General features: G+C 38.5%; 4 protein-coding genes across 8 annotated transcripts; 2 read left to right on the forward strand and 2 right to left on the reverse strand.

Annotated features, from left to right (window-relative positions):
• Positions 1-1,135: 1,135 nt before the first annotated feature.
• On the forward strand, positions 1,136-38,254 carry TBC1D12 (TBC1 domain family member 12). Of its 2 annotated transcripts, XM_031597758.2 has the most exons (14): positions 1,136-1,884; positions 14,786-14,909; positions 20,734-20,790; positions 25,596-25,711; positions 27,577-27,659; positions 29,072-29,189; positions 29,527-29,633; positions 30,103-30,183; positions 30,693-30,787; positions 31,521-31,592; positions 33,314-33,442; positions 33,752-33,861; positions 35,407-35,665; positions 36,562-38,254. In XM_031597758.2, the coding sequence occupies exons 1-14, from the start codon at positions 1,223-1,225 to the stop codon at positions 36,628-36,630; spliced, it is 2,082 nt and encodes a 693-aa protein (XP_031453618.1). In that variant the 5' UTR covers positions 1,136-1,222; the 3' UTR covers positions 36,631-38,254. The 2 variants fall into 2 exon arrangements, with proteins under 2 accessions (XP_031453618.1, XP_031453619.1); XM_031597759.2 differs by lacking the exon at positions 20,734-20,790 and having other exon boundaries at positions 1,139-1,884.
• A 74-nt stretch (positions 38,255-38,328) lies between these two features.
• On the forward strand, positions 38,329-54,621 carry NOC3L (NOC3 like DNA replication regulator). Its single transcript, XM_031597757.2, has 21 exons — positions 38,329-38,471; positions 39,959-40,166; positions 40,572-40,698; positions 42,160-42,317; positions 42,425-42,484; positions 43,123-43,253; positions 43,900-44,061; positions 45,509-45,602; positions 45,810-45,985; positions 46,185-46,313; positions 46,774-46,905; positions 47,145-47,225; positions 48,048-48,148; positions 48,589-48,661; positions 48,733-48,796; positions 48,900-48,971; positions 49,363-49,544; positions 49,780-49,908; positions 50,529-50,626; positions 52,316-52,400; positions 54,032-54,621. The coding sequence occupies exons 1-21, from the start codon at positions 38,463-38,465 to the stop codon at positions 54,161-54,163; spliced, it is 2,403 nt and encodes an 800-aa protein (XP_031453617.2). The 5' UTR covers positions 38,329-38,462; the 3' UTR covers positions 54,164-54,621.
• A 3,337-nt stretch (positions 54,622-57,958) lies between these two features.
• Positions 57,959-203,812, reverse strand: PLCE1 (phospholipase C epsilon 1). Of its 4 annotated transcripts, none has more exons than XM_090145214.1 (35): positions 203,695-203,812; positions 180,656-180,743; positions 179,148-180,400; positions 138,327-138,612; positions 109,575-109,891; positions 95,995-96,140; positions 93,981-94,239; positions 93,104-93,312; positions 88,677-89,352; positions 87,999-88,181; positions 86,967-87,084; positions 86,415-86,574; positions 82,408-82,530; positions 82,187-82,323; positions 80,957-81,195; positions 80,002-80,063; positions 79,732-79,897; positions 77,859-77,966; positions 77,320-77,436; positions 77,080-77,238; positions 76,804-76,927; positions 74,444-74,485; positions 73,555-73,679; positions 72,736-72,853; positions 68,415-68,546; positions 67,092-67,382; positions 66,249-66,412; positions 65,088-65,349; positions 64,248-64,366; positions 63,776-63,904; positions 62,838-63,047; positions 61,660-61,821; positions 61,282-61,500; positions 60,112-60,323; positions 57,959-59,217 (listed from the first exon to the last, which is right to left on the reverse strand). In XM_090145214.1, exons 3-34 carry the CDS (start codon positions 180,330-180,332, stop codon positions 60,144-60,146), a joined length of 6,927 nt encoding a protein of 2,308 aa, XP_090001340.1. In that variant the 5' UTR covers positions 180,333-180,400; positions 180,656-180,743; positions 203,695-203,812; the 3' UTR covers positions 57,959-59,217; positions 60,112-60,143. The 4 variants fall into 4 exon arrangements, with proteins under 4 accessions (XP_090001340.1, XP_090001341.1, XP_090001339.1 ...); XM_090145215.1 differs by lacking the exon at positions 203,695-203,812 and adding an exon at positions 203,254-203,472 and having other exon boundaries at positions 74,444-74,482; XM_090145213.1 differs by lacking the exon at positions 203,695-203,812 and adding an exon at positions 203,254-203,472.
• Positions 203,813-215,233: 11,421 nt separating this feature from the next.
• On the reverse strand, positions 215,234-224,711 carry SLC35G1 (solute carrier family 35 member G1). Its single transcript, XM_031597754.2, has 3 exons — positions 224,388-224,711; positions 220,528-220,705; positions 215,234-220,021 (listed from the first exon to the last, which is right to left on the reverse strand). The coding sequence occupies exons 1-3, from the start codon at positions 224,596-224,598 to the stop codon at positions 219,262-219,264; spliced, it is 1,149 nt and encodes a 382-aa protein (XP_031453614.2). The 5' UTR covers positions 224,599-224,711; the 3' UTR covers positions 215,234-219,261.
• Between the last annotated feature and the right edge of the window lie 15,027 nt (positions 224,712-239,738).

The following is a 239,738-nucleotide window of genomic DNA, read 5'->3' on the forward strand; positions in this document are numbered from 1 at the left end:
TAGAGAGGCTGACTGCTTCTGCTTCATCTCCATGTCACGGTGAGGCCTCTCTCTGGGCATGTCCACCTCCTGCCTTTAAAAGCCAGGACCCCTGCCTCACCGCAGGGCACATGAAGGTGGTACACAATGGAGGACACCTTTGGCTATGGATTTCCTGCAGACATCTACCTTCCTTATTACCAACTGTAAGTATTTACTGCAGAAATGCAAATGCAATTTATGAGGCTTACGTATTACCTTGTCCTTGCACAGGGAGAGTGGCAGCTTATGTTACTGCTGCTGCAGGGGCTTAAAGCCCATACACTTTTCTTTTTACGTGTGGCTCTTGGCCCTCCTCTCCCACGAGAAAGGGGATACTGTAATAATTCATCTTTCCTCTGAGAGAAGCGGTGGGAAGCACAGGTGTGCTGCTGCCTTCACGTGTCCTCCTCCCTACCCCGGAGAGCTGGGAAATTCCATCGCGGCTCTGGAGAGGATTCACCCTATGGCTTCACAGTGCCCGTCCTTCTTCTCTTTCCTCTCCCCATTTCCTCCTGTCCAAAAGCTCCAACTCTCTCCTCAGGAAGAAGACAAAAAAAAAAGCCCACAGCGGAGCCGGGGCAGTCCCGGCGCACCCCGCTGCCCCGAGGTGAGCGCCGCTGGGCTGCGCCCCTTCCTCCGGCACCGCTGCTGGCCGGCGCTGCCCTCAAGCAGTGCCGCCGGTGCCCTGGCCGCCCTCTTAGAGCTCTCGGCATCCGCGCGCCGTTACGCTTCGCTGCGCGAGGTGCCGTCGGGCTCCGTGCACGGCTGCAGGCGCAGAGCGGGAAGGGCCGGGCGGGGAGGGGCCGCCGGCTGCCTCCGTGGCAGAACTGCGCGGCACGGCGGGGGAATACGGTGCGTCGCCGCTCGCGAGGAGGCGCCTTTCGCGGCAATACGGCAACGCGAGGCCGGGGCGGGCCCCGTCTCGCCGGCAGCTCTACGGTCCCGGATGCGGCCGCGCCGGGGGAGGGCGCTGTCCGTGCGCTCGCTCTCTATGGTGCCTCTCTGAGGGGCGGGCCCCGCGCCTGCGCGAGGCGGGCTGGCTGCCCCCCCGCCGAGGCCGCGGTCCCGGGCGCAGAGCGGCGGCTGTCAGCGATCGCGGCGCCGCCGGTGCTGAGGAGCGCGCCCCGCCCCGCCCCCCTCGGCCTCCGCCGCGCCGCGGGGGGGCTGCGCCGCCGGCACCTGCGGGGCTCCGCGGCGGCAAATGGTGGGGCCGGACGATGGCGGAGCTCCGGGCGGCGCGGCCGTGCTTCCCGCGGGCCGGCAGGAGGCGGCGGCGGAGGAGGAGGCGGAGGAGGAGGACGGGGAGCGGGATGGGAGCCGGGGCCTGAGCCGCGGGAGCGGCGGGCCGGCGGCGGGGCGGGAGCGGCTGCTGCAGCGGTACCTGGCGGCGCTGGGCCCGGCGGCGGGCGGGCGGCGCTGCCCCGAGAAGGCCGCCAACGGGGCCGCCTGCGCCGTGGGGCCCCGCGGGAGGATGACCAACGGGGACGCCGGCTTCCTGCTGCCGGGCGGGCCGCCGCCTCGGGAGGAGGACGACGAGGAGGAAGCGAAGCTGCACAACGGGGGCTTCCTTCTCTGCCCGCCCGGCCCGGGGGGCGGCACCGCCGCGGGCGCGGCGTTGGAGGAGCCGCTGCGGAGCTGCTGCTTGCGGGGCGAGGCGGGAGGCAGCCCCCCGAGCGGCCCCGCCGCCGCCCCCGCCTTCACGGACGTGAGCCTGCACTCTCGCAACACGTACGAAGTGAGCCGCCGCCGCAGCGCCCCGGAGCACCTGCCTCCCGCCCCGGAGCCGCCGCAGGAGCCGGCCGAGAGGGCCCGGCGGGCGGGCATCGCCGGTGCCGGGAGCAGCTTGGCCGAGTTCTTCAGCAGGTACGGGCGGGAGGGCCGCCCCGGGTCGCCTCCGGTCCTTGGGCCGCGGCTCAGCCCCGCAGGGGCCGCTTGCGCGGCTCGGCGGTAAATAGAGGTGCTGTCAGCGCTACGGAGCCGGTGCTCTTACGTTGGAGCCCGCTGCGTGCATCGGAGCACCGTGCCGTCTGGGTGAACCCGGGGGTGCTGGTGATTAAACTGACGGGAAATAAGACGAACTCTCCCTGTCACAGCTCTTGGTCGTGCCGTGCAGGAGGTGCGTCCTGGCTGTGATAATTTACAGCACGCACTGTTTGACTTGTCCTTAAAGATGGGAGTTAACATCTGCTGGTTTCTGTTCTTTTGCTCTCCAAACCCCGGGACTTCATTTGTTGTGTGATAGTTGCTGTGGTAGCACAGAGGGTTGTCAGAAAGGAGAATAAGATTAAATTTACTGACTGAAAAGGATTGATGTGGAAGGGCAGTGATTATCAAGGCATGATCCCAAACAGAAATGGTCCTCTTTTGCCTGCCATCGCAAAAGGGAGGAGGTGGGCTCAGGACTGAGCACAGTGGTGTGAGCACAGCTGTGATGTCTCTGCTTTGTGCCAAGCACAGACTGTGAGTTGGCCCCCTGTTCCCACTGTTTCCTGTGGGTATTTTTCCTCCCATCCCCTTTTCTCCCTACTTTCTGTGCACTGCAGTACATTGCCTTCCCTTTGCTTCCTTGTTGCTTTTTGCTCCAGAGCAATGGCTTAATGAGCTTCTGGAGAACTTTGGCTCCTAGAAAAGGCAGGACTTGGTGTGCCGTGGAAGTCGTTGTCAGCAGGCAGGGACATTTTCAGTTTTCAGTATAATATCTGGGAAAACTTAATTGCATCTGTTATGGCAGAAGCCAGAGTAGTGGTACTGTGGTGAAGGATGGGTTTGCAGGATGCTGTTTCTTAGCCTCTTGCTGGCCCCGCTGACTGTGCTGGGTAGCAGTGCTGGCCTCAGGACTGCCTCCAGCTCTGCGTATGTGTTGGTGAAAGTGCTGTACAGCGTTGGGCAGCCACAATGAGATTCATTAATGAAGTCCAGTTCTAGTTTTTTTTCTTACTAGTTTTTTTTTCTTAAAGCCTAAGCTTCTCATACTTGATGCTCTTGTGTGCAGAATAACATGAGTTTGTGTTCTTGATTGCTTAGAGAAGTGGTAATAAAACTTAATGGAGGCAGTCAGTTCTTCTGATGTTTTAAAAGCCTGGATTTCTCACTTTCATAAAGTACTTGGGTTCATTCAAAACTGATGGTTGCCCTTCTGAGTGGGATTTTCTCCAGTTCTTCACGAAGAGAACTTTGCCTTGACTCTCAGCAATAGGGACTGCATTTATTGGAAATCTCTCTATGATTGAACACTCACCTCTTGTGAACCTTCCCCACAGGTAATTGCTGAACGTTTAAATCAGCAGGGAGTCATAAATGGTGTTGTTCTCCTGAACTTTAGATTGTGCTGTGTGGAAATGTTCTGTGAAGAGTCTTTGTTAAGAGGGCAGCTTGCTTCTGCTTTGTCAGGACACAAACATTTTTTCTCAGCATTGGAGGAGATGTATGCTTTGCTAAATGCAGGTGTGTCTTGTATAGGATGCTTCACGCTTGTAATGCTCTTTGTCTAGTTTACAAGCTGTCTGAAATTCAATAGCTTGTATTTTTTCCCAATAACTGTAATTATATGGCCCTTTCTTTTAAAAGGTGGGCCTTCCTCACTGCTATTTGGTTAAGAACTGTGTGAAAGCGAGGAGCAAGTCTGTATGAAAGCTCTGTGTTGTAACTGCCTGACCAGATGAACTCTCTCGCCATGGCAGATCTGGGTTAGGAGGCCGCTCTCTCCAGCTGCTTATTTCCATCTCCTTAGCTATCAGCCTAGCCTGCTCTGCAGCTTGCTGAAATGATCCACGTTCTGTCTTGTGTCGCTGAACTGGAGGAGAAGCTGCTGAGGGGAGGCAGGGAGAAGAGAGCAGCTGTGCAAAATGCTCCTTGTGTGGTTTTGCTGCAGGGAGAGTGCCTGTGCCCTCCAGGTGGAGGGAAACTTTCCAGTTATCTCAGAAAAATTGTTACTGACAGGGCTTGCGGATATTTTTCAGTGTGGAGTGTAGTATTTCACCCTGGGTTCTTATCTTGTGTGCATGCCAAATTGCTAATCCTATCAAGTCAATGCTAACAGCTTTTTAATGAAAATAACAGTTTTTGCTGTCTTTTTATTCTACTTTGTTTCTCTCAGTGCATGAAGTGGGATGCCTCTCATGTGGGGTGTGTGGAACAGGGTGCAGTGGCAAAGCCCCTCATCTCTGCTGTGCTGCTGCCACGGTTGGGTGCCTTCTGGAGAGTCAGCTCTTGCTCCGTTGTACTCCTGTGTAGGGTTCACAGCACAGCTGCGTTAGGCACTGTTCTCTGTGGTCTTGCATAGCAGCTTACAAGTGCAGCGTTCTCTTCTTAGGTTATTCAGCTGATTTTAGGATGGTCCCAGTGGCTTACTGTTGACTACAGAATAATTCAGTGAGCAAGGGTGTTAAATGGACAGTAGAATTAAGTCAGGGATGTTTACCACGGCTGTAGATCCTGCACCTCTTTTAAAGGTGATTTTAGCTCATTTTTCACATGCATCTGTCAGTCGTTTTCTCAACTCGTGCAGCTATTGTTCCTTCCTGAACTGCACAGTTTACCTGGTAAGTGTAGGTACCTGGTAGCTGACAGAGTTCCTGATTGCTTTCTGATCCCTGGGTTCAAAGCTTAATGCTGACAACAGCAGTGGTACATCCTTTGTTGTTGCAAAGCACCATTGTCCCAAATGCTTGTTTTCCAGAATTAATCTAACCAGCTTTTCTGATAAGATCACAAAGAACTCGAATTGTAATTACCACTGCTGGTAGGTCTTTAGAATTTGCTGCAAGCAACAGTGCAGTAGGGTTGCAAAAGCATGTATGGTGTTGGCATACATATGCTTATGGAAACTGCCATTAGTCTCATCCTTCCTCACTCAGAACTGCTGCACTTAATGCCCAGCAGTCTTGAGAAATCTTCACTCTTGGAGGTGGTAAGAAGCTGAATGAAGTTGATGTTTGTAGGAACAAAGAACTGAGAAATTGCTCAAGCCTACATTTTGTACACGCAGTTCTGTGATTCATTCAGTAGGTAGTTCTTCACAAGCTGCTAATCTTCTTGCTTGGGAAAATGTCCTTGACAGAGACTGTAGAGTCTGCAAAACAGTTCTCTGAGCAGTGCTGCTTGTGTACTGCAGACTATAGCTTACTTTTCGTTTGTTATGGAGTAGCACTTGAAGCTCTTTGAACTGTCTGACACCCCTCATGTACAGCTGCATCTTGTGAATACAGAATTGATAGTTCTATTTGTATGCAGAGCTTTTCTGGTTCATAAATGACTATGAATTTCCAAGGAAAAAAACTGCACATCTGTTTTGCGGGGTTTGGGTCCAAAAAGAATTGTGTGAACTGTCCTTGCTGCCACAGATCTTCCAACCCTTCTATACATGCAAAGGTCAGAGAACTGATCGATGGGGTTTTGCAGGGATTAATCTGTATTCATGTATTTTCCTTACCTTCTTGTTGTCATCCTGAAAGACTTGTGTTTTGTTTTTCTGTCCAGACCTGGGGGATAGAGGTGAGAAAGAAAGGGAATGGGGATTACAGAGCTTCTAATAGGTCAAGGAAATATGATGACATTGATTTCAGAAAGGGGAATGACAAAGAAGGGTTCAGGGACTGAAACAAAGCTTGCCCTCAGAAATTGCGTGGGTACTTTTCACCTTTCTGTTTCTGTCAGACCAAGTTTTTTGTTTGTTGTAGTTGTTACTGTTTTGTTACTGAAGTGATCAGCAGATGCTTACTGTTGAGAATTACAGCTGCCTGGAGTAAGTGGAAAAGAGTGCCGGAACCCAAATCTTAAAAGAATCACTTCAGCCACCGTTCTTTTTCCCTGAGTTAGAGACACATTCAATTTCTTAGAAATAAGAAAAAGCATTCATATGATCAAAATGTAAACTTTTCCAGAGGTTCTTCCCACACAGTTCACTAAGAACAATTTATTTGTGAAGTTGTGTTGACATGGTGGCCAGTTTCTGGGTTTCAGTCATGTGAATGACAGATATTGGCAACTTAAGGAAATGCAGTCTCCAGAGTAAGACAAATAGTAGTAAATGTTTCATCTTCAAACCCTGCTAATAACTGCACACACAAAAACCTTTACCAGAATTGTATGATTTTCTTACTGCATGTATAAAGGCTCTCCACAAGTGTTCTGCTGTAGCGAAGTTACCAAAATGGCAGCAGCATTGTTCTTATGAGTGAAGCTTAAGAAAACCAGCAAGCTCTCAAGGTCTGAGAGCTGAAAATAGCTGTTAGACAAAGTTTCACTCCTAGCCCTTGTGTTGTATAGTTTTTAAAGGGTTTTTTGTCTCTTACTGTTTGTTCTTCAGCTGGGCAGAGTGTTTTTTTCTTTTTTGGGTGATAGGCAGTGCTTTAAGCTTTCTTGGGGTCTTGATGGCTCTGTGCTTCTCAGCCTCTTTATCACTGCTTCCTAAGGAAGTTAGACTGCTTCATGCTGCAGCGTGATAGCCAGGTTTGTCACATTTCTCTGAGATACAGTGGGCTCCTATATAAAGATCCTGTCGGTTTTTGAGTGAAGGCTGGGTGGAAGGAAAAAGTCTGCTGCTGGTTGGCACTGTGTTGGTGGCAGCTGTGCAGAGCACAGTGCTTCTGGCCCTACACTTGGATAGCAGTGTGAATGGTGGGTGCATGCTCTGTGGTGGACTTCTGACTTTAGTGAGAGGAAAACTCATACCTTCAGACTGAAAATAACACGTGTAGCCTGTGGGAGGAAGCTCTTGGCAATTTTTTCAGCCTGGTTTGCTGCTGCTGCCCCCTCTGTCACCAGGGTCTGGTTTGTACTGAGTAAGGCATGGTAGGAGAAGGGTGACCAGCACTGAGCTGCTGATTCTACTTTTCTGCTTTTTCATAGAATCATAGAATCACAAGGTTGGAAACGACCTATAAGATCATCTAGTCCAACCATCTTCTCATTACCACTGCTACCACAAGCATTAAACCATATCTTGCTGCTCCTCATCCAAATACCTCTTGAATACTGCCAGGGATGGTGACTCCACAACCTTCCTGGGCAGCCATTCCACTGCCTGACCACTCTCTGGGGGAAAAAGTTTTTCCTTATGTCTAACCTAAACCTCCTCTGGTACAACTTGCAGCCATTTCCCCGGGTCCTGTTTGTTGCCTGGGAGAAGAGGCCAAACCCCTCTTCACCACAACCTCCCTTCAGGAAGTTGTAGAGTGCAATGAGGTCTCCCCTGAGCCGCCTCTTCTCCAGACTAAACAATTCCGGCTCCCTCAGCCGCTCCTCATAAGATTTCTGCTCCAGACCCCTCGCCAGTTTTGTTGCCCTTCTCTGGACACGTTCCAGGGCCTCAATGTCTTTCTTGTAGTGAGGGGCTCAAAACTGAACACAATACTCAAGGTGTGACCTCACCAGTGCTGAGTACAGGGGGATGATCACCTTCCTGCTCCTGCTGGCCGCACTATTTCTAATGCAGGCCAGGATGCCATTGACCCTCTTGGCCACCTGGGCACGCTGGCAGCTAATGTTCAGCTGAGCATCAACCAACACCCACAGGTCTTTTTCCTCTTCACAATCATCCAGCCACTCGTCCCCAAGCCTATAACGCTGCATGGGGTTGTTGTGGCCAAAGTGCAGGACCTGGCACTTGGCCTTGTTGAACCTCATCCCAGAGATCCAGCTTATCTAGATCCTTCTGAAGGGCCTCCCTACCCTCAGGCAGATCAACACCACCTCCGAACTTGGTGTCATCTGCAAAGTTACTGAGGGTACACTCAATTCCCTCATCTAGGTCATCAGTAAAGATATTAAACAAGATAGGCCCCAGTACCCTGGGGGGACACCACTTGAAACAGGTCGCCAGACTTAACTCCATTAACCACTACCCATTGGGCACAGCCCTCTAGCCACTTTCTTACCCAAAGAAGGGGATACCTGTCCAGGTACTTTTGGCAGCAGGGAAGACTCAGCCAGGTCAACCCCAGCAATGCTCAGTTTTCTCTCCTACTTCAGTTCCTAATGCAGCCATCAGTGTGGGATCTCATCTGTGCTGCTGCTGGGCATTAATGAGGGTGTTTGTATGCTGGATGCCAGAATCCCTTACCAGGTAAACAAGCCATCAGCTACCAGAGGTATTTGGGCGGTTTGTAGCTGTGAAAGGGAAGTGGAGCAGATTGCAGAGCTTGCTGCTCCTCCTGTTCTGTAGATTGCTGAAGGGTGGCCTGTGGAGTATCTTGCTCACTTTGTAAAGCAGTCATCAGATGACACTGAAAAAAATCACTTGTGCATATTAATTTAAGCAGTATAACAGATCAATAATGTACTCCTGCATTCTGTAACATTTATATAATTATCACTGAAACAGTGATGTTAAATATTATCATGAATTGCTAACCATGCTACAATACCTGGTATGTTTATTGGCAACAAATCACAATAGTACGTTGCAGCAGTAATTGCCCACTCTAGTAAGTGATAGGCACTCTCTGGGACCTGAGAGGAAGGCTGTTGGCTGAGGCTGAATCAGGCTGCTAGGAGCAGTAAGCACCACAAGCTCAGGGTTGCCCTGTGCTGAACTTGGATCACAGATTTGTAGGCTGTGTCAGAGGCTGAAGACATCTCACCTTTGTCATGAAAATGTATCTTGGATGGAGTGTTTGGACTATCAGTATAATGCCCGTGTTGATGATAAAGCTGTTGACTTTGCCTTAATGAAAATGAGTCACAATGAGAATGGTTTTAGGTAGTTTTGCCTCATTAGGTTGGGGATACTTGGGAGATGTCTTGGTGAATTAGATGTAAGAATTTCTGTTGTCAGATAACAAAGAGAATGCCTCATCCCTGCTGTTTGTACCTGTCTTCACATCCTATGTGAGCTGCTGCAGCTCGTCAGGCTAGGGACTGACAAATATGCTTGGCTTTATGGGATGAGTGGTATGGGATGTCTTGACTTGTAAGGTATGGAGTGTGGGAATGGACGCAGCAAAGGCATATGGGATGTTATTGATGCAAGGAGGAAGAGGGGCTTCCCCTTAATGGAGCTGAAGTAGCTGGTGGGTGGGTGGGGAAAGGGCTCTTCTGATACTGTTTTCTTCAGGGCATGTTGCTGGCTAACCAGCTGTGGCTTGGCAGGAGTATGTTTTCTTGGTTGTTCAATAAGTAACTAGAGGTGCTTGACTGGGTGGTAAAGGTTCTCCATGTGTCACTCCTCTGTGATGTAGGATTTTGAGTTAGACTGCATGGGCAAGTGGCAATCACTGTTACAAAAGATTAACTATCGCATTTGTTAGGTATAATGCCTGAAGAGCTGCTGAGCTGCCCAATTAAATATGAAGGTGATAGAGGAGCTAGGCACACAGCTCTGTTTTGTTAGCTCACTCAGAAATTATTGTGTGGCTGCACTCATTGTCTTCCCTTACTCTTTTGGTACTTGGGCATCCTGAAATACACCTTCTGCTACCTGTGTTTCTGACTACTTCAGCCAGTTTATAAAGCAACACCTCTTTGTTAGAAGCATCATTCAGACTTTTAAAACACTGTCTGCCAGTGAGTGTTCTGAACAGGGTGTTCTGCAGTATTGCTAAACACTGGCTACTTGTAAAACTTCTGAAATGTTCTTGTGTCTGTAATAAAACCTTTCACTACCAGAGTCTCTAAATCCACTTTGGGACTGGTATCAACCAGGAGGAACCTGAATGGTACAGCTGATCAAATTTGGGTTCTTCAGTGCAGCTCCAAGGTGATTTGTTTGTCCAGGTGTCCTCAGCAAGTGGAGAAAAATCTCTTCCTTCCCTACTTGATTGTTCACGGCTACTCCTTGGCAGTTTATGAGATTTTGGGTATTTCTAATTGTAGAGGAGGCTTTAGATACCATTTCTGAAGGTGTTGCTGATTCGTGTTTCATTAAGAAACCGGAAACCACAACAGACTGTGAGCCCAGTCCTACAAGGGATACGTGTTCTCTTGGTTAGCTGTTTTTAATATGTAATACAAATAAGTCTGTCAGTTTTTACAGATGCAAATATAGAAGTTCCTTTGTATAAGGTGGTTTGGGAAACTTTGAGTTGTCTTACTGTGGAGAACAAGGAGAGCTTAGTACTGCTGAAAGCTGCTAAAACTAGCCATGTCCTGCAGTAGGTTTGTGTTTAGAGGTACTAACGTCTACCTCCTTGTAGAGAGGTGGTGGAGGATGTAAAATTAGTTGGGTTCCCTCTCCTCCAGTATAAGGCAGAGCTTATATACTTGTGTTTGGAACAATTGTATGCATATATTGAACCAAAAGAGGCTGATGTTATTAGAACTAAAAATGTAGAGCATAGAATAACTGCTAAATTTATTAGTGTATTTTTTTTGTTCTAAATTTTCACATCAAGAATTGTAATGAAGTTGTAAAACACTCGTGTGTTAACTGATTGTGGAATCTAACACAAAGTTAGGTGGAAATGCAAGAGTAAAGGATGAGGTGAAAAGCAGATGTGTAGAATAGGAAGAATTTGCTCTTTTTTTTTTTCCCATGGCACTTTCCAGCCATAATCAATAATGTGAGAAAACACCTCTGGCAATAGGAAAGTGAGCAAATAGCTGTAACTGAAGTCTGAAATAGGGGGTGAGCAGTGACACGTGCTCTGTTGAGGTAAGACTTTCTGCACCCTGTTGAGCAAATGGCAGGCTTTTTTTTGAACACTGTGAATTCCTACGAATTGTGTACTATGTGTAAATACCTCAAACTAGCAATAGAATTCTGCCTTGGTGTGCAGGCTTTGTAAGCAACTAACCAAAAGTTTTCAGTTCTTTTAATGATTCATTATTTATGCTGAGAGTTGAGTTACACTTGTTTCTGTATGTGAATTATTGACAAGTTGTCTTTAAAGCATAGCAAAGGTAATTGCTTATAGTCAAGCATGCTTTTATGCTACTGTTTCCAAATTGTTCCACACAAAACCTTAACAGAGCAACCAAGGCTTGAGCATGAAGAGAAGTTGTGAACTTAACCAGCTTTTGTGCTGTACACTTGGTAAAAACCTGTCAAAATGAATGTAGTTATTCATGCTATTCTCTGTTAGAACTATGAAGGAATTTGGGGCTTCAGAGTTTGTGCACTGTTCTGAAAGCATGCTTTTAAAAGTGAATAGTTTTGACTTAATGCCTTAATGTCTTTAACAATCCTGGGATATACCTCTTCTAACTCTTCAGTCACACAGCCATCTGGATAAGCACTACTGAATACACCTAAGTTACTTCCTGAATAACTTTTTCCTGCCAGTTCAGATGTCATAGACCTATTTTGTACACCTACAAAGCTTATTTAAAAATGAACTGCAAATGAAGTAAGAACAGACCGTGTGCACAAGCACAACCATGTCCTTTGTGGAGATGCAAAATCAGTTTCATCATCCTATGTGTTCAGTATTTCAGTGAGTTTGACTTGTTACTTCAGATTCCTTTTAGTCATCTGGGAATTTTATTGGAGTTGGTAGATTTTAACATACTCATGTTATTGCAGGCTAGTTTGGCTTTCCAGTGTTTTTTAACTCCTGTTTTTTTTTTTTGTTTTTTGTTTTTGTCATTTTAGTTAAAATAAAAAAATAAAAAACAAAAACAAAAAAACAACCCAAAAGAAGAACCAAAACCAAGCAAACAAAAAATGAAACCAAAGCCGAAGTGAAAATCCAGAACACAATACAACACCACCCTCTGAGCTGTTTGTACTCCTGCAGGGTGCTCGTTTGCAGCATTATTTCCATGCTGGATTCCCCTCCTGAGCCTTCTCTTCTGTAAGAAAACGTTATGTGGGAGGGAGAGAGGAAGCTCACAATGATGGATGTGGTGCTGTTTCTTTCCTGTTGGTGTTTTGCTTCACTGAATTTAATGTAAGAAAGTTGTCTTATGTGGTGTCTAATATCAGGTATTAGGATGTTCATTAAAAAGGAAAGCAACCAGCTCTCACTTCCTTTGTTGGTTCTTGTTGTTTTCAAATCTTGTTTTCTCAGTGTTTCCTGGGTGGAGTTGTGATTATTTGATTTTCTGATATGCAAAAAGTAGAATGGTGCCTTGGCTCTACTCTGATGGAGGAGAGGCAAAGCTCTGCTGGACCCCCATGTGCCTTAGCTGACTGATTGCTGTCAGATCGCTCTGCCTCGAGAACATCTGGTTGTAGCTGCATTGCTAGACTTGCTGGCTAAACAGCTGGGCTGATTTTCTGGGTAGTCACGTTAGAAAAACAATGCAGAGTAAGTCCCACTTGCTAGGATTGTATTTTAACTTCCTACCTTGCAACTTAGCTGCATTTCACTGTTTTCTTTTTTGTTGTGGCTCCAGCACAGTTGCCACCTCCTGCTTCTCTATACCCAGACTGTCCTGCAGCCTCTCTATTGTAGCCCTCAGACTAACCACATGTAGCACTTGGGCTGCAGGTTGCGGTTTTATGGTGAGAGTGGAAGGCTGAATCAGAAACCTCATCTTGGTTTAAAGCTAGAGGGCTGGAGGCAGTTAAAGGCCATGCATACTGTTTCTTAGTGCTACTGTTAAGATTGCTGGACTAAAATGGGAGGTGAAGAGTAAAGTTGATTGCTATCAGTAACGCAGCACTGTATCTCTACATCAGCAGAGCTGTTTTCATGATGAGTCTTCAGGCAGGCTCCTCTGAGTCTAAAAGCTGAGGTTGAAAACCTGAGGGTGTGCACTGAGAGTGGACTGAAAAGCAACTGCAGGTTTTATTGGGTGCCCAAAGCTGTGAAACACTCGTAGCCTATTGTTACCTGCGTGCCACAGAGCTGTGGGAAGGGAAGATAAACATGTCTGATTCCACTGTAACAGTAGCAAAGTGCCATTCAAGCAGCATTTAGACTTCACCAATTTATCTTAGCAACAAAAGTAATTTGGAAGGGAAAAGCAGGGCGGAAACTAGCAATTTGTGTGCTGCAGGTACTGGGAGGGCACAAGCCACCTTGGATAAGGAGAGAGCAATGCACCTGCGTGTGTCACTGCAGCTGTTGTAGCTGTGTGATTGTGGCAACCCGTAGTGTAACTCAAACCCTGTTAAGCATAGGTGTCTTGCTACGTGGTAGTGATGATATTTTATTCTGTGGCTTCAGGTGGTTTTGTTCTTCTGGTATTTCAGCAGGTGTGTATGATTTGAGAGCACTTCTATGCAGTACAGTGTATACAACTAGAAGGGAGAAAACATTGCGACTGTCCCTGGGCTTCTGTGAAGTGGAACTTCGTTCAGTGAGACAATGTGATGCTTCTGTCAACAAGCATCATTGCTCAGTTTCACAGTGTAGGTTTGTCAAGAAGTTTTGAAATTCTCAAGTGGATTTTGAAATTCCTTATCAAAATGCTATTTTCTGGGACTTTTCCTGGGATTTGCAGAGCTCATGAATATTCTAAGCAGCAAATGCAGTTCACTTCCTGCAGCTCAGTGAATGCAATCTGTAAGCATTCACGGATGCTGTTCATTAAACAGCATTTTTGTGAGGCTTCCCTGTTGTCACCAGCACATGAGAAGATGTGATGCTGTTAGCTGCCAAAATAATGTATTAAGAGTGTGCTTCCATCCTGAGTTAAGCAAAGCTTATTTGTAAACCTCCCATTAATTACTCTTGGATTAGAATTCCTGTGTGAGGTTGATTCTGATGAATGATGCAAAGCTTGATCAGCTTTTTTGCCTTCAGAAGGCTCGGACTTCTATGGAGTTCTAAATTGAATAGTATATTTTTCTTTGTACATTCATGGAAAAGCAAAAACAGGCTTTTCCTTAGTTCAGTATACCACAGAACACGTGGAACTGAATTCTGGAAAGCTTGCTTTAGTGTTAGGGTTTTTCTTTTTTAATGAAGTTTCTAAAGAGCCACAAACATGCTTTTTTTTTTTTTTTTTAGTATGGAGATATTAAAGCCTTCTGTATGTTTACACACCATACTTTTAAATCTACCAGCTTCCTGGTTAATCATAAAACAGCTCTGATATGGTGGCAGATTGCCATCAGGGTTAAATCTTCCAGTTGCCCCTGGGTGGGCAGCAATGAGGTGTTGCAGGCAGCATCCCATAGCGGGTGCAGCACCCACATGGTTACAGTGAGTGCAAGGAGACAGCAAAGGGGGAAGAGGCAAGCAGTGTAACTTAGAGAAAGCATATCAGGAAGGATCTTGGACTTAGAACAGAGGACAGGAAAAAAATGGTTCCTACTGCGACCATGTGATGGGTGGCTTTCTACAAAGTAATTCAGCAGCACGGTCATCTGTCTGCTTGAATGTAACTGCACTAACCACTGGCAAAGGATATCTGCTAAACTGGAGCTGTGTGTATCTTCCCTGGTTTTCTGGTCCATGTTACAAAAGTTCAAGAAGTTTAACAAAGTTTGTGGAAAATGTTAGTGAATATAGTAGTTCCTCATTTCTTTTTAAAATCAGAGTGTTGCGCAGGGACTTCCAGATTTTTGTTCTTCAGTTTTCAAATAGCCTGTTAAACCCCATGCAAAAGTGTAGAAGCTGCTGCATGCTCCAGTCTTACAGCTGAGGAAGTGTTTGGTATTGCTGAAACAGCTTTAGTATTGCATAGAGTAGCTTAGGATTCCAAGGTTAAATTGAATGTTAAGTAATTCTGTATTAGTATCCAAGTGACTGCAGTGAAAGCTACTTCACTTCAAGTTAATTACTTTAAAGAGAAAGCGAAGGTAGTGCATTTTGTTCACTGAGCAGTAAATCTCTGTAGTCGTGAATTCAGTTTAAACTCAAAGTGGATAAAAATATTTGTGCTCACAATAAGCAAAAATAAAACCTTCCTCTTTTTTTTTTTTTTTTTCCAGAAACTTTTTCACTAAAAGGACAAAGGAACTCAAACCTGCTGTCCAAAGTGCTCCTGGATGGAAGTTGTTTGGAAAAGTCCCCCCCAGGGAAAACCTTCCAAAAGACTCCAAAATAATTCAGCAGGTGAGTGGACATTGCATGACTCTAGGCAGAAAGCTTGTAAGAATTAATGCACAGGTACTGCAGCTCTGTTGCTGTTTTCTCCACATTGCTGCTACATGGCCATAGAGTGCTCTGGGAAGACTCTTTGGGGTCTGTGTCTGAGGGATGCTAGCTACTGAGAAGGAGGAGTTGGAATTTTATGACTGTTATGGTCGTTAGCACATCTCAGTGCTTATAAAACATTGATATGTGTTCAAAAGTGTAAACACTAACACTGTTTTATGGCTGTTTAAATCAAAACATCAACACTCTTACTAATTATCCATAAAATGTTGCCTCATTTAACATGTTACAATTTTATAATGGTTAAGCGATCGCAAAACACTGTAGTCTTCCTTTAAGGTTCAATCCTGAGTTCATTTGCCTGTTTTTTGCAATAGGACTCTAATTAGGCTTCTATATTGTTTTCAAGTTATTGTTTCAAACTAGATAATAATTAGCAAGCTAGATAAATTAGTAGAATTTATCCTCTAGAAGCATTCTTGAGTAGTGTTACAAAACCAATTTTTTGGAATCTAGCTTACCTTTCCATAGTCCTTGCTTCTTGCCTGTAAACTTGCTATGTCAGTAACTGGTGAAAAATTGCATAGAATTCTGAAGCGTGTCATCTTTCACTTAGTTTTTTTAAATCTCACTTGAGCATTTTTTTAAAATTCCAAATAATTGCAGCAGTGCAAGTTGAACTTGTTTGGGATTTACTAGGGTACTAGAGAAAAGTAATTCCAATTTCTGTCCCCTGATGCCAAGTTTTGTTACTGTGTCAATTCTACATTTTCACTCCAGTGGCTGAAATAATAATAAAAACAGCTCAGTCTTTAAAGATGAAGAATTGGTAATATATCAGTCAAGTTAACATACAGTGCCAAAGCTGAAAGGTTTTTTCACTTAAGAAATATGAACGTCCCTTGTGTTAATGAAAACAGTAACCGAATCTCTTGAGCTGCTTTTTTCTTTGTCTCCTCTCTTAAATTCCATATAAGCTGATGTGTTTGGCAGGTGCAAATAGCTGTGAATGAAGCAGTGTTCAGCCATCTTCTAGAAAGAGCTTCATGGTGAAAGAGGGCCTTTTGGGAGCAGCTAAAGTGAAAAATGAGAGGTTCTTTTTGAAGGACTTCAGTGTAATGAAAATTGTCACACAATGAAATGTAGGAAAGTAAGGAAATGATGAGATTGCTGCAAGTACTATTTACTCTGAATTAAACTAGATGCTTTTTCACCACTTTCAAATATACTTTTCTTACGGAAATGTTTTATTTTTCATCAGGAGAGGGCAGGTGTGTTTAGTTTGTATGCAGATGAATGCTCTTGGCCTTGTGCTATGAAAATACTGTGCTGAAAATCCAGATGTTCATTTCACAAGATGGATGAAACATAATGCACAATGCTTACCAATCATCTGCTTCCTATTTTCTAGCAATGAAGATGTTTGTTTGACAAATGAGTTAGTCTGCACATATATTTTTCTTATCCTGTTGTCTCTTAGTGACTATTTTTCTTTTAAACTGTAATTTTAAAATTTGTTTATTATTTCTCCAAAGTGTCAGGAAAAGCAGAAGTATTTAAACAGTGTGTATTGTCTTTAGACATGATTGAGTTGGTCTTGAAGACTATTCATGTGGCTTATTTTAGAGTGGTTGCCAAATTAAGTATTGGATTTATATAATCTGGAGTGTTGTGTCAGTAATGGGTAATATTATTAGGTTCTAACTCAGATAAAGCATGTATGGTCTCTAGATAAAGCATCATGGTCTGAAATCCACACTTACGAAAGGAAGGATCCTGACTGGTGGCATATTAAGTACAGAGTTAAATCTACAGTACATGAGAACTTGATTGTTAAATGGAGAGAGAACCTTAATATATCCATATTTAACTTATGTGTAAGAGTTACAGAATAGCTCCTTGTGCGTATGTCTTTGAAGAAAAGGCAGAAATTTTTATCAAAAGCATTCAAATTTGTTAATCTTGCCATAGCCTAGAATGAATATAGGCACGCGTTATTACTGACAATGAATGGAAAACAGCATCTGCATTGCGAGAAACTCAGTTCTTCACTATTGAGGATGCAACTGAAAGGGATGCAGGCAAGAATGTAGTTACAAGGCCTGTAAAAGCTGATACAAGTTTCATTTGTCCTATTCACCACTATTCTGCTACCTGATAAGTGATGAGCCTTGGTCTTAAATTTCCATGTTTCTGTCCTGGCTGGTGAAAGCTTTCCTTGTTACTTGTTTTGGTGAGGATGACAGTAAATTCATAACTGCATCTAAATTAATAATTGTGGCTCACAGTCTGTCAATAGAAGCTGCTATTTATGCCTTTGCAAAGAAGTCCAGTGGTGATTAGTGTCTTGAATAACTTCCTCCAAAGTCTGGAAACTTAATTTGGGATACACTTTCAGGCATTTTTCAGACAACAGTGTAGCCAACTCTGCCTTCAGAGACTGATGAACGCAACTGTAAATTTCTCTATAGTTTCATACCATATGTGGAAGATAATTACTGTACCCGAAGCACACTGCTGAGCCTGCCTGTTTGTGGAGGTGGCAGAGCCCCTCGCAGCTGCGCTGCCATCAGCATGCTCAGGGCGCAGTGCTCAAACTCCAAGTGGGCCAGAGGCTGAAAGGTCTTGGCAGCTGCCCCTGCCGGAGCTCAGCTGCTGGCATGCACTGCTCCCCTTGGACTTGGAGCTGCCCAGGCAGGATGTGATTGAGGCCAACTCTTTAACTGGACATCTCCCTCCTCTGGGCTTCCTTCCTTTGCTGTTTTTTATAAAAAGGGAAAATAGCAACTCTTTAGGATTGCAAATGTCACGTGCATTTGATAGTTTTAGGAAGTGCGCCTTTTTCATGAACTGCAGCTAATAAAACTGGCCGTTATGAGATGTCTGTGGTCATTAATGATCAGTTGGGTACATTCTTTTTGGTCTGTAAAGAAATCTGCTTTCAATTAGACCTCTGAAGTATTTTAACACAGAAGCATTTGAAGCCAGAACTGATTTGCAGGATGATGTGTACTGACTGAAGGGCAAGTTCTATTTAAAAAAGCAAACCAAATTTAATTTTCTCTCCGTATGGTTAAAGAAAAGAAGTCTGTATTAGTGATCAAAATGATTCTCAACATCAGGCCATTTAGTTTAGCTCTTTTGTTAAAGCACTCTTGAATATTTTTTATTAATTTGTTTAAAGTTGCGAGGCTTTAATGCCCAATATGCCCAAAGTAAGGTAAACTCAAAATGTGTGAATATGCACTGCATGGCACAGAAATGGATTTGGTGTATGCTTCACTTCATCAAGACTTCTAACGGAGTGCAGCCAGTGTCAGCCTTATATGAAGGGGAGCTTCTGTTCAGATCTGACACGTGAAAACTTGCACTAATTTATTGATTGCTTCTTTGAAAGTAAAGTAAAACAATCTTTTCTGAAAGCTGTCACCTTGTACACAGAATGGCAGGTTATTAACTTTAGACCATCAATTAAGTGGTAACTGTGATTTAGATGTCTGTCTAATGTAGTCTCTATCCTTCAGCTAACCTCTGAAAATACTGGGTTTGGCTTGCTCTGAAATCTTAAAAGCAAACAAACAAAAACTCACAAACAGAAACACCAGCTGTATATGAGGGCCAATAAACTTGTGCATATTTTTCCGATGTTGTTATATCCCATCTGAAATCTAACGGTGAAATCATTTACTGAATCAGCACAACTCCTATGGTCTCCCAGGGCCAAGAATTGTCTGAGGCTGCTCTTCAGAGGAACAGATGTGTTTTCAATCAGCCTTCGGACAGCTCGGGCCTTCTGACTTGCAATAGTAAGGCTTCAAGCCAGTCACTGTGGTTTCAATTTAAACTGTGCATTAAAAAGTATGTGACATGTTTGTCAGCAAATCTAAGGATGGGGTATCTGAAAGAAGTACGTAAATACAAGGCTGAAAGTTTTTCCATGAGTGATTCTTATCTAGATAGAGGTCACACTGGCTCATCTTGCACATGCTGCTGGAAGGACAGAAGGAGAAAGGCAAGAATTCTGCCTGTTCCTCAGATACAGTCAGAAATACATTGGTAACAAATTTCCCTGAGACAGGGATGGACAATGAATGTGTTGTTAAGCCTTGCAAGGATCACATAGCATCTAGTAGCATTTAGTTTGCTAGTAGAAATAAAAAGAGTGTGACGTTATTTGCAGATGTGGTAGCGGTTAGATTCTCAAGAAACATCTGTCATCCTTCCAGAGTATATGTGCAGTCAGAAATGCTGTACTACAGGTAAAACATTCGTGTTTAGAAGTGTTTCAAAGACCTTCCCCTGTAATTTAGGCTTCAGTAATGATTATCTTGTCAACAAAGTGGTAATGAAGCTTGTAGGATCTCAGACAAATGCTCCGCTGTTTGCAGAAAGTATATAAAATACAGTCCAGCTACAAAGACTTACCCATCTGCTTTGACAAGGAAAATTTGTCAAGGAGAACTTCTGAATCTGCTTTTTGACAGGATGATTCCTTTTCTACTAGGTCTTTGAATTCCTTTAGCAAAGGGTGACAAAAGAATTGTGCTTTCTTCTTTTAAAAATTAAGGATTTGCAGGGTAAGCAGACAGCTTGGTAAGTGTAATATGCTGTGGTAGCAAAGTCATCATTCAGGTTGGCTATATCAAATTCCAAGAGCACAGAAATTAGCAAAAAGATGCGTTTGATATGGTAAAGATGTACACATTTAAAAAAAAAAAAAAAATGTATAAGCTTTATATTTCTGAGGCTGGCATTATATTTCCGTACTGAAAAAGAGAAAGTGTGGCAGCATAGATGGAAGCCTTCAAATTTCTTTTCTCCTATGGTATGCATGGTGCAGGAAGAGGTCAGAAACAACACTGAAATTGTGATGAAGAGCTTGATTCCTCTCACTCTTCCTAGTACTGTAATAAAATACTTGTGAGCAATAGCTTTGTCTGTTTAGGCACCCCTTTTAAGCTTGGACTTTTCCATTAGATAGCTGGGTTCAATTTAGAATGGAGCTTTGGTTGTGTAGGTATAGGGTCTCCTGTATCTGGACATGCTTTGCCTGATGACCTTCAAATACAGTATAATGGGTTACACATTGTTATTTATAATCTTAAATCTGTCCCTTATATCCCAAGTGACTGTTTAGAGCCTTACAACCATGTACAGGTTCTCAGCAGCTTGTTGATAAAGTTGAAGTGTGATGCACTTCTGAGCTCTCAATATAGAAATACTGTCAGACCATAGTGGTGGAAGGTGGAGCTTAAAGGCATTCAGTTGGGTGCAAAATGCAGTGTGAGGTGAATGGGAGGAAAAATGAATCATGAAGGTGCAGCCTCAGAGCTAACAGTTTCTGGAATGTCAGATTCTAGACCATGATTTGTTCTTTCCTTTCTCACAGTGTACCTGCTGAGGGTAGTGCTGAACTAAGTGTAATGATTACAGGTGGTGTGGTCTAGGGGGAGGGATGTTGCATCAATGCCTTTTGTTATTCACTTGAGAAAGGTGCTATGGAAAAAGGTCTCCTTTTGAGAAAAGATGCTGTTGGAATAAACTACATAACATCACTTGAAATAAAAAATAACCTAATGGGAGCTTATACACGTCTTGCTCAAGTGTGTAGTCTTTGTGTTTTTGTTTGTTTTGAGGGCTGGAGGAGGAGGAATGGTTGCATCTATTCTTTAAAGATAAGCACTTGATGTATGAATTCGAACTTCAGCTTGCATGTTGCTGTATTATAATGGTCTTTTCCTTAATTTATTCACTAAGGCTTTGCTTCTGTTTTTCTCATTAGGATGACAGTTCTGGCAGTCTTGCGTCAATATCTGCTCTCAGTCTGTTAAACACAGGGGTATGGAATTTAATACATTTTTTTTCTAGTTGTATTCAATGCCATGCATGGGACTATGTAGCACTCATTAAAAATAGAACAAACATCGCATTTTCACAGTAGCATGAATATTTTATGGCACTAACCATCAACTCATTAGATACCATTAGTAAAAAAAAAAAATAACTTTCACACATAAATCTCACTAACAACTTCAAGTGATAGAGTATTATTGTTTATTAACATACTGCATGTTCTTGAATAGTAGAAGGTAGAGTAAATTACTGTCAAGTTCTAGCATTACCTTTGCTTGTTGTGCATCCTACTTAATGGTAACAATTGTTAAAATAGCTTACATTTTATTTTTGAACACTGTATAAATTTGACAAATTGATATCCTCTAGGCTTTTTCCCATCTCTAAGTCACATGAGCAGTAGCACTTCAGAATTTCAGATGCTTTTAATCATACTTTCCAGTATAAGACTGGAACTGTGGAAAGGTGCAGCTGTTGAAACTTTTGTTATGTGGTGTTATATCTTCCATTTGCTGTGACTGGTTTGCTTCTGACATTGGTCCAATGCATCTGCCTCTTTGAAAACTCTTCAGTAATCCCACACTTGATGTTAAACAGGAATAACACAACTTTGCTGCTTTTCATTCTGTGGATCTGTTACTGTATGTGAAATAGAGCAGTAATGTGACTGCTCGCTGATATATGATGCCTGTGGTTCATGTTACATGGTTCAGGTTCTCTCATCTCTTCTTTATTGGGCCCAGAAGCCCATAGCTTTGTGTGTTTTTGTAAGCAACTAGAGATGAAACTTGATGCAACTTATGAAAAATCCATTTGAGGAAAAATAAAGTAAGTTAAAGATGAGAGATGGATGATGTTATTTGGAAGGTTGATCTAGAAACTTTTCAGCATCCATTTGGTTGTTCTCTTCTATTATGTGAGACATGGTATTCTTCCCTGTCTGTAATCTGGAAGTAAGAAACAAATGTACTGTTCTGTTTGTCTGAAAGCATCTGCTTTCTTGGTTCTGAAAAAATACCTAGAGCATGTTTTGAGAACCTTTTAGTGATATCTGTTCTTGCTATAAACACCATCTTGTTTTTAAGCGACTTACAGCCAATTCAGGTTCAGTAATTCTAATTTACAACTTGGAGATTGGTGTGCAAGAGGTGATCCTTATGCGTTAAGCAGAATTTCTGCTTAAATAACTTAGTTACCAGTTTTACCAAGATGATGTAAGGTGCCTTTCTAAGACATTCAATTTTAAAAGGGAATAAAAAAAAACCCCTGCAAATTGGAATATCTTTATCATAAGTACAAAAGGCAGCTCTATTAGCAAAAAACTTCCTGCCCCATTTACCTATTATCTGTCTTTAGGTTTATAGGCTTATCTGTATTCCAGTAGGAATAAATAATGGAAATTCTAGTCTGTCTGCATATCAAAGTGCTCTTACTAAGTTGTCATAATGGTTTTCTTGCTTTTAATTTGTTTGCAGCTTTATGAATGACAGTAGATGAGAAGATGCAGTTCTGGCATTAATACGGAGACAATTAAAAGACGAGTGATATCTAGATTAGATATTAGGAGGGAATTTTTTACTCAGAGGATAGTTAGACACTGGCACTGTGGCCCAGAGAGCTGGAGGTGCCCCATCCCTGGAGGTGCTCAAGGCTGTGTTGGATGGGGCCCTGGACCCTTAACTGGTGAAGGGCACCCAGCCTATGGCAGCGGGGTAGGACTGCATGGGCTTTGAGGTCCCTTCCAACCCAACCATCCTGTGATTCTGTGAATTATTTTTGCTTGCTATTAAAGGTGATATTTGTTTTTTATCTATTTTGAGATATGCTGCAATAAAGAATTTTTAGGAACAAAATTACTTGTTGTGATACATGTAATGCTTCCAAAATGGTTATTTTTCCTCCTGTGAGCATGTCTTGCAACTCTTGAATCTTAGCTGTCAGTTGTTCTATCCTGTGGGCTATGTCCTGCATCTTATGTTTTTGACTTGTCAAGTGTTCTAAATTGTATTTTTACCTTTAAAGTAAAATTCTGTGTCAGCTCTAGCTTTATATCCAGTGCCAAGAATTTCAGATCCTTTATCAAAAGCTTGTTGAAATCTCTTAAGACTAGTAATACAAGGAGAAACCCATTCCAAAAAAAGGAATGAGTATTTTATTTGCTCACGTTAATGAATTTCATGCGTGTCTGAAGATTCTTGGATCTAATCTTTCATAGTGGGTATGTTTCTCGAGCAAGAAGCATCTTCCATGTGGAGGTTCTGATATTTGGAGTATGTTTTGTCTAGGGAAATGTACAACCTTGACAGTTTGAGCTTGAAGTTATTTTGGTGGCTGTTTTCTAGAAATGCTTGGAATTTCCACACTGCAAAAAGTCAGATGTTTGTAAAGCATCTTTAGTTCCAGGAGCATAGACTTCTGCCTTTTGTGGAAATCACTGTGAAGATTTTCATGCCTTTTCTTGCCTGTTTCTTACCTATTACTTTTGATAAGTGTCAGTACCTAGCATATATGACAGCCAGAGACACTAGGATCATTCAGATGTCTAACTTGTAATAAGATGGTGAGAATGACTTCATTTCTTACGGCTTTCTGGTGGTTTTAATTTAACTTATACCCCTCCATACCTAATGCTCATGCAAAAAGAAAAAGTTGGTTCCAGCTCAGCTTCTTCATCTCTGACTGCTCAGTGAACTTAATTTTGTTGCTCCTGTGACAAAGTACTGGAAAGTGTAAAATTCAGTCAAGAATTTGAGAGATGGGAACACTGCTGCTCTTCAGCAGTTTGGGTCTAGTTCTTCAGTACTGCAGGCTGGATGCTGACCGTGGGCTGCTATCATTCCCGACTAAGAATATGCTAGAATAGTCTGAGGTATACAAGGTGGAAGGAGTTCCTGTAATGTCATATGGTTTGAGGTGGAATTAAATAATTTTAGGCTCTTAAAATATGCATGTTCATTCATACAGTGAACTTTGAACTTATTAATTTTTCTCATGCTTGAGTAATTTACAACAGAATTAATACCGGTTATTTAAATTCAGTTGCTGAAGATATTTGTTTGAATGTGCCAAGTGATATTGGATGCATATTGTTTTCAAAGTCGTCTCAGGAATTACCTTTCAGGAGAGGATTTTGTTGTAGGAAATCTGTACTGCCTATTGGATGTGGCTGTACCACTGAGAGCACAGCTGGGCCTCCTCTGATCTCTGAAGCCTTTAGGGTGGGCCTATCTAGTACTTGGCTGGGAAGCTCCTTGGGAATACTGGGTGCTGAGCACGTGTGGGGCCTCCATTCTTGGGGCCACTCAGAACCTGGCTAGCTAATGCCTTGCATGGCCTTGCTTTGAGTGGGGAGCTGGGCTGGGTCCCTTCCATCCTCACTGATTCTGTGGTGACTTTCTCTTGTGGGGAGGTTAGGCCCAGTATTGAAGAACAGAAATCTTATATGAGATCATTAAAATAGGTAGGGTAAGAAGGCTGGGAAGAAAACTTTAAGCCACCTTAAAGTGAATCAGTTTTGTCTTCTCTGGAAATCTGAAGCTGTTTTGTGTTATCACTTTTATAAGAAGCATTTTCCCATTTATCTTTCTGGACTTCAACTGTGTAAAGAGCTTTAAGATACGTTTAAAATTGTCAGCTATGTTTGTTTAATGCTGTCAGTGAACACTGAACATGTAAAGTCCTCTGCTTGTTCCTGGGAGAATAAATATGTATGAAAAACTACTCAATAAGAGAGAGGAACAGTTTTTATAGAAGACTGTTTGATTGGGAAGGTATATGACCTAACTAGTACTCTATTTTTATTTTTGGTGACTTAACTTGAAAGTATTTTGCCAAAATACCTTGAATTTGTCTTCTTTAAAAGATATTATAATATTCTGTTTGAATTCCAGCACACAGAAGATGTGTAGTGAACCTATCTATCTAACCTTCATGCCTAAGAATATGAATCCACAAACTACCTTTGCTTGGGAGGAAGTAAAAAATCTTCTCACAGACAAAGTTATATATTCACTTAACTATAAGAATGGGTTCTTCAGTAATTTGGCAGTATTTTTTTTTATTTACAGGAGCTATTAAAGAGGGAATATGTAATTTTTGAGGTTTTCATTTGACTCTGTTAAGCCTTTTTCCTAAGGACTGCCTCATTTGTATTTTCTTGAGATTCTCAGTGGAAAAAGGAATAGGTTTTTTCTTAATCTTCTGTGTATTAAAGACTTAATTTTTTCAAGTAGATTGCATGTTTTTACTTCTGAGGAAAGAAATGATGTGAAACAGACTGTAATTCTAAATATTGTTGTACTGTTACTGAGTACAGAATGGGTGGTTCTAGGTAATGGATCCAGTGGTCTCGATAAAGGCTTCATAAACAAGAAGGTCACCACATCTTAAGGGGAGCTAGAAACAAGAGGAAATAAATGGTAACACACATTGTTGGTTAGTGTGTTTTTACTCAGCTTTGCAGATTGCTTAAACATACTTGCTCACTATTATGGGAAGATTATGCAGGTTTTCTAACTATAACTCACCCCTAGATGTTCTGTAGTAACACTGAACTAGGATAGATTAAAGATTAAGTTGATAGAAGAAACTGCTTTTCAGTCACTTTTGTTTAGCAGCTCTGGAAAGCTGCATCATCTTGCTATACGTAATTTCAATTTGTAATGTTAGCTCCTTGCTGTCTTAAGTGATTTGATGTTATATATGTAAATATTACTAGTAAGTGTTATTCTCACTAGGTTAGAAGGGGCTCTGAAAAGTTGAAATTACATTTTTATCAATAATATTGTTTAGGAATATGAAGCACGGACAGGAAGAATGTATAAGCCTCCACCTCCATCAGCAAGACGTAAAAACATTGAATTTGAGCCACTTTCAACTACTGCTTTGATTCTGGAGGATCGACCAGCGTAAGTATAATTCTGCTGTGGATCTGATGATGACTGAATTTGTGAGATGTAAAGCTTATCTATCAAAAGCATAATTCTTACACAAAAGCATGTGTTATTCCATCCCACATAATAAACTAACAAATATCTCCAGAAGAACCTGCAAGTATATGAGACTGTATGAGAAATTTTCTTAACGTAATGGGGATCACTGATAATGTATCTGCTGTGTACTGGGACAGTGTTGTAGGCATCCTTAATCAGGAAAATTACTGAAGACTTGCAGATTTTTTCCCTGTCATCTTAGTCCCTTCTCCTTCGCTCTTTCTGAACAATTACTTTCCTAGTTCAGTAGGGAAGACTTAATAGTGGCAGTTAGCATTTCAGCAAATTTGGAGGTGGCTTACTAGAAAAATAAGCATTAGGTAAGTAATAACAGGGGTAGAAAGAATTGCTTTTGAAACACAAGAAAGAAAAAATGAGTATTAAGCATTTCTAATATGAAGGTATTTGGCCAGTATAGTTAACTGCTTTGGTGGTACCAAGATAAGGAGTTCCTTAAAACTGTTCCTTGCTGGAACAATGTTCTCTTTTGTTCTATGAGCTACTTAGAACTACAGTTGAATGCAACAAAATGGGAACTGTTGATGCAACAAAAACTGCATTAAATACAAATGAGAACAGTAATGAGACAAGAGTAATACATTGTTCAATCTGTTCAGCTATATTGCCTTCAGCAATCTGAAAGAAAGAGGAGGACAAGGTGACTAGGAACACATGCTGTGAGGAAAGCAAATAAATCAAAGCTTTCAGATCACACCTTGAGAAAACTTGTGATGGCATTTGTTTGCTTCAGTTAATTTCAATTAAAGAATGGCAGTGAGAAATGTTTTGTGGAGATTCTTTCAAGTGGTGCATAAGTTCCTTCGATGCTAAGACAGAAATATCTTGACAAATATCTTGAACAGAGGTGCAGATTTGTATAAAATTTTGTAAATGCATTATTTCCTTTTATTCTGTGGTAGAGACAAAGACAGTAACTGAACTATGTTTATAAGAACAGTAGAAGTGCTATTCCTTGTGTATAGCATGTTGTCATGTCATTCTTGAAAATAAATTCTACTCTCAGTTAATTCTGAAATTTTAAGAAAATAATCAGTTCTACCTGTAAAAACAAAAAAAAAACAAAAAAAAAACATGTAGAGAATCTTTTTTTCTGGCAATCAGGATCACTGTGCAACTGGGGAAAAAAAAAAATTGAAGCAGTCTAATTGATAGTTCTGTAGCCATGCATTCTTAATTTTAACTCTAGTGTGATTGGGCTCTGTCCTTTCTTTTGTAATTTCAACTTCCCTTTACCTGTTATTGAACAAACAAAATCATAGATCTGGTTATGTTTAATTATTAAAATTCACACATGCAAAAATTGATCAGAATAAGTAACTGCATGAAGAACATCAGTATTTTTATATTGCTTCATGGAAACTTCATTTGGACATTATTTCAAATGTTCAGCAAATGCAGTAACTTCAGAGACTGGTGACAGACAAGTAAGAACAAACTTCTAGCAGTAGATTATTTTTCTAATGTCAGTTGAAAGGAAAAAGAGCTAGAAATATGGAGATCTTGGCTGTACCACAGCATGGCTTAAGAATGCTCTTGTGTCTTGGCCGTGCCCTGGAGGAAGCTGTACGACAGCAAATCAACAGAAGTAGTAAAAGCCTGGTAGTTCTGAATAAATAGCAATCTTATGCTGTGGTTACTGAAGCACTGATAGTGTGACAACTCCAAAGCTCACTTTAGAGAGAAACCAAATTAAATAGGTGTTTTGAAATGGTTCAGTATGTTCTTTGTGCATACTGAATTCAGGAATAACTTGTTTTCAGAAATCTTCCTGCCAAATCAGTGGAAGAGGCTTTACGTCACCGACAAGAATATGATGAAATGGTGGCAGAGGCAAAAAAACGAGGTATGTTAACTACTAATCATCACTATAGTTCTATTTAACTGTATAGCAAAAATATCTTCTGGCTAGTAGATGCAGTAAAGAACAACCTTGCTTAATGTTCAGTATTATTTTCTGATACACTTGTGCATATAACTTAAAAGCCCAGCACAGTTCTCAATTTTTTTTTCCTATTCCAGCACAGTGAATGTAACCAGGTTCAAAAATCAGTTTAACTTTTTTGTTTTTAAGTGGAAATTTGATTTTTTAAAAATACTTGCATAATGTGATTGTTTCAAAACTTTCTGTATACTTGGACTCCTTTTTCATGCAGAGTTGCTGCTGTTCTTGCTGAGAACTAAAGTAGAATGAAGCTGACTGCTTAAAGATTATTTTTTTCACAGGTATTTGATACCAACCTCAATGTGAAGACAGATGAAAACCTTGTTTTTCAAATCAGCTGTTTCTGTGAATCTTCCTACTTCCATTAGATCTGCTTTTTAAATTAAACACATTTGTTTCATTTGGGACTGTGGCAATCTATGAATAGTTTGTTGAAAGGACTTCTGTATTCTCATGCCTAGTGTTCAGGGAATAAGCTATTTTAAGAATTCATACTGCATATTTTACTTGGGCTGTTGTCAGTCAGATATAAGCTCCTGAATTCATTGAGCCTCTATGGATCTGTAGCAGCTTACTCTGAAAGATGTAATGAGAAATCCAAGGCATACGACAATGTAAATACACTGCAAGAGAAGAGTGAAATCTGGTAAAGTATGAGCTTTGAAAGGCCAGTGATGTGTAATGTTTTAGTATGTGTGCCCTAGTATTCATTAAATTAACAGCTGCTACACGCAAAGCTTAATTAAAAGTTTAATGAAGCCGTTTAGCCTCATAAGTTTACCAGGAATGGCCAACTTTCTTTTTTGATTTGTCTAATGCATGCAGAAATAGAAAATGTCTTGCCATTTCACAATGACTTTTTTTTTAGTGATGGCAAAGCTCAGTTCTTTCTAGCCATTTTCACGTGAAGGAATCTTCAAATGATCTAACAAAATACTTTTGTGTAATGGTTTTGAAGAATGGTTTAACTCAGCACTTTCTTATTTGACAGTTAAAGAAAAATGTGAACTGGGCAAATCTGGCATAGAAATTGCTCCAGCAGATATGAAACTTTGCATTGCTTTTTTATTGCTATTTTTCAGAGTAGAACATGTAATAACTATTTTGTTTGCATCTTGCATTGCTTTCATAATTTCTGTTTTTTATAGAATTACTTTGATACTTGCCTACAATCATCAGGAAGAGTATTGGTTTGCTCATGTGCAACTGTAATTTACCCTTGATCTTTCATCCACAATCCACATAATTAGACAGCAGCTTAATTACTTACCTAATCACTTATAACAGAATTTTTAATATGTTTTCTTTAACAGAAATTAAAGAAGCACATAAAAGGAAGAAAATAATGAGAGAGCGTTTCAAGCAAGAAGACAATATTGCTAGTGCTATGGTGATTTGGGTCAATGAAATACTACCTAACTGGGAAGGCATGTAAGTGCAGTTTTGCTTGGTAAATCCAGCAAGCGTAGCTTCTCTCTCCTCTGGAAACAGAGGACCCACATACCTTGTTTTTCTTTCCATTTGTTTTGCAAAGTCAGTTTTTGTTGCCATTGTTATAGTACAAGGTCATTACAGAGCAATGAAATGTGCTTTTGGGAGCTCAGTGTTGTGAGGTTTTGGTTTTTTTTTAGTCGGACTTTAACATAAGCAGTGATCATTGAATTTTGATTTGGGAAATAGCACGCTATGTTTCTTTGAAGTTGCTTAGTAATTTCAGAAAACAAGATGTGTAATTCGCCTGCTTTTCTTCCCTGCCTCCCTCTTCTAGGCGTGCTACCCGGAGAGTTCGAGAGCTGTGGTGGCAGGGATTACCACCAAGTGTTCGTGGGAAGGTGTGGAGTCTAGCAGTGGGAAATGAGTTAAATATCACTCCTGGTATGCCTTAACGTATTATATTTTAGTGCAAAATGTTGGTTATTTTCAGTTGAAATTTAGGACTTTGCAAAGAACTAGCTGTATACTTTACAATTAGACAATCATAGCCTGGTAAGCTATGGAAATGGAGTTCAAAACTTTTTAAAATGTTTTAGTTGTATAAAAGAATTGAGGGAGAATTGTTTATTTTTCACTAATTAATGTTTTTGATGAACTGGAAGTGTTCCAAGCCATTCACAAAGTAAAAATCTGGACAGTTTGAAAATCAATTTTCTTTCTGTAACTTGAATATTCACCACGGAAAGAGGCATAAACTTTGTGTGGTGGTATTCCAGTGGCTAGCTGTAACCATTCAATAGAAATCTACCTCTCACTCTCCCCACCCATCAATGGTAAGAAGCAAGAAAAACGAAGCCAAGTATACATAGCATGGAGACTTTTTATCCCATTGTTTTGTTTTTACTTGCAGAACTCTATGAAATCTTCTTATCTAGAGCTAAGGAACGATGGAAAAGCTTCAGTGAAACAAATTCTGAGAATGATGTAGAAGGTAAGACCTTCAGAACGCTAAACAGATTCCTATTTATTTTTACAAACACGCAGTTTCACTAGTTTGTGTGCAATTGCAGCATTAGGAATATTTGCTAAAATATGAGTCAAATCTGAGTCATTTCCTACTTGTTTTTGTGTCACGTTGCATTCATAAAAAATTTAGATGAAATACAAAAAGAAGAGAACTCAAGGCCCAGTCAAAATTCTTTTGGAAGTTCTGGAGTAAATGCTGCCACCTTTGCTGTGATTTAAAGAATGCCAGCCCTGGGATACAGAAAATTTGAGTCATGTGAAAGCTAATGAGGGCTCAGAAGGAATGTAACTTCTGCAGTTCCTAACCAGTCAATTTTTGAAAACTTTAGTGAAATCTCCATGCATTTTGTTACCCTTAGTTTATATATAAAACAGTGTTTTTCCTTAGACCCTGAAAGACCTTATATGCATATGGCATTCTGAAGCCTGTAGAAATATTTTATCACTTTCAATGACTTCTGGTTTTGCTTGCAGATGTTAGTGCATCTGTTGCTGATCGTGAGGCCAGCCTGGAGCTAATTAAATTGGATATATCACGCACATTTCCATCCCTGTATATTTTCCAGAAGGTGAGAGTTCTGTAACTTCAGCTATAACTTTAAACATCTGAGTAGTTAAACAAGAAGAGTAACCTAGCTAGCAAGTATGGAAAAGTTTTCAGAAGCTCTTGGTGTAAAACAACAAAAGTAAAATTACTTGGTCCTTTTCTACATACAACAGCAAAGAATCATGCCTTCTCTGATTAGATTAAATTAGGATGCTTTCTGTGTTAAAGTGGTTTGTAAGTGCTTGTAAGTGAAGGGCTAATAAGGCTTTTTCTCCTGGAAAAATTGCATGCAGTTCCTATTACTGTTGAATGAAATTACTTGTATGCCGATCTATGAATATTCTCATGGCTTTTACAGAAATCCAGATGCATTTTAGTGCACATTTTCAGGTTTTATAATTTTTATATAGAGGTGCACAAGAATGTATAAAATAATTTGCATTATTGTATTATGGACACTTGTGTTACCAAGAATTAAAATGTCCAGTGTCTCAAAAGGAAAAGCCAACCCTGTTTGTGTACCAGATTCCTCATTTTCTGTTACATACATATTGAATTATCAGTTTGCTACTTTTCCCTTAGCATCTCAAAACCGTACAAGGAAATGCATAGGGTAAAAACTGGTGTTGTTCTACATGTGAACAAAGCAATAAATCACAGATTTTGCTTGTACCTTTCTATACTGGCTGGATACCTACATATATTTATAAACTGGTTTTGAAAAGCTCTTTTTCCCTTCTCTCTTCTTGAATTAGGGTGGTCCCTATCATGATCTCCTGCATAGTGTTTTAGGAGCATATACATGTTATAGACCGGATGTGGGATATGTAAGTATTCTGAAATGTTTATAGCTCAGCAGATGTGCTTAAAATATTTGCCTGTTAGATAAGTAGATCCTCTAAACTTTATGCTACTAGAACCTCAAAACAATTTGTACCTTGGCACTTACTCATTTGATAGTAGCTATGGTAATTTTAAGGGTTAATAAAATAGCTAAAAATGTATTGATATTACAGATGAGAATACTGTTTGGTTCACACAAGGAACCGTTTTTAAACTGATATGTTCACAAGGCATTCTGTCAGAATATCTACAAAAAAAAAAAAACAGGCAAGCAGCCTTCCAGGAAGAGCTCAGCCTGTTCTATCCCAGTGTTGTTCCCACTGCTGCCATTTTCATAGTAATGCCCTTTGATTTAGTAGGTCACGTCTTTAAAATCCAGCAACTTCATATTGGTTTTTCTATCAAAGGCTAATTGCTCCATCTGAGTTTAGTGAGGATAAGATTGTTTGCAGGAAGAACTTGAATATTTAAAAAATAATGATAATAAAATACTAAATCGTATCAGCCTATGAAGGCTATGTTTTTAGCCTTGGAGGGATCATAGGAATGCTTTTCACAAGTTGTGATTGCTTTTGAGCTGAAGAATTTGAGATCTGTGCAACAGCACGTTATTTAGCCCAGGGTGTGTTTTTGTCTCTGTCAGATATGCTTACTACTCTGCATCATTATCTAGCTGGCTTTTCATGTTTAAATGTTTTTAATTCTGTCATCTGTGAAATCATTTTTGGAGACCATAATCTTTAACTGAGATTACAGACTGCAGATTCTGAGACTGCTTGTTCCAGGGTGGAGTTTTAAAGGGCAAAGAAGTAATTTTTCATAGATGGGTCTTAGCTTTCTCCCTAGGAAAAGATAATACAACTGCAGCTAGTCTGAATGTTTCTGATCAGCCTTTTTTAATGCTAATAAGGCAATAAGTTCAGTCTTATTTCTGCACCCATCCATATTTAAAAAAAAAAATGGAAAGTTGCTGGACTGTTTCTGATCCATATCAGTACTTCCCTAGATGGTTAAAATATTAAGTGCATTTTAAAATGAGGTGCAGGCAGTATAAATGCCTAGAAACAGCGGAATTATCATAATTACAGCTGAAATTGGTAAAATTATTTTTAGTATAATGAATATTCAGATTATCACTTAACAACTACATGAATGATAGTCTCCACTTACAGCAGACTGAAGTGTTGTTTTTTTTTAAATAAAGTAATCACAAAAATGTAAAAACTTATAGCTAACCACTTGAAAGTAATTTTATGTATGTGAACAAATAGTGTTTGGCAACTGGAAAGATACATATTGACTGTTCTAAAACAGAATTTTGTCTCAGTTCCAACATATCTGCCTGGGTCTAAACTGTCCCATATGTGAGATTTTTCCTCATGTCTGCTTTTCTCACAGCTTAACAATGAACTTAAAGCCAACTTGTGTCTTGTTTCCAGCCTGCGTGGTTTTCATTTTCTTGCATTCCAGGTTCTGGGAGGTTTCATGATTACAAGTCAAGGAACTTCTATCATGCATCTGAAGAAACATTCATGTTGAAATCTAATTAGCTGCACGTATAGAAATTATTTATCCTTGTTGCTTTTGTTCATCTGGAAATTATGTGTAATGGTGTTTGATGTACTGCAAGCTGTAAAATATTTGCATTTCCGAAATGTACTGAGCTTACTCACCTATGTTTGCCTGATGCTTTTCCCACTTGAAGGTACAAGGGATGTCCTTCATTGCTGCTGTGCTCATTCTCAATCTGGAAGAGGCAGATGCTTTCATTGCCTTTGCTAACCTTTTAAACAAGCCATGCCAGCTGGCCTTTTTCCGTGTGGATCACAGCATGGTATGCACATAGTTTTCTGGTTTTGAACCTTAGCATTCTTTTGACTTGAAGCATATTTGACTTGTTGATGACTTTTTGTTGTCCTCTCGAATAACGGAAAACTCTAACCTGTGGTTACAAAATTGAGAATACCAGATACTAATCCATAGAACACGTTCTCCTGTTCTGACTTTTCCTCTGGAAACACTTGTTTTTCCTATCCTAGGAAGTCATATTGTGCTATATTGAGATCCTTAAGTCTTGGTGGGATTTTTTTTGTCCCAGCTTTCTTTTAATGACTGCTTATGAAGTGCTTTACTGTTTCTGCAGATGCTGAAATACTTTGCAGCCTTTGAAGTATTCTTTGAAGAAAATCTTCCCAAATTGTTTCTTCATTTCAAATCATACAGTCTCACTCCAGACATATATTTGATAGACTGGTGAGTTCAGAGAACAGAGCAAACTTAACGTTAGAGTGCTGGAACACTTTATATTTTGCTAGTTTAGGCTTGACTCACCTGTCAGATATGAGTCAGTTATACATAACATAAGTAGGGGAGAGGAGGCTACTACATTGTATCTGTTTACTGTAAACTGATTGTTTATGTGACTGATTGTAAATGACTTGCTAAAATGAACAAAATCAGCTGCTGAAGAAAGTAAAAGAATAGGAATATATTCTTGAAAGTAAAGGGTGGATGAAATACAGCATGTAGTACAGAAAAGAGTAAACTTGGAAATACAACAAGCGTTTCAAAGTAATGAATATTTGAAAGTACCAAACTATTTTGTCTGTAATGGAAGCCAGTAGTGCAGGCATCTTTCAAGTGTGTGTAGTGCTGCCAAATATTGAATGTCTCTTCCAAAGAGCCTGTAAAGTGTCTGTTCATATATCTTTATTATTTGGGTTATAATTTTCTAATCGTGTTAATTGAATTAGATAGAATTAAATAATACAAAAATGGCACGTCATCCAAGTACTTGGGAATGAAGAACTTCTGCTGTCATCTGTTTTAGGATGGAGCTTTGCAGTAAGTGGGAAGTCTTAGCAGGAGCTCAGATTATACAACAACAGCACTGAGTGAGGTGTGTGGTGCAGCCCAGAGTTTATACAGATGTGTTATGCAAGTGGTGCTGCTGTACTAAGTCCTAGAATACTCTGCTTCAGATTATTTGTGAGAAATGAAGACTTACTCCTGCATCTGTTTCAAAGATGGCCTTGAGACCTTAAGAGCCCCTCTCATGAAGGGAAAGTAGAAGTTAGAGCTATTGGTAGGGAGTATTCCATGGTTCCTGAACCACTTTCCACTATAAATAATGGCAAAACAGAATACTGTGCTTTATATCAAAGGGACCACTACAAATTCAAGTGAGGTTTTACAGTAGACTGAATTCTCTGCCTGTACATTATAAATAGTTTCTTGAAACAGACTTCTTAATATCAAACACAACTGGACTTTGTTAGCAAAACACTGACAAGATTTTTGTGATTTTTAACATGATTATAAATTCTAAATATATTGCACTGAAAATTCAATAACTATATTTGTAGTAGTGGGATGTAGCATTCTACTGAGGTATTTGCAACTTTAGATTTAGTTCAAAATCAAATGATGAACAGAGCTGTTAGACTGCATTGTTTAAATAATAGGAAGGGTTAAGTTGTATACTTCCGAGCTTTGTGGCTTAAGTTCATATTTGTATACAACACCCTTTTGAGTGTAAAGATGTTCGTAGCTTCTCCTTCCTAAAGGAGGTGGCTTTCAAATAGAGAATCTCTTGTAGCATGGAAAGAGATCAGTTTCGGAATAGCAGTTCTGAATTGAAAACATGGTAACTTTTGTGTTTGTGAAATACAGACAAGTGGGAATGCTTGAAGTAAGTCTCTGCTCTCTTAGTTAATTTAACTGAGATTTAAAGGAGGTTGTACTTCAGTGTTTCTGAAATAGCTTAAGTTATAACTGTGCCTTTTTTCTCAATTGCAGGATTTTTACGCTCTACAGCAAGTCATTGCCACTTGATCTGGCCTGTCGTGTCTGGGATGTTTTCTGTAGAGATGGGGAAGAATTTTTGTTTAGGACAGGGTTAGGAATCCTTCGGTTATATGAAGATATTCTCCTACAGATGGACTTTATTCATATAGCACAGTTTCTAACAAAACTTCCTGAAGATATTACATCAGAAAAACTTTTTAGTTGTATTGCAGCTATTCAGATGCAAAATAGTAACAAAAAATGGGCACAGGTGAGTTTGATATATGTATGTGTGGGCATGAGTGTGTTTTTTTATGTATATGCATGAGGCACTTCTTTTAGAGACTGTGCTACATGCCTGACTTCTAACCAATGGGTAATGCTGCTCATGTGACATTTTGTTTTTAGATTTGTCTCTGATGGGAGTTATATCTTGGTTGTGTATTCAAAGAGAATCTCAATTTTTGTCATTGAGATGGCTACTTTTTTCCCTCCTCTTGGAAAACAAATTCAGCACTGAATATTAATGTGGGGAGCAATAAAATAGTTGTTAAAGAATCCCTAGCTTTTAGTACAAAATGCTGTGCCATAGAAAGATGAACATGTAAACCAGATTCTATTTGAAACTGACTCAATACAGTCTGTTAGTCTAAAGTGAATTGTGATAAGACCCAATTGAATAAAAAAAAAAAATCTCTTCAAACAGCTTTGTAGTGGGGCCTTAAAAATAACTCTCCATCTTCCGTTCCCTGTATGGGAATTCCTCCTTGTTCTGATGGAAAATACCTGTATGACAAATAATTGGAATTGCTGCTGCTGAAATGTACAGCTAAATACAAGAGTGAAGTAGTCAGGTTTGGCAGAAAAGCTGGCTTGTGTTCTTGGCTCAACTCCTAATGCCAACTGAGATGCGAGGAATAGCTGGAAAGTAAAAGAGGACTTGGGAATTGTTTACCTCGTTGTATCTTCCCATATCCATGAGATTGGTTTTTCCTAATTTTCCTAAGATGGTAGAAAAAACCTTTTAGACTTTGTAAGTATTTAGAGGTAATTAACTCTTCCCTTTCTAGTGTCTCATTTTAGAAAGTTATTTCCATGCTAATATTGTTGTGGTTAATTTTTTTTGTAGGACTAACTTTTCTATATTTATTAAACCTGTGTTTCCAGGTGTTTGCCTCACTTATGAAGGACAACAAAGAAGGGGACAAGAACCATAGCCCAGCACTGAAAAGCTAATTATTATAATGTTGAGGTCAATTGAAAATGTGGAAAACCACTTGATGACGAAGGACTTCTCACATCACTTCTATGTGGAAAATCACTATAGAAAAGTGTGAAAAGTGAGAGAAAAATGATACAGCTCTCAGTGGAGTAATGAACTGATGAAATCTTCACCATTTTGCCAGTATTAGCTTTTTTGATGGGAAGATTTGTTTTCACACAGAATACTAAAACCTATGAAACTGAAAAGTAGGGGAGTTCATATTTAATACTTTAAAAGAATCAGCTCAATGCAATAAACATTTCTAGTAACTTCTGTTGGTACTTTAAAAAAAAATAAAAATTGAGGCATAACTTTTTTTTACAAATACCACAAAGGCACTTTTGGGGGGGGATGAGGGAAATGCTGAATCTGAAAGGCTCCAAAACTGCTATCCAAACCAAATGCTTTGGTACAAATATTACCTCCAAAGTGAACCATTTAAAAGTATTAAGGACCAAATAAGGTTGTTTGGTATGTTTATGTGCAAGATGGTTACGATTTTGAGAAGGGGTATTGTCTTATTTACTTGTTTTTTTTAAGTTGCAGCTTCATTCTTCAGTCTGGGCAAATGTAATTAACTCAGGAACCGTAGAAGTATTGTGCCCAAACCTGTTAGAGCAAAAATCACGCAAACTTAAACGCTGGTAAGACCAGGGCTATTATTTTCAGATGTACAGCTTTCAAAATGAGTGGTGTAAGCATTTGTTTTGGTGTACTGGTTGTGCAGCTTCTTAAAAATGGGGTGGGTATTCTGTGAAAGGGTTTTGCCACCAGAAGTTTTATTTTGTTGAGCCATTGTTAGCTAAGATACACTAGTAGGTAATGGTAAACACTACAAGCTGATGAACTATCTGCAGAATTTGTGTTGGTTTTTAACACTTGAGAGTCGTGGAGACACTTCAGAATAATGCAGAGTATTTCTTGAAACTCTCTTATTAGTGTGCAATACTGAAAGCTGAAAGGCATATGGTTTAGAGATTCTTAATTCTTTAACATCGCTTAACTGTGAGAAATGAGGACATGCTGTATGTGTCACAGTGGCTGTTTTCAACGCTTTCTATTCTCGAAGATACTGTACAACAACTTCATGTTTGTGGGGGTTAGAAATATGAAATGGGTAGCACTGCAGGTGAGGAGCACTTGCACTCTTTGGTCCATTTTTTGCTAATATTTACTGTAAATAAATTCCTTACATGTGGGTTTTTGTAACTGGTCCCTCTGTGGAAATCAAGTCCAAATTACCATTATTATGTATTTTTAAGTGCGGGAGGCTCTCGGTTGTCTGGTGTTTAACGCGGAGTCTGCGTAATTGGGGTGAAGATTTAGTGTGGTGTAATTACATTGCTATCTGGTTTAAAACTACATATATACTATTCATAACATTACAATTTGAAATCTAAATGTCAGATTTTTTCTTAACTTATGTATTCACTACTTTAATTGGATCCAATTTGTCTTATATTTTTGCGTTATCTTGTACAGTTTTCTTACTTTTCAAGTATAAATCTGTATATAACTGTAAATAGAAGGACGAAGCCTTCCTTTAAGACCACTAGTAACAATTCCTGTGTAAATAAAACTTACAGCAGAAATGCAGCCTACTCGTTCCGAGGTGTATTTTTGTTACAAAGCAAAGCGCCCCCCTCGCTCACAGCGCGCGGTAAGGCTGCAGCACTGCGCGTCTGTTCGTTGGGAGTTTCTTCAGCCGCGCCGCTAGGGGGCGCTGTGGGCGCGAGCGGGAGGAGCCGGCCCCGCCCCGGGACAGCGCTTCCGCCGCCGGAGCAGCGCGCGTGGGGCCGCCGCCATGAAGCCGGTAGGGCGCTACGGGGTGGAGGCGCGGGCTTGGGGCTGTCTTCCCCCGCCGTTGAGCCGTGGGGGTTTGTCGCGTGCCGTAGGAAGCGTTGTAGGGCTGCGCTACGGCAGAGTTTCTAGAGCAGGCGGCGCGGCCGCTCGCTCAGCTGCGGCTGCCCTGTGAGGGCCGCGCGCGGCTCCGAGGTGATTTTCTGCCTGCCTTCCCCTCCCGACCCCCGCGGCGCCGTGGCCGCTGTGCCGTAGGGCCCGCACTGATGGGCGCGCGCGGTTTCCCGTGGCACCTGTTGGCCTGCCCTGCTGCTGTGCCCCGCTCTGTGCTGCCTCAGGCGTGCGCCCGGCCCGCAGCCTCGGAGCAGAAGCTCCGCCTGCAGCTGTGCTGGGGCAGGGCGTGGAGATGGAGGGGGCCGACGGAGCTGGGCGGGCTGTGTGCCGCGCTGGGGGTACGAGGGTGCTTTCTGTGGCGAAAGGCGCGTGGGTGTAGGGTTTGGTGCTTGCGGTTTCTGTAAAACGTTCTTCGCGTCTCTTTTCTTATCGATTTAATGCGTTGGAGTGAGATTGGAGCGCACTGATGCTTTGTTTGGCTTGGAGAAGAAGGGCTCTGCGGAGACCTCGTTGTGGTCCTGCAGTTTAGTCACAACAACCCCAGGCAACCCTGCAGGCTTGGGGAGGAGTGGCTAGAAAGCTGCCTGACAGAAAGGGACCTTGATGTACTGATGGACAGCCAGCTGCATATGAGTCAGCAGTGTGCCCAGGTGGCCAAGAAGGCCAATGGCATCCTAGCTTGTATCAAGAATAATGTGGTGAGTAGGATTAGGGAAGTCATCCTGTCCCTGTACTCGGCCCTGGAGAGGCCTCATCTCAAGTATTGTGTTCAGTTTTGGGTGCCTCGATACAGAAAGGATGTGGAGGTGCTGGAACAGATCTAAAGAAGGGCAGCAAGGTTTGTGAAGGGCTTGGAGAACATGCCCTATGAGGAGAGACTGAAGGAACTGGGGCTATTCAGTCTGGAGAAAAGGAGGCTGAGGGGAGACCTTCAAATGCCTGGAAGGTCATTGCAGCAAGAGCAGGGTTGGTCTCTTCTCACTGGTGACAGGTGTCAGGATGAGGGAAAATGGCGTCAAGTTGCACTAGGGTAAGCTTAGGTTGGATATCAGGAAACGCTTCTTTACAGAAAGAGTTGTTGAGCACTGGAATAGGCTCTCCAGGGAGGTGGTTGAGTCACCATCCCTGGATGTGTTAAAAACTGTCTGGATGTGGTGCTCAGGGACATGATTTAGCAGAGGGTTGTTAGGGTGGTATGGTTAGGTTGTGGTTGGGCTTGATGATCTTTAAGGTCTTTTCCAACCTGAGCAATTCTATGATTCTGCGATTCTAAGTTGTTCAGAGCTGATAGAAGTACAAACTGAATGAGATAGCAGCCAAAAAAAAAAAAAATTAATGAAGGGTTTGAACATGTTAGTTACGTGGAATTTTCTATTTGTTCCCTAGAGAAAAAACACAAAGCGCGTCCCAAGCTTTCGCAAGTTACTGAGAACTAGTAAAATAAAACTTGACAACAAATTAAAGAATAAACAGTACAAACAGCAGAGTGCTGCTAAGAAGTATCGGAAAGAACAAAAGAAGCTAAGGCAGGCTGTCAGAGATGCTGTCTGTAAAAAACCTTTTCCACTGGAGGATTACAAGAAGAAACATGTTGGTAAGTGCTTGCTCAATGCTGTTTTTTTCATAGAAAAGGTACGACTGTTACTAATATTCTGCTGTTTTACATTATAAAATTTTGTTTCAAGAAAACAACATCTAATTTACTGTGCACGGATAAGCACTGTTTTTTTGTAAAAGAAAGAAAGGGAAGTTATGAAAAATGGAAAATGCAGCCATTCTGGTTACAGGATTTGACAGGTGGAGGTGGTAGAGATGTGCTTGCTTTAATTGTTATTGACTGTCACAATAAAGGGGCCGTTTTCTGGGTTAATGTAAACATGTGCTTGAAGGTTGATGAGGACAAAGTTGAAGTAAGGTGTCTCAGGTGTAGGCAGCATTAGGTTTGTAAGTGTGAGTGTATGTACAGCATCTTAATTTGTGCACAATATCTCTGAAATAGCTGAAAAACGGGAGGAAGAAGAGGAAGATGAAGCGCTTCCATTGGACATGATGGATGAAGATGACTTGAAGTTAATGGAAGATTTGGCTCGGAAAGCATCATTTCTAACCAGGGATATTTCTTCTAAGTGAGTTTTGTGATATCTACTTTTTGTAGTATTTTAGCTTTGTTTGCCTTACGTGTAATGTAATACATTTATCAGAAGGTCACTTAAAGTCTGGTGTTTCTTTGCAGTTCCAGTTTAGTGTTTCCTTAGTCTCTTGGTACATTCAGTATTAATGTAGCGATGTATATCAGATCATTCACAGGCTCTGCTGCCCTTTATGATACTGTTTCTGCATTGTTCACTCCTGTGAGGTCCATGGCTGTGAGATGAGTAGCATTCTTCAAACTAAATAAAATGACAACCTGTGCAGAGGGTCCCAATGCTGCTTGCATGCTGGTATAGTCCTTCATGGCAGATCTGCTCAGGGTGAAGTTTTCAGTGTGCCAGGGCAGCTGCACATGTAGTGGTAAAAGGAGAGAGCAGTCTGGTCTAGGTGAGAGAGAGGCTGTGCTGAGATCCCAGGAGTTTCTGTTTTTCATCTCTCTATATTTTATGTATCTTTTCCAAATTTGTTAAGATTTTAGGACAGAAATTATGCTTTCAAAGGATGTTTACCTTACAAACTTCATGTGATTTGTTCATTGTTGTCTTACTTTGAAGAGCCCCTGAGGATGTTACTGCTTCATGAATGGAAGCAGCTAGTACTGTAGTTTCCAGATGTCCCAAATGACTCGGACTTGTGAATAACAGCTGTATTTTCTTCATGCTCAGCAGACAGTTACAGCTGTTGAGATCCTGTGCATGTTGAGTAGGATTTGAGCACATAGGAAAGGTTTAATCTATACAGTGACATTGAGGCAGTCTGGTACTGATCTTGAAGTGTTTGTAGGGTGGCTATGTGATATATAATATGACTCTACCAGTGGTCTTCCTTGCTGAAGCGTACTAGTCTCTGAACACATAGCTTTCGGAGTTCATTACAGATATGTAGTTGAAATTCTGTCACTAACAAAGCCAAAAGCAATGTTTCTAGTAAAAAAAGACTGTGCTGCTCCCTTCAAAACGTGATTCATCATCCCTGACTTTTAGTTTATGAATAAGATGAACAAATAACATACCTTGTAGTTATGCCTGTACTACAGGAGAGTACAACTTTTAACTTTTTTTTTGTAAATGTTGCATGCATATGTTTAGACTCATATGAATGTTTCAGTATTCACCGAACAAATTGGCTGACCTGCTAGGCTAAGTAAGTCTTACTTTGTCTTTGTTCATATCACATTTTAATTTCCTCTAAAAAAGAGACGAGAAACGCTACCTTGTCATGAATTCAAAAATCCAATATAGATCTGCATTTACATTTTCTCAGTGAATGGTGATCACAGTGCTATCACAGTGAATACACTTCAGCATTCCACTGCATATGATCACCTGTCATTTGTTTTTCTAAGTGTGAACACCTAATCCAGCTAATATACTGTCATACATGGTTCATGTCTAATTAGATGGTTAATTGATTTTGTTTGCCTTGTGTTTTATCAGTGAACCTGTTCACATCAAGAAACGAAAACGTGAGAGCGTGATTGAAAAATATGAGAAGATACCAAGACGTGTAAACACTGAACCAGAGAAAGAGCTCATCCATCTGCTCCCTATCAAAGACAAAGGTGGCATTATTCCCCAAACCATGGAAAAGCCAGGTAAGGCACAGATTTTGCAATCAGAATAGTATCCAAGATGTATATAACTTGTTCTTTCAGAATTTCTCAGTGTTTATTTCAAGCTTGACCCTGGACTGTTTTTGCAGTTCCTGATGTTGCTGAGGATGAAGAAGAAGAAGATACGGAAGAAATGGAGGTAGCAGAAGGTAATAAAGCATCATGTTTATTTATTTCTCTTTTTCCAAATCGCTGATGGATCTGAGGAGTCCATTGCTGTTCTGTAAGAATGTTTGTAATTTTTTTTTTTTAGGGTGTGTGTTACCATGTTACCCAAACATGCATAATAGTGAGTTAGAGTTTACTTTCTTATGTATTAGGATTCTAAGACCTTTGGGAACAGATTTCCACAGCTGGTTTCAGAATCATTCCTTCTTTGAGGCATAGAAAATGCAAATATATAAACTGTATTTTTGAAAGAAAAAGTGATTGATGAAAAACTTGCTGCAAATTGTAGGGCTCCTCAATTTCTTGGCACAGCTGGGGTCATATGTTGAATTTATATGTTATTGTGATTGGGGAAACATTTGAAGATTCAAAAAGATTTTAGTTCATTTACTTTTGCAAACATAGGATTCTAAAGCGGAGGAGGAATCAAAGTCTGAGTTAATACAAGCTCTAGCAGGTTCATTCATAAAGCTGCTTTTATTGTGGCACTGTACATTGTATTGTTGAGTTGGGTTATCAGTCATTTGAAGTGCACTATCTAGAACTGTGGTTTATAATATGGTATTTGTTAGTGGCTTCCCCAGTGACTCTTCTCTTTAACTCTTATATGCTGTGCTAGACTTTAATGAAGAACCCCCACCTGTTCTCACTCCTGAGGAAATGGCTGCTCAAAGGAAAATAAAGCTGCAAGAAAGGAAGATGCACATTGCTGCCTTAGCATCTGCCATTCTCTCTGACCCAGAAAACAACGTAGGTAGCATTTATTTAACATGCATGTGTGTGTGCCTGTGTTGTGCAGCAAGTCAATAAATAAAGATCTGAAGTGACCAAGTAATAGCAAAAGCAGAAGAATACATCAGTAAAACAGGTGCAAATACAGTATTGCATCACTCTCCGAGGATTGCAAGCAATGAAACTGCTGCTAAAGGTTGATGCAAAGGATTTGAATCATATAAAAGTTCTGGCGACTGTGTTTGCTTTGTTCAGGAGTAACTTGGTCATCTGAATAACTGCAGGAATAATATTGCATCTGGTATTTCCTATCCAAACTACTTTGTTCCTTAATCATAACCCCTATTTCAGCTTTGCTTTCAGGGTTGTGTATAGAAGTTCTCAGTGCTTCAGTATATGCTGGTAATTTGATATAATTCTAGGTAATTTTAGAATGGCATCATAGTTTTAACATTCCCAAGATAAAATTTTGATGGGCTATCCAGCATTTCTTGGTTCCTTGTACAATGCTAAGTAAAGCAAGTTAATTGCTTTATTTTTCCCCTTCAGTGTTTAGAAATGGGGAGCATGTCTTGTGACAGACTTGCAGAATTGTATATTGTGCTTAGAAATTGGTTTGGAGGGTAATCTTTGGCTGACTTCATCAGTCTCTTTTCTTAATCAGATTAAAAAGTTGAAGGAGTTGCGTGCCATGCTGATGGAACAGGATCCTAATGTTGCTGTGATTGTTCGAAAGTTGGTCATGGTTTCTCTGATGGAAGTGTTCAAAGATATTGTTCCTTCTTACAAAATTCGGCCTCTGACTGAAGCAGAAAAAGCAACCAAGGTGAAATATCACATTTCTCTGAAGTTTTTTGAGTCAGCCAGATTTTTTAGATTATGCCAAATACTGTTACTTGAACATGAATTTTTGGTTTAGAACAAAGAGCAGCAAATACACAAGCACTTAGGGATGTGAAACTGTGACAGTTTTGGAGCAGAGGTGTTTAATTTGAACTTTAATTCTTGCATAATTCACAGAATCACAGAATTGCCAGGGTTGGAAGGAACCTCAAGGATCATGAATCTCCAACCCCCCTGCCACATGCAGGGCCACCAACCTTCCCACCTAATGCTAGACCAGGCTGCCCAGGGCCCCATCCAACCTGGCCTTGAACACCTCCAGGGACGGGGCATCCACAACCTCTCTGGGCAGCCTGTTCCAGTACCTCACCACTCTCTCTGTAAAGAATTTCCCCCTGACATCCAACCTAAATCTCCCTTCCCTCAACTTAAAACCATTTCCCCTTGTCCTCCTGTCACTCACCCTTTCAAAGAGTTGATTCCCCTCCAGTTTGTAGGTTCCCTGTAGGTACTGAAAGCTGCAATGAGGTCACCCCGCAGCCTTCTTTTCTCCAGGCTGAACAAGCCCAGCTCCTGCATCCCCTCCTCATAAGGGAGGTGCTCCAGTCCCCTGATCATCTTTGTGGCCCTCCTCTGGACCCTCTCCAACAGTTTCCTGTCTTTCTTGTACTGGGGGCTCCAGACTTGGATGCAGTATTCCAGATGGGGCCTCACAAGAGCAGAGTAGAGGGGAACAGTCACCTCTCTGTCCCTGCTGGCCACCAAATTCCTTCAGTAAGCAGGTGACATGCTGATGGTTATGGTGGAAAGCAATAGTATACTAAATAGTATACCAAACCTGAAAGTCACCTGCGTGACTTTCATCACAAACCTTGGAATAAGACAGTGGTTTTTGTCACGCTGGGGGAAATGGAAAGAAAGCAAATTAAACACCATTGTCACCTCACTGGCACAAATTACAGTGAAGTGCTGAATTTTCAGAGTAGTTTCTTTTTGTTTTACTGAATCCCTGGAGGTGTTCAGGGGCAACCTGATCTGATGCCTGACTTAGTGGTTGGCAACCAGCCCATGGTAGGGGGATTGGAACTAGGTGACCCCTTCCAATCCAAGCTGTTCTGTGATTCTGGAGGCTGTTTGTAAGCAGTTTTGTAGGTGCTTTTAATAGAGCCATGGCTCTAAAATAACAGCTGGATCCAGATTTCACTTTAGTCCCTAGAAATGAAATAGGCCTAGTTGGGAGGGGTGCTTAGACCACAAGTGCATGTCTAGTAATAAGTAGAAATATTTTATTGTTAATACATTTCTAGTAATGCCTGTCTAAAAGGAAAAACCTTCTTAGGTATCTCATACATGTTTTAATTTTGGAGTCTTTTTGTACCACTGCCTAATTTTGGTCACCAAATAATATTTTACTTGTGTGATGTACACAGGTTAAAAAAGAAACTCAGAAACTGAGAGAATTTGAAGAAGGCCTTGTGAGCCAGTATAAATTTTACTTGGAAAATCTGGAACAAACAATTAAAGGTACCATGAACTCTTTTTTATAGTAAATGCAAAATTGTTTTCAGGATCACAGTTCACCTCTGCTGATTGAGTGCTAACCATACCCATCTTTTATGTAATTAGTATTTCATATAATTGTAGGAGAACTTGTGCAACAACTAAAATTGTAACTGTGTAGAAGCTCCTATGCATTTTGGAAGTAATTACTAATAATATTATTTTGTGCAGATTGGAAACAGAGGAAGTTGAAGAAAAGCAACGTCGTCTCATTAAAGGCATATAAAGGCCTAGCAGAGATTGCAGTGAAGTGTCTGTGTGAGCTGCTTGTGGCCCTACCCCACTTCAACTTCCACAATAACATCATTGTTCTCATTGTTCCTCTCATGAATGATACATCAAAAAAGGTAAGTGATTTTCTTATTCAGAAGAGTTCTCGTTTTGCATGAAAAATAATTTATTTCTGAGCTTTATTTCAGCGTCCACATCTTGTGGCCTTATCTTTTCCCTATTTTACAAGTTGTGACTGCTTTCTGATTAGTAAATACTGTCAGTAATGTCAATTAGCTGTTGTCATGGAAAAACTTGTTTGAATTCACCTTTCAGATCTCTGAACTGTGCTGTGAAGCAGTTAAGAAGCTCTTTAAGCAAGACAAGTTGGGCTTTGCTTCACTTGGTGTAGTCAAGGTTGTTTCTGGCCTTGTAAAGGGTAGAAATTACAACGTCCGACCTGAGGTAAGAGTTTTTCTGTTATACTTCACAATTTTCATTTTTTTGATAGTTTAAAAAAAAAATTGAAAGCTGAACTTAGTGCATCTGCTGGCTGTAGACAAGCAGAATTTCATCACTGTCAGATCACATTAGAGGTGGGCTGAGCCAGAAAGTTAGAAGGAGAGATAAAGGCAGGGGAAAGAAACTGGGAGCAGAAGAGCAAATCTAAACAGAGACATGGGCTATGTCAGGCAGGAAGACTTGAAGTGAGAGAGGCAGATGGAGAGATGAATAAAAATTGACATTGCTGAGGAAGGAACTGTGAGCAGAGATGAATGATAGAGATGAGAAGGAACATGAGGAGAGTAAACATAAGAATTGTGAGCAGCAAAGCTCACCAGCTAGTATGGAATTCAGGATTTCTTAGCCCCTCCTTTCCTCTTCTGTTGATCACCTTTCATTTTATTTATTTATTTTCCCATAGGTGTTAAAAGTTTTTCTTCACTTAAGAATTAAGGAAGTGGAATTAAAAAAAGATTCCGAAGACATTGCACCAAAGAAAAAGTTCATGACTTTCAAAGAGAAAAGAAAACATCTTTCAAGAATGCAAAGAAAGGTAATGACTTGTGCCTTTTGGGTGTTGATAACATATCCAATTATTTCTATTAAGAAGGAATACACCTATGCTGGTTGTCCTGTAGCATCACAGGATGACTTAAGCAACTCACCAAGCATGAAGTGTTCATTTGGGAGGTTTGTTCACTGGGTATCTTTGGGATCTGGGTATCCAGGCTGGTTGGAAATGTTCACTCTACTGGAACGTTTGGTTACTTAAAATCAATCGTATGTTTTCAGTGGAAGAAAGCAGAAGAGAAGCTAGAAAGAGAACTCTTGGAAGCAGAAGCTTCAGAAAGTAAAGAAAAAAAACTGAAGCTGGTAAGTAATTTATAAATGATTTTCCCATTTTTGCAAAGTAGCAATTACTAATCATTTTGTAACCAAGAGTCTCCTTGCTAACTCAAAATGTCAGCATTTCATACAGCTAAATACTGTCAGCAGCAGACAGACATCTTGCCTGTGCCAGAAGTCTTAGTTTTATGAAGAAGAGCCCTCTCAACCATACCCAGGAAAACCAGCTTAGCTGTTGTTATTTCCTTCTGTTGTATGTGCAGAAAGGTATTTGAATGCATTGATGAATGTCCTCCTGGTGCCCTGTTCCTATTGCAGGCAGCACTAGGTAATGGCATTTCCCAATTTCAGAGTGGCTTTTAAGCAAGGGAGTAGTGTGGCTAGCTTGAAATAAGGGGAAGAGAGGCTGTTCAGCTAGGATAGTGTAAAGGGACAGAATAAGGGGGCAGGAGAGCAGGACTTGAGCTTTTCCAGCATAAGAAGAGCAGAAATGGCAGTGCCAGGACTGATTTGGACAACAACTTAGACGGAGAGGTGTGACTGCTGGGCTAGTAGTGAGGCTTTTTCTCCTGCCTTAATCTCTTTGGAGGGAGGCAAGGAAAATGTTGTGTTCCACTCTTTCCTGAAGATCCCGCCATATCTTTTACCTCACCAGTAGATTTTGCTGCCCTGTTCCAGTGTGCTGTCACTGATGTTAGCACTTAAAAATGTATTAATATAATTTAATGCTATGGTACAAATAGTAATATTACTGTACTAGTACTAGGCACATTTTTAATGGAGTTCTAAGTGAACAAGAAATGTCTGCTTTCCATGCTTACATGTTTTACTTTGTTTTCTTCCCGTCAGCACACAGAGACCTTGAATATTGTATTCTTAACATACTTTAGAATCCTGAAGAGAGCTCAGAAGTCTCCACTTTTGCCGGCTGTGCTGGAAGGTCTTGCAAAGTAAGAACATGATTTACCTTCTTTTGTGTGTATCAGAACAGGCACAAACTGCTGAAAGGCTGTGTGACTCCTATAGGCAAGGAGAGAAGACTGACAGATATGTTTAAATTATTTTATTTCTATGCTGAGGTACTTGGTTACTTCTACAAATGTTTTAATGTAATGTGAAATTGCCACAACAGCATTGGTATGATGCATACCCATTAGGTGTGATGTGATTGTGTTATTTTGTCTGATTGCTTCCTGAAGGATCTGAGCACATCTCTAGAGCTATAGGGAAGCTGAGAACTATCAGCTGGGGGCTGAATTCTCCACCTGTGGGGAGATAAGAGATGCTGCGCATTTGATTTAGCACAGCTTTAAGATCTGGGTTTCACGAAGTCAGAATGCTTTGAGCTAAATTTGCAGGGGATGTTTATAGCTTCTGTCTTTGATTCAAGGTTTGCCCACCTCATAAATGTGGAATTCTTTGATGACCTGTTGATTGTTCTCCATTCTCTCATCGCTTCTGATGTAAGTAGAGCTTAGTTGTAGAATTTTCTTAAGACTGATTTCTGGGTACTCAATCAGTTTTCTATTTATAGGACTTAAGCTATCGGGAGAGTCTCCACTGCATTCTCAGTGCTTTTCAAATACTCTCTGGACAAGGTGAGAAATCTTTAAAAAAAAAAAACAAACCAACAACAATCACCTGAAATGTAGTATCATTTTATTAACATAATCTCAAATAAATATATTTACTCCTTTATAGGTGATGTTCTTAATATTGATCCAATGAAATTTTACACACATCTTTACAAGACACTGTTCAGCCTACATGCAGGTAAGTCTAGGTTCTTATTTTCAGTGTCTCATTAGATTAAAAAAAGCAGTTTATTCTACTTGTTTGGTATCACAGCCTTAATACAATGTTAGCAAAATAGTTATTTTTAACAATTTTTAATGTAGACTTAAAACATATAATTTTTGAATTTTGGATGGAATATTTTCTTATAGAAGAAACAGAAGTGACAGTATGTTTTTTCTGTTCAAAGTTGGACTGTCTTTAGCAAAAAGGGGTGAATGGTTACGCCTGGGTCACATTAGTGTTGTGTTTGAACCTTTTGGGTTTTCATGTTATTTCTCAGGTTCCAGTGCACAGTCAGTAACAGAATATTTAGTTTTATGTTCCTGGTCATGATTATTTACTCTTTGTATGAAACTTTGCTTTTGAGGTGGTACCAATGATGACATAGGAATTGTGCTCCAGTGCCTGGATGTCATGCTTGCCAAGCGGAGAAAGCAAGTTTCCCAGCAGCGAGCTCTTGCTTTCATGAAGAGGCTTTCCACTCTTGCTCTTCATGTTCTTCCACACTCCAGCATTGGGATCTTGGCAACAAACAGGATATTAATGCAAGTAAGTTTTACTTGTTGGATTTTTTAGCTTACTGGTTAAAGGTTGTTGAGTTTTTTGACAGATTGATTTTACACAAAATATTTTGAAGCATTTTAAGCAAAAATGATTAATACAGAGTAAATATCCTTAAATGCATCTGACTTAGAATATCATGAATTGATTCCTGGACTTAAGTTAACTGTGCTATAATTGGACGTATAGTATAAGCAACTCAGCCTTTTTTTTTGTGTTGTAGACATTCCCAAAGATGGATCTCTTACTAGACAACGAATCTCAAGGCAGTGGAGTTTATCTCTCAGAACTAGATGAACCAGAGCACTGCAATGCCCAGAACACAGCTCTATGGGAGCTGCATTTGTTGCAGGTTAGTGAGTAGCTGAATTTAGGAAGGTGAGCAGTAAATAACTACTACCAAATACAGAGTGGAGTTCTTCAGGCTTATCAATCAAAGATGACCCATGTGAGCTGAGCCTATTCCCTATGCAGAGAACAACAGCACAGTGGTGTAGGGAGGAACAAGCTCTAAAGAGGGTTATAAACACTACTTACGATAGTTCTACGCTGAGTCTTACTGCAGGGCTGCCTAATAAGACTCCTTTTGAAGCTCTTTTAATCTGTTAAGATCCCGGATGGTCTAGCCCTTCTGCAGGGAGCAACTTATACCTCAGTCTGTCATTCCAGGCAGTGTTTATGGTTTGGGGCTCGCAGAGGATTTCCTCTGCCCTTTTTCTTGTTTTCTGGGAGGAGTTAGGTTAACTGCAAAGAATTTTGCTCTCAGTGTAACAGCTCCAAGTGAATAAATGTATGATTAGGTGCTCTCATTCACTTAACCTTAGAAACTGATTTTGGCAATGCTCACTTTTTCTGTCTAAATCAGAAGCAGATCCTTAAATCTTATTGGAGCCAAAATAAGTGGGAGAATCAATGGGTAAATACATTACCATTATCCCTCACTCACTTGCTGTTTTCCTTTCTTTCTTTCAGAGACACTATCATCCAACAGTGCAGAAATTTGCAGCTCACCTTGCTGTTGGAGCTCCAGCTGAAGGATCAGGAGCTCTTTCACTTGATTTGAGCAGAAGGTGAGCTATACAAGGGATCTATTTTTAACAATAGCATACTAGCAAAATAGCAGTTGTTCATACTGTATTAAAGGAAAAATAATTACCCATAAAGTTAAAAGGTTCTTTTGTTCAGAACTCACTTTCTTTGTTCTTCTACTGGTACAGAAATTTTGCTGCTTTTTTTCTGGCTGTGGATTATGATCATTGAACTGTAGCTCTCCACTGGAAACCAAGCTGCAGTGTAAGGTGCAGAATATATCAAAATACAAGAACAGCCATCCTGGTTTTCACTAAGGATGTGTCTAATTCACTATCCTGTCTTTAGCAGTTGCTGGAAACAAGTGCACCAGGAAGAGCAAAAAAATGGGCAAACTTATAAGGCCAGAGCTACCTCCTAGCCTCTGACTTGTTTTTTTATTCTGACTTTTCTAAGGTGTTTCAAGTCTCTTGAACCAAAGTATAAATTTTGAAAACACTATATGGCTTGATAGGGGTTCTGCAAGTCTACAGCTTATTAGTTAGGAGCCACCTTTTGTTTTGAACCTGCTACCAGCATGCGTCATTTAATGGTCCTTGGTTCTTGCTCTGGGAGATGAAATGAACAGTCTGTTCCAGCAGGCACTTTCTGTGTTTCTATGTGACTTTGTACATGTCCTTAATTTTGTCCCTCTGCCTGCTATCTCTTCTCTTGGCTGATGGGACCTGGCCCAGACAGGAGCTATTGCGTGTGTTTTGTCATCTTTGTTTCCTGCTCATGAACTTAGTTAAAGTATTTCAAGATGAGGAGACTGGAAAAGATGCAGTATTTGAGATGTGGATGATCAGTGAATTACACACTGATGTAACAGTGCTTTCTATTTGTTTTCTGTCTCTTTTCAACTCTACAGAGCACTGAGGTCACAGTCCCATGACAGTACCCCTAGTAAGGAGATCTTGTTATTTAGGGATAGTGCTCAGAACATGTGTTTTTTGTGTGAAGCTTAGATTGTTTTTCTCTAGTTCTTTTTTTCCACGCTGAATTTCATTTGCTATTTTACTGGCTATGTCCTACAGTCTGCCTGCAGTTCTCAGCAAACAGTTCACTTGTAGCACAGATGACTTGGTATTCATCATCTTTTCCACATCAAGTGGGTTGAAGTCCATGGAGCCTGGTGCAGACCTGTAGGAATCTCATACTTTCTTTCAGATATTGCAAAAACTGATCACACATGCTTGTCTACTGTTTACTGTGTTTTAACCATTCTTTTTCATGTGATGGTCTTACCCATTCTCCAGTGGCTTCTTAGTTTTTTTTCAGTAATACCCTGCAGTAAGGAACTTTGGAATCCTGCTGGAATTTAGCTAGATTGCATTGGCTAGATAACTTTATCTACTTACTTTAGACCTTTTTTTTAATGCTGGAGTTATAATGCAGGTCAGGCAGTGACTGCTTGGAATTCTGGCAGGCCAACAGAACACATTTTTTGTCTCTCATTTCTTCTTTTCCAGCTGAGTATTTAGACACGTATCACTGGCTTTTACTAGCCCTATTTCACAGGTACAGTCTTTTCTAGTTGATGTTCAGTACTCTGAAGAGTTCACTTAGGACATGTTGGGTGGGTATGAATGGTGTTGGGGGATAAGCTGCTCTTGCGTTGGCAGTATATTATTTTGAAGGGTATCTAATGACTCTTTTCTTTCACTGCAAAAACTGTTGTTTTGCTATAGGCCTGCTGCAGAACTTTTTGAGGCATACAATATGAAAGGAATGACCTTCAATCCTCCCGTTCCATCAGTAACACCCAGACGAAAGGTAACTCCTTTTTTGACCATGGGATGTACCAATTTAAGCTTTATTTGCTATGTGCAGATATTAGCACACTCAATTTGGCTTTCTGCTTTGTGTACTTTCTCAGTTAAATGTTTTTTAACTGGCGTAAGGTAGCACTGACAACAGAAGGAAGAAATGCTGTATGAATGTTTCCTCTCCCATAGCATCAGTTAACATAGCAAGATGGATGTGGTATTTGTTTTACTTAACTGTTGCTCTTTGCAGTTGTTCAGTGCAGATTTCTTATTCATTTCTGTAATTATAAACTAACATTTGTTTAAAAAGCAGTAATAAGAAGCCAGCTGTCTTTCCCAGTGTTGGTAGTTGGCAGAACAGCCTGATTCCCAGAGCCTTTGGTTCAGTATGTAGGACACTGATCCCCATAAGTGACAGTTTATGGCTTTGAAGTGTAAATTTGAACAAAGAGCTTTTTGTATGAAGCGGAGAAAGGAGTGAATGCTTTCTAGCTCTTGAGCACTAGATGTGTTCCAGATGCCAACCTCCATTAATTGTTCAGAGAGTGCTGCATCCTTTAAATAGTGGTAACTAATTCTCTTTCTTCCTAATGAAAACTTTACTTACCTTGGCAGCACTTTTTAACTCAGTAATGTCTGTTAAAGCCCTAAGCAATTTTTTCTTCTATTTTTGAGAAGCAACTTCTAAAAAGCTTAGCTAGTACTTAGCTAATAAGCTTCTACTTAGCTAGTGTGTCCTTAGATAGTAACTGCCTGATGTTTCTGTCCTGCTGGGACATTAGCAGACAGATCAAGGCTGAGAACAGCAGATAGGAGAGAGATTGGATAGTGCTTGAATAAGGCAATGCGTAAAGGAGGCAGAAACAAAGGAGGAAGGAAAGAAATAGGAGAAGGAGCTGTCTTTGGTGGTTATAATGGCAGTACTTGGGAAATTAGCTTCAGTGTTGCTTACTGTATGGCTGTTTGACTCACTTAACAATCTTTGGCAGCACCTACATTTTACTCTGTGCGTCCTGCAAGTTTGTGTGTTATGCTGCCATGGTCTGTCAGCACCTCTCCCTGCTGACAGAAGCTCTGAATTGGAATTTTCTTTTTCCTGTGCTCCACTAAAGAGAGGATCTTCATGCACTCATAGACAAATGAGTACTTGGCTATGTGAGTGTTAAAGCTTTAACAGAGCTGACCTTCCTCATCTGACCTTCCTTCGTCAGTAGGGGAGGTGTGGAGATCCCCACACATGGCTCTAACCAGAAGGAATCACTCAACACAGGGCCAGGGCATTCCTTCCTCAGATTCACAGTCTCCACTGCTTGCACTATTGCATTCACTAGCCCTTGGATATGAGATGCTTAGTTTTTTTAAGGTGTGTTGAACAGGAATCAGTGTGTACATTCCTTCAGAACTGGAAGCTGTGGCTATGTATAAAGAATAATTAAAAGCAAAAAAAAATCATTGCCAAAAGTATGATCATCTAATGCGTGCTGGACATAGGACTTCCAAGTGAAACTTATTGGCAGTTGGATCTCAGTTCTGTAGGTCAGGTTGAGGAGATGGCCAGGGGCATGGGAGAGAAACAGGACTGCTAATTAAAGATACTGGACTTGTTTATTAATACAACTAATATTCTGTTATTTTCAGGACACATTCTCACACGTGGATTCATTTCTAAATCAGGAGCTAACTGAACAGCTTCAACAACACACAAGCAAGACTGTTAGTCACAAAACCTTGGATTTTGCTAAACACTTAAAAGAATCATCCTTGTCCTAAATGAATTTATCAGTCGTGTTCAGCTGGCTTCTTAATTATGGACAAAGATTGGTTGGAAGAAGTTTCCATTCATCATTAAAGGAATGCAAGTAGGCTTTTGTTTGAATATAGACACACTCAATAAACAGAACAGAAGCTTTTCACACAGGTACAAGGCCATCTAGCCAGTGTTCTCAGGGCTTGGGGTTTGCAATGTACAGTCACATCAGTAATGTAAAAAGATAAAAACTAAGGTCATTTTAAAATTGCCTGAAACAGTGCATTATAGTATTTTTGTTTATATAACTTCAAATTTTTTGTAATAGAATATACGTATATGTGTTTCTGAGGAAACACTGGGATATGTTGATATATGAATAAATATTTTGGACTAAGCAGTATTGAGGGCTTTGATGTTCAGGATACTTCCAATTTTGGAATATGCATTACTTTCCATGTTTTTAAATTTTTCTTCTGATGTCTCCAAACTGTTTATCATGTTTTGAGATGATTTTTGCTTTTGCTGTGCCTTTGTTCTCTTAGAATAAGACCATGGTATTTATTAGCAAATTAAGATTACTGAGTTCAATTTCTGAACCGTCTTCATAGTTGACAGCTCTACAATGTCTTCAATAAATCATCACTGTGAAGAATACAGGACAAATTCAAGGTAAGGATTTTAAATCTTGATTTTTTTTTTCCCCATTCCCCAAATTTCAGCTATTGCCTGGTTGTTTCAGAACCCATTTTCAGCTGCATATCAGCTTTACAAACAATAGGTAAAATATATTGAAGAACTTAAGGCTGATAACTGCTTTATTCAGAACTCTGTTCCATAGGGCAGTGTGGTGGGCTGACAAGGCTGGCAGCCAATATATTTTATAGTATTTAGTATGTGATATGATAAGTTTTGCAAAGCTTTTGGTCAAGTCACCAACCTCCTTACAATAATTATAAAAAGTTTCTTTTTTTGTGAGGCACTTTGTCCTTTATCTTATGGTTCCTAGATCCTTCTATAATAATTTATTTTTATTTTAATATGTGCTTTTAGTGTTGATTAGACTGTTGGACCAAATTCTTTGTGGTTAAATGTAAATTCACAGTTTTGCAATTTTGCAATGGGTATCTATCTACTAATGGATTAGAAAATATATATTCCTGTATTGGGAATACAAAACTGTCTGTATAATACTGCTGGTAATATGTGTGTTTCTGGCTGCTCAGGTTGCTATTCCTATAGCTTTTCAGGACTTGTTAAAGTGATTGCAAATGTGCATGTGACTTAAATTCCAAAGAATTCTAAGGGTGCCATCAGCCTTTGTCAGTTCAGGAAGGCAAAAGGAAAGAGTCAGCATCTTAAACCATTTATTTTTTACAACATATACAGATACAAGTTTATTCTTCAAGTCAGCAAAGAGGAAATAGCCTAGGTGGAAAGTTGCTTTTAGAATTGTTCATTTTACATAGTTTTCAAACAATCTAATGACTGGCACGTAGTGACTCCGCACTGTCAGAATGCTGTGACATGCGTTAGGAGGCAGAGGAAGGTGAGTGTGCAGCTAACAAGTAAGTCTTTCTGAAATACTCTATGCAAGTATTGGAGCAAAATCTATTCACTGTTATTTATTTTTGCGTTTAATTTGCTAACCCTGTCAAATGTCTATCACTATTGCAGTTACAAAATATTTATGACATAGTGAAAAAACTCCACCATTGTTACAGTTAGTGGGATACCCCAAAAGTAAACTGAGTTTTGTAGTGGTCTACTAAGAGCCAGTGATTAAAAAACAAACGTTAGCTGAAGCTTAACAGCATTCAGAGAGTGAGAGCAGAAGGGAGAGAGTTCTGTTTCAGAAGCTGCAGACTCAGCCTTTCACTGAACTGGAAAGCTACCAACAAGTTCTTTTTTTAAAGACAAATATTTCCTGAATATTTCAGGAACACATTCCCGTAGATTACTAGTTGAAGTCTTTAATTAATTCCTAGAAGCATATGATTTCTGGAAGCAGACCACTTTGAAAAGATGGCTATTGAGATCCTTCATCTAGTAAAACTCTTTACTATCAATAAAAATAGGTGATTAGGATTTAAAAATTGTAACTATACTGTATAAAAATTGTACAGTATTTTGCTGCTTCGTTCAAGCTGGATGAGTAAGATATAAACAGGAAGCTCTTCAGCCCATAGGAATTCCCCCCCGGTGTGCCCCAGTTCCTGAAAACTGAGCAGTACAGGAGCAAGCCTGGAATCCCTGGCAGCCTGAGTGTTGTCCCATCTAGTCACAGCACTGCAAACAGCACGTGCTTTGTGAGGAAAACCATAAAAAAAGATTCACAAGAAGATATTGGTATTAAAAAGTACAGTGGTTTTTTAAAAAAAATGGAATAAAATACTCCCATATGGCCAAGAGGCAACTGAGCATGAGGGTTTTACCTGTAAACTCATCAGAATGGGGCCTGCTACCACTCAGAGTGCTTTTTTCTGGAAGGTGTTGCCTATTTACATTCCTTTCTTTCAGACTTTATCCTGGAAACTGTTTCCTGTAAATAGTTTGTAACGTGAAAATGAATGTATTTTCCTTTCTGTAACTTGAGGTTGTGATATTTGTGCATTAATGAAAGTACTGAAACATTATAATTAGCCTGACAAAATTCTAGATAAATATTTTCCTGTTCTGTTTTACTGTGACAAACAGCAGAAAACAGTTTTAGATCTTGACTGATGAGGAAGATACTTAAATTAATCAACTTTTCCAACAACTGGAGAGTTATTGTATTAGCAGAAAAAGTACTTAACTGCTATTCCTAAGTTCCACTAGACTTCGGGCCAGTGGTGGAGCTGCATTACACCTTGTGACACTGCTGCTGTTGCCCCTGAATTTCACAAGATTTATTTCTTTTTTTAATTTAAATCTATGTGAAAGAAAACCATTACTGGCTGATGAAATGGGTGTAAGGGTTTTGTATGTTGGAGCAAGCATGGTGCTGAGTGATATTAAGAATTCTATTTTCAGTACTGTTGAATATTTTTTTTAAAGTAGTCAAATAGTTAAGGATAAACTCTACAGGAAAATAATTCTTATTTCTAAAAATACCCCAAAGCACTGGAAGAAAAAAAATTAGTGATATGAAACTGCCACTGTGTTAAAATAACAGAGAAAAAGACTAGCATTTAAGAACCTGTTGCATTAGTTGAATTGTGCAGTAGGTTGATGCATTTCCCAGTAATTCCGAAGTATTCCATATCAAATTAATTATGCTTAGAAAACTGTTTTCTGTCTCAGTACTAAAGATAAGCACTGGGAGGTGCACAGTCTCAGCGAGGGGCTATGTTACCAGGTCTGTGGTTATTTTTCCTGACAGTTGGAAACAACCTCAAGGGGGCATGTTTTGCCTTGTTAACATCTGACAGACAGGAACTCTCAGTAGGGCATTGTAAAAGAAACTGGTGGGAAAATGTAGCTTCTACCTGCTTATTTATACATCAGAGCATGAGTTGGCTTTCTTTTGGTTTATTCTGTAATTACTGGGGAAGGAAGGAGGTCTACCATCTGCAGATAGTGGACCTTCCTTTCCTTTCATCCTTACGCTACCAAAAGTGCACATCCTTGTAGTTGCAGTGCTGTTCTATTCTTTGCCTGATGCAGACTCTCTTAGGAGCAGCAGCAGTTTGTGCTTAAGTGCTAAAGTCAGCATGCAGGCTGCGACCGCAAGAATCAATCTCTGTAGTATGGATTCTCTCTTGAGTCAGACAGCTCACTCTGCGTGGTTCAGGGAGTGCTCCAGGGAGCCCAGATGTGTGCAGGGCCACTTACCCACCACAGGTATACTTTGTATGGGAAATGGAAGGGATGGGTGGTTTCAGCAATTGTTTTATTTGTTCCCTTGTAAGTTGGTATATATAGATTAATTAACTAACTAAAAACATTAATAACCCTCATGGAGTAAAAAAAGAGGCAACCGTAATATCTTAAATATCAAAAGATGAATTCAGCAAACATCAGACTTTAAACAGTGTTTCTATGTAAACAAAGTGTCAAGTGTTGTAGTGTAAGAGTGTTTATGCTCTCTGGGATTAAGAAGTAAGTAAAAAAAAACCAACGAACTGTAGGCATTTTCATACAACTCTGAAGTGTTAATTATGTTTTTCAGTACTCTGTTTGAGTTTGGTCAGTTTGGGATATCAGACTTCTTGTGCTGCAAAGAAACAAGCAGGCAAGTTCAAACATTTTTTCCTCTAAATCCAGAGGGAGGCGAAAATTCTGCAGTTTCTAAAAAGTAGTATATGATAAATATATTACACAATGACACATACTTTGGGACATGATAATAAATATTCTTTCTTTAAACGCAAGCCTGGAAAACTAGACTTTATAAGATGATAATGTTGTTCTTTATCAAAGTATCACTACCAGTTAGGTGTATTTAACTACTGTACAATATTTTGTTAAAGCAGATAAACCATAAATAACTTGAGCAATTTGTGTATATTCACCAAAGTTAAACTGATAAGCCAAGGAAGTTACAGTATATTTAAATCATCTCTTTACAGTCACTAAACACAGTGTTCAACAGGAATCCTTATGTAAAAGTGCATTATGTTAATATAATACACATAAAAGAACACTCTGGTTCTCTGCCTTTGGTTTCCCTTAAGGCAATTAGCTAAAATCTTTTGTTTAAAAAGGAGACGGGGTGGTAACATGTTTGTTTACAACATACAGTCCAAGAAAAATTCTTCATCTGCCTGTCAAGACTTTGCAGAAGTGAAGATAGAGGGGAGCCGACAGGCAGCTCTCCCATCTGCCATCCCATCTAGCGTTCCCAGATTCTGGATGTTAATCCAGCAGCACTGCCTGGTTAAGCATTAAAAGCACAGACCAAACAATTGCCGACCAGTTCAGACCTCAGCAGATTCCTTCAAGGGCACTGGAGAAGGGTTCAGTGTTGTAAATTCCAGTTTGCAGAATAAATGAAAGAACAAATGGTGGAGAGGAGGGGATGTGTCTGGGATTTTTCCACAATCTACTTTGTTGCGCTTGAATTCTGTTGGTGATTTAGTGGTGCCTTTGTCACCTAGAAAGAAGACATCCCATGTGTTTGTTCAGATCTGAAATATTTTGCAAATGATGATATTGTTTGAATTCTGCTTGTTAGTACAGTGCTTTAGCAATGGTGTGATAATATGTGTCAAATAATGCTTTAATAGTGTAGTAAGTGAAAAGGAATTGCCATCTCCTTAAATTCACTGTATGTGAAATGGGATTACCAACGCTGAAAAGATTTATTCTTCGTTTACAGTGAGCCTTCTCAGATGACAGCTCAGTGCTGTAGTAGCACTATGCAAATGTCTGCATAGTGTAAATGAGCGGGCAGTTAGATGGACTGTCCTTTATATAAACGTACGCTGGTGCATTTCAGTTGTTATTTTAAATCAAGCAAGGAGAAATTGAAGAGCTACAGAAAGGACAGTAAAAATGTTTAAACATTTCTGGCAAAAATTCCACTGAGAGTGACAGTGCCTCTATAAACTTGTTTTTGCTAAAAAGGAGATCATCAATCCCAGTGATTTTATTACATGCATGCATTGTAACGTCTAGTAACAAAAGCTCTACTGGGTGCCTTGTTTACTCAGGCCTACAGCAGAAAGCTATAACAGGACAGTGACAACGGAGCAATTACCCAATTAGCATGCACACTATAAAATCTACAGTGCAGCATTCCACTTTTGTTTCATAAAATGGGTAAAAAAAGGTGAGTGAAACTCCACACCATTCTGATTCATTGCAGTAATGCCCTAATAAATAACTGGAGATCTCACTGATCTTTCTGTGGCTATGCACAACTAAGTTTAAGGCTTTTATGGATCTGTCAGTCCCTTATTATGGTTTAACCAACACTAGCAGTGAAAAGATACTCTGTAACTTATGTATTACATTGATTCTAATGCTGAGCCATGGCACCTCTTACCTGCACAGATGTACTGGAAGCACTGGTGGTGACTATTCCATAACGTCGCTAAAAGTCAAGCTGCACGTGGGCCTGTCATCCTTACTTTGTGGGCTGTCAGGCAGGACTTGCAGGGGCGGTGAAATGAAGCCCCGGTACTGCTTACTTGACTTGGTCAGCTTTTTGAGCTCACTGGTAAAGGAAATGCCTTTTCTTTTGTCATCTCTTGCTGCCTGTAAAACAGAACAGATCACAGAAATGGTTTAACAGGTTGTTTAGCTGTAGAATACAGAATTTAATATGAAAACATCCAGCATTTTTTAAGCACGTGTCCCCTTTAAAACTCAGTGAAGCTATGCTTTCAAAATAACTGCATTCTTATGGTTGTTCAGACTAGACTGGCTGCAAATTACATATTTTCAAAGATTATGTATAGCATATTTGGGATAAACTTTTATAAAATTGATGCTTTTGACACAGTTACTTTAAAGCGGCAACAGCCATGAATTGGTGGCATCTACTGGAAAGGAGAATGCTGTTCCTTCTCCCAGCAGAACAGTACTTCAGTCCTTGCATTTTCCCAAGCCTGCAGCGAAGCAACAGAAATATTTTTTAACTGGACAGGAATAAAGGAGACTTTATTCCAGTAGTGTTCAAGTGCTGTCCCTTGGAACAGCCCCGTCTGTCTTAGCGCTATGGGGAGCAGGGCATGTGCAGCCAGATTTCAGAAATGAGAAAGCTGTAGCAAAAGGTAAAAGCTGTCAGGGGACTTGCAAGCTGTGAGAATCACGTTGCAGAATGTAACTGATGTCATTTTGCAAAGGATGGGGGAGCTGAGAACAGGAGTCACTTTTTGCTGTAGCCTCTTCTCTCCACCCGGACCTACAGGAGCTGGCAGCATAGCCCTGAAAGCATAGCTCTGCTTCATAAAAAAAGCATATTATATTCAGGCTAAAAAAAGAAGTTCGCATTTTTAAATGCAGCATCTCTTAACTTGTTTTTCAGCAGCCAGATGTCTTGTAGTTAGTTTGAAAAAACAAGCAACACAAAAACCCCATCAAACCTAGACTACAGAGCTGACAGGGTCTGGAAACAAAGTCATTCAAAGTCTCACTCGACTATTCAGTATGTTTCCAGTCAGCTCGTCATGCACCATCTACAAAACCAACAGCAAAGTGTTCCCTCCTTTACCTGAACCTGTTCTTTGAGTTTAAGAATAAATTTTCCTGCTCCCTTCCACTTGCTTTGGGCCTGAAACACGCACTCTTGATCAGAGAGAATCCTCTGAGACGGTTTAGATGTTGAGGACTTCTTGTTTGTTGGCTCTTTTGTCACCTCTTCCAGGAGCACATAGTCGCTCGGATTTGGATTGCTCAGAATGCTGTAGGAGTACTTGGCTTTGCAAAGAGTCTTTTAAGAGCAGAAAAAGAAGGCCAAAAAGAAGGCATTACTTCAGATTCAGGTTACCAGGCAGATCCCTCAGCTGAGCACACAGCTCACCTACCCCGTGTAAAAGCAGCCTCCACCCCCACCTTACAGACCCACGTGTGGAAGCAGTGCACGGCTCACCTGCTGTATGACATCCTGCGCGGTGCTGAAGCGCGGTGCCTTGATGACAGTGCGTGGCTGCTCGGGGGAGACATCGTGTACCTGAACGAAGAAACTGTCGTCCTCCGAGGTGATGGCTGCATCTTCCTTTGCTTCTTGAAAGACGTTTCTCTCATTTAAATTCTGAAAAAAAGAGAGCCAAATTCAGCTACTGCAGAGTGTAACTCAAAGCGGTGGTCATAGAAAGTTTTCATCACTTGAAAATCAGGCACTGTTGTGGCCGTATTTCATTAAATGCAATTGCTCTGTATAAAGTAGTTTTGACAAGCCAATATTGCTTACAATGTATACACCGTGTTTCTAATATCAGTGTATCTTTAATACCTTTTTCATTTACAGCTCATGCTGTGCACCACAGAGTGTCATAGGGCAAACCCACAGCATTGCTTCCATCCCCACTAAGTCAGATTTTCACCTATGTTTTCCGAAGGAATGCAGCTCAGCAGTGACATGTCTGTAGTTGCACACACTCACAAAGTGCTGCAGTCAGCTGAATGAAGCAGGCTGCTAATTGCACAAACTTCTACTTATTATCTTGGCTCCAAATATTAGAAACAAAGAAAAATGAAGTACTGACTTGTGAAATATAAAACAAACACTGCCATCCATTCCCATTGTTTAAACTAAGGAAATCACTGCACCTTCCTACTTTAAATTAAAAGACATGAAGTATATCATTATTCTAGGCTACCATTGAAAATTTCATCATCCTTCAAGGTTTTTAAAATTCTTTAGAAGTAAAATCCTTTCTAGTTTTCAGAACAAAAACTAGAAAAGCTGCTGATACATAAACTGATAGGTAATTGTAGTCTGGAGTTCTGTTACCTACCATCCTTGGGTATTAACTGTCTTTCTTTATAGTCATTTCCTCTCATGTCAAAATCTCCACGTACATTAAATTAGAACTATAATCAGTCAAAACAGTAAAGGAGTTCTGAGTCACAGAGCTGCTATTAGTGCTGCACAGGTGTACATACTGACAGGTGCATGAAGTCTCATTGTGCTTGTGCAGAGCTATGCTTTGTTTTTAGTGACACTGCTTGCCAAGTAGTGAAACAAATACTGCATCCTTTTGTTTCCTGCTCCTAGGCCATTTTTAGTTACCTTTGTAAATAACATTTTATCTAAAACAGACTTACTTCCTCTCGGGTTTTAAAGATGATTCTTCCAACATATCCTTCTTCTGGGAACCAACTGTTCAAGAGCTGCACAAGCCCTTCTTCAGGACCAATTACTCTCTGGAATGGTGGTTTTCTGCATTCACTCTTTTCTTTAGATAAAAAACTTTTCTCTTCCATCAGAAAATAGTCTGCAGCACATGACTCAGTGCCTTTTGTGGTCTCCAAGAGCTGAAACAGGCCGCAATAAATACACAGCAATTAGAATGCTAAATATAAACACTGCATAATTAGTAGCTATAAATGAATATGAATGAAGAAACTTTAAGAATCAGTAACTATTCTGATAGTGTGGGCATGATTTCCGATGTGTTCTTCCTTATGCAGTTATTTCATGCCAGGGTAATGCACTGTTCTCTTCAGGCCTGCCAGGCAGCTCAGCTATTCCAGGCAAGGCTGTCCTGTTTCAGCTCATTTCTGTCCTGTTGGGCAGGACAGACAACAAATGCAGCATCCCAGGACAGCACAGTCCTTTCCCACTGCTGGGATAACAGCCCTGCTAACTGCTTTTTCTCCTCACAAACATAGCCCTTTTACTCTCTATTCCTGTGCTGCTCAGATTCAAGGAGTTGTGCAGCGAAGTTTGCCTTGTTCTAAGGACAGCCTTCTGGCTGTCAGTCACACAGACTGTTCTTCTCAGATGCCCAAATATTACAATACTAATAGGGAGTATGTTCTAAGTTTAAAAACCCTTTCCAAGAACAGAAGAAGCCAAGATTTGGGAAAAAAAAATCACAGATATTTCTGTATTTCCAATGCAATTGATCCCACAACAATATATTTCTAAAGCAACTCCTTGCTGTATTGCTTCTGCATGCAAAAAATTAACGGAGACAAATGCACAGAATGAGGTCAGCGTGGGTTGGTGCAGCAGAGCCTGCGGAGTAGCGGGCACTCACCTGATGGAGAAGCTGTGCAGCCGTGGTCCCTCCACTGATGTTAAAAACAGTGAAGGGCTCCGGGCCTGGAATTCCATGGATTGTCACTTTGTAAGGGACAGAGGCTTTCCTTTCGCCCGAACTAAACAACTATTAAGAGAATAGGTTACTGAATGCTTTATGCTACATTAAAACGTAGGCAAGTTGTAAAGAACTCAAGCAAGCAAAGCTATCCAGCTAAGGCACGGCTTTTTACACTACAGAACAGGGAATTTAAAATAAATAAATAAATAAAGCTTTATCCTCCCACAGTTCCAGTGGGATAACCCGACTTACTTCCACTATTGCCCAGAAGAATTAGCCATTGGGGTACTTCTGAAAAAATGTGCAGGTTTAGGTGAAATATCTTTGAACATCTGTTCGTAGAAGTCTCAAGACCATAGCAGACATTAAGATAAAAATACATAGCATTCAGAAAAAATAATTAACTTACTATAGATGCAGGCACAGTGTTTCCAGAGGGACTTTCTTCCATCCTCCGACTGTTTATGAACAAACTAGAGATTTCCAGTGCCTCATTGTGCAGGTTATGGAGCTGGACATGTCTATAGCCTAAAGAGAAAACAACTTTTCCTAAGTACTTTACCACACTGTGGGACAAAAGTCTCACAAACTGAAAACTCAGATTTGCTGCATTTTTAGCTAGTCTTTGCTTTATCTACAGAATTTAAAGCACTGGAAAAATAATGCATTGATACTTTTGTCTGTAAAACAGTGTAGTCCAAATGCTGTGAAGTTTGAATGACAAATATAGCTGTCTACCCTTACATTACTGTAACTGTCCTGTTGTATTACAGTGGCATGAAGTAAACTTAGAATTATGTCTACCATTCTGCTGAAGAGCTGTTGGCATCATGGAAACTCCCTCCCCAAGTGTCACAGAATTACCAGTGCTGCTTAGATTTTCACTTGCCTTTGTTCACCTTTATTTCACATCTCCTATGGACAGTGCTGAAGATTCACCTCTGCCCCAGTGATCATTAGTTAGAGCAGTTTCTTTGGCAGAGGGCAAACAATGGAGAGAAACCATTCTGGTCTTCCTAAGGGAGCAGCAAGTCCTGAGCTGAGTCAAGCCCCTGGGGCAGCTGCCAGCTCCACGGGAGCGTCAGACCAGCATCACACTGCTGGGGTAAAGCATGCTGCCTGGTATTTGTTCCCTGTCTCCTCCCGAAGAACGCAACCAGCTGATTAAAAATATCCCTCCAGCAGGATTCAGTCCAGGAATCCAATGATGAACGATACTGGCATAGGATGTTACTACAGACCATTTTACCTCTTTTCAGAGCTTTCAGTGGAATGATTCTCTGAGCCGTTATAGCTGAACTGTTATTTTCAACAACTGCAAACCGAAGAAAGACCAAATCTTCAAAATGAACCCGGAAAAGAAACTGCTCATTCCACATTGGGTTGAGCGTGTTGCGATGAATGGGCTTGGTCCGGAAATGGCAGCTGTCCAGGGGCATCCCAAGCACATCGATTTCGATGCAAGGACTTCCTGTACTGTTGCTGGGGCACACGTTCTGCCCAGACACGATCTGAAGCCGAGAAGTACAGATGTGTGAATTAGCAGTCATTCTTTTCTGCCACAATTTTGAGCTAAACATTGTTTTCAACCACAGCCCTAAGTGTGGTTTGCTAACTGTTGGATTTAATTTCAGTGTCCCCCTACTTTTATCATTTCCAGGGCTCTAACTTCAGCACTGCTTAAACCCCACATGCCATTGCTACAATATCTTTCCTCTGAAAAAAATATACTGCATATCACGAGTGCAACCACTTGAGGCATTTGAAAGTTAATCCAGAAGGAATGTCCCAGTAACACAGTCAAAAGGGATCAAATTTTCTTCTCAGTTACTCTGGGGTGATGGCACTGACCTCTGCCTCGCTTTGATGCGCACAACAGAAGCATTAGGTTTGCAGTCACCCTGGCTGAGACACTTTTGGTTCTTACGAACCCCAATTTTATGCAACATTTCCTGAAGGGAATACCAGTTTTCGCCACCAATCCAAGAATAATACATTTGATTATATGACTTATTTGAAAATATCTTTTTTAATATTCAGTATAGTTTTTCATAATGACTTTTTGTGTAGCTTCTCAGGTGTTCACAGACCTGAAACATCCTGGCCCTATATTTAAGTACACATAGTTTACAATGGCAGAACAGATGTTTTCAAGACTGGATTTTGACAAAAGTTGTGAAGAAAACAGAGCAAGTAACTATGGATACAAAGCAGTCAATAAAATGAAATGAAGATGACCGTTTGCTTCTTCCCTCTCCAATTTCTTTTAGTTAAATTATCCTTCAGAAGTAGATACAATAATTAAATGTTCACACAAAAGCCTGACTGTAATGCTGGCTTAAGAGTGCAGTCAAACATTGCCTATTTCAATCTATCCAGCTGCATGAAATTCCCTTTTAATTGTACTTACTGTTAAAGAATATATAGCTGGCTCCTTATTATCAAGATCTCTTTCTAATGGACAAAACTGCTGGTACATTGAACAATTCTTATCCCATAGAACAGGAGGTTTCAGAACATATCCACAGCCACCATTAGAGTCAAACATTGCTGCATTGAGTTGCAGGGGAAGATCTGTGAAAGTAAGGCAGCCAGCACTGAGACAAAGCTGTGGTACAGTGGAAAAAGAACTGCAAGACAATGACATGCTTTAAGTATTTGGTTTTGAATTTTAGTTGTGTACAATCAATTCAGGTTTTCAGAGAAAGCTGTAGTTTATGCGCCCGATTTATCCAATACTTAATTATACAAAACTATTAGTTCATTCTCTTCTTTCTTCTTCTAATGTCTTCATCCAACTGTAGGACCTGCATATCTATTCTGTGAGAAGTATCTAGATATCTGCCATGAACTGCAGAATGAAAAAGCATCAGCTGTTTAGCTGATGATCCCTCCTTTGAAAAGGTGAGGGAATACAATATAGGAGAGAAAAAAAAAAGTTCTGAGCAACAATTAACAAGCAACCAGCACTTCTTGTAGAAGCAGTTCCGTACATTTTTATACTTGAAATTACAGAAGAAGATAACAGCTGCCTGAAGTTGTTGCTGGGCCAGGCACTTCTGTGGCATTGGAAGACAGATCTGCCTGCATCAGCATAGAAATTCCTAAACCCAAGGATTGCTGCTCTTAAAAATTAGATTGCCACTGTCAATCAGGTCAAGTGCTATTTCATAGTTTAAGGACTTAATTCATGTGTAAAATGCATAAAAATTAGAATCACAGAATCATAGAATTGTGTGTCCCTGACTCATACCGTCTGTCTGGTAGTTAAGAGCCACGAGTTGCACGCCATGGAGCCAGAAGATGAGTGGATGGGGATTGGAGGAGTCGATGCGCGTGGCAGCAGGGTACGTCCGCAGGAGCTGGCAGGTGGTGTGCTGGATCAGTTTCTGGGAGTACCGCCGGCACAGCCGCTTAGCAGCGTTCTCGTTCAGGGAGGAGATGTGGTAGCACTTGGGCGTCCTTATGATAGCACTGAGAGAAGCTGGGGAGTTATAAGGAGAGGAAGGGTCTTCCCACGTCTGCCGCATCACATCAAAAGGACCTGGAAAGTTAACAAAACCCTCAAGTCATGGAGTAAGAGCACTCCATGAGAAGAAATGTAATGTTTAAGTGCTGGAATGATACTGTGATTTAGTACTTAGGGTACTAAAGTCCAAACTCATGGCTGTAGTGTTGGCATCTATAGATTTGCATCCCAAACTCTCACATACTCACCCAGCTGTAGGGCCTTCCGGGATACACTATGCCATTCTTCTCATACATTTTACATTAGGAAGAGAGGCAAGATTGAAAGCCATCTGCTTAGTTTCTGAACAAGCAGCCTACAGAGTGCCATAGGAGATAGGATACAAATGCAGCAAAATACCTAAGAATTAGACACTAGAGTTCTTCATCTAGATACTAGCCTCTGGGAGGGAACTAACTGTGTTTGCTGCAGCCAGGCCCCTGGGCTGGAAGAAAAGCAAGAATCAGAAAATGAGTGCAAGAAAGGGTACAACTTTCTGTCGACAGCGCTGTACTGAAAGCAGGGATCTGGGCTCATCCCTGCTCCAGGGCCTTTTCTGTACTTTCCTTTGTATTTCTTTACATCTGTTCACGTGCAAGAGTACAATTCCCAACTTCACAAATTGAAGCTCCTGTGGAGTCCAAGTATTTTCAAGGTGTAACTCAGGAGTTTGCACCATCACACATTAGGGTTTGGCTATATTTTGACAATGAAGTCCTACTACAGACACTAAAACTCCTTTTCAGGATCCAGCACAATAGTTCTGCCTTCTATTTGAACTTAAAAATATATTAATTTGTATCTTCTAGAATATAAACTTTAAGATATTTCACTTAAAAAGTGTGTTGGTTTTGAATTGCTTATAAATTAGGGTCTTTATTTTTCTGTTCTCACATTCCACTACTATGCACTCAATACTTTTTGTAACAGTGTTACTGCCATAGCTGCTGCAATAACAAAAAAAAACACTCCGAAGTTCAATATCTCACACATTGTTAAGTATTTGATCTTTAACAACTTGGTCTGGTACAGCCATTTCACGTGACTGCTGAAAGATGCTAACTTTACCTTTTCCAGATGCTTTGGCAAGAGTAGCTGACTCCCCAGGGCTCAGTCTACCAGGATTGTTGCCAAAAATGGACTTCCTGCTTTTTCTTTCTTTTCCTCTGCTAGAGCCAGATGGGTTTAGAGTTGACAAGCCTGTTCCCATAAATGTAACATAAATGAGCCAAAAAACATGACCAAGAGGGCATGACATTTTCCATCATATTTCACATAATTTTTGAGCCACAAATACTCCTGTAATATAGTACACAGGGCAAGCTGTGTGTTTTTCTCCATCATTTAATTTATATCTTTATATATACACATGCCTTTACATACTACATAAGCATACAGTATATATATGTTCATATACATAATGTTTATAGAACATATATGAAGCAATACAGATGTACAGATATATCTCAGGGATACAACTTTTCTTTGTTTTACTTTTTGGCTTGAAGAAAGTACTGACTCTGTCCCAAATTACTGAGTGATCCTAATTAATACTACAAAATTCTGCAATAATGATTCCAATATATTCATCCTAACAGAAATTTCAAAAAAATATTCTTTCTACAGAAGCAAAAAAGCCATACGGTATTGAACATTATAGGATTTGTCTAGGATATGGTACCTATACAATTAAATAAATACACAATATTATTTAAAGATACAATGTGATGGAAAAGCCCTAAGTGCTGTTGTTTGAACAGTTTAACTTCAAGGTGTTTTTAGAGTTATCTTCTGTTTAGAATTTATATTCCAGTGATGAGAAATGTGGTAGGTGTGTGAAATCCATTAGGCCAATAAGTACTAGAAGTGGAGTTGGAAAGCTCTATTATAGCTATTATTCAAGTATATGCATTCCAGCAAAATAATCATTAAAATCATAATTGAAATCCCAGTGAAGTAAACAGACTGCACGCCCCTTGAAGTCATGTTCCTTCTGCTGACTTTGAGAGAGCTCATGGCAGACCAAAATTAAAATCTAAATCAAAATGTATGATGCTCATTCTGACACACACACACACACACACACACAAAGCAAGTACACTATTATTTGCCTAATGGTGACTCAGAAAACAACCCTCATGTTCTCCTATCAATTCACACCTGCCTAAAGATTGGCTATATACCAGTGTTTCATCTACAAATATAAATCACAAAGAGAATGCATTGGTCTCTGTTCTGCTGAAGTCAAGTCCACAGCTGTAAATTTTCAGGTCTCAATCTTTACAGCATGTCTACATGTAGTTCGTAAAATTATGCTGATAGTTTCAATGTAACTGCCTTGGGTTAGTAAAATTTAGTACGTGCATAAATGTTTTCAGTGCTGGAGACTTACTGTCTCTTTGGGCCAAAGCATACACATAAACAATAGAAGATGGTAGAAGCTGAGATCAAGGAATATGAAGTGACTAAAAGAACAAGGAGTTATGCACTATGTGCTTCCAGAATGATTTAATCCCAGTTTTCAATGGATCAAATGGATTTGGCAAGCAAGATCCAGGTTTCAAAATCCTGTTGTGGAGACAGTCACTGAGGAAACAGACTAACCTCATAAATCACGAGACTGCAATGCAAAACACCAAGGTTAGCTGAACCATATGTGATGGCCACAGGGTAGACTGCAGCCGGGAGTTTTCTTTTTAGTCTTTCCCATGGGCATGCTTTGCAAGCGACAGACCTTCTCCCAGAGGCAAGCTCCATATTTCACTCCAGTTTAAACTGAACTCCAACATATAGCATCACCTATACATAGAATCATAAATTCACAGCATAATGGAGGTTGGAAAGGACCAGGAAGTCATCTAGTCCAACTCTGTGGTCTAAGCAGGACCAGCTTACAGCCCACTGTTCTACCAGGACAGCACAAATCTTTCATGTCTCCCCTCAACCACTACACCATATCGTTTAGGTTAGATAATTTAGTGCCAGGCTCTCATTAGACATTAGCTTATTGCTTTACCACTTTGAGAGTTTGAATCCTGAAGGCAGCAAACTCCCATTTTCTTATTCTAAACATGCTGGATTAACAGGTCAAACTGCAACTGTCAGTGCCTCACCTGTACTTCTTTCTAATCAGCAGCAGGTTTGCAGACCCTGAAAATAATGAACAGTACTTCTTTTGGGTGCTATTTTTATTTTTTTTTTACATTAACCTTAATTTCTATTATACCATACTGGCAGATAGCCTGGTACAGTGGAGCTGGTAACTGAATTTGATGATGTTTTGTTTAAGTGCCTTCCTGCTCAATGCACTTGGTTGTGCTGATCCTGTTTTTATGTACTTAACTTTCCCTACTCACTGTATGAGGATCCTCAGCATCAAGCCAACAGGCCAAGTGCAAGTGAGTTATAGTAGTATTGTGCTCAGTATGATTCACTGCCTTCATCTTTGGTGACCTAAAAGAACAAACCTTCATTCTCATAGATGATGCTACAGTGATATCCAACAGACTGAAACTGAAGTTAAATAAGGACCATAAGGGCCAAATATCACTGACACAACAAGAGCAGTGGTAGGTACCTCCTCACCAGAGGTTTAATGAAAAATAAATGTATTTTTTCTCTACATGATGAATTCAACCTAGAAGCTGGTTGAAAGTCTGTGTTACTCAGTAGGCAAGGCTAAACGAAGAGAATGGTCCTTGTCCTATTGTCTTGTTTTATAGTCACAAATCAATGAGCGACCTTCAGAGACATGGACAATTGTGAACACAGAATAGAAGTACATGGTGACAAGAGAAATGAAGTATTCACATTATTATCAGCCACTGACTGTTCCCTCACTATCTCCAGAAGTCTTACATTTTCTGAGTTGGGGAAGAAAACTAGTCAACAGCACTACATAATCATGGATCTACCAGCCTTGCTGTCACTAACAGACAATATGGAGACAGAACAGCAGAACAGTGGCATGTACCATATCTGTGACCTCCAGATGAGCAATAAGCATGCGGTCATGATGTCTACATGTGTTGCAGAGAAGGCAGTATTTGTCTCAAAGGAGGAAAAAATACATGAGTTTGTTGGAAAACTAATTCATCTAGCTTCATATGTTCATCTGTGAATGGAACTTATTTTTCCCAATTATTCCACTCACGTGCTCTTTAAAGCAAGAAGAAGAAATCTCATATGGAAAGCATTTCTTTTCTAACTGAAAAAACCTAAAATGCTATAAAGATATCACAGATCACCATAACTTCTTTGAGTGTCAAAATGTTTGGAACAACTTAAATTACCTCTGCTTAATCTTAAATATCATTCTTTAAAAGAAAATATTTTATTTGAAAGGTTGGAGATTTCTGTAATGAGTATCAAATTTGAATTTTTAGGAGTTATTATTGTTACAAGTAACACCTACAATTCTTACACTTATAAAAGATAATAAAGGAATGCCTCTCCATTTTTCAGCATGTTTATCTTGCCTATTTGACACTATTTTATGTTTGGCTAGCTTCTCTAATCTGATTATAGTTCTATTTGTATAAGGTCATGATTTGGCAGAATTGCTAACTTTTCCACACAGAACCATTCCATTAAAAAGAAGATTTTTCATTCAAAACATTAAACATATCAATAAACAATAAAATCTCAATTTAAAAGAATTTATGTACAAAAAAGTATGAGCCAAAATATACCAAACTTCATGCTTTATAGAATCTATGATTCAACGAACCAGTAACTATCAGTGATTTACTCTCCAGTTCCTCTCCTTCCTCTTACTATACAAATAAAACCTTATTTTCTTAACCCTTTCCATAAGGAATGTGTGAGTGAATGTTGCATTCAGCTATCCTCATCCACCCCATGAAAAGGCCATTTTGTTTTTCTTCTTCCTGAATTACCAGCCCAGATGCTGGAAGAAGTAAGTGATTTCAGAAGGTTTCAGCTTTCACAGCATTACCCACACAAATGGCTCCCCTCCTCTGCACTTAGGAAAGAAATGAAAATGCAGGCTGCAGGTAAAAATGAAACACAGTAAAATGGGATTGCTTTAAGAAAAAGTTTCAGAAATATTTTCCTTCCGAATTTTGTGCTTTACATGGAAATTCAGAGACAAAGTTTTGTTTCATCCCTCCTGGAATAAAGAAGCAGTTGCCTAAGTTGTGAAGACTGGAAAATTTCAATTTCAAGTAAGCGTTTTATTATGGCAAGCAATATGTTTTCCCATAATGGATTTATGTATAAAACTTTGATTAAATAGACTAACAAATCATCAAGAAAAAGATCCTCAGCTTCTTAAACGTGAAGATGCTTGTACTGACCAATTCAAAACATCAACACAGTATCTCAAAGAAACAGAAAGTTTAAGGTAATAAAACAGAAGTGTACTTACCTGGGAACTTCACAGCTTGACAGTAAATGACAAGATCTGATAGCTCTGGGGCTATCTGTCGGCTTTCCTTCTTGTTTTGTGGAAGATAGAATTCTTCCCCCAGTTCCATGTCGTAAACCTAAGTGACAATTCCAATAACATAAATAACAAAATTACTGAATATGAAAGTACTCTGGTATATCTTACTTATGTCCTTAAAATAATTAATCTCATTCTTTCAGTGTGGTTTGCTGTCTTTGCCTAACAGGTCTCTGGCTTATGTGCCAATATCTGTCACTGAAACAGGGAGTGTGCAAAGACATCCATCCGTTAGAGTCAGTTCTACAAATTTTTACAAAAACATCTGTGTTCAGGAGAAACTACACAGCAATGCAGTGCTTTCGGTGTCTGATGACTTAATGAAAACAAATGTGGTTATTTGATATCATAAACCAGTAAATTAAGTTATTTTGATAAACAAAGATGTTGAAGACTGAGATGAAATTCTCAGTTCCATTCATGTCAATTGGTATTGGGCACACCACTAACCCTCAGGATTTAGCTACAATTACACCTTTCAGAGACAGCACCAACAGTTATAATTTTCAGGCAACCTGCACATCCAATAACCTCTAAAGACTTTACTTGACCAGCATACAGAATGTTCAATTTAATTCTATTTAATATCTTCTCTGGTGTGTTTCCACACTTTCTACTATCTGTTTTCATTCAAGTACATTTGCCATCTGATGTCTCGGTTATCTAAGCAGTGCAAATCCTTTTGAAGCTGGCTATGTATCAAAGTGTGGCTGAGAACAAAGGGGGAAAAAGCAGAACTACCTTTCCTTTATTACTGTAAGTAGCACAATCAGCCTTCTTTATTCTTTTGGCAGTCTCTTCATTATATTCAAACTGCAGCTTATCACTTGATAATTTATTCTCAGGTCGGTCATCAAGAATGTTATCTAAAAATCAATGGGATTTTAATAAACATAGAGCCAGAAAAATTTCAACTGAAAATTAAACGTGAATTAATAGTGGTTGTGGATAATGCCGTGTATTTTATCTGAATAACCAGAATGATGCATTTACTGGTCAAAGCATTCTCTTTTATTTTAGTAGTAGCTTTCTACTTGAAAATTTTAATGCTGAGCTTTGGTTAATATATTGCACTTCTTTAGAGCCCATCCTTTTGTGCTCAGAAAATGCTCCAAACAAAATCATTTCATGGATTTATATTAACTCTTCAAGCTTGCCATGTGACAGCAAGGAATACCCCTGAACAAGAAAGAATCGCTCATGTCCAAACACAATTAACCACACCAAACACGTATGTATCTTTGTACAGAGAGTTTTGCCTTTTCTCTCCTTGCATTCACTGTACACGAATATTTTTTACATCGATAGAATTCCTCTTTAAAGCATTTCTCAGAGAATATTACTCCTTCTAACTGGTCTTTCTGGATCAAAATAATGAAACTGACACAAAAGGAATGGTTTTATTTATTCCTGATATCCCTGATGCTTTGACCATACTCTTTCTTTGCATAACCAGTGTCGCACATGCAGTCCTCTAACATTTCCTGACCAGTTAACAATGCTATATAAAAGTATCTGATTGTAGTTTTACTATGAGGTAGAAACCAGATATTCACATGGTTGTTTTTAACAGGCTGGTGATGCAGTGCTGATTTCATGCAGTTAAAATGCTCAACCAAACGGCCTTTACCTTCCTGGCTGTTAGGAGCAGGAGAAGCATTAAGGACATCTGCTACAGGGAAACGGAGTCAGAAAGGGAATAAGAGTAAAGGAAATTAAGATTTACAGCCAGAGAAATGAAAATTAAGTGTCAGTTGTAAAACTATTAGCCTGACGCAAACCTAACGTATCAGTGAGGAAAATCAAAACAAAAATCTTCTAGAAGGTTTATGGACTGTTACCTAGATTAGTTTTGCCAAAATAACAGCATAAGTAAAAATCCCAGAGAATAATAGTCATACTAAGGCAGTAAATGTGCCTCAGATTCCTTCATGTATTGTAAGCTGTGACTAACTCGTTACCTTCAGATTTCTCAAATCTTCTCTTAACTAACACTGCTAACCCATCACTTACTGCAGTCAGCTAACAATATTTTCCTGGCAAACATGCTAACAGCAATCTCAGTTTTTCACAGCAATTTTATCTATGCTTTCCCCACCCAGCTCCATACAAGGACAATACTGATGATAACCAGCTAGACCAACTTTCTAGCAAAACACAACTGAAGGCAGCACAGAACTAGCCTCATAAATGTTCTATTAGCGTGAACAATACTGCTGCCCTGCAAGCAGTAAGTCAGATCCGGCATTCATTAATTATTTATTTTTTTTTTACCTTTCTAAAAAATTCAGCACAGAAGGAAGTAATGCAAATGAGAGACCAACCAGAAGAAGGTCCTGTGCTGCAGTGTGTGTGCTTAAACCTCACACCTTCCCTGAACATGACACATAGAACTTAAACAGGTACCCATTAGACTTAAGGGTTCAGTAAGTGAATGATTTTATAATTCAGCCAGGAGAATGTGCTCAGCTGTATCAGACTAATAGTTCATCTAGCACAGTATTCTGTTTCTGACAGTGGCAGCAGAAGATGCTGTATAAAGAGAGCACTAGGCATGGTCCATTTGCCTTGAATCATCCTAACATCCACAACTACTAAATATTTGGAATGTTGGGCCACACATTTCTAGCTACAAATTTTGATTAAAATCCTGTCCATGGTTTGTTCAGTCTTTTTTTGGATCTGCTGATATTGTTTGTCTCCACAACTTCCTGTGGCAGCAAATTCCCACTCTTTACTACCAGCTGCATAAGAGTACTTTCTTTTACCTGTTTTAAACTGATTTACTTGTTCTATTGAGAGCTTCCTAGACCTCGTAACAGTCCTGTACTCCCTTTTATCCATCAGTTAATCATTTAGTAAACATTCTTCAAATCAGCCCTAAGCCCTCTTCTCCACCAACTGACAAATTTCAGCTTTTTCACACTCCTGCAGAGCCACTGCCCATTCCACTTGGTTGCCTTTCTATCTAACTTCTTCCTTGAGATCTGGAGGCAAGAATTAGATGCAGAACTCAAGCTGTGGAACAAAGAGGTTTTATAAAACAGCAAAAAGATGCTTTGTTTTCACTTCTGTTCCTGATAATCATCTTTTTGGATTTACAATATTTTATAGGCTTTTTTGGCTGTCACCATACACCTAGCTGAGAATTTTAGAATACCTATAACAACTCTTAACATCTCCCATATGGTTACAGAGAGTGTAGAGCTTTGGATCACATAAGCAAGTTCTGCTTTTTTTCCCCATATATTTATTACCTTGCATTTATCTACAGTGAAGTACATCTGTAAATTTTTGTCCCTTAATCAGCTTTGCGACCCATTTCTGGAGATATCTAACAAAGCTGGAGCATTTAACTAGCCAAAGAGCTTGATATGACTTCCAGCTGTTGTTGGATTGTCTCGTCTTTCAAGTGCACTGTGATCTACATTAATATATTCTTGGCAAATTATGAAAATAATAAAAAATAATGAATATGAAAAATAACAAAATTGAACTAAAATAGATATTTCAGGGGTATCTGGAATTAGAAAGAAACAATATGGGGTTTTGGAGAATCTGCATCTTAGATGAAGATTCCTTAAGATGCCATCTTAGATTAAGACCAGGCAGATGCAAGGACTTAACCTGTCATGAATCTGAGCTTTCAGGTGTCTCAGCTCCTTAGAAAAGACAATATCTTTGAATATAGATAGAGTGAACTGTGAAGGTAATCGTTATTTTCATAATTAATGATAAATATAAAAATAATCCAGAAAGACTAAAATTTAGCATATGTTGTGCAGTTAAAACATCAAATGGTTAGATTTAACACTTGTGTCCTCGACACCACACTAAAGAGCCAATAAGGACATTTAGTATATCTTCCTCCAACAAGGTGAGATCAACTTATCTTTATCATTCCTGAATTGGAATGTAAATAATATTGACATGTCTTACTGCTACGGTTCCCTAACAACAGCATTGTAAGAAAGAAATATATATTCTTACCATCAGAGAGAGATTCATAGTCATAGTCATACTCATCCTCTTCATCTTCTTCCTCTTCATTGGCAGGTGTGGGGTTGCTAGCACCATTGCTAGCCTGTGCTTGCATATGCGCCAGCTGGTGAGCCTATCACAATAGAACCATTATTAAATTACGAGAAGGTACCTTTAGTAAGAGTTTTCTTCACTGATTGCATCTTATATGAAAGTACATAATGTAAATGAATTTCTTCTAGCTGTAGTTAAGTCCCACTGCTTGCTATTCAGGAAGGACTATACCTTCTGTTTCAATATATCCACTGGTGTTTGATGGGCTTTGAGCTTCTTATTTTTAAGCAGGATTTTTCTTTTCAGCTGGCCAGGTGAAGGAAGCATGGGGTCGTCAGAAAAGTCACTCTCAAATAAAAACTTGGTCACCAGCTTATCTCCAAATACATTCTGAAATATTGAGAATGAGATATATTATGGAAGAATCCCAAGACAAGTCCTTAGATTAATTTACTGCATTTTATGGCCCACCTTGAAAATTTCAGCCATCTTGCGCTGCTGAGGTAAGGAACAGTGGTTCTCTATGGATATGATAATTGGCATGTCAGACGTGATAAATGCATTGCGATCAATGGCTTCAACTACCTCCTGAGAGAAAGAAGGGTCATTGAAAGAACATGATTACTTCGCAGCGTTCAGTTAGCTTGATTTAGTTGAAAGGATCTGTTTTCCTTTCTAAGAAGAAAGAATCCATACTTTGTTTCCATGACAAGCTCCTACAGATCAGCCTAGCATCTCTTTATAAAAAAACTGATAACAGGTTCTTAGATTTATGCTGACACATCAAAAAAAGCCACACAAAAGTTACCATACAACTGCTACAAATACAAACTCAAAAAGCATAATGTTTACAATTAGGGAGTTCATAGCTGAAGTAGTTCATATCCGAGTTCATATTCTATTAAGATTTAGTCTACTCAGACTTGCATTTTCCTAGTAGGCTATTTTTTTTTGCCTTGTCAGAGAAATAGTACAGATTTGTTTGTTTCTATATATAATTACTAACATACCTTAAAAGAGATCTTAGTAGTAAGAGTGTGCCCATGGTAAATGATAGGCATCCCATCATCGCCATCCCAGCAGTCTAATTCGACACTTCTACAGCCTTGTAAGAGAACCTGCAATGCAATTGAACAGAGTAGCATATAGAAGCCACAGCCTGGTATCATCAAAGCAGAAGACACTGCAGAGGAAGATGAAAGCACAGTGGTTCAGAAAAGGAGCCGGAATGAGCAGCCTCTGTAAACACAGGCCACAGAAGCTGCAGCCCCCAGCTAATGGCAGTCCCTAGTGGGAAAATTAAGAAAGCACGTATGTTCTTAGGAGAAGTACTATAAAGCTTGGAAATTCATGGTATTTTACAGAACACATGGAATCTGATTGCAGAAAATGGTTCTTAATGTATACCTCAGTGTCCTGAGGGACAAAAACATTCCTGCATTTCCACCTGCAAAAGCAGTTGGAAAATAACATGGCAATATATTCCAGGTTGTTAACATGACAGCTTATGGGCACAGCATTGCAGCTTTTGCTTTGGGACATTTTGTTGTTGTTTTTGATAGGTTTTTAAATGGAAGATGGTCTGAAAATAATATCTAGTGAAGAACTTTCAGAAGGATAATCAGAATGCAAATGTGCCTGGCCATCCTGTTTAGTGATAATAAGCTAATTTACTTCTTTCTTTGAAGAAGCTGTGCTTTCTAAAAAACTATCAAAGAAAGCAAAGAAGCAGGATGATGGGAAAGATAAGCTGTATTATGTATGGTTGATCCTGTGCTTTTTATTGCTGTTTATTTAGAACTGCCTATCACTGAAAAGTTATCTCTATTACTATTAAATATTTTACTGAAAATGAAGAACTCTACTATCAAAATAATTTCCAGCAAATATACTCATGAACAAAGAAAAAAAAAAAAACTTCTCCAATTCAGAAAAATTACTTCTGCTATTAAGAATGTTTTGGGCACTTGTGTGTGTGGCTGGTATCACCACTCATGTGAGAGCCAGGCATGCTGAGCCAGGACAGGCTGCCCCGTTCTCTGGGATAACTGTCTAGGGACAGGCAGAGCTTTCCTGCATCATGCTTAATTTAGAGCCAGCTGAGCTCTATCTCACTGCCAATATATTCCCAACAAAATACACCACTCTGTGCAGTGATACTATGGGAATCGCATTTTTCAACATCATTATTCAGGCTTTCCTAATACAGCTTCAGCCCTCTATCTAAATCTCCAAGTAAAGTGGCACATGGGACACCAGATGAGCCCTTTCAATAGTGAGTCACTAACATCTAGAGTGACAAAAGCACTACTCGCAGGAAATGCAGTGCTTTCTCTAGTATTTGATAAATACACAGACATACCAATAAATAGGTATGCAGTATGCACACAAACACACACAGAACTAAACGCCCTAGGAAGAAACTGATTTTTTCCTGTTCATCAGGCAGAAAGTGTAAATAGCTCTAGAATATTCCTAGAAGTAATGTTTTTAAATGTTACAGTTCCATTTGAAATTAGACTTTGCAGTGCAATGTACAATATTTGAATAGTGTTTCTGACATCTGAATGAACTAAAATATTAGATCAGTCTTTCCTGTGGGAAAGTCTAATTTTAGCAGGTTGGGTCAGACCGACTGGTGTCTAGATGCTATGAATCTCAAACTAAGCCTTTTTTTTTTCTTTTTTTTTTTTTGCCTTAGAAAAGGCATTTGAACACAACTGTGCTTATGGGCAGCTTTCCCACACATCATGTTTTCCAACATTTTACAAGCAAGGTTTTAGAACATTCGGAGTTACAAAGCAAAAAGGTCATGTTCCTGCACTTGCCAGTTAAACAAACACATTACTGCTGAAAACTGCACAATGATCTAACCCCGTATACCTGGCTGTAGAGCTCCACTGAGGATTCTCCTTTAAGCTGATGGCCAGTAAGGTAGGTATTGTGGGAAGATTCAATATAGTAATACGACAGTGGAAACTGCAAGTCCTCAGCATTCTCTTGTGACTCATCATTTTTGGAGGCAAAGTTGTCTTTATCCATCAAAAACCTCAAAGTGAGAAGATGTCAGGAAGTTACATGCTGTGCTGAGTATTTTGTGAATGTCATGCACACATTCATACACTGGTATCACATATATAAATTAACAATTACCTTGCAAATCCTTCGAAAGATAGTAGTCCCTGCTGGCACATATTGACACTGGGCTCAAACTTCTACAGGAAGGAAGAAATTTAAGACACATATAACAATGATTTTAAGAAAGACTGCTTTTTTGTATTTTCACAGTGTAGTCTGCATACTTAACTAACCAGTTACTATATCTAAACCTAGCATTTTTGTTTCTAAAGGAGTTACTGAAATACTCATGCTTGCTTTAAAAATCACTAAACAAGCAAATTAAGCTATTAATTGCAGAATCATAGAATCATTCAGGTTGGAAAGGATATTGGAAGGTCACCTGATCCAATCTCCCATTCAAAGCACAGTCAGTACTTCAGCTGAAATTAGAAAGGATCTATAATCGTGTATCCTCTTCCTACCTATTGTGTTCAAACAACACCATGTCGAATTGGACGCTGTTGCTGTGCTACCTGAACGTTTCCTTAGAACTTCTGTCTTTTGGGCTTTGCAAATCTGTTATATACTAATAGTTCAAATACTCAACTTCTAACCTTAGTGAACTCCCAAGTTGGTTTTGGATTGTATTAATTACACATTTGGAGGAAATCCATTTTTAATGTAATTTTCCCGTTTTTTACATAATGATCACTTTAGCCATTTTATAGAATGGAGAACGACATCTATATTTGCTTCTGTTCTGAGAGTGTTATGCCCCTTTCCAGGTAAAGAGTACATAGCAAAAAAACCTACTCCTGTTTATTTGCATCATTTCTTTTCTTTTTATGGGCATGCATATGTGGATATCTGCATAACTTTATAGCCTGCAATAAGGATAATATTAAATTTTAGAGCTGTCAAATGGAAACAAGAACAACAAAATAAAATACCCCATGTCTTTAAAGAATACTGTTGGGCACATTTACAGGGAAAACAGAAGTAACAAGACTCTTAGTAAAAGGGATTGCAAGACATTTGTGTTACAGACCTGGATAATGCTGAGAATTTCATCATAGGTGCAGTGTTCTCCTTGGCAGTTCACAAGAAAGTCGTTCAGCTGCTGGATGCCCACACCAAACACCCCCAGTGATGTGCTTTCCACTCCAGTACCATTAGTTACAATGCTGGCAGCAGCAATAGCATCAGATATTTGCCTCTGGTTATCTGACAACTGCTGCCTACTCTTAATGAACAAACCAAGGTCTGAAACATTCCTAGTTAACAAATCTATTAAAAATAAACAAACAAAGAATAAAAAATAAATATCAGATATATCATTATGTGTATTGGATACATCGTATAAAATAGAATTTAACATATTTGATTGCAAAGATACTTGAATATCTTATTGAACATTTTACCCATAACATTGTAAGCATGAACAGAACCATCTTGTTTCTATCTGCTCATAGGAGCATAAGTGTTAACTTAGTGTATGTAAAGCAGTGGGAGAGAACTATTGTAAGCAATTAATTATTATACACAATCCTGGAATGTCTAATATGGATCCACAGTCTCTCCCACTGTCACCCAGGACTCTCCTGCACCCTCTCACAACCATGTACAGCCTTGAAGCCTTTCTTTTGCTGCGTGCAATCCCACAGCCTGCCCACAGATCTTATCTCTTTGCAGTTCCACATACTAGTGGTGCTGTACCCTCCCCACAGGCTGCTTGGCAGAAATACTGCTTTCTTTAAATGTGAACAAAGCTCCAAACTTAGATTATGGCAACTGGGGAATGTAAAGAGGTACAAAGGTTTCCTTTCCCCTTGTCCCAAATGAAACAGATCTACTAGGAAACCAGATAGATAAGGAAAAAAAAAAAAACCAACAAAAAAACAGATGAAACACAGGGCACAGCCTTTTTCTGATTCCTATGTTTGCTCACTGTATTAACCCTATGGCAGATTCCAGAGCTCCTGCAACCAGACGCTTCCTTCGTCGGGCCCAGCCTCTTAGCAAAAAGCTTTTTGCCTCTGCTATGCCAGTTAGTTACAAATCTATCTGGTTAACATAAAACAGGAGTACTTTTCTTCCTTTCTGAAGAAAGAACCTGCCTTACAACCAGCTAAACAGGAGTTATTGGAGGTATGGCAGCTATCCTGTGCTTAACTTATAATCGATCGCTCTTTATGAGATTGACTGAGAGATGTTATCTTGAGGCCATTAACTGAAGCTGTTCAGTAGTCTACCGGTTGTGTTTTCTTCTTTAACAAACCTAAATCGGGTTGGAATCCAATGCTGTTTTCATCAATCTTCAAATTAGTATAAAGTGGAGTAGGCTCTAGACCGGATCGATTGCAAGGCACAGCATAGACATCAAAAAGGTCTTTAAGGTCTTTGCGGCTACGGACACTGTGAAAGACATGAGAAGTCTAATTTTAGCTCTTTCAGAAACTTGGATGAACGAGATCAGTACAGAATAACAATATGTTTCACCTGAAAGATTTGAAGAGCTCCACAAATTCCACAAAAGTCATGTTACTATCAGAAACCATGAAGTTCTGGAACCCCTTCATTCCTCCTTTAACACGGCCATGCCAGCTACTGCTGCTCCACGTGCTAGATCAAAAGGAGACTGCTGTGATTTGGTTATATTACACGTATTGAAATATTATGCATTGCTGCATTAACAGCAAACAAAGCTGAATGTTATAAGATTAATAATGACAATTATACTTTTTTGTTTTACAATGGCTGTTTCTCATAAGACAACTGCAAACTTTACCAGAATGATTAAAGTATATTTAAAATACTTCCAAGTGAAAAAGGCTCTGCTGTAAATGGCAAAAATGAATGCATTCTCATTTTTTTGTTTGAAGAAAACAGTGTCAGCATTCTTGTACCACAAGCTTTAAAAAACATGTCCTGCTGCTTGTGAGGTGCACTGAAGATTTGCTAATGGAAAGATAAGAAGGATATAGAATTCCTCATAGCAATCAGTAATATTACAAGTGGATACACAATAAAAACAATATTTTCCTCACACACCTGGGGTTTCCTCCTGTCTGGGAGAATTAAAGGTCTAGATCTAAAGAAGTATAGCCCTTCCCCTGGTATACAAGCCTCCTTCTTTTCCAGCCTCGTGAGCTTTTCTCATACTTCCCAAAAACAGTTGAGATGATCCTCAGACACCTCAAAGACAGATTAAGCTACAGCCCTCTTTTTTTAGGCTTGGGCAGTAGCCCCTGGAGGCCATTTCCTTTTAATGATTTCATCCTTTCAGCTTCTTGGACGGAAGGAAAGCAAACTGATATTTCTTGAGTGCAAAGGGGGAATAATCACAGAAACAAACTAGCTGTTTGGCATTCGTTATTTTAGTTGACTTCAGTGATACCAAGCCAATTTCCTTATACCTGCAGTTGTTAACCTAAGTTGTGCAAGTGAACAAGAAGTTTTTGAATCAGAACAACAAATTTCCAAAAGCTGTATCCTAAAGTCTTTGGGCTATTACAGGACTCACTCTAGTAACTGTAGCTTTTCCCCAGTTTGAACTACTCCTTCAGCAGTATGGTGAAGTCCTTAGTGAATTTCAAGTACTAGTTTGTAAGGGTATCAGCCAAATGGCTGAGTTTCGGAGCTACCTCCTCTGTCTACATCTCAATGACCACATCTGCATGATTGGGATCTACCAGCATCCTGCAAAGGGAGGCACTGACACAGTCAGAACTGTCTAGTTTGCAGCAGAACTCCAGAAATTGCAGTATTTGTTTAAAAATACGAGACTAGGTGACCACATCAGCTTTTATTGCTCCATAATGTACAAATCTACAAATCCATTAATCTAGGAATCCTGACATCAGGTTCAGTACAAACAGTTCCAACAGCTGTGATGGAAAAACAGGACCAGCTTGTTGTCCAGTGTCCCTAAAGACATCTTGCAGTCTCTGGAAATTAGTGCTACAAACAGACTTCACATAAATACACTACATCAGATTCCTCAGTTCACTCCTGGCCTGGGATGGATGCATGCAATTGAAAACAGCATGTGATTTTAAGTATTAAAAAATACCATCTACTTTGGTTGATAGTGTTCAATTTGTTTGACATCACTATGGCAAGTACTGACATACTGCATATAACTTTGGGGCTAAAATAATTCCTAACATTTTTATCAGACAAGAAAAATAAACCACGATGAGGAAAGTCTCTTGACTCCTGCAGACTGGAACGGCAGAATACTGAAGGGGAAATCAGCAGCACATAAGAAAGCTCACCATTTCTCCAGATTGTATCTCTAGAGATTATCTTCCACAGTAACTCCGCATAAGATGAATTAAAAAAAAAAAAAAAAAAAAAGCCACCCAAACAAGACAAGCCCACTACCACCAATTATCAAAACTGTGTAATTAGGAGTAGTCTAGTTTATACCCAGCTATATACAGCTAAGGAGAGCAAATTTTACCATCCCTTCACAAATAAGCCTTCATTTTTTATATTCTGCTATATTATTCCCAATGGTTTTATCTCCCTTTCCCTTGTTTCCACTTTAGGGGCAACACTACACTTTCAAAGAGCTTTAGAATTTGCTGATGTACATCCACTTCAAATGAATGGCAGAAGATAGCTGCAGGCTCCCTGTGTGTGCAAATTATCTGCACATCTGGATTCTGCGAGGATTTATTTTCAGTGTAAGCTGTTAGTAAGGAGGTAAGAAATATCAAGACTGTGAACTATATCTGTAAAAATATAGTTCTTCATTCTCTACCTGCAGATACGTTTATTTAAAATGTACAAAAATAGCCAGCTCTTTCTCATATTAAATTGCTATCAATATTTTTTTTTTTCTATTTGATTTTATTCAGAACTTCACGTGTAGCAGAGGCATGGACCTAAGTGATGGTTAGGGAAGGCTGTTTTTAATGTACATACAATACAGACAGAAAAAGAGAGAAAGAATAGGAAATCTTCCACGCTCTTCTCTTTGTAGCTCTGTACTCCACATTTAATCATCCGTTAGCAGCTAAGACTTCTGTACTACAAAGGCTTCCGTGGAGCCTGGCAGAACCCTCTTCAGAATCACCTCCTGCAAGTTCTAGTGTGGAAGGCTCTATCACATTGGGGAGAGCTCTACCAGGAGACACTGTAGAGTCTCCAAACAACTGCAAGGGAAAACTCATCATAGCTCAGGGAGACCCAGAGTGCTAAGTTATGCAGAAACCCAGAACTGAGAGGATTTAAAGCAACATTAGCTGTCCTTCCCCTGGGAATGTGAGCTTTCAGCTGAGCCTTTTAATCGCATTTACAGAACAACAACTCTTTCGACATGAAGAGCATAAAGCAGATTTGCAAAACAGAGGAGCATTCATCAGAGGTAATAATGCAGTATTTCTTCAGTTTAATATAAAAGAGAATTGCTCCAATCCTTAAAAAAACAAACAAATAGAACAACAACAACCAAAAGCCCTATAAATGTCCCACAGAAATAAATCCAAGCCTGGAATGTTCATCTCATAGCTGTGTTTGACAGTGAAGAACAAGAAGTGAAGAACACAGGGAAGTCTCAGAAAGTAATATTACATGGAGCAGCATCCAGACACAGACACCCACAGGAGGCTCTACTACTCACTTCCATTGCTAAACCTAACCACTGAAATGTAAAAAAATCCTATTAAATAAACAAAACAAACCATTACACAAGACCTATCTCCACAAAATAATGTTCTGCCAGCAGCAGTAATCTCTTCCAGTGTTTACCACTGCTTTCCTGGAAATCCCAATATTCACACCTACATCCATACTACATCATTATGTTAAAAGATACTGGAAGGTCTCTGTTGTCACTGTATTCTTGTATATCACCAAGTACCAACCACAACTCTAGTACATTATCCTTGTTATATTACTACTACTATTACTACTACCATTATTATTATTTATAGAATTAGTACGTTACTGAACTATGTCATTGCACACCCACAGAAATGATCTTCTGCGCTGTGTAAGCAATAGGAAAATGATGAATGTTAAAGGAGAAGACAGAGGGCTGTAAGAAATGAAGATTTCAAAACTGTTCCTCCAATGGTCTGAGAAACTGCAGTCCTCACCCAGAACATCAGCAAAGTTAATGCTCCCTTAGGTAGAAATGACTTGCTGGGTTTCTTTATACAGAAGATATCTGTAACTATGTTTTGGAGACAATTTGGAGAAAGAATTAAACTTGCTGAGTTTTGGGACACATTCCAATTTTCTTCTGCAACTGACTTACTAACTGAAGCATCCTGGCTCGCAGACTGTCTACATTGCTGCCCATAGATTCATGGTATTTCAGCTTAAATGCCCTATGTTGTGCTACAATGATGTCAATCATTCAGATGTCTCTCAAAAGACTAATAGCCTTTCTGGCACTGATTTTGTCAGACTTCATCGACTTGGCAAGAAAAATGATCATAACTAAATAATAGTAACTTTTTTCTTTTTAAATCAAAGCACTGATTTCATCCTACCTCGATTGACTCTTGCTTGAAGGCATTACAGGAGAGGATACTGGTCTGGCTGGTGAGGACGTGGCAGCTCCTAAATGAGGAGGTCCAGATGCTGTCAGAGAGTGAGCTCTTCTTGATGACAGGGTGTTAGATGGAGAAGCATTAATAATAATATTTTGATCTACAAAGGAAACAAAGGTTTGCAGTACTATTACAGCCTCTGTCCCAATAAAAATGCTTTCATCCAAGAGCCCTAAACCATAATTCATTAATGCTCAGTAAAACGCTACAGGGATTGTAGATTTGTCCCAAGACAATCAAAAAGATACAGTCTGAACAAGGTTCATACCTGCTTTAGTCTGACTAGAAAGGCAGTGCTATTGAACATAAGGAAAGAAGAATCAGGAACCAAAAAAGAAACTAGTTTTAAAACTTCACGGCATTTGGAATTTGAACTATAAAAGTAATTTCCTGCCATGAACAAATACATATTCAATACTATAAAGCACATCTGTATCATGATTTTTTTGCAAAACCCTGAGAGACTCTTAAATACTGAAGCATTGTATCTACCTGATTCTTCTTGTTCATCAATATCTTGAGGATCTGAACCACTTCTGTTTCGATATTCCTTGCAGCTTTTTGCCTTCCGAGTTGCCATTTCATCATCAGTGGCCTCTCCACTTTCACCCTAGAAATGAAGTGAGCATCATAATAAACATTCCAAAACCACTGTTTTTTCATTCTTTACCAGTGCAATCTGTAACAAAATCATGAGATAAATCAGCTATTCCTTATGAAATAACTTTTGTATGGCTAGCAACTGTGCTGTCAGTGAAACTTCCCAAGTAGAAAAGGGACAGCTTAAATATGATGGATACATAATGAGTGGGGGAACATCAGAGATTACTTCAGTTTGACGTCACACAGAGGATGACAAAGATTGCACCCCTCTATATTGGTGAAGCTGGTTTTACACTATTCCACTGGGACACAGGAGATTTGAAGAGGATGGATCTTGTCATCTGGATCTTCCCTACCTGGCCAGTAACCATGTAGACAGCATTGAGCTGCTAGTTCCTGATTTTTCCCTTTCCTAACTATTGCTGAAAGTCTCGAGTGAAGAAAAAGAAAGGGCATTGTTCCTGTCACCATCTAAGATTATCTTACCCCACGTTAATGTGAAGCAGAAGATTTGTGGTGATATTTTTAGCAACATGAAAACAAAAAGGAGCAAAGAAACTGACTACAGCCTCCAGACATCACCCTGACAGTTACTGCTTTTGTTCTTAAGAATATTTTACCTCTATATTGAAGTACTTTTGTTCTTAAGAATATTTTACCTCTATACTGAAGTAGCACCTAAAGCTCTTAATGAGATTATGTCCTTGTCTGCTAGCATTCGTGTCCTTAGAAATGAAATAAAAACATGAGGAAAAAAACCCACCAAATTAATGGAAAACAACAAGCCAAAACATACGAAACCTGCAATAAGCTGTTTTAAAGTTCTCAACTAACTTTCTCCTGGTTCAGAGTACTGCTAGCTACACAGCAAATGTAGGAAGGAAACAAGTCAGACAGATAAGTAACAAAATACATGAATACCCTCATGAGTACTTTCTTCTTTTTCTTAGCTGCACTTATTCCCAGAGTATTGTTTCTCTGCACACTAGGTTTCTCACTGCTTTTGGTCAGAGTTCCTGTGCTTGTGTTCCTTGTGCTCCATCGTCTGCCTCCAAACAGTTCGACAGCCTGAGCCAAGGTTGGGCCTTCAAACCTTCCATCCTCCTACAAAAATTCTCAGCATTAACAAAATCAGGAGAATAACTACCAAAGAACAGACACATTTTCTTAAGATATCTCTAAGGAACCAATGAAAAGCAAAATATCAAGAGCACACAATTTTTAATTACTGCATGAATGCAACAGGGCTATTTTCTTCACTATCTCATATTTTTGGCCCTAAATTTCAGTATTCATTTCTGGAGAACCATTTTCATGTATAGTCATTGCTTTCTCTTTAAGAAAATATTTATTCCCAAACTCCAAATATATGAAGAACTTAACAATAAAAAAGGTTAAACTTAAATGTATCTAAAATATGCACCACTTGATGAGAAATTATGTGGAGAACCAGATCATTTTCACTCAAACCATGTTACTAAGTTGGAGGTCTGGTGTTCACATTTAACTTCAGTTTACTTATAATAGAAACTAATTGCTCGACAATACATTGATGACATTTTTGAAACTTTCCTCATGGAAAATCACAGCATCTTTTACCTGGTAGAGGCTAACATACTGTTTCCGAAGCCACTGTAATCTTTGATCAGGGAATCTCCTCATTTTTCTTACAGCTTTAGTCAATTCCAGCAGTCCATCGTAGAGCATTCTGGCAGTATATTTTGGAGCAACAAAGTGCAGCAACTTATTATCAGTAGTCTGAAGTCCATAAAGTAGTGTTATACCGTTTTCTTCAAGGGACATATTACAAAGTTTATTTTGAACACACACAGTGTGCATATCAATGCCAGAATGTCCCATATACACAGCCTTGGCTGAAAACAAATCCAGAAAACCTTCCACCAGTCCATTTAGTCCGGTATTGCCAAGGAACTGGTATTTACCAAGTTCAGCAGCATTACCCAGGACACTCAGCTTGGCTTTTGCATTTGCTGGGCAAACTGTTGTGGGTTTTGTCCAAGTCAAAGTACTATTGTCAGGCTGAAGCTGAAGAAAGCAACGTGCTGAAAGATGTGTCTCCTGGTCATAATGGATGACAGTTGCACCTTGCAGCATAAACTGGTGGACATCAGCTCTGATGGACAACACATACCAGGGAATGAGTTCTATGCCATGGCAGAAAGCCTTTTGTTGCTCTTCTGTTGAACTTGTGTCCCAGTCCTTCAACTGCTCAAATATATCACTTTCAGAATCTGAAAGATCTCCAATTATAAATCTGTACGTGAACAAAGATGAGGGACTTGGTTTAGTTATGTTTAATACACCCATTTTCTACCTAGTGAAACACATGATTTATGTGCCGACTTATGCTACTACTTTTTTTTTTTTTTTTTCTGCTGCAGTTTAAATTAAAAATACAGGGACAGTAGTTTTTGCAGTATTACAATTTAAGTTATGGCAATTTGGAATTTATAGATGTTACTACAATTAATTACTGATAGCAATATAATTATGTTTTCTTTGAATTTTACAAGAATTATATTTATTATCATAGAATCAATCATAGAATGGCTTGGGTGGAAGGGACCTTATAAAGAACTTCATTTTGGATCTTGAAGTTAAGTGACTCCAGTTTCTAAGCCCATATCACCCCAATGGAAATACCAAGTAGTGTATGAGGAAGCTGGTAACAATATCTAGGGGACTGAAGACAGGACTTTCAATCCCTCTTCTACTATTCTTTTTTGTGTACAGACCTGTTTCTGGTTAACACTTGTAAAACCCCACATGGAACTTTCAGGTCTTCCTCAAAATTTCCCCTCCCTGGAGTAGTAATTCATTTAATTTTTCCCTTATTCCAGACATCAATTCTAATGGTGATGGTGAAGAGATAGACAAACCATGGCAGAATAATTGTATCAGCCTTAATTGCAACTGAAGTTTCTTAAGAAATCTGCCGTAAAATAAAGGTCATGCCATATACCTGAGCTGCTATAAGCTGATGTTAAAACTGATGAATCTTGCCACACTGCACACATTGTTTATCTGGATTACTCACGATTCAGCTTTTCAAATTAAAACAACTACTAAAACGTTTATCTTCCTCATGCCTTCAAAATAACCAAACAAGTCTCTAGAAAGACCCTAGAAAGTATATTCTGAGATTAGATATGCAAGGCTGGGGGAGTCTAGTACAGAGGAGACAGAAATGGCAGAGCTTTGTTCATGCCTTATTTCATGTGTGACAGCACAGCCATGCTGTAGATTAAAATGTACAAGCAGCAACAAGGTAAGCCAAGCACATGCACAAGGCGTATCCAGAAACAGCCTCTGACATTAGCTGGCAAAAGCAATATAGCCATCAACTATTGGGAACAAACTTACAGAACTTGATTTGAACCAGAAGCTTTCTTTACACGTATTGAACTAAGATGCAAGAAAATGACAAGAAAGGATACAGGAAACGTTAAAACAGAGTGCAGTTTTAAAGGAGGAAATTGTAAGGGATATGAAAGGGAAAAAAAAGTGAGGTTTTTCACTTTTAATCATTCTGAAGGTATTTACTGTAATTAAGAAAGCTTAAAGGGTAGAGGAGATCAGGTCAACAACATTAAGACAAAGTTTAGAGAATGGGTCGTTTGATTAACATTTCTATAAAGATTGGATTTCAACATTTATATTTTTCCTACCCGCTGTTATTTCTTTGAGAACTTTCAAAGACGACGAACAGAATTTTAATTGTGGTATTTACTTGGCACAGTCAGCGCCTTAGGATGATTGGACACATCGCTGACTGCAGAGCGACACTCAGTCTATTTGGGAAAATAACAGCTGCACTCAGTGCCCACTGATTTTATAAGATGCCCTTCATTTTCTGCAAATCAAACCAACATATCCAGCTCTACTGGGCTTGTGTTTCACAATATTAATTCAAATCAACAAAATGCAAACTAATTACAAGATTGTAATTACATAATACTGCATAACAGATATGGCTTAGGTCTCAAAAGAAAGGCTTTTAGCTGTTTACAGCATTAAAAATGAATCAAATATTGCAGCCTGCATACAACAGGGACAAGAGCACAGAGCCCTTCTGCCTCTCTGCAGCAGTTCTTTCCTGTGTCTCAGCCAGCTCTCAATGGCCAGCAAAACATAGCAGGATAATGAGGAACTGAGGTAAATTAACACTTCCACGGGTACTTTTCTACAAGTCATTAGAATATTAAAATTAGCATTTTACTGCACCAGAAATACAGACAGCAATGATCAGACAGCTGAATCAAGAAACACAATTTTATTTACTTCTCCGCTGTTTTGTTCATTTCAGTGTTGCACTCAACTTTTTTGCATTTAATTTCTACTTTAGAATGGAACTTAGCAGTTCCATTTAAACATAAAGCATAAATAACTAATTAAAAAAACTGATTTCATAAAGACATAACAAAAAGAACTCAATTTTCCTCATACTGTTCTTCTACATTTAAATTCTGCTTTGTGTATTCAAGTGAAAGGTTGATTTCACTTGCTCATTCTTTCTTTGAATGGAGAGCTGCAAGTTGAATTCAAACTATATTAATTAAGAAAAATAATTCCTGGAAAAAATGTTTAAACTGAAATAAAAGATAACAAATGTACAGAGAAGTGGGACTGCCTTTCCTGGCATAATCTACTGCGCCACTGCCCAGAAGGAAGTAAAGCCAGATGTGAATAATTCTATTAGAAACCATTCTTGCAGGAAATAATTATTATTTATTTGAAATGAGATTTACAATTGCATGCTAATGAAATAAATGCATTTAAACAGGAAGAGGGTAGCTCCTTCTCAGGCAGTCAGTTATTAGATTCTGCGTGTAATAGCTGAAATAAGTTGGATACTTCTGATCATACTGATATTTCTGATAGACATTATCAATATAATAACTCAAGTAGGGACATAAGTATGTTTTTTACGTAATCCGGGTTGTGTCATTTATATGATGGGATAAGGGAAAATGGTTTCAACAAAAAGAGAGGAGACATACTGGAGATAAGGAAGAAGTTTTCTACAGTAAGCATGGTAAGGCACTGGCACAGCCTGCCCAGAGAGGCAGTGGAGACATCCAAAGTCAGGTTGGATGGGGCTGTAAGCACTGGATGGAACTGTAGATGTCCCTGTTCATTGCAGGGGAGTTGGACCAGATGACCTTTTATGGTCCCTTCCAACTGAAATGATTCTACGATTCTAAATCATTTCACCTCTGAACAGCACAGTTCTGTTTGTTGCTTCTCTAACAGTTACCTCATTTGTAGCTGACACATCAACATCTAAGTGGGCTGCAATTTCACTAAAGCAACACTCAAGATCAAGTCATGTCTTAAACTTCCCTTTTAGTATACTTTTTGCTGCTGAAAAGTAAAGACTATACTGTGTATTCAGTCAAAATTGGAAAGTTTTTGAACACCGTGCTCATGGGGCACAATCAAGAAAACATCTAGGCAAAATAGGAGGACTAAATCAAACTGAAAATTCACAATGCAAAATGACTTACAAATGTCTTCTGGACATAATTTAAAAGCCTCAAGTGAACATGTCCTTAAAAGAAGTGGTCTTATGAACAATAATAAATAACTTTTATTTTGGAAAGGGCACAACACTGCCCTGGTGTGCAGAATATAATGTTCTGAGCTCTGATAACAGATATGTCCTGGTGCTATTCCGGGCACCACAGATCAAAATTGTAATCATAACCGTGGATTTTTAAAGCTCTGTGTGTAAGATGAAAAGGATTTACCCTTATCATGAGAGGAAGTAATTAAAGTAATTACATCATGAGTGAAAATATAACTATACAGAGAGCTCTCATGCATTTGATACTTAGCATAATTCCAGGAGGAATAAGTTTTGAATTGGAAGACAGTAAATCAAAGAGAGGAGGTTAAAAATTGCCTCTGATTTTGTAAGTGAGCTTTGGTAAAAGGAAATGAAAAACTAAAACTAAAACTGTGAAACATACAGATGAAGATAGAAAACAAAACATGAGACCTACTGGTAACGGTTTCTGTCCTTCAAGGAGTTTTTTCTTGAATTGCTCTCTTCACTGAGATTATCTTCCCCCTCTTCAGATTCCAAACTGCGATTACAGCTCCGAATAGTCTGAAATATACTGTTTGCAGTGGATTCTTTTTCTGGATTATTTAAACCATCCTGGCCTACCCGTTGCAAGAAATTATCTTGTCCACTGTAATCTGAAACAAACTAAAGACATCTAATAGATTAGTATTGTAACAGGAGCGATGGAACACTGCGTCATTTACATCTTGTTGGAGAAATTCCTAGAAGAATTAAGAATATTTAGTACGTACATTTCCCATTAGAAGCTAATGGGATTTTGTACCTAAACAGACTAAATCACTGCATAAACCAAGTAACACAAATTACAATAGTCCTGTAGACTTTTTAAAAGTCTCAGTTTTTGTGGAATATTTTCAAAACAAAGTGAAAAAAAAGGAACTGTTTTATTTCATAGAGGAAAAGGTTGTTCCACTGATCTTTTGAGTTCTTCTTTTAAGGAACTGAAAACCTTCCAGTTCCCAACAAGCTATGCAGAAGATCAGAAAATTTAGGAGAAGACAGCTGCATGTTTAAGTATTTACATACTTCCTTTACCAAAGTAAAAGCTGTTAGCTTTGGTATAGACAATAATTGCTCAGTACTCCTATACTGAACTACTTATTAACAACAAAATCTACGTTACTACAGTTACTGCAGGAATTAAATTGAGGTTCATGTAACTGAACTATGGATAATAGTCTGGTTTATAGAACTCTAATTAGATGAAACTTTCATATAAAACAACAGATGATAAAATAATGCACTGGATGGCTAAGAACACAGCCTCTTAGAACAGCAATTTACCCATTTACCTCCAATGTCTCATCCTGGGAATTATACTGTGGGCAGAGTCTGATGAGGCTTGATGCTCCATCCAAAATTTCACAAAGCTCTTTTAAAAATACACCACAGAAAGGAACTACTTTACAGCCTGGAATATTGAGTGCCCGGTTGACCACTTTCCTGTACTCGGATGAGGACTCATGTTGTGCCATAGCATCTTTCAGACTTCGCATGGTTTCAATGTCAGACTGGTCCATAAATTGCCACATTTTTAAAACTTTTCTTGACCTAGTGAAAAAAAAGACCACAACAATTATTAAAAATAAATAAATAAGCCAATTTATAGAGAAGTCCAGCACCTCCAGCATGTACGTAATAGAAATTATGGAAATATGGAAATTATTGTCATTACTCAGAAATGAATGAATCACATTCAGCTCATTATTCTTACAAAAACTCTGGCTCGCAGACTGTTTCTCCTCTTTGAATTACCAAATGGCAAAAATAACAAGGACAAACAAGCAGTATGATTTACACAAGATTGCAGTAATGTTTAGGAACTTAATAAAAGCTTGGGTACCCATGAAAGGCGAGCAGGATTTTCAACATTTTCATTTTGTCATTGCCTTAAAGTCAAAAAGGCATAGGAAGAAATAAGAAAAGAAATGGTATGGAGATAAACCAGATGGTTTATTACAAATTCATTCATTAGTAGATAACCCATATAGTTAGCAAATGAAAATAAAAGAAACAACAAAGAAACAAACAATTTGAAATATTTTGCATTGATTCATTCCCATTACACTCTAACTCCATCATGGAAATAAATCAAGCCTGTCTTTCAGCTCTCAAGCATCAGTGCCACTCTGCAGACCAAGCTTTGAATTCAAACAGAAATGACTCCTGGTGAGAAGAACAGCTGGCATTGCTGAGTCCACTCACCCTCTGAGCGCACATTTGAGCAAAGGCATGGCCTTTCTATGCACCCTGCCTTCAGACACAGCAAAAGGGTTGTAGAACTGCTAGCAGCTCAACATCCTCATCCCCACTTTCTGTCACTGTGTTGAGTGCACTGCTAATTGGGCACCAGCCTTGCCTTTACACTTTGCCTTACCTTCTGCTGTGCAGATGCATTACAGATAAAATTAAGGCCTTAATTTGTTTGCATTTTCCCTCACAACTTACATGGGTAGGGGACCCATATGGATGCATTCTGCTGGAAAAAAACTCCCTTTGTCCACAAGCATTTAATATGTATTTTATATACAAAAAATGTAAATAATTAGCTCAGTGAGAATCCTCGCTAAACCACAAAGAGCAACAATACAACACATGAAAGCTTTTCTACACCAACACAAAATATAGGGAGGGTCGGAGCTAAATGATGGGAAATCTGATCTTAACTCTTCCTTGTCCAGTCTAATTTGCTGCCCTCTGACGTGCAAATCTGTGTCAAGGTAGCACCTCACCACCGCACCTGTCATTCTGCAGAAGAGACTGCAACCCCACATTCTGTTTTCCTTCTGGATACACTGCAGGACTGGCTACATAAGATAATTACAGCACAAGATTTCAGCATTAGCCAGTATAAATAAATTTGAAGGGTTTTACAAGACAGTTTTAGCTGTCCGTTGTTTGTGTGCGTGTTTTGTTGGTTTTCTTTTACAGTTTCAGTCTGACTCTATTAGAATGCTACCATGATTATATTTCATTCGTCTTCTGGACACTCCAAACCCCAAGTTACATTTTAGATTTTAGACAAAGCATAGCTGATTTGCCATCTTTCTTTACATTTTAAAAATTTCATTTAAAAATGTATGCTTTCTAATGTAGAAAATGAAAATGAAGAATGAAAATGACAATGAAGAAAATGGGTTTTAGCATGTTCAGTTTTTTCAAAAAAGGATTCTTAGCAAGTAAGAGGGCAAGATGATGTGATTTAGCCACAGATTTCTGTTTATGCCCTTGTCCAAAGACATCTGCTTGACGGAAGCTGCAGTGTAATCTATCACTGAGAAGACATTTACAAAGAGTTGCCCATACCTTAGTCCTGCCAAAAATTCCATTACAGCATTGTAGTTGCCCATATTCCAGCAGCATTTTGCCACATGTACTAAATATGAGAAGACTTCTCGTTTCTCCTCCATAGAACCTGCAGTCAGGATCAGCCAGGTAACCCATGAGCTCACCTTGTGAAATAAGACAAACAGTACAGTCAGTCAAAGCAATGTCACTTGGAGCATCTGCACATATTTGAATTTCTTGTTTTCCTTCTGCAAGGAGGGTACCAGTGAAAATGCTATGCACACACCTGTGGCCCAATCCCATGCATTACATGCATTGCAAACACACACACAGATATGCTCACATTCCAGCAGTTAAATCTTAACTACTCCCATAATACTTAAATAAAAAACTGTTGTATGGCAGTATAAGATATAATGGATATGCATTCAGGCCACAGAATAAAACGGGCAGCTTAAGTTAGTGACAATTTCTAATGCTGTCAGAGAGATCTGCAGTGCAAATTTTCATTAGCACAACTTACAAATCTCAGTGTCACACTGAGATAGGTATAGGAGATATATAGGTATAGGATAGGTATAGGAGACAGGCAAGGTATCCCCTTGTTCTTACAATATGGAGAGTGAATTTTGATAAACTGTCACTATTGTTTTCATGCATTGAAAAGATCATAAATGCAGTAAAAAATTTAAAAACCCACCCTTTCCAAGTGCGACCACAATACCAGTCTCTGCTCAGTGATTATTTCATCAGCAATTAACTTGGTACAAAATTCTATTTGTATAAAAAAAAATTAAGCCTTCCTTTTACCAGTGAGCATTTTCCTTCTAGCTTATGTTCCCATAATATCTATAAAAGGTAGCTATCTTTCAGGTGGAAACCTAATTCAAATCAACTGCCCCTTTTCACAGTATTATTCCCCAGGGCTTCATTTTTGTCATTATGTAAACACTTAGAAAGCAATAAACGTGATTTGTCCACCAACACTGAGTTTCATTCTTTAGCCTTAAAGGATTCAGAGTGTTTACAGGCAACACTGGTGTGAGGAGCAGCTTATAACAACCAGGAAATTTTAGTTGTCATGAGGCATAGATCATTTTATTTTAAAAATCAAGCAAAAGAAATAAAAAGAAAACTCTTTAGTACAAATTAAAAAAATCCCTAAAAATATAAAGCTCCTCCATCATACAGTGATGCCAGCCTCTCACTCCTGAGAGAGAACAGCCAAAGAATATGAGAAATGTAAGTTGCTCGTTCGTCTTCCTGACACCCAAACCAGCTGAGAACAACAAATGAGAACTGCGCAAATAAGGAAACAAACCACAGCTCCAATATATGCAAAGCACAGAGGCGGAAAAAGGAATCAAAATTTTAAGACTGAATTCCTGAAGAAATGAGGTTATAAAATCATTCGAGGACATCCTCAGGAGTGTGTAGCTCAGGGTAATGAGATGTGAGATCAGGGAACAACAGAGTCGTCCCGCAACAGCGTTCTCTGTGCCCTCACCCTCACCAGACAACGTGGTTATGGAAGGTAAGAGCTAGAAGAAACTTGCACCTTGCTTAGCAATAATCTAAAGAAAAATGGTTAGCTTCTGTTTCCATATGTTTTTAGAACTCACATACAATAGCAAAGGCTTAGGAGCAGATACCCAGTAGACAGCTTTCAGAACAGACAGAACAAGCAGGAGAGATCCGTGCTGTATATGCAGACATGCTGACGGACCTTTCCCATCTGCAGCCTTTATACAGGCTGCCACTGCAGAGGCCACAACACAAAGAAGTATCACAGCTGTGCACTCGAATTTCACTGATATTATGTCTGAAGTGCTCAGCTGGTGATTCCTAAATTGTAAAACTAAATCAGCCAAGAAGTGTATACCTGAAGAGCATAAAGAAGAATACAGAAAATTGTATGAACTGTATGACACGGGGCTCAGATGAGGGCATGCACAGAATGAAATGCAATTAAGTAAATGCAAAAAAATACATAAATCAGAAATTATGAAACAAAACAGTTAAATACGTGATTCAAGGTTGGCATAGAGCTGTTTGTGTATGCTGGAATAAAATTACATATTGGTTTTGGATATTATTCTCATTTTCCAGAAATGGCTCTGTTAGAGAATACAAATGCTAAACATGCAATAACACACACAAAAAGATTAATAACATTTGTTTGGTATGAAATACCAAATGTGGTAATGACAGATTGATTAATTCGTGTTTAAATATTTTAAATAATAATATAATTTCAAGCAGATCTGTTTTAATCTAAGGTAGTCAACACATGCAATAGTCAGGAGAGAACAGTATCAAGGCTGATAAAGAATGTCTAAAAATGCATTTGAATGTAGACTCCCTAACGAGAAACCCTGAAACTAAAACAGTTACTTGCTGAAAATTTATTTAATACAGAGTTTAGGACTGCTATAAACAGTTATGATGAACTTTTACAAACACTGTAAAAGCAAACACAAATGATGAAGGTTAGCACAAACAAGCCTTTGTGGCAAAATAAGGGTGCAAAAGGCAGTAAGTAGTCTCCCTTGAAGTTTATGCTCACTGCTTCTGCAGGACAAGAATAGATTCGCAGGAAGAGCAGAAAACAGTTAGAAAGTATTTCACTAAAGGAGAAGGAAAAATAAAGTGTCTGAATGTCTACACAACAAAAGAGGATGGGCAAAGGAAGGTATAAAGACCTAGGCAGAAACAAGTTGCAGAACAAAGCACCAAAAGACAGAACCCACTGCTGCCAAACAGAGAACATGCCTGCTTCAGAAACTTCAGTATGTGCATATTTGCTGAAGATTAGAAAAAGAGTGACGACCTGACTGCGAGGCTTCAGTCAGACACAGATAACAGAAACTTTCATTCGTGCTCTTTTACATATTGACGACCTTAGGAGTATAACAGAGTCGTCCCTCTCCATACGCTACAGGCTGCTTCTCTTTTTCATATGGCTTTTATATTTAGTAACAGTCAGGTGCACACAGTGATTTTTCAGCTGGTTCTGAATAGCTGCAACTCTTCATAAAGTTTTCCTATGAACAACTCAGACTATTACTTGATTAATCTGAATACACCATATAGCTCCTAGAAACGGGTATTATGGGAATAGTATTCCAAAATTAATTTCTTGGAATGTTTCATCACTTTCAGATTAGAATAGAGACCGTTAAAAGGCAACAGCACTGTCACAAAGGAGGCAGCAGAGGGAAGGAGGAACTGTGAGCAAAGGCCATCTCATTTAATTCACTGAGGTTTCTGCTGAACATCGTGCACCCCCTTTTTTTTTTTTTCAGTGAGGATTGCTGGAAAACAGAGAAAAATCACTGAGAGGCTTTTGGGGGCATTTTCCCCAAATTAAATCTGATCCAGGAGTCCAGTTAGGAAGCAAACTTGTAATTAATTTGCAGAACAGTCATTCATCTTTTCAAAAAGTCAGAGGAGACTTTTGTCATAAAAATGTTGCAGTTGCAAGATGTGGCTGAATCAGCAGCTTTGAAGGAGCATAGAACTGAAGCTGACCTACAGCTGCCTGAGGTCCCTTCCCAACTATGAACTCCCTGAAGATTTCATTCTGCCCAGGCAGATTGAATTGATGGATCAAAAAACGTTATCCTGAACATCAATATTTATTTTAAATAAATGCACACTGAAATAATTTGAGTGTGGAATTAATTTTCAACTACTATTCGTAATGGGCATAGCTAAAATGAACCATGTACAACTAACACTGAAATGGAGGTAAACTGAAAGGACTGCAATCTTTAGGAAATATCATGTACAACAGCTTACAGGAAACCTAAGTATATTAAAGTATATATACATTGAAGAACACTAAAATATACAGAGATTTAACAATATTCAGTAAACATACTTTTGAATGTGTTGATTTGCTGAAAATTACTGGGCTGAGCAGTCCAGAGTCCATGCTCACAGGTACACCTCCATAGGAACCACTGATGATCTCCAATAACTGTACAGCTGCCCACAGCACTTAACAATGCATGTAACACATTTCTGCTGCCTGGGATACATAATGCTTCCTCTGCACAGATGGTGTTCAAGAACTAATGAGCTCTTAAAAATCTTCATTCAAATGAGAGTTCAAAAGCATAATTCCTCAGATATTGCCCAGCACACGTGAGCCAGAGGCACCTCGCACAACAGGAGAACATATGGAAACATATGGAAACATATGTGGAAGCTGCCATGAAAATTTTTCTTTTCCACTAAACGTATGTGTAGCACAGACTGTATTTGGGGAGCAGCTACCCAAGGAGGAAAGCAGCAGCAGCCCGCAGCCTTGTTAGCAGGCTGTGCCTGCTGCACGAGGACTCTGCAGCTCAGCAGTGCCCAAACAAAGCAGCCCTTGCAAAACACATTGCAAGTACTCCTCAGAATTAGCAGTAACAGCTTCTGGACAGAGTTTTTGTATTCAATATCCAGTTAACATCAGATCACGATCTACATCTTAAAGATGATTTCCTGATTTATTTTTTTCACATTCTACTCACATAGTTCTGTTTCTGTAACTCACTGTAAACTCCCTTTAGAACACAAATCATCACAACAAACCTATAATTAGACGAGCCTAAAAAGTATGAGAAAATGTATCCTGCCTTCATTTATATAACCCACACAATAGCAAAACACACTAAACATCACAAATTGAAACAAAATCCACTCAAGTTGATAATAACACCCATCTTCTCATTCAGGTGGATATGAATCAGTGCTTTTCAGGGTTACTGTACACCAATATTTAGGTGTAAAAAAATAAATTGTATCCAATAGATACCTAGTGCAAATTTAAATATTTTCTAGTCATCTGTTACAGACAAGCACCCTACCATCAAGCTATGTTTCAGTTTGTAAAAAAGCCCCAGCTGGAAATTTTCAGAGGTACAAATCTGAGTCTGAGCACAAACAGGATCTGCATCATCCAGACAGTGCAAACTGAAGGTGATCAATCATCTCAGGCACAATAATACATAATGACAAATAAGTTCTAGTTTTGTTGTGCTTTGTTTTTTTTTTTAATTGCATTTTTTTAATCAGCTCTTGCTATTTTAAATACAATAAAGTCTACTCAATAGACTCTTTTTGGGTTTTTGGACTTATCCTACTATGATCAAATTTTCAAATAATCTTGAGTAAAAAATTAACAATGCATTTTGAAAAAGCATACTTATAATTCAATGTTAATCTTCAAATATACCGTGACTATTTTAAAGCCCATGTCTGACTCATTCAGTGTTTTGGGCTACTTGGAAATTTTCACAATGGTAGCAATAGCAGACCTTCGTTAGGGACAGAGAAACCCCTGCCATTCAGGACACCACGTTCAAAGAAGGCTCCAGAAATTTCTGTTCTGATTTTCAAAATTCTCTTTTCCCTTGTATTTTTTTTTAAGAAGGCAACAAAATTGTTAGGGAAGTTTCTGTAGCCTAATTGTGAGAATTAATATGCAGAATTTATTTTTTAACCTTACAATATTTTAATATTTAAAAATAAAACAAATCCTCTCAAAGCCTTTAAACAGGGGAAATCTATTACACACATTCAAAAAATATCATAACCCAGTGTATTTGATAATCCAATCACTGATCTATCACTGACCTAAAGTCATGTCTGCACACAGGCCAAAATCTCCCACTTTGACAGTGGCAGGATATGGCTTATCACTGATGTTCAGTTGCTTTTACTAGCACAGTAAGAAGGACTTTGTGATCAGACATAGAAGAGACATATATGATGGACTCAGTATTTGTTGGCAAGTGATCTTAATGTTCTGTGAGCCACCATTTGCTCTAAGAGAACCCTGCTTCATCCAGCACAGAGGACGGAATAGTCCTTACTGGATGTTGAATTAATATCTGTATCCCAAAATCTGAGGTGGATTTACTTCACTTCTTTTCTTCTTTTAGTCTTCTAATACTGAATATCAATATAACTTGCATGTACATGAGTGTGCGTATATATATATACACTCACGTATAAATATACATAAGTCTGCACTACTATTCATACACCTGCTAGAGAATCTACTACATGAATTTTGGAATGGGAACTGATTTATTTCTTATCTTTCTTTTACACAAATGTAAATGAGGGAGGGAAGAGTAAACTGTTAACAATCTCCACCTATGAAGACCAGCGCTCTCATTTCTAATGCTTTACACTCATTTCCCAACTCTTACCTTTACCATGGCTTTTGCAGCAATTCCTATGGTACATGGGAACACTACATGGAAGAAACAATGTCTTCTACTCTTACATTTTAGCAACTTCTTAATACTCCAAAAATGAAGCATTCGGAGGCACAACTAGCAAGTAGAGCTGTCTGCCTGAGGTTTAATGCATACCATCACTACCAAGGCAAAAAGATTACAGCACAGACCTTCTCTAACACCAAAGATATGAAAATTAACCACGACCACCTTTGTAATTTACTCAACTGCAACCTACTCTGGAGCAAGAAAGATAGTAATTTTAATACTAACAAAATGAGGAGATTCGTGAGAAATTTCTGTCTTTGAAGTCGTTGAATACAAAGCAAGAAGTTGATTTTGCAGCTATCCACAGGAAAAGCATTGCGATATTTCATTTAACCAAGATATTCCATTTTTAGTCATTTTGAGAAAATTTGGAAACTTAAGTAAAACCTGAAGAACATGAAAAAAAACATATAAAACAATAAATAAATACATAAAATCCTGCTACACATCTGATGAAGAGTTATGGCAAGAGGGAAAAGCATACCTTATCTTGCTTAAAAGCATAACTCTTACTCTATCAGTGTAAAGTGTTTTCTCTCTCTTTAAAAGAAAAAATCCTCCACCTTTCACAACACTACAAGGTCTTTCCATGAAATAAAACTCTTTCTGGTGAAAGTTATTTTTAAAAATCTATGGAGAAGATTCATGCTTGTGAGGCTTTTAAAAGCACAATTGCTATGCAGTTAGCACTGATCAGCTGGCAGCCACGAGTTCCATCAGTTCCTTTGTGTCACAGTCTGCTCACACATCCATGAGTGCATACTGATGAACATAAGGATCACAGCATAGACCACAGCACTGCTTTATTTTAAATAAAGGTAAAGGTTCTTTATTAAATTTTTGGGCTCCGGTACAATATGCAACATAATTCTCTGATGCACTTATAAAATCTGAGTACTTAATGTTGCATATACTACAAACAGATGGTTCACTTTAGGTGCTGGAGTGAAATTATGCAACTTTACAAAGAACATTTACCATTTTAAATCTGATCGAACAGTACTCCAAACAAGGACTGGAAACAGTTTGATATTTGTACAAACAAAATCTTTTTAAAAGTATTATGCAAACCCATTTAGGAATTGCAAAGCAATGCTGAACTAAGAGACACAGCATAATATTTATTTGCATTCCATAATTTCAGTAAAATGATATGTGTCTGCTTTCCTAGTAAGGGTTTAAAATCATCTTTAATATGACAGTGAAGAAAAGTTACAGATTTAACCCCCTAAAAATGGGACTATCATTATCACTCATTTTGACTAATAGCCAGATGTTTTATTACATTGGCTCAACACAGGAGTGTCTTAGTGAGTGCTGAGACCACCTCAGTAGCAGTGTTGCACTGGAGTCATTTATATATTTTTTACCTTTTTAGTTATGCTTCTTGGCAACATAATCTTCCCAAAAAATAACTTTATGTATTGAGCAAGCTGCATCTCAGCACGGAATATTAAATGCTTTATTCTAATTTTTTAATGCTTTCTATTACCTGAAGCTGAGGTCAAAAGTTACAAAATACGTTAATATAAAGCAATGCTTGAAATTCTTTAGCATGTTTGCAAGCATACATGCTTACAGCATGTAAATTGAAGTTGTGCTTCTCTGGTTGCTTTGCTGGAGGGAGGCTGAAGAGTGGCTGGGAGTAAAAACCATGAATGTGCAACAGACCAGGAGGGCAAGGATATAAAATAAAACAACCAACGGGTGCCCAGGAGGAGTGTGGGATATGTTCAAGGTAAATCCTGAGTAAGGATCTAAGGACCACAAGGCATGTGGGATGAAAAATACACAGCAATGCACAGGAATCGGAAGAACTAAATGCAGAAGGGAAAGACAGATCAGGCAACAAGACAGAATATAAAGTATCTTGTTACAATTATCTGGGTCTTAAAACCCACTTAGCTGCCATTCTCCTCATCACTCACTAGCTACCAGCATCCTGCTAACTGCAGAATGCCTTTAATAGTTTCATCCCACAGCTTTTATATATCCATGGAAATTAAACTTCTGGTAGTCGTTGAAAAAAATCTGAAAATTGATAAGCAGTACTTAACTGAAGAGGTGTCTCTTTTGAGCTCATGTTATCTTTAAAAACCATTAATCCTTGAAAGCTCTCTTACAGATCTGAAGATGAGCAACTGATGCACTCAGATCCACATTCTTCTCTCACACAGAACTTTTCAGCCATTTGCAAGCTCTTTAGGGCACCCTTCCCCTCCCCCTCTTCTCTCCTTGCAGTCTGGCATATCCTCTTCAGTTGTCTGTAATTCTTTTAGAAGTATGCCTTGGTCTACTGAAATGCCACACTTTGTAACACAACAGACAGATAACACAGAGCGTGGTTCTCTACTGGAGCAAAAAAGTATACTACTGTTATGTGTACAGAATTGGAGAATCCAACAGCCTCAACATACAGCAGCTTTGTAAAGCTACCCATTACTGCGAATTTTAATGCCCAATTTTCCTACCAAACATTAAGTAAAAAACAAAGTCACTTTCCATATGTCCACTTTCTCTTTTAAGTGCATTTTGAAATACTACAAGGATTTTTTGTTATGCTTGCTACACTGTACAGAAAGACTACAATAGCTGAGATTACAATGATTAAAACCTCGCACCCCAGAAAACCCAAATGACCATTGGAAGCACAACAGAAGCTGAAGAACGTATCTCAAGTGCGAAAGAGTATCAGTTAAACGTTTTCCTAATAGTTTTTTAACTTGTCTTTGGGCTTTGTGTATTTGTTAAGTCTAATCTGAACTTCAGAATTAAGGAATGACTGAAGAAAGGCATCTTTTTGATCCTAGTGTTACAACAAAATATTTCCAATAAGCAAATGTTCTGTTTTGTCCACATTTAGACATCCATGAATGTGCTGCCATAAAATAGCTGTAGATGCAGGTCAACACAACATAATTTTCTTTCTTTTTTTTTTTTCTTTTCCTAAATTCAACAAAATTCCTTGCCTGGTTTTCAGTGTTTGATGCCACATTACTGCATTACCCCACCAAAGCAACTGATTGGATCTGTTCTGCACATGTGAATTAGCACCTTGTTAATTGCAGAACACATGGGTGCTTTTTTTTTTCCTAAGCAGAGAAACCTATTTATTTGCTCTTCATTAACTGAAATATGTACATGGCAAATGTATTATGAACATGGCCTCATTTCCTTTGGTTCTTCTCTCGTCCTCAGTAAACAGATCATATTATTACAAAGTCATCTAGATTCATTTTGCAGCGCAGCATGTAATGATAGTGATTTTGTAGTACTTTTCATCTGCATCTCTTTTCCTTCTGTGGTTATCCTTTGTTTTTAACTTTTCCCTTTCCAAATACTGCGTAGTTCACCACATGTTGAAAAGTCCTCTAATTCTTTCATTATTTTTAATTTAACTTTTCCAACTATATCTTAAACAGTAGCGATCAGTCTTTCTATAGCAGCATCACAGAAGTCATTTAAACTTCAGTGGGAATCTCTAACGTGACTTATCATCTACCACTTCTAGGGAAGTCTATACACACTATACATATATGTATACAAACAACAGAAATTTTTAGCATCAGATGTCATATTAACTTCAACACTTCTGAAGCTTCATCAGAGACAGTAAATCCTGAAAACGAACTGCAACTTTGCTGATTATAAGATTTTTTTTTTCCTGTGAATATTTTATTATCCCATGAAATAACAAACTTGAGAGCTGGAATTAGCTCAAATTTTAAGAATATAGATGAAATGTAAACAGAAAATATATCTATCTTTGAAAGTGATTGTATTTTGTGTTGATTTCACACAGCATCCACTTTCTCCCAACATATTTTTGAAACAAGTCATTGAGAGTTCAAGCCCCTTGTCATGGCAGTCACCTCAATTAACACATGAAAAAAATTGTTACTTGGAAACACAGGATAAAACAAGAGGAAATACATAATGTCTGAATGTCCTCCAGTAACTATGTCAAGTCTAAGCCACCCTGCTCTCTAAGGGCAGTTTCTGTTTTCCAGCCTCAACAATACAGTATTTGCCAGCCACAGTGTTTGTGCTACTATTCATGGACTGTTTGACAGCAGCTTTAATCTGAGCTATCCATCTTCAGTGTCTCTCCGCTACTTACTACTACAAGCTTTTTTCCTATCAGTCTTGATAGTGAAACACTGTAGTGGACAAGAGCTCCAACGTCTGTCTTCCCTTTCTAGAGAAAAAAAGACCCGTACCTTTGGAAATTGTTTCTGACGGATCATCAGTACTAATATGGTAGGTGAATCACTTCCAATACTTTAAGTCAAAACACCTTATCCGGCAAATAAAGCAAAAGAAAAGGTTTGTTACAGTCTTCCTCTAGTCTTAGACACTGTGTCCACTCTTACACTACTACGCTATTCCACAAATGAGAGTGGAATTGGAAAAATAACAGCAGTTCTTTAGTATGCATTTGTCTTTAAGTGCCAATTTTACCTACTTGCAGAGGGCAACTTACTTCTGATTTTGTTCTGCATTCTCATAGACCATTTCCATGCCAAACATTTAAGGTTGACCACCCACCATAAACACCTTTTCCTGCATAAGTCTTTTTCCCATTCCTTTTAGACACTATTGAGGTCTAAATACTGTCATTTATGCCCAAAAAACTCCAAGAAGTTTATTGAAATAACACCCAGATAAGAGCCACGAAAAATGAACAGCATACAGTAGTTGACTGCTTGACCTCTTCAGGGCTAACCAAAAGTTAAAGGATGTTATTGAGGGCATTATCCAAATGCCTCTGAACACTGGCAGCCAGGGGACACCAAGCAGTTCTTTAGAAAGGTTGTACCAGTGTTTGACTATTCTCACGGTAAAGAAATTGTGCCACATCCTCACATTCTGTCACTGGCTACTGGAATTTAAGCAATAAGGAATGCTGGTAAAATTGACCTTAGTAAGATACCAACCAAAACTCATTTTTTAAATGGTATTTCAATTATTTAGAATATTCATTACTTTTAATTATTGATTTGTTATATAATAGTGCTCCAGTGCTCAGTGAAAGCTTCCATACAAATGTCAGTGTTTGTTCTATTAAACAATAACAAAATTCATCCACATCACAAAACAGCAACTACTGAGTGTCATTCTAAAAGTGTTACAAGCACATTCTCATTAATGTATACCAGGAAAATGACTAAAAAGCATATTACTACATGAAAAAATTCCCTATAAGCTATAATTGCTCATTGAAAAGAACAATGGCATTAAATGATTTTTTCCCATTATGTGTCAGAAGCCTGTCATCTCAAAATTCATTCTGGCTCCCACATTATAAGTACACTTCAGTATTTCTATAGGCAATGCCAAAATAATCAGCAGGCACTCACTGACTTTTGCCAACAAAAGCATGACTCTTTGCACAAGAATTTTCTTGCCATTTATAAACAAAGACATTCTGGAAGTCCACGCCTGTGATTGGCTGTGGCAACTGATACACTCCGCCATAAGATAAAACAGATAGAAAATACTGATTTATTAGAAACAGTAAATATTTTACAATAACTCTATTTAAACATATAACATCTATGTTTAAATAGGTTATTCTACTCTTAAAATATTTTAATATACTAAATATTACGTGATTTATGCGTCATATACTCAGGAATTCAATGAAATGCTGTGAAAAACTGTCCTGCAAAATCAACAGATGAGTAATGCTAAGCCACAAAAATTGCAAACTCACAACCCTCTTAAATTAAAAGATACTGAACATCTTACTAAGAGACAACTTTGAAGTTAAACTTCATTTTGATACGGAACAATCTCAGTCATTTCTGACAAAACTTCTTAACCACGTATTTGATCTCCAATCCTGTTGACTGTTTCAGTGTCGGAACACACAAAGGTCAATCTCCCATATGCAGCAAACTGCGAAATGCCCCAACCAACTCTTCTGGCACCGTGCCTCACCAAGCACATGGGAAATTGACAACTTCACCGTTCTCCTGCTGCCCTTACTATGGTGATCACAGTAAGAGAAATATCACAGTGAGAAGGGCTGAGCAGAAGCTGGATTTCTTCTCCAGCTATGCACCAGATACAGTATTTTCTAAAATACAGCAATCATAGCTAATGTAAATAATTTTTAGGCTCTGTCTGAAGACCAAATATTATAGTTGCAATTTTTATTTATGTTCCTATAATGGAATTAGGTGCCAGAAGACAACATATTTACAATATTTTAGTTCCTGTATCTAGGGAACATGCAAGAAGCAGGAATACATCAAAATGCTAAATGTTCAGCCTGTGATTCTTTGGTGTTCACCAAACATGAAGTTCTTACATCTTCTGCTCTATCTACTTAATTTTGTGCTCTCTTCTTGATACTGCACAATTTTTATCTCTTATTTAAGAGGAAGGATGCCCTGGATAAGAAACTAAAAAAGTAGAAGTCAAAGCCATCTTCATTTTACTCAATTACTATGAATTTAAAAAGTTAATATTGTATGTGGTTCACACAACAAAAAGAAGGAAATTACTCAATTTTACTGCAGCTGAAACCAGTGAGACCTGAGGTTTTATTCAGATTTTTCTGTGTGTTAGGTCAGGTTTTTTTTTTTTGTGTGTGTGTGTGTGTGTGGTTTGTGAGTTTGTTTTTGTTTTCTTAGCATGCTTGGGTTGTTTTCATTTCCTTATTTCAGATTTCTATTGAGTTTATCAAGAGATCACCTTACTAAAAATAAGGAAAAAGAAAGAAAAGTTCTAGTAAACAGTTCAGGATTTGATTCATGCAACCGTGTCATGACAAAGAACAACACTTATATACTGTCCTTCAAAACACACACAGCAATACCATAAATAAGTAAACATTGCAGGTTAGCGTAGTTACGTTATACAGAACACAGAAATTTGTAGTTTATAATACTTCTGTCCTGGCTCCTAAGATCGTGCTTAGTCTACAAAAACCCAAAACAAATAAATAGAACTGCTCCTCAGCAAAATAATAAACTGACTGAAAGATAACCCCACTCAGTCAGAATAAAGAAATGTATGTCTGCAACTGTTTTCTTCCCGTTTCCTTTGCCACATGCAACACAAGCTTAGGTTGCAGTTTTCCAGACTCACTGAGCAAATTGGCCATATTTCCTCAGTGGAAATTACTTAAACTCACTGTTAATTTACATGTTAAAAAACTGTCCTTACAGCTCTTCTCTCTTTTATCCCTCTTCTCTGAGGGATAAAAAACGAACCAAAACAAACCAACACACAAAAACAATGACTAAGTCACATACCAGGTAACAAAACTTACAAAAAAGTAATTTAAAGGTTTTGTCTTACCTCATTAAATCTCGTCACGAGATCTTCTACAGCATTACGTTCACCATTTGGGGAAGAAAGAATAGTAGCAGATATGGAAGCTTTAATACAAGGAAGCTTGCTTTGACACTCAGCGTTACCCAAATCCCTGGTCAAGAAGCAGAGGTAGTCAATGGGTAAGACTTTCCGGTAGAGCTCCTGCTCCTGTTCAGTGAGAATGCTGGCAACCTCCTCTGGGAACTGAATGAGGTGCTGCAGGTCAATGAGCTCCTTGCTGATACCAGCCACGTTGGAGGGAAGGACACTGGAGCCAGCCATAGATGTACACGCTTGACGTTCTGAAACAAAACAAATAAAAAATTTATTAGGTTTCTCCTTTAACTCTTGGATCGGGCTGTGCAAAAGTAAGACAACTTGTTCCCGCTGCTCTTTTAAGCCGCTCATTCATTTACTCAGCATTATAGTATTTTGAAATTACTTCATATTTAAACAACCTAATACATTCCTTCCTTATACATCTATAAAACTACAGCGGGTAACGGGATCTTCGAAGATTGTCAAGCTCCTGTCAAAATGTGCTCGCTTCTTGACTTATCCAAACACCTGCTGCAAATACCTGCAAGTCATGCCCAAAGGATCATTTTGACTCTACTTCACCTCCATGTCAGAGTCTGTAGTAGAGACTGAGGCAGTGGGAGTCTCTTGGCTCAAGAAATAATGTACAATGATATAGCAAAACCCATGCAGTTAGTGCATTTCTTCACATTCCTCTTACTGTAAAATACAACTCATCTGAACTCACTGTGCAAAGTGCAAAATTACAAAATATTTTTCATTCTTCTGGGAAAATGCATATATTTGGAAGTATGCATGTTTTATCCATTATTACAAAAGATTCATGGTAGTTTTATAATATCCTAACAGCAACATCCCCAGAAAAATAAAACTTTTCCTAAGATGGAAGAAGCCAAGCTTTGTAAGACCATGTGGGAAGCCTGAAATATCAACACAATAATTCCAAAATAGTGAGTATGAGTCTTCTGACTTGATAAGTTTAGAATGGGCACTCTGAACAATAATTTTTCGAAAATTACTTAAATATATAAACAGTCATATTAGTATATTTCTTCCCAGGAAGAAAGAGTTTATTTTTCAGTGTTGCTTATACCTTTAGAGGTTTTTTGTTCACATAATGGATTATACACTCCAGATCTACTTTGTAACTTGACTTTTTTCATATCAACGTATTCTCATTTCGCACATGGTGCACATCTCCCTTCTGTTCTCTAAATCAAAATGTTCATACTGACTGATTACAATTCATTCCCTTGTAGCAAACAAAATATGCTACATGATTTTTCCCTGGCTATATTCTTTTTACATAAAATCTATGATCAAAAAAGACAGAAAAATGCCTTTTCTTCATATAGTTCACAAAAGGTTGGAAGATAAATTACACCAGACCTAAATAAAGTCGTTGGGCTAACAGAACCTGTTGAGAAATTGTCAAGTACTTAAACACTTCGGAAAGAGCCAAGGAGTAATCATTTCTGTGCATAGACTGCAAAGAAAAAAGTAATGGACTTAATTTGCTGTAAGAAAAATTCCAGTTAGACAGTACAGAACAGATGCAACTCCAAGGACAGTACAGATATCAAGAAATCTGTCACTGAAACTCCTGCAAGAAAGATCAGAGAAAAAGACAGTTAAGAACACCATATTGCTGTGTCGATCCTGTTTTGGGCAGGGGTTGAATCGCTGTGAGTTTCTAGGCTTTCTTTCAGTAGCTTTAGTTCTACATGGGGCTTCAGTTCTTCTCCAGTTTTGTTTTCCACTTCATTTTATGCAGAACAGTTCTGCCTTCTTTAGTAAGAAAAAGCTCTTGAAAGCTCATTTGGACTGTTTTTAACTTTATAACAGAATTTAAGCATGTGTAAAAATAAAAACAGTGCTCATCTGATATCATAGAAGTTGCACATTTGCGTATATGAACTGAACTGTCACCATCAGAAGCAGAAAAAAAGAAAGAAGAGGATAAGGAACTCACAACAGAAAATCTCTTTCCATCCATTTGCCCCCAAAGACTCCTTTGCAATTCATACACCTCCCAGGCAGGATGAGCAGCCAGGCAGAGAAGCAGAGAAGTGCTGTTGTGTCAGCCTCTCCTGTGCCTCATGCTACAGCCAGGGTGTACAGGCTGAGCCTGTGCTGGCATTCTACTTCGTATTAGCTACATGCTTTTGAATGGAATCTTGCAAACAGCCTCACTTATAGTGCTGCATCTTACAGTCTTAAGATCACAGAAGCTGGATCCTTGTCAGATAAAACAACAGCCTCATGGCTGAACAATCTGCTCCCAGGGGGCAGTTAAAGTATCCCCACTGCCAACAAGCCCCCACCATCAGTGGCACCAGGTTCTGGGCAGGACTGAGCTCAGCATGGGTAGCTCTGTAGAACTAGGCTTGGCTGCAGGAGATCACAAAGCACATGAGACAAGACTGGTATGGTTAATCTAATGTCACAGAAATACTGATGCTTTACAGATTCAACATTGTTTGGCAACTACAGTTACAGACACTTCATTATTATCTATCAATATTATAGCAAAGGAAAGCATAACACCATAAGGACTACCAGTCAAGTAGCAACTGAGGTAGAAGGAAGAATATATGGTTGAAGATGAGCTATTCCCCAGTGCACTGCTTGCTGATGAGATTTTGAATGCTTGAAAGGAATCCTTAAGAGTTTACCTTCTCCATTGCAATACCAACAACAAAAACTCTCCATATTCACACTTTCAACAGGGCTACACTGCATATTGTCCCAGAACTGCCATGCCTAGGCATAGCTCTCCTCACTGCTGCTTCTTACTGCTTCCCACATCTAAGAACAAGGCCCTGAACAATGAAGGGAGCAGATGCAAGAGGACTTATCCACAGTGCACTGCTAGACTCCCTGAAACTGCTGGAAATGTATCATCCAAATTTCATTTTACTCACTGCCCATTGATCAAGACCAGCAGAAAGCTAATGCATTTTCAGTGCATTTTCAATGAAACTGAGGGACAGCACCATGCTCTATTGCAGCATCTTCGAAAGACAGCTTCATTTTAACAAGAAAACCAAACTCTCAGAAGAAAATCTTATCATGGAAGCTAAGATCACTGAAGTCACAGTGCTAAATATGATCAGCCACCATTACTGCTGCACTTGGAAGGAAATACAAACTAAACAAACTCTTGCTGTTTCAAAAACTGAATTGCAGACTAGTATTTTTAAGTCTTTGTTAAAATGAAAGAACTAAAAAAGCATTCTGTTTTTAAAGCCCAAGAAAGAAGCCACTGCAGCAGAGCACTGCTGATATCCAAGGAGAGGAGCACAGCCAAGCAGAACTGTAAAGGCTCATACCTCATGGCTCAAGTGTGGATATAAATAATGAGCAAGTGGAAATATAACTTATTTCTGTGGAATATTTTTACACCTATAAATACATCCATAATTCGCATCCTTGCACACACTGACTGTTGATATACGTCACCCCTCCAGAATCTGATCTTTCATCTTTCCCTCTTCCAGCCTCCTGCGTTCTGTCACAGAAGATCCAGGATCCCCACTCAGCTGCACTACCCTCCCACCCATGATTTACACCCCGCACAAAAGTCTCCTCCTACACTCTCTCTCCCTCCGTACTAATCTAGCCTTTTTTTTCCTGGACTGTTTGTTTCTTTTTCCTGTCTGTAACTTTCACAATTTTTCATGCCAGGAACTGATCTGCATTGCTCTGTTTGCTGGTTTCTGCTGTGAAACTTCCTATCACTCCCATCTACAAGTCCTCCAGCTTTCAGTTGTCTCCCTCAGGAAACAGATGCTATCTTTCTGCGCTTCAAAGAAAGACCAGGTCTTGGGATTAATTTGCAGAATGAAACTGCTTTCAGGCCAAAATCACAGATTTCCTTCTTAGAGTTAAGGCAGGACATAATTCTCAATAAAAGTAGAGAATCAGCTGCCTCTGCAGCAAGTTGCAATATTCTTTGTGTGCTGCCATGTCAAGTTGTAGCTAAAACTGCAGGAGAAAATGGGAAAGACCTTCACTATTCATTTGCAAGTTGTCTAACGCTGGAGTTGACAGATTCGTTTATCCTTTTGATAAACAATCTAAGCAGATAATCTTTTAAAGAGCAAACATTGCTTCTATTAATCAAAACAAGATAACCTCTGGCAAGCATTAAAAGAGGACTCACAGGTTGACTTCATTTCTGATACGCATGGGAAGAAAATCCCTCATCTTCTCTAACAAAAGAAGGGGAGAAAAATACAGAATCACTGCTTTAGGGAATTATTCAGCCCCAGCACATCAAAAGCTCTTGAAAAAATGCTATCTGAAGAAATTGTTCATTTTGCTTTTTTTCAAAAAAGAACATTTACAAGATTTTACTATGGAGTTCTTGCATCAACAAATAAGCACTCAATTATTATTAGTATAAAACTTAGAATTTTCACATATCTTTAATTTGTCTATGCTGAATAAACAAAGTCCAAGTAGGTAAAACAAGTTTAAGTAGGTAAAACCCCTGTGAATGCGTGTTTGTGTGTACATGAAAGTTCCAAGATAGTCTTGAAAACCTGGATTTTTGCTGATCTTTTCTTTATTGAACTGTATTATGTTTGTGTTTGATATATGAGCATGAGACTGATTTGTGATTTTTTGAAAATGAAAAACAAGGAGCTCACTTTAATGAAAAATGAAAAGATACTTTCATCAATAAAAACATTAAAAATTCTGCTGGAAGGCCAGTGTTAATTACTGTAATCTTTCATATTTTTTCCACATTTCTATGTTCTACTAAACACAGTCCTTGTGCGACATGCAGTACTTCCTAGCAACAAGAGCAAAACGATCTGCTTATTTACCATATTACTTGTAAAGCTAAAATTAAAAGGTGCTTATTTTTTAGATTTTATTTCATCATTCATACAAATGATTTGCTGATACACAATGTGTTATAAATGTCGAGCTGCTGCCATCAGTCTTCTCTAAGCAGAAATTCAGTATTGGCTTTCAGAAAATAAACAGAATTCATAGAAAGACAGAAGGAAAACAAATATCACCCTGACTGTAACCACACAAATGTCAGAAGTGCTAATCCTGCCCAAAATTACCATTGCCAACCATTCAATTTGTACTTTGATAAAATCACATCACTTTCCATGTGAATTCTGACCAAGTAAGGACAGTGGCACAGAATTACTTTCATCCAAACTCAAATACATTAACTCTTTAAACTGATACGTGTAGGAATGTGCTATGCATCGTTGCAGAGAGAATTCACCCAGCAAAAAGCCACTTTCTTCTTGAGATAAGCACAATTTGAAAAGAGTAAATTTGTCAATAAAATGAAAGCTGACTTTCAGAGAAGTCTGGTGATTTGACAAATGAGGTTATAGGATTTGTCTTAGTTTTGTTTCTAGGCTGCTTTTCCTTCTGCATTGCTCTTGAGAAGAAAAACAAAAAGTATTCTCTATTATTCAAAATCAGTGGTTTGAAAATGATAAAAGCGAAAATTAGAATCATTAAACAAATGTTCTCTCTCTACAAGGCTCCTGGGAGAAGTTCCTCTGAAAACCAAGTGTTCTAAAGCAGAAAACAGGTTTCAATAACCACAACAATAAAAGTAATTATCAAGGATATTATGACATCTTATTATTCAGTTGATAATAAACTGATAATAAACATTGTGTCCATGAAATTATACTGCTGTGACTGAAATTATACAAGATTCTTAGGGGATTGTTTTTTTCAGTCATATTAAAAGGCAATGTGTACTATAAGTATCTACATCAGTAAAAAAAAATATTCCCACTGTATCACTATCATGCAATAACTGGATCTTAATAGAAGTGTTTTTAGCAAACAATGCTGCAGACATCATCCCAACTGTTCCTCTGCAATGTGCATTACACTTACAATGAAAACATGAAAAAGAGACAAAGGTGAACAACTGTCAATATAGATAATACAGAAGAATTCTGCCCAAAAAAGAGCAAGAATACAATAAAAGCTTTTCCAGAACAGAAAACACTTAGATATGGAGTGTATGGCAGTTTAATTGAACACAAGCTTCAGATACAGATCATTATAACTGCGTCCTATAGGCTGTGTCCTATCCCAGTACTGCAGCAACCGAAACAGCGAGTTTATTCATTTCCTGCTCTTCTGCTGTATAATTAAAAACATATCTCTATCTTTTAATGAACATGAATTTACTGCCATCAATTTGGAATGCAAATAACTCACTCCAGTATTGAAGGGCTGATATTAAATTCAGTAGGTAGGTTGCCATAAAACATTATCAAGGGCAAATTCAATTTCACTGCAGAAATAACTGCAATCAGTGGATCTTATTTATTCTGCAAATTTACTTATGAGTCAAGTAATCAAAAAATCGAAGACCTACACTTTCTCTCTCAGTATCCCTAAACCAAGCAATGTGAGTTACCTCTTAAAACTGTGTGCACTGTAAATTAATAGCAGGGAAGCAGTGGAACCATAAGGCATTCATGCTAAATGAAATTGGAGATTAGTATGACCTGAGCATCAGTGAGCAGAAGATAATACTCTGAGAAAAGGGAGATTCCCAGATGGTGATTTGAAAAAGAGGAGATTAATTTACCCAGGGTCTGTAAGGAAAATAATACGTTTTCAAAACCAGTAACATCACAGACACACTCTGGATGCACTTTTTCAGGTTTGAAACAGAAACAGCAAACTTCACAACGCGTTTGTGAATACCTGCTCCAAGTTTAATTTGACTGTGGTAATAACAAGACAATTGGAGAAGGGGCTCTCCAGTGCTGCAGCCATGAGTTATCACAGCAGGCCAGATTAAAAGACCATTGGTTTCTACAGAACAGCGGGGAAAAGGTGGACAACCCTGGAGAAGTCAGAATTTTGCTGGAAATAGTTCCCTAAGAAACTGTAATGCCTGAATAAATATGTAGGTCACTCCAAAAGTAATGCCTCCTATTTATTTCTGTGGAAACTACAACAGATACAAAGAGCACAGAAACACTGTAGAGCAAATTCTCAGCTATTTTTCGCTAGTAAATTCTCACACTATTTTTCCACACAGTCACCACCACTAGCTATGCATCTTCACCAGCAATGAACCAGAGCCTGCATGCTGGCAGAGGTGACCCACTGTTGCCACAGCTGAAATGCACTACTCACTGTCACTCTGTGCTCACATCTACTGCTTGGTCTCCATAAACATGCAACAAGCATCCATGAATGTCAGTGGGTGCCATTTTTCCATATGGAGGAATTCAGTGACACATCTTTGCTTCATATACACTCCCATGACAGACAGCATTGTGTCAGACTGCCCCTCTGCTACCATCTGTCACACAGCAACAACATGTAATGGAATACTGGTGGGTTGGTTCAACCTCTACTGTCATACCACCCACCAACATCCACATCTGTTATTGAGGGCCAACATAATAAACTAGGAGGCATTACTTTCAGAGAAGCCTTTGTATTTCTATTCAGGCTGAGATTTTATCATTGAACAGAGTCATGAAACCCCTGGAGAGGATCTGACAAAAGGCAGCATCACAGTGAGGTATAAGTGAATTAAACTACAATTGCATATCACTAAATCCTGATCTCATGAGCTGTGCAGCACAGCGGCTTTTGCCAGAGACAAATACATGCCGTGACTGTAACCCTGGCAGCAAATTACAAATGACTGCTTATTCCTAAAATCAGTTCTTGCTTTAGGAAACAGCAAAGGATTCTGTTTTGAAAAGCAGGCTCATCTGTGTTCTCCTACAGCATCAGTCAAACAAAATCCTAGAAAAAAGTGAAGTTGTGAACAGTTGGAGATACAATCTTCCTTCACCCATTCTGATTGAAAATGAATTTCACTAAACAAATGGCATACGCAACAGGACTGCTGAGACATGTTTAGACCTGGGAAATAATAACTGTTTTTGTTCTGTTTTTACCACAAAGATATGCATACACTATCACAGGGCAAAACTTATGCACAGAAAAGCATTAATTCAAATTCTGAAATTGTTTAAAGAAAACTAATATGAAGTTTTAATTTATATATTAATGTTGAATTAACAGGTACATAACAGTCCTTAGGTTTTTCAGATGTTCCTTCTGACAAGTATGAATTGAAAAGCCATTTAAGCACTGTTTGTGAATCAATTTAGATGACCCTGTGTGTAATCTAAATGTACACACACTGACATACTATACAGAAGGAATTTAAAGTGAATTATCACCATGACTTCACCTGAGACTGCCATGCCTGTCTCCAGCATCCATGGTGTACAGCTATGAAGTGCCTTGTGCAATTACATCTACGCTGCTGCTCATATAATGGCTGTGCAGCCCAGAGATTTACCACTCTGCTAGCATGAGTCATTCACAGAAACATTGTGCAGCATAGAAAAGATAAATTTGTCTGTTTATCTCTGAGTTACCACATACTGTCAACACGATTAACCAAGCATTTCCAGCTCCACACACTCTTTGGCTGGTACTGGTTACAGCTGATAGAAACAATCACAGACCTGACCATAAGAAATGCATGAGTTGGTTTTGCTTCTGACTGTATTCTCACTGGAAGAAAAAAAAAAGATGCAGATAGTGGCTTTTTAACAGTAATTTTCACTATGTCAAAGCAGCAGCAGATCTCAGAAAAAGTCATGTTTTGTGCTGATTTCCTAATTGCTTTCCAGTTCAGGACAGCTGGCAAAGTGCTGGGGAATGTGTCCTCCTGCAGATACATGGGGACAATTAGCAGTGCCTCCAGAATATCTGCAGAAGAATCAGTGTGATACTATGGGTTCGACCAGGCAGCAAACATTTCTAGTGTGTCTGAAATAACAAGCTCTGAAGATAGGACTGAACAGGTAACCACCAAAGCAAATGGCTACTTTAGTTACAATGGGCACTTGGTCTGATGCAAGAGACTGGTTTGGCTGGCACAAATGCTTGTTCACAGACCTTAAGGAGGGATGAACCAGCAGCATTTGTATTGCCAAAAGTCTGAAGAGATTCACACTTACATTTATACAGAAAGCAGCCTTATTGCTTCCAGTGTAAATGCCTGACAATGGGCCACCTGAGCCCTGCTATTTTTGTTCACCTCCTACTGTGGCTCATGAAACTTCATACATCTGATTTCAGAGCACCTGCCAAAAGAAGGTTAATTACAAATTTGGTGGATCAGCAGTGAGTGTGCAATCAACTGGTTGAAAATTAGATCCCAAAAGCTATTTGACACCAACATGGCATCTGCCTTGCTGCACCTCACACTGCAACAGATTTAAAAGTAACTTCTAGTCACCTTGGCAAGTGACATCACTACAGTGCAAAGATGACAGATTTCACTATTACCAAATCAGTGTTTTCAGAGATGGTTTAAGGACCAGGCGATGGATAAGACAATTCAGTTCCCTCACCAGATTAAGGGTAGAATTTTCACTAAATTTCAGGCCAATAAAATTTTTCAAGCTAGTTCTGGAATTACATCTGTTTACGCAAAGATTACATCCAGACAGCATGCCAGGTGATGGCAAGGGGCAGAAAGTTTCAGGAACTACTGACTGAAGTCTGAGTTCTTCCACAGCGAAAAATTCTCAAAAACAGAAGAGGAACAAGATACTCAAGGGGCAGGAGCTTTCCAATAATTTCAGATGGTTACTAATTTTCTCATTGCTTCATCTCAGTATTAAAAGGAAGCCAAATACTCCTGTTTCAAAGAGGTATTTTTCTTCAACATAGGAACAGAAATACATAATCCATGCTCTCTGGGGCATTATTTGAATGCCAGTGACAGCATAACTCTATATCAATCTCAGTGTCATAGATTACAAGAACAAGCAGTGTATGCTGAAATAAAAATCCCTGTTTAGCTAAGCATTAATATATCAATAAATAAACACTATGCAAATCTCACTTGAAACAACAAAAAGGATTTGTATGTTGAAAGATTTTATGAACACACAAATCCAAAACCTAGTTTGTATCAACAGGATATACAACTGTGGGATGGTAGAGGAACTTCGATGATTTCTGTTTGTTTGTTTTTTAACTTTCACATGTTAAAGCCTAAGACATTTCTTTTATGTTGACTGTTCTTAAGAAAAGAATTTTATGGGGCTTACCATCTAAATCCTTTCAAATTATACTAAAATTTCATCTACTGTAACAACAGTTAAGGATGAACACCTCCCAGATTATGCTGAGGCAATGTTTTGGTTGTCACTTTCTATCCAACCTACTCAGGAGAACCATCTCTCCTTCTAAGTATTCTTCCAGGCATAACCTCAATTCCCCTGTCTTCCATTTTAAAATCTCACTGTGGCTTAGATTACTACTATACAAAATGGTGGTTGGATTGAAGCAATGGTGACCATTCAGTTCAACTCTTCCTATGGAGAGATACAGAACTGCTTATCTTCTGGTAACCTGTGACAAGACTGCACTGTCAATGATTATCTGTCACACCATTCAATCTTGCTGTCTTAAATTATGCTGTAATAGCAGCTACTTTGAAGAATTTCTTCAGCAAATTCAGATGCTCCATGCGCAGATTATGGCTGCTGTGAGCGGAAAGAAATCCTGCCTGCATGCTGCCAGGCTTGGTGTTGAACCGTTTCAGATTTTTCCTTATTTTCCTGCAATGAAATCTCATCGAATGAATCCTCTCCTCGGCCAGCCTTCTGGAGATGTTTTTTCACAATATTCTGCTTTCACATACAGTTCATTAATCTTTCTTCTAAAGGCTGGCACATTAGTAGCCTATCAGAATCTTGAGCTTCTGACAATATGGCAACACATTAACTAGCAGGACAACTCTGTACGCAGCATCTGTATTCAAAAGCTTTTAAAATACTGGATAGAAAAACAGTGTACTGCATGGAATGTTAAGTTCAAATGCTAAATAAACATATATATAAATTACTAGATAAATTACAGCACCTAAAAAGAATAGTTGAAAGGGAAGACTTATGAGTTGACTTTGGAGGAAAATAAGCGTTTTAGAGAAAGAAGTGCATGATTCCCATTGCAAAAAGAACAAGTTTCTGCCTGAGTTAAAACAGAACCCAAGCTATAACATCATCCACAAAAACTGATACAAAATACTTCCAAAATCATAGCACAGTTTCTGTGCACTGACAGAACAAAATAAAACACATCTATCTCTGTGTTAACTTTCCAAAAGAGAAATATCTAATGGTTACACAGAGCACAAGAACTTCAGATCAGGTTCCAATATTTGAATATTTTGGACAAGATGGATGAATTTTTTTTTTTTTTTTTTTTTTTTCTTTCCCCACATAGATACAGTGGGGAAAAAAAATTCTTAGGTACCCATTTCAGCTGAAGCTTATGATCTTAATTTTCATATTTACCTCTTTCCAATTATGAAGTCAAACGAAGAGTAGCTGTAGTAAGTCACAGCACTCACAATGCAAATAACTGTAAGACCACAGCAACAGACATCTTGAATGTTCCAAACCTCATCTTAGAAACCCTCCTTTCTAGCCTGGAGCTGCTGGATTTCCATGCTGGCAACCTCTGCATTTAGTTAATAGTCTGCTGCAACTTGCTTCTCAGCCGTAGAACTTCTACCAGCCATCACAAACACAACCCCAAAATGCTTTCTTGGCTTTAAGATCGTCAGAAATACATTTCACAACAAACATCATCCTTTCTACTTTGGTCTTACCTTGAAGGCCAGGCTACATGCAACTACAGACTTATCAAAGACATTGGGGAAAGACAAGTATATTTTCCTATCTTGTCCAGCTACTCAAATAGCACAGAGAATAGGAAAGCTTAAGTTCAAGGAACTATTTCAATGAAAATTGTTTCACTCTGGAAAACAATCATTAAATATAGTCCTTTAAGGTAAAAATAATACAAAAGGTCTCTACAACTTCAGCGTCACACACAGTGAAGGAAATAGCAAAGCTGTTCATGACATCAGCAGTAAAAATGAAGACCAGATGCCAAGCTGAGAAATTGATTTTAATGACAGTGTTGTCAAGGAATTAGGTGAGAATTGTGATTTGATAAATGGACGGTCTTAATGATTAATGTATTTTTCCTTTTGAATCTTCATATAAATGTTATCTGATGTGTGACAGATTCTACCACAGTTTCCACACAAACCAAAAGAGGCAAATCAGCTGCATAAGGTATTTCTGCTGTTATTCTTAGTGATTATTGGAATAAAATGAATTCAAGTCATGTCCAGTAAAAACAAGACTTGATTAACTGTTCCCAATTTAAGCCCTGGAGTTTAGCAGTGAAAGAATTTTAAAGGAACGTAATACACTTGAAAAATGTTTGATCAATTCAGAGGTTTCATCACTCTGGCCTGCTCTCAGCATTTACTCAAACGGATTTCGAAAATAACATTAGTTTGAGATCTGTCCTCTATGTAATTATTTCACAGAGAAAGGAGAGAGAATAGAACTCCTAACAGAAAACACTGTTGATAATCAGTTGTCCTCAAAGTATCTTTGTGTGATTTGCTAAGAAACTGCACTCATCCTTTATATATTGCATTTTATCTGACACAAATTCAACTTATGATCCCTGTATCTGTAGAAGAAATGCTCCATCACAGATCTTTGCCAATTAATTTTGGGAAGAACTCTGTATCTCATTTTTCTGTGGGCTCTGACCACTCCATGATGTGAATATTTTGTAAATGGGAGAATCATTACACCCAACAGCTTCACATTTTGAATGAAAGTAAAATTCAGGAAATCTTTCTGAGTTTAAAATCACAGTAATAATTACTTACATATAATAACTCCTAAGACATTAGATATGCCTAATACAGAAGGTAGCAGGATGTATCAAGGTATCAGTCAATAAAATGAAATAGAACATTACTGTGGCAATAATTTTCTATTACTTAAGCCGGCAGTGGATAACAGGAAAAACCCATGAAACAGTATGGTCTTTCAAAATGCTGTTATAACAAAGTATTTTTTATAACAGAACTTAGAAAGATTCTTAAAAGAAGGGTTGATAAGAGTAGTGAATTCTGCACTGCTATAAAGAAATATTTATTACAGTGCAGTAATTCTGCCTCTGGGTTCAAAACTCACTATATAAAGGAAAACCTGAAAGGAATCTCATACATGACTAAATGCATGAACCAAAGACACACTTGAACAAAATACCAAAACATAGAGAAAAATGATGAACTAGAAATAAATGAATTGGTTTCACAACAGAATGAAGGGCCATTTAGCACAGAACACTTCATTATTAAAGAAATGGCACATGGTATTTCAAGAAATTCTAAGTGTTCACTGGGATTGGTCAAAAAGAGAGGAGGTTGTTTTAGAAGTGAAAATAAATACACAATCAGCAAACAGGAAAACCCTGAGAAACTTTCCACTTCTATAGTGACCCAATCAATACATAGCTGCATTTCTTTCTTGTATGGGAGTTAAGTGTGATCTATCTTCAAAGCTAGCATTAAAACAGGCACATCCATTAACTAATGCAAAAGCAATTTTGGATTATACAGGCACAGTCTCATTGAGTTAAGCATGCGTGCTTTAAAGGAATATACTTAGAATAAAAGGTATTTTGGCTTAAAAATTATTTTAACAACTAATAAATGTCTTTGATGTTTAGAGCCATAATGAAAATAATAGAAGAGGATATAAAAAGAAGACAAATAACTAGAAACAGGTTTTACTCTTTCTCTGAGAAACTAATTCTGTTCTTTTGCTTCCCCATCTAATTTGGGGGAAAGAAACCAATGTCTCTGTTTAGAGCAGCAGCAATCCTCCTGGTTATCCCTCTCTCACATTCCTTCCTAAGATGCATTTTCAACATACGTCTCCAGTGTAGGATAATAATTAGTACAGCTCTTGTAGCTAATTCTGAGTACAGAACAAAATTGCATAATGTGTTTATACGTTTACACAAATGAAAGAATCTATTAGATATTTTCTTTCTTTCAGAATGCAGTTTTCAAATTTTGAAAGCTAACCGTAGGAAGCACGTTTCAATGCAAACATTTAATTAATTCAATTACCAAAAAACTTTCAAATGAGTTTTAACAGGAGGCATTCTTAGCAAGTTTGGTTTCCTGTATAAGGAAGATGATGGGAACCTAGCAATAATAAGTGCATTAATTTATGAAGGATTAGCATCATTTCACAACTTCCCATCACATCACATCATGTATATGGTGTTATACCACGTCTGTCTGTGTTCTAAGAAAGTACTGCAGCCAGCAAGCTATTCTTAGCAAACTTTCTAGAATCACCGAGACTTTAAAGGATCCAATCACTTTAAAGGATGCTGGGAGACATTTTAAAATGAAAGAGAGAAATTAAAATCAGCAAAACCTTTGTTCAGGAGCCTCCCACTGAACAGAGCCCATGAAATGCAAGGACACTTTGTTTCTGTGGCCATATCTATAACCTCATCACTCCAATATGAACCACAACAGCAGTGCAGTCCAGACAAAAACTCACAAATTTTACTACAGGCAACAGAGAATTTGGTGTAAGCAGTCGCATAGCTGGGTTGACAGTAACTTCTGACATGAGCTCGGAAAGTAGACACTACACAGACATCACCAACCATAAGTCTGACAGATATTTGCCATAAAACAAATGACAAGGAGAAGTTGTAGCAATCAAATCATGATTTAAAGTAATTTAATCTAGCCTAGACTGACTTCTGTCAAGGATGGTTAGATGCAATGAAATCAATCCTGATATGACACAAAGGAAGGAATAATTCTTAAAATTTTATTAACTCAAACATAAAAATGTACTGCATGAAATCCTGACTCCGTTGATGTCACTGGCAATTTTGCTACCAACTGACAGGGCCAAGATAGCACCTTATCAATGTTTTCCTCATGCTGTGAACCCCTACTGCTAATACTCTAATTCTAGTCACTTACATGTGTGCTAGCAACAGAGTCTTATGTTCAGCATACACACCCATGACAAAAAGACTATTAATCACACCAAAAACTCTTCTTGACTGTACAGCCAATAAGTGTAGAAATGAGAACATAACATACATTAAGAAAGTGTATCATTATTTGTGAATAAATAACAAGTCAATATGATTTCTCTATTTGTGAAATTGCTTGCATTCTGTATAAAATTAAAGCCCTCAGCATATATTTAAAATACTTCTTCAGGAGAATTAATTAGTATTCCAAACAAGTAAATAAAAAATATTTTTCCAAATCAAAAAAATAGATTCCAAGAAATTCTAGTTATTTTATTTCAGAATAGCATTTGGTTTGAACATGCATGTATCTTAAGCTCTTTAAAAAATCTTTCTGTACTTCTTGATAAGCTAGTAAAATGACTTCCTTGTCAATATTCTCAGAAAAAAAGAAAAAGGTCAAAAAAAAGCACTGCTCACGTGCAGGTAACCTACGTAAATACACACAAATTACTACTGTCAAAAGCAAAATTCACCTACTACATATGTCAGCAAATAGAAGAGCAACTCTGAACTTCCATGGAATACAGTGGTGTGACCTAAAATTAAGCTTGTCAGAAAATATTGAAGCTTTTGCAACTCCTATATGAAAAAATAAATCTCAGTAACTGAAAAGTATGGCAGTATTAACAAACTACAGTATTTAAAAATTATCCATAAAGGTACTGGAAAGGAAATACCTCAGCAACACAATAAGCATACCTAAACTGTCAGTGAACTTAGAACATTTCCATTGAATGAAATACTCAAATTCATGTAGATTAGAGCAATCAACAAAATATGCACAAGATTCTCAGCTGCTCCAAATATACTTCAGTAGATGCATTCATTCACACAATGCACTCATAACAGACACCGGCACATGCGCCATGAGTTCAGTCTTTTGGATATTGCCTCTCTACATTCGGATCCAGTCAATTTAATTAAATTGTTCAGCTGAATTACTTATAGAGCTACATAACAGTACATAAATTTGATCTGCAAATTTATTAGGAGTATCAGTAACAACACATCTGAATCGTTGACTCCTAGAGTCATAGAGTATCTGGCGTGGGCCCAGATCTGAGCAAATGTGACAGATTTCCTCAAAAGCTGACTACTACTTCTAAAGTATGCATCTATCCCAATGGAAATGCCAGTGTGCTTAACAAACTGTGAAGTCCAGGAAAGAATCTATAGTCCTGAGACAGCAAAAATACAGTGTAGCTCAACGAAAAGTACTCAGTGCAGTGACAAGAACTGCTGAGATGTCAGAGCTGAGATTTGTTTCTATCCTCAGCTACAGTGAATGAGCTTGCCTGATTTGGCAAAATGTGTTGGACGACTCAGAAGTTTAAGACAGGGAAAGATAAGTGAAATACAGCAAACTGCAGAGAACAGAGCCGGCACACTTTTGGAAGCTGAGAGTGAAAACAATAGACAACAAAAGCATTAAGCAAACCTTGACTTCACAACACAGATTTCAACATGTATGGCTTTCCTCAGTATCACCAATTTCTTCCTACCTTATATATGAAAGATTCAAATACTACTTATCCAAGAAATCTTTTTTATGAATTTAGTAGTGAGCTCTAATACAGCTAGGCTACAAGCAATGATTTTGTATTTTTGTTTGTTTAGCTCGTGTTACTTGGGAATTAGTATAAGCTGAAATAGAAGGGATATGGTTATACAAAATTAACTTCAAGCAAATGGACATAATTATATAGATTATACTGTTGTTACCAGTAAAAATGAAATTATTTATTCTTTTTTTTTTTTTCCCCCATGGGAGTTTCCACCTACTACACCAAATCTCTGCTAAACAGTCACAAGATTTACTTAAGTTTTACTTCATGAATTGTGTCTTTGTCACTAGCTTTTAGGAGATTGTACTGGAAAGGGTGTTTGCCAGCCTTGCCTAACATGAAAACTTTGTCAACTACATTGTTCACAAAATGCCTCAGACTTGCTTTGAGCACAAGGTTAGACTAACTACAACACTAAGAAACAAAAACCAAAATCCCTCATTTTCTTTCTTTTTTCAGATGTCAAAAAAGGAGATGGCAAAGAGAGCTCCTTCTCTACAAACCACTAATAACACAGTATCTCTTCTGTTTTCTAAAGATGTGAACAAGCCACAGAGCCTGCACAAAAGAACTATAAAATTGTTCTAGGGCTGAACTGTATGAGTAGAAGGGAAAGATTTAGATCAGAAGTGCAAAGCTTTAGTGCACTAAATGAGAACTGAGAGGTGCTTTGACTGTTCTATAAATATAAGCATTTCCAGCAGGGAAAACATACCAGTTTTTAAAGACTTTAATTCAACAGCAAAAAGCATAACAAGAATAAACAGTTTGTACTTGATGACAGACAAGCTCAAATGAGAAACAAGTCACATCCCTATGACTGTGAGCATCAATGACCACTGGAAAAAGCTATGCAGTGGATGGTTTGTTCTAAGTGTTCCTCCAAAGGCTTTGCATGAACACTACTGTCTACCAACTGCTGAGATTAAAGCAGAGGTTACTGGGTTAAAACATATGACATTTTATAAAGGTTGTTTGACCATAGCTAGAGGTATCTCTATAGGCTTTACAATTTATGAATTGCCTTATTTTCCCTATCATGCTCCTACAGCCCTCCTATCTTACAGTCTGCTGTGCCATCATCCACTCAACGACCAATTTATTTATTTTTTTCTCTCTACAAGCCTTTTCTTTCATGTAAGATCTTTCTGAAATGAGTCCCTCTGTATTCAGTCCATGCACCGCTGTTTTCACAACCTTTGCCACATCTGTCTTGGTGGTTTTGCCAGCCAACACTAGCTAAACCCATTTTCTTCAAGTGTCACCTATGTGCAGAAGTCCTTCAATTTGATGGACTCCCTTTCTCCACCAAATCTCCTTTCTATCATGATACTTGTTATTTGCAGTTGAGATTCTTTTTTTTTTTCTTCTTTTTTTGTTTCATTCCCAGTAGACAAAAAGGACAGTCTGCTTACTTTCTCCTTACAGTAGCAGGAGATTATCATGCAACTCCACTACTTTCTCTATAGAGCAAACCCATTTTGTTTTCAGTCCTTCTCCATTGACAACATATTCTGTAACTTTGCACTTTTTTCAGCTCTGAATTGAATTCCTTTCAGTTTTTCCATATCCTAGGGAATCGTAGAATCATAGTAAGGTTTGGTTTTGAAGGGATCTTAAAGACAGTTCCAATCTGGACATGGATAGGGACACCTCTCACTAGCTCAGGCTGCCCAGAGCCCCATCTTGCCTGGCCTTGAGTGAATCCAGGGATGGGGCATCCACACCTTCTTAGGGCCATGTTCTTTGAAGAAAGTGCTCAAAGCTGGTCATCAACTGCATGGTTTTTCCTTCTTATTATTTTGTGCCCTCCAGCAAACACGTTACCAAAATACACCATAATTAACCAACAGAAAGTCTGTGAGGCACTGTAATCAGGAAGTGGTTTTTTGCCATTTTTCACTAGTCTTTCCACTCTGACAAAGACCAAGGTTATTTTTTGAACAGTAGAAGCAGAAGCTTCTTACATTCATGACTCCAATACTTATTTTGTCATTGAGAAACAATATAATACTGATCATATTTTACCATCAATTAAGTGGCTGCAATTTCCATTTCTTCATTCAGAAGTAATAGAACAAGAGCAATTTTGTTCTCATTAAAATAAATGTGAATTTCCAAACTACACAAATATTGATATATATATATTTTTTAGAAATTGAATTTAAAGGCATAATTTTGTATTAATGAGTATGTGACAGTTTTTAGTAAGTCTTACATTTACAACTCATTTACCTATGAAGTAAAAGAATACTATGTGTTTTAAAATGATCTTTTCTAAATCATGGAACTAGCAGAACAAGCAGAAGGATATTATAACAATTTGAAACCTAGATGAAAATGTTATTTTTAGTGTTCATTTTCTCTCTTAAAATATTATTAAATTTAAATAGTAACAAAATTATTTCAGTGCTTTAATGTATGACACCATAAGTAAATTCATAAAATATTAATTGCATTGTCCTCAATTACATATGTGCCTACACTGACACAAAACTACAGATAATTATTATGAAATAATAATAATAATAATAAGTTAAATAACAAGAAACTGAAGCGAAATCATTATTTTCTGACCATTCTAAACATTTCTTGATCACTTAGACTCCACATTAGTTACTGTGCTGGTTTCTTACTTGGAACCATTCATGCCATAATGGCCTATGGACCACTGGATGATGAAGTATGTGAAAATAAAGTTGTGCATTTGCCATGTGATGCCCTCCTGAGATTAGTAAAATTTTCAATGCAGTTCCTGTGGCTGCAGTTCCATAACTAGAGATAGAATGAAATCATACTAGTACCTACAAATACAGAACCAAAGTGCAGTTATATAAAACCCACATAGATGATGGCTTTAGACATAGTTATTTTCAGGATCAGAGTCCAAAGACAATGTCACCAGTTTGAATTCTTCAACTTTTGAAAGCCCAGTAGAAGAGTATTTATTTTTAAAAATCTCACAAGAATTTACAGAGAAGACTGTACAAATTTATAACAGTTCAATAACTACTCCACTGTTGCAAATAAATCTTCACATTAAAGAAATTTTTGTTCAATTTCTTTGCAGAGCATTGCAATTTAATTCTGAAGAAGTAAATACAAATGCACAACTTCAGATGAAATCTTTCCTAAATCAAACATTAACAGTAAAAGACATTCAAAACTTTAATTTTTTTTTCAGACTAAGACTTTTTTTTTCCCCAGTGACAACAGTTTCAGAAAAGACCCCTTCTCCATGAAGTCAAAAGGCATGTACATCTGCTTTATTCCAATAAGCAGAGAAAAGGGAGATTGAAAAGGTGATTGGGGTTGGCAAGGGGAACCGAATGTAACAGCATCAGATCTATTCCTCTTCTAGAAGATCTGAACACTCAATTTCATAAAGAAACCTGCAAAAGTGCATAGAACTTTTTGTACCCACTCCATGGCAATTTAAAATAAAAATATTTAATTGCTGTACAATTGTGTAAAGCCCTTAGAAGAATTCACAATAAATATTTAAAGACTCTTTTAGCTTCATATTATATTTCCAATTCTTTTATTACTGTTTTGCTATTTTGTAAGCAAAATATTTTCAGTTCATTATTGATAAATGTCACTGGTAATTTACTTCTTTCAGAATTATTAAATTTGCATTAATACATTTTATACACAACAACTATTTCTAAAGAACATACTTAAGTGTTATAAAACGTCAATATGAAGTCCCTTACACAAAATCCAAACAATCTATGCACTTGCAAAAAACTCTCATATTGGCTTATTTTCTAAAAAATGTATGCATTTTTCTACCTCAAATCAAAACCAAAACATTACAAATCAGCCAAAAAAGGCTCCGAGAGTTTTTTTTTTTTTTTCCTTGTGCTTTCTAAATCACTGAAGTTAAAATAAAGGTGTTGACAACCAATACAATCTTTCTATTGCAACGAGATACCACTTCTTTGGATGGTGCATGTTTGTCATAGCCGTTATCTCACAGTCAGTTTAGGGAAACAGGAGGGTTAGCACATAAGACATTCCTTATACAGAGTAAAATGTTATTGTCATTCATTGAAGTTATACACGACAGCTTCATATATATGAATATAGGTGTTTCTTCATGGCCAGTCAGTAGCAAAAGGCTTTTTTATATGCTGCTATGCCTTCATGTCATTCAGAAAGGAGGTAATCTGCCTCAAGAATCCACAAAACCCAGACTAGCTACTGTTATGTATGCACTCACTATATAAACATACTTGTATATTGAAGAAAAAAAAGCAAGAGTTGCAAAAGGAAAAGAAAAATCAGGAGTGGATTTACATGCAAAAATATGTTACTAACCTGTAAAACTTGAGTGAGTCATTCATGAAATGTAAAAAAACATTTCCTGTTTCTAGTGCTCTTAAAAATCTGATTATATCTGACATTCATATTTACTTCAGCACTTTTTCCAAGAGTCACTCACTTTTATAGAACATGAAACAACGGAATGTCACACGACATAACTTGATATTGAAATAGTTGCAATGTGAACCAAATAAATGCAAAGTATCCCTAAACTACTTACAAACACTGATATTACACTCCATTTCAAACAAGCTGAAATATAAAATACACACTTAAAACTGAGAGGCATTTTTATTTCATATTGTTTATATTAAATCCCTACTTCGTTTTCCATGTAGCAATAGTTCTGAGTGTCCTTAAAGCACTGTTATTAAACGTAGACATTATAGATCCAACATGAGATTAGAAAATGTCCACCTAGTGACTTTGGAAATAAAACTATCTTTCTTTTTTTTTTTTTTAAACTACCTAAATATAATCAGAGCCTTGTTTTACAGGCCAGAGAAATGTAAATCTTACCAGCAAAAGTATCCTCCATTGAATCTCAGATTCCTCCTAAAATGCCAGCAGAGCAGGTACTTCCAACACCGTCCAAAGCCTGCGCGCTGCACTTGTCCAAACTAACAGTCAGGCAACAGCTGCTCAGTTTAAAGCTACAAACTGTGGCAAAATGCATAACTGACGTGCCTTGTGTAAGCCATGGAGAAGACATGCATTTGGCTCGCTCACTGAAAGGTCAGGTTACCCACCTCCCCAGATAAAAGCTGTAACACTGGGACTCGAATGGAAGGAAGTTTACAAATTAAGGAGTAGCGTGCATCCTGCTAAGACTAAAAGCATTTGATTTTGACAGTGGAGTTATAAACAAAAGCCATTTTAATTCTGCTGGATTTTTGTCCTTAAATATATTAAGAAATAAGAGCCTACACCCAAACTTTTGCACAAGTTATATTTATATCAGTGTTGTTTAAACAGGCCAAAAGTAATAAACTGAGTTAGTTTTGTTTTAGGAAACTTCAGCCGAAGCATTACAAGAACAGCGGCATGGATTTCTTTATTAGCAAATGCCCTGCCTTCACAGCTCTGCTGTGCTCCGAGCTGCAGCCTCCAATAAAACCAGCAGCGCTGGCTGCAGCAAGACAAAGGGCTATGACTTAGGCAAGGATCCAGAGAAGTTTCTTTGAGAGGCAAAGAAGAAGAAAACCTTCCTGAGGCTTCCAGAAGAGCAATTAACTGTATAAAAATTACAGATTGTGGGACTTAGAAAGACAACAGACTTGGAGGCTGTCCATATGCTGGCAAGCTACATGGGCACCCAAACTATGCCTTGATCCAAGCAGCCATCCATGTCTCACTCCCAGGTTTTTAAGATTTTTCTTCATTCTGACCTCAGCCCTGTCTGCACACAGTTTACATCACTTTCACAAGCAGCAGGACTACATCAGTGAAAAGTTAGTTATGAAATTTGCTAGAGTACACAACGTTGAAAAACAATACACTGCCACTAGAAACCTTTCTCCATTTCCCCAGGAAGTTGGAGGGAGTGATCTGTGCAGACCTGGAATGCAAGTATTACACTTAGAGTCACTTTGTTTATACAATTAATATATGTCTTGTCTGAGAAATCTTTACTGGAGGAACTATCGGGGAACACAGCCAGTGTACCACTGTTTTCTCACTGACAACACCAGCATACTCTTTCTTAATTAGAAGAACAGCAATTTAGGATTATTTCCAACTTCTGGTTGAAAACCAGTGCACTTAGATTTCTGAAGAATTCATATTAAATATGATAGTATAAGGACTATTATGGGCATACAGTACAGGAATTCAAAATTGATTTCATTTGTAAATATCAATTTTATTAATGCTATTTTCCTATAAAAGTAACCATCCAATTAAATATTTCTCATTGCAATAGGATCAATATTACAGAATTTTCCACTAACTGTAACAGTGACTATCTGAAAAACTAAAGAAAAGAATCAGAATAATTTTGGTTCTAGGAAGAAAGCTATACAATGTACCTTAGAATGATTTAAAAAAAAAAAAATAAAAATCTGGTTATAAATAAAAAAGCATTATCCTACAATTGTTGATTCTCTTCTGATTTGTTTCCTAGAAACAAAACTTCAATGGAATCTTTACAGATGACTCTTAAGTCATCTTGAGGCTTGAGGTCCTTGGGGTTTTCTTTGCTTCTGATTGACATGCTAACATAAACAAACCAAAAAGTTCCAGTCTACACTTCAAAAGTTCCCATGGAAATTACTTTTACAAGGCCCATTCAAACAAATGTTCAGACTTTTAAAATAATAAACAATAATAAGTAGTTTAGGGATTAACTATCTGCACTTTGAATCCCATTTCATTATTTTTTTTCTGAATAATAATTACTCTTCATTTTAAAAATGTGATTTTAAAATTATAATCGCTGCCCCACCTATCAGTCTTCTCCCATCACTTGTCCATCATCACAGACGCATTAATACGTATGCATCTCCTTCCTCACAGCACAGCTCTCACAACAGGGGCGGACCCACGCTATACATTTAAATTCTCTTCTGGTGGGAACAGCAGCTATAGCCTATCAACAGAAGTACTGCTGGAAGCAGAGATTCACCTGCAGAATTTAAAGGACTGTGCATCAAACTGCCAAATAATATGAATGGAACAAAAATCTATACAAAAAATATCCTAAATCCAGTTGTTTGCAAACTGTTTAGCTCTATGCATTAGTTAGGATATCTAGATCTATACAAACTTGCACTTCCAGCACAACGTGTACATTACCTGTTCTGTCCAAAGGAACCATTGTACATATGAAAACAACTCTGGTTTTTGTTTTTTTTTTTTTTTACTCAGGCTCCTTACATTAGTTAACTTCTTCAGTGTACATACTGCCTGGCTCAATTATGTATCTTTCCATCTTGTGGCAATATATATTACAACGCCCAGAAAGACAGACATAAGTGTGAGAAGAGCAATGCTGGCAGAGTTTAATTCTTTGTGCCTACAGTGCCCCCTCCACTACCAAAATCTTGCCATGTAAACCCAACAGTCGCCTTTCTTAAGATCAATATAGCCTGCCTGTATATAAACAACAAATCAGTTTTTTACTGCTCTTGTCAAAAATTGTTGTCTATTCAAGTTCTGGGTGACCTTGCTCTGGAATCTCAAAACGAGCAGTAAGGGATATATACAAAGTTATCCTCTAACGGAGGGAAAGGGGAAGGAAGGGTACAAGTTTCGTGGCTGCATATAGATATTGGATATAAAGCAAGAACATTTTCACATATGCTAGTTCCTTCTTTATGATTAAAAAAGAAGGAAAAAAAAAACCACAACACCTTTTCCATTTTATCTTTTAAAAAAAATAGTCAACAACACGTGAACTGCAACAATAACTATATCCTTTAATCCCACTCCAGTGAAAATTCTGGCTCAAACAACTACAAATAAACTTTTATAACAATTAATTTGCATGAAACAGAACAGGCTGAGAAGCAGGATTTCCTTTCTAGGGAAAGAAATCTGGTTTCAATCCAAATTGTATTGAAAGACATTCCCAAAATTTCTTACTAACCAGAAATTTTGAATTACACACAGACACTAAAACAGTGCAGCTGGAATGTCTTCAGTAGTTGCAAGTGAAAATTATGTTCTCTGTTGTAACAAAGACACTGACAAGGATGTGAACTTCACTGACCAGCTGTGGGAACTGCAGGCCTTGGTGGTTCCCGACAGCCCACACTCAGAATGCCCCTGGGCCAGCAGGACCTGAGCCGCAGCCCCTCAGCAGGGAACCAGCTGAGAGCAGCGCTTCCAGCCCTGCTGCTCTGCTGCAGAGCAGGCTCTACATCCCTTCTTAAAGACTCTCATTCCCAGATTCACGTGACTTGCAGTTCAGGTTTGGAGGTCTGGCACATTTGGAAGTCTGCGTGTGGAACTCAAGAGTCCACCCACTCTTCATCCCATGGGCATTAGCGTTCTACTGCTTTCAGACTGAACTAATGTTACAGATCTGTGAGGTAATCTCTAAATGGTTTATGTCTTTCTTACCAGAAAAACTTCTTTCTCCCCTCTATTGGGGTACTGGTGATCAGAACAAGCTAGAATTGTTCTTATTGTACAGAGAAAGGAAAGAGTTTAAAGTACCTTCAAACCTTTCACTCATCTTTATTATATTGAATTTTAAATTTTAGAAAGCCAATAATCTGAAGCCTGCTTTTTTTTTTTTTTTTTTTTTTTAACTTGAAAGATAAATAATTTAAACCAAATCTTCTTTCAAATACATTACTAAAACACATTTTTCTTCAAAATCACTTGTCACTAGTAATTTTTGGGTAAGACACACACAACTCTTCTAATCCTAAGTACCTTAAAAAGTAAGATTAGAATTACCTAGGAATAATATGTTTAAGTGAAATGCAAGAGAATATATACAGGTATTAAAAACTAAAATATTAATCACAACATATTTTTAACACAAAAGAATTGTGCTTATGTTACAAGTAGACATTTTGCTGAAGTCCTATAAATCCACTGAACTTAAGCACATTATACACAAATATCTAAGGCAATTCAGAGATTTCAAATCCAGGAAATAATTTGACAAGACGAAGTACTTGACAATAGTAGCGTGCAAGATGAGTTTGCCTCTGTCCTCTTCTTCCAGGATTTTTTTGAAATGAAATCAGTTTCTAGGAATAAGAACCCAGGAGAAAAGAGGGGGGATGAAGTCTGACCCTAGAACTGCCACTTTCTATCAGTTCAGAGCGTCCGATATGTAGGCTTTTACTCCAATACGCAAGAGTATTTGTCTTCGGTAGCACCTTTATGTAACTAGTTTTTCCCAAGGTAAAATAGCTATCAAACTGGATTCACCACAATAACATCTTAATTACTTCATAATAATTAATCCCTTCATTCAGCATTTAATTGCAACAACTTTAAATATTGCAGTGTTTATAGAACAAAGCAAGAGAAACATGGATCTGTTAGAGCACATCCAGAGGAGTGCCTCAGAAATGATCCAAGAGAAGGAACACCTCCCCTGCGAGGACAGGCTGAGAGCGCTCGGCTGTTCAGCCTGGAGAAGTGAAGGGCTCAAGAAGAGACACTCAAGGTCAGGCTGGATAGGCTCTGAGCAACGTGATTGAGCTGTGGGTGTCCCTGTTCATTGCAAGGGAGTTAGACTAGATGACCTTCAAGGGTCTGGTTCCAGGTCAAATAATTCTACTATTCTATGATTCTAAGATTGATTTCAAATTTCTGAGTGGCAGAAAAGTAACTAGATAGTCCAACAAGTTGCATTTATGCCAATGTAACATCACAAATTACTTCTGGAGATACTAAAATGATGCATAGAATCCTTTGCTTTGTAACACATTATATTTCCACCTAGGACAGTGCTATTGGTGTTCAAGCTTTCACTTGCTAATGGTCTCTTTTACTTAGTTCAAATCATTAATATGGTTGCCTACCTCTCAACAGTGAGGCATAGTGCCATGATGCTCAAGCTACCACTATCTCATCTGCTGCCGACAGCAGAAAGGTTAATGTTTTAGCTGCAGCTGCTTATAGTGTTCTCAGATAAATTACTGTAGGGTATTTCCCTGCATCATGAGAGCACTTCGGTTTGGGTCACAATGAGTCAGCAAGAGGTCAAGTGTCTTTATGCTGCACAAACCAGACATGTCTGTAATTCGTCTTTCTGAAAGAAACAAATCAGTGATCTGCTGCACTTCTATGTGGGACCTCGTACTTGGAGCTTCAATTGTACCAAGGCATCTTCCTAAATTTTAAATTCTTTCTCAAGTACAAGTTTAAAGGAAGAACTGTAAGATTTATGCTCTCACTCAACACTTGAAAATCTGTCCTTTCTTGTCACAGCTTGTGAAACACAATTACAACAAATATCTGCTATTTCTGATACAAACAGTAAAAACAAGATGAGAGCAGTCTTCCCTCCTTTCTTCAGCAGGCTAGCTGACATGAAGAAGTACAAAGTAGAAAGATACAAAGCTTATATTCTGCTGCTGTTAGTACTTCAGGGCAGCGCACTACACTGAAACGACTTCCTGAGCTCAGAACCTCTGGCTGCCAGAACAGATACTTATTTTCACCTCCCTGGCCACTCTGCAACATGTGACAAATAACATAGATGTACTGCCAGCTTGCCTAAGAAAGCAAGGTGACAAATGCACAAGTTTGAACTGTTTCTGGAGAGCAGTGAACCACCAGCTGAAGGACATTTCTTCAGTACTAAACAACACCAGAGCCAATACAATTATTTGCTTTTCAACCACAAAGTGAATTGGGCAGATTACATGCTGCATCTTACAGTAAATCCCATAATGCATTTGGCAACAGATCTGTTATCGACTGAAACTTTTTACCCAGAAGCTAATCTCATCTAAACCTGAGGTTAAATCCAGGAGTGAGAGAGGGTATTGGACAGATTAAAATAATGCTTTTAAGAATCTGCATGAACATCAACACAAGCATACACCAATAATACACTGCAGAGATCCCCAAACCAGTGCAAGGTCTCTTGGTTCACAATGCACATGTGCAGGTACTACCTCAGGCTCTAAAAACTGTTACCTCAAGCCTAGAGTGACAGTCACCAGCTGGGCTTACCAGGCACAAGGAAAAATAAAAAACCCTATCAGAATAGGACACTGCACTATAAATACCTCTGTCTGTCAGAATACATGTAAAGCCCAGTCGTGTGGCTCCACATACTGCTGAAATTCACTCAGGTGTCATCTGTACCTGTCCTTCTACCATCATAGGCACTGCCTCTCATTTGATTTACCTGAAGAGAGACTATTTAAAACTAGAAAGGGTCACACTCTGGGATGCAAGTTTGATAACCTGATCTGAATACAAATTGTATCACTATCTGCCTATGAAAATGATGTCAGTATCTGCATTAAGGAGCTATACTTAGAATCCTCTAGTGATTTTGTCATTTTCTTGTGAAACTCTGGGGCATACATCCACATGTTTCAATTCTACAGTTATACAACTGAGATATTACTTCCTTTTGTTACAAGATACCATGACGATAAATCTCCAAATGCATACAGTAGTCTCAGAAATATTCTAGGCATTAATTACAAGTTAATTTAAAAGACAGTTACTGTTCTGTACAAAAATCCTGCTGCAATTCAATGAATTCACATCAAGCATGCATTTTTTCTAGTTTAACTTCATAAACTGACCGCACCAAATGACAGAATGGTAACCTTACTTGATACTAAGACCATCAACATGCAACGTTAATATGCAGCATCCATCATCAATAGGTATTATCCACATAGAAAATCCCCCCATTATTCAGAACGATCAGATCCTAAAAAGATGAGGAATCCAGGAGAAGATCAACAGTAAATTAGTAATCAAATGCATATACTTATCAGACAGTTCTCTGCTGGCAACTAGCTCCATAATGACAACAAAATGAACTGAGTGTAGTATTTCTGAAGTCCTATACCAAACCATATCATGAACAGGAGCTCCACTTGACTAAGAAATATTATAGAAAGGAAAACCCTAACAACAGTGGTTTCAGAATTATCTTTGGATATCATATAAGAATGTTACAAAAAGAAAAATGTTGAAAACATGTCTGTTCTGTAATACTCTTTTCCATTTTGGAGGCATTTTTACTTTATTAAACCAATAGTGCTAGTTATTATGACAGAATGAATTGCAAATAAAGACCTTTGAGAACACGGAAATTTTTTTATGATATATAAAGCATAGAATATTATACAATACTTTGCAATACTCCCTGCACTTAAAGGTCAAGGATCAAATCTTAAATCTTTATTACCTTTAAGCATTGTTCTTCCAGCTGATCCTCCGAAGATATTTAGAAGACCACTTCTTGCTCCTAATGATGTAGTTGCTTCTAGTAAAGCACCAGTTATGTAGTTAGAGAGCGCAGTCCTCTGTAAAGTGGCACGATACTGAGAGCAAGCACCTGTTGCACATGGTTTTACACATAAACCATCACCTTTGCATATACAGGCTGTATGTAAGGCTGGAAGTTTTCTCAAAAGATGAGGAAAATATCCAAAGATGTCTTCTGCTCCTTCTTCCCTCACGGTATTGAGGATCTGTGAGAAATGAAAAAGGATGAGGTTAGTCCATTTGCTTAAGATAATAAACTGAATATCAAAAAAAAATCCAAATAAGCATGAGTTGATGTAAAGATCAACAGCCTCTACTAGAGGGTGCTATGTTCATTGCTACATTTATGCATTAAACCTAAAGTACCTAAGAATCTCAAACTGACTTACAGAGATTTTGAATTGGTTTTCTACACAGGCTATTTAAATAAGATAGCGTTGTGGCTTTAAATCTACAGTTAACAGCATTCTACTGAAAACTGTTTTTAAGGATCATGAATAGACAAAAAGAGCAGTACATCTGGTCAATATTTAAAATAAAGAGTATACACAAAAGTATTTATAAGGCTATTAAATATCCTGTATTTTCAGTAAAGCCTTACAGATATCAGTAGCAGAAAAACAGATCCACTCAGGGGTTGCACTTTTTCTTGCCGAGTAGGGCGGGTTTTTGTAAACAGAAATGGTTTTAATCACTGTGAGCAATCATTCAAAATGTTCTGGTGTCATGTTCATTGCATTACTTCCAGCCTACGCACAGGTCCTCTATCTAATATTGGTTTAGTACTCTTTTCCCAATATTTGTGCTAACACACTAATGAACTTCGTCTGTGGCTTAGCAACTAAGTAATGTTTGCTTATTTAAGAGTCTAATGATCAAAGCAAGAATCTGGAAGAAATCTTTTCATTTAGTATACAAGAAGAGACTTGATTCTTTGCATTCTTTTATGTTGACTTATTAATGTTAATAAATTTGTTTCACCTTCTGTGATTTGTAATTGCATGGTGAAAACTACTAAACTAAAAAATTAACATAGGAAAGAGTCATTATATTTCTTACTTTGACAGATGCCAAGATAATTTTGAGGGTTTTTTCCCCAGACACTCAGCATATATGCATATGACTGACATCCTACATTATGTCAGTGTTATTAAATAAGTTGGTTTTGTCTAAGATAATTACTTTCACAACCAATTTGTTATTGCCATAGGAAATCAAAATATATGCTTTTCGTGTCTTTACTCCTTAGATGTGCAAAGGAAGCAAGCTGATGGTACAATGACTGCTTTTTGTGGTTCACGGACTCTTTTTGCTACTCTTCCCCTCATATAAAGAAAATCCCGATAACCACTGGCATGGCAGGAAGCACATTCAGTTCTACACTGCAAGCATACACATGCTTGGTTAAATGCTGAGACACTGTTTGCACAGCCTGGCCACGCTGTATGTCAGCAGCACCCATGATCCGAGGGAGACAGACCCAAGCCCAGCCCAGAAAAAAAAGGGAGGTGAGCAGTCCCCAGCACGCAGATCTGTACGAATGCATTTCCATCATATATTTGTGTGTCCCTGCCTTTAGGTGGGGGGTCAACTGCCCACCTTCCAAAGGACCCTCTACAAAACACTATTAAAATCAAAAATTGGGAAGTTTTTGGTTTTTTTATGCCATAAACAAGAAATCAAATACAATGTCATAAAGCACTCATCTCATCTTGGCTTTAATTTTTTATATTAGCAACTTCTTGGGGACAATGGTAATTTTGTTCAAAATGTAGTAATTTATTAACTACTGATGTAAATCAATGATTTCAAAAAGAGAACTGATATTTATTAACAAAAATTAAAAAATATACATTTTGCATGGTGCCTATGACTTATATAACTCATTTCCACTGGAAATATAGCATGTTTTGGGAACTTTTTGACTCTCAGAAAGGGCGTCACAATTCTCCACTTTTATTCAGAATAAAACCGACTCTTATTGCCCCAGTAAATAGTGAGTGCCTGCAGGGAGCTGTGGCATGGCCATCTGTTATGGCCATCGACACCACCTGACACAGCTTTCTACAGGATGCGATGCTGGACTTGCCTTATACACAGATCATGAGCATGTCACACACTGTAGAGGAAATCAGTCTTTTTAGCTTGTCTAAAAAAAAATATTTAGTTAATGAAAATAATTTAACTTTTCAAAACTACAGTTACCTTCCAAAATATTTTTAAAATTGGGTTCTGCAACTTATAAAGGCATGTTTTGTTGCCTACACAACTGAAATTTCTTTCAGCTGCCAAAGCAAAGAAACCATTTGTTGACAGAAATAGGCGACAGTGTTTTGCTGGAGAGATTACACATAGAATAATGGTGTTAATCTCTATTGTATAAAAGTAGACTTCAGGGCACTAGCTGTCTCCAAAGACTGCGCTTCATGTAACATTTTCAAATAGTGTCTGTTTCGACGGGTCAAAGCTCTGCATGCAGAACTTCTGCTACAAACAGACAAGATTACAAAACTTATCTGCCATCAAATGAACAAAAACCATCAGAATAGGAACATATTCGGTGGCATTTGGAAAAAGCCCTCACTAATATGCTGCAACTTTTGGTTAGCCCAGAAGTGGTCAGGCAGTTGGACTGGATGATCCCTGCAGGTCCCTTCTGATAGAACTATTCTACTCTATTTATCCTCAGGTAGCTGATAGAGAAAATCATCTTTCAGTGAGATTGCACCAGACAATGGGGAAGCCTAATTTTGCCCAGGAGACAAAGGTGATTTTAAACCAGGGCTTAGGGCTCACCCTGCCAGATACAGTTAAATTGACCTGTACCACTTATTTTCTCTACTGAAGAATGATTACCTTAATTAACAATGAACACAAATCAAAAAGAGGAAAATGCAGCATTAAGCTGACAGCCACTCCTCAAAAACAACCTCCTGCAATGGGTGCATTGCTCCTGGTCCACTTGTGCCTTCTGTATCGAATTAAAGATTTCAAAACCATCTGCAGTCTGAGGCTACCATACCTCACATACTTTATGTCAAGCTGTAATTCACAAGCAACTGAAGATAGAGTCTAGTATTAAACTGTATTATTGAACATACTTTAAGTTTCTTTTATTTAAGAAACATACTTTTAGATAGGGCAGAGTAGAGAACTGACTTAATTACAGGAAAGAGTTTAAAGATGAACTTTCTTCTCTGTACCTCTTTAATGACCACATATGTAAATGACAGCATTAATATGTAACCATAGCATCTCAAGATTTACTTCAAAAAATAAAAGCAATACATGCTAACACTTTTTCTTTTCTCATGATACTACACAGTACTTTTTAAATGGATGTGCTACAACAGATAATACTACTATAGCAGTATTCCAATGAAAGTATATTGTGGCTTTGATAAATGTTTACTTTCTTCTGTCTGTAAAGCTTATAAAGAGATTTCAGTGATAAGTAAAAAGCACACAAAAATTACTTGCCACATGAAATTTTCCACAAGAATACAGAAGAAAAACAAGCCCTCCAACTCAAAAAGGAAAACTAGCTTCAAAATAAGAATTAAATTCAGGCAGAGCTCCATCTCTTTGGCTTACAAACAAGTCCATATTTGGAAAATAAATGGAAACATAGGATCTGAACTTTCAGATGTTAATAATGTAGCTGATAAATCATCAGAACTTTACTTTAAGAAAACTCAGTTTTGCTTCTAGTAATTTGAAATGGTATCTGCAAGTTAACTTACTGATAACCGTCAGGCAAAAACATTTCTTTACAGTGAGAGCAGACATATTCTGTTAAGATATTTTTCAAAAATAACTATAAGAACAAGGAACTTAATGCTGGCCTTGACATTTTTTACTTTTATATACTTTTCTTCTGAATAATCATCACTGCAATTGCAAATTGTTACCTCCTTTTCTCCACATATTGCTGTAGGTTTACTACATAAATGTAGCAGAAACCGAAATACTACAAACATTCTTATCCTTACAGTTTAATACAGATACTCCCCCATGCATTCTGCTGTACTGAAAATATTGAATGTAGAAGCTCACAAAAATAATTGCTGTGATTTCTTACTTAAAGTTATATGTATCTTTTCCTGTTAATTTTAATGTTTTTACAGTTTTTCTTTTTGCATTTGTTTCTGCCTCAGGTTCTTAGCCTAGAACCTCAGGTGCATGTAATTAGTTTGACAAACATCTAGCAGCTGCTCGTATCAACTCCAGAAACTGGAATTAACATTTCCATGTATTAGAAAACAGACTCAATTTATCTAACTTTATCATTGCAATAAAGAATATGTTTGTCCAAAAAGCTCAGCATAAAGAACAGCCATGGAACATTACGCTTTTTGCTATGATGCTACAAAAAAATAATAGAAAATAGTCCTCCAAGGAGGGGCTTAACAGCTCATTGCATTGTTTCTGCTATGTACCCGTGCAAAGTGTTTCTAAAAAACATTCACCAATATATCTGGAATGACCAAAATGAAGCACTGAAACGGAAGAGGTATGTCTATGCTTGGATAGAACTATGCTCCCAAGACCTGACTTCCTGGCTGTGTACTGAAGACTTACACTTAAAGTACTTTACCTACAGAATGGATGGAAGGGCTGCCTACAGCCTTTGTGCAGCATTCCTGCAACGCGATTCCTTCTTTTACTATATGCTTGTAAAGACATTTTAAACACCTGCAAACCAGAATGGTACACTACCATTCTCAGGACAGCACAGCTGAAAGATCATTTAAACGTCTCCTCCGAAAATATGAAAGTCTTACAGAGCAGGAGAGCCTAAACAGAATTAGTAACATAGGAATAGCTGCTCTTTTAAAATTCCTTCTGTTCCTAGAGAAAAAAAAAAAAAAAAAATCATCAAAATGAATGAATTCTGACAGGGATTTTTCATTTTGGAGTGGCAGGGTTTTCAGAAGAAAACTATTCCACGTCCAAGGACAATCCTATAAGCTTTTCTATGTATTTATTCTGTAAGAGTAGGACTTTATAGCAGATAGCAATCTGTGTGAAAAAAACCAGTTCAGTCAGAAAGAGAAGAACACAAAGTGGAACTGGGTGGAGGGAAGAGTGGCTGAAAGAAATAAATATGATTACTAGAATGAGAATTTGTTCAGGATATCAAAAAGAAAGAGGCATTAATGCACTTGGTCGATACTTCAGTTTTATGTCTTCCAAAATTGCATGCCAACATTACACTCTGCTGCATTTATTTATTGAAGTTCAGAAAGGGTGATGCTGATGGTCCGATCATTTTCTGAAGAATCTTAGGTTTTCCAACACTTATCTCATTCAGGTTATGACTATACCCACACTGATTAGCCCACAGTGTCTCAAGATCACTGCTCTTTCTCACTGTCATCACCTTTTGAAATATGCTTTTATTTTAATTGGGAAATTTCCTAATGAAATTTCCATTAATAAATTACTTTTCCTGACATTCTTACCTGTAAAAGCACTCACCCCATTAACCTCAATATACCATTCAACATTATTCTGTCTAAAAAACCGTAGCCTAAGGAACATTTCTTTCAGCTACAAAAGCCATTTTGAACAAAATTATTTTAATATGCATCCCATGATCTACCTCACTTTCAGATCATTACTCACTTGGTTGCTCTCCATACAGTACAATGCTAAGTCGTTAATGACTTGGTTTTCACAGGTGATCAAACTGACAGCTGTCAGAGCTGAAGAAACACTGATAAAAGAAAGGTCTGCCACTGATTTGGGATTTAAAGTCAGGTCGTGCCAACTCATACAGACTTCTAAGCCAATACAGAATCATTGCTGACGTTGTTTTTCCTCAAAGTCATGCTTTCAAAAATATTCTCTGCTATACATAACTAGAAATGAATCACACCATTTTATGCAATCAATTCTCTGTGTTTCATTTACAATCATCTTGTTTGTGTAAAATCCAGGTACAAAGACACAAGGCTGGCACCCTGTAGGCCAGCTCTGGAAAAGCGCTGCAGCTCTCTGACCAAAGTTAACTCAAGACTAATTACTCCTTTCTGGGCACTGTGTTCACAAGAGATCCTGTTTCTGGGCAGGCCTACCTACTTGCTAATGCTTATTGCTTCCAGTAAGAAAGAATTTAGTTATGCTTCCTTCATTCATCAATTTCCTCCCTATGCTCTCCTAATTCTCAGGCATTTCTGCAGATAAATTTTTACCATAAGATTTGGTTAAGAAGACAGCAAAGAATCAGATTAGGTGTGGAGAGATATTTGCAATGCCAAGGGCAATAAATAAATAAATAAATAAAAATTAAAAAGTAAAAATTAAAAGCTACAGGACAAAATGTTTTATCATATTTTCCATTCTTACTGTTAAAGTCACCAAATAAAATTGCAAAATGTGTTTTATTTAATTTATAAGAAAATGTAGATTAAAGACATCTAAAAGCAAAGATTCCACATGCAAATACAAATTAATGAACCTCTATGAATATCTATAATATACTTCATTATAAATTTTGTCTGCAAAAGGTCTAATCTTTGGCAAAATTGCATAGAGAGGCAAATATTGTTTTCAGTGAACAAAATGGTGAGTTTATACTTCGGACAATTTTACACCGTGTGCCTGTTTAGGCACAGTTTGTGCTACTACGTATAATAGAGAGATGGTCAAAGGATTCCAGCTATAAAGTTAAGTAACAGCAGTTACAAAGAAAGTAACAGCAGGTGACACTGAGTTAAAATGTGTATCACTGCCAACATTCTGCACTGGGAAATATGAAAAGACTGAGCATCCTCACCTGACTTTCATGAGAGAAAAACAACAAGGGTGCTACAGCTTTAGTAAGCGTGCTTTTCTGACTTACAGGAAGAAGGAAATCTACTATTAGTATATTGTCTAAAACATGAAGCTGCTGCAACAATTTTTGATTAAATTATCAAAGATGAAAAAAATATCTTTAATACTCAGCACATTTTCTATTACAATCCATTTTGTCCAGAATAATATATGTATCTGTATTTCTCTCTATCATGTACTTACATTCTCAAAAAGACACGTAAGGGCCCCATGTCCCAGATACGCAGCCACTTCAGAGCTAAAGAGTGTTACTGTGTTTGACAAAGATGCTGATGTTTCATCGCTGTGAACAATGAAAAGATGACAGTACTTCTCACTGATCTCATTCATATCAGCCACCATCGGATGCTTTCAGAAACACTTTTGAGAAATTGAACTAATTTGCGCTGCTTTTTTAATTAAGTATTCTTCAGTGTTCAGAGTGAAAGTTAAACATTTAGACTGCTTACACAGTACCTTCTTGCTGGCACTCAGCTACTATGGCGTGTGATCAAATAAGCACTCATCAGAAGAGCTGATCAAATTTTTGGGTACACATCTCACATAGCTCTGGCATTGTACAAGACAGGAAAGGCAAAAGATAAAAACTATAATCAACTAAATTCCACTTTCAACTCACTATTCAAGATGATTTAGACGATGACAAAAAGGTCATCCAGGATCTTCAGGGAACTACACAGCCTATCGCTGTTGGATGAGATTCACTAACTATCCCAAGCTACTTTGATTTCCCATTTGTTATGACACACTGTTGCAGGGTTTCTTCCTAGATTTACTGTGGCAAATGCAGAAAAGCCCTGTGGAAGCAATTACAGTTGTGCGAGTTGGGATCAAGCTCAATAATTCCCACAAATCTTATCCCAGAATTTCACAGTCCATCCTTTTCTGGCTAGCAGGCAACATTCTTAAACTATTAACAACCATCTCAGATTTGTTTTTTTTAATGATTTTTAAGAGCATTACATATCATGACACTTCTTCATACTCAACAGTTTTGGAAATGCATTTGAATTTCACCCTTCAGGGAAATACATGTCCTTGTGCATTGACTGTTCAGAACATCAGGAGTTAACAGTATTCTCTACATCTTAATTTTCTCATATCTTGCTATCTCTATGCTTTTTCACATGGTGCCTAAACAGAGTATCTTGACTGCTGAGATGCTAATTTTCGTAATGGAAAAATTCCTTAAAATATCTCTGGACTGTTGAAATGCTGTTTTGTATTTGAAAAAATGCCTAGAATACAGTGCAATGGTACAATCTGAAAAGTACCTCATAACATACTGGGAATACGGTTGTCTCATCCAGAAGGGGGAAAAAAAAAGACAAAAAAGACAACCTCACTCAAAATGTCTTATACACACAGCAGTCAGTAACACAACTATATTGCCCAGCATTTGATAAATGCATTGCTCTACATAGAGTGGCTCAGGCGTGTTCAGAGTGGTGTAGCTCATACGTGTTGTTCGTATTTGTCTGGAAGACTAAAAAGAAGAAAACCAGGAAGGGCACTGAGAACAGTAGAAAGACTGGGATAGATCTACTGAGCCAAAAGGGAAATGCCCTCCCCAGGCAGAGCACGTATGGCTGACAGAACAGGTGAGGGCAGCAGTGTCTGTATCAGTCTCTTTATTCCTCTGAAGGAAAGAACGAAAATATCACAGGCGAGGAATAATGGCCTTCAGACAGATCTCCATCACAGGAATCAGTGCTCACTCCAGCATACTCACAGCAAGTTCTAATTCACTCATGGCAAAGAACAGAATCCTGATTTTCTAACAGTGACAAGTGTTACAGAGGAAGAGATGCCTTCCTTTGCTTTTCTGTATGAGCTTCCAGTTCTCACAATTTAGATGAAACACTGCAGTGGCTCATTCCCGTCATTCACCAGCCCAGCAAGTGTCATGTACATTGCAACACCCTGGTTGCAATGTCTGTCTTCTAAGGCTTTTCAAACTATTTCTCTCTTCAGTGACTAAGAAGTTGTGGACCTTCAGGTGAGAGCACAGGACACAGTACCATACCACTGGGCAATAACGCTCACTTACTCAGCAGCAATTTTGCTGCGTATTAAATTTTACACAGTGAGCTGCAACCAGGCAGTGCAGCACAGAAGAGCAGATGACACACATGGAAAGAGATGAGTTCATCCTGGTAATGCAGGGAGCAGTGCTGATGGCAGCTGGATGGTTTCCAACAGTGAACAAGCACAGATGTGCTCAAATATTAAATATTCATTAACTGATGTTCTGTGAACTTTCTGCAGCTTCAATTGCCATTACTGAATATGCATTGCCTCACCAGCCAATATTTCTTATGAACTGCATCCTGTCAAGAATGAGATCATTTCAAGGAGCAGAAATGACTTTAACAAAAGTGTCTTGTAGGGGCAAACCTTGAACACGGCATTTATTAGAAACTGTATCAGCCATCCCCTTTCAGCTCTGGTATGTCATCAATGCCATAGCAGTGAAATATTTTCATTCTTGATCACAAGAAAATGGTACAGTTTTAACCCAAGTATATTTGAGAATCGGTTTTACTTAAATCAATACATCCAGGACCAAATTTCTAACAAATTCTCATTTTTGCTTTAGATATAACTTGGCTGCTATTAATAATACTGGAATTCATTAAGACAACACTACTAATTATTTAAAAAGTCATTACCAAAGGAAGGATGGTCTTAGGATGATCTCCTTAAGAGTAAAGGCATAAACATTAAAGATAAATTCTTCTTCTCATGGGCAGCTGTTATCTCGCAGAGTGATTAAACTGATGATCTTCAAGAAACAATAATGACTTCAGTAGTTTTCAGTATTTTTCCCTGCAGCATATTAATACAGAACAAGTACAAAGATCCTAAAAATTAACCTCTCAGATCTGGATGAAAACAGAAACATTGTGATACAGAAGGGGCACAAATCTACCCCCGCATCCCCACTCCCAGGAAATCCCATTCCTGAATCCTCAGACCTATGCAGAAGAGCAGTAAAACACTGTTTGTTACTTCGTGTGGAAAGTTCTACTCATCAGAACAGTCAGCTTCAGATGTAAAGCAGAGGCTGACAAAACACACATCAACTAACTGACATTCAAAAGCTTGCTCATAAGCACTTCAAAGCTCAATATGATCAAGGAGGAACTGAAAGGATGACACCAAACAAACCACAGCCTCACAGTTCAGCAACATGAAACAACATCTTTATCAGTAAGAGAGATTTCTCTAACCTTAACCAGAAAAGGCTAGAAGTATCAGTTTCTGATCATCCATCCCCATTTATATTTCTGTTGACACAAGCATACACAAAAACATATCTTTCTTGATAGCTATTATTTAATTGCTAAATTCTTTCATTTGCTTCTTCAGCCTGAATTGTAATTTTTCTATTCTTCTACTTCTCAAATTAGTTTTCTGAGTTAAACTTATTAGCTTTTCCATCATTTAATTCTTCTTGCAGCCAGTGTTCTCTTTTTCTTCTTTAAATGAGTGCTTATTTACTTCCTCCATGTTTATATCAACAAAGTACAAAGTATACAAACAATCTGCTGCCTTAGTAGCTAAATAAACTAAATGTACTGTACTTAAACACCATTGGTATTTCAGGTTTATTTTAAAAGTTAACTACAAAGGTAATACACCCCTTTTTTTTACTGGAAAGTTTTACCAGTCCCATGTGGCTCACGTCTTTGAACACCTGACCATGTAAGCTAGAATTTCTTTCCAAACTGTCTACTGAGATTTTAATACAAAAGCATGAGTGCTGCACATAGTTTTGGCTCCAAAATAATACTACCTTTCTTATATCATAATAATGACTTTTTGATACCGTTACTGATTAAAACCAAATATATTCTGCCCAAGTAGAATTACTTACATTTTCTATAAAGAGCATTTAAAAGAAGAAAAAGACTCAAAGGTTAACTTTTCAGTAGAGAATTTTACAGTAGCTAAGTACATTATCTAAAATAGACAGTAGCTAGGATTAAAACTTGTCAGAAAGACAGCTGGCATCACTCATAGTAAAATCACTTAGGTGCTTGAATATTAAATGTGCCATGATTTAATAATTTCAGCTCAAGAAAGACACTTTCATTGTTAATTCCACCTCTCATTGTACATCTTTGGAACACCAAACTATAATGGGATGTGCCTGTTAAAATGGGATCTCTGAGCTTCTCAAATGCAGAAGAAAAACAAGAAGAAACACTAACAGAAACCACTGAAGATGTATTTAATAAATCCTCAACAGCTTACTTTTTTAAAAGCAGGCATAAATTACTGAACTAATTAAATTATTTAAACCAAAAAAGCATCATCTGCATCCTTTTCATTCCCCACACACTGACAGTATGATAGGCACACTGAAGACAGATGAATGCTGAACATTCGGCACAAAGGAACCCACCCTTTGGCTCACAAAGGGAGCTGAGCAGCCCATTTCCCACTTCTGTTTTTCAGTAACTGTTCTGTATGTGTTCAAATAAAACAAAATAAACAACAAAACCACACATCAAACACAGGAAGAAATCCACAAGTGTTTGCACCTTACTAATAGTAATCTTCCCATTTCAGTACGGGCTTCCACAGACCTCATACACTTAAAAATAACTGCACTCACACACACGTGAACTGTTTAAACTACTTCAGAAGATGAGCTTGGTTGCATGTTTGCAAACCACAAAGCAGCAGTAAGTGTGAGGGCTAACCCACAGTAAAGGGAAAACTTACAGATCTATCAGAAATACCATCTTAAAGCAAAGAAAAAAAAAAAAAAAGAAAACCTAAAAATGCTGGCTATTGAAGACAGCTTTCCTCTCTGAAGGCTTACCTGTTTGCCAAAGGTAGCTACATCTATTTCTGCAAAAATCCGGCTTTAATTGTGATTTTTAAATAATACGCAAACTTATGTAATTGACTCAGAAAGCAGTGTATGACATTTTTGTCTCTGATATGAAAAGTAAAATCATATTCAATGGTGGGGGTTAAAGTTCACAGCATCAGTTTATTCCGTTTTTGTGTATTGTACAATGCTGCATCCAAAAGACAAAAAAGAATTGCTTAAAATTTCTTAAAAAGGTCTCAAACTCAAAGTAAATGTGAGCGATGTCTAATATCAATTTTATTAGATGCATATGCAAGCTAGTAGAAGGCAACTGCACTGAAAATCTTTGAGGAGTTCCTCAGTTCCTCATGTACTGAGACACAGTGTTTAATAACTCTGTTACTTCAAAAATTAATTATGCAGTTATTAGAAAGATATAGACACATACATCAATTTATTTCCCTTACAGATTAATAAATAATAATTAAATGATTAAAATATTAAGATAAATTACACATGTTGAAACCAACTTCAAGTTCATATGATCACCACTGCTATTTGTATCAAAGAAACACTGATGCTGGGATTTTATTGTAGTGTACAATGTGCATTTATATCGGAAGCAGATCTTTCCAAATCTAGCAGCAACAGTCAACAGTATACAATTTAGATCCATAATCCACCAGAAATGTAAGCCTTACATAAATGAGAAGAACGACAGAACTTTACTGTATCTTTAAATATTTTCATTTAAACCCAGTTATAATTGATACTGATGTAAAAGGTCCACAGGTATACTGCTACAGCTGCAAAATGTACGTATCTGAAACCATGGCATACAGCTCATAGAAGAGCAACTAAAAGCATTTTCCTTAGCACAGGAAATCCAGTTCTCATTTTCTAATTTTGTAGACACTGAATCCATGCCTATTTGTTTGCTTGTACTTCAGCTGTTGGGTTCATAGGGTCACATGAATAATTATAAGATTATTTTGGATAGTACTTAGGGGCCAGGAAATTCTCAGAGTTTTCATGACTGAATTGTTTAATAGACTTTTAGGTCAGGCTACGGAACATGATTTCATGAAACAAAATAACTTTGTTCTATAAAGAGGCATTTTCCACTTTCAGTTTGTTTTTTAAAAAAATAAAATAAAAAAAAACCCTAGAAATAGAAAAGACATCATTCCTTGCCTGAAGTTAGAACAGAGTATTGATAATCAGAACTTAACTTTTAAATAACAATTTATCTTAATTTGCTGATTAAAAGTGAGTGTTCATTCATTACTGCTCACAATGAGTATTTAATAACAATCCTAAAAGAAAGGGGTGGAGATGGTTTGGTTTTTTTGTTTGGGTTTTTTTTTTGTTTGTTTTGTTTTATTGTTTTTTTGTTTTTTGTTTGTTTTTGTTTTTGTTTTTGTTTTCCTGAAAATAAGCAATTGTAGCAATCCTGAGCAGTAATATGAAGCAATTGTACTGATTTTGATATGTTGAATACAGCACCTTCTATACTATCCACCTTTCCCTAATCATTAGCTGCTTAGGAAAACCGTGAAGTACAGATATAAAACATCCCAATTATTAGAGAGCTTAAGTTGTGAAGACAACAGCTGTAAACAGATAATATGCAACACTGTTACCAACATAATTTCCTCTTTTCCTCATTGTCAGCAAGCCAGTTGCATCTAGATGACCTGTGAAGGCTCTTCCAACCCAAGCCATTCTAGGATTCTATGATTAAACTATGCAAGCACCTTGCAGAACACAGTATGTTCAATCTTCATGTCATATTTCCAACTTTACATATGACCCAAACTTTATCATGAATACCTAATATGCTCTAATTGCCATATTCATTACAGTAAGACATGTATACCAGAATAAAACTATATTAAATAATTGTTGCCAGAAGAGATTTGAGTTTCATCCAAATCAGGTAAAAAGATGAAATGATGGTAACATTTCAATTAGGTTAAAACTCATGAGTTTCTTTCTCTGTCTCCAAATAGAGTTTTGAAAGCCAATTTCAAGATCTAAACAAGGAATGATCATTCATTAATTGTATTTCCAATTCAATTCTATTTCCATGATATCCACAAAATAGATAATCTAATGTTCTGCCATTTTCAAAAGTTCTAATTCCTTCATCAGAGTTAAAGATGTTTTTAAAGTAAACATGTTTGCTTCATCAGAGAGACGATGAGAGCGAGTGAGTGCAACCAAATGAGAGCGGGAACAAGGGTGAGAGAATGGGAATGACAGAGCACTAATTCAGCATTTAAATTATAGTTCCTAGTTATTAATAAGTAAATGTGAGTGCAAGACTAGAGCATATATTCTCCTTTCTTTTCCCACTGGAATGGAATGTCACTTGAGGCTTGATTTTCAGAATTTAAGGCATCTGGCTTACAACCAAAAGAACAAAAATATTTTAAATTAACTTTCCTTATTCTCTGGGGATTGTTACAGACCCAGGGACTATGGTTTAGTCATCTATGAGATTTATTTTGCTTTAGCTTCAACCAAACTTTGTATATACAACAGCTTCCTTACCAGAATTCATAGTCATCCTGTTCCGTGCAATTATTTTTATAAATTGCAGTTGTATTACACTCAATTACATTGCATAAGCTCATCCTCTCAAAATGAAGAATAAAACTTAGATTCCTATTATAACAATTTCTCCCATACCACCACAGCAGTTTTGAAATTACTTTGACATTTACCTGTAATTACACATGCCCAATTTATGATTTTTAAAACTTTCTTAAATGTTCATCTTAGTAAGAACTAATGCTTCTTGAATAGCTGCTGGAGAGCTGAGTACAGATTTGTTTTTAATTAACAGCACCAAGGTTTCACATACATAATGAAGGATGAGTGTGCTTGAGGGAGGAGAATTTATAGTGCTGTTTCAGTGAACGTCAACCAAAAATTCTTGTTTGCTCTGCAGTTTTAAAAAATTATCACTGAAGGACAGAAAAGCCTTGAGAGCACTGAATGTTTCCATGAAACTCCAGTGGTAGGCATAGCATTTTTCTGAATTCTCAAATACTCTAAACTTCACAGATATGCTGTTAAGGTCTTTAGATGGCATTTTTGTCACAGGAGCATTATTCTGAGAATAAACAGGAACCCTTTCTTGTTCAAACAGTGCTATGGTAAGAACTTCAGTTGGCATCAAAACTGAAAAAAAAAAACAAACTGATTTATAGAGAGGATGTGAACCTAATTGATCATTACTGCAGTACAGAATAAACAGAAATCATTTCTAGACTTTTATTTTCTCAGTAACAAATCAGAATCTATTCTCATGAAAGGTAAAGTTTTTACATGTTTTTAATAACAAAGGTCTCATCAACACCAAAATATTTTATCTATGTAAACTATCTAAACCTACTGTAACACTAGTACAGGAAGAACGAAATACTGTGCCTAACATGCTGTACATTTTTTTTTAACGGAACATACAAGTAATGTCAGAGAAATATTTCTAAAATGCATTATAAAATTGTATCTTTATATTCCAAGTGTTACTTTATGAACTGTACTAACACATTCTTCCCCAACAAAATCTGTCAGTGCAAATTTAACTGTCAAAGATCATCTAAAAACAGAAAGTGAAGCAGTGATTGAAGTTCAGTTCCTTTTCAGTGTTTAAGACACGACACTGGCTTAGTAGTACTGAAATAGCAGATACCAAACTGGCAACTTTTAAGGATCACAATCTCTCTCAAAACTAATACAGAAGGAAGGAGCAGTAAAGATGGAAGCAAATACTATTCCATTAATGAAGTTAAGATTGTTTTCATAACTCTACACCCTCAGTTTGTACTTGCCAAACTCATGTGAATGCAATTTAACTTTTTAATGTGTTTGTTGTTGTTGTTCCCCTCCTGCCTACCTCTGCATTTACTTTCTTCGAGGGGCATTACTCCTGCGCAGCTGCTGATACATCAGAAAAGCCCATACTCACACAAATGCTACCCAGCATTATGGTCACTATCAGCACTCTGTATCTTTTTATCAGCTCACATATACATACACACTTCATTATTTTTTGTTCATCTTCCTATGCATTCACACAGCTCCTTGTCAAACAAGTCCCACAGCCCAATGCAGCCAGATACTAACACAGCATACATGACTATTTATAATAATCGTAACATTCAACTTTCAGTTACCTACTTTACATCACTTCATAGAAGAAAAACATAAATATTTGGACCCTTTACTGAAGACCTCCAAGCTTTGCAATAATATTCCCATCTACTTTATTTAAACATAGCAAAGGTACAATATTGAACTACAAAAGTATTAGAGAGGCAAAACTCCTTCTGCTTTATGAGTGAAAGCAAGGTGTCACAAAGATACAGTTTGTGTTCACTGAGCATTAAGAATGACCACAACAACTTACTCCTACTAATCATCAAACATACAAAAAAGAACAGCATCGTATTATTTCAGAAGTAGATACTTGTGTTCCTCACTGTGTAACCCACACAGCAAACAGCTTGGGTCAAGTCAGAATCACTGTTCATAGTTTAAATTCCTGAAATACAGTGCTTTACTAGAAGACTGGGCTGGTACACTTAAGCACTACACAATTTCCAAGCTTTTTCAACTATTTAATGCCTGGGAAAGGGAATGATTTTCTCATCATCATCACCACTGTGTAGTGAGCTGCCTTTAACTCTGGTTTCACATGTATATGATGGGAGAGTAAGATAGCATTCATAAAAGCATGCATAGTAACCAAATGCCATCCTGAATGTATTTCTACAGAAAACTTCTCTACTGATCACAATGAAAGAAGTGCTACATACAGAATTTACTTATATTTCTACTGAACAGTTAAAAAAATGGTATACATTCAGTTTATGATTTCAACATACATTACTAACGAATGGCAAGCATCTTCTGTATATCCTTACTGTATGTGAAATATTTATCAATTTGCAGTAACAATAAGGCACTCTTTAGGGGCTTTAATGCTGTCATCATTAACAGTGTCTAAGACTACGAGCATGTTGTTTACCAGAACAAAAAGTAAAAAAAAAGTCTGCAGGAATACAATGTTATTTCTAGAGTTAGAACCAACACTAAGCAAAAAAGTAGCTAAAAGTTTGTGCAAGTTTCATAACTTTAAATACTAAAACGTCTTAAGTGCATTTACAATCATTTAACCACAACTAGTTAGTACACATTCACATGCAGTGTCTCTAATTTAAACAGAAGTGAAATAACACAGACTTTTTATAAATTAATAATTGTTTACATTTGCAGAGTAAGTACTGACTGAAAAAGTAGCATGTTCCAACAAAAAAATACCCTGCTTAATACACCAAGAATATATCTTCTCCAGCACTACAGTCTCCTTTTTGAAGGAGGACAGCCTTCCTGTTATTCCTGCAGTAAGAAAAACTTCTACTATTTTATATAACATGAGCCATACCTTTTTCCCTTGTGTTTCACCATGTCCATATCGTATCAACTGGTAGTAAAAATGACAAAACTGTACAGAAATTAAAACATGCAGACACGGGCAGAAACTGCAAGTTAGCTTTCAGTAATACAAGATGACAGTCTGTTCTCGTCCACAGAGACTAAGAGCCTGGAGAGAAAAGACGTGCATTGCCAAATCTTAATCCTTTTGCTGCTTTTCACATGGTGCTGCCTCACCTCTGCAGCTCCTCCAAGTCTGCTTTTCCAACAGGCAGTGGAAATGTGTTCATTGTAAAAACTCCATAAGCATTTTAGTTTAGCCACAGACACAGATAATAAAATCTAAATACTTAATATTTAATTGTGTTGACATGCTGGACTTTGTGTTTACGTTGCTTCAAGTGAAATGATGCAATGTTAAATTTATTAGAAAATGCTGCTTTAGATTCTTGATATCGTATGAACTTACACAAAGAATATTCTACAATGTAAGCAATTTATAAAAATTGTTTATAAATACCTAAAATAATGTCACCGGCATGATGTAAACTCATTGTAAATAAAATTAAAATAATTCTTACCATATTAGATTCCTCATCTCTAAACTACCAACATGATTATATTATTGCAGAAAAATATACAGATTAATAGGTATAAACTTTGAGCCAAATTACATAAGCACAATGAGATGATTTCTAATTACTGTCCTCTTGAAACAGTTCCAAAACAAACTGCTGAGGTTGCTGCACAGTGATCAGCTGGGAACTTGCAGATGTCCTCTCCCATTCACTCACCCTATTTTTTCACAAGGGGGCACAACTTAGAATTCAAAGATCTGATTCACACGTACATGGGTCATTCCAAAAGTAATGCCTCCTATTTATTTCCATGGAAACTACAACAGCTATGAAAAACACAATAACACTATTTGATAGAGCAAATTCACAGCTTCAAAATACTGTTCAAAATGCACTGTTTTTCAATATAGTCACTACCATTTGTTATGCATTTTCACCAGTGATGAAGCAGACCTGCATGTCATGCTTATTAAATATCTGCACCAGTGGATGTTACCCACTGTTGCTATTGCTACTGCTGAAATGCCCCATCCCCACCTCACTGTGCTCACTTCACTGTTTGGACTCCATAAACGTTCAGCAAGCATCGATGAATGTCAGTGGGTGCCACTTTGTCACCTGGAGGAATTCAAAGACACATCTTTGCTTCATACGCATTTCCATGTCAGATGCCATTGTGTCAGACTGCCCCTCTGCTGCCATCTGTCACACAGCAACAACATGGAACAGATTATTGGTGGGAAGGTTCAACCTCTACTGCCATACCACTGACATCTGCCCATTATGGGACAACATATGGGACAAAAAGAGGAGGTATTACTTTCGGAGTAGCCTTCATAATTTCTGGAAACTTACAAATTTTATGGATTACTGCATGCTACTTAAAGAGTATTTAATGGTCAGAGAAGGACACAGACTGGACAAAAGAGAATTTTTCCCAGCAAAGAAAATTAAATAATTTTCATTTAGACTGAAGTACAGATGAAAGAGCCAACACAGAAGCACTTTAGCACAGCGGGTATTTTGTGGCTACATAGCCATCTACTTCTCACAAAGACTCTTCAAATAAGTTTTTTGAACAAATCCAAATCCAATAACCTGAGTAACTTTACCTCAGAAGTAGACCTTGTTACTGTTTAGCTCAAATACTTGTCATGAATAACTTCATCTGCAAACAAACACTGATTGAAAAGCAATGATAGGTGAAAATAACATGCTATGTGTGTTATATCACAAAAAAAGTGTGATAAAGGTGATAAAAGTAGAAGTAGGAAAGCCACTGAGCAGGAGAAACAGCAAGAAATGTTATAGTTGTGGATCTTTGAAACATTTTTGAAGCAATACCACAACTCTGGCCATTGCCACGTTATGGAAAAAATAATGCAGAAGAAAAACACTGAAAAGGTAATGCTACAGTTGCATGCTAGAGTGTCTGGAGATTAAACAACATGCAAAATATCCAGCTATCAGTAAAAGGAGATAGCCTCCTTACTCTTACAATAACCAACAGACAGCTGCAAACAAAGAAGTGTAAAGACCATTGTTCATGGCTTTTCCTACCCACTGAAAACAGACACGATTATTTCTGGAAATATTTAACTATAATAAATATTTTAATATTATTAATATTACTTAACAGATGTATCGTTATTTAATACACCTAATCATCCTGCAAGAAACGTAAAGACAGTGAGGATATCAGAATTCTGTAAAAACGGTTAAAAATAATCACAAAACCTTCACAAAATTGTTCCTAAGACATTGCAGTCATTCCAAATACTGTCAGCTCTGGCACTGGAACTGTTACTACAATACAGCTTTCTCATTGTTCTAAAACAGAAGCAATGCTAATTTCACATGCACATTTCGGTTGAACAAGACCTATTCTCTATATTTCTGCAGACTCCTTGCTTTTACTAAAGGAGAAATACACTTTCATATGCCAAGGCACAGGATATCCTAACTATGGGATATCCTAAAATCTGACTCTTCTTGTCAGGATTTGTGACTAGAAGACAATCCATTTCCATAGTATCAACACTTAATAAAGTCCTTCCATAAATTCCCAAGCACAAAAAGACAGGGTGAACATTTTTTTCCACGTACACCAGTAGTAATTATTTTATTTGGAAATATTAATAGATCAGTCACATTTGAACTGAAGGGCAACAGAAGAAGTAAGGTAGAAGAAGAGTCAAGGTGGGTAATTGTTGAGATGGCTGAAGTCTGTCCCTTCTTTGCCCACTTCATGCCCAGTAATAACTCCTTTTAGGTAGAATAACAATGTAAGCACACAGGCTTTACTTGCTGATTTCCAGCTACTGATAATACTCTGCTGAAATGCAAATCAAAATCTAGAAACTTCGATAGAGACATATCTTACCAATATTTAAAGATATTTCTCCCACTGAAAACATGTTGGCTACGCTCACAACCAGACAGGTTTTCAGCATAGATAAGCTCCTCACAGAAATGCCTTGTGATGATACATGCTTCATAACTATGAGTAACAAAACCTAGCAATTCCCCATTAGCTGGTCTGCCAAAAATCTTGGAAACAAAGAGAAATGGCCACATTTCATTTCTACCTGATAATATCTAGAAGCTTAAAATCTTACATAACAAGCATGTTCCTTCATTTCATGGAAATCTTGCCCATCTTTACTGTGATCATCCTTATTTCAGCAAAAACTTCTACTTCCCCTGTAAAGTAGGTGTACAGTAATTTCCTTGAATTACTCAAACAGGTGAATGTAATAAAATGTAGTTTTAATTGTTTTTCATAACTGTGACAGAATTTGATCAAAGATACACATGAAGTTTGTTGGCAAAACGTATGGACATTCAGTTTGACTACAAACATTTTCAAGTGTAAGGATGTTTTCAAGGACACAGCAATTTTTTTTAGCAAAATGCTTTTTTTTAAAAAAAAAAAGTGATAAGAAACGCTATTAAAGTTTATTTAAAAGCTACATATTTAGCTAAGCAGCTCTAGAGTCTGTAGCTTTACCTCTTTTTCTGTACTGCTAATGCTCCCCCCCTTCCTTCATAGCTATTACTTTTCAATAGCAGCAAAAGATTTATTTGAAAATTTAGAGCACAGCACCAGAACAAAAGACATAATTTGAACTGAAAATTCTGAACTTTTGGAATCCATAACAAAATCTTTACTCTAAGTGCCTATGACCACTTCATTACCCAATAGCGTCAGTCCTGATACCATCTAGTACAGAAACTACTTTGCTCTTTAAAGTTTCTTTAATGTGCAGCTTCATCCACTATGCAATGAAATACTTCAAGACAGCCAAACTGTTTTTGGCAGTCCTAACAAAACAAAAATCTAACAGATTTGTTCAAATACAATTTAAGTGCACATCTGGCAGATAAACAATGAAATTCTTTTCTCTTTGGAGTCTTAGAGCTTGTGCAGAAGAACAAAAGAGTATCTGAATTCCTTGTATAGTTTGGTAACGTTATCAGCTAAACTGAAGATCATCGTGTCCCCACAGTCCTGAACGTATTCTACCCTACATAAACACAGCATCTTACACAAAAAGAAAAAAAAAAGAAAGGCTGGGACACAGTAGATGAGTACTCTCATTAAGTTTTCTGGACTGAGCTGCTTCTAAGACCTCATCAGAATCTCCAAGTGTCACGTGTAGGACAGGAGATAAGTGATGACATGCCTGAGCCCATCTGGAGTTAGGCACTGGCAAAACAGTCTTGTTCTCTTTGTCTTAGCGTAGGGTTAGCAAGAAAACCAATTGATTTTCCAGACAAATTCACTTTTCTTGTGTTTTTGGTGGTTTTTTTTTTCTGGTGCCACAACATATGGACCTAATGGCATGAGAAGATTTACAATAGATTCCACTTGTCTACGGAATTCAGCAGATGAATAGCGTGACTCCCCTTCCAACCCACATCAACAGCTTTTTGTTATTTGTTGTTCTTCCAGTCCCAGGAAGAAAAGTTATGTTTTCTCAATAATGTCAAAGAATTTTAGGTAAACAAAACACTGCAAAATGCCTGAGGAATGACAGTTTAGAGTTTATTTTGCTAACACAAGGCAGAAATGGTGCAACCTGTTTTATCATTCTCTCCAGCTGCAGAACTCTCTTGACAAAAAGTTGAAGGTGCACTATTACTCAGCTTCTCCTTCCAAAGACAAAAAACAACTCCGCAGAAGACAAATTATACTACCTCTTAATTAAGAGCCTGTCAATTCTAATACAGCTTTAATTTCACAGTGAACTTCTTTGACACTGCAAAGAGCAGAGAATTTTTGATAAAATATAAGTATCTTTAAATAAGTATATCATTAGCTTTCTATTTCTCCATATGAATGAAGCTGGAGGGCACAAATCTGCAAGGAATGGTGTTACAGCACACAGAAGTAGACTGTGAAGAAAAGCAAAAAACAAAGGTAACATCCAACAAATCCATTATTTTTTATCTATTAGCCAAGCAAAAGCAGGAAAACGCAGATGCAGAACACCGGTGTTAAAAGTTCTACATATCTTTCACAAAATTTGCCTTGTGTAGGATTGTTCCAAATGGTTTTAGCTCTTTAGATATTTTGGAACCTGGGTCTCTACCAAGACATGCATTTGCAACATGCTAAGCACTTCAGTTCTTTCACTGAGAAAGACTGTGCTGTTTTCATCACAACTATTCTGTATGATTTGATACAAACCATCCCTGGAAAGCTGCTCCTCGATGAAAGGGTAAAATATTCCCATGAAAAATTATTTCCTCCGTGAACACAAATGGGAAGTCTCCAGCTCATAAAATTACTGGTGAAAAGGAAGGAAGACTAAAATTCAGGAGATCATTTTAGAAGGATTCATAAAAACAGGCTCAAGTCTAGCCTGCACTTTTTATACCTGACAAAGACCACTGAAAATGGTGTCACTACAGGCCTTAACATTTTCCCTTTTTGTATGTTGCCTAATTTCTAAAGTTTACCATAAAGTTTCACATGTATTAAGTGAGTAAATTTTTCTCTTATGTTCCAAAAATTCACAGAAGATAAACTATAACCTAAATTCAGTACCTAATACAATTACAAAGTTACAAACAGAACAGGTGGAGAAAATAAGAATGCAAAAAACATCTTCAAAATAAGAACTACTTAGAGGAATTCTGAGGAAAAGCTTTAACTCTGAGCTTCCATATCTCTCTCCACATTGAGCAACTCTCAACTGCCAAAAGTGCAAGGCTAGATGAAACAACCTCCACTGCATGACCTTCCCTGACCTTCCTCTTTCAATGAACTGGGTAAAGATAAACTGGTGCATACACCAGTCATTCTTCAAAAAATTTTTGCGTATGAATTCACTTCTCAAAGCAGACACAAATATATGGCAATCCTGTTATCAATAATTCTAAATAAAAAACATGAAGTATCACAACAAAAATTTTCACACTCAAAGTATTCGGGAAACATCTACTCCTTTTTCCTGTCTGATTTTTTGTTCTTCTGAGTGCCACTGAGATTTATGAAGAAATTATAAAGACAACTTTCTTCACAAAAAGACCAAAAGCAAACCTAATTCTAAAAAATAAAAGATGACCAGAATGATTTTCTAAAATATCGTCTACGAAGTTCACATTCCTGTTTTTTGGCTTTTCGTTTTCCATCAGTATTTCAGTCAGTTTGGGCAGAATTGGTAGTATGAAGATTTCAGTTTTAACTTTCTACAAAAAAAAAAGAAAGAAAGAAAGAAAGAAAGAAAGAAAGAAAGAAGGAAAGAAAGAAAGAAGGAAAGAAGGAAAGAAAGAAAGAAGGAAAGAAGGAAAGAAGGAAAGAAGGAAAGAAGGAAAGAAGGAAAGAAGGAAAGAAGGAAAGAAGGAAAGAAGGAAAGAAGGAAAGAAGGAAAGAAGGAAAGAAGGAAAGAAGGAAAGAAGGAAAGAAGGAAAGAAGGAAAGAAGGAAAGAAGGAAAGAAGGAAAGAAGGAAAGAAGGAAAGAAGGAAAGAAGGAAAGAAAGAAAGAAAGAAAGAAAGAAAGAAAGAAAGAAAGAAAGAAAGAAAGAAAGAAAGAAAGAAAGAAAGAAAGAAAGAAGGAAAGAAGGAAAGAAGGAAAGAAGGAAAGAAGGAAAGAAAGAAAAAGAAAACATAACAAAATCTTGACTGGAATAAACTGCCAGACAGGACAGTGTTGGATGTTTCACTCAGGCAATGCAAAAATATCAAGATTATAGAAAGTGCAGTCTGACCATGGTAAATACCATACAAGGCTACAATGTTTTTAAACCATCCAAGAGAACTTTCCAAAAGGACACATAAGTAGCTAGAATCAAAGGTAGCTTTGTTTCTCTTAAACATAAATGCTAAGTTTATATCAATCTAATTTGTATCCGTCTGAGCCAACCAGTTTTTAGAAAGCTGCTGTGATTTGACAACAGATAAACCAGAATTTCTCAAATGACTGCTTGTAGTGAGATTAAGATTTTCATCTGATTCCACCTACTGGTAGGAATACAGCTTTCTACAACCATCACGATGGTACAAATAAGTAAAAAATCCTTTGCCAACAATCTTACATAATTAGTAGAAAGTAAAATGAGAGATCAGGTATTTCTAACGTGGAATTTCATATTTAACTTTAAAATATGCTAGTTAAAATATGCTTTATAATATGTCAATATCTTTTTTTTCTTTTTTTTTTTTTTTTTTTTTTTTTTTTTTAAATACAATGCAGTACTGTATTTAGCAGGCCAAGACATAGAACATTTTTCCTTTCAGTTTCAGAAGTTTTCAATTTTTATTTATCTTCACCACCTACTTGTCCATTTTAGAAGAAAACTGCTTCTATTTTTTTAATATAAAGAAAATAATCACCTGAGAATTTCCAGGTGCCAGTGTATCAATGTATAACTTAACATTAAGCTTCTGTGCACTGGCCCCTTGAAGAAATTATTCAATTCTTAATAAAAACAATGAAAATAAATGAGCAGACTATGTAACAGTATTCTCTCTCATCTTTTAAAATACAAACCTACACTCTCACAGGCTGCATCAAGGCTTCACAGAGGTTTTTTTTAAAGTTTCTAAATGAAAATCAAATTTTTGAAATACTAAACATTAAAGATTGGGGAAAAAAAAATCCATTTTAAAATTTGCTCTTACACAATACATTTTACTTTGTGTGCACTGCTCTTTACATGAAACGAGTTTTACAAAAGCAACAATTTCATAAATATAGCTTTTTAAATGTTTTTCAAAGACATGCAAACAGTACATATTAAGCAACAAAACAGAGCAAACTGAATAAATCTTTTATATTCACATAATTGGATTAGAATAAATCTTTTTGTTTATATTCATAACTGCCATGACATAAGACTCTATCCGAAAGAAAATATGATCTGTGTCCAAGCCATATAAGCATAAAAAGCCTTAGTTGTTGGCTTCACAATGGGCAAATTCACCTCAGGGGAATATTGTTTTGTCTGGTTTGCAGAAGAAACACAACAAAATACCAAATTCCTCATTTTAAACCACTTTGTGCAGATTTTCAATGCATTTTATTGTCATTATTCTTCTAAATAATTGGACCTGGACTCGTTGACCTACACGTTACAATAAAGCCTATAAAGAGATATAGGGCAAAGACCTACCTCCCTAACTGTACCTCTTAAAACTGGAAATGAAAACAGGGGTAAATAATTGCATAGATTTTTTTTGACCCGGTAAGATTTGTAGCACAAAATGAAATAATCTGATTCCAATGCAGCATACAGGTGGGTCTGAAAAAATACATGGCCACGTGAATAAGTATAAAACTGGAGCCATGTCAGCAATTCCTCGCTTAACATGTGCTTCCCAACAAGCAAAACAGAAGCAGGGTGAAGTTTGTATATGCTGTTTCTCCACAAAGTACTTGACACAGACAAGTGCCAAAGCAGTTTATTTCAGAAATAAGCTGTAGCAGTAAGGTGCAAACAAACAGTAACTGGAATTTCTCCAAATAATATGAACATTTGTTCTTCTGGATTTTTAAATATTATTCAACTTTGAATTATAAAAAATAAACTAGTTACAAGAAGAATAACAGAGCCGTGAAGTTTGGAGTCACATGTAAGAAATCTGTTGAGTCTACTGGATGTAAATTTATTGTCAAGAAGAATTTCTTTAAATACTTCTGAAGTCAGTAACTTCCCATCTTAAAACAAGCCACAGACATTTCCATGTGCTATTAAATCTCCATCTTGTTTGTGCACCATGGCAGAACTAACAAACCTCCACGGCCAGGAACGTGGTACAGCACAGACACCTGAATTGGCTCTGTGAAATCAGGAGTGCACAGACCTACCAGCAATACCTGGTTTTTCTGTTGTGCTACAGTCCAGCTCTCTCCTTGCCATTACATTAGCTAACGGAGGCATCACAGTACGCAGTATGGTGAAGACAATTCCACTTCACACATGTACTGATTACAATGTACTTGAGTAGATTATTTTCAGATTATAAGCACAAATTGCTTTTACTTGATCCAATCTTTATTAAATCACAGTATGAAAAATAGTATGAATGATTTTTTTCTATTTTTTTCTGATGTGCCAAGTTTAGAAAAAAATAAAGTGAATATACTAGGTTTGATTACTCTAAAGGAAAAAAAAAAAAAAGGCAGTATATCTGTCTTCCTGTGCATACCAGCACGCTACATTCCTCTATGTCTGCTAAAATGGCGAAAAATAAAATTATCAGAATTATCAGAATCTAAATTAACAGAATCAATATACACTGACTGCTCTGCTGCTGGTTACCCCACACTACATCTACTCTGTAAACAATCGTAAAACATAATTCCTAAAGTTATGTGTCAGTTTGTGTGAAAAGAACATTATTTGAATGCTGGCTACAGTCTTCTCTGCATCAGCATAATCCAGAGTTTTCAAACACACCTACTAGCAAATCTAACATTTTTAAAAGCACAGCTTTCTATATAAAATTATGCTTCAAGAAAACATCCACTAACTGCTGTGGGGAAAAAAAAAAAAAAAGAAAAAAAAAAAAATCATCTGCGGGGAATGGAATCTGAAGGCCACTGCAGGACATGAGCTGCACACTCTTGCCTGCCATGCTGCTGCAGACACAGAACAATGTACAGCCTTTTTCAAAGACCAGATCAGACAGATCACCATTTGCAGTGAGGTAAGAACTTCAGTAAAAAGAAGATCTTTGGCTGGTACACATTTTTAAGCCATTAGAATGTTTAAATTGAGTAAAAATTGTTATTTTCTATTTTGGTTTTGAGTAAGATATGATGCACTAATCATATACCACTGTGAATTTCATTTGTGTTTGAAAAAAACACAGGAATTTCATTTTCACATTTTTACCTTTACTTCTGATTATAGGAATACCCAATAATGCCACCTACAAAGTAATAACACAACATAACAGAGAAATATATTAACACTGTTAATAGAAGCTGCTTTTTAAATCTATCAAGATTTCAAATAAAACTGTATAAATAATGTTATCCACCAGATGGCATATGTCTCACACTTTTCTTCTAATGAAGTTAAATCAGTGATGTGTGAAGAAGAGAATTTTCCAATTTTTTCTTCTTATGTCCAAACTTAAGTAACAGTCAGAAATTATAAACTCTTTTGGTAAATAAAAAGATGTGCTGTAGCCTAGTTATAGGATAATTAATGAGTTCTCACTCAAATGACACACAGTCATGAGCTACTTTGAAACTGCAGTCTCTTCCCACTAAGCAAGGAGATGCTAATGGATTTTGACCAGGAAAGTTTTACCTGCAAAGCCCTTCAGAGATGTAGTTCAAGGTAAAGATGGTAGAAGAATCTTTTTACCTCTACAGTTTACCCAAGTTCTCAAATGAAATTAGACATATTGCCAAAAGAACCACCCTAATACAAAGAATTGATTGTTGTTACTTACAATCTGGATATTTGCACCTACATGCAGATGCACAAAAATATGCATGTAAACCAGATCTATCTGAAGAACAGCGATGACAATGATATTGGAATCTAATAGATACAAATATTCAACATTCTCAACGTTTTTGGACAGTGTTTCAGTGGAATTTAGACAGATTTGCTCAAACTGGCCTCCTATAAGCAAACCTCTCAATCCTTAAGACTTCTAAACGTTGCAAGGTCTGATTATAAGAAGTACCAGGCAACCAGCATCTCTAAAATAAGGGTAGTTTTATCCAGTATACTAATGATGAATCTTTAGTGTCTAAATGCTTGTACTTAAAAGTTTTGGCTGTGGCTTTTTTGAGTAGTACATTAAAGTACTGTACTGAAAATTACTACATAAGTAAAGCTTTACCATCATCTGTCTCCTGTCTGGGAGGATCACTTCTGATAAAGAGTAGTTCTGATCTCGTTGCTTTCATTGACAGATTTACCCAGATCATACACACCTCTACATCGAATGAGGCCAAGACAAAGACCTGATGTTAAGACCTGATGTTAAGACCTGATGTTAGACATCATGTCAACAGGTGGCAGGACAGTAGCAACCTGCACTGTTGAACCTCTGAACCAATGACCTGCAAAGTCTCGTGGCCTCAGAGCCATCTGATACAAGCCAAGTCCTACCATCAGCTTTGCCTTCAGCAGGAGGCAACAATTGCTTTTACGCCCTTTAGTTATACCTAGGTGTTATGGAAGATTAACAGCTAGATGATGTTAAGAGACTTATTAACGAGAATAACCTCTTTTTACAAGAGACAGGAGAAAAATAGTAAAACAGGCAATATTTTTGATTTCAGTGACTCGTTGGCTTGCTTAACATTAGAAAAATATAAAGAAAAGTCAGACTGCTGAATGCTCAGTGGCAACAACACTCTGCCACATTGAAACAATGCAGTTTCAAATTTCCCTTTGATAACTTGTCAGTGCTTACTGCGTTTTTAATTTTACAGGCCTTTCTTCTTGGAGGGGAGGGGCACTGGAATGAAGCAGAATGAAGCAAACTATCAAGATTGAAAAAAAAAAAGAAAAAACAGCTTTCAATGTTACTCACTAATTAATCTAGTCTTTACAAGTCTCGAAGACTCACGTCTTAACATCCTGGCCTGATAAACATCTAGAAATCTGAATTTGTTTTCCTATCCCACAGGCATACTGTCCCATCCAGTTCCTTTTCACTCAGCAGCTGTGGCTGCAGGGTGACTAGTCTTACTGGAGATGAACCATGGGCTCAAGGACCCTCAGGCTACTCAGCATGCCCAACAAGAACGCCAGAGGGACGAAGGCAGGAAAGGTGAAAGGTAGAAGGTGAAAACTATCTAGACTTCAGGTTGCATGGCAGACAAGGAAGAGGCAAGGAAATGGGAAGGATGGGCACAGAGGCATGAGCTAGACTAGAAGATGATGATGCAGTGCTTACTAGAGGTTTATTCTAAAATTTAGACTTAACACCAATTTTCCTTCTGTTTTTCAAAGAAGATAACTCACAATGTTGCCTTAGGTTTGAGTCAATATGATATTTATCAATAGAACATGAAGAAAATAATCTCATCTCATTCAAAAGCTACAAAATCTGAATCAGCTAAACTGTAGATCCAGTCATGAGTTTCTAAACTGTGATGTGTACACTTCAATTGTCACCTAGGCACCCAAACAACTTTTCCTGCATATGCATGTTAAATGTTGTTCTTGCCATGACACATGCAATATATGAGCAAAATCAACTTAGGAGCTTTGTCCCTCATGTGAGAGAGATTAAAGCCTTTAAGTCTGAAAATTATGGAAACTTGAGATACCCAATGTTGAATTGTTTTTATAAACTTCCTCTTAAGGTCTTTCAAGAAAATTTGTTATTCTAAGCTTTCCAAAATTCCAATTTGCACAGATATTTCATTTATTTCCCAGAATTTTAAACCATTTTTTTCTCAGACATTATGACTTGAAATTCATTTGCTCAGTTTTCAGATTTGAATTTTTTAAACCAACAACTAGTTTTAAGAAATATGTTATTTTTATCTGGTACTGTCCATAGAAAATAATATTCCCGAGGGGGGGTGGGGAACGGGACAGGACAAAACATCACTATGAAACCTAATCTAATGAAAAATCCAAGAAGCCAGGAAAATAGCCCAACTGCCACACATGCTTGTCCTTGTCACACCAACCCCTCATAGAGTACTTCTGACCACAATGGTTTTGAAAGCAAATGATAATTATCTCCAAATTCTTTTAATTTTGCTAACACTTCTGCTTGGAAGTGCAATCTTTGTACATAACAATCATGATAGCACTAGCATTGGTCAACATATTTCTTAATTCCAAAGAAAAACAGCAAAACATTTAATTTTTAGTAGGACTGGAAATAGGATTTTGTTGTTGGTTTTTTCCTCCCCATTTTTTTTTAAATTTCCAAAACTCAAAGGATCTTTTGTCAACTATCTCTTTTATTTTCCTTCCAACTTTTTCATAGAACACTGGCTCCTTTTCACTACATTCTTTCAGTTAACTACCTTTTATAACTCATTAGTAAATTCTGCCCAGTACTGTTAAATCAGCTTTTACTTCTTTTACTTAATGAAGAAGTTGTTGTTTTTTTCTTTTTTTTGTTCTCTTGGATCCACTGAGTCACAGCCACATGGGTATTTCCTGTGATCCTGCTTTCATCTTGGCTATTGTGTTTCTTGGCAAACAGAGAAATTAAAATTAGGAAGGATGAGAGGAATCTAATCATTAACACTTAACATAAAGATTAATGAGTAAATATCTCTTTTTCCCCTGATGAGTACAACAGAAAAAAAGAAGTTACAAATGTACTATTCTCTATAGTATTATGATGAAATAGACATTTAACTTCAGCCAAAAATACCAGCTCTTTTGGAAAGTCAATTCCAGCCTAGAAGTGTAATACTACAACCACATGCATATCAGTTGTCTAACGTGAAGTTTAAATGTTGTTTAGTTCACTGAAAGTTTCAATGAAAAAATCCCCAAAAGATCACAGAAAGGAAGGAACCACTCCCCATTTTCCTTCTCAAGATCTAGTGAGAATCTCTTTGGAAACTTTCCTGGTAAGAAAGACTAAAATGAAAGAGCAAGTCTTAGAGTCATCCACCAAAAGGAAAGAAGGGGCCTGAAAAGACCACGGGGAAAGACAGAAATAGGGGAGCAGATAGAGGACAGACAAAAAATAGTCATGGGTTACAGCGCCTTCTTCAGAGTTGTGAGTGGTTCTGGAGCTTGGACCTTCACCTCAGACAAGGCTCTTTCTCTGCTATTAATTGATAAGAAGCTCAGTGATCTAACAGGTAAAAAAAATTTAAAGCCCTCATCAAGGGAGTGAGTATCACTGCCCATGGAAATTGACATACTATTGACTGCCTCTGACAGTGTGCATTTCTATGACATCTGAGGGTCCAGACTAAATATCATCTGGCCACATAGGTTACAAGAAGGACTAAAACACAGCAAGAAGAGGGCTATCTTTTCATTACTATCTACATGTAGTAACCAGAAAGGTGCTTATGACTCATTTAATATTTTTAGAAAGATTTCCTAATACAGGACAAGAGTGACATGGAGTAACTTCACCAGGAACAAAAATAGTAGTGCTCAAGCCATTGGTAACAGAAAGGTAATATCTCAAGTTTTGCCCGATCTCCCCTGGTAAAGCTGCCCTGCTTTGTTCTGCAAAAACATGTGTATGAACTCAGTTCTAGAATTCAATTAAAATTACAAAAACGAACATGTTCTCTATCCCCATCAGTCTGAAAACTAGGGGGAGGTGAGGGAGAACAACTATGATTTAATGGTAACATCATCATGTAGATCATAGAACAGATAAATCAAAATATTCCCACATGGAGAAAAAACTTGGAACTGCTTGAAAAAACTCAGTCTCACACACCCAAATTCCCCATGCAAAGTTTCACCCTGCTGTTTCTGATGATGGATTGATTTTCCTGTATCAAGAGTTCCTTGTGCATCAAAAAGTTTGTAATCTGTAAAGAACTTCTAGGAAAAGCAAACAAAACTCCATCTTCTGAATTTCACTTTACTTTACTTTACTCCAACATATTTGTTTCAATCTCCCATCATTTTAATAGGGAATTTTAATTCTGAAACAAACCATTGATGCATTTATCTTCTCAGCAGCTGAACCACTGAGAGGAAAAACAGGAAACAGCTGGTCAAGGCTAACGTGCAATGAGAAATGGGTTCAAACCTAAAAAATGTGTCAAAAATGATCATAATTTACAAAGGTCTGATTTGGAAACATCGCAAATCCATGGCAAAGAAACAATAAGCAAGCTAAACAAAATATGAAATGATTCACAAATGCCTGTTAATGATGAAAGCCTGAAGAATTTTTTTTGCTCAAAAAACGCATTAGAGTTGTTGCAAAAGTCAAGTCCATTTCCCATTCGCTATTAAAAAAAAAGAGAGAGAAAAAAGAAAAAAAACTCAACAACCAAGAAAAAAACTCCTATTTCCATCTATACTGCTAGAGAACAAGAAAATCAATACACTGCTGTTTTAAATATGAACTATCCTATAATTCCTACCTATTGGTAACCTCTACACATCTTCCATGCATTTCAACTTGGGTGCCATAGAGTACAACGCCTCCTTTCACATTCATGGCAAAACACAAGAAGTCACTGCATTTTAAGTTTCAAAAGGATATGTAAGTTAGACAGAATACAAGAATCCAAATATCTGAATGTTTATGAAACACTCTTTTTCCCCTTTAAGAACATACACATTTAAAAAAATATAAGTCACCTAGTGCAATCTTAAGGCCGTAAACAGTAGAACAGAAATCTAATGTTACGGTTCCTATGGCGATTGCAAGGTGCTTATACAGAGTAAAACATCTTACGTACACACAGGTTCAGAACTATAACAGCACCAAGTTTGTAGCACCATGCTCTAAGTCTGCAAGTTACACAAGATAAATTCCTAACAGTTTTCTCTCAGGGGTCCTTTTCTTGATCCAGCTTATAGTAACACCTAGAACAATTCGCCACAGTTCGGATACTGTCTAATGTTTCTGCTGAAAGATAAACTATTCAGAATTATCACTCAGCATAGAGAATATAAGTGTTGATTGGCCACATATTGGAAAAAGAAAGACAATGACATTGGTCTTATTTGCTCTCAAATTAACAAATATTAACAGTTGAAAATAGTGGGAAAAGCAGTTCTTAGGTTGGTTTTTAACTACTGAAAACTTGGGATACATCTCTTCTGCAGACTACAGTGCAGCACAGAGCTAACTAAGGTTGTTAAGATAAAAGACAATTTAGCCACAGTACGGAAGTATTTAGGAGCAACTTGTCTTCTGCAACTCCTGAGTGCAGTAACTACCTGCCTCTAAGTCTACAGAACAGATGAGATCATTGTTTGTTTGTAAGGCAGCCAGGACATCAAACTTGAGCCCAGAATGAGGGCTTCCAAGTATCTGAACAGTAAAAATGCATGCAACGGATGCTTACCAAAGGGGTTTCATATGCACATTTATACAAACATTTTTGTTTTCTTTTGTAGGTATAAAACAACCACAATATTAACTTGGTGAACACCTTGTTTTTAAAATGTTTGATGTAAAATTAAGTATCTCTCAAAGCCAGCAGCTCAGCTCCATCTTGCACATGCTTCTTTTTCTCCCTCCAAGTCACACTACCTCAATAGTAGACTTTAAACAGATTTCAATACGACGCTGTAACATGAAACTAGTGCAGTTAATAATACAGCCTTTGTTTTGCTCAGGTTTTACTAATGAAGGCCCGTGTCTGCTGATTGCTTGAAAACAATTTTCACTGTCAGGAGAATAAAATCAAAATAATCATGGGGTGTATAAGAATTAATTTAAAATATGCGAAAAGAGTCTCATTTTACTATGGAATTGAAATCTAAATTTTTGCAATAGTCAACAGACCTTACAATTACTGGAAAAAGCTAAGTTTAAAAAAAAAAAAAGAAGAAAAAAATTTTTATTTTCACAAAAGTGAAATTATTCAGAGTCCTGCAACAAGTGATTTTAACATAAAACCAAGGTTGTTTGTTTTTGTTTTTGCTACTGTTGCATATTCCATACTGCAATGGCAAACTTTTGTGTAGATATAACCTTATTTATAATGCTAAGGAAATCCTAACTTCAAAATAGGAGTTACAAATCCAGAGATGAAAAGACTCTTCTGAACTTTAAACAAATGAGAAGACAAGAATATGATCTGTAAGGAAGAATTAGCACAAGCCAAGCCAACGTACTTTCTCATACTCAACCAGGAGATAGATGAGTGCATCTAAAAAAACGAGGCTTCAATCTCATTTCAAAAATGACTGTATCCACTTAGTTTCAAAGTTTAAAAATGGATACTGTCAAACAATTTGCAGCTCTGTCTGATACATATGTTTTGCAGGGAAGGAATGGCTTTTAATTATATGATTTTCTAGTCAAATTACTAGAAGAAAACCTAAAACGTGGTTGCAAATGTGAGAGTTGTTTGTTTCCAGCAATGCCCCACTTCCAACATTCCCAATGAAAGCTGTGTGCTGTCTCACTGCCCTGAGTCACCCCGGTCCCAACTGCTGCACTGATGTAATTGGCTTTGGTTGGTGTGGGAGCACCCTCAGAGCCTTCTTGTCCCTTAACAGTCCAGCTCATATGCAGTTGGATAGTAACTGGCAGCTGGATTATGTTCAGTTCTTATTCCTTTTTTAAGTTGTCACCAGCCCGTACTTTCAGCCAAAATTCTTTGCAACCAGGGCCTCACAACTGTATGATATCAAATCACTAAAGCTGAATAGCCTGACATCTCATGAAGGACACCTTAAGTATTGTGGCGAGAATAATTTTACATATTTTCATTAACATTTCACACCAATAAGGTATACATCTTCCAATTATTGTCAAAGCAAGCTTATTCTATTTTATAAAACTTTTCAAAACATCCCAAAAAGACTGTGAAAAAACAAAATAAATTGAAAAATACATGAAATCTCCTAGGTTCAGATTTTAGTTATTCACATGCCAACAAAGAGACCTTCATATGGCACAGTTTTTATTCAAGCATACCAGAGTAGTAAGCAACCCAAACTTTTCAACAGTTCATGTAAGTAATGAAGATAAGTTAGTTTCACCTGAGAAAGAATTCAGAAGCACATCCAACTTTAACACTCTAAAACTCCAAAATGAACACTTTAATATGCAGCAGAGAGATTTTCTAAAACAGATCTTCATGCTTCTTTACAGTTAATGAACAGTCACTAGAAGGAAAGTCAGAAAATGTGGAAAAACTGAAGGCATAGTATATTGCTCTTGCCAAGACTCCCACACTATTGGCTCTGACTACCTAAGTATGCTCACAGCTAAAACGTATTGTTCATCATTTGGCCCCAGACTGTTAAAGCCATAAGCCAGCTACAAAATAACACAAAGTATTATGAGATTTATCTCTAACTCTATCACACGTTATAGTAATAAAGTACAGAGGCTAAATTTTCTATTTTTAAAGCTAGCCTGAACTGAAGTAATGCAACCCAAAGCAAATATAAGTATAGAACTTAATTTAACAAAGTTCAATTTATTTTTACAGCACTTACTGAAGGGAAAACATAATTTCATGCCTATTTGGCTTCTCTTTTGCTTCTTTTTCTTTTTTCCCAAACAGACAATTTTGCTAACAAACTTTTTTCTTTAAACAAAATACTAACTCCTATTCAGAAACAAAGAAATAAAAACATAGACAGGAAAAAGCTCATCCATATGTGCTAACTAGTTTAGCATATTCATATAAATCATTAAACTTCAAAGCATGACAACATTAGTAACAGGCAAAATCCTTAGGCACTGACAGAAAAAAAGTCATTGTCAAAGTAGAAGTGAATCTCTGCCATTTGCAGTTTATTTGCTTTATGTCATTTATTTCTTGTAAATGTTAGACTACAAATTTTGTTTGCAATGGGGAAAAAAATTCAAAACTCAAATCTGTCAAATCCGCAGTAATTATGAAGTATCAATTTTCTAAAACTATACATAAAAAGTGTTACGTTTTTGGTATCCCTCAGAGAAAAGAGGGAAAAAAAGTCAATTTAAAGAATTCAATCTTTTCCATGTGGAGCAAGGAGGAAAGAACTACGAAAAAACAACATAATTCTATCAAAGTAATGATATCACAGTAAACCAAGATCTGAAATTTCTTCAGGAACAACTAAAAGAACTGAACAATCACAAGAATTTAAAGTTTTTTGGCTGCTTTGTGGCTTAGGAAGCTCACAGAGTCTGGTAGAATAATTTCACCCATACAACTCCTATCACCAGGTGATTTCTTGTGGCCACACATGCAAGCTTAGCGTCTGATCTAGGAAATCACACCAGCCATCTCAGTGAAGCACAGCACGTTTCTGAAGACATTTATATTTCTCTGTATTACCACTAATACAGGGGGTAAGGCAGATGCTTCCAAGTTATTGTTTCACTTACAAGTTAGCATAGATCTTTTACTTACATAAATTATGTTTTGAATACAATGGAAACATACATGTATCTTTCAAGATACTATTAGGTTAAAAAGAGAGTTGCACTATACTGACAATTAAAGGTTACTAGTAAATCCTACACTGGATAAAAGCAGCCATTTATTCTTATGAACATATAGGATTACAAACCCTTCCTTTGATCATAAACATATAAGTTCATGTTAGCATTTGATGTAAAGTGATCCTGTATTTAGTTAGTGCAATTGGTTGTCAAAACAGTCAAAACAGATGTTACTTCCATGACTGACAGCAGTAAACCCATCTGACACCATCTATCTGGAAATTCATTTCATAAATCCCCCATAGAAGAAGGCTGAAAATTCTAAAATCAAAATCAAACTGATGTATGTAACTTGTATTTTCAGAAATGCCACAGAAGTATTCAACAAAGATACACCCACTGGAGTGGGCTGAGAGCTCTCTGGAAGGGGGAAAACAAAACAAAACAAAACAAAAAAAACTTAATGGGATGAGAATTCCATTACAGTACATTAACTTTCTTAACTTATTTAGAATTTGCAACTAATATTAAGTTTAAAACTTCAGAGAAATGCCATACATTAAACAGAAAAATATTTGTGTCTGACTCCGTATAATTTAAAATATTATCCAAGATTACTATTTTAGATATCACATTAATTAACAGGACAATAAAAACTTTGTACCTACAAAACCTTTTCTCCCTCCTTAATTGTTTTGTTAAGAGATGTCACCAACTGTAGATCAACTTTATGGAAAAGTAGAATTCTTAATATAAGAATCCTTAAATAGCCATACGTAATCAAAAATCCTTGCAATACATTCATCTGAATCAAAAACCCCATGCACCCACACACACAAACACACACACACCAAAAAAAAAAAACAACAACAACAGATGCTGAGTTATCATAGCAGATCATTAAATTAAGTATGAAATCTTCCCAGAAGATAAATCTAGACTAAAATTCATGTTTCTATGTGGAAGCAAATGTGCAGGCAATTTAAGTTTTAATTGTTGCTATACTGGTATTCAGCAGGACAATAGAGCCTAAGCCATTATAAAGGGTGGACAATGTGTTACTGTGCTAACTTTTATCTGACCAAAGTTCAGCCTGCCAGCAGAACTCTTGCTTCTTGAAGCCCAAACTACTGACATCAGAAATGTAACCACACAGCAAAGATGGTCCTGGCCCTGCAAAATTACCCTGGCTACAGAATGCAGCTATTACAAATTGCAACTACGTTGTTGCAGTTGCCTTCTGGAGATCCTGAGGTCACCTACTGGGTTAGAGGGAGTCACCCAACTGGACTCAAGAGCTTAGCAGCTTGGTCAGTGGCAGAGTGGCCACTCCAGTCATACGACATAACCACTCCAGCAGCACATTGGGAAAAAAGGAGGAGACTTCGGCACTATGAACCAAACATCTCACAGACACAGGTGATTCAGTGCTTCTAGAAACTCTGGCTTTTAAGCTTATACACACTGCTAGTATGAGGCAGCTGAGCTAAAGGAGCAGCTGCATTGCGGGAGGCCAAGCAAAGCTAATGCAAATGCTTACATTCTGTTTTCTTCCATGGCAAATTCTTCATATCTGGGACACTTCTACAACAGACTACTGTAAGGAGCCTGCACATCTTCACTGCTCCATCACTGAAAAGTAAATGTCCTTCAGATACGACAACTCTTCTTGATCAGGGTAAAACTTGCTTATATATATATTGCAACCATATATAGTTGCAAAAACTACATGCAAAATTTAAAAACATAATTTGACAATAAATCTTCTCTCTACATACAGTGCATAAACTAAGTTCATAGGAGTACAAGTCGGCATTTTAATTAAAATTATCTATACACAGTAATTATGTGCTACATTAAAAATATACGTATTTTCTATATAATCCAAAGCCTCAGACCCACCTCCCTATGTAGAGAAAGTAAAAATAAATAGCAATAAAACAGCTCAGTGTCTTTCCCTGATTAGCACTAGAATTTTTATGTAAGGGATATGCACAAATGAGAGCCACATTTTCCTACTTAAAACATAAAGGTCTCTATTGTTCCATGCTGTGCCAGCACTGCTATGAAAACTTAATTTCTCTGACTTTTTCCCCCACAAGAACAGAAGCACTGTTCACTTAGCTGTTCCAAACAGAATGCATGCTCAAAGGGTGAGATAAGAGGAAAGGAAGAACAGATTACTATATTCATTTACTACTTATTGGTACGAAAGCTTCCTACAAATGATCATAATTCACTGAATTATTTCAACCCACCACGTATGTACAACAGGTTTGTGTATTTGTCACATCCACTGACTTAATTTCCCTGTTTGTGTAAAAATATCTATAAGGCTAATATAAGCCATAAACACAGAAATATTATTGCAGAAATAACACAACAGTAAAATCACAGGAAACAGAACAAATACTTGATTCATATTATACATTAAGAGATTAAATGCAGGGGTTAATAAGAAGAAAAGTATTTATAGTCACCACCTGGAAAAAACAAAAAACAAACAAAAAAACACCTAGAAATGTGCATTTTAAAACTTTTTTTTTTTTTTTTTTTTTTTTAAGAAAACACCCTCCACATTATAGACAGACAGATTGTTTTACTGTGTCTGTTAATCCTCTACTATAGCAGAATGTTTCCTACTTAAGTAATTATTCAGCAAGAACATCATGTTTATTTCTAGGCTGGTAAAGGTACTCCTACAGAAACTGCCTAATTAATGGCCTCACCCCCTAAAACGATTCAATATGGTGTGCCAGTGGTGTGAAGTGGTGAAACATTTATGCACATTAAAAGCCAAGAAACCCAAGTCACATCAGAAATGCCCCATGAAGAACCCTAAACACATCCTCACCTTTCCATACTTAGATGAACAGAAGTAACCCCAGACCTCAGCCACAAAATTTCTCCCTTTTTCCTCCAAAAAAAGCTTACAAAGAAAATATAAACACACTGAGTGGATACTGTGTAAGATAAGTACACGGCTCATATTAATTCCTTCATGGGAGTGTGACCACGCACCACGCAGTGCACGCGCTGTGCCAGCAAGTTTGTGCTTTCACAGATTAGAACAGTAAATACCACAATAATAAGCAGCGCCATAAACCTCCACCACCTGGCACAAAACAAATAATATAGATCTATTCATGCAGCTTTTCAATTGCCTATTTAAATGGAAAAATATTTTTTGAAAGATACTAGGAGGGCAAAACTGTCATGGAGCTCCAGAGCCATCAAGTCCATTCAACCGTAGCACTGACAAAATGTCACGCAATCCATTTCAGCAATTTAACAAATTCCACCATCAACATAATTCATTTTTCCACTGTTTCTGTCCTACTGAAGGCTGTTCCACAGTCTCATCACTAACTGCTAGAAGCTTCTTCCAGTTCTCAACCTAAGCGCATTGAGGACCGATTCATAAGCATAGCTGATTATCTGTCCTTTACCATGGTTATCTTCCTCTCCCCAGATGTTATTCATACAAAGAATCACACCCTCTATTTTGCTAAGCTAAGGAACTTCTCATCTTACTCCTCCTGAAGCAGTTTCTCTTGCTGTGATCATCCTGCTTACTCTTTTCCTTCTCAGTAGTCACATTTCAGATTAATCCTTGAGTACCAACAGCCAAAATCCCTTTTATAAAATCCACTGACAAGTACTTTATTTCTACCACCACAGAAAATCTTTCACTATTTAAAATAATATATCCTGGATGTGCTATGTTATTTCCACAATAACATTTTAGGCATTTATGATTTCAATTCTAAACTTAGAAAATTTTGTATTATTTCTTAAGAAAATAAAAATTGGAGCTATAACAGTGCATTGTTATATATTATTGAACTGCTGTGTGTATATTTTTTTCAGACAGAAGGATTATAAATATCTGCAATTTTGAGAAAATACTATATTTTTCAGAGTAACTATTTTTCATTATGATCTAACACTATGCACTTACCGTTAGATACAATTTATTCCAGGAAATGATTATAATGTTAATACCAATCAATAATAAAAAAAATACTATCAAGTTTTTTTAAAACATATATAAGCCCTATATATTCTGTATGTAACATAGTATATATTAATGTGCACGTGTTTGTTTGTACATGCAGATGTGTATAAATATAAATTTATATTCTATATATAAACTAAATGTCATATATGTAATATACAGGTATGTTATATGCTTATATATAAATAATACGTATTTGCACAGAAATTCATACATATTCATATGTGTATCTATACAAAATGCACATTGTATATGTATACGCTTATACTTGAGCATATCTATATATGTAGTTATATCTTCAATATAAATCTAAAATTATGCATTTTCCCTCATGCCAATCTTAAACTCAAATGAGTTTCTAAGGAAAAGACACTTTCCTGAAAAATAGTGTTCAACCTAAGGTTCAGCATGGCCAAGTGAAATATCCTATTGTTACTATGTTTACTAATTGAAGGCATTTTGTTAAATGAAATGTCATTCTGTTAGCAAGACTCTTGTAAGTGCAAACAAACAAATTATGAAAAGCTTACCTCATACCATAAAGAGGTCTCAAGAAAGGAATTAAATTCCCATTTTATTAAGCTCTGAATTATAGTTGGCTGTTCTGTTGTAATCCTAGAACGCTTCAAGCCACTGTTGTTGTTCCTCTGCTCAACGTAATTCCAAGCAACAGTTCCAATGTGCCCTGAAGGTAAAGTTCTAACAATCGCTCTCGTTCCAGTATAAACTGATTTTTTAACCTCCTTATCATTTTTACAGAAACGTCTTATTAATAAAGTGGAACGTTCCTTTTTGTTTCTAAAAAAATCCTCCTCCATCTCTTCTTCACAGTTATCATTGCAGTCTTCAAAATGGCTCAGAAAGGGCTTTGAGGGCATCCTTCCAGTAAAGTTATTTCCAAAGAAGCTGTGACCCGAGCACACTTTAACCTTTCGTGGTGCTCGTTCCAGGCAGAAGTACTTATCCCTTAAAGTGTCATCATACAAGTGTTGCCCATTTTCATTCTCACAATTATTTGTCAACTCCACTAACGTGCAAGTGCATGTCGGGGAGCCAGTAGTGCTACTATTGCCAACACTTACTGGCTGTAAGCAGTCATTCAATATGAAGCCATTGTGCAATTTGCACAAAGCCTTCGATATATTCCTTTCACTAGCGCAATGAAAGTGAAAAAAGGCTACTTCATCAGTATCACTGCCATCACTCTTATTTGCTGCTGTCTGGCTTCTTAGTGAAGGTCCATTCATTTTAAACTGAATTTCAGCAAGCATAGCTCTTTCCAGTGAAACAGGAATTCCAGTTTCTAGGCACGCGTCTCCCCCTGCTAAAGGGCCACAAGATTTATATAACTGACCGCATGGAATATTGCTCTTGTAGCTTTTCTGCACAATGTTACAGTTAATGTTAAGAAATTTCACTGAATCAGAGATGGCGTTGTTCCTCTCCCAGAAGCTTTCATTAATATTGTCATCGGTCATTTGTTTATTTGTCAAAGTGAATATTTTGGGCACTGAGCCCTGAAGACTTTCTTCCTCCAGCCTGTGTAAATATGAGACAGCGCGTGTGGTTTGCCTTCCTGGACTGGCAGTGTGTCTTTTTATAACACTGGTGTCCAAAGCATTTTCAGTATTTTCATCTCCAGCTGACTGAGCAGGTATCACTTTACCCTGCACGACAGAGACCAGAACAGAAGCTGCCAACTCTTCAGAGGTCATCTTGACAGTCTTTAGCTGCTGAATGTGTGGTGGGGAGGGAGTGTCTACAAATCCTCACTCCATTATTTCTGCATAATGAAAGAGTCAGTGCTAAATAACCAAGAAACACATGATAAAACACATGCTGACTACTTGCTCTTTTTGAACCAGGGAAAAAAAGAAACAACTTTGTTGTTGTTATTTTACTGTTGGACTACAGGGCTCTCTTGGTTGTATGTTACTGACAAGAAATGGAAATGTTTTTAAACCAGCTTCTTAATGTAGTATAGCCTTTCAACTTGTCTCTTCCTACAATTAATTCTTCTATCATACGTAGCACATACATTGTTGCCTCAGGTTGTAGAAGACCAAACACATAATCCATGCCAAAGATATATCCACTCAATAGCACATCCAAAAAGTTGAGGTTTTCTGTAAAGAAAAGAAAAAACATACATATTTTAAATACAATCTATGGCTTAAAGTCCATCACCACAGTTATGACAAAAAGAAATTGTTTTGGTGTTATGCAGCTTTTGTTCTCAGTAACCTTTACAGTGTTACTGCGCAACCATGAACAAAACACAGTTTTTTGCCATAAGTTTATCACCGATAAAGACAAGCAGGAAGACAAAGTAAGTTAAAATACTAAAACATTGATGAAAAAATCTGGAAGGCTTAAAAATCAAACCAATTTGACAAGTAAAACCTATTTTATTACTATGCCTATATTACTCTTCTCAATTTACTCTGGTTAACATTTTATTTTAATCTTAGAATATCAGCTTTCATCCTGGTTGCTGATCTTCATCCAAAATTAGTTTGCCACAAATCAAAAGATAAAATGCACGCTTTAGTTAACAGGATATCTGATATGCCATTTTCTCACAAAATGAAATGCTGAAGTGCAACTAAATGCAAGAGTTTTCCTGCAATTCATCTCAGGAGAAAGCAAAAACACATTTAATGAAAAGTTACATTCAGCTACAAATAGGATGACGTAAGGTTTGCTACCATTCTTTCATTCAGAAAGTAATTATAGTTAATGCATACAAAAGAAAAAAAAACCACAATGCAATTTAATCCTTAAAACAAGGTTTCAATTTTATTGATGTAACAACGGAAGAGAGATGAGGGAGAGCTGCAAAGGAAAGTGACACTGACAGAACAAAGAGCCACAAGTTTCACATTCTCCACACATTACAACACTCGTGTGTGTGCCAGAGCAGCATGAGGATGGGAGGAAGTGCCCAATCCTGGACAAGAGGAAGTTTTATCATCAGAAAGTAAAATAAAAGCTGGAGTTCATGGAAGAGTTGTGGAGAAGGAAATAGCATAGTTGGAGAGTGGCGGGGGCAGGAATTAAACTAGGATCATACAGTTCACAAAACATCCCATAAAATAAAATCCTGTGACAGTACAAGTGTAGAGAAGATGTGTTAAGAAAGCAACCCCTAAGCAATTCCTGAAGTCTGTATCCCATGATGGACTCTATAAAATAAAGTCGTATCCTGAATTTCATTTTTGTTCACTTTAAATATTTCATAGTGTGGTTTTTTGTTTGTTTGTTGGGTTTGAGCATAAATTTTTGTTTGGATTGTTTTTAAGAAAAAACACACACACACACAAAAAACAACAAAACAACCAAGAATCTTAGCAATAATTTTATCCTAACATTTCCTATCCTTTTTTCCTCTTTGGTCAAATCCCTAGATAGTAACTTCCATAACTTTTTAGGACCACACACTTGAAGAAAACTGAGAGCAACTTATCTAGAAATGCTCTGATTTTATTTCTTCAAGCCTATATCTACATACAGCAATGCTTATCAAAGGGGAGGAAAAAAAAAGCTAATACGCAGCTGCTGCTTCTTGATCTTTATTTTAGTCATGATTTTTTGTTGCTATACAAAATAACAATACTTCATAACAGATACAAAACATGCATATTTTAGTCTTCAGTATCCTTTGAAAGATTTCTTTCATCTATCTAAACATCTCAGTCTATTGATTCATCCTTCCTGTCTGCAGCCAAAAAATTCCATGCAATCCAATGAATATACAAGCAACTGAAAAATATTCACAAAAATACTCTCTGTAATACTGCTAGGCCAGAAATAAAAACTAACGGAATGGATTATTACTCCAAAGAATATACCATTCATTGTGCTAGTTGATCAATGAAATCCTTACTAAACGATGTCACTCAGAGAAGACCAAAAAAAAAAAATCAACCTCATTACACAACTTTGACAGTTTGTGTAAGTGAATTCAAGATCACAAAAACAACCACGTATGTTGAAATTCTTTCATCATTTTTTAACGGAGAAACTTTAAAATTGTAATATTAATAATAAAAAAATCACATTGCTGATTTGCTTTTTCAAACACAAAACTGCAGAAATCAGAGGTCAACTTACATCCCAGAGACTGCCCACCAAGCTCATCCAGTGGCCCAAATAGTTCTTCCAGGGTTTTCCCAAAAGCTTCCTTCAACTTCCTTCTCCCGTCTCTCTTGAGATCGGTTTCCACACATACAGACTCCAAACTGCTTCTATCAGACCTCTTCTTCTGCTAGAAAATTTCATCCCAAATCTTCCCCATCACAGACTTTTTTGGTCACACTTCTCTCCAGCTCCAGAGGCTACATGCCTGCCTATCCACCAGCATCGCTCTTCTATATGTGTCTGTCTGAAATCCACTTCCTCAGGACTCATGTCTGCTTATGAATATCTGTGTCTACATCCAGCTGTTCCCATCCTCTCATGGCCACTGCAATGTGATAGGAAACTGATCCACCTCAAGAATACTTTGCTTGAGTATCTTTACAGCTAGATCACTTTCCCAATCCAGTCTCTGTATGGCTGTGGGAACACCTGTGCTACAACAGCAAACAGACAGCACTGGGAAGAGAGGAAAAGCCTGCTTCAACTGGTTTACACATCTCTGCAATCTGAAAATGTAGTTCGATGTTTCAGCTATGTTTATCCAGCATCTGGCCATCACCTAAACTGGCAAATTCCCTCCTGTCTGCACTCCAGGCCCTCAAGTCCCCATTACTTCCCCTCACACATCTTGACACCACAGCTCCACTCAGTTAAGTTGATTCAGCCACAGGATTTGTCAGGAAACTTCCCTTTTCACCCAAATTGATTTGCCTTGTGGTCAAGCGATCACTCAAACATACAGAAATAAAATATCAGAACTGCTTAGTAGGGACCGCACATCTCAACAGCTGATTGAGTTTAGATCATGCTTGCTATGATGTCTAAAAACCACCCTGAATGTAAAACCACGGAGTAAGAGAAAAGCTATCTAATGCATGGGTATGTTAAAATCTCATAAAACAGCAAGTAAAAAGCATAATGCCTCTGATCTGTAGACAACTGCAAAAATATCTCAAACTGAGCTCTGTTTAACAGATGACAAGGGTTTCATATGTCCTCCATTACTCTCCTCTCAGTTTCTGCTTTCCACTGTAATCAACAGAATTCACTTCAGCGTGCCCAGCAAATTCCTTAAACTGTTGGAATTCATTAGACATGTTATGAAGTATGCTAATAGTGCTATAAATGTTATCAAGTGTAGAACTCACGGCTCAAACAATAAAACAGTACTTTGCAACTTACTGTAAAATTGCAGAATTTTCACTCCCTATGCCTTCCTCTACCTGCATATCTGCATATGGGTAGCCAAAGCCTAGATCCTTGTATAGAAACCTCAAATATATAAGTGCATTTGCATATAAAATTATTTGAAACCACATTTTCCTGTCGCACATTCAGCTCAAAGCACACTGAATTCACAGCTAAATCTGCATATAAAAGCACACAAACTAGATGATTGAACCTGCATTCTATCCAACACATGCTAATATTTCCTAAAGCCAGTAGATTAGCTGACGAAATACATTAATAACCACACTGGTTCATTTTACAAGGCTCAAGTTATGTCAGAAACATAATGTGCTCCTTCTACTCAGAAAAGGAAAGTAAAAATTTAAGAAACTAGATCCAGCATTAGTGAATCATCTTGGATTCATAGGTCAGCCAACAAAGACATAGGAATAATGAAAATAAACAACGTGACGACCTTTCAGCACACACATTCACAAAATATATTAAGCCTGAAAACACAGGACACAAAACCAATTTGCCTACTTTTTTTTTCCACTGCTGCATACACTTTAAGACTAAAATTTCAAGCCAGCTCTAATTAGTATTAAAAACAATTAAAAATAATACTTAATAATTCCTAATTCCCCAGCTATTCGGGATTAAATATCACACAGACAAGGTAAAACATACTGCCAGAATAATCAGAGACTATAAAACTGGTATCAACTTAACCTTTAATTCCTTATTCAAGTTAATTTCCTTTCGAAATCAACAGAAATTCTTTTTCAGAGAAAATAATAGAGTATGCCAAGATTTACTGTGCTATTTAGCCTAAGTAAAGGTATCTAAAGGATCAGAACAGTCACACAGTGTGGCACACTGAAGAGCCTTTAGATGCTAGGCTGTCAGGGAAAAGATGACTAGCTCAACAGTTGAAGATGCTGGCTGCACTGCGGGAAGAAGCAGAAACTCTGTCAATGGCAAAGCAGGGCTACGGGCCTCATAGTAAAGATGAGGATTATTCACAGAAGTTGCATGCTGCCAGAGATGCCAAACTCAATTCAGTATTCGTGATGCTGAGGTAGATTTACGGAGAAGTGGGTGAATGCCTGGTAGGGGCCAAGGGTATAGAGAAAAAGGAGGACTGACAGACAGATATGTGAGAGAACAAGGCGCATACCAATGGTTTCCACGGGCAAAGTGCTGCTAGAGTGGGATGAAAGGTAATTCAAGACAGCTGAAGGGCAAATGCAAGCTGCCTGAAAATCTCTGCTTCTTCAAAGGCTGTGCTGAGATGCTATTCCAGCTACGTGTTTTGTGTATATGGTGACCATTAGTCCTAAATTGAGTTTCAGCAGATCAGTAAATGCGGATGCAATGCACATGCTATAAGTAACCTACGAGTATGAGATTCTTGGGAAACAGTAAACTAGTGGAATATTTTGGCACGGGTTAAGTGCATGCAAAATTGTAAATCATTATCTCATACCACGCAGAAAACTGTGTTTAAACAATGTAATCTCAGCTTAAGCTCTTAAGGAAACAACTGATTCATGAGAAAGGTTGTTTGTATACTATGACTGCACATTAGCTATAAAAATGAGTTTATTCAGGTCTTTTTTATGAAATAAATAAACTTCAGTGTTTTTCTCAAAGTTCTTGAAAGGAGTAAGAAAACCACATTTATTGACTCCTCTTTAATTTACCCTTTTATCCTGTATCACACACATTACTAGTTTTTAGCTTAGTGTCTTATCTCAGAAAAAAAGCAGAACAGACTAGTGTAAGAACAGGACAACAATGTGTCACCATCAGTTTTCTAAATCTCTTCTCTGTTCAAGGAACCACAGGGAACAGTAATGAAGAAATAGTTAGGCCCTTAAAAATCATTCAAGATGTGCACAAACCCTATTCGAACAGTTGGAGGCAAGTTATAACAACATTTTGCTTGGCACAAAGCATCGTGCAGAATCTCAGATTTACCACCAGTGTCTGTGTTTCAACAACAGCAAAAAAAATCTCGAAGAACAACAGTATTTATACACCCATGTCAAGTTAGAGAGGCTTTTTTTCTAATTTCTAGAATACTTATCTAAACATGATCTAGTATTAGATGTCTCAAGCTACACAAATGGTTGCCAGATGGTGAACCCTCAACTGCCCCATCATTCATCACTGCGTCAGGCAGAATCTGAAGCTCCTGATCTGAAGCTGCCAGATACCAGCTCCAAGCTGCATTTCTTTAAAGAGCCTCAGTTTGTGTACGACAAGAAGCACTGAGAGAACCTGTGATTGAGTTCATCTTGCTGTCAGTGTCAGTTCTTTATAGATCTGAAATTATGCATTTAAGTAAACTTTGTTCAGCGGTTACTTGAAATTCATGCTAACTGACCTAATTCTTGAAAGCAGTAATTTCATCATCAACTCTCTGATGAGTCCTCGCATCTGAAATGCATGACTCCAACCATTAAAAGTAAGATTATCCCTCTCCATCTTTAACCAAGTATTTCTGGAACACACTTTCCATAACTCTGAAAATGATCTTGAGCAGATGAGAAGGATTTCAGAGCGCTAAGTCTCAGCAGGAAAAGAGAGAGCAGTAGAATCTAAAACAAAAATCTTCAAAGAGCACAGAACAACTGACAATTGAACGCATATAGAAGATAAACAAATAATGCTTATGCAAAAAGAAAAACAGGAAATAGTAATAACAGTAAGAAATTTTAAAAATCAGGTAAAAGAAAAAAAGGACCAGTGCATCAGAATTTCAAGATGTAGGAAATCAAAAGCAATCATGCCAAGTATGCAAAAAAGGACAAGATTAAAAATGAGATCTGAGGTGTATGATAATCAGCTGACAGACTCCAACCAGATTAGCTGGGTCCTCATTCCCTATCACCTTAAACAAAGCATTTTCCCTATCTCCTGAATGTGAACTCCTTCAGGGAAGGGAATAAACAGATCTAGAGGAGTGAGTCAATGAAAAAGGAGTCTTCCTCCACAACCACAACCATCTGGTCCCCCTCACATCATCATATGAGTTGACAGAAACAGTCCAAGCACAAACCAGGGAGAACATGGAGAACCCAGGACCAATACGGGAATGTATATGCAGCATCTCACATTGAGACAGTTTTAACTAGTCATCAAAATACATCCTAAAAATAAATCTACCAGAACACAGGCATGTAAGCATGAAAATCTGAGCGGTAAAATCAACATAAGTTACTACTAACAAATAGGATAAAAATACAACAAAGAAGAGATCATAAAGGAAAGATCCATTACTTAAAAGGCAGGAAAAAAGATTTACAACACAAAGAAGACAAATCTTTTATGCCTGTATTCCTTCCTTCAAATAATAAGTGTATAATAGATCACATTTAATTGATCCTTACACAGTTTTAAACAAAGGCCAAAAGCTCGCAACACATTTCAGGTGGCCTCTGCTGGATCTGGTTCCAGTCAGCACTGCTATCACAATCTTTCAAGTCAGATTATGGTAAATTCAATAAGCTTTGATGGTACAGAACTGGGAAATGTTAAGAGTCTGACACCTAATTTTGCTTCAACACAGGGGGATTTCCTGACATCCCTTCAAGCCTCAGCTCTTCAAGGCTTACATGATCTAATATGGAGAAGTTTAGTAGGGAAGTTCTATTTAACCACTTCATAATTCAATCAGTGTACATCTGCTAATTTACTTTTTTTTTTTAAGCATATGGGTTCTTTGGAAAATAGGCATCATGACATACAATTAGTTCAAAATGATGAGATATTTCAGAGGCCTTTTCATCCAAAACCAGCAAGATTCAGAACTACTTCTGCTGTTAATATTTTCAAAAAATTGACAGAGAACGTATCATTGACTGTTCCTACTTCTTTCTTACCTGGCTCTCCAGAGTCACCTCTAGAGAGGTGTCTTTTTAGCGTGAAAACACTAGAAACCCCAACACTCCCTCTCTGTCTGAATAAACTACCTTTTCCTAATTTCTTTTTAACTTTGCTTTAGCCCTGAACTAAACTATTATGAAGGAAGATGTACCCCGGCCACAACACAAAAAGAGAAGGGCAAGTGACACCTTTGTCTCTTTCTGCCTCAAGCAGGTCTTCACAGAATTAGCTCTGTCTTTAAAAAGGGGATTAATGGAATCTAGTAATAATACATCCTTAATGACAAAAGATCAAAACTGCCTCATTCACTCAGGCCCACCCAGGGTCTTGCACAGATCTTCAGTGAATAGCAAATGGCATTCCCACTGCACTGATGTATGTGAACTTCAGAACCAACGATCATTCTTTCAAATCCTTTGAAATGCCTACAGCTTCGAATAAGGAAATAGTACAGCTATCATCCCATTTCAAGGCTTTGTCTACCCCTGAGGATTTTGTGGTTCTGGATTCAATGCCACCATTCATAATCTTTGTTCTATGCTTTAACAAGTTCCCAAGTTCTCCATGTACACTTCTTCATTCATGTGGTTTTGCAATCAATTTATACAGTTTCTCCTCAGTAAATGAAGCATAGTCAGTTGGTTCACTAATATAAAATATTTTAGCAAATAACAGAAGAATCTTCTACTGATTGGATTAAGAAGAAGTCTGGCAAGCAGAAAGAAGGAAGAGGATGTAAAGGAGTTTTGTGCACAATCTCAAATACAAATCACCTTAAAAATACTGCAGATGGTGTTTCCGTTAAAATACGAATGACAACAATTTTCATCAAAACACAAACAGTAAGTATGGGAAGATTGATTGCATGTATTTCCTCTCAGTTGTCAGTTATTTCTGTGGCCTCAAAATATGAATACAAAACAGAACACTCGTATGCAAGCATAACTGTTCTGAAATCTGGTTATCAGATTCAAAATCTGCCACTTTGAAACGTTAACTATTTACAACAATAAGTATCACTTGTAAACACACTATACCCCTCCATTTGTGATGTTTTCATGGATATCACCTAAACCAAAGGACAGTGTTTGTCAAAGACAGTTTTTTCAAGCCTTTAGAAGTTAGTGCCACCAGCCCTACCTCAGGCTGAGCATTTCAGACTTGTGGGCAGGGCTGGGACATTACAGTGTGCCAGCCAAACTCGAAGTTCTGTATGGAGCAACATCTACTACTCCAAGCAAGGTTTCTCCCTGCACAGGCATCCAAGTGAAAGAAACGTGCACATCGGTTTCTACAGCAGCACATTTCTTTACCCACATACTGCAAGAACAAGCATTAATTCTGAAGATCTTCTGAGCAGCTTGCAAACAAGCAATAATTCAAGCTCAAGGTAAAGATGGTTGAAACCATATCAGTACTATTATTTCTCCCCTGTTCTGAAGGGGTACCAGAGAAGTTAGCATCATAAGGCAGAAAACCCTGCCCTTCCAGCAGGAAACTCCAGTTCTGGCAATCCTCTTTCATTAGAGTTAGACTCAATAATCCTCGTGGGTCTGTTCCAACTCAGGGCATTCTATGATTCCATAACCTAGTCCCAGAATAATAGAATGCCGCTGGTATGTAGCTTTCCTGACAGGTAGCACTTCTGCCCAATGGGAAGCCATGCTTTTAAGGGACATGAAGAAGCAGTGACATATTTTAGTAAAATATAACAGTACGTTACCATGAAAACTATCATCTTGCTGAAGTTTTAAAATTATTCCAAACCAGGTCACACAGCAAGAAACAAAAATACCTCAGGTTCCTAGCCTCGATTCTTAATCCTCATTGCATTTTCTCATGCCAGTACCCAGGCCTTATCACTATCTCCTCTATCACCGTCCTGCATATACACCACTAGTCGTAATTCTAGCCACATGATGAGAACAGAACAAATCTGTAATAAAAATATTTCTAACTACTAGAAGTCTGATGGCGTGCTAGAGATGCATTAAATCACTACAGTTTATCTTCTGTAAACCCCACTAACACTTTTATTCACATTGTGTTAAGCTACAGTACTCCTATTAAAAATTTTACTTGAGTAATAATATATTACTGCTGAGCTGTCATAACTATAATAAAAGTCCATTAAAACTGGAATCCCAGTATGTTTCAAATAAAATTAAAAATAATCTGTAAGTGAAAAAGTATTCAATTGTCTATCTACACATTTATACTTCTGTATGGCAATTAGGAAGTTTCTTTATAAATACACTGTTATCCCTTCCAAGATAAATGGAACTATACATGAAGAAAATTCTATGTTCACAGCAACTTCCACACTCCTTCCTTAAGTTCTGCTTGCATTTCTTCAACAGCTTAACCTATTTCAAGGAAACAATTCTGAAGACCAGATTAGAATGTTTCCATATATAATTATTATGCATTTATTGAGGATCTTCAAAATAACTGCAGTGAATGACTGCATCCCTTCTAAACAAATGCAGGTATATTGCTTTTCTTGGTTATCTTTCCAAGTCTCTATGGAAGTAGGCTGCTGAGTATTTCCATCTGCTTGTGAGACTCCTACTTACTTACAATGACTTATTACTGCACACCTGGGCTTCATTCTTTCTTTTGGGAGAAAAAGATAGCCTTAAGCAAATGTTCAACTTAAGTGCAGCCATCATAAAACGACTCACTCCTGGGTAATACAGTCAAGCTTCTTGCTTCATGAATAGTAAGAATTTGGAATTCTAAACATGAGAATCCTCTTCCTTGATAAGATGGGACTTTATCCCAAACCCTTAGTCTACTTCAGTCTTCATAATATAGTTAGCTGGGGTAAGAATGGGTTCCACAAGCTAATTCTGTACTTGTCTCACACAAACAATCACTTGTTCTAAGTTTGTTACATTTCTTAAAAGTTCACGTACTTTCAGCTGAATAAATGGAAGGTAAACTTTAAGTAGTGAAGTTCCCAGTAACGAACATATTTCAGGGGATGCTTGATGTTCCCATAGAACATGCAGTAGCTAGAAACAACAGAACACAGGATCACATAACAATTACTTCTAAAAGGAGCAAATTCTGGCTTTCTGCAGATTTCTCTAAGTTGAATAATTAAGCTACCTAAAGAGATGCCTGCTCTAACTAAAGTGTTTCTTATAATTGGGGCATTACTAAGGATTTTCTCCTACCTAGATCCTCTGCTATGTTACAATGGTCAACTTGCATCAGAGCAACCTCTTCACAGCCAGAATGTTTTACAGAATCTGTACCTGAACAACATTGATATGAAATCTGTTATCTAGCATCCTTGAGAACTGCACTTTTGTAATGAAAATGATTGCTACAGGCTAAGTTCAAAAGTTGGCAGGAAAGACATAATGACACACTGTGTGACTTTGTAAAGTCGTTTCCATAAGAAACCAGGCTAAAAATGCGGTCATAACTTGGAAAAGGACATTTCCTTCTCTGGAACACCCTTTTTTAATTTGACATAAGCAGCGGTTTGTGCCAGAGACTCTGCCCATATCCAAACAACACTGCTTCAATAAAATCTGGAAATGCTACTAGGGAATGTTGTTCTTTTCCCTCAAATAGATATAGCAGATAAGTTCTAATTACCTAGGCATATGGACATAAGATATTATGTTAAATGACTGTTACATACACAGGCTACAATTTCTCAGCCGAACAGAAAGATTAGCTTACATCCATTTGATTGCACACTCTTGCTGCTAACATACTACTTAATATACTTAGCCCAAAGGGATCTTAGAATGCCTACTCATATGCCTGATGTAATCTCAAGATTCAGCAAAAACGAGGATGCCACAGTTAAATAAGCCAGAGAAACAAACCACAAAAAGTACCGTAAAAGATAACGAACCAGTGCATGCATACTGAAATGCTCAAGGTTACTTCTGCTGTAACAATTAATAGAGATAAAAACTACTTTTTTGGTATATTATTTCAACATTGTAATGACAAACCAATGCTGCAACTAACACAAAGATAGACGATGTTAACCTGGGCAGGCTCATCACAGGTATCTTTAAGAAAGCGTCAGTGCCCTGAGTGCACCAAGCCCTTAGGTGCTGCAAGCAGCTGCGCCCACAACCCGCACAGCATTCCCACCAGCCATTTCAGCTCAGGCCCATCACCCAACTCAAGCTGAGCTGTGTCCCAAGCCAACATGACCCTGCTCTGCACTACTTCTGACATTCTGACCAAGCTCATCAGACTGACATCACACCAACTGCCAGCTCACACTGCCCTCAGGATCTGCTGATTGACCCATGTGTCCTCTCACGGCTCTCCCCTGCAGCTCTGGGCAGGAGGTCTTGGACCTCACTGCAAGCTAGAATCATATTCTCATGCCAAATGATAAGAAGCATTTGAGGAAATCTGTGATGTAGTGACACTGTTCACTGAACATAACGTTTGTACGTCACCAACAGTGGGAAGGCCACGAATGGTGATGAGGAGGTTATTTTGCAACACGCAACCAAATACTATCAGGCTAATATTTGGGTGACAAACTGGAAGATAAAGAGTAGCACAAGCCTTGTAATCTAGCTTCTCTGGTGCAAGATGGCAATAGTGGCTTCATTAAGGAAAGAATTTCGTGCACTAGATACCTAAGTTAACCTGCAGAACTGATGGTTGAAATGATCAGTAACCTTGGCAAGCAGCTGAAGGGGTTATGAAGCAATATCTGGAAGAGAGATCCCTGAGGAGAGGCAAGGCAGCAAGCAAAACTAATGGTCTGTGTAATCTTGCAATCTACACTGTTTTCAAAAAAATGAGAAAGAAAAAACTGTCCATGCTAATAACAGTGTTTTGCCTACAACAAAAACATTGGATGTAATGTTTCAAAACAGTGTAAAACAATCATCTCAAAACACTTTTTAATGCAATGTGTATCAGCTCCATGCTACAACCTATCAAATTCACTGAAGATAAGTAGAGAAATTGTTTTAGGATGATAACTCAACGATGCTACCATCGGCAGCACTAATTTTACCAGTCCTTCCAACTACCCACTGGACCTTGGACCTTGGGAAGCCAACAAGGAAGAAGCAGATTATACATGAGGAAAGTAGTACTGCCCAGAAATCTAGAACAGGGTTCGTGGATAACTGTAAATGACTTATGAAAAAAAAGAAAAACAACACATAAAAGCAGCACAGGTAAATGAAAGCAGACTAACCTGTCCCCTGAGAATTCAATTCTTAACTTGTCCTCTTAGGCATGCTACCGCCACACATCAAAATAGTCACCTGCTCCCTCAGACCTTGTCTGTTGTGATCTTTTCGGATCAGTGCATCCTGTAAGTTCTAAGGGGGGTGGGGAGGAGGAGAGACTGTGTGGGGGTTTTTTTGCACTTCAATATATACTTAAGTGCAGTCATGTTAAGAAGAATACATAAAAAGTGCCTGTTTGCTCTCATGCACAGTTCAAACAGCAGCTACCTTTTCAACAAAATAAGTAAGTTTTCACTTTTCTTTGTGCTTCTGCAGCTATAAACCAATATTTAGAAGTCTGAGATCAATTAACTATTGGCACATTCATTCCTAAATATGCAAAGTTCCAGAATCCTTGTTAACAACAAACTCACCTGGCTTCTGTAGAGCAAATGCATCCACCCAAGGCCTGCAACACAGTGAAAAAGAGACACCTCTGCTACTCTTTGGGAAGCAGTAAAGGGGTGCAGCTCTACACCAAGGAACCTGCTTTAGTGGGGAAGGGTTGGACTAGGTGATCTTCAATTCCCTCCAATCCCTACAGTCCTGTGATTCCGTGATTATCACAATTCAGAATGTCAGAGCTCAGACCAAATTTATAGAACTGAAAATGAGAATGAAGAGTAAATTTAGCAGCTGGCTCACCTTTTAAACTGTATCCTGAACTCTCAGAGTGGCAATCTAACAAACAGAAAAAAAGCAGTGCACAGCCTTTACAGCCCTGATACTCTGAGTGCAGCATTATTTTGCGTCAGATATGAATCTCCACATCACTGCTTTAGTTACATCCTGTCCTCTAATTAACATATATGTACAAAACATATTTAGCAATTAAATTTCAGAAATTATCTCTGTACAATTCAAGATTCTGATTTTTAATGTCTTAGATGAAAGTTGGATAATCATAAATTTTTAAATGTACCAGTCTATATTAAAATAAGTCTAAACTCTACTGATAATTTCCTTTTCTCTTTATATTCATATTTTATCTTATATTATCTTACACTGTCACACACCATTTAACGCACCATCTGATTATCTGAACATGGAAAGCTTTAAAGCTCTGCATGTGAGAAAACAGATATTGGAACTGCCCAGACTCCAGCGGACAACAGTACTAGATAATGACAGCATCTTTCAATTATACATTTATGTGTACATCGAATACTTCTAAAAATGAAGCAAGATTTAGTAGAAATGGTAACAGAGTCAAATAACATGCAAAAATAAAAAACAAACAAACAAACAAAAAACACCAAACTCTCCATAATATTAGTGCAGAGATAGCATTTTATATTGACATGTTGAAACTATCTAGAAAGAAAGAAAGACTGTCACACCGATATCATGGGAGAAAGAACAGATTGAGCTGCATGAGTTCAGTGCAAATGACAGCTGTTTTCCTGGAGGCTTTGGGCCACATCTAGCAAGCAAGAGACTGACAAATTCTACCAAGATTAGGTCAGAGACTCAATGTGTGCAAAACCCATATGAAGAAAGATCAGAGCTTCCCTTTTGCATTGATGGAGGAAGGGCCCCAGCTTTCTTGCTTTTCTGGCAAGTAGAGGGAATGCAGCCAACTTTTATTTGCATTTGCTGGCCAAGAGCTGAGACGGTTTCTGTCTCAATTCAAACTTGAAAACCTTTACTGGGATGCACATGATTGCTAATGGAATAGAGCTTTACTGTAAGCATGATGAGTAATGTGGGTAAAACATGGGACTATCAGGTAGAGGCTATCAGACTTTTGACCCAATGAAATCAAAAATTTAAATGCCCTTGAAATGTTTAAAATAATTTTGGTAAATGTAAATTAAAATTGTTCTTATTCTTTTTTCTTAATGGCTTCCTGCTCTTCTCAGTAGTGTTCTTAGAGCTTGAGAAAACTGAAAAGCTGACGGAAGACTGAGAATGGCATTATGAAACAAAGGAAAAATAATCAGAGCACCACATCAAATCAGGGGAAGGCACATGAGTTTAAAGTAAAGAATGAGTCACATACAAATTAGAAACTTTATAGGTCATCATAATTCAAATGCTGCTATACCAAATAGTATTTCCTTGCTTACCTTCCTCAAGGCATTTTTACAGCTCTCCCACTAACTCATAAATCAAAACCAGGCAGCTTTCTACGAAGCACTCAACTGAGATGCAGGTCAAGGCTACACAGAAGCTGTTACACAGGACAGTACTGTGCTGCATCTTGGTAACTGCTGTACATTATCTTTTGGCCTCAGAATTTTTAGCCTTAAGAACAAATTTTACGTGCCTATACAACTTGAGACAACTGCCCACTAAGGATAAACATTATCAACTTGCACAACAAAATAAACAGTATGAGGAACAAAAGCAGCATGGGGGACACAAACATGGAGGCAGCTTTTGCCAAATTAGAATGACATTTCCAAATTCTAAGAGAACACAAACACTGCCCCACTGGTGGGTGGCCACAAAGACTCCCAGAAAAGCCACTACTGCCTTTCCTATGCCTCTCGGGTAACAAAACTCAAAATGTACGTAACAAACTGGTTCCTACAAAAGAATTCAGGCAGGCAGAGTAGCCTATACAGCCATTTGAAAGATGTTACTGCATATTTTAACGCTGACCCGTTTTATGGCCTGCTGTCCAGGGAATTGTTTATTTCTGCAAACCACTACTGAACCTGGCTTGCAAATCCAGAATCACAGTTCAAATTGTATGGAGAATTAATTTCTAACCAGACTTCACAGTATCATTAATTCCTACAGTCACGTACTCAGCCTTGGAAAACACATCTCTTTTTCTAGAAGTCCCTTGTTGTAGTCCGACGTAACTACTCATAATCTTTAAAATCTCTAAAAATAAAATATTTATTCATGAAAACAACAGGAAAATTGGAATAACAGTAAGGTTTCACATTAATTATTTTTAATCCAACTGCAGAGGGGCAGGGAGGAAAACGAGGATTTGAAAGTCAGTGCACTTAACAGTTGGTGCTGCCAACACAGCTTTCATAATGAAACCAGTTTGTTGGCACAGCCATGGAATGGACTTGACTGGAGTGACTAAAAAAAATGACAATGAAATTCAATTGTAGGCATTATTCACTGACTGGTATCACAAATTATCTACTATGTTTATAATTCTACCAAAGAAACCTATAATTTTACCATTTCCTGATCCTAGAAAAGTGGAATGGTCCACATATGTCCTAAATTGTTGCTGATTTCTAAGATATTCCTGTTGCCTTATATAAATTAATCTTAAAATAAAAAGATCTCATATCTTCCTCAGTTAATCATACGCCTCCTATTACACAGAATATCATACAGTTTTAAGATATAAGGGAGTTGCAGAATTTGCTTCACAAGCATAATCACAACAAGCAGAACGCTTTCACCTCAAAAGCTGATAACTGAGTTACACACAAATTGAGGTATAAATAAAACATTTGCTATAGCTCAGAATTTGTTGGAACAAGAATTTCAGCAGACCACTGGACAAATAATACATTTAATAACTTAGAAGACCCATAAGAACTTCTTACCCCTGGCCCTAAACTAACATTTTTATGAGAAGAATGTTCTGCCTCCATCACAAATCCTAAATGTTTCCATTACTAAATATATAGGCAGCATCAAGTTTTAACTGTGCAACTAGATTGGTAGCTGACAATATTTGCTCAACACTAACAGGAAGAAATAATATTAACTTGACACTGTTGCTGCATAGCAAAATTAGCCACTTGATCTTGAGTTTTAATGAATGCAACATTTTGGTACCAGGGTTATGTGGACATATTCAACTTACATTTGGCTTCAGGAAAGCTAGATGAGAACGGAACCAATTGAGCAGTACACTCTGGGGTTCAACTGTGTTCCCAAACAAGTTTCAAGTCTACATCTTCATCTATAAATGTTTTCTGGATAAGTATCAAGAAGGAAGTTTGTCTTAAGTAAAATGGACCCTTCTCCTTCAACTTCCTGTGTCTTAAAATAAATAAATGAAATAAAAAAAATCAATGAACATTTTTGTTTCAAAGTGCAAGTTAGTTCGAATCCTGCAGTGGAATCTTGAAACACTATCTCTGAAATATGTTCCAACAGGGGGACCAAAAGGCAACTGGATAGCAAAAAACTGCTTTTATACTCATTGTGTTTCTGCCAACATGGAATAAGTAATGCAGTAAAAACAGCAGCATCTAATCTTGGATGCTGGCATGGATTTGTGCTAAACTAATACAATTTCCAATAGAGGCAAGAAGAATCTAACCAAAAATACCTTGACAGACATAGCACAGACTCAAGGTTTACTCGTTATTAGAAAAGTTGCAAAAGTCATAATGTTGACTTAGTATAAAGTTAGGAAACTTTTTGACTCAAATCATTTTTTGACTCTATGATTCTTTGAACCTATGATTCTATGACATTTCAAATATGAGCTAATACTATGCATGCAGCTAGCATTTTAAAACTGATTAATTAATTGAATTGTAACATCTTTACGCTAACTTTTCTATAACTTTATCTGTAACAGAGGCATATGCCATAAACCATTCACCTGAAACACAGAAAGGTTTGCAGGTTTCTAGGACACTGTATAGAGAAGCCCCTACTTTCAAAATTATGGAAGGGAAAGAACTTTCAGGTATGAGTCAGATGTACAGACAGAACAGTTTAAATGCTTAGGAAAGAAAAAGCTGTCCGATTCTCCTGTCTCAGTAAGTCACGATAACCCTGCTTTTTCAGAAATGCTGCAGGCTCTGTACAGTGGGGGGAAGGCAAGGCAGAGCTGCGTGGCTGGATGCCGGCTCCTGACAGACCTGTGGGGAGAATGGGAGCAGTAGTGCTAAGTGACACGCTTGTTGGATGTGTGGTCAGCCGTGTCAGATCAGATCCCTTATTTGTACACAGCTTCTGCAGCAACACAAGGGTATGCCCACCGAGGCATGGGTCACAGAAACACACCCTGAAAACAGAGGTATTCATCACTTCATGCACTTGAACTAACACTGCAGGAACTGACAGCGTGAAACCATGAATTTTCTCTTGTGGAAAGCAATCTGTGACTCATCACAGCCTGAGGTACAACTGGCAATGTACTAATACCACCCTGCTGTTATGTCAGACCAAAAGTACCAAGAATAAAAGAATCAATGGGTGTCACTCTACACTAGTATCAGCCACACCTGGGTAGCATCTAACTCTGCATAAAAGCACACATGACTTGGGATCATGGAGACAAAGGTGAAATTGGAAAGCATGCAGAACAGAAGCAAAATCTGAAACCAGAGGCATTACTGGTGAGCAGGGAGCACTAAACAGCACTTTGTAGAAGGGCCCTCCATATCTCACAAGGAGAACAGATTGTTTTGAAAACAAACAAAAGGAAAACAAAATCAAATACACAGTTTTGGAACTCAACCACTGAGTCTACACATTACACACCGGTAGACAACAAGACCATTCAAAAGATTAGTATGTTTAATTTGGATGATAGTTGCAGAATTGTTATACAACAACCAATGACAACACAGCGATAGCTACTTGCCAAATTCATCCTATGAAAATGAAGTAAGTAAAGAAAAAGCCTTACAATTTGTTTTATGTATTTAAATTACTCAGCTACTGATGCTGGAAATATCTCTGAACAGGACAGCCTGGAGGTTTTAGTTAATGACATGTGTTCATGTCATTTTTTTAATATGTTTCTCTGTACTTAAATTCTGTGTCTTCTGAGAGAACATCACCACCAAAGAGAGACTTCTTGTTTATGTTTCGCTGAATTAAAGCACAGACTAAGAACAGATGTATATTCAAATCAGTTATAGTAGCAACATCTTGAGTGGGTGTCCAGATTAAAATATTTCCACTACAAGCAGCTGTATGTTTGATTTTACAGTACCTATTTCTGCTGCCTCTTCCATAAATTCATTATTAAGAAGTAAAAAAGAAATGGTGCAATTGGAACAAAGCAAAGGTAATTATGTAAGGTTCTCTGCTTCTTGTATACCCACTTTGTTCTCTGGGGAAAACATGCAAACAACAGACCATTCACAAAAGTATCAGCTGCAGTGAAAAATTTCAAGGGCTCTGAAGGAGCCTCACTAAGAAGTATTTTCCATCCAAAAAAATGCAAAGTACCACAGTATGAAAGAGTTCAAGAAGCATTATCTGCCTGGCACTCTTAACATCTCTGCCACTCCAGATGCTTACAGAAAAGCAGCCCACAGCATAGCTCATGAGTGGCCACGAGTTATAGAAGAGAACAGGGAGACATGTTTGGCCCACCAGCCTGCTGCAATAACGCAGGCACACTGAGGGTGAGCAGAGATCTGCACTATGCACGAGGAGCACTGCAGTATAGTTTCCCACAGCTTTCAGAAGGAACAACATAGATTTTCACAGAAGATCGAACATACTTGAAAATCATCAGAAGCGTGAAATTCAGTTACTAAAAGCTTGTAAAGACACCATCTAGTTCTTAGAAATCTCTGCCCTCTGACAAAATAACGGGATTATAAATACACTAAAATAACAACTATAATATACATTTATGCATGAATTGAAGAACTAACTGGTTAGAAATACATTTTTGACAAGTACAAATGCTACATGAAATGAGAACAAAAACAGAACATCATCTTCAGAAGGCAATTCAGCCTGGATATTAACACAGGGTTTTCTTTTTCCCCTTCAATTTGGCAAGTAGCTGTAATCCAAAACAACCACAACAATCCTGAGGGAACTTAAAAGGAGGCATTCACAACAAGGAAGTTCTGCAAGAGGAAACCTACAGGTTGTTCTTTAACATGAATTGTTGGTATTGGACAAAGCAGCAGCTCCTCAGCTGCACGACCCCTATTAATCTTGCTGCATTCCAAAGGGAAACCAAGCTCAATTAATACTGCTGAAAGATACCCACACTGCTACAAAAAGAAAGTCACCTACTCCAAGCAACAGAGCTTTGTATTTGGAATAAAGGAATGCATTATGAAAGTGTTAGAAAGAAGATGCAGTGTAACGAAAACCCCAAATGCCAGAGATCACTGCGGCAGCATTCTTGCCTGTGCTGTAGCACAGATGCAGAAAAATACTGTGGGAGGAGAGGTCTCACATCAGAGCATTGTCTGAAACTACAGGCAGCAAGGTCCCACTATACAAGGCAAGGTCAATGCAACTGGAGAGTCATCTGTTTAAGAAAACATACTATTATTAGATTCCAGTTATGCAGCACTTGTGCATACTAATAGAATAAAAGCATTACCCCAAAAATAAATGTTTTGAAATGGTAGCTTTGCTTTACACTCACTGATTTTCCACTTTCCCTGTACCTTTAAAAAAGAAAAAAATTGAATATGAAAATTGAAAATGAAACATTCCAGTATTTTCAGCTTCTTTAGTTACTCATAAAGTGGTACAGCAATTAAAAAAATCATCTAAAATCTAATGCGCCGTTCCATTTAAAATGTTGTACTACATTATTAAGTATTAATTACTGATAACAGTGTAGAATAAAAAGTATCTCAGAGTTGATAACATATTTAACCTATGGAGTTATGCCTCAGACTACTGTGGGTGGAATATGACAGTCTGTAAACTGCCCTGCAGAGCCCACCTCCCTGCACAAGACACAAGCCTGCAGTGCTGCCCTGCTCCAAAGTTCTACTGGGCTCCATGAGACTTCAGCTGTCACAGAGGCCAGCGCTACCTGGGGCTCTGTATCCAACAGCCTGTAAATCTGAGAGCTGGGGGGGGAGCCTAAAGGAAAGGTACTCCTGGGGAACAGAGCACAGCATTGAGTTCAGTGCTCCCAGCTCAGATAGCGTACCCATTTTCAACAACCAATGGCAAGCAGATACAGCACTGGAACGTGTGGATTATTTATGAATAACCAGGCAGTTAAGAAGAGAGTATTGTGGATGGCCTAGTTTAAAATCAGTGACATTCATTATGTTTTGTACAAAGACGTCAGCACAACAGAGCGTACCAGACCACTGAGGGAAAGGTGTTCATCCCACAGTGATCTATCCACAAATTACTTCCCATGTTTCGAGTACGATAAAAATTCCTTAACTCGAGAACAAGGCAGGGGGGTTGGGGGACGAGAGGTGTATATTATAGAGCTCCCAGTGCCACTGTCACCACTTCACCCTCAACTCTTAAACACAAATCTCAGTTCACTAGATGGAAGTTTTGCTCAAAAATGAGAGAGTGAAATATGACCAATCTCTGGCAGAACCTCCACTGTGGAAACCCCACCCACGAGCAGACACATGCATAGGTCTGCCAAGACAAACAGAGCAGAATGCAGAGTAAGCGGCACTGCTCTCCTGCAGCATGCGCTCAGCCATGCAGGTCCCCCAGCACACGTGTGGCAGCTCCCTGCTAAAGGCGATTAAAGGCAGCTTGAGAAGGGACCAAATTAACCTAAGAGAAAGCATGGATTTCGTGCTGGCACACTAATAACCTTCTTTACCAAAGCCACGATGAAAAGCGTTATTTAAAAATTAATCAGACTAAAGGTACGGGCACCATTCGATAGGGAGTGCTGGAATGAGACCAGGAGTGGCTGCACAGCTGGCAGGTGAGGCAGCACGTCCGTCTGTGCCAGAGCCATGGGATTCACTCCAATGTGAGTCACCCAAATTTTCAAATATACCAAACAAAAAGCGAGTTACTGTTAATAGTATTATTATTGTCATTTATAAAATTTAGGGCTCACAATCATAAACCAGTATCCATGTTGTAGCTGGTGCTATGCCATACAACAGAGAACTGAACAACAGTCCTTGTTCCAACCTATTGTCTGTAAGATTATCTTCTTTTCAACCAACAAAGAACAACAACTGTAAACTTGCAAGTAAGTCCAGCTGAATAAAACAAATCACCTTTAACAATCTTCAGTGAAAAAGCCCTATGCAAATCACGGACATAGATTCATTACTTTTTGCCTCCTTTATAACTCAGCTTTCCCTTTAACTAATTTTTATTTCAAATCCAAGAACCACTGCTAAATTCCAGCTGCTCTTCTCCAAAAGAGCTGCTATCTCAGGCTAGACATTCCCAGCCATTGTATCACTACCACTGTCCCTCATGAACACATTGCTTCAATTCTAGACTTTGGTGATGGTTTTAGTCACTGAATCCCAATAATGTTATTTCTCTTAAAGACAGCAGTTCCTTAACACAAGAAATACTTTCTTCTATAGAGACTTACAAGCTGTAGTCAAATTATTTCACAGCATTACTTTGCATAATCTTAATATAGAGAATTTCTTTTCCACATCTTAGAAATATCTCAAACCTCCAGCTGTCTCATCCGCTCTTTCATGACCTTGTTCTACGACTTCCAATAGGTACTTTTCAGAAACTTCTTATTCTGTAGTGTATTCTGTTCATGTTTCTCAAACTTAAAAGTTTGACTTCACTTTCTTTTTTCTGTAGTAACTGGTCAGAACCCTAGTGTGAATAACACACTTGTATCAGTTACTACACATCACACTGAATCAACGTGAATGGAATGGACAGGAATTACACCCTCCAGTCTGAGGCCACAAAGAATCTTAAGAACCAACTTTGTAGCACGTGTGAAAACAGAAAGGAGCTCATTACAGCACACCAGATCAACACCTCCGAATGGCAGAACATGAATAAACTGCTTACATAGCTAACAACAACTTCAGCAGACCTTCGCTACTTTGTGTACAGACTGGATGTGGCCCTTTATGACTTGGAATTTCTCTCTGCGTTATTTTACTGGCCATTCAAAACACGAAGCATTTCCTAACATGCAGAACGTCGCATCTGTTTCTCGTTTCACCTTGTTTGATTGCTCCCAGATCTGCACAGGTGTTGTACCAATCACACACCACTTGTTTGCCTCTGACTTTCACAGGATGAGGTAGCAGGGATCATGATGGTTATCTATGTGTGGAAGCATGACTTAAGCCACACGTCGGGGCTGCTCTGCAGTTATGGCTACATGGCTCTTCCACGCACAGCTGGTGGCTTCTCTGAGCCCCTTTCAAACACAGGAGTACATAAAACAGACGGGATTCAAATATTTAGCAAACTTTTGTCACAACAAACAAAACAGCAGGCTTAGTTCTGCTCTTCACACGAGTGCCTCACCAAGTAAACAGCAAACATTCGACTGTTCCTAGAAGGACAGCAGATTTTTTACTCATTTCTGTACTGCTCTTGCCAGCTCTTGTACCTCCTTTAGCAGAGTTCGGAGCCGCCTCCGCGAGTTCAGCTCCGCACCACCTGTGCTGGTGGCATCCCAGCAGCGCGCCGCGGATCAGACACGCAGCGCACGCGGCTCCTCGTTTGCAGACACCGCGCTCACCCGCACCGCCCGCAGCGCCCCGGGCAGCCCCGCCGCCGGAGGAACCCCGCCGCGCACAGCCCGGCCCCGACTAGCAGTCACAATGGGCAGAACTCCCTAAGAATTAAAACGGAAAGCGAGGGGTGGGGACCGTAACGATTACAGGCTGCAGGACGAGGGCAGCCCGTCCCAGGCTGCTGCCGTTTGGGGTTCCCTCGAGCCCCCCCGGCGGAGGAGGGGATCCCGGAGCGGCGCGATAGCGGGGCCGGGAACATGGCCGAAAGCGGAGCGGCAGCCGCGAGGGCAGCGCGGGGCGGGCAGGGCACGCACCTCTCAGCGCAGCCCCGGCATCCTCTTCCTCCCGGGACCGCCGGGGACTCCAGCGGGGCTCTGCGGCGCGGCTCTCTGCCGGACGGGGCCGCCCCCGCCGCTGCCCAGGGCGGCGGAGCGAGCCGAGCGCCTACCGCGGCGGGACGGGGGCGGGGGCTGAGGGCGCGGACCGCCCCGCCGGGTCGGCGGAGGGACGGAGCGAGGAGGAAGGCGCGCGGGCGGCTGACTCCCACTGGGGGGAGGTTCGGCCGGGACCTCCTCGCGGCACGCTGAGCCCGGCGGTGCCCCGCGCTTCCCGCCGCGACGGAGCGCGAGCGGCGTCCGCGCATCGGCTCCTCCCGCCCGGGGCAGCCTCGCGCCTCCTGCGGGCACCGCGCAGCAGGAGCACCGCGCAGAGCGCATCTTTGCGGCCGGGACGCTGCCCCCGCGCCCCGCCGGTCACGGCCCTACCTCTCGCCTCGGCGCCCGCCGCTCGCGGGCCGCTGAGTAACGGCTCCGGCCGTGCGCCCGCGCGGGGCGGGAGCGGCGCAGCGCCATCGCCTCTCGGCCCTGGGGCGGGGGCCGCGTGCCTCACCGCATCGGAATGCGGCGCGCGCCCCTCGCCCCCCGCAGCCCCCGCCCGGCGGCGGCGGCAGTAGCGCTCGCGGCGCTCTGCTGCTTTTTGCTTTTCCACCTCTCCGGCACGATGCCGCTGCCCGGTGAGCGGCGCGAGCGGTGCGAACAAGGGCTGCATTCAGGGCCGCTTCGGGAGCGGGCGCAGCCCCCGTGCCGTGCCGTGCGGGTGGGAGAGGCGGGGGCTGCGCGGCCGCCATCCGCACCGAGGAGCAACGCGGCGCGGTGAGCTCCGGTCTGCACGCGTGGTCTGTTCCTTGCGGTGTGAAAAGTCGCATAAAGTTTGGTTCTGGAGGAAGCATTCTCACTTTCTTTTTTTTTAAGAGGCAAAAGTTGTTCACAGACAACGAAGTTTTACTTTGTCCGCTTATACACTGCGGGCACCGATCCCCGTAGCCAAGCTGTGTGCATTCCGTGTCCCGGCACGGCGCCGTGCAGCCCGCAGCTCACGCGCCCCGCACCCTGCCGGCAGCCCCACGCTGCTCCCGAAGGGAAGAGCAAACCCGAAGGCCAAAGCCGAAGTGCCGCTGTGTGCTGCACGTTACCTCAGAGGTGTCACTGCCCTGAGAGGATAATACAACACTTACAGAAATGTGACCAAAAGTCGATCAAATGATGCACTGGAAGCCTGCAGAAGTTACCTACTTGCATTGTTTTTCCTAACAAAGTATGCCAGGCACAGCATCGCTTATATTTGCTGCCTGGCTGTAGGTGTGCTATTCAGTTTCATTCCCTCATCGTCCTGTGGGCACTGGTGATTGTAAAAAGGAGATAAAACACTGAGACAGAACACCGCGGTGCTTTTAGCAGCACAGCATCCAAATCAGGCATTGCTTAGGAGGTGAGAGACGGCTAATCTGAGCTAAATCTGTTAATTAATGGCCTGATTGGACAAGGGGGGGTGGCTTTAAACTAAAAGAGGGGAGATTTAGGTTAGGTGTTAGGAGGAAATTCTGTACTCAGAGGGAGCTGAGGCCCTGGCACTGCTGCCCAGAACTGTGGGTTCCCCATCCCTGGATGCTCTCAGGGCCAGGTTGGATGAGGCTACGGACCCTCATCTGGTGGGGGGCACCAGCCCATGGGAGAGGGTTGTGCTTGGAGGATGTGCTTGGAGGTCCCTTTCATACCAAGCCATTCTATGATTCATTGTTAACGTTAATCGGCCTCTACTGAAAGACAGCACATGTTAGCTGAAACCTGGCCATTGAAAAAACCCACAGTCTTCCCCTCGCCACCAGTGCAGCTTGGATTGCATTGGCTGTGCACAGTACTACCAAAAGAGATGCTGTAACAGCAAACTGCAAAAGGCTCAGATGGATGATGGTTTCCACTTCGTGTTCTGTATGATCTATATATTTTTCATATATTCTTTGAGTGTACAGAATATTGACCCCTACGGATACTTTATGTATTCTCAGTGTTGGAGGCACAGTTGCCCTTTAGAACTGATCATGCAATGTATTTTCAGCACTACAGCAGTGGCAATGAATTATCCCCTGAACACACAGGCAGCAGGAACCTTTCCATGGGAGCTTTTTCCAGTTTCTCTCTGCTTTTCCAGTTGTTTTTAAAAGTGCAGGAAAGTTATCATCACATTATTCCAGTGGAAAAAGACATCTATATATTTTTTCCTTCACAATGTGTTCACATTTTTTTCTCAGCTTGCAAAACTCCGCCAGTAAAAGGTGTACTGCACTGAGAGGAAAGTGATACATTTTGCAGAGAGGAAAATTTGGAGAAGTCACCACATCCATGACTCAGCAAAGGATTAAGGCATGCCTGTGACCTGAGCACACAGCAGTGGGGTCCATAGCACACTCCAGCAGTGTTGCCTTTGGGATCTCTTTCGGAGCTCCAGCTCCCAGCCTGTTCCATGTACACCCAACATCACAACATGATTTATTGTTGGTAACAAAAACCCACCTAACTATGAGAATCATGAGGCAGATAGAGCAGTACAGATGCTCTGTACCAAACACCCAGATGCTTCTCTGAGTGCTACAGGGAAGGAGGTACCACCATGGCTCTTGGGCTATCCCTTCTCACATGTCCCTGTGTGAACAACAGTTCTGAAGCTGCACCCTCGTAACGCACCGTGGATCAAGAAGAACTGAAGTATGAAGAAATGATGTGCTTAGATATTCCTAACAAATATATGTTACTACTTAACTTTTAATGTGATTTCTTTCTTTGAGGACAAGTTTGAAGTCGCACACAGATCCCAAAGAAGCTGTGTGCAGCTGAGGCACACCATCTTCTTTACGTTCCATCTGAATGCGCAGCCCTCAAGGTGCTGTAGGCGGATCCAGCTTTGCAGGAGGGAACATTCACCTGCCTGACCTCAATGCTGTGCTGAAGTAACGGTTTTTTCCTGCACTGGACTGGGATTGTGGAGCATAGTTCCTTCTTAATTTTCTCAGCCAATCAAAAAGTGGTGTAAAGAATGCATCAGTTTGCCTTTTTCTCTTGTATGTCAGAGCCCACCAGTCTCTGTGAGAAGAGGCTGCCCTTGGTCGTGCTGTGCCCTGCTCTAGCAGATGCAGGACAGCACACTGCTGCAGGTTACCATGTGTGTGGATCCCAGCAGTGCCAAGCAGCACACAGCCCCAGTTTGGGTTAAAAAAATTAGTTAAACTTCAAAGTGATGCGTAACCGTTAAATTCCAAACATCCCTGTGAAATGCTAAGTCTTATTCACTTTATGCAGTGGAGGATCTAAAGCTGTGTGAGCTGACTTGGGCTATCCTGCTAACATCAGGGAGAAAAAGCAGTACAGAGCTGGGACCCGTGCTTGGAATGCTCGGCTTTGTTTTCTGTGTGCATTCTGTACAGCATTCCCTTGCCTAAAACCTGTAGTGCCATGTATCAAGGGGTATTTTGTCTTTAATTGTGGTATTCTATAATAATATTTGCAAACAAATGATTTAACAAATTACATAAAACATAAAAAGTATGCTTTTAATTTTTTTTTTTAAAAAAAAAGACCCAAAGGTTTTTCCTCAGGCTTTGCTCCAAAATTCACCCTTCAGCCAGGACTGCAGAAAAGCACGCACACGTGTGCACGCAAACGAATTCTTAAAGCAAATTAGAAACACATGAAAATGGGGACTGTCTTCTTAACTGCTAACTCTGTTTTCAGTACAGCCAAACTGCCAGCGATTTGCTGATGGAGGAACACACAGGCCTTATCTGCACAGCGTTCCTCCCTCCCTCCAGCCCGGCTCCCCTGCGTAAGGCACAGCCCTGTCTCAGGCAGGAGGTAGCTGGCTGGAAGAAGAGCCTTTATGGAATAACACTTTCCATTAAAACAACTATTACTTAGTAAAAGCCTGATTTTGGAACTATTTTATTATGATTGCAAGACAAACAATTAGAATCTGTGTCGTTTCTTTACTAATAGTAAAGAAATTACATAGTAATGAATGTATACAAGACAAAATACCTGAATTTCAGCAGCTGTTTTTAAATGATAAATTCTGGGCTGGAGGTTCCTGGTGTGACTGCATTAAAGGCTCGATGTCACTTTATGTGACACAAGGTTTGGTTTGGCTGTTATGAACATCAGCTGCCACAGAGGTCATTCTGAAAGCGGAATGAATGCTTGAAAATTTTTGACATTTCAATGAGGAAAAAAAAACCTGATAAAATAAATAACTGCTAAAAACAACCAATAAAAGGAAACACTTCTAATAAAATTATTTAAAATTGACATTAGCTGCTTGACTTTCAAGCCATTGGTAAAGGCATCCTCCAGTTAATCTTCGGCAGAACTACAAATCTTCAGAGTAAATTTGAAAGAAAACCAACACTTTTCAAGTATCACTAAGATAAAACATTTCTGATAAGTCTAACTATTTACAAATATGGAATTATTGCATTATGGCTTCTGGGGGAGCTATACCATTCCACAGATGTTGTATTTCAGTGGAGTAACTCCTGATACAGATCAAATTAATGACATCTCTTATGCCTCAACTGTATTCCCACCATATAAAAGAACACTTGTAGAATTGATTTTTGCTGCACCATTATTTCAAGATGTTTTCTAAAAGCTAGAAGCTATATAGTATACCGATTCAAGACACTGGAGGAACAACTCATCTTTACTCCACATTACAGTTTAGAGTATGATACAAACAGTGGAAGTCAAAGTATTAATACCACTCATTGGATAAAAGCATTACATCATAATTTTCCATTATTTTTTTTTTCTAAAAAGAGAAGATGGAAAATATCCATGAATGTTGCAGAATGGACTGAAGTTGCATATAATTTTGATATACATAACTCAAATGAAATTTTGCCTCATCCTGCAAGTCAGCATTGAGGCAGAATCATAGTCACAGATAATATTAGAGACTGGGACATTAAGTTTTATGTAATAAAATCTAAAGATACATATATATAAAATAAAAAATTACAAAAATAAAGTTATTTTTTATAATTTATATAATTCTTATGAACTTGAATAGAGTTTAAATAGAAACAACTGGCAGTTTTTGGTGTTCAATCTAGCATAAAGCCTCTTCTGAAACTTCATACTCTTCATTGTGCATTTGCTCCATGTTTATCATATTCTCCTACCTTACACAAGCACTTGCAAAAAAGCATCTCCCATTCTGAGGAGTGCCCTGACATGTAAGGCACATTGATCTGCTACTAAGAATAGTCAGAGTGCTGGCTGCTCACACCACACTGCTAGGGGAAAACTGTCATGTTCAGGAGCGTGAGCACTTAACAGACAGCACCCAGATTTAGCAGCTTTCTGGGGAAACCAATATCCTAGAAAAAAAGAGGTGAGACAAACACAGGGATCTGTGTGATTGTTGACAAAAGCATTTGAAGACGACAAAAAGGAATAAATTGTCAAGGTAACTAGGGAGTGATTAAGATTAAAGGGGAGCTGAAAGTGACGGAATCCTTCACAGTGATGCATCAAAGGATCCAACTTTTCCACCAGTGACTTACTACTACTTTCTGTAATACCACATTTAAAACCAGTCCACTTTGTAGATGAAGTTCCTTACCAGTTCTGGTGCTGCGCTGGCTTTTGCTGCCAGTGTCCTCATGGGTGTCACAGCAACACATCAGCGCTACCATTGCTGGCAGTGATGGGCTGCCGTGGTTGGACTTGATGATCCCAGAGGTCTTTTGCAGCCTTAATTAGATTTATTGATACATGAAGTCATCCAAGAAATGTCTTTGATACTCAGGGACACAGAAGATGCATGTGGAAACCCGTTTGCTGGTGTGATCTCAGCACAGCACGTTTTCATGCTAACAATAGAATAAAAATAGTGAACACATTGCTCTGACAGCAGTCCAGTAACTGCTCAAATTATTCTAAAAGGTCACGACAATGTTTTCACTCTTTTCTGCAATTCTAATGTTACACTTAAGAATTAATTAAAAAAGAAAATAAAGTGAAAAAAATCTCTCAGCACTGTCACAGCACCCAAGTTTTACCATGGTAGGCACTTCAGTGCTTTACTGAGGTTGGTAAAAGACAAGTAATAATAACCTACCATTTTCTACACATTCAGGTTGGCTGATTGGGTGTTGAAAATGTGAGAGTGTGGGAGTACTTGTGGTTAATTGTAATGGTTCTTCAGAAATGAGTATGTATGACCAGAAGTTTCCATCAATGCAGCCAGACGGTCAGACTGTAAAAGGTGCAATTACTTCTTTGCTTTTTGCTTATGAAATTAAAAGAGGATATGAACTTTGCAGTATCTATTATATCCCACTCCTCCAAAAGGGAACATTATTAAATTTACTGTAAATTCTAAAAATATGTATTTTACCATCAGCCTGGGAACTTCTGATATTAAATATTTAAAGCAAAAAAAAGTTGCCTTGTTCCATTCAGTGTCATGCCAGTACATATAATTTCACAGCTAGTTCTGAACAATTCAGATCTGTGTAATCTTAAACAAAACAGAACTTTACTAAAATGTTCTTTCTTTTATAATAAAAAGAAAATAAACTTCAGCTTCTGTTTTATATGCCAGTTGAGATTCCTTGCAGTAATTCCTTCCACATCTGCTCTGCAGCTTTCGGGTTTATAAAAGCAGTATTTCCAAATTTCCTTTCATCAGAATATCCATATGCTGCTTTAGGGACACTATGTTACACTCTTATACTGAGGTACTAATTATGTCTTGAATCATATGCTAAAGCTAAGACAATGAATAGGTGTTGCTATCAAGGATCTAATACTGAAGATCTGTTAAAATTTGTTAATACTCAACATGTGTAGACACAATTACCACAAAAGCTGCAAAATAAAATTAAGCAAAGAATAAAACTAATAGAAGCATCATCAGATTCTAAACTCATGCTGTAGAATCAAATTGTTTGGGAAAGGGAGCGGTACGGGAAGAATTAAAGAAACCTTTTGTCCAAAATACATATTTTTAGATTTCTGAAGATTATACACTGTTGATATCTCCTTCTAAAGAGATTGTAAGCTGCTGGTGTGTTGTGATTGTCACTGGCTTTCCAGCAAGCAGTGCATAAATGGGAGCAGCTGAGGGCACAGCGAGCATGAGATGTTTGCAGATGCCCTGCGTGCAGGATTAGAAACATCTTGCAGCGTTCTGAACAATCTGTTGTGCTGTATTATACGCACGCTGTTGCTACACACACAGTTCTCCCTTTCCTCGAGGGCAAAAGAACCTGCCCTCACTCCCACACTTGACAGATAACTGTCTAAGCACAGCTCAGGGACTGAACGTGGCCAGCTGACGGGATGATGGTTGGATTTGATGATCTGAGAGGTCTTTTCCAACCTTAATGGTTCTGTGATTCTATTCTATGATTCAGTGCATTTTGCAGGATGATGGTTCATACATGCTGTGATCTACATAAAAATCAGGGGTCTAAATATATAAAGAGAAGTAGGCTGTGTGTTAAAACATCGCATCTTAATCCTGGATGTGTCTGTGTAGAAGTTCCTAAGGCACCAAGATTTACATGGGAGAAATTTAATGCAAATAATGCTTTCTCATTAATTACCTATCTGGAAAATATCTCTAAATGTGGATATGAAAGAAGGCAACTGTTTTCTCACATTCAAAATTTGATCAACAAAGATAGTAGATAAGTTCTTTCAATCCTGAAATGAATGTCTCAATTTGCAATAAGAGGAGATTTAAGGCACACTAGAAAAAAAAATTACAAAATGTCTTCTCAAGTTCTGTGGTTCCCTCAGACAACAGTGTCCTTGAAAAGATGTGAAGGAGCTGCATCAGATGGCCAAGTACATTCCCCTGGAGAAGAAGTGTATGAGTTTGTTGAGCAAAACTCTGAGGTCTGGGGAGTTACAGGGCAACACGAAACGACATCCACTGCTTAGAAACCAAGGCACAAAGAAAAAAAAAGTCTTTAACACCAGCTTTCCTATTTTCTTCCATTCTAAACCTAGATAAGAGTCGTAATCTGAAGCAAGCAACACACTGTCAAGGGTATTCTTATATAATCAGAAGAGAACAAACTGTTCCTTCTCTTCCCTAAATCTATACCCAGTCAGACAGACGGGGCTCATCATGAGAGCTTTGCTGCCAGCAAAAGAACAAAGATGTTCCCCTGCTTTTCCTGTCCCTTTTCTCTCCCTGCAACCCTTCCTAATGAACATGAGATACAGCAGGCTGTCCTTTAAAGGTGAATGGGCCAAAATGATGAGAACTTTCATTGAAATTTGCCAGTTCTATTGATGCCAGAAATATAATTAATCCTTAATTTCTACAGTTTCCATATCTTTAAACACACACACATATATATATATATATATGCATTTCACACCTTCCTTAAAAATTCAACATAGCCTAACTGTACTAATAACATCACAAATCGCAATTAGTCTATAATAAATGGTGAGTAGCTAAGAACTAACGAATTAAACGGAAAATACAATTGTGTGATTCCCACAAGTGAAGCAGAACAGTGAGATGAACGTGAACAGTGAGCCAACTATGCTTCTGGGACAGGAAAAGCCTACCTTGCTATTTGTGGTCCTCCCTTAGAAGACTTTGGATCACAGTCTTTCATGACTTTATCACTCTCCATTTCTAATAATGAGGAAAATGTTTCACCATATGGCAAGAGTAAAGAACGTTAGCTAAGTGTTTTCATATGGGCTTCCTGCATACATTACTGCAAATAGCAGAAAGTAGACTCTTAATCACACAATATAAAGACATTGTTTAAATGAAGAAATTGGACACACCTATTACAAGGCTGGCATAAAATTTCTGGTAGAGTGAAAAAAAATGAGTCCAAAGTCACTTTTGAAAAGTGTGCAACTTTTTCCTTCACTTCCTGATCAAAGTTTGATAGTAGCTGAAGAGCTTTTACAGTAATATAAAGAAATATTTGTTTTAAATCCCAAATAGGAAAGTATAAAACAAATATTAGCATCTGATTCACAGTTCACTTTACGTGAAAGAAAAAGGATTTGCCACTGAGCCTTTCCAAGTTATACAACAAAGACTCTTCTCTGTTTTAATGTTCCTTAGCTTCCCAAAAACATTACAATAGTCCCTATTAAATAGAACAACACCTACTGGTGCCAGCTAACCCCAGCAAAAAATTCTCCAGCTAACTTTTCAATGGAAAACAGATTGAGCAGCACTTTTCCTACCTCACAGTAGTTAAATTTATCACCTCCTCTTTTCCTTGTATTTCCCTGCCTTTAATCAAGTTGGAACGATTGCTCCCCAACTCAACTCAGCTTCAAGCATGGTGCTGCTATGCCTCAAAGCTTGCCCAGATTTTCCATTCAATCAGCAGGGCAGATGAAGGGGCTCTTCCAGCACACCAGGCCCTGAGCACAGCCCCGTGCTGCAGTGCCCGGCTCAGAGCCATGCCCTTGGAAACACTGGGCAGCAGGGCCTGGGGATCACAAGCACTAAGGTGCACACGCCCTGCTTGAGCACCCACACCCAAGAACCTGCTCAGGAACTACACTGCTGTCACTCCCCACCCTCCAGCAACAATCACAGACAAAATGCAAGATTTGTGAGTCTCTCCAAGAGGAAGTAAACACAGCAGTCATTACAACACGCTTATCAACTGCTCAGACAGCATACATGCTCTGTTTCTTGGCAGAATTAAAAGTGACTATTATTCTAAATTCAGCCTAATCCAACAAACGTGGCTCCCAAAGAATTTTAATGCAAGAAATGTACTTGCACACTCCCCTTGTATTGTGGTTGGTTGTTCTCAACATTTAGGACATACATCAGATATACAACCTACAGTTACCTGCAAAATGCAGAATAGTAGTGAGGTCTACCTATCACTGTGTACATCGCACTGCATAGAAACTTCTATCACCTAAAATTGTGGGGGTTGGATTTTTAACACGGTTTAAACGCACGCGTTGAGAAATAACTTTAGGAGCAGAGCGCCACCTACCGACAGAACGGCCACAGCGCAAAGCACAACTGACTTCATGCTCGCTGGCCACAAAACGCGATTTCTTCCCACCCGCCTTTTACGCAGACTGCAAAAGCACTTCATGCCCTATTGACGTTTCTTGTTTTTCTCTTTGCTCAATATTTGCTTTGTCAAATGACAAAGCGCTTTCTCACCCTTCCCAGTTTACTACTTGACAGAATAACGTAGCTTCATAGCGTCAGAAAATAAAACTGAATCTAAAGTTACTGGAGGACTCAAAAGAACCAACTGAAACCCATTTCAATGGTTCATCTGCATATCGCATCTCAAGTATCACTTCCCACATGCATCCCTCTAAGAACGTTTTATTTAGTCAACAAAGAGCAGCGTGAGTTATCCTCTAAATATTTTATAAATGTGGTTTGTTTTTCAAGCAATACTATGGAAACATCTTCCTTCAGAATCATTTGATCCCTTTTCCCCTCGCTTTATATTTTGCCGTGGGTAGACATAATTCTAGAATTACGTTTTGAGTCTCAGTACTTATTCATAGCCCTCATCACCTAACCTAGGTAGATCATTATTCTGGTACAAATAAGGAGGATTTCAATGCTGTCTTTTGAAAACTCGTTTCTCTTTTCCCTCAAAAATTAAGTTTCTACATAATACGCATAATTGATCCAAAAAAAGAACTTTCAAGAGGAATTTGCAGTGCATCTCCACAGAATTCTTTCACAATCAGTCTGTTACAGTATGCTCTCATGGAAGCCCAATTGCTTTCCATTTACTGCCTGAGAAACAAGTGGTGTCAAGTCATCGTGCAGTGAGTTAATTTTGTGCATACAAAGCGAAGCAGAGTGTGCTGGGCAAACAGGCTAACACTGCTAGAAATCCCCCATTGAGACGCAGCTGCCCTCCTCTATTTCCCCCTCTACAGCACCAAGCCACACACCCAGGAATGTGCACGTATCTCAAGCAGGCTAATAACCTTGAACAGTTCTGTTATCTTCTGCTCTTATGAAACCAGACACTATTGTAGGAGGAACCTCCCTTATAATGCAAATATAATAAATTTACTACAAAGTATGTAACAATGATGGCAATTTTGCTAACAAGATAATAACTTTTTTTTCCCCCACTCTTTGCTCTTTAGTGAAAAAGTAATTACTGAAACACTAGATAATGAGATGTACAGGGATGAATATTAACAATTAACAGAAGAAACAAGACTGGAATTCAAATCTTGATGTATAAAAAGTAGGGGAGGAAAAAGACAAATGCCACCAGAGCACAGGAAAAATGCAACTTTACTGACCTACCTGTGCCAGTTTTTCCAGTTAAGATACTCCCATACTGACAAAGTTCATAGAGCTTCTGTTTGTCTCAAGCTCACTGAAAGGCATAAACAGTGACAGCATGCTCACAGGTAGTACAGTTGGAAACATATTCATACTTAATAGGGGCTCCTTCATTAATAGCTCTTTCATAAAGCTTACAATATCACTACATTCAAGTATGTTCTACTAATCAATACAAAGCCAGAGATTAATCCTTCACGTTCATTTTATTAGCAATGATGAATATAAATCTTTTATGAAAATATTCTTCCAATTTCAATATATAAGAGGTGTCTATAAAAATATACTACTACATAACAAAGCCAGTAACTTCTACAAAACATATCATTTAACAATATATAGGACATAGTAAAAATCTTAACACAGAGGGCATTTTTACCCCATTCTTGTCAAACAACAGTTCCCATAAAATATGAAATTACTCATTCTCATATACAGAAGTGTTATCACCAACAATGTATGGAAGTGCGTAAGTTTTGCACCGAGGTTACCTGCATCTGCAGGAACATAAAGCCACAACTTTTCTTTGGATGGACAGGCAGTTACAACCATGAAAACATTCTGTTGGTAACTGCAAAGCCCTGCTGAAGTCAGCGTTGCACATCTGCTGTCAGCGCTGTGAACTCTTGTTTGAATGGACAGAAATCATGGTCAGTGGAGAACCGATTATTCCTGGCTATCCACTGCCAGTTAGCAACTAAGTGACTATTGAAGAGGCTGCCCCTTTAGAAATAAGCTTTCCTCCAAGAGACACATCCTGAATAAAGCTCATCAAGAAAAAGAAAATAGAGGGCAGGGGTCATTATACTATATTGTAATTAAAGGTGTTATATCTTTCTTGTCATCATCAATTATGGAAAGATCCACCTCAGAACAGCATTTGAATTTGGGAAAGAGCCTTAAGGTTTCAGAAGAAGAAAAATGACGCAACAAACTAGTTACTTCACCAATGCTCTTACACTGAGATTACTTCTATGTCTGCTGTTAGACAAATGCAGTAAATTCATTTTAATTATATAGACTGCACTTTCCCACACTAAGAATATGTCAAGTTCATTGTTTGGGCATACCTAGAGGGCTTTTAGAGCATATTTTGACAACCAGTATATCCTGAAAGTAACTGGCTGCTGCACAGTGACAATAAACAGCTTTTTTTAGCTCCTAGTTCTATGTAAGAGTCATGTAGGTAAGGCCTGAAGGCTACAAAGTCCCAGTGAAGACAGCAGATGATTACAGTGAATTGCATAGCAAAGAACATAAGAAACATGCTTGTGATGAATCTGTAACAACAAAACTTTTTCACCCTGTGTTTATGTGCAAAACAACCAATAATTATCTATTACTTTCTCTATTCAGGATCCACTGAAATCTGAACACTGAATTAATATGTTGGAATTCAACAATAACTTTATAGAACAGCAGTTACAATGCAACAATACTCCGTCGTATTGCAAAGGAAAGGCTTCCTGTTGTAAATACACGCATTGAACTTAATTACTGTAAAGATCGTAAGATGACATTAAAGGTGATGAACATTAGCAATACATTTGACATAAAGATTAGAAAGAAAATAACATTTGACCCTGAGGAATTTGCTGTATTAAAACTACAAAAGAAAACTGATCAGAAAGACTCGAGACTCAGCCAGTTTTATTTCATAATCTCAAACAGTAAGCTGGGGAAGAAGAAAGAAATTTGACCATGTTACCAGGCTTCATAAAGAAATACTCTCAATTAGAGCTTCCAACTCAAGGTTAAAGAAAAAAAAAAAAGGCACTATACCAAGTTGCTGATTTCAGGTCAATTCATACATGTTTAGTGCAAGAAAAAAAGACCTTTCTTCAGTAGTGTGTACTTCTCTACTACTTGTAAACAAGATTCATAACCACTGAAATCATACCAGCTAAAGATATTTTTTTATATAAGCTCCCACTTTTTTTTTTTTCTGAAACTGTGTACTGACAAGGTAGTGTGCACATACTGCAATTTCAATTACTATCCAATTCCCCTTCATTTGACATTTTTTGACTTAGTGATTAAGAGTTCAGGTCACCGCAGTTTGGCCCTCTCCAACAACCCTACAAACCAAGTTACTCAGCTGGACCAGCTCCAGGGGCAGCTCACCACATAACCCCACAAGCAGTCACACTGAGCCAATGGAAGGAACCAGGACTAGCTGACAACCCACATCAATCAGAACTGCTTTGGAACTGCACCTCGTGAGTGTTAACTTACAAACACGTGCATATTAAACATGAAATGAAGCATTAAGAAATGCAGTCTGTTTTCCATCCGTCCCTTGAAGTGTGTTAATGGTGGTGATGGCCGAGCAGCAGAAGAAATTCCAGTTTACAATTTCAAGTAAGCAAAATTAAACTGGAATTCTATTATTAGGCCATATTTTTTTTTTTAAGAGATGTGAAACCAGTTTCATACTATTGCTGACCACGTCAGGAGTGACTAACTTCAGCCTTCAGGAAAAGCAGTGAACAGACAGCTACATGCAGAAAGTGATTTTATCACCAGTATGGAATCTGCTCATGTCCATAATATTAAAGTATGAAATCTTGCACAAAGATAGCTCCTCTCATCTAGATACACTCTGAAGTACAATACAGATTCTTCTTCTTCAGGGCTCAACTCTCCAATGGCTGCTCTCCCAGAGTGCAATGGCTATTGGCTACAACACGCTCCTTTAGAAAGACATGGGGGTGTGTAAATAACTGAGGAACATCTTGTAATACAAAGGACTGGGCAAAGACCCAAGTGAAGTTTTTCTTTACGGACTACCAAGACAAGACCCAAAAGCACACAACAATTCATTAAAGAAAATCCCCCTACCTCACATTTAATATATATTCCTCCTTCAAACACGAAGGAGGCTGAGATCATTAACACAAGCCTTCTTCCTCAGTATTCATCATTATCTAAAGATGAAGCATATCAAAATGAGAAGCTTTGTAAGAGAAGTGACTAAGTGCAGATTTAAAAACGTGCGGAGAAATGGGGGTGAAGCTGCCCACTAGCGCTGCCTGATGCACTGAGTGTGAGCTCCACCCTCCCACCAAGTGCTGCACAAACCTGTTCTATAGAATCTGTGCTATGAGGTTGGCAAACATGTATTTTCTGTGAACCACAAGTAGTGTGCACTCTCTTGTAAAGTCTTAGGAAAAAGGATTTACATTAAGGCATTTGCCTAAGCTTATGAAGGCCAAGAGAACTTAAACGGTCTCATAAAGAACTTTCATAGAGAATATAAAGAAATCACTCCTAAGTATCATTTAAAATAACCTATATTAAGTATCTAAAAAATACAATCTTTTGCATAGAGTAAAGAAAAGTGCAGCTACAGCATAACATTCTATACCACAGGAAAGAGCTTACAAGTGGTATATAGTTACCTATTACCTCTCCTCACCAAGACTACAGTAATTAAATATGTATTTATTGAGAACATATTAAAATAGGGATTGTTTCATTATGCCAGTAAAGTAGGAACAAAATACATATATATTTTTAAAAGAAAGCGAAGATGAAAGAATTTCCAAAAGTTAATTTTGTCTTGACATGACCTGAAAAGATGGAATATCCTTTGTTCTTTCAGAATTCCAATAAGAACATCCCAATGCCTTTGGTTTTTGTTTGTTTGTTTTTTGAGGGGGAGAGTAAGGGAAAAAAAAAAGCAGAAAGTTGGTAGATGTGCAAGCTTTATCTGTTCCACAGAAGTTAGAGGTTTGTAAGATTATAATTCTTTATTCCCTTCTAATTATTTGAACTGAAATCCCTCTCATAATCAATCACAGATTAGTACAAATAAGCCTGGGAAAATTCCACTGCTCTGAAGATTAGAGAAAGGGTCCAAAAAGCGGGGAATCTGGTACAGGTATTTTAGGAAAACAAAATCCCAGCCAACAACCATCCACTTCAGATGTAAAGCAAGCAACTTTTAAGAATTTTCCTACTTCTCATATTTACATGTCCAAATATGAGGAAAAAAAAGCATATATATTTAATTAGTTGTTAAAACATCTTCAATTTGTTGTGGATGTTGTTTTGTTTTTATTAAAACGGATTTCTTTTATTGGCTACAGTTTGGTACTATAATTTCATAAATGAGATACTTTAAATAAATAAAAATAAATATTTTTAATATATATTTCAAGATTATTAATTTCTGTAATGAAGTAGTGTCTGTGTTGTTAGATTTCATTTTGTTCAGCTTTCTTTGAGCTTTGTCTCCACTTACGAATGGCAGTCCCAGAGCTACTAGCTACTACACAAAGGGCACCACCCACAGTCCACCAAGTTGGTAGATGATTGAGAAAAAGAATCTGTAAAATGAAAGCAAACACCACATCCATCGTTCTCATTATAGCTACAGGTCCAGCTTTCTCTATCTGTAGTGCTTTTGTGAGAAATATCTGACCCCCTAGCCCTAATATGCCTATTAATATGAGAAAAACTCTGTCTTTACCACAGTACGGTAAACGCCATTCATTCATAACAAACAATGCTATAACACATCCAATTAAACCAATGACTGCATAATACCAAATTGACAGAAAATAATGCACAGATTTTCCCACCTTTCTAAGTATGACAATTGTTGATGCTGCAGATACCGTGCTTGCAATTGCTGCAATAGTTCCTTTAAGGTGATCTGAGTAACTTCCTTCAATCCCTGTAACATTTGACCCAAACAGAAATGGTGGTCTGGCAATTAGAATCACTCCAGTGATTGTGAAGAGGGTAAAGAGAAGATCCCAAGCGCTGTATTTTTCTTTGAGAAAGATCCATGCCAGTAATGATGTAAAAACAGGACTGCTGAAAGTTATAACAGTGGCATCAGCTAGAGGCATTACTTGGAAAGCATAGTAGAGAAGAATCATTGCACTAGAGCCAAGGAGTCCTCGGAAGAAAAGAAAAATTCTTTTACCTTTTGGTCCCAAAAACCCTGTTCTGAAAATTAAGAAAAACAGAAATGTCACATTAATGTTACTGGCTTGCTAATTTCACAATCAACATCCAATGACATTTAAATGTACAAGTGACAGACTTATCCCAAACATCAAAATATTTTTAACTAATTGATCCCAGAGCAATTTATTCCCTTCACCACTTGCCAATCACATTCAGTCAGGAACCTACTCCTTTAGTATTAAATTGCTGCTTTACAAAATAACCCAAAAGATTCTACAAATTATCTCCTATTTTCAAGAACACTACTTCCATGGGAGGCCAATACATCCAATATAAACCCTGTAGAAATTTCTACAATTCAGGAAGTCAAATTCTCACTTGAAAATCAGCTGAATGAATAAACTATCAACTGATTCAAAACAATGCAGCTAAGCATACGAAGTCCAAGTATTTAAGCATACTTAAGATTCATATTAATGAGTGATGGTGTTTCCAATACGTACTTTTAAGAAAAAACTTTAAATCGAAACTTTTGTTACACTTACTTGTAGTATATTAAACCAGGTAGAACAAATGCCATTTGGAAAATGCATCGAAATGCACTCACTTCCACTGAGTGTACATCTTCTATTTTTTTAAGAAATAAAGAGGCCACTGAGAAAAGGAAGGCAGACAGTAAGGTGTAAAAGAGACCAAGTCCTGGACAGGCAGTTTTCTTCTTTCCTGCAACAGATAAACTTAGTTAATAATGATCTAGCTCTCCATCAGCAGATTCCATAGGTGGCTCTACGTACTACTGCGTACATTTGTAGCCATCCTTGTGGCAGACAAAAGGGTAAGCAAAAGGAACAAATGCAAATACTACATTTTTATTTTTACCAGACCTACCTTGAAAACATGTTTCACTAGCCACCACAGCCCTCTTTTTTTTCTTAAAACAGGTAATAGAAGATGAACTCTCAAACTCTGGACTCAAACCATTCTCAGAATTCTCCCAGTCCTACATCACTTGGAGGTGCATGCGTGACTACACTTCAAGAGATTCTGAGCTGTTTCTGACAACTGCCTTTGAATCAGTAAATAGAACTGACTGCAAATGGTCCACAGTCAGATAATGAAACACTGAAACTTATTACCAGGGAGTTATTGGATTATTGAGTAAGTTCATTAAGGTTCCTAAGCAACAACATAGTTTCCTCTCTCACAAGCACGTATATGCAGAAACTGTATGATCCTCACTTCTGTTATATCCCACATTCATTTCACAGTTAAATCATCCAAGTTTGACCTAGAACTACAGAAGTTTTGTGTTATCTTGTTGAAATAATGTATTCTCTTCAAATAGATTTTAACCAGAAGAAATGTAAGTCCTTAACTTTAAAACATCGTGGGCCTGCTGTAAGCTACTGATAATTATTAAAGTTCCATGAACTTAATTTCACCATTGTTTACCCTTATCTATCGGACTTCTTCTCCTGAAGAAGTCTCCCAGGCCTAACGGATTCTATTCAGGCTTCCATACTGCCTCAGGCCCACTTCAATTACACACTCTCCCTCATTCTACCCACTTTCTCCACCTTTTGCTATAAATAAAATAAAAATTAAAAAGGAAAGCAAACAGGGAGGGTGAACTACTGCTGACCTTAATGCTGTTTCCCAAGAAACCAGGCCTTTTCATATTAATAATTAACAAATATTAATAAATTAATATTATTCAAATATTTAAAATGATAAATATTAACTGGCTGCAGAGGAGGAACAGTCTTATCACTGAACCTAGAGGTGAATTAGAACAAGAAGTTACCTCACTATCGTTCGTCTTTGTGTCTACATAAAATACTGCGGGTTGCCCTTTCTTCTAAACCACCCTCTAAAGATAACAGTGAGAACTCCCCATCCACTATGTGGTGCTTTGATAAATGGATGCCTCACCCCACCCACCGAACCCCAGGGATCCTTTGCAGCATCAGCAGCGGGCACTGCTGTGAGTTGCTTAGCAACTACATATGGTTTTGAGGGGTTGGGTTTGTTTTTAAATTAACAAAACTTGTCACAAACCATTTTGATCCTCCTTGAGATCTGCACTCAACGCCAAGAGAATGTTCTTTCTACTAGAGAGCTGGGACTGCAGGCTGACACATTTGGTACGGCATCAGTTCCCACTTTAACCATTGTGAAACCCCATGCTTTACTACCTCAACCAGGATTTAGAAAAGGCAGAAGACCTACATTCCAAAAAATACAGCCACGCTACTGCCGAAGTACTTCTATTTAGCAATAGCCATTTTCATAAAAGCATCTATTACAATACTACTAACCAGCACAGGCCCAGGACATCCACTGAGTATCTAACAGAACAGATTTTTTTAAATGTCCATGAATTACATAACACCTTAATCCACACTGTCATGGAACAGAAATACAAAATCAACACCGCCCCCAGTATTAAAACAAGCAGAATCAAACTGGCCAATAACTGAAATGGGAAATGCAAAGGCAGGTTGGCTTATGGAAGAACACAACACACAGGGCACTGACTTACTTCAGGCGTGATAGCTTGCCTGACTACCAGAGAATGAAGCCAATCAAAATAATGGAAGTGTTGAAACGGAGAACCAGTGAAATTACAGCAAAGTAAGCTAAAAGGATCTTATATCCAGAATTAAGCTATGGATTAAAAGGAAAACTAAAAGGAATTCATTTTTGTAAGCTGCCCAATAAATCTAACCTGTGAGAAACGATATCTGGTAATACTAGAATTTAAACTGTTGTTTCACATTGCCAAAGCATGTGCTTAATGCAATAAGAAGGTGTCTTACTTCCTTTTAAAAATAACACGGTGTGAGTTGTTCTACCAAAAACAAGAACTGCCCTTCTGAAGAATATTTCTTTCAAAATATGTTCTGAGGAGAAGTTTGGTTAAGATAACATTCCCAGCCCATGAAACGTTGGGCCTCCCAACACTAACCCAATGCCATCAAGACACTTGAGCTTTTGGTTAAAAGTGCTTAAGTCTAAAAAAAAAGTTTCAGCAAGTACCCAAGTATCTCTTCTTAGTGGTCACAGATCTGGCTTTCCAGTTTCACTCCCTGGCCATCTCTATGTGTGGGGTTTTCACATGATCCTTCCACTCTTGTTTCAAATCCCAGTCAAATGCCTCCCACTGCACACCATTTTCTTTGTTCGTATTTTAATTCCAGGCTTTCTAACAACCAGCTTTTGTACTTGAAAGATGCATAGGGTAAAGAAAATAACAGGTCTTACATATCTGAAGAGCGGAGGTAGAAAAGTGCTGACTAAAGGGAAGAAAGTCAGTGAGAAAACCATTCTCACAGAACTTTGGGAGCGGGCGATCTGTTCTGCACACAGGCAGCACCAGAATAGTTCCCTCAGACCACAGAAAGGCAACAAGAGCACAAGGGCCTGCTTATGAACTAACCATGGCCATGTAGACAAGATCCAGGCGTGAGTCATAAAGCTCAGCTATTGACTCAACTTTCTGCCAGAGACTACAAAAAGAGTCGTCCTTGGCAAGTCAGAGCAAGTTTCTCAGGACTTTGAATGCTGTTTTTTTCCAAGCCCTGCCTTAGAAGTGACACTAATGTAAATTTCACCAGACCGTTATCTCTTCTGGCCTCTCCGCAGTTCCCTGTTTAACAGACATTCTATCTATTTTCTGCTGGAGAATCAATTATAATTCATATTTAATATGAAACAGGTTCTCAATGCAGTTGCTTAAGAATTCAGATGAATTAGAAATCATTTTAAGAAAGCACCGATGTCTTAGAAGGAAGCCAAATTCAGCTTACAAAAACTCTTTGTTGCAAGTTTTACAGTGTTGAAGCTTAATTTTGCTTCCTGCAAGCTTCAGTGATTCAAAGTAACTGAGTAAAGCGAAAGACAAAATAAAGAATAGACTCCCACGGAAGAAAGATAAGAACAGCTAGGGAAGCCGCGGTCACAAGCACGGAGTTCCTCCCCCTAACTTTTCGAAGGGCAGCGACCTCCCTTCTCAATACACGAGCAGTGCCATTCAGCCTGCCAGCCAGCGCCGTGCAGCCTGAGCTTAAAAACAAACAACACCGGCATCAGGAAGCGATAGCGACCCTTTCCCACGGGCCAGCCTTCGGCTGCCCCAGACCTCTCCTCGAGGAGAGAAGCGGGGGGCGAGGGTCAGCCCGAGGCGCACAGAGGAGCAGGCCGGGCCGGACACGCCGTCGCGGAGCGGCGCCCCCAGGTGCAGGTGTGCGGCCGCCCGGGCTCACCCCGCGCCCCGCCACCACGCGCCGCTCAGCCCCGGCGCCTCCGGGGCCGCTTCCTCTTCCTCCGCCCCGCCGGTAACGTCGCCCCGCCGGCGGGGCGCTGCCCCCCTGCTCCGTCTGCCGGCCGGCCTCACCCTCCTCACCGGGCGCTTCGCAGCAGCGCGGCCAGGACGAACCCGGGCAGCAGCCGCAAACGCGGCGCTCTTCGGCGCCCGCCGCCGCCTCCACGCCGGGCGCCGGCTGCGGGCAGGTCCGCCCCGCGTCCGCACCGTCCTCCCGGCCCCGCGGCCCCTCCGGCTCCTTCCCCGCCGTGGGGGCAACGGCCGCAGCCTCGGCGCCCTGACACAGCACCATGAGGACGCCGGGCCGCGTGCGATGCTGCCGGCTCTTCGCAAAGCCGGCAGGCACCTGGCTTCCTGCGCATGCGGTGCCGCCGCCCCGCCCATGCCCCCCTCCGCTCCCTCCCCCTGCGCCGGGCGCCCGAGGAGCGCGGATTACGGCGACCGGGTGACGCCCCGCTGGGAAGCGGACACCTGGCCGCAGCCGGGAGCCGGCACCCCGCGTCGGGACAGGCTCGGGTGCTGCCCGCCCTTCGCGCTGGCTGCAGCGGTCCCGTGTGAGGCACCGCTCCCGAGCGGCCGAGAGCCTCGCCCGGCGAGGCGGAGCGAGGCTGCGGCCCCTCAGGAGAGGGAGCTCTCATCTCGCCGGAGAACGCCGGGCCGAGCCCTCCTGGCTCCCGCGGGGACCGCGCGGCGCGGGCGGTGCCGCCGCTGGTGGGGCCTGCGTGGGGCGGGCCGCTGAGTTGGTGAGGGGGGCCGAGGGGAGGTGGAGCTGCGCACCGCGACGCGGAGTTGTGGCGGAGCGGTGTTGAGTCACTTGAGCGCCCAACGTGAGTGCGTACCGCGTTCACGTAAGGCTGCCGCCTCACCGTATTGACTGCTCCGTCCTCAGGCAGGAGTTGCACCGCTGTTGAAGAGATACAATTAAGCTATTTATGATAGGGGCTCCGTATTCTGTATGTCGCGGTTTGAAACCCTGCTCGTTCGGTCTCTGCCCGATGAGAACAGCTCGGTTTCTTCCGTGGGCTCATTAACAGTCGTGTCAGTGCACAGCAGCTGCAGTGTCACCTCCATGGGAGCTGCTGCCAGCTGCGTCCACAGAGGTCAAAAGGGAGATGGGGCTCAGTGTGCACATGGAAAGGTGTAGGAAGTGGATCTGCTCCCTTTTATCACTCATTGAAGGATACAGAGAAAAACAAAGAATATGCTTTGAATGCTGATTCTTCCCTTTTGAGCAAGTGCAGCTGTTGTCAGTAATGAAAATGGGGAGGAATTTCTATTTTGGAATCTCTAATAAAAGATTTCTGCTCCCGCTAATCTTTTAGATGCATAAATTAATTGGTGTTTATTTCTTGTTAACAAGGGGAAATGAAATGTATAGTTTTAGCAAAGTGGGCACTACGTGGTAAATATAGGCTATTTCACACGGAGTATTTCAAGCTTTCTCTCAAGCTTCATCATTAAAATTATTTCCAGCTTTCTTCCTCTGATTTAGCACTTTTTATAGCCTGTGCTAATCCACCAGAGGCTGTAAGTAGTAGTTCATTATCTAGGAGCAAGCATTTGATTAATATGACCAGAATTATTTCAAATTATTCTTAACTAAATGTTACATGCATTGTTATATGAATTATTAAAAAGAGAAAATAAGTCAATTAATAAGCCTATGCTAAAATCAAGATTAACTCTTTTTAAAGATTTACATTATATGACTTCCTCTTTCTTTAAGTGAAGAAAATAAGTAAATACCTGCTGCATTAGATAGAACCTGCTGTTATTAAGGCTCCTATCAATATGGTCCACTACTACACTGAAAGCTATGCTAAATCTTTCCACTGAGGAGGTGATCACACAAAGGAGAGACTCAGGCCAGCAAAATTTCCCAAGCAAACATCCTTAATTATAAAATTGTTTTTGTCTAAGGCATCCATCCATCAACCAGCCCAGTTTAATTCAGAGGGAGGTGCAAATGCACACGGAAACTCACACTTCCCCCAGAGACTTGCACTTTGCTGTACCCTGGGGCAGCATTCAGAGGTCACCAGTTCATGGACAGAAGCTGTTCTTCCCCAGAGAGGTGTCGCTGAAGGGCAGCAGTGGAAACAGTGCTTCTCTTCAGGCATCCTTATGGTGGCAATTCTGCAGGCCTCCAGAGGGAAGACCTGGCACTCCCCTCTCCAGGCAGCTTCACCCACAAAAGAGCCTCTTACCTAATGAGGAATTGGATAAACTAGGTCTGGAGCCAGCAACAGCAGAAACAGCTGGTTTACTTGAGTGTTAAGTAAGGAAAAGCAGAGCCAAAACATATTAGAGGCATAGAGCAAAAATTTAATGAGTTCTTATGAATTGGGGCTATTTGTTGCAGCCTAATACTTAGTTAAAATATGCAGATTATGTATATATTTTACAAATTTGCCACTTCTAAACACAAGTTAATACTGCAACATCGATAGTTTCAAGGAGACTGCAACATCCTCCTCTGTCCTCCCCGCTTTCCTCCCCTGTGTGTCTGGCTTTGAACAGAACATCTAAGGGCAATGCTTGTTTATGCCAAGATACATAAAGTGTTCTGTTTGCTCCTGGTCAAACTGCCAGTAAAACTGCCAGGCTTGTCTCAGCTTGAAAGCTTCCAAGTTCTGTTTGTGAAGTACAGCCCTCTTTTCTGAATAAGAAGAGCGCTTCCAAAATGACAGAGTGGTTGCAGCTGCCCAAACTAACCAGTAGACAAATGTAATTTGCAGTCAGGCTGCCTTGGAAAATTAAGTAGCTGCATAAATGTGACAAGTCAATGTTTTATGCAGCCCTTTCAAGTATAGATTAAGCCTCATCTGTGTAATACTGTTCTGAGAACTAGCTGTTCCCTTCCCCAGTGCTTTGCCAGCTTACAACAGTCGAGCAGCGAGCACCTCCTATAGTACCTTTCCTGAGCACGAAGTCTATAAGAAAAATCTGTAGAGAGCTTGACTCATGTGTAGCAAGTATACTGATACATACATACATACATACATACATACATACATACATACATACATACATTACATATGTTTAATATTCAGCTGCAGTACCAGCTAGAATGCTATTTCTGTAAGTCACTTTTCATGGTATTGTAAGCACAGAGAGGTGACCACCTTTCCTATAGTCATCACTTTCCACACAGAGTTTTCAAGAGTTACTTTTTTGAAGGAGTGTTCTTTGTCAGTTCCTACCCAGAATTTGTGCAGACACTTTTTGTCATTATAAATCTTAGAAACAAGTCCGTGCTACATTACAGATTGAGATATAGACCTGACAGGTAAAGTTCTGTAATGAGTCTGGTCTTGGTCTGTGCCTGATGAGCAATATTTTGGTATTTGGCTTCCATCTCTCTGCCTGCGAGCTTTGTCTCCAACTCCTCAGAGTGGCTTTTCAGAAATTCTAACAGAGCAGGCACAAATGACAAAGCAATTATGTGAGTTTTGTGGAGAACTGTGGGAGTTATCTATGAGACTATAAGAACTTTATCCACATCATTTATTTTATCCTATACTGAGATGCCCTTTTGAAGCACTGTTGCATCTTAGAGGTTTAGTGGAAACTAAAAATTATGAACACAATTGGTCCTGGAGCTAAATTAGCCCTTCCTCATCTCACATGAGGACAGCACTGGCTCCACATAGCACAGGTGGAGAATACAGCAGACTGTTTTTCTGGGTACTGCATATGGAACACCCCTAGCAATGGTTAGCCCATTGTGATCTTAACATAACTGTGTCAGCACCATTATGTACTGTATAAACTGTAAAAATAGTATAAGATTTAAAACAGCAAATTGTGCTGTTGTCTTTTATTCTATAAAAATCCTACTTCTTTAAAACTAATTTTAAGACCTTAATTTGATATTTAAATTGTCTAGCAATAAATTCATTGAAACCAATACAGGCTAATGCAGAAGTAACACGGTAAATAAAACTTGCATTTGCTCCTTTCCTTCTGAAAATGTTTAGCAAGAAAGTAGATAAGAATTACTTTATCAGCTCTTGAAATGTGTCCAACTCTTAAGTGCATTGTAATAGCAGTTTACCTCTGCACATGTATACCATAAAACAAAAAATGATTGCAGCACCAAAGAGGTTCATTGTTCAGGTCAGTCATTCAAATTCATGGTCAACCCAGAGTTGTTTGGAAATCATAGAATAGCTGAGGTTGCTAGGCATATCTGGTCCCTTGAAAGGTCATCTAGCTGAATACCCTGCTCAAAGCAGGGCAGCTAGAGTAGGTTGTTCAAAACTGTGTCCCTTGGGGCTTTGAACATCTTCAAGTATGGATACTGCACCCTTTCTATCAGCAACATGCTCCAGTGTTCAATTGTTCTCACATTAAAATAAAAATAAATAAATAAATAAATCTGTGTTTAAGTTGATCTTTTAAAAAAAAAAAAATTTAATTTTTGCCCACGGCCTGTTGTCCTGTCAATGGACACCACTGAGAAGAGCCTGACTTCATCTTTTTAATGCCTCCCCCCACCATCAGATATTTGCACATATTGATAAGATCCTCCTAAAACTCATTCCTCTTCAGGCAGACTTAGCTCTCTCAGGCTCTTTTTGTCTGACAGGTACTTCAGTCAATCATCTTCATGGCCATTTGCTAGCCTTGTACCAGTAAGTCTATGACTTTCCTTACTGAGGAGCCAAGAACTGGACACAGGACTCCAGATGTGTATCATTAGCGCCGAGTAAAGAGTTAGTACTCTTCCTAGTGCATCAAGGGTGCACTGCTGATTCATGTCCAGTTTGGCCATCAGGATAACAAGGTCCTCTGCTTTCCAGTTGGTCAGACCATTTGTACAGCCTCTCAGGGTACCAAGGTAGCAAAATCATTTGCTGTATCAACCATTCCACCCAATTTTTTATTATCTTCAAACTTGCTGAGGTTGCACTCTGTCCCATCATTGAGATTGTCAGTGAAGATGCTACACAGTTCCAGTCCCAGTATCAGTCCCTAGAATACACCCTGAGCTACTGGCCTCTGCTCCATCACCCCCTGAGCACGGCAGATCTGATCCTTTTCAATCCACCTCACTGGATGATTAAGAGCTATTAATCAACAATACATATTACTATTGTTTATATGTTTATGTAAAACATTGTTGATGTATATGTGTACATAAACCTATAATACCTCATTATAGATAATTTATTCAAGAAAAGCTGGACTGGAGATTGTCAGGACAAGTCAATGATTTTGTTCACGTTGGATTAACAGCTTGCTTATAGCTAAGTACTAGGACGATCATTAATAAACTCTGTTTACTGTTGGACAGGAAATGGCTCTGCCTCACCAAACCTAAGAGACCTTAGTGGAGGCCAAGACTTGTGCAGAGAATGAAAAGCTAAACTTGACCTCAGATTGATTTATGAATTATACGAAATCCTTGGGAGAATCTGGGTCTGAACAGAAGCCTGGGGAGCAATTGGACACAAACTGAAACACAGGAGGGTTTGTCTTTACATCAGAAAACACTTTTTACAATGGGGGTGGTGGAATGCCAGTATAGGTTGCTTGGGGAGGTGATGGAGTCTCCACCCTTGGAGCTGTTTAAAAGCTGTCTGGACAAAGTCCTGGGCCATTGACTCTGGAGGGCCCTGCATAGGGTCGGACCACATGACCACCAGAGTTCCCTTCCAACCTCAACCATTCTATGATTCTGTATAGAGGAGGTTAAATATATCCCCCAAATCCTTTGTTGGGGATATATAAGTTGGATTTGGTGTTGCCTGACTTTGCAGGACTCTGGCACTGTGTATGTGGTTTTGTTAATAAACCTTGTTTATAATATTTCAGAGAGACAGAATCCGCTTTCTCCAGGGTTGTGTGGCCTCTGGAGTCTTGATAATCCCTCTTTAAAGCAAAAACAATGTTATTGTGATAGACACATTATGCTATCCACTGACAGATTGATGTGGTTGAAATTCAATTTAATCAGCACGCTAGAAGACAAGTAAAAATGAAATCATACTTAGATTATGCTGTGACACAGGGAAGGTACTGGACACAATTTCTATTTGTTAAGAACTAGCAGTGTTTGTTGCAATGTACACTGTCAAGGCTATCAGTTCTACTTTGTTAAAGCCTGTATATTTTGAATGTAAATTTGGCAAAGCAACAATGTGAAAGTCTGAATTTGAAAAAATCTCCTTTCTGGCAAAAGAAATGTGTGTGGTGTTATTCTGGCATGCTGCTTAATTTATTTGGTTGAATATATCTAATCCACTCTATATAATAAAAATTTTCCAGGAAAGCATATATGGCTTTTTTTGTACTAGAAGGTTGATTCAGTGTAACACAGTAACTCTCATTCATTTTTCAGTTGTTTATTGGGGCCATTTCAGCAGTAAAGATCTTGCAACCTTGGCACCTTCCCTTTCCCTCACTGGACTTTTGGATGTGAAGTGATATTGCTAGGAATGCAAAATGCTATGAGATTAGCTATAAAACGAAATAAAGTTTTGTTCTCTTCAGATGTCTCTTACTCACAGAGAGTAAAATCATTGAGTTCATACAGAAATGCTCGGTGAACTAAAAGAAAATAAGCAAAAAAATGAGGAATCCTGAAAAAAAAAAGATAATGATAGCATTTGACATATAAAAGAGAACAAGACACTGTGGAAGTGTTTGTGCATGCATTCCCCTGGTAGGTGCTTCTCCTGTGTTTGAAAAGGACTGTGTCTGAACTGAGAAAGTAGTCTAAAAATAGTGAGTGATTATGGGGAGAGAGGAGCGGGTGCACCACCGTGTTTAGCACAGCAGGAGCAGAGTTTTTGATAGAACTAAATGTAGACAAAACATGGTATTTAGAGTTAGTGCTGGGTAAACAATGAAGCTTTTAGTTTCAAAGAAATGGTCTGGAGGCTACTTAAACTTTCACTTCAAAAATTGTAAATCTAATGGAGAGAAACAAGCAGCTTCTTTGTGATCAATTTAAAACTTTTTGCTAGGCCCAACATCAAATGCTTCCTTTAATTTAGGAGCTACTAAAATATTTCTATACACAATTTTTCTTTTCTCCTTTGTTTATTTTTTATTTTGTATTTTTTCTTCTGGGTAGAGAATTAAAAGCTTTTCTACTGAAAACAGCACCAACAGACAGTTTGACATTTCTGAAATGAATGCTTTAGTTTGGAAATAACTAAATTTAACATTGACTCTGTCAGCACCCAACATCTTTCTCATTTAAAATTATTTCCCAACTCCATCCCAATTTCTGGATCTTTTGAAAAAAATCTTGTTTGCCAATTTTGATGACTTGTTTTTTTTCCATCTCTCTTCGGGGAGTTTATTGGGAATTGCCTCGGAATTTGTACCGTTGTTTAGCGCACACTGCTACTCACATGCAGCAGAAGTTATTATATTAAGTTATCAAAGCCAAAGGTCTTGGAAGAGGGAAGGGCAGATATTCTTTGAACTATAGATAGAGAAAGCAGGAGTAGGCAGCAGATATCGGTTATCGTTCTGCAACATGCTTGAATAGAAGTGTAATCATTAAATACATGATCTTCCTAAATTACTGAGATAGAGAATTTGTAGGAGAAAAAAAAATTAAATGTTTTCTTCCTTCTTCGTGGAGGGAAAAGAAAGGGTACCCAGAACTGGATTATGTAACTTGAAATTTGTGGTGATTTTCCAGAGAATTCTTTTCTGGCAGGCAGTGCAGTGCAGAAATCAAACAGCAAAAGCTGATCTGAGCCATTGGGTGTTGGAAGCTCACAGGAAGCAGTGGAGGAAAATGGAAATTGCTTAAAATTGCCACTGTTTTGTTCTATAATGGCATTTGTGGCTGTTAGGAGAAGATAATTAGTTCAATTATATTTTTTCATTGTCACCTGAACTGATTTTTTTCACCACTAGGAATGACTGAATGTGCAGTTTATCTTTGTGGCAAGGCAGAGAACTATTTAATCAGTCACATTTCTTGTCACTTACACATCGTACATTTCCTGTTCTGTAAGCTGTTTGCCTGGGGCTGCTCTGCAAGGCAGGAAGGGGGAAACTTCTTCACTTCCATCTCTTATGAATTACTGAGCATTTGCTTATATTCCTTACTGTAAGGAGATTATTCTTCCTTGGATTCTGCTTTCCCCCAGAACAAAATTACATGCATTGCACATACCGTTGTTACAGGTGATGGTTCAGTATTGCTGTGTTGGGACTCTAGCATGTGTATATGTATATGGATAATATATGTTGCACATATAAAACATATTTATATTTTACATATAAAACACTAATATGATTCAGCTCTTGTTCTAACATGGTGGAACAATGCCTGCTCCTTTCCATTTGCTTGTACCAGCATGTTTGAAGGGAAACGATCTGAAATGCAGCTCAATCAAATGCTGTTATAGACAGAAAACCTGGCAACACCAAAGAGTTTTAAAACCCTTTCCATTCATCAAAGTCAAATGGATCTTTTTTTGTTTTCTTTATGTTTTTGAAAAGTAAAACCAGTGCTCCTTCATTACCTCCAGGAGCTGCAATGCATAACAGCATTCCCCATTACTGAAAAATAACCCCTGTCATTCCCATTCCCATGCACACGGAATGTACCCGAGTGGAGGGGTTTTGCTGTCCACAAGAACACTTGCTTCAGCAAGGCAAGCAGCCTGGTTTCTTTCCCTTTCCTGCTGGAGGCTGAGAGGGTATCTGGGGATATCACTGTGCCGGGTTTCCTATGCTCTGTTGTGAGCATTTCCTCTGGCCAAGTGGGCAGGGCACTGAACCCTGCTCTATCTCAGAACGGCTATTTTTATGTCCATGTAACCTCAGCTAGCCCAGATCCTGCTAACAGTGCCAGTGTGGCAGCCCCTCAGGAATGAGCTGAGCAAGCTTTTGCAGTCTGGTGAACTCTGCAAGCTGTCCTTGGCTGCCCAGCAAGTGGACACAATGCAAGCTTGGGTTTGATGATGCATACAAGCCGATTACTGCCTCTAAAAACTCAGTGAAACTGTGAATGCTCTGAAATAAAAGAGCCATGACCTCAGATCCTGCTGAGTTGTCCTTCCACTGGCAGCAGTGCCTCTGTTGTGTGACTGCACTGCAAGGAAGACACTGCTACGGAGCACACACACAGCTTGCACCCTTCTTCCAGGGCAGCCTGCGGGCTGCATGCTGCTTGCACAGGAAGGATACGAAGGTGTTCTCAGAGCAATAAAACTTGTGAGCTCACTGGCTCAGGAGAGCTCTGGTTGTATGCACTGATACCAGTGTAGCACAGTAACAGTCTTGCCAAACTGCAGTTCTAGTCATTGAATTAACTGATTATTTTTCAATTTTACTTAGTTGCATTTATGCATACTTTCGGACAAGAGCCACAACCACCCAACAGTAGGATTTTCTGAGAAGTAATTGGAATCAGCTTCCTTTTTTCTTATTCCACGATCTTTTGATAATGTCACTGCTCTCAAAATAACTTTACTGAAATTCTCAAATAAGTTGTAATTCTGGAACATTCATTTCCTATTTGGTTTGAGCTAACACAACATGATTATCATACTACTGCTATGGTTTGATGTATTCCAGATCCCCACTCAGAAAGGCAGAGCTCCCCTAGCTGCTGCAGCACCAGATCTTTGTCTTTGTTCCAGCCTCAAAGGAGCTTCATTTGAAGGAGTTCCTGTTATCTTAAATAATGGTAAGGACAAATTGAAGGTAGGGTTCAAGATTGGGCCAATGCCAGTGCATGTGGATTATTTAAAAGCAGTGGACTTTTCAATGATGTTTGCAGTTTGTAATCCAGGAAGCCTTCAGATGTATAAACATTGAAAAGATGTTCTTTGTTCAGCAGTGTTCTAAACACCAGAAAATTCAGACACTCACAGGTGCAATTAAGGTTTCCAAAAACAAGATTTCCTGACCACAAACTGTTGATTCTATTCCAACTTAGTCCATTTTATTCTTTTCTTTCTCCCGGGCAACACATTTACGATGTCTCCGGAATTGAGGAATCACTGCATTATTGTACATGAAGGAAAAAAGGGAGCAGGATGGGATTTTCAAATGTCACAGTTGTTTGAAATGTTCCTGGTGTTTATTTCCTTGTTGTTTTGTTTGTTTTGTTTGTTTGTTTTGTTTGTTTGTTTTCTATAATTGGTGGTCTGTTCTTGTATTCTACAAATTGCTCCCTTACAGAACAATGCTGTTACCTGCTCTTCCAAAATATACTTTTCTGCAGTTCTATTTTCCGCTCCTATAAGCTTATAAGCAGACTGAGTTCTGTTTTTCCCAACGGAGCCTTTGTCTGTCAGGACTTGCATGGCTGAAGCCAGCCAAAGTTGTGCAATTACATTTTTAAGCACTTGCAAATAGTTTGCCAAAATGTTCTCCTTGTTGCCATCCTCCAAACATACCTTTCTGGTATCTCCAAGATTTTCCCAGTGTTCCTGTTCTCCGTATTGTAAATGCTGCTGGCAGGCATATGTACGTTTTACGTATTTTATTTTGCAAATCTCAGCAAAGTTGAGCCAATTTCTGAGCAACGTGTGCCTCAAGGACTGAAAATAGGAAATGCCACACTGAAGCAGACTCATAATCCAGCTGCTTGGCTATGCTGTTGTCTAAAATGGCTACAGCCAGATGCTTTTGGCAGAGTGCAAGGGACTTCCTTTTCCCTAGTAATTAGAAATTATTTTAACTACTAAAAAAAGGAGTTACAATTTTTATGCTCAGGCTGTGCAGACGATGGACTTTGTTTTCTAAATTTCATGCTTTTGTTCTCAACAGTTGCCTACTGCAATGAATGTCACATTTTTATTTTTTGAGGGAAATTGTTTCCTTTTGTGGCTTGGGGTTTGCCAGAATCAGATTTTATCCTGTTCCATAGCTTCAATGAGTCCCACCACACTTCTCCAAGTCCCTGGCAGCTCTGCAGTGCATTTCTGAGAGGAGTGAATTAGTACTGCGTGCAGTATCTCAGATAAGGCAACAGCACTGATTTGCCATAGCATGCAATGTTGGATTCTCCTTACTGTTCTGTACATGTAATGTGATTTGCTTTTTCCTGCAGCTGTACGGTGGGATCAGTTTCTTGCTGAGTTGCTCACAATGATGTCAAGTTGTTTTTCCTAACTGCTAATTTTAGAGCTTGTGAACCTTTTCTTCCTGTGAAAAGCATTTTGCATTTATGGACCCCAAACTTCACTAGCCAGCCTGTCCCATGTGTTATCTACTTTCTCCTGACATTTTACATGTCAATTTTCCAATTATCATTCCTGATATTTGACCAGATGCAAACATGGATCTTTCTGGTCTGAAACTCCACTGATTATCCCATGAACTTTTAATAAAAATAGACATGATATTTGTTACTTCCAGTTCTTTTGCACATAAATGGCTTTTAATGAGAGACTGTATTCTTAGCAGACTGGCCTGTTTATTCTTCGGCTCTTTCAGCATTCTTGGATGCTCACCATCTGGGCAGGTTGACAACTTGCTAACAGACTGCTGTCACTATCCAGGCCTTCAAGCAGGAAGTGTGAATAGGTCAGAAAGTCCTCTTCCAATTGAAATAATTTGGTAGGAGACATAAAACAAGGCTGAGTTAAAAGCAAATTTGGAGAATCCAGAACTTGATTTCTTGAATGGGAGATTGGGGCAGTAACATACTGATAATCATTATCCACTTCAACTTATTTGGAGAATAAATAAACTATTATGTTAATAGGAATATGCATATTTGGGCAAATTACTCCCTGCTGTAACAAATTTGAAGACAGAAGTATTACACCAGCATGACTAATTGGGAAATTCAGAGTCTCAGAGCACAAATACAACGCTGCTTCTGTATGGCGCACTGGTGGTCTTTGTATTGGGCAAATTCCTGTGGCATAGGTTGGCCTCTGAGCACTTTGTTTAAGTGAACTATAAACAACCCATACCTCCAACAGCGACTGTCAGAATTCAGAGCAAAACCTAATGGAGAAAACCTGCCCATTAGCAGCAGGTCTGGAACTGCAGCTCAGTTATCAGAAATGGAACTCCCCAAGATCTACACTTTTATAGGTATGTTCCTGACCACAACAGCCCCTCTGGCCATCTTGATCTGGAGTCTGAATCACAGCTGCACAGCCATGCTCAACTCTGCAGAGCAAGTGTGGGAGGAGAAGGCTTGCATCCATGTGAAAGGTAGCTGCACATGTTTGAAGTGTGTATTAACAAACCACAGAGAAAGCATGCTGTGCCGCAGGGGAGGGTTTGGGTTTTTCCTTCTCCTGAACCTGGATTAATTTTTACCCTGGCATTTTGGTAGGTGGTAGCATGTTCCCCAGTCATGTGTCCACAGCCGGGATTCACTGCGTGCAACAGAGAGGTGCCAAAAGCAAAAGGCTGTTCCACAAGCAAAGGTCATGAATGTGGGGCAATGAGTCTTTTACTGCATGTCACAAGAATGGGGCGATTGCCTCAGGGGTGTTCCCTCCCCACTGAGAGGGAATGCATTGTGCCTTCAATGGTAAGGAAAATATTCCCTTGAAATGAAAGAACTAGGAGCAGTCATAACTAAAATGCTGCTGCAGAGATTACCAAATACTACAGTTTGTCACTACTCTTTGTTCACCTTAGTGAATGTAGGGGGGGAGAGTGCATGTTATAATGTGCTTTTTAATGGGAAATAAGTAGAAATGGAGACCTGCAAGTCCTAGACATTACAGCAGACAAAAGAAGCTATGCACAGTGTAGTACAGATATTCTGAATGTCACTCTCAAAGCAGAGGAGCATACATTGTTTTATACTTGTGCTCCTTTAAAGTTATAGTCAAGTGGTTGTAGGAATACAATTTCATTAACAATTGCCCCTTGGATATGAACACGATTTAGCAGTATTGAGGATCAGCAGCATCCATTAATACTTCAATACTGTCTTCTGTAATACTTTTAGTACTTGACATACTCTTAGTCATAAACAGAACAATGAGGAATGTTAGAAAATCCATTACAACCACAGAAGAAAACCAGGCAGCTGCAGGTAACACCCTGTGCTCTAAGGAAGGGATTTGTTCTGAAACAGCGTTTTAAAAGAGTATAAGGATATGATAAAAAGTCCTACTTAAGTTTTTTTGTGTGGGACTCCCACTGATAGCAGAAGGAATTCTGAGCACAGAGCCAGGGTGGGATATGGCCTTACGCTCAGAGATGTTAAACTGTCCAGGCTGTGAAGCTGGGAAGAGACAGCATAGGGAACCACCTAATGAGCCTTTACACTCTTCCACATTAAGGATTAACTACCATGAGCTGTGTTCTAAAAATACCCCAATTCCTTTTGTGGTGCAATGAAATGTAATACTTGCACAATACTAAACCATCTGTAGTCCCTGTGAGACTCCGGCCAACGTAAACAGCCTGTAGAGAGTGATTTTCAGAAGAGAATAGATTTAGATTCAGCATTTTACAGTGATTAATTGACCTTCCAAAATGACAACGACATTAAGGACTTCCTGAATTATTAGCACTTGACCACAGGTAAAATTTTGTGAAGGAACATCCAAACTGATAACATAGTTGCATACTTCAGATAAATCCCATATCATCCTGTACAACTCCATGGCTGGTTTCCCTTGTATCTTGAATGTAAAATTCTAGGAGCTCATAATCCTGCAAGATTTTCAGCTCTTCCTTTAAACCCAGGAATAACAGAGAATTCCCATAAATCCATATTAGAGTTTCAGAAAAGGTTAATGTGGGAAAACAACTGCAGCAATACTATCACATAGGGCTTATATCTTGGTTGTCTCTGAAATATAACTCCAGGAACCAGCCTTCTCAAGCAGGACTGTGAGGCAACATATAGGGCATAGAGTTCAAACAATGTTTGTAAGTGAATGTTGGTAGCAGATTAGCAGGGCTATCTGAATCCACTAAAACTCAACCAGATGTCCACAATATGTACATAATGGGAAATATATATATAGCCATTATTTATACAACTGATAGAGAATATAGAGAGGATAGAGAATGCATGTAGGCAAGTATAATGGGAGAAATCAGAACAAAGTCAGTGCACATAGTTCAATAGGTTATTGAGGAAAAGACCAAAGCAAAAGACAAAATGAAGAACACTTCATGGCTTTCTGGTGGATTGTAGATCATCCTTTTGCCATGCAAGGTAGATTGAAGAAGAGACAGACAAGCTGAGCTGGCAATCACCATGCAGCTGACAGTCACAAGTAATAAGAGAGATAATCTGGATTGATCGGGGGCTGGAAATCACACTCATATGAAAGCTAAGAACTTGAAAACTGTCCAGTGATGCATTATCAGGATGGATTTTGGAAATGTTATGTGCTAATAAAAAACTTGCTGGTGCTTATAACTGTGCAACATTAAATCTTTCTAGTCACAGATTATATGCAGTGGGTGGTTTGAAGTCAAATACTGACCACAGCATAAGCAGCTATGGATAAAAAGGCACAAAAAAATAGCTTATTAGAGTAGCATTGTTCACATATGATTTTTTTCTTTTCTAATAACATTGAATGTAAAAAAGTATTCTTTATCATAGAAGCCCGCTGTTTAGAACTGGCTTCTTGCATATTATGTGTCTTTTTTGCCTGCAGCACTAGCAAGTGCTCATAGCAGCACCATCAGCAAAGGAAAAGCTACTGAGGCTGAAATAGTCATTTTAGAGTCTTTGTGAGTACAGGGATCCTGCTGGCTCACCAGATCAGCTTACGTCACTAGCTGACGAGCATAGTATAAATCTTATTTGCCAATCAATGTCTGTGAGTGCTAGAAATGTTAGAAATACAAACAAACATACACGGTATTTTAATGTATATTTTAAAAATAGCACTGAAGCATAAGGCTCAATAACTTCAAGTGAAATGCAAAAGTAGCAAAAATGAATTTGTGTCCTCTTCCTGAGCTGCACCAAATGATCTTCAGCAGCAAGTGCTGATTTCTCACAGGTGATGCACTGGGTGTATGTAAACAAAAGACTTTAAACTTTGAGTGTGATGGATTTTCATGCCAAACTTAGACTCGGTGTAACTTAACAGACATAGGCAGATTCCCTGGAGGCTCAGATGTTGCACTAATGGAGTTTGTTTTGCCACATTCAAAATTCCTGAAATTCCAGGCATACCTCTTACCAAATGACTTCACTTTCCCTACCCTCGTTCAGAATAAAGAAGAAATTCAGTGAAGACTAAATAATTGTGATTACAATTGAAAGATTTTACAAGGATTTCGTGCAAGTGATGTGTCACAGCTCGGATACAGAAATGATGCTAGCTGCAAAATAAGCTGTGCTTTTAGCTTTCAGCCCAGTGACAACCCAAGAATCATTCCAGAGACACTTCATTCTGTGTTGCTTCAGTGTGAGGTGGAGAAAGAAAGACCTTTACATCAGATTTATTCTGTTGATTTCTCTGTAATTTTTTTTCAACAATCTGTTACTTCCAACTA

This window comes from Phasianus colchicus, chromosome 8 (genome assembly GCF_987193195.1).
Source record: "Phasianus colchicus chromosome 8, bPhaCol1.hap1.1, whole genome shotgun sequence".
Classification (NCBI taxonomy): Eukaryota; Metazoa; Chordata; class Aves; order Galliformes; family Phasianidae; genus Phasianus; species Phasianus colchicus.

Coding starts and splice junctions, on each gene's coding strand:
- TBC1D12 (XM_031597758.2), top strand. CDS start 1,223: ATGGTGGGGCCGGACGATGGCGGAGCTCCGGGCGGCGCGGCCGTGCTT. Junction 20,791..25,595: donor TCAGTCTGTTAAACACAGGG/GTATGGAATTTA, acceptor AATATTGTTTAG/GAATATGAAGCACGGACAGG. Junction 29,190..29,526: donor CTACCTAACTGGGAAGGCAT/GTAAGTGCAGTT, acceptor TCCCTCTTCTAG/GCGTGCTACCCGGAGAGTTC.
- NOC3L (XM_031597757.2), top strand. Junction 48,797..48,899: donor TCAAATACTCTCTGGACAAG/GTGAGAAATCTT, acceptor ACTCCTTTATAG/GTGATGTTCTTAATATTGAT. Junction 48,972..49,362: donor ACTGTTCAGCCTACATGCAG/GTAAGTCTAGGT, acceptor TTTGCTTTTGAG/GTGGTACCAATGATGACATA.
- PLCE1 (XM_090145214.1), bottom strand. CDS start 180,332: ATGACCTCTGAAGAGTTGGCAGCTTCTGTTCTGGTCTCTGTCGTGCAG. Junction 65,350..66,248: donor CAGCTATATATTCTTTAACA/GTAAGTACAATT, acceptor TCTCGGCTTCAG/ATCGTGTCTGGGCAGAACGT. Junction 63,905..64,247: donor ACACTGTGCCTGCATCTATA/GTAAGTTAATTA, acceptor TTCTCTTAATAG/TTGTTTAGTTCGGGCGAAAG.
- SLC35G1 (XM_031597754.2), bottom strand. CDS start 224,598: ATGGTGCTGTGTCAGGGCGCCGAGGCTGCGGCCGTTGCCCCCACGGCG. Junction 220,706..224,387: donor GCGCTGCTGCGAAGCGCCCG/GTGAGGAGGGTG, acceptor TATCTGTTGCAG/GAAAGAAGAAAACTGCCTGT. Junction 220,022..220,527: donor CCTGGTTTAATATACTACAA/GTAAGTGTAACA, acceptor CTTAATTTTCAG/AACAGGGTTTTTGGGACCAA.